Source organism: Gorilla gorilla, chromosome 22 (assembly GCF_029281585.2).
Source record: "Gorilla gorilla gorilla isolate KB3781 chromosome 22, NHGRI_mGorGor1-v2.1_pri, whole genome shotgun sequence".
Classification (NCBI taxonomy): domain Eukaryota; kingdom Metazoa; phylum Chordata; class Mammalia; order Primates; family Hominidae; genus Gorilla; species Gorilla gorilla.
The window spans coordinates 43,594,177-43,864,774 of NC_073246.2; the positions used below are offsets into that span (position 1 = coordinate 43,594,177).

The 270,598-nt window shown below is 49.9% G+C and overlaps 4 protein-coding genes and 3 long non-coding RNA genes across 18 annotated transcripts; 2 read left to right on the forward strand and 5 right to left on the reverse strand.

Moving 5' to 3' along the window:
• Window positions 1-1,635: 1,635 nt before the first annotated feature.
• Window positions 1,636-4,722, reverse strand: LOC101135071 (putative uncharacterized protein encoded by LINC00479). The gene is made up of 5 exons (XM_063702625.1): window positions 4,288-4,722; window positions 4,074-4,186; window positions 3,605-3,726; window positions 2,871-3,055; window positions 1,636-2,489 (listed from the first exon to the last, which is right to left on the reverse strand). The coding sequence occupies exons 1-4, from the start codon at window positions 4,361-4,363 to the stop codon at window positions 2,938-2,940; spliced, it is 429 nt and encodes a 142-aa protein (XP_063558695.1). The 5' UTR covers window positions 4,364-4,722; the 3' UTR covers window positions 1,636-2,489; window positions 2,871-2,937.
• Window positions 4,723-6,498: 1,776 nt separating this feature from the next.
• Window positions 6,499-7,645, forward strand: LOC109024464 (uncharacterized). Its single transcript, XR_002003966.4, has 3 exons — window positions 6,499-6,607; window positions 7,064-7,237; window positions 7,406-7,645. It is a non-coding gene; the product is annotated as an uncharacterized lncRNA (long non-coding RNA).
• Window positions 7,646-30,013: 22,368 nt separating this feature from the next.
• On the reverse strand, window positions 30,014-57,751 carry RIPK4 (receptor interacting serine/threonine kinase 4). The gene is made up of 8 exons (XM_031005087.3): window positions 57,480-57,751; window positions 47,165-47,456; window positions 41,738-41,886; window positions 39,798-39,847; window positions 37,241-37,399; window positions 36,393-36,496; window positions 34,510-34,774; window positions 30,014-32,626 (listed from the first exon to the last, which is right to left on the reverse strand). The coding sequence occupies exons 1-8, from the start codon at window positions 57,659-57,661 to the stop codon at window positions 31,467-31,469; spliced, it is 2,361 nt and encodes a 786-aa protein (XP_030860947.2). The 5' UTR covers window positions 57,662-57,751; the 3' UTR covers window positions 30,014-31,466.
• Window positions 57,752-59,751: 2,000 nt separating this feature from the next.
• Window positions 59,752-67,316, forward strand: LOC109024453 (uncharacterized). 2 transcript variants are annotated; one of them, XR_010132439.1, is made up of 3 exons: window positions 59,752-59,997; window positions 64,741-64,814; window positions 65,188-67,316. It is a non-coding gene; the product is annotated as an uncharacterized lncRNA (long non-coding RNA). The 2 variants fall into 2 exon arrangements; XR_010132438.1 differs by lacking the exon at window positions 59,752-59,997 and adding an exon at window positions 64,397-64,455.
• A 21,495-nt stretch (window positions 67,317-88,811) lies between these two features.
• PRDM15 (PR/SET domain 15) lies at window positions 88,812-167,787 on the reverse strand. Of its 9 annotated transcripts, none has more exons than XM_055373629.1 (25): window positions 167,518-167,787; window positions 148,129-148,174; window positions 147,394-147,487; window positions 144,972-145,125; window positions 142,669-142,921; window positions 135,552-135,653; window positions 130,016-130,246; window positions 128,345-128,474; window positions 126,898-127,079; window positions 126,543-126,637; window positions 125,838-125,925; window positions 124,887-124,946; window positions 118,361-118,528; window positions 116,161-116,255; window positions 113,509-113,640; window positions 112,079-112,213; window positions 111,255-111,418; window positions 110,283-110,362; window positions 109,770-109,889; window positions 105,909-106,040; window positions 100,920-101,003; window positions 100,320-100,495; window positions 95,123-95,203; window positions 93,301-93,510; window positions 88,812-92,309 (listed from the first exon to the last, which is right to left on the reverse strand). In XM_055373629.1, the coding sequence occupies exons 1-25, from the start codon at window positions 167,617-167,619 to the stop codon at window positions 91,830-91,832; spliced, it is 3,594 nt and encodes a 1,197-aa protein (XP_055229604.1). In that variant the 5' UTR covers window positions 167,620-167,787; the 3' UTR covers window positions 88,812-91,829. The 9 variants fall into 9 exon arrangements, with proteins under 9 accessions (XP_055229604.1, XP_055229607.1, XP_063558796.1 ...); XM_055373632.2 differs by having other exon boundaries at window positions 167,522-167,621; XM_063702726.1 differs by lacking the exon at window positions 167,518-167,787 and adding an exon at window positions 166,859-167,111.
• Window positions 160,735-166,865, reverse strand: LOC129529233 (uncharacterized). 3 transcript variants are annotated; one of them, XR_008674697.2, is made up of 3 exons: window positions 165,523-166,865; window positions 162,949-163,608; window positions 160,735-161,056 (listed from the first exon to the last, which is right to left on the reverse strand). It is a non-coding gene; the product is annotated as an uncharacterized lncRNA (long non-coding RNA). The 3 variants fall into 3 exon arrangements; XR_008674696.2 differs by adding an exon at window positions 161,599-162,310 and having other exon boundaries at window positions 162,949-166,865; XR_008674695.2 differs by having other exon boundaries at window positions 162,949-166,865.
• Window positions 167,788-173,367: 5,580 nt separating the features above from the next.
• C2CD2 (C2 calcium dependent domain containing 2) lies at window positions 173,368-241,863 on the reverse strand. The gene is made up of 14 exons (XM_019017894.4): window positions 241,203-241,863; window positions 229,995-230,093; window positions 210,099-210,212; window positions 206,856-206,960; window positions 206,105-206,227; window positions 202,663-202,786; window positions 200,397-200,505; window positions 197,537-197,601; window positions 195,738-195,862; window positions 195,070-195,244; window positions 193,809-193,922; window positions 189,765-189,892; window positions 187,242-187,551; window positions 173,368-177,602 (listed from the first exon to the last, which is right to left on the reverse strand). Exons 1-14 carry the CDS (start codon window positions 241,479-241,481, stop codon window positions 177,382-177,384), a joined length of 2,091 nt encoding a protein of 696 aa, XP_018873439.2. The 5' UTR covers window positions 241,482-241,863; the 3' UTR covers window positions 173,368-177,381.
• Between the last annotated feature and the right edge of the window lie 28,735 nt (window positions 241,864-270,598).

Genomic DNA, 270,598 nt, shown 5'->3' on the forward strand with positions numbered 1-270,598 from the left:
AAATGTTTTTAAACTATTAGCCGGGCGTGGTGGTATGCACCTGTAGACCCAGCTAATGGAGAGGCTAAGGCAAGAGGATCACTTGAGCCCAGGGTTTTGAGGCCACAGTGAGCCATGATCATGCAACTACACTCCAGCCTGGATGACAGAGCAAGACCCCATCTCTAAAAAATAAAGGGAAAATAAAATTGTAAAAGGTTTCAATCAACAAACTTGTAGAATACCGAATACCACACCCCTATTTATTGACACCCTGATCATGTGAGCTTAGTCAAGGCCCTGAAAAGTCCTGCAGTTCATTTAACCAAGAGTATTATCCTTCAAGCCTTTTTCCAAGTGACAACAAAAAGGAACCATCTTGATGTGCTGGCAAGCATCAAGCAAGATGATCTGGAATGTCTCCCTCCGCACAAATAGTCTGTGACTGTAAAGTGGTTTGGGCCAATGGCTTCCCTGAAGGAGGCTCTGGGAAGTGGGAATCAGACCCTGTGTTTAGGTTTCTTTGCGGAGAGCCGCCTCCTCTCTCGTTCACGTGCTGACTCGGGTCTTCTCCAGCCCAGGAAACATGGAAGGAGAGAGCAGACCACATGTATGTCCACACCCTTAGAAGACAGTGGCTCCCACAAAGGGAGAGAGGCTGAGCCCCAGCCCTGTGGATGGTTGCTGCCCAGCCCTGGGAGGCTGGTGGCAGACACGCCCTGGGAGGCTGGTGGCAGCCAAGGGACCAGACCCTCTCAGCCCATGGCCCCGCCATCAAGGCTGTCACTGGTGTGTCACTTCCTCATGGGCTTAGCACTGCTCATCCATTTCTAGTTTGGCCTTCACAAGTGCCCCTTGAGGCAGTGTGGCATCATGTCCATGTGTCATGACATGTGGCAAAGCCGCTCACCACCGACCAACAGGCCTCCCAGGGGTCAGGAGCCCAGTACCAGATGGGGCAGAACCATCCTTCCCAAGGTCTGGGCCATCTCTCCTTCGAGTCCGAGCAGCGCAGGGCCCAAACCCTCGAGTCACTTCCCATTTCCACACCCTTCCAGGTGTTTAGGGAGACAGCTACAACTCAGCCCCCGGGGAAGCACTCACCAGGAACTCCAGCAGGAAAGGAGGGCGGCCAGCCAGCGTGTGGGTGCCTTCTCCTCCAGCTCCACTAGCAGCAAATCATGTTGGCCTTGTCCCTCCCTCTGCCTCACCCCCAGCCTCCTGGTGCCCAGCCCAGATGCTAAAAATAGCCCCAACCTGCATTCAGAATCCAGCACATCATACCTTCCACACGAGGCATCTGCACCATTGATAGTGGAGGCCACTGTGACTCCACCACCTCCCCCAACACAGCCTTCCACCAGCCATGGCAGAGGGAGCTTGCAAAACCAGAGGGTGGGTGCAAGAACTCACGCCCTCTCCAAACGCTTTCCAGAGGTAGGCCAGGCGGCCAATGGTTGCACCTGAGGCCCAGGAGAGGAACTGACCTCACTGGCTTTGTAAACGCCATGATATTCAAGTTCTCACGTTTCCTATTTCTGACCAAGCCAAATCAATGTCAACATACACGAAATACATCTATGAATGTGGTCTACAAAGAGATTCTTTATTTTGCAAGACAAGTCCATAGCAAGCAAATCTTTTGAGTCCTGAAAATATATTGTTTTTCAAAATTCCGAGTGACATGCAACTATTTCATAAACTGGAGCACATGATCGGGTGTACTATTACCCCTTCCTCTAGGTGGTATTTCAAAGGGTACGTATTTCCCCCACCCTTCATGAATTAACTCCTTGTTTTACTTTCCTAGGGCGGCAGTCACAAGATACCACAGACTGGGTGGCTGAAAACACAGAAATGCGTTCTTTGGCAGTTCTGGAAGCTATCATGGAATCCTGAAATCAAGGTGTGTCCCGGATGTCTCCAGGGAGAACCGTTCCAGGCCTCTCCCTGCTCCTGGTGTCAGCTGGCACTGCCAGGCGTCCCTCGGCTTGTAAGGGCGTCACTCCCGTCGCAGGCCGTCTTCTCCCTGCCCCTTTACTTCACCTTCCCTCAGTATGTGTCTATGTCTGTATCCAAATTTCTCCTTTTTGAAAGGACACCGGTCATACTGCACTAGGGTCCCTGCTAATGACCTCATTTTAATCAGTTACTCTGTAACCGTCTTATCTCCAAGCACGGTCACATTCTAGGGGACTGGGAATCAGGACCCCAACATACCTGTTTTGGGGGGACACAATTCAACCCTAACACTCCCATTTTCTAATAGAAGAGGAGAGGGGAGGGAAGGAGGGAAGGGGGAAGGGGGCGGAGACCTCGGCAGGAGGGAGGGAGAAGCCAGCCTGCCACCCTGCGCGCACCTGCTGTGTTTCTGTGCATTGTGCTTTTGTTCTGCATCCTGGGCAGGCGGAACAGGGTGCTGGCACCCAGGCTCACCCAGAGGGGAGGGGGACCTGCAGGTGGAGGGGAGCACTCAGGAGATCAGGGGAGGAGAGTGTGGGCCAGGTGACCTGCCAGGCGAGAGAAAATCGGGGAATCCGCACAGCATTTTCAGACAGCCTGACAGCAGCCGCTCGCTCCCCTCTGAGCCCCAGCCCCCAGCAAGCGGGCCTCTGGCCCCAGGTCTGGGAGCAGCGTGGAAGTAGACCTTGGCTCTCCCTCCCTGGCAGCACCCCACCTCCCTTTGTCTCTCCAGCCAGAGGTGGGCCTGTGGGGATGCTAATCTCAGAGCCACCTCTCCATCTAAGGTTGCTAGAAATTCAGCAAACAAAAGATATAGAAAACAAAAAAATTTAAAAAAAATAATATGGCCAGTTAAATGTGAGTTTCAATTTCCAATAAATAAATGTTGCCTGGGATATACTTATATCAAAAACTTATGTGTCACTTACCTAGCATTCGCATTTCACTGGGCCTCCTAAATTCTGTGTGGTAACCGACTGCCACCGGACATGCTGTTTACTTCTCTATCGTCACGCAGCCAGTTGCCACATTCAACATAACACTGCAAATATTGCCGGTGGATCCTGACTTCCTCGTGGACCCTACTGTGTCGGGAAAAACAAACAAACGAACCCTGGAAGGAAACACCATGAGTTGTTAGTAGTGCCTGTCTCTGAATGATGGGCTTACAGGTGGTTTTCAATTTTTTGTCTTTAATTATTTTTTTTTTTTTTTTTAGACTGAGTCTCACTCTGTTGCCCAGGCTGGAATGCAGTGACATGATCTTAGCTCACTGCAACCTCTGCCACCCGGGTTCAAGCGATTCCCCTGCCTCAGCCTCCCAAGCGACTGGGATTACAGACGTTCGCCATCATGCCCAGCTAATTTTTGTGTTTTTGGTAGAGATGGTGTTTTGCCATGTTGGCCAGGCTGGTCTTGAACTCCTGACCTCAGGAGATCTGCCTGCTTTGGGCACCCAAAGTGCTGGGATTATAGGCGTAAGCCACAGCACCTGGCTTGTCTTTAATTTTTTGTTTATACTTTTCTATACCTTCTAATTGTTTTCAACCAACACGTATATCCCAGAAAATGTTTTAATGATTAAAATAAAACAATTGCCCTCTCCTCCTTGGAGCCCCGTCACGAGAGCAGCTTATGCAGATGTGGGAAGAAGACTTTGTACCTGGGTCCTGGGCCACGTGAATAATTAACCCTGTCTAGGGAGCCTTGGAGGTCTGATGAGGCCAGGGCTGGAAGGAAAGCAGCAGAGCACACCAGGATCCAGGCTTGTGGGTACCAGCGTCCCTGGAAATGGTCCCCAATGGGGGAGGAACCAGTAGCCATCACCTCCAACCCCCAGCCACCGCCCCCCGCCATGTGAGTGAGGTGGCATCTGGTTTTCCACACACACCTCCCCATGTCGCTGGACACAGGCAAGGCCACCCAACCCCCAAGCCAGAGTCACCCGGACAGACGGATACTAGGCACCTTAGCACTTCCATGGCCAGAGGCCTCCTGAGGTGGGAACCGGGTCCTAGCCCATCCCAGGCCATCCCCTCCAGGACTTTCCTGGGGGAGCGGGGAGACCAGACTTAGAGGAAGGCTCCATGCCCCAGGTCCAGACAGGGGTGAGGGGGAAGAGGGGTGAGCACCTGTGTTAGGCACTTTGCACTCTCCAGGTCAGGTGACTGCCTCCAGCTGAGACTCCTGGCCTCCCTCCAGCGTGGAATGAGCAGCCGGTCCTGTCCCGTCCACCCCTCCGGTGCTGCGGAACAGAACGGGAATGGCAAGTCCCCATGTGCTGTCTCCCAGCCCTTCTACAGCACCGGTGGCACAAATGCTGGGGACAGTGCCGGCCCCACTCACAGGAGAGCTGCTGGGCTGGCTCCGAGGCTCCTCCGTCCATGGCTGCTGGGCTGGCTCGGAGGCTGCCTCCGTCCATGGCCCCTGCAGCAGACAGTCTGTGTCACGCCTCCATCTGTGGTCTTTGCAGTGGACAGTCTGTGTGACGCCTCCATGACGACTCCGTCCATGGTTTTTGCAGTGGACAGTCTGTGTCATGCCTCCATCCATGTCTTCCAGCAGCACCACCTCACTCTGCTTTACACAATCACTCCACCTCCCTGTAATGCCCAACCTTGTTTTTCCTTTATTCACCTAGCCTTGTCTCTCCCTTAGCTGAGAGAACCAGACAAACTCCATCTTGGCTCTTTCATTGGCAGCCCCTTCCTCAAGGACTTAACTTGTGCAAGCTGACTCCCAGCAGATCCAAGAATGCAATTAACTGATAAGATACTGTGGTGAGCTGTATCCGCAGTTCCCAGGAATTCGTCTGATTGATAACGCCCAAAGCCCCGCATCTATCACCTTGTAGTAGTCTTAAAGCCCCTGCACCTGGAACTGTTTACTTTCCTGTAACCATTTATCCTTTCAACTTTTTGACTACTTAACTTCTGTAAAATTGTTCTAGCTAGACCCCCCCTCCCCTTCCTAAACCAAGATGTAAAAGTTAATCAAGCCCCTTCCTTGGGGCCGAGAGTATTTTGAGCGTTAGCCGTCTCTCGGTTGCCAGCTAATAAAGGACTCTTAATTCATCTCAAAGTGTGGCGTTTTTCTAACTCGCTCAGGTACAACAACCCCACACGCCCTGCCCCCGCTTTGTATGCACACAGCACACACCTGTGCACATACAAACATTCGCTTTCACACATGTACACACTCACTGAGGTGAACAGGCACACTCAGGCACACACACACTCACATTTGGTACATGCAGCTCCTGAGGGGCAAGGCTGACCTCCTTCTCAGGAACAGACACAAGACTGAGGGCTGGGTCACTTAGACACTTTGCCCCTCGGGCCCCACGGATTGATTTAGGGGTGAACTGTGAATTCCTGGGAGATTCCTTCCAGCCACGCATTCCTGCTGATGGGAAACAAAGCAGTCTTTGAGGGATGCTGGACGAGGCAGGAGTTTGTGATAAAGAGCTGTGAGAGGAGAAGCCCCTTTGCCACCTGCCCTCCTTTCTGCATTGGATGTTGTCCTCAATGGACGTGATGCCTGGAGTCCCTGCAGCCATCTTGCCTCCATGGGGCAAGCCAGGAAGACCTCACCGACTTAAGGGCTTCCCTCCAGCCTTTCCAAAGCCTTGCTCTGGTCTCAGAGAGTTAGGAATTCTGTCACTTAAGGCCCAGAGCATCCTGCTGCTCCCTTCACTCCAGAACCAGAGCCACACGGCTAACAGGCAAAGGGTCAGGAACATAGCCCATGTTTTCTGCTCTCTGCACTTGGTCATTCTGCATAGAATTTGGCTCCAAGGCCTGGCCTGACACCTTCGCACCAAGGTGCCGTAAGTGAAACCTTTACTCCTGAGACTTCCTCACCTCTGCGTTCCCACGGATCCACAATCTTCTATTTGTAAAATGATTCCCGGTTGTCACAGAGACCAGGGCACCGCAGTGGAGCTGGAATGTTAGGTGGGGTTCAAGGTTCAGTCCTGGGGGTAGGGAGTGGGGCAGGCGGCTTCACTGGGCCCTTTATCTGCCTGATTCTCATCTTTCTTACACAAGAGTCTACTCATTATTCCTTCCCTAAGGGCCAGGACACAGGCCTGCCTGGGGTTACAGTCCCTGTCTTTACAAGTCCTCTCCTTCTGGCTCTTGGGTGTGCCTGAGCTCAAAGGAGCCTCCAAGCAAACTTGGCAGGGGGTGTGCCCCAGGGCAGAGGTGGGGCCCTGGCTCAGCACCCCCAGAACTCACAAGGTGGGGGCGGGGGATCCTGCACCTGACCTTCACCTTCGTGTGGATCAGATCAGAGCAGAAGTTCTATTTCTGGAACTGTCAGACCTGCTGACCTCCAGTCAATGGCAGAGGCAGGAAGGCAGGCAGAAATACAAGATGCAGCTCTTGTTACACCTCCTGCACAGACCAACCTAGTCTTGGCTCCACACAGCCACTCACTCTTTCACTCAACACGTGTTTCCGAGCATCTTCTATGTGCCTTTTCTCTATCATCAGGTGGGGGCCCCTGCGGTGGGCGGAATAACGGCCACTGCAAAGATGCCAAATCTTATCCCCAGAGCTTCCGCAGAGGTCCTGCAGATGTGATTCAAGTCTTCCAGCAACACCACCTCACTCTGCTTTGCACAATCACTCCACCTCCCCACATGTTGCGGAGATTCTCCTGGGTCAGTCGGGGGGTCCAGTGTCATCCTAGGGTCCTTATGAGAGGGAGGAAGGGAGGCGGAGGAGGAGATGCAAGGATGAAGCGAAGGTTGGAGTGATGTGGTCTGCTGCGGGGACCCTGAGGCGTGCAGGCGGCCTCTGGAAGCTGAAAAGACAGGAAGGCAGCTTCTCCCCTGAGCCTCCAGAAGAACCCGGCCCTGCTGACACTGGCCCAGGAGCCCCTTCCCCCATCAGGGCCTGGAGAGGGAAGAAATGACTGTTCACAGATTTCACCCCGCAAGACCCATTTCAGCATTCTGATTTTGAGAACCATAAGATGGTGTGTGTTGTTTAAGCCTCCAAGTCTGTGGATATTCATTACAGCAGCCTTGGGAAACTGACACCACCTCCCCCTAATCCTCCCTCCCGCCCCCACCTACACCTGAACCCTCCCCTTGCTCTTCTCTGCCGATTCACAGGGATTCACACTCTTCCTACTTGCAGCTGCGACACGGGAAACATCCTCCACCAGGTCTTCTCTCACAGTGTGGCCTCTGCGCGCAGATTATCCACCTGTAGACCTGGATGGGACCCTCGAGGCTCCCTACTCTGACCATCTGGTTTTATAACTGAGGAACCAGAAGCCGAAGCAGGTAACTTGGTGCAGCCTAAAGGCCTCCATCCCTCCAAGTGCCCACAACTTAGGTGCCCACGACCACAACACTGGCCTACCACAAAGACCCAGCCCAGAGGAACAAGGTGCCACTGTATGTCTGAAAAGGGGGCCCTCGGCCTCACTAGGGAGCACCTTCCTCCATCAGGGTCTCGACGGTGAAGAGCAGGCTGTTTCCATCTTCAGGATAGAAGCCACCTGCTCATAGGAAGAGGGTCCAGAGGCTCATCTGGAATCCCTCCTCACTCACTGGACGGAGGACCTGACCCTGTTCCCATCATTGGTTCTGAATCCATCAGCCCAGCAAGACAGGTCTCTCCAGCAAGTTCTGTAAAATACAACCATAGCCGGGCCTGGAGTCAGCCCCCGACAAACGGTTCATCATGGAGTCAAAGCTTCCTTCACATTGGGAAGAGCCCGATGATGCCGCCTTGGTGCCACCCGTGCAGGCCGTGTCCCGCTTCTGTCATGGGCTGGAGAGAAAAGAGTGACATGGACCTGTTCATGAAAGGCTCTTCCCGCAACACCAAGGCTGGGGCCTGCAGGGCCGCCATGAAGAAAGGTGGCTCCTGCTTGGCAGAGAGAAAAGGGGAGGGAGGGCAGGTGAGTCACCAGCATTGGGCCCCTCAGCCCAGGCTGCCAAGGCAGCCCGGTGGAACCTGTCCCCATACAACATGTTTTTAGTTTGAATGGTTTTACAATGTTGGAGCTGTAACTTTACAAATTTGCTTTGCCTTCATAACTCTGTAAGAGCTATAAGCAAACGTAGCTTTAATCAGCATTTACAGCGTGCAGGAGCATCTTTCCTTTAATTCTGCAGGATTTGTGCCCTGTGGATGCCATAACAAAGTATCACAAACCCACAAGTCAGGAAGGAAGGTGTGGGCAGGGTGGGTTCCTCCTGCAGGCTCTGGGGACACGTCTGTTCTGTGCCCGCCTCCAGCTTCTGACGGTCGCGCCAATGCTTGGCCTCCCGTGACTATGGAAGCCTCTCTGTAGTCTCCACTTCCATCCTCCCAGCGCTCTCCTCCCCTGTGTCTGTCCCTCCTGCCTTCTGTCTGGCTAATCTCATGAGGACACCATTCATTGGGTTTAGGGCTCACTCTGAATCCAAGATGAGCTCATCTCGAGATTCTTCTTCTTTTTTTTTCTTTTTTTTGAGAAGGAGTCTGGCTCTGTCACCCAGGCTGGAGTACAGTAACACAATCTCAGCTCACTGCAACCTCCGCCTCCCGGATTCAAGAGATTCTCCTGCCTCAGCCTCCCGAGAAGCTGGGATTACAGGTGTCCACCACAACGTCCCGCTAATTTTTGTATTTTTAGTAGAGACAAGGTTTCTCCATCTTAGCCAGTCTGGTCTTGAACTCCTGACCTCAAGTGATCTGCCCGCCTCAGCCTCCTAAAGCACTAGGATTACAGGTAAGAGCCACTATGCCTGGCTGGGATTCTTAATTATCTCTGCAAAGACCCTATTTCCAAATAGGTCACCTTCACAGGTACCAGAGGGTAGGGCTTAGACACATCTTTTGAGGGACCACTACTCAATCTACTACACTAAATTTGAGTAATTATGATCAAGACCAACCCCTCATTTTGCAGAAGAGAACAAGGCCTGAGAAGGGAGCCAGCTGGCCCCAGCCTCATGGCACTGCCACCACACGCAGGCCAGCGCTCAGCCACAGTGGCTCCCCCAAACTTGGACCATGAGGCACCTGCTGGCACCCCTCGCCTGGCCTGTTCCAAAGCACTATCTGAGGCTGGCTGTTTGCTTTGCTTTTGTAACTCTAGAAGAGCTACAAGCAAACATAGCTTTAATCAGCATTTACAGTGTGCAGGAGCATCTTTCCTTTAACTCTGCAGAAGGATTCGTGCCCTGTGGATGCCGTAACAAACTATCACAAACCCACAAGTCAGGAATCAAGGTGTGGGCAGGGTGGGTTCCTCCTGGAGGCTCTGAAGGCACGTCTCTTCTGTGCCCCTCTGCAGCTTCTGGTGGTCACTTCCAATCCATCAGGAAGCCATGGGACAGAGGGGCAAGAACCTCAGCATCAGAGACCAGGGTCTCTACCCTGGCTCTGCCCCCTTGGGTGTCATTCAGCCTCTTTGCCGCAGGGTCTCCAAAGTCTCTGCCTGCAAAATGTGCACAGAATATCTCCTGTGTGTGGCCATAACCACAGTTCACAGAGATAATGTCCTTTGCCCTGCATGAGATTAACTCTCAGAAAATAGCAGTTAACATTTCATCCAGAAGGCAAGTGTGGTGGCTCACGCCTGTAATCCCAGCACTTCGGGAGGCCGAGGTGGGCGGATCACTTGAAGTCAGGAGTTTGAGACCAGCCTGGCCAACATGGTGAAACCCCATCTCTATTAAAAATAAAAATAAAAATAAATTAGCCAGGCACGGTGGCATGTGCCTGTAATCCCAGCTACTCAGGAGGCTGAGGCAAGAGAATTGCTTGAACCTGGGAGGCAGAGGTTGCAGCGAGCCGAGATCACACCACTGCACTCCAGCCTGGGCAACAGAGCCAAACTCTGTCTCAAAAAAACAAACAAAACAAACAAAAAAAAAAAACCATTTCATCCAGGCCCATAAGTCCTCAGGGTGACCCTCCCTGTGAGGACAAGGTCAAGAACATCAGAATCTGGAGGCTGCAGGCTGCCCACTTGCAGACCTGGAAGCAGAGCAGGAGCACAGGCTCCCAGGGACACTCGGAGGGGATCCTGGAGGGAGTCTTTCTGCAGGATGGGGGTGAGGGGGCTCCTCAAAGCCTCCCTACTTTGACGGATGGCATCTGTCGAGGGAGCTGCTACATCCACAGCCAAACAGCAGGGAACAGGACAGTGTGGGGGCTACGTTTCAGCAGCAATGATTTTTTTTATTTTTTGGTAACAGCTTTATTGAGATATAATTCATCCACCATAGTCATCACGTGAAGTGTCCAATTCAATGGCTTTTACAATATTCAGTAGTGCAACTATCAACATGGTCAATTTTACTACATTTTTATCACCTCAAAAGAAAGCCCATAGACTTCAGCTAGCACCCCACAGTTCCTCCATGTCCCACCAGCCTCCGGCAACCATCAGTCTTCTTTCAGTCTCTATGGATCTGCCTATCCGGATCATTTTCTATACACGGAATCACATCATCGGTGATCTTTGTGTCTGGCTTCTGTCACTGAGCACAGTGTTTTCAAGGTTCATCTACATTGTAGTGTGTCAGTGCTTTGTTCCTGGCTGAGTAATACTCCACTGTATGGATGGGCCACATTTATGTATCCCTCCCTCAGTTGATGGACACTTAGGTTATTTCCACCTTTTGGCTATTAGGAATAGGAATGCTATGAACATTCACATGCAAGTCTTTGTGTGGACATATGCTTTCATTTCTCTTGGGTATAAACCCAGGAATGGAATGGCTGGGTCGTGTGGCAATTCTATGCTTAACTTAGTTGAGAGACAGGCACTGCAATCATTTTACATTTTCATGGATAGCATCCAAGGGCTCCAATTTCTCCACATCTTCTCCAGCTCTTGCTATTGTCTGACTTTTTGATTATAGACATCGCAGTGGGTGTGAGAGGGCATCTCATTGTGGTTTTGATTTGCATTTCCCTAACAACTAAGAATGGTGAGCATCTTTTAATGAGCTTGTTGGCCGAGAAAGCCGCAATGATTTTGAACACAGTCAGGTAAACTTGGAGGCAACAGGGTGTTGGGGTAATGGCTGAAACCCTGGAGGCAGGAGGCCTGGCTTTCCGTGTTTGTTCCAGCACTTAGCTGGTAGGTGATCTGAGTCAATAATGACTTTCTGAGCTTCCTGGTGAGGAAAGCCAGAAAAATAACACTAAACCCCCGGAGTGTCAAGGTGAACTTTTCCCCTTACTCATAATGTAGGTCTAGTACCTCGTACCAAAAAGTTGCTTCCTAAATAGCTGTTGCTGTTTATTGTGAAGCAAATGAGGTTTAGGAGCGCTGGCAGTGACGAGGCTTATGTCCCAGTTTTCAGCAACTGCTCAGGTTGCTTCAGAAAGATCCCAAATCACAGACACCTGTACTCACTTTCTGTTGCTGCATAACAAGTTACCCCAAATATTGCCGCATAACAAGTTACCCCAAATATTGCCGCCTGCAACGCCCATTGATTGGCTCACAGTTCTGCAGCCCAGCAGGGCTGGATTCTCCACTCAGGGTTCTTTGAGGGTAGAATTTGGATGTCGGCCCAGCTGCATTGTTGTTGAGAGGCTCTGCAGAGAGTCCATGACACAGTTTGGGCCTGTGTCCTCACCCAAATCTCATCTCAAACTGTAATCCCCATAATATCCATGTGTGGAGGGAGGGACCTGGTGAGAGGCGACTGGATCATGGGGTCGGTTCCCCCATGCTATTCTTGTGATAGTGAGTTCTCACAAGATCTGGGGGTTGTATAAGTGTTTGACAGTTTCTCCTTCACACACTCCTCTCTCTCCTGCCGCCTTTTGCTTTCCCTTCACCTTCCTCCATGATTGTAAGTTTCCTAAGGCCTCCCCAGCTATGTGGAACTGAGAGTCAATTAAACCTCTTTTTTTTTTTTCGAGACAGAGTCTCGCTCTGTTGCCCAAGCTGGAGTATAATGGTGCAATCTCAGCTCACTGCAACTTCCGCCTCCTGGTTTCAAGCAATTCTCCTGTCTCAGCCTCCCTAGTAGCTGGGACTACAGGCGGGCGCCATCATGCCCAGCTGATTTTTGTATTTTTAGTAGAGATGGGGTTTCACCATGTTGGCCAGGCTTGTCTCAAACTCATGACCTCAGGATCCACCTGCCTCAGCCTCCCAAAGTGCTGGGATTACAGGCATGAGCCACCACACCCAGCCCCTGTCCTGTCTTATTGAAGTCCCTTGCCAGAGCTACTGGCCCTCACCCTGCCCCAGTGCTGTCCCTTGTCCCTCACCCTTCTTCCCTCCTCCTTTTCCTCCTCAACATTCCCAATTCTCTACCACCATTTGTTACATCTATCTGCCCGGAACCTGCTGTGAAGAAAAAGACCTTTCTCTTGTTGGGAGGTGCCCTCTGTTGGAAATCTCTTGGGCGCTAGGGAAGAGGTGTCTGGGGACACACCCTCCCTGGTTGCCTATGCAGATACACAGGGAAGTACAACCTCAAGGTAAAGTGCCTTCTCCTATGGGGTTTAAGGCAAGGACATCACACCTGGACGGTGAGGCCAGGAGGCTTCCTGGAGAAAGGCAGCAGCCGGGCAGAGGAGGGCAGGGCTTCAGGCCAGGCAGGATGCCCCACGAGGAGGGGTTCAGTGTGCAAGTCGGGCCATGGAAGACGTGGGGGCTGGGACGGGGGTCAAGGAGGGGGATCAGAGATGGGGCTGGAGCCAGGGTTGCTGCAGGGAGAGGAGCTGAGAGAGGCCGGACGGAGGGAGGCCTGGAGACCTCGAGCCTCTTAGAGCCCTCCCCAGGGAGAAGGAAAGCAGGGGTCAGGGCTCAGATTCAAGGGAGACTTGGGGCAGAACCCAGTGCTTGGCTGGATATGGGGAGGGTGTGAAGAGAAGGAAGGCTGCCCCAGACTCAGGGGGACACCAGGGACTCCCAGAGGGACACGGAGAGCAGATCCCATGGCGTGGGTTGAAGGACAGATGGTGTGTCCTACACATGCTGCCTGTTGCTTTGACACCCCCCCCCCCCACTTTCCCCCCACACACACACACACTCCCACTCCCGGCATCCAAGGGGCAGGCCTGGCCTGGAGGAAGGATGGATGGACGCACAGCTCTGGAACGGCACGGTGTGGGGAGCCGGGGGAAAAAGAAGAGGAGCTGAAGTAGCAGGCACGGAACCAGCAGCTCGCTGAGATTTTAGGAAAGAGAAAAACAACCCCACCCCACCCCAGCTGCTCTAATAGGGTGAATTCACATTAAGACCCCAAAGTCCATAAGATAGGATCTGCCCTCAGCTTAACTGCAGGCACGGAGGCTCTGAGCCTGGGCTCTGGGTCTGACCGCCCAGGTAGGAACCTGGCCTCCGCCTTGAAGCCTCTGCTCTGAGGAAGGTGTGCAGCCTCCCCGACCCTCAGCCTCCTCATCGGAGTGCAGGGGTGAGAATTCCCACATCTGGGCCTTGCTTCGTAGGAAAGGGTGAAGAGGCAGGTTCGAAGTCTGAGGACCAGGCTCAGCTGAAAGCCTTGCTCAAGAGGCTCGGTAGGATGAGCGTGAGAAGGCTCACGGCTCCACACCCTGAGCATACTCGCTGCCCCGTGTGGACTTCTCAGTGCTGCAGGCAGGTTGGGGTCTGTATTAGTCCGTTTTCACACTGCTGATAAAGACGTACCCAAGACCGGGTCATTTATAAAGAAAATGAGGTTTGGCTGGACGCAGCGGCTCATGCCTGTAAAACTTTCAGAGGTCAAGGCAGGAAGATCATGTGAGGTCAGGAGTTTGAGACTAGCCTGGCCAACATGGGGAAACCCTGTCTCTACTAAAAATAATAATAATAAAAAATTAGCTAAGCATGGTGGTGGATGCCTGTAATCCCAGCTACTCTGGAGGTTGAGGCAGGAGAATCGCTTGAGCCCAGGAGGTGGAGGTTGCAGTGAGTTGAGATTGTGCCACTGCACTCCAGCCTTGGCAACGGATCAAGAGTCCATCTCAAAAAAAAAAAAAAGAAAAAGAAAAGAAAAAGAAGTTTAATGGACTCACAGTTCTCCACGGCTGGGAAGGCCTCACAATCATGGCAGAACGCGAAAGGCACTTCTTACATGGTGGCCGCAAGAGAGAGAATGAGAGCCAAGCGAAAGGGGTTTCCCCTTATCAAACCATCAGATCTCGTGAGACTTATTCACTACCACGAGAACAGTATGGGGGAAACCGCCCCCGTGATTCAATTATCTCCCACCAGGTCCCTCCCACAACACATGGGAATTATGGGAGCTACAATTCAATATGAGATTTGGGTGGGAACACAGCCAGACCCTATCAGGAGCCTTACGGGAAAGAGATGGCTGATGCCTGCCCTGCTAGGTACCTTCTCCCCCAGTGTTTCCTCCACCTTCATGAGGATCCCCATCCTTCCCTCGCCTTGTGGGACAGTCCTGGCTGACTAATCACATTAATAGGAAAACGCTGAGTTCTCTCAGGGTAGTAAACAGACATCTTTGACCAATGGCTAACAGGACTTGAGCTGGTCCTGCCAGCCAGATGTGTGCCACACTGTCTACCCAAAAACTCGCCAATCCTCCCAGCACTCTTCTGCAGCCAGCACTGTCCTCACTCCATCCTGTGGAAAAGACTGAGGCTGGGAGAGGCTTGGCACTGCCAGGTTCCTGAGCCTGGCCACTGTGGAGTGGTTTTGACCAGGTCCAAATCCGTGCCCTTGTCCCTGGCCCAACTCCGTGCCCTTGTCCCTGGCCCCTCGCTCCTGGCCCAGCACTCACAGTGGAGCCTGCAGCCCCTGCATGCAGGTCTGGGTCTTCTGGGATTCTGTGACCCTCATAGCACTCCCCTAAGTCCCTGGCCAGTGGTGCACCAACACGCAACAGGAGACTTGCCACTGTGAGGAGCATCCCTCCTCGTTCCCCTCCCGCTGTGTGCAGCTTTGCAGGTGACAGAGCACGCTGTCTCTGGCAGGCAGGGAAGGAAACTCTCTGCTAGTGGGGTACAGTTCAACCTGGGGAATATACTTATTGAGGGAAAATCCAAATTCCAGAGAATTTAAAAATAAATTTTATTATTTTCTAATAACCAAGCATTACTAGGGAAATGCGATATAAGTAGAGATGCCAGATAAAATACAAGGCCCCCAGCTATATTTGAATTTCAGCTAATTATATTAAAAAAAAAATTTAAAGGCTGAGCGTGATGGCTCATGTCTATAATCCCAGCACTTTGGGAGGCCAAGGTGGGAGGATCACTTGAGTCCAGGAGTTTGAGACCATCCTGGGCAACATAGTGAGACCTGTCTCTAGAAAAAAAAAAAAAAATATATATATATATATATATATATATGTGTGTGTGTGTGTGTGTGTGTGTGTATATATATATATAATTCCAGCTAAAACAAATAACTTTTAATATAAGCATTCATAAATAATAATGTATAAGTATTCACAGATTATTCATAAACTTTTAATAGTATCAGTATGTCCCATGCAATATTTGAAATATACCTATGCTAAAATATAATGAATATATTTAGTAAAAATTTAAATAAAATGTTAGTAAAATTGAACAGTTAAACATTGAATTAAATATATAATGAACTACTTTTTAGTATAAGTACGTCTCATGCCATAAGTGGGACATACACTAACAATGATTTGTTGTGTATGTGAAATTCACAGGTAACTGGGTGTCCTGGAGTCATTTTCGTCCTGTACTTTTATTTGGTGAATCTGGCAGGCAGCTTTCCCCGCCTGATGAAACTTGGGAGCTGCTGCCGCCCTCTACCACAAGGTTGGCCGTGTCTTCCCCTGCCGCTCGCAGCTACACACAGGGTGCACGCGGCAAAGCAGCGGCCAGACGCCCTCTGAGCGTGATGGCGGGCAGGTGCCCCCACCAGAGAGCCCCAAGCCTGAGCACTATTCCTGTCCCTTCTAACTCTGCTGGGAGCCCCATCTTGCCTCCGGCGTCAGCCCCACCCCCCTCAGCTCAGCCTCAGCACCCCTGCAGCGGGGGAATCACAGCCGACTCCTTGAGGTCCCTCCCGGCAATGGTGCCCACCGCCCACTCTGCAGGGGACAGAGTGGAAGCCCCAAGAGGGACGAGAGGCCACAAGCTCTGGGGTTGGGGGTGAGGTCAGCCTGTGCTGGTCTGAGCCAGTCCGACTCAGGACGGCCGGAGCCTGTGGTCGGGAGGCGTGCGGGGCTGTGCCCAGAGCAGCGGGTCCGTCTCTTTGGAGCACTTCCCTTCTGCGCGCGTCCAGCACCCCGAAATTGATTCACAGCCGGTCTGAGTCTGTTTTCTAACCAAGCGCCTTGCTCATGATGAACGCTGGTGTCCTTTAGAAGGGACCCAAAGTTTAAAGTTGCCTTTGTCAGTTCCCTAAGAACCCACATAAAACTGGCACGTCCAGGGCCTCTCCTGCCTCCCCGGCACGAAGCAGGCAGGCTGCGGAGCAGCAAGGCCAGCCTGGCCTCCCCAGGGAAAGCTCTGCCTCCAGCCTGGTCGAGGCCCGCCCCTCCTTAGCAGAGGCAACCCTAACAGACTCCCTTTCCCAGGAGCTGACGGGCGAGTGCCTTAGAGCCCTGTTCTCAGAGCCAGGCAGGCCGCTGCGGAGGCTGTAGGGACCAAACAAAGTCAGGTCTGTGAAATGCTCGGCGCGGGGCCCGCAGGGAGTCCGGGTTCTCTACGTGTCCTCCCTCTGGCTTTCCTCATCCCTTCCCTTCCTTCCTCCTCCCTCTCTCCTTCTTCCTCCTCCTCCTCTTTCTTCTTCCCCTTCTTCTTCCTCCCTCTCCTCCTCCCCCCCCCCCTTCTTCTTTCTCCTTCCTCGACACCACAACACAAAGCAGAATGAAATTCGTGCCATAGAGAAGTCCCGGCAAAATGCTGCTAGACCTGAAGAAATGGGGACTGCTTCCGCCTGGATGGCAGGGCTGGGGACAATTATTGGAGGAGAGAGCAGGTGGCCTGCAGGGCTGGTGAAGGGTAAGAGGGACTTGTAAGAGCAGAGGTGGACCATGGCAGCCAGGGTGCACCCTCCCCTGCCGGGGCGTCATGGAACCTGAAGGTCAGCTGGAGGATGTGACACTTCAGGACGGTGTTGTGGGTCCCAAGAAATGCTCTGGAGCAGAGGCCGATGGCAGGATGAGGCCGGCAGCAAGGACAAAGTGCAGGAGTAGAAGAGGTTAGAAGGTGGCGAGGCTGGGCTAAGTGGGCCAGGGGAGGAGCCATGGGAGATTCCAGGGTTCCCAGCAAGGGGGCAGGGCAGGCGGGGGCCTGGCACCTCCAGGAGAGGCAGGAGAGGACCGGCAGGTCTGGGGAAATGGGCGCTGACGTGGATTGACGGAGAGTCCTGTGTGCTGAGCACTGCGGAGGCATGACTCGCCCCTGATCCCCAAGGGGCAGACCGGGACTCAGGCCCAGATCTCACTGACACTGAGGCTTGCACCTCTGGCCACCAGCCTGCTGTCCCTGCACTGGGAGAAGTGGAGCCCCAGGCCCCTCACCTGGTACCCACGGGCTGTTCAGACCTGGCTCCCACTGCTACTGTCTCCCCTAGCGGGGATGCACACAAGGCTGGACTCTCGGCCTTTCCTGGGGCCTGAGCTAGTCCATGTCCTAGGAAGAGATGACCGTGGCCTCCATTTTAACAAACACAGACTAGACCAGTTGTCCCCTGGCTGTCATGTCCTAACCCTCCCAGTGGGTGGTGGGACAGCACGACCCCTGGCCCTGAGCTGTAAGGGGAGGGGAGGCCCGCAGGGAGGTCGCCCGTTGGGGAGGCCGCCACCACCCCAGGGAGGCCTGTTCAAGTAGGTCGCAGTGATGATTTCCGGTGGCAGGTCGCAACAGGCTGCGCTGGCTGTGAGAAATGAAGGAAAAATGTGCCCGGATAAGTAGAAGCGGTTCCTGGTGGCTTGGCAACCTCAGAGGCTGCCCGGCTGTCTGGTTAACCCCTTCCCTCCCGAAGTGTGGCCCAGAACACACATGGGACTTCCAGGTCACCCTGCACCCCTGGGAAGCCAGGCACACTTGGTCCCCCTGAGTTCACTCCATGCAGAGTGGAAACGATGTTGCCTGTCCCCCAGTAGTGGAGGCCAATAGGAGCTGGGATGGCGTGCACAGCCCTCAGCTCAGCACAGACAGGAAGAGCACGGGCAGGCTCCGTGGGGGCTCACAGCTCCCCAGGCACAGTGAGGGTGGAGGGGACCTTCAGGAGGGGTCAGACTATGGCCAAAACATCACCCGGCAGACCCCACAGAGCCCACTGTGGCCCCTCCTTCCTGAGCCGGCCCTGCTGCTCCACCCCGGCGGCTGGAGCTGCTCATTACCACCGCCTCCACAGTGCCCTCCAGGAAAACCCACAGGGCCTCGCCCCACAGAGTGCTTCTGTGCCCGGGACCTCCCCGGCCCCTTTAGGAGTCTTTCTGATCTGCCGTTTTAGAAGCGCTCCCAGGAAGGTGTGGTCTTCAGGGCGCCCCCCTGAGCCACCCCTTCCCACAAACACATTTCCTGGGAGATGAGGTTTGGGCCACGCAGGGAATTCTGACCAGGGAGACTTGGCTGAGTGTTCCCACCCAGTGCCTGTCTCCCAGCCAGACCCAGCCAGACGCTCTCATCAGCACCTCCTTCCCGTACTGGGGCCCCAGGGAGAAAGCTCTAAGCTACTGCCCAGCTGGCTCCAAAAGGGGTCCAGAAATCACTTTGAGGGTGACCCTGGGGCTGCTCCCTGCATCCCCACATCCCCCCCCATTTCCGATGAGCAGCACCTGCCCTGGGCACTCCCCAGCGTGCCCTCCTTTTCGGCAGATGGGGCTTCCTGCTGATTCTTCCTGCAGGACAGTCAGGTGTGTGAGGGCGGGCCCTCCAGCCTGGGCACCTCCTCATGCGGCTCCCTTGGTGAGCCGCCATCACACAGAAGGCGGGTAGAGGGAAGAAGGCAGTGGACTTGGTGGTCCTGACCCTTGTAAACCTGAGGACAGGAAGTGAGCAGCGCTGTGCTGAGCTGGTGCCTCTGGGAGATGCTGGGCTCCCTGGGGCCTTGACTGTCCTGTTGGTGGCCAACTCCCTTGGCGTGTGGTCCTGTGCAGTACACGTCTATCAAACAACTGCAGACATGAATGAATGAATGAATGAATGCTTTAGCATGACTTCATACCACATAGGTAAGTTTCAGGATGTTAGCACAGCTAAAAAGTAATAGGGCAAATTACAAAACAAAAAAAGAAAGCTAAAAAAAAACAAAACTCTCATGAGCACGCCTGGCCTCGTAGCAACCCACCAATGGGACTGGAAGAGTCACGTGAACACACACCCATTTGCTGGCTTTAGCTCATGTCCTGGCTGTATAGGACTTGTTCTGTTTCGCAGCCATATTGCTGTTTAATTTATTCAGGGAGAATTCACATAGCATAAAACTGAGCACTCTAAAGTGAGCAATCCCTGGCATTTAGTGCATTCACAATGTCATACAACCAGCCTCACCCTCTAGCTCCAAAACATCCCTTCTCACCCGAGTAAAACCCTGGCCCCATGAAACAGTGTCTCCCCAGCCCTTGCAGCCACCAGTCTGTCTCTGTGGATTCACTTGTTCTGATATAAAATGGGTGGTACCATATGTGGCCTCTCCACCTGCCATCTTTCACTCAGCACCGTGTTTGAAGGGTGTATCCACATGGTAGCCCGTATCAGAACTTCATTCCTTTTTATGGCTGAATAATATCCCATTGTATGGGTAGACCACATTTTGTGAGTCCATTGATCTGTGGATGGGCATGGGGGCTATTTCCTCTTTCGGTCCTGTGAATAGTGCTGCTATGCAAATACACAGGTGTACATGTAGTCATTGGAGTCCCAATTCTTTGTACCATCAACAGTTTTTCATCGTTTATAAAACATTAGATCTGTAGAATGTCTACCTCAACCTCCCTCCGTTTCCAGGCATGACTTGACCAAGGGCACAGAGGGTCAGGAATGGCAGGGGCAGGCCTTGGACCAGGTCTTCTGACCACATCCTCCACTGCCACGAGGATGAAGGTCCCCGTGGAAGGAAACGGAGGGTGTGACCCACTCGCCTTAGCAGGTTGGGCAACACCCACCAGGCCAGGCCGCAGGCAGCGCTGTTGAAGGCGGGGCCCCATCGCCTCCCACCACCCACTAAGGTCACAGGAGGCAGCCAGGCTTGCCCACACATGGGGGCAGCTAGAGGAAACCTGGTTAGGGCTTCAGAGAGGGGTCAAGGTTGAAGCCATCTGAGGGGTCAGAGGCAGGAGGCAAAGGGGCCTCTGCTTCCTTCAGCGGCGAATCCAGAGTCTGGGTGCATGGAGGCGAGCAAGAGGAACAGGCTCGTTAGGGAAGCCCCACCCAGTTACTCAGCACCTGGTAAACATCGATTATTCCCACTCCGGGCTAAAGGAAAGAGAAGGAAAATTCCCTGGTAATGCCACCTCCCTAAGCAGCCACCATGAGCCTTTGAGGGTTTGTGTGCATGGAAAGAGAAATCTGGTGTGGATGATTGTACGTCAGTGGATCAGCTCTAAATCAATGGAGCGGGTTTTATGGTATCCCCTTGGTTTCACATCAACTAGGAGGTCACTTATGCACCTGGGGCATCACCTTTTCTCCTCCATGAAAGCTGTGAAATTCTCAACACCTAGTCCAGCAGCTGGCATGTAGGGGGTATAGAAAAAATGCTTGTTGTAGGAACTAATGCTGAAACCCAAAGCGGCTCTCGTAGAAAGTAAAAGCAGATGCCCTTGATGCCTGTCATTCTAGGATCCCTCGGAGAGAAGGCACGCCCACCACTTCCCCACACCTCCCCCAACCCCTGGCTCACTCATGTTCTGAGCCCTTTTGGACTCTCCTGCCGGCAAAAACAAGTTTAGGCAGCATTTTCGCCTCTGTCCTGTTAATATCTCAGTGGATATCTTAACTACAGAATAGACATAACCTCATTATAACAAATTAACTCAACTCAGCAACTAGAAGGGACAGTTCCCATTTAAAGGTAACTAATGCTGAATATACCACAAAGACATAGAAGATGGATATATGAACAGGAAGTTGAGATTTGACGGACAAAATTAAAAGGAGTTCTAGATTGAAAATCACTTTCCTTAGAATGTTGACAGCATTGTTCTCTTGCCTTCAAGCTTCCGTTTTTATTGTCTGTGTCTTACCAAATCAGTAAATGCACACAGTGCAAAAAGTGAAAAACTCAGGGCAAGAAAACACAACGCATGAAGCCCTGCTCTCCCACCTGCTCATCCCCTAAATCCAGGTCTCACACTGCAGGCAGTCACACTCCAATCTTGCAGCACTTTCTTCCAGTATTCTCCCCATCACATGCTTACACTGATGTTTGTTTGAATTTTTGTTTAAGATTTTATGTATTTATTCCCAACTAGGGAAGATGAAGATTTAGGGCTTTCATAACAGCCCCAGCCACACCCACAGCCACCCTATAGCATTATGTCATCATTTACAATGAAATCAAAATCCACTGTTTGTACATCATTATGATTCAATGTGATTCCACCCAACCCAGGCCTGCTCATTTGGCTGGATGTTGAGTTCTAGCTTGGAGGAGGCATTCTTTGCTGCCAGTTGCATGGACTAAACATGAAAACATTCCTAACGTACAGCTAGAAGTGTTGGATAAAATGTGAGACTCCTTTTAAATAACTAGCTAAGCATACAAGAAGAAAGGAGACAAAATCTCCAGGGGCCAAAAGAAGGCGGAAATAAAGCCTGAATAGTGAACATCGGCTGGGCTTAGATTGACTTGGGGATTGCACTAATATTGGTACCCAGGGACCTTGAGTTGAACACTCCAGAGACAGAAGATAAGCTCAGGGGCCCAAGTGAGGCAGGATGTTATAAGCAAAATCCTTGAAGGGCCACCCTGAGAGGAAATATTCACCCACCAGCAGAGGAAGATGACCTGAAAGCATATCTATCTCAGCCCATGCCAGGAGCAAAAAAAAAAAAAAAAAAAAAAAAAAGGAGAGAAGAGAGGAGAAGGAGAGGAGAGAAGGGAATGCCCCTTACGAGCTTGTAATGATGGGCCTGTCTTATTCAGGTTTTGGATTTGAATTTATATTCCCTGCATAGTCCAGGACCCACAGAGCCGCAGAATTAGCACAAAAATTATCACAGGCTGGCAAGACAACTGAGAGTCTTGCAAACACAAAATCTCTCAGTAAAGACAGCTTCAGCTCAAGCACAAAAGATTCTCACAGATAGAGTCCTACTGAAAATGAACTCACAATCCAAAATTATAAATCCACCAGCAGACCCAACAAGCAGAGGAATTGGATCCCTAAGAACCCTAGGTAATAGGATTATCAGATGATGGCTTTTAACAGGTATGTTTAAAATGATTACAGATATAAAACAAGGAAATGAGCACAAGATGCTACCAAGAAAACAAGGCAGATTCAGAAAGAATGGAGTAGAACATTGGGAAATGGAAAGTATAGTGAGTGAAATAAAAATCTCAGTGGGTATCTTAACTATAGAATAGATATAGCCTCATTATAACAAAGTTAGCTCAACTCAGCAACTAGAAGGGGCAGTTCCCATTTAAAGGTAACTTATGCAGAATATAGCACAACAGATAGAAAAATGGAAATATGAACAGGAAGTTGAGATTTGAAGGACAAAATTGAAAGTTCTAAATTGAAAATCACTTTCCTTAAAATGTTGACAGCATTGTTCTCTTGCCTTCAAGCTTCCCTTTTTGTTGTCTAGAAGTCTGACGCACCTGATATCTGATTTAGCATCTTCTTGCACTCCACCTGAAAGCATTTAGGATCACCTCTCCAGCTCCATCCTAGAGTCACCTCCCCATCCCTGTCCTGGCATCACCACCCCATCCCCAACCTGGCATCCTTCCATGCTGGGCTTGCAATGGCTGTTCTCCTAGCCATCACTCTAAGCACTTGCTGAGCCCTTTTTATGTGAGATTCCTGTACTTTAGTCTGGAAACATTTTCTTCTTTTTCTTTTTTTGAAACTCCTATTATTGGGATGATGGGCCTCCTGGAATAATTCTCTAATTTTCTTTCCTTTCCTCTCCTGTGTTCCACTTCTTTGTCTATTTGTTCTTCTTTGATAAATTATTTTCTTTGATTTCTTAGACTTATTTTCTACTTTTGAGAGTTTTATTTTTCTCATCACATTAAAAAAATTTCATTTCTGTTCTCTAAATATTTACACACACACACACACACACACACACACACACACACACACACACACTCCTGAGCTGGTGTTCATTAAAATGTATGTTCTCTCTGAGACATTATAGATTTTGAAAAAGTCTTCTTCTGATCCATACTTTGTTTTCTCTGCTTTTTTAATCTGCTTGTTGGATCGGTTAGGATGGTCGTGTCTTTGTCTTTCATGTTAGGGCTTTCTTTGTTCTAGTGGGCTCTCTGTTCGTTTTTCAGATGTGAGTTAGCAACAGATATTTGGAAGCTCTGTGTGTGGGGGAGAGCTTATCACTGGGTGACTGTCACTGCAGCATGATGGAGGGAACCTCTAAATGTCAGGTCTGCAGATCTTTTCCTGCTTGGAGGTGCTGAGAGAAGGGAGAGAGCCTGGAGGGGTGGAGGTGGGGTGCAGGTCACGTCTTAAGTACATAGAGTCTACCCAATTTCCTCCTGCTGAGTTGCTTCCCCCAGCCCCACTCTGGATATGCCGGGAGTCGTGGGGTTCAGGCACATCTGGTTCCAACTTGTCCTGTCTGCTGATGGAGTGGAGAGTGGGAGGCCATCTGGGTGTCTACTTGCTCCTGGTGAGGACGCTCAGGTAGTCCTCTTCTGTCCCACTTTTCTCTCTGTCCTTCAGAGTCTGGTGCCTCCACCCCTAAAGATTGACATTATTGTTGGTAGATTGAATGGACATAACATTATTCTGTCTAATGAGTATACATTTTCTAAATGCTTGTTTAGCTCATTGTGGTCTAGGAACAAATGGTTTTCAGAGCCACACGGCCCACAGACAAACTCACCACCTCCCGATGTGGTCTCCACCAGGCCAGTGGCTGGCCTATAAGTGACAACATCCAGCCACAGCCTCATTAGGGCACCAGGTGGGTTTGTCAGGTCGCACACCTTGGCTGATCGGCAAATGAAGGGAAACGCCAGCACATCTCCGTCCACCATTATCGTGAGAGGGCACTTTCCAGCTCTTCTTTGGGGACACATCCCTCCGCACCCTCCCTCCCTTCCTCCTCCTCCATGCACCCCTTCCCGTTCACCCTGAAGAGACCAGCTGGGCTGGCTCCTCAGCAGACCCCTCCTCAGGAGGTCTGGTCTGGCTTCACTGAGCCCACAAAGGTGATGGGTTTGGCTGTGTGCCAGCACGCGGCCATGCCCTCCCCTGGTCTCCAGCATCATCCCACTTATAAAGAGTCATTCCTTGAAGGCAAAGATGGGGTCCCACATCACCTAGTGTCCTTCCCCGCACCAGCCAAGGTCACCCTCGAAGAGCAAGTTCTTCCCCACAGCCACCAGGAAAGATGGAAAGGAAAAGGAGAGGCTCTGCCTGAGTTCCACAGCCCAGGAGGAGGCCACCCTGTCCTTTCTCCTGGAGCAAGGGCAGCCTCCCCACCGGCCCCACCTGCAGAGCTGCCAGGTGACACCTCCCTGAGTCTAGTTTTTCCAGTAGCACCACTGGGACCAGGAAGTGATGTAAGAAGGAAGGAAGACACCTCAGGGAGGCTAGCTTCCTCTGGGTTGCCTCAGAGGGGCTGAGGTTGCTGAAACCTCCAGGCTCCATTCCAAGGGGTGAGGTCCACCCAAACATGACAATGTAAAGGGAGGTCCTCCCCTACCCTCAAGTCCCACTCTCTGGGGCCAGCCCTGCTCATGCTTTGGGGAGCACCTTTCTGAAGAGCTCCACACAGCTGTACATTGATACTGTCGAGTTTACATCATGTTGTGCAGAGAAATGAGAAGTTGAGAATTCATCCTGCCCCACTGGCTTCCTCACCTTCTCTTGCATTTTCTTCTTAATCTAGCATCCAATGCACTTTTTTTTTAATTTAAGCTTCCTTTCTTTGTGTGCTAACATTTTACATGTAGATCCTAGCACATTTCTTTAGGCAAGGAAACAGACCCTTTGTTGAGCACCTTCATCGTGGCCACTGCAGTTGCCTGGGAGGCTCCGGAAGGTTTTTTGACTCCTGAAGCCAGCTGAGGCAGCCACCTGAGCAAGGGGGTTGTTCATCCCAGGGCTCACCCTCATTCAGGGCCATGACCTTTTCTAGTAAGTGTGCACTCTCTTAGGTCCCACCCTGTGTCACCCAGACTCTCTTGGAGTTCGGTATGTGGAGATGACTTTCTTCCTCACTCTGGATGCAATTTGGGAACTACACCAAGGATTGCGGCCAGGGGCTCTTCGCTCACCTCTGATGGATCCAGTAGGTGGTCCCAGATTCTCACTCTGACCCACCCACTATGACTTCAAAGCTGCTGTGCACAGTTACCACTGCTGGGCAGACCTTCCAGAACCTTCCAGAACATCCCATGATTCAGAGGGAAGACACCCTGGATGAGGGAGTCCTCCATTTTTCCAAGCAAATGCACATGTTCTACACACAACTCCAGGTCATTCTCCAGTGGTACCTGAGCCCTCCATAGAGCCCCTGTGAGGGATCCTGGGTGGGGACTTCTGTGACTGTGACAACTGGCCTCTGGGCCACCTTTTCCAGAAAGAGCATTCCTGATTCTCCCTTGGGAAACCATCACCTCCATATTCAGGGTGGCGTCTGCCAGCCTGGCCCAGCCCGGGCTGTGGGAACACTCCCTCCCCGGGCTGACATGCTTGGTTTTGAGGATGGGCGCAACCTGCTGCGGGGCCACCACACTGCATCCACTCTGAGACGCCATGAATTCTAATCCTAAATGTACCATTGTCCTGATCACCTCCAAAATAGGAAAAAATGCTGCCAATGACAATTGTAAGAGGCCATTGACTCCCTCATAGCTGTTAGAATGCAGAAAAAATAGCATCTAAGGAACTATGAATGATTTTTAATCTGGGGCTTGGGAAAGGGGAACTATTGGGAGAAAGAAGTTCTCTTTGCAGTGAGATCCTCAGGCCATTTAACCTTGGAGACAAGAAGACAGGGATATATTTTGCAAAGGACTTGCCCGTTACTAAAGGTGACACAGGGGAAAGGAGACACTAAACATCTGGATCCAGCCATTTCTGACACTGGATTTCATGAAGCAGTTCTTCTTCTTTCTTCTTCTTCTTCTTCTTCTTCTTCTTCTTCTTCTTCTTCTTCTTCTTCTTCTTCTTCTTCTTCTTCTTCTTCTTCTTCTTTTCTTCTTCTTCTTCTTCTTCTTCTTCTTCTTCTTCCTCTTCTTCCTTCTTCTTTCTTCTTCTTCTTCTTCTTCTTCTTTTCTTCTTCTTCTTTCTTCTTTCTTCTTTCTTCTTCTTCTTCTTCTTCCTTCTTTCTTCTTCTTCTTCTTCTTCTTCTTCTTCTTCTTCTTCTTCTTCTTCTTTTCTTCTTTTCTTCTTCTTCTTCTTCTTCTTCTTCTTCTTCTTCTTCTTCTTCTTCTTCTTCCTTCTTCTTTCTTCTTCTTCTTCTTCTTCCTTCTTCTTTTCTTCTTCTTCTTCTTCTTTCTTTTCTTCTTCTTCCTCTTCTTCTTTCTTCTTCTTCTTCTTCTTTCTTCTTTCTTCTTCTTTTCTTCTTCTTCTTTCTTCTTCTTTCTTCTTCTTCTTCCTCTTCCTCTTCTTCTTTCTTCTTCTTCTTCTTTTCTTTTCTCCTTCTTCTTCTTCTTATATTATTATTATTATTATTAGTCTGCAGGGCCTAAAGCAGTGACTAGCACCATTCCTGGAACAGACTGGCCACCTGGTGCCTCCTTACTCTGCAGTAAACATTGGTGCCGCTGCCCTCCTGAACATCAAAGTCCGTGGACAGGTGCAGAGAAGGCCAGAGCCCAGGCACCTGAGAACAGGGCCCCGTTGCCTCGTGCAGTGGAGTTCTGAACTCCTGACCTCATGCAACAATTAGTTATAAAAGAAGGGAGAAGCAGGGATTGGGAGAAGAAGAAAGGGAAGAAAGAAGGACAAAATGAGGGAGGGAGGAAAATTTGTTCAGGGTTGATAGCCTAAGACGTCAACCTGGCATCCAAAATGTCAGCTTTGGGGCAGGGATTCTGTCCTCCAAATGTCACTTTGTGCCAGTGCCTGCCCCTCCCTCTGCAGTGCCAGTAGGAGGCCTTCACACACCACACCCACTCTTTTGAAATGAACAGACCAGCTAACCTTGGCACTGTGGATGATCCTGGTAAACAAAGTCCCCTGAGTACTGGGGTCAGTCAGGTTCAAGGGCCTGGGAGAAGATGGCAACTCCTGGTTCAATAGCCTGGGAGTGGAGCACTCTGGGTAAACCAGTTGTTTGCCAAGGAAGCCCTCAGGTACACAGGTCCCTCTGCTGTCAGCCGTCCTGGTGAAGCACCAAGAGGTTGACTGGCCACTGCCCTCCACTCAAGAGGGACTTCAGAAGAACCCTGAAGTGAGGCCCAAAATGTCCTAAGATTTGTAGGACAGTGTACTGAAACCACGGATCCAGAAGACATGCCAATCATGGGTCAGGTGTTCCCCATCTGCTCTCTGAGAGTGTGGCTTCAGGTGTGGGTCTAGGTTGAGTGCTGACAATGAAATCTTGGTGCATCTGAGCCCAGCAGGCTGTTTCTGACTTGGCTGGAGCTGAGGATGGAGGAGCACAGGAAGAAAGTATCCCAAGGACAGGAGTTTTCGGAGCCAGTGTCATGGAGGTGTGAATGAAGCGGAGCAGAGCGGAAAACCTGGGGGGAGTGCTCCACTACTACTCTTTGGCTGGTGTCTGAACTGGATATCCTGGTCAGTAATGAGGGGATGTTTGGCACCACACCCCCCTGGTCCTGACCTCATCCCCCGGCCACTGGGAGGGCTGCAGTGAGCTAGATGGTCTGGGGGCCTGGATGTCAGGGCATGCGGACCTGTCTTGCACCTTGGTTTGCTCCAGCCAGGGAGAACCACTTTTCTTCTAGAACCTACCATCTCTACATCTCACAGCTGATGAAGGCAGGCTGGAATCATCTGACATTGCTCAGGGCTGGGGTCCTGGAGGGGATAGCCAGGGGTGTACTAAAAGACCCTTGGCCCCAGAACAACTGCAGAGCATGTGAAGCCTAAGACCCACTTTTGTTTCCTCCCAGGAACAAAGGGGCGGACTGTTCCTAAAGTGGAGGATATAAAAATGCATTCAGTCCTCAAACCAGAAGATGCTCCTGAACGAGAAAACACAGAATAGAGATCAGAGGGGAAGGAAAATGCCTGAATTTTCTGAGAAATTAAGAAGAAAAATGGGAGGCTTGTTAAATTATCACTATTTCAAGACAGGCAAGGAAATAATGTAGGTTCCTAAATGAAAAAAAAAAAAAAAAGAAGTTAAGCTAAATGACAGTCTTAGTAAGAAACAGTTCCTAGGCATTGCTACCTAGCATAAAAATCTTTAAGGGTGAGTCACCATTCTGCAGGGCCAGGGAGACCCACTGACAGGGTCACTAGGCACGGCGCAGCCAGGAAGGCCACCAGTGTGTCAGGGAGATCATCACACACCAAGATTGACCTCGTGCGTGTGTGTTGAGGATGATGGGAATGGCTCCCACAGCCAGAGAAAGGAGATACAAATACAGACCAGCAAGAGTGACCCCTGGGATGCTGGGCTGTAACCGAAGGCATGGATGTGAAATCATAGTTTCTAGTAAGACACAGAAATGTGTGTGATATTCACATAGGTTGCATGCAGCTTCCTATGTCTGTCTGCTGAGGGCTTAGAAGCAATGACAGCCCAGTAACAACGAGCACCTCCAGCACCCACATCTTGGCATCTAAGAACCATTCTCCACTCAGAGAAACCGTTTCCTTGGAGAAATGGCTTCTTCCAAGGCTGGGGAAATAAGTACAAGGTGGGCCTGGAACTCTGTCAGAAAGCAAGGAAGCACTCAGAGAAAGATGGGAGGGGGCACAGGAGCCTGCATAGAGGTGCCCAAACCGGCCAAATTAGGGCTAACCTGACCATCAAAATAATCAGAATATCCCATCAATTAAACAGGGATCCAAGACTGCATATTGATGTAAATAAACAAAAGTGGGAGAGGAAAAAGCCCTCCTTGGTACACAGTATCATGTCTGTGGTATTTCTGCCAAAAATGCATAACCTAAATCATATCTTGAGGAAAATTAGATAAAGCTAAACTGAGGACATTCCACCAAATAACTGGCCATACTTCCCAAAAGGTCTGAATGAACCCATGAAGGAGCCCCATGTCATAAGTTAATTCAAAGTCAGAAAAGAGAAGACTGAGGAACTGAGGATTGATAAAAATGGAAGCCACATGGCTACTGAACACCATGGGGTCCCAGGCCAGAGAGTGAAAAAAAAAAGAGGTGCTGCTTGCGTGTTTTTCAACTTTCTTCTTCTATAAAGTACAGTTTTGAGACAATCAGCAAAATTTGAAGAGAATTTGCGGATTTGATGGTAATATCCTACCAATGTTAATTTCCTGAATGTGATGGGTAAATTGTGGGTGATGCAAGAGAAACTCTCGTTTTTAGGAAATGTACAGGTAAGTATTTAGGAGTAACAGGGCACACTGTCTGCAACCTACTCTCGAACAGGTAGGTAGGTGGATGAGAAAGGCAAATGCAATCAGATATAAGCAAACAGGGAATCTGGCTGAAGGGTTACCAGAGTTCTATGTACTATTCCTGTCACTTTTCTGTAATCTGAAATTATTTCAAAATACAGAACCTAAGAACTATAACATTTCAATAAAAACTTCAGTGTTGGGAGCTTCCATCAAGACACACTTCTCTCCCCCACCTGATCACCCGTGTGTGGAGGGACCCAGGCAGAGGACGACGCCCGGCTCCACCCTCTGCTTTCTCGGGGTCCCACGGCCTGGGTTAATTCAGGACACAGGGGCCCTTCCAGAAGGCCATCTGCAAGCTTCCATCACTGCCTCAAGCCTTTGGTTTTCAGAAACCAGATTACTCGAACTCGTTGATAAGAAAAAGCAGTCTCAACCAGCTTCAAAAAAGTAGGCAAGTACTTTGCTTTATTGACATCGAATGGAACTTCTTGTCCCTCACGCAGTCCACACAACAGTAAAGGCACAATGAGGCATATTAAAACATAGCCAGTTTCAACAGCTTGGATATTTCCTGCCATGGAAAAGTATCCTGCCCACAGATTCACATTAACATACATGGTACATTAATATCAATCTCTATCATATACCAGGCCACGGTACATGTTTGCACACAGGGTCACGTTCTGCAACAAACTTATTCTAGTAACAGTATTCAGAAGGCACCCTATGGGACACAGGTGACAGTGAAGTTACGAGGCTAGATGGCCACATCTTTTACATCCAAGAACCGCCCTGGGGCCACACCCCAAACTGCTGAGGTGTGGAGGCACGTCTGCAAAGCAGGTCAGAAACACTCCCCCCACACCCCAAAACACTATCCCTATCCCAAATCACCTAACAAAAATGAGAGCTGGAAAGGGCGCAGATGAGCAGTGCATCTACCTAGGTAATACTGTCTATGTCTAGGTAATACTATGTAATTTTATCTTCATACTGCGTGTGGAGATAAAAAACACAGTTTCTCCTGCACCTCTTCCCCAAGACTGGTGCACTCCAGCGACCTGAGGGGGCTCACCTCAGTCCCCAGGACTGAGGTTACAAAGGGAGAATTTTTTAATGACTCTTAGGCCTGTGGCTGTAGAGTTGCCACAACATCTTAGGCAACGAGAAACGAACGGCAGCTAGTACCATGTGGGCATGTGTGTGTGGTTGTCCACAAGGACTCACCAAAGTAACAGACTGGAATGGTTAAGAGCTGGCCACACATACGCCCCGCAAAGCTGGCTGCTACCATTCGTTCCTTGTTGCATAAAACATTGTTTTCAAAGCCAACCCCACTACTTAGTCATCATTTACAGACTAGACTATCCAATGTTATGAACATTTTTAACAGGTTTCAAGCAACAGCTGATAAGGTATTCATCTCTTAAGATATTTTATAAAACAATTCCATGGAAACTTTAAGACAGGCCTCTCTGCCCACCGTCATGTATGAAGATAAAAAACACAGTTTCCCCTGCACCTCTTCCCTGAAGACTGGTGAGCTCCAGCGACCCAAGGTGGCTCGCCTCAGGAGAGAGTGGATGCTTCCACGCCTGGGGCTTCATCACTGAGAGACCAGCCTCAGCGACCCATTAGGAGCACAACGAAATGATTCTGACCCACAGTCCCTTCAGACAGCAGGTGCCTAGATCGATGATGGAGCGGGCATGTGCACCTGAGCCAGCTTCACCTGGAGGGGACACTCCGGTCAGCGCAGCCGCCTCCTGATGGCACCATGTCACCTCTGCTTGGTTAACGTTTAGGTAAGCCACAACGGGGCCCCACGCAGGATCGTTCCATCCCCACGAGGAACACAGGACAGGACAAGAGCCCCACGTGGACCCCCGGTCTCCGCAGGCAGCCAGCTAGGTCTTGCTTCGCCGCAGGAGCGTGGCGGCGGGGCCATGGCCACCCTGGAACTTGAGGCTCTGCAGGTTGATGTGGGCCCCATGCCTGAGCAGAGTCTCCACCGTCTGTGCATGCCGGCCCTGGGCGGCCAGGTGCAGCGCGCTGAGCCCCTGCTCGTCGAACAGGTCAATGACATCGGCGCTGACCAACTCCTCCACCACCTCCGAGTGCCCGTGGGCGGCAGCCAGGTGCAGCGCCGTCTGGTTCAGGGGTCCCCGGGCCAGCACGTCGGCCTTCTCCTCGACAAGCAGCTTGACAGTGGCCAGGTGTCCGTGACGGGCAGCCAGGTGCAGAGCGGTGTAGCCGTCTGAGGTCACGGCCTCCTTGCCAGCGCCCCGATGCACGAGCAGCCTGGCAGTGCTCGTGTGCCCCGTCTCCGCGGCCACGTGCAGGGGTGTCTGTGCCAGCAGGCTGCAGACGTTGACGTCAGAGCACAGGTCGATGAGGATGCGGGCCACGCGGTAGTGCCCGCGCTGCGCGGCCAGGTGCAATGGCGTCCTCCCATCCAGCGTCTGGGCGTTCACACTCACCCCCGGCTGCTTGGCCAGCAGCTTGACGATGGGCAGGTGGCCCTGCCAGGCAGCGTAGTGCAGTGGCAGCCAGGCATCCTTGCCCTGCAGGCTCACATCCACGCCTCGGCGCAGCAGGATGCGCACGATATTCTCCTGCCCGTGCTGGCAGGCCACGTGCATGGGCGTCCGGCCCTCAAAGTCCACCTCGTTGACCGAGGCATTCTTCTCCAACAGCAGCCGTGTGCTAGACTCGTCCCCGTTCTGGGCTGCAAAGTGGAGGGCCGTCCACTGGTCCTCATCCTTGGCGTTGACACTGATCTTCCGCGCCAGCAGGAGCTCCACGACACCCCGCACCCTCCTCTCCACGGCCATGTGCAACGGGGTGGAGCCCCTACGGTTGGTCAGGTTGGGGTTGGCATTGTTGAGCAGCAGCCACTTGACGCACTCCTCTTGCCCGGCCTCCACCGCCAGGTGCAGCAGGCTGGCACCGCTGTCCAGCGCCAGGTCCACGTCCTGCGGCTGCAGGATCTTCATCAGTTTGCTGGTGTCCCCGGACACGATGGCATCCACAAGCTTCTTCTTCTGGACGTCTGTGGTGCCCAGATCTGCAGGGAGAGGAGAGGCAAAGGTCAGAGCGTGGCTGCACATCCAGGGACATGGCGTCTCTGGGAGCCTGGCTGTGGCGCTCAGGTGGAGGAGGGCCATGGCCTCCAGGCTGCTCGCTGGTCACCCGACTGTGTTTGAGCGTTGTCTGTGCCTCGTGATTAAGGTCAGTCCTAGCGGGAGCCCCGGGGCAGGCTGGCGAATGTCTCCCAGGTGCTCGTTAGTCGGTTTGCAAAATAAAACCCGCTCTCCCTGTCCTGCGGGGTGGTGAGCCCCTTGGTGCTTAGAGATGGCAGTGACTGCAAACAACCCTTCATTAAAGAAAGAAGGAAAAAGGGCACAGACTAAAAAGACCAGGCCAGAGCCCCCATTCGCCTGGAAGCCTTGGCACCTGCCACCCACAGACGCCCCAGGCCTAGCAGCCTGCAGAGATGGTGACTAGAGCTGGAAGGGGCTGCTCCAGCTCTTGCCCCACCTCGAAGTGGCACCTCCTGACCTGGGGAGGTTGAGTCGGAAGTTTTCTATGATAATCCTGAAGGGACCGAGCCTCTCGTTTCAGGAGGACGTTAGTCCAGCACTCAGGATGAAAAGTTGTATTTACCACAAAAATCCTACTGTAGTGCCTGGAATTCTGAAACCCTGCAACGAGACTTTCCTCCGCCCTCATGTGAAACGCACGGGGACTTGGAAGTCGGCGGTGGTAAGGTGTTAAGAAAACGGAACCCTCCCAGTCAGGCTTGGTGTTTGAACACTGGCACTCCAAGTGGAGCCAGTGAAGTAATTCTCTCTCGAGCATGAAGACAAGATGTCATTTCAGAGTATTAGACCCAAAGAGAATGTTCTAGAACGTACTTATCCATGGGAGATGGTGGTATTTCTTTCTGCTCAGTCTTAGACTTTGCCCTGACTCTCCTCCTCAACCCCATCACCCACTGCTTATCTGCCGTCGAACCAAGTCTTCCCCACTGTGTCCATGTAGCATTTCCTTAAAACAAGACACCCTCCTTTGCCCCCAGTATTCTAATCTAAAAATCCCGGGAAGTCTGTAAGATCCAGGAAAAGTCTTTGCCTCCAAGAGGATGTTCCCAGTCCACCAGGAAAAGCCAACTTCCCCTTCCCCCGAGATTGCAGCCTTGGCCCTCAGCCCCCGTGGCTGTAGCCCTGAGTGTAAATCCCTGTATCTTCCATCAGAGCTGCAGCCCCTTCAGGAACAGGGCAGGACCACATCTTACCCCTGCAGCTGGCAGAAAGGAGGCCAGAACAAGCACCAGGTCCAGCACCCTGGGGCAGGGATAGGAAAAAAAGCACCTTCCAAAAACAAAAGCCATCAAAATTAACATAAAAAGATAAGATTAGCTAAATGAGAAGTGCTCCTCCCTAACAGGTGGTTTGCAAAGGTGGCCTGGTGTTAAAACCTCCAAGGATAACCAACACATTACTAGGCCTGGACTACTGTGAACGGGGAGCCCACATATGCGAAGGCGTGGGTGTGTACCCAGCAGCGTCTGAGCAGAGGGTGTGGGACTGCCATGCCCGAGACAGGAGGCCCGCCAGGGAGTGGGGCTCGGCTCCTCGCCAGGCTCACTGCACTGGAGGGGGTTTCCAATCTGTAGACCTGAGGTCAGCCTCTACCCATAGCACTGGCACAGGCAAGACTGTTGCACAGACTGGTGATGTGGCCTGTTCCCCACACATGCTAAGTGACATAAGACGGAGCCAAATGCCCAACACACAAAATTAATTACTTCAGACAGAGAGAACACAAAGAAGAATTCTTGCTGGGTCAAGAAACTGTCCCCTTGATTCCGTTTAGCTTCTCACTGAGTCCAGTCAACTGTCCCGCCAAGCCCAGCATCTCTCGGGACACAGAGGCGTCCCCACTCACCGCTGGTTGAAGGTTCCCGCTCAAAGGACAGCGACAGCGATCCTCTGGAAGAGAAGGCGGAGTCCACCGAGGACACCCCCGAGAGCCTCTTCCCACTGCCGGACGATGGCAGCTTGGACTCAGAGGAGCTGCGGCTGAGCTCCTCGGGGCCCTCGACAGCCTGGGAAACTCCAGAGTCCAGCTGCGAGAGCAGCTCGGAGAGGCTGTAGTCGTTATCGAAGGTGGGGGCAGAGGCTCGCTTGAGCCTCGCAGACACGGGCACCACCTGCGAAGATGCAGAAGAGGGGGTGGGTGAAGACCCTGCCATACCCCGCATGGCCCGCCCATGACACAAACACAGAAGAGCAAGGTGGGCCACGGGAGGGAGGTGGGGGAGGAAAGGACGGACCCTGGAAGCAATGCAGATAACCTATTGGTCACCGAGCTCAGACCCCACATCGGCACAGCACTAGGGAGCTCAGACGCCATGTCCGCACAGCGCCGGGGAGCTCAGACCCCGCGCCCGCACAGCGCCGGGGAGCTCAGACTCTGCACCCGCACAGCTCTTGGGATGCTCAGACTCCGCATCCGCACAGAGCCAGGGAGCTCAAAGACTTGGAGCTACAAAGACTTGCGCCGGCCCCACCCAGCACAGAAACATCTTAAGGAAAGACAGACTTCATAAAAGTGCAAAATCCAGCCTCATGCAGCTCTGGATACCATCTGCTCAGTAACACTGCACAGAGCGTCACCCAGACAAAAGGCAGGCGGTGTCAAGCTGCAGAATGTGAAGCACGTATGGCGGGACACAGCTGCCCAGCACAGGCCAGCGCTCGCAGGAAACGAGAGGACAGACAGGAACTGGGCAGGACCCCCACACGTGGCCACAACTGCGACCTCCCCGTGGAGCCACGTGGGGCTGGCCTGGGGGCTGTGTGGGGACAAGGGAAAGGGGAAGGGCCCGGCTACAGGGATGAGGGGTGATCCAATCCGACATACACCGATGGGGCCTTTTAAAGAGTCTCGCTTCATGGACTGCAGGGGCAGCAGGTTTCTGGTGGGTAAGTGGAATCTGACAGGATTTCATGCTTCTTCCCTTCGGCACACCTATTTGCCCCAACTCCCCACCCTTTGTGGGACGGCTCGAGGTCCCGCACTGTTGCTGGGTGTACCGAGCCACCCCTACATGTTGGTTGACTTCTTTCCCTTATCAAGGCCCAGGTCTGCCTCTTTACCAGCAACTCCCGGGCACCTTTGCTCCCGGACTCACTGGCACACATGCACTTTATGTTGAGACAGTGGGCGCATATTCCTGATATACATGTTTCCTGATACCCTGAGCTCACACCAACAGCCTGGGATTAATTCCCCAACACCAGATAACACGTTATAAAGCTCACTTATCAGCTCTGCCTCACAGGTCTGCTCCAGTCTCATTACCTGAAAAGGTATTTAGCCAGCCCTGGCACTTGGAACTTCTTATCACATCTGAAATCACCTAGGTGGCACTCATCAGAGTACAGACCATTTATGGGCAGCTATAAAGGGACTGGATCCCCGAGACAGGGGTGCAAAGACACTCAGACACCAGCTCTCCCTCCCCGGCTGGGGCTGGGCCTTCTGATCCCCGTGGTCCACACACATCCAATGAGTGGCTATTTAGTGTCAGGGAAGCCCTTCCGCCACTCACACAGAATCAGACAGGAGGTGGGGCGGGGATGCAGTCGGGCAGGTGGACCTGAGCCCCCATGGGACCTACACTTCTAATGGAGCTGGGTGCGGGATGGGCTCAGAAGAGAGGGAGAGTGGTCCGGGCGGTGGGGGACTCTGCAAAGAGGAGTGGTTTGGAAACTCCTGCCTGGAAGCCAAGGAGACAAAAGACCCCTGTGGGAAGGACTCGTTACCTCGCTCCTGGGCTCCGGGGGGCTTTTCACATCCAGATCATGAGCAGTTTCTTTCACTTCATCATCAGGCTTTTCACACAGGTCCTCGGTTTCAGAAGTAATTTCTTGTGGGGAAGAAAGGGGACATGTCACTCGGATGATGACTTCTGCGTACACACGCGTTCCATATAAACGCGGGGCCCCCACGAGCTGGGGGATTTCTCACACGCCTCGGCCCAGCCTGAGCTCACCAGGCAAGCCCAGCGGCCCTACATGGACGATTTGCTGGCCAAACCCAGGCCCCCCATCGGTAATCATTTGAAGGCCTCACCAGACTCAAGGCAGAAGCCTTCCCCGGGGGAGCGCCACCTGCCAGTCACAGGGAGCAGAGCTGCCAGCACCTGGTGGATGAGCTCCCCATTCATCCCATTTCCTGCCGTAAGCTTTAAATGCAGCAGTTTCCATCTCATCAGGGTGACTTTCCTATGCCAGAGACACATCTGTCCCAGGAAGTCAACTCCTCAAGAGAAGGGCAACGCCGCCGGCCACCGGCAAGTCCCCGGGAAGAGCATGGCTGCACCTGAACTTCAGGCTCCCATACAGACTCCTCTGGGCAGCAAGCCCAGCCCTGGTGGGGAGCACGGGGCAGATGGTTGGAGGCGACTCAGTTCTAGCTGCCGTGGCCGAGCCGTGAGTACCAGAGGCCGCAGGCAGGTGCTGGGGCCAACCTATCTGTGCAGGGCTCATTTCGGCCCACCTGTTACACGCCTTGTTTCTCACCCAGGCCTGGTCCCTCACCCTGTCCTGTCTGTCACCTCTGTCTCCTGTGACACCCACAGAATGTGGCGGGGAGACCCCGGGGTGCTCACCTTGGAAGGTGGGCCTAACTCGCGGATCCCCCTGCCAGCACCGCTGCATGAGGCGTATCAGGTGGCTGCAGGCGCGCGGCCGGGCTCTGCACACGGGTGGCAGCTCGGGGCGGTGGCCCTTCACCACCTTCACCATGATGTGCAGGATGTTCTTCTCATCTGCCAAGGGAAGGATGCGAGTCAGGGGCTCTGCAGGGCTGGGTGGCAGCATCTCACCCTTGGGAGGAAATGACACACTCGCTGGGGGCCACAATGGGGCCATCCCCACACCACCCCAGAGAGACGGCTTCCCCCCCCCCGTTTCAAAGGCAGAGCTTCCTGTAACCCTCACCCTCATGGTGCGCCATGCTCTCTAGTTTCCTGGTTTTGAAATCGACCTCTTTCCCTGGGTTCTGATCTACCAGATGGAGTCAGTGTGTTTGGTCACAGAGCAGATCTTTCTAGGCATCCCATCCAAAGGAAGATGAGGTTCAAAGAAGAACAATATCTTATGAAGCTCATTCCATCAACAGCCCAAGCCAGCAAAGGGAATGAGGCTCACGCACCATGGAGGAGCCACAGCGTCCTACATCCACAGAGACCCAACTCTCTCTACAATGGCGAAGAAGTCTTCCTCAGTTCCAACTCCAATCCCAAGCTCAGGTCCCCAGCTGGCCTCCCCTGCAGGTGCACCAGGGCTGGGGTGTGTGGGAGGGCTCTTTCCCCTCAATTCACCATGTGGGGCCACACCTGTCCTTTCCAACTGCCTTCACTAGCATGCATGGGCTCTAGCTTATTATTATTATTATTATTGCCACAACTTCTACCCTGACTGGGAAGGGCCCAGGGTGACATCCAGTGGGCCAAGTTCTTTTTTCTGCTTAGCCTGGAACCCTCAAGGCGGACCCCAAGCTTCTTGTTCCCAACAGCCCTCTCTGCCCTCCAGATCCAAACACACCCACGCATGGAATGGCAGCTCTTTGGAGAGGCCATGTGCCTCAGCAGGTGTGGAAAATCAGCCGAGAATCACCCACGGCTGCCAGGATTCCATACAATGTTTTGCTCCACTTTCCCATTAAATCTTGTGCAATAAATATCGTAAGCGTTTAACAGGCTATTTCCATGATTATTCAGACTTCAAAACCAACAGCTCCTCTAAATAAAATGGAAGCGAACTGAAGTAAACACCCGGAATGTTTCCTGCTGCCAAGCACAGACTGGAAAAGCTGGGGAGAGGCCTTGTTCTCCTGCACCTTGAACCCCCTCCTACCCATTTTTGCCTGAGGTTGCCATTTTTTGAATTTGAAAAATCAGACCTTGGCGATGACCTTGAACAGTAGGATACGAATTATTCCCACATGATTAGCGTTCCAATAAGGGAACACTAGGCATATTCAGCAATAAAGCACAAGGGCTTGAGCCTTGACCTGTCCCCTGTGCCTAGCTTCGGGTATCACATCTATCAGACACTGCCTTATTTCACAAGCCTTCGGGCTGTAGGCCACTGTGCGGGAGAACGTACAGAAGGCAAGAAAGGCAACGGGCGGTCAGACAACACAGATGGCCACCGTCCAGCAGAGGCCTGGCAGGACGCGTTCCGTGCTTTCTACTGGCATTCTTTTAAAGCTGCCAAGATACTTGATCTTGCGATGCTGGAAGATCTCTTCTCACCAGCACTTTCCCATACATTGGCTCCTAGTCTGAGCCCCGACTAACAAGGGGCTAGGCCTTGACTCTCATCTTCATTTTTAGATATTTTCGGTCACACCACAAAATATCATGAGTAGCCCAGAAATGTCTTTAGAGGAAAAGGGAATCTGTCCAACAAAGCTAAAAAGTCCTGGATTTTTATGATAAGTAAGTCAAGGTGTGACAGCTTTGAGGATGGTGTTCGGAATGGTGGCTGCCTGGCTGGGGAAGCAAACACCACAGCTCTCAAGCTGGGCAGGGGTGCCGCTCCTGCAAGCAACTCCATGGCACTGAGCGGCTCTGGAGGTTGGCTGCGCAAGCACGTGGGTAACATGTAATGCTCCTGAACTGTATGCTTCACACGGCTGACATGCTAAGTTTTGTTATGTGTATTTTATTACTATTTTTTAAAAAAGTAAACAAAAAAGAATTAGCTGGAAATACCAGCACAGGCAAACCCCTGGAGACAGAAAGCACGTGAGTGGTTGCTGGGGCTTGAGCAGGAGGAAGGGAGAGGGACTGCAGAATGGCCATGGGCTTTGCCTTCTGGCATGATGAGAATGTTCTGGAATTAGACAGTGGTAACGCTTGTTCAACACTGCCAGTGTAGTTAATGTTACTGAATTATACACTTTAAATGGTTAACATGACCAATTTTATGTTATATATATTTTACTACCAAAAAAAACTAGCTGGCACCTAAAAACATTCCATTGAACAGGCCCCTTCAGATCTGTGTCTTTTCCTGCATGCAAATTACACCACAGAGCAGCACCTATGGGAGCATGGATCACAGGCTCTGTTTTAGGATAGAGAAAGGACAACAAGGTGTCCCCCCATTATTCCAGGAAAGACAAGCACATTACACCTCAAAGACAGGTCCACTCACCTGCAAACGGCTTCTTCTGTGTGAGCACGCCCCAGATGACGATGGCAAAGCTGGAAGAGAAACCAGGCACGTTAGCATCTGACAGCCAGAGACTCAAAGCCGAATGCACTCATGCACAGCAACAGGCGTGAAGAAACCTGTTCTGAAGCCTTCCAAAGACAGAGCCATGACACCGAGATATTTCTCCTGTTTTTAAAGAGAGAAAATTCTCTATAGTGAAGCCCAGCATGTTGATAGCTCAGATGTCAGACAGACTCAAGTAACTTCGCCAACTGGGCTACAATCTTCAGGCAGCTTGAGGGACTTCCAAAGAGGGTGCCACCCTATGCGGGGCGTGAGCTCCTGGGGAACAGCGCCTGTGTGCCTCACTGATATCTTCTCGCAAGCACCAGGCACAGAGCACCTGCGCAGGCATTTACTGAAGAAATGGATGAATGAATGATGGGCAACTCCCATGCCCTCCCCCAACAATGATTTCATTCTCTGAAAACACGCATTCTGGTTCTGATCAGCGTTCCTAACGTAGGCTTGCTGAGATTTCAGCGTTCCTAACAGAGGCTCACTGAGACTTCATCATTAGAGGGTTGTTAAAGAAAGTGTGCAGAAAACGTAGGAGACAACACAGCTGAACGCCCCAAAGCCTTTTTCGGGGGCTGCTTAGAAATATATAGATAATATGAGGGATACGTTCATGTACATTACTCTGGATACACCAAAAAAAGTGCCCAAACTGATTAAAAAAAAAAAAGAAAAGAAAAGAAAAACAGAAGTCCGAAAACTGAGCCTCCAAGGAGCACTGAGTTGGTGAGGGCTGTTTATAGACACCGAATTCACCATCGAAAATTAGTTCAAACGGCAGGTTCAAAAGCTGGAACTCCAAACTCTAAAATAAATGGAGAGGATCTCAATCTCCCCAAACTCTACAAGCTGTGACTAGTCTCCAAAGTGACACTTCCAGGCAACTCTCAGCTTAAAGCCCCAGCTAAGCACATGCACAATGGCCACTGTCAAACCAGTCAGCCTGGGCTGCTGGCGGTGGCAATGACCAAAAGGCAGGGCTCACATGCGGGGCCAGAGTCACAGTGCTGCTGGATAACAGCCACAATGGGAGGCTTAGTGCCTGCTCACACGCTCCCACCCACTTTTCTTCTCCAAGAAGTCTGTGTGATTAAGACCTTTACAATTTGAAAAAGGAAGGGACTAGGTGACTTGGGGATTGATCTCTGACCAACAAAGGTTAAGTGCCATGAAGAAGATGAGCTGCTCACCTCACAAAATCAGAGTGAATTTCGGAAAGCACAAACACACATGCGTACAGACCACTGAAAGCAGCAGGTTCTTCCAACAGACAAGCCATAAAGCCCACGGGTCATGAAATCACCAAGGCTCTGACAGGGCAGGGCTGTCAGCCTGGCCCAAATGTGGACCTGGGAACACCCTTCCTCCTTGGCCAGCAACACTCACAGCAAAGAAATCCCTGAACTCTACAAGCACCCACCCCTTCTATGTGGACTTAGCCCCCTTTCTGTTTGTTTGTTTTTTAGACAGGGTCGCGCTCTGTTGCCCAGGCTGGAATGCAGTGGTGCAATCATGACTTACTGCAATCTCCACCTCCCGGGCTCAAGCAATCCCCCCACCTCAGTCCTGAGTAGCGGGGACTACAGGTGCACGCCACCAAGCTGGGCTAATTTTTGTATTTTTTGTAGAGATGAGGTTTCACCATGTTGCCCAGGCTGGTCTCAAACTCCTGGGCTCAAGTAATCCTCCTGCCTCGGCCTCCCGCAGTGCTGGGATTACAGGCGTGAGTCACCGCGCCTGGCCTGAGCCCCATTTCTGACTGGCAGCAAGAGGCCTTTCTGAAAGCTGCAGCTCAGGGCATGAAGCATTGAGGTTGAGAGCCCCTGGCACCCACAGGGGATGGGGGGCGGCATGTCACACACCTGTATACATCGTGCTTGGTGTCGAAGAGCCGGCTCTTCTCCCTGATGCGCTCTGGAGGGAGGTAGGCGATTGTGCCAAACAGGCCATCCATGCTGAGGTCATGCGAGTGGGACAGCCCGTTGCACTTGGCCAGACCAAAATCAGAAATCTGCAACACAGCCATCAGAGTGGGGCTCATTAGCCTGCAACAGTGATATTTTATGATGCTTTATCAAAAGCTCCCTTCTGCAATCTCAGAGGGTGGGTGAGAGCTTTCCAGGAGCCCTAAGAGCCGTGTCTGTGCCTCTCCAGGTAGCCCTGCCCCAGGCAGGGAGGGAGACAGATTCTGGGGCAGAAGCAAGCCTGGAGGCATTAGCAGCAGCACATTTGACGGGCAGGTGAAAGAATCGTACTGTAAAGAAGGAGTTCTCTGGGACAGAACTCCAGAAGAATTAGAATCCACCTTCTGTAACGCATCATGTTTGCCATGGTGGTTGAGAGCCGGCTGAGCCGGCATAAAGGGAAAAAAACAAGCCTTCGAGGGTTCAGGTAAAGAGAGACACATGTGAAGACCAGGTCTGCTCCTAGGGAAGTCGGGGAGCCGGTTACGCAACCTGCCAGCTGGGGAGGCTGGCGGGCAAGTGGCTGCAAGTCCTTTAAAGGGAAACACAGAAACACACCTTCAGAAGCCCTTTAAACTTTAAAGCAAACAAAACACACGCCTCAGAGCCCCGTCCATCTGGAGTGTTTTGTGATCAGCAGACACTGGCTGGCTGCTTCAAACACATGTGTTCGAGTGAAGGTCTGATAAACACCTCTGCTGGCAGCGCCCGGGCCCCAAGGAGCACCGGCCACTCAGCTCCTCCAGGAATGCCCTCAACGTCCGCATTCAGGGGAGGCAGGTCTCAGGTCTCCTTCGGGCAAAGGTGACCTTGGAGCTCACTGGGGAGACTTCACAGACCCCCGGGTCTGACCTCTCTCGGGGGCATCCCCTTTCCTGCCAGTGTCCTACCCTCTCCAGTGTAACTCAGTCCCCTTTGAAGCTGCTGAAAACCGTATGTGGGATGAAGCCACAAGTCATCAGCATTAATGGGACTCTTGATCCAGGGGGAGTGCTGCTGTCAACTTTCCTTCAAGGCATATGGATTTTTTTAAAAACCCTTTTCATTAACTCTTGAGCTCCTCTCAAACACACCCATGGAGTGACAGAAAATGAGGCTGAGTCAGGCCTTAATTCTGGGCTGGCCATGCCCATGTGGTGAGCCAATAGGGCTGCTGTCATCAGCACCAAACAGCAGGGAGAATTTATGACCTGTGACTCGGGCTTCCAGGGATCCTGAGCACATCTGCAGGGAGGTGGGGGGAAGGCCTGCGAGCAGGGACCGGCCCTCCTTCTCTGCAGCCAGGAGCACCAGGACAAGGCCTCGACTCCAGCGGCTCTCACGTCCTCCCACTTCCATTTCTCCCAGGGCCTTCAGGCCTGCAACGCCCTTGAGAGCCACACTCTGCACTCCAGGGAAAGTGCCAGCTCCCCAGAGGAACGCCATCACCCGACCCTGCAAACCCCGGCGGCTGCTGGACGCTGGGACACAACAACGTGTCCTAACTCTCCAAATAGCTCCAGAGCACAGGAAGTTTCAGTTCAACAGTCATCAGTGGCTTGAAAGCCTTCAAATTCAGAAATGGGCTGAACAATGAGGACACATGGACAGAGGGAGGCGAACATCACACGCCGGGCCCTGTCGGTGCGTAGGGGAAGAGGGAAGGGAGAGCATTAGGACAAACACCTAATGCATGCGGGGCTTAAAACCTAGGTGATAACCTAGATGGTTGATGGGTGCAGCAAACCACCATGGCACATATATGCCTATGTAACAAACTGGCACATTCTGCACATGTATCCCGGAACTAAAAGTAAAATAAAAAATCATAATAAAAATAAAGAAAGCATCACACACTTTCTAGGCAATTCCTCCTCCCCCTGTATGGTTGAATGTAGGAAAAAAATATCTCCCTCCCACGGTTAGTTAAGGATCAGACTCACTGTTCTAATCTTGCCTGTACAAGTTAGCAGCTCCGTGGCCCTGGACTATTAGCCTCTCTGTGCCTGTTTCCTTTTTTCATAAAAGGAGGCAATAACAGTACCCATCCTGTAGCTTTGTTGTGAAAATTAAATGACATCTGAGATCATTAAGAAAGAAAAGAAAAGAAAAGAAAAAGGACGGGGGTGCAGAGATCTCAGCCCGGTGCTTCCCCAGGCCTGCAGCCTTTTCTCCTCCTGTCTTTGTCAGATAGAGCCAGCCACTCCAGACTATACTTGGTGAAAAGAAAACGAGCAGAAATTCTCTGTAAAACCTCTGGCAACAAAATGCAAGCTCGGAATTGAGAATTCTAGGAGGGTCACTGACCCTCTATGTTCTCCTCCCTCCATGTCTCGGACCCCGGGCCGGCTGCATTTCCCCTTCGCCCTTCCTCATCTTCCCACCCAAGCTGCCCCTCGCCCCGTGTCCTCAACAGCGAGCTACTGTGGCATCCACTCTGACCAGCAAATGCTTCAAGAGTTACAAACACTCTCATCAGCACCCGACTCTGCATCTCCAAGAGCTGAGGGCTCACAGCTGTCCCCAAGCACATGGCCCTTCAACTTCAAGGTCCAGCTGTCAAGACTAAGAAAGCAGCCTGCCAGGGCTTTGCTGCCTCTAAAAGAAAGACACAGCAGAACGTGACCCGCGTGTGACCCTTTGAAAAGCGTCTGTTTTGGGCTAACTGGACATATAAATGCAGCCTGAGATTTTAAACCAAGTTATTTCATTTTTAAGTTGAAATTGATTCCAACTAATATCTTAAGATTGGTATTTAGTATATTTAATGTTGAATAATATCAAGTATTAATTTGATACTGTTACTTTATATACTATTTATATTTATCTACTTTATGAAGCAGACAGTTGCTGTGATATTTTCAGTTTGAATCAAGCCCTGAGCACTGAGGTAGCCCATCTCAGAGGCAAATGGCAGCACTGGAATGGCAACTTAGGATCTAATTTCAGGATTCTAGATTACAGTTTTCCTGCATTGAATAACTGTCTACTGAGGACTGCCCAGAAGCCCAGTGGTCAGTCCATTCAAAGCTTCCACACTTTGTCTTCAGGAACAAAGGCGCTGACTCTCAGAACCCCGACACACACTCCCTGCTGCCCTCTATGCACACCAGTAGCTATTTTGCAGAAAAAATAAGTATGTCACGTAAAGGCATTTTTCTGTTTGTTTTTGGGCTTCTTGATGGTGACTAACATGCCTGATTAAGAAGGACGCCACACAAAAGCAATCTTTCCTGCGGCCTGTCAGGGTACACAGGGCCCTAAGATGTCCCGGGGCGCCACACAGAGATGTCCTGTCACTTCCTGGCCAGCACCCAGCGTGCCTTCGACAGCAGCCTCCCTGAGAAAGCAGTTCCAGGCAGCATCCGCCCCCTGCAGCTGTCCTGAAAGACAGGGAAGCCCTGCTGCCTGCTGCCCCTGCAGGAAGGCCCAGAGCTCTCTGCGTCTCTTGGGCTGTTTCCTTCACTTAAAGGCTCTGCTGCTGCCTGCCCCGACTCCTGAGGGCAGAAAAGCCCCACCCTGTGTGAAGGCCCAGCCCCAGGAGCACTCCCACCCCCTCCCACAGGGCTGCCTCTAGGCCCTGCCTGCGGGCCACACACCCTGCCCCCAAGTGACTGCTACGTGCAGTGGTCATTTGGTTTCTTTCATGTCAAGCACAGTGGCAGGCCAGGTGGAAATCAAGGTCTCCGCTCCGTGACTTACAGCCGGACGATCCTGGCTGCTAATTTACTCACTCTGAGCAGAGACTCAGCGAGAACCAGAGGCCACCGTCCACTCTGCACCTCTGCTCTGAGGATGAGGGCAGCTCCCGCAGGTGAAGCCTCTAACATGCCCTTTCCGGTATTTAGTGCATGTTGGACGGCAGAGCTTACTAGTCATTAGGGCCCCAGAGCCTGTGCTACCTAGAAACAAGCCCGTAAATGTTGGCGGGAATGGAGGGTCCACATGTGAGGCCCAGCCCTGCCCGTCACAGGAAACGGGAATCCCAGGGGTCCCAGAACATAAGCAGATGCGGGAAACCACCAGAGAGCCCATTCAAGCCAAATCATTTGATTTTTGTCTCCATTATCTCAATTTCCTACTTCACTTCACAGGACGGTGCTTCATCTTCTAGCTGAAATCTTATTACTGCGCAACACCTACCTAAGAGACAACTTATAATTACTGCCCGAAGTGAAAAATTGACCTCCTCACCACCGCCCTGGCTGAGCAAGGCACGCGAGATGCACTCGTCCGCAGAGTCTGGGCACAGGGAGCGGCCGTGCGCATGCCATACGGGCCACCGCTCCCGTCCCACCCAAGAGCTCAGGGGCAGGGCCGGGCCCTGAATTCAGGTCTCTCCTAATTAATGGTCAGGCCATCAGAGAGGCCTGGAAGTGCTGTGCCACCAGGAACAGTAGCACAGCCAAGCCAGGCAGGGGACTCCTCTGCTTGTCCCCTGCATGAACTACATGGATCCGGGCCATGGCTCTCGGCTCCTTCTCACTCCCAGGGCAGACACCAGTGTCATGTGGACCAGCATATCACGCTGGGCCTCCCAAGAGCTTGTGAACATCACCACGTGGGGAAAAACTACAACGCGCCAGGTGTAACCACCACATGTCAACGACAGTACAACCCTAGCCACGAAGGCCATCAAAGGAGATACAAGGAAATACAGCCCTGATGCAAAGGTGATGATGCTAACACCTGCCAAGGCCCAGAGGCAACACTGGTTTTCAGTTATATTATCTCTCTTACTTTTCTGTGTTTCAAAAACCTATCAGCGAAGCAAAAGCAAGCTCCAGCTCCCAGGCGTTGCACTAACGCAACACGCTGCCACTCCGCACTCTACGCAGGGGCAGACAGAGGCAACGAGCCCCTCCTCACAAGCCTCTTTCCGCAGCACTTTGAGGACCCCACTGCAGAGGACCCCCACATTCCCACCACCCCGAGCTCCTGAAAACACTGAGGGAAATGCGTCCCTTTGTTGCAGAGCCTGAGGTCTCGCAAGGACACACCTGGCCCACGGGCTGAATTCTAACCTGATTTCATAAGACCAAAACCCACAAACCCGTAATCTTTTTCCGGAATGAGTCATATGCCAAGATTTGGGGGAACAGCCCCCATGTTCACCAAGCCTACCCTCCAGCTACATGGCGTGTGGTTTTCATACCAACCAGGACAAGCTTAGGCTCCTGGAGTCCTCATGCTGCAAAAGGCCTCGGTTTCAAGCTCTTTCCTCCAAGAAGAACCACCTCCTCTTCCGCCCTTGTCCTGAACTCAGGGCTTGACCCTTTGATACCCTGCTCCCCAAGACACAGGCCCTCCCTGCCCAGCTCTCTCGGGCACCATGCGGCCCCCCACCTTGACGTGGTAGTGGGCATCCAGCAGGATGTTCGCGGGCTTGAGGTCCAGGTGCAGGAGTGGCGGGGCCATGCAGTGCAGGAAGTTCATGCCCACCGCCGTCTCGTGGATGATGCGGAACCGGAGATCCCATGGCAACGGCTCCGAGGCCAGCAGCTTTTCCAGGGAGCCCGTCTCCATGTACTCCATGACCAGGCCGACAGGTTCGCGGCAGATGCCATACACAGGCAGGATGTAGCGAAACTTGGCCATCTCCATCTTCTTGGCTTCTTCCAAAAGCTCCATGCGCTCCCTGAAAAAGTTCAAAGGCATGAAGAACACGCAATGGTCACTCAGCCACAAACATGGAACAGCACCCTGGCCAGAAGATGAACGGCTCCAGAGGGCTGAGCAAATGCCTCAAGTGCACACACATGGGGCACACTTCAATGTCACATCACGAATGCAGGGCTTTCCAGAGTCTCAGTCCTGAGGCTGCTGAAATGTACCTATGCATCACAGGGTTATCACAAGTGAGGAGGAGGGAAATTCTAATCGTTTTACAGGTAGCACTGATAACACATGTGGGGGGTCCACGTGTGTGAATAATTCTACAGGCAGCCATAAGCCAAGGCTTGGGGGTCTCAGAGACTGCAGGTGCAGGCCGATAATCCCTTCTCCTGGGAGGAGGGAAGAGAAGTTGAGGTTCCACTCAAGGTTGTAACTAGGCAACTAGGCCGGGCACGGTGGCTCATGCCTGTAATCCCAGCACTTTGACAGGCCAAGGCGGATGGATCACCTGAGGTCAGGAGTTCGAGACCAGCCTGGCCAACATAGTGGAACCCCCGTCTCTACTAAAAATACAAAAATTAGCCGGGCATGGTGGCAGATGCTTATAATCCCAGCTACTCAGGAGGCTGAGGCAGGAAAATCACTTGAACCAGGGAGGCAGAGGTTGCAGTGAGCTGAAATCATGCCACTGCACTCCAGCCTGGGCGACAAAGTAAAACTCCATCTCAAAAAAAAAAAAAAAGTTGTAACTAGTTATGTTCAAGGAACCCAACTCACCTTCTCCGTTTAAGCCCAATACCTGAGTTGGCCCAGTTATTCCTGAATCCAACCTCACACTCAAACTAATGAAACAGCATAGGTCCAAAGCATGGGGTTGCCAACGGCCAAATCCAACCAGCCATTTTTTAAAATAAAAAATATAGGCCGGGTGTGGTGGCTCATGCCTGTAATCCCAGCACTTTGGGAGGCCGAAACAGGCAGATCACAAGGTCAGGAGTTCGAGACCAGCCTGATCAACATGGTGAAACCCTGTCTCTACGAAAAATACAAAAATTAGCTGGGCGTGGTGGCGCCTGCCTGTAATCCCAGCTACTCAGGAGGCTGAAACAGGAGAATCACTTGAACCTGGGAGGCGGAGGTTACAGTGAGCCGAGATCGCGCCATTGCACGCCAGCCTGGGCGACACAGAGAGACTCCATAACAAAAAAAATAAATAAATAAAATATATATATATATATATATATAGAGAGAGAGAGAGAGAGAGAGAGAGAGAGAATGTAGTCAAATAGACATAACATAGTATTTATTATTTTAGCCATTCACAGGTGTACAATTCCCTGACATTACCCACATTCACAATGTGGTACAACCATCACCACTATCTACGCCCAAAACTTTTCCATCATCCTCAACAAAAATTCTGCACCCATTAACCAATAACTCCTTCCCTCATCCCCATCCTCAGTAACCTCTTTTCTACATTCTAGGCAAATTCATATAAGCATAAGCATATAAAATTTGCCCTTCTGTGTCTGGCTTACTTCATTAAGCATGTTTTCAGGGTCTATTCACACTGTAACATATATCAAAACTTCCTTTTCATGGCTGAATAATATTCTGCTGCACGAATGTACTGCGTTTTGTTCATCTGTTCGTGGGTGCAGGCCATTTCCACCTTTTGGCTCTCGTGGATAATGCTGCACATCTGCACACATTGGGGGAGAAACGCCTGGAGTCCTGGCTTTCAATTCTTTTCGATATATACCTAGGAGCAGAATTGCTTGGTCACATTCTATGTGTCACATTTTGAGAAACTGCCAAATGGTTGCCCACAGCGTGCCACCACCTTGTTTGTATAAATAAACTTTTACTGGAAGAAAGTCTCACTCATTCATTTAAACACTGGCTGTGGCTGCTTTTGCACTTCAAAGGGGAGAGGAGTCCTTGCAACAGAGGCCCTGCGGCCTGCAAAGCCTAAAATGTTGCCTCTCTAGGCCTTCGTGGAGAAAGTTGACCAACCTCTGGTCTAAGGTCACTTCCCTGGTGCAGCCTGTGTTTTCACAGACTAGAATCCCAGTGCAATGGTCTGTATTAGCATCATGGGTCAAAAGTCTCAGAATGCGTTCAGAGTAAGAGGCTGAATCCCACGGACGCACGTTGGCCATGCAGGATCGAGATCAGCAGACCCAAACACAGACATGGTAGAAAGCACCCAGGAAGCTGACTGGAATGCTGGTTCCCAGGCCTCACTCCTTGAGAATGCGTTCCAGGTTGGGGCTGGAAAATCTGTTTTTTTGTTTGTTTTTCTTTTTTGAAACAGAGTCTCGCTCTGTTGCCCAGGCTGGAGTACAGTGGCATGATCCTAGCTCACTGCAACCTCCACCTCCCAGGTTCAAGTGAGTCTCATGCCTCAGCCTCCAGGGTAGCTGGGATTACAGGTGTGCCACGCTCAGCTAATTTTTTGTATTTTTAGTAAAGATGGGATTTTGCTGTTTGCCAGGCTGGTCTTGAACTCCTAGGCTCAAGTGATTTGCCTGCCTCAGCTCCCAAAGTGCTAGGATTACAGGCATGAGTCACCGTGCCCAGCCAATCTGCTTTCTAATAATATAATAAGCTCCCTAAAGGAAATGTTCAGAACCACACTAGGAGAGATCCGACCTCCTATAGCAGGAAACCCAGCAGCTCCATGTCCACACACAGGCCACGCAAGGCAGCTGGCTGGGGTGGCCTCCAGACAATTCCCCCAGAATCCAGCGTCCAGCCCAAGTCCCTGCCTATAACCCAGTGTCTGCTGCCACAGCAGGGGGCTCTTCTGGAGCTCGGACACAGGCCTGCTCCTCCCAGTGACAAACCCGGGAGCAGGTGCTGGGAGATCACTCAGTGGCTCCCATTTCCTCGCCTGCTGGTGAATCCAAAACAGTGCTAACAGAACGCATCCATTTCTTAATGATCTGACCGCCCCTGCGAGAGTTCAGCCCCTCCTAGGCTTCCCTTACCATAGTGAAAACACTTTCCCTGCAGGAAAGGCCAGCAGGAAGCCCTGGATCCTACTGTTTAGCTCTTGCTGTGGAAATTCCCATACATCGGACAGGTACCAAAGGCTCGGAGATCTCAGCCTGTCTGCCCCCCCACAATGCAAGCCCTGCAGCTAGGGCTCTGCGTCTCAGGACATAGCCCACTGGTTCTCAATTAGAGGCAACTTCACCCCCCAAGAAACACTGGGCAACGTCTGGAGAGATTCTGGTTGTCACAACTAAACGATGCTACTGAACATCCTACAATGCATAAGACAGCCCCAAGGCTAAGAATTACTCAGCCCCAAATGCCAATGGTGCCAAGTTGAATAACCCCGATGTAAATCAAGTGAGTGCATTTTCAGCCAATAAACTACTACTGTCCAGAATCACCACTTCAGTACTCCCAGCACTCACCTGACCTATATTTTAAGCAGTTCTGTGTATTGTCAAGTGCTCACTTGAATCCACCATATGTCAGAACTAAGGACAAGAGGTCCCTTTCCCATCTTCATGGTGTTTACGTGTACCCTCTAAGGAAGAAGATGGAGAACTACCCCCAAAAGAGAAGTGTGGTTGAAAAATCTAAGCCTCTTGAAAGGAAGGTCCAGGGAGCTATGGAGAATCAAGAGAGATCCAAAGTCAGAAGTCAGCATAGGAAAGGGCCCCTGAGAGAATCGGGAAGGCTGAGACCTGCGCAGAGTCCAGGGGCACCCTGGAGGCCAGCAGAGCGGAGCAGTCGCTGTGGACCCCCTTGGGCTTGGCAAAGCAGAGAGGGGAAGCCAGCAGAGCACACACACTCTGTTGGAAGAATCTGCAGGACGGGTCCATTGACTGCATGTGGAGGAGAGAGGCTTGCAGGACCTCTCTGCAGCTGCACCAGGGGTCACTAGGCAGCTCTCTACGGTGGACGCGGGAGCACCCCAGGAGGAGCAGCTGGGGGTGTGGGGGGTGGGCAGGTCGAGTGTGTCTGAATACACTCAAGGAGCAAAGAATCCCACTGGCCTTGGGAACAAGTGAAGCAAGTATCAGGAATGAACGTGAAATTATTATGAGACAAAACTTAGGGGAGCACGGCCTGCTTTCCCAGCGCTCTGGTTAAATGACCAACTAATGGAAAACAAGATGCCCACCAGTGTGCAGTGCTAGCCTGTGGGGGTCCCTGGGCTGAGCTGAAAGCTGCCCCATCACCAGCATACCGTCGGCTGCTTCCTCCCTCCAGGGGAAATCCCTCTCCCTGCAGCCACAGGCTTGGGCCAGGCTCCGGGACCCATCAAGGGATGGGGGGGTGCAGATCAGATCGTGGGACTCTCAACCCTGTTCCCAGTCTCAATGAGCATTGGGAAAAAAGGAAGACGAGGGCCTGATGCCAATGTCAAGCGTCAGCTAAAATGAAACCGGTCACCAAAGAAGGAAAATGACACCTCTCAGCTCCCAGCCTTTCTCCTCCTCTGGGAACACCGGTTGGCTGAGGCCCTCATTTGTTATTTAAAGGAATACCAGCACAACTTCCAACCCGGCAACTGCCACTAACTTCCAAACCGTCGGACTGGGACATGGTACCAGCTGCTGCTTCTCTTTTATGTCTTGTTAAGAATCAGAGTTATGATTTGTCTGTTTCCGATTGCTCAAATGTGGCCAGCTTGCCGCCCCTCCCCTACTAGTGTGGCCTCCCTCATCCGGACACTCTGCCCCAGGGCGCTGGCGAAAGTCCTTCCATAGGACTCAGACCCACATCCACTGTGCAACGTGTGAGGCACACCCTCCTCGCCGGAGGGTTTTGAGGAAATGACAATTCGGGTGTTTAGAGGCCAGCCATTCACAAGGGTCATTTTTCCACATTAAGTAGACATTCTGAGAGTGAACTCTCTAAGCCAAAGCTGACTGATAATAAACACGTATTCTGAGAACAAAGTCAATCAAAGGAAGGCTGAGTAGCTTATTAAGTGGAAGCTCTGAGCCACTCCGCAAATAGTGTTTTCTTTTATTTGCCCAAAGGGCTTAATACATAAAACCCCAGTGACTTCTGATTGCAGAGTGAGCTCATTAGCGACTCTAACAGCTACGGGCTGGCAGCAGTGCACACCCCTCCCCAGCGCACCGAGTTCAGCAAGTACTTTACTCTCCCTGCCCTGGGCTCTTTCTGCAGAACGGAGACCCCATTTACCTTACTTTAAAAGAAACAACAAACAAACAAAAAAGGGCCACTGCTGCTAGTTGGCTCCCTAAAGCGGATCCCGACTAGAATCTCCTAACGGAGTCCACCCCAGCTTTGCACAACTGCCTGAAGGGAGCCCAGCACGACTTCCCCCTTCCATGGGCCACACATTTGAGGGCATTTTCTCGAGGAAAATCAGCTGTCCTGGAAAAAAAAGTCATTGTTTCCGTGGACAAAAGTGTCGTGACAGCATGATCCAAACTGGCTTGGGGTAGACAGGATTCCAGCCGAGGAAGGGGGTCCCGGGACCGCCCTGTGGGAGATCTGAGGCCCAGGAGTGGGGGTGGGGCGGCTCCCTTGCCTACCAGCCTGGATTTCGCTCAGAAGCACCAGCATGTCCTCAGAAACTTTCCACACTGTTTACCATCCAGTAACCACAGGGCCAAAACCCACGCGACCCCTCCTTCCAGCCCCTCTCCAGGTGCTCCCTAGGCGCACATCTGGGAAACTCCAGCGGCTTTAGGAAGCTCCAGCCCTTCTGGGGTCGGGTGTCGCCCGGCGGCATTTGCAATTCAATAAGCCTGAAAGGGCCTCTTTGCAACAAGCTGCAAGAAGAGGCTTTTCTGATCAGGGAGGTTAAGAAGTGCTCAGGTACTCGAAGCACAGAAAGAACCCACCAATTGCTTTTGAGCAATGGCACTATTTTTTTTAAAACATTTTTTTCTCCTAAGCAGTGTTTCTGGCTTATTTTAATGATTCTGGCTTATTCTGATGACCACACAAAAGGAACTGTAGATTTATTACTATTATCATTATTTTAACATGTGGAGAGATGCCGAATCCAGCCTAGGTGCTGGGGTGGCGGCCAGGGAGCACAGAACATCGCACAGTCACATTCGCACCATCTCCAAATCGCATTTCTTACTGTTGACAGTGAAGTCAATGTTTCTGGGTTGACCAGAAGCCCCTCTCGTCGGTGTTAATTAAAACACAACCTAAAAACTGTGCCTTGTTCCAAGTGCAGCTACGCTTAGGCACAGTTCAGTGGGGGTGGCGTCCTATTCCCCTCTCCTTCGCTGCTGGTGAAAGCGTTGCTAATTCTGCTTCCACGCAGGAATGGGAAAAGCCCCCCCTCCCCCGCAAAAGTGTCCTGGGTCCTGTTTTGGGTTCCACATGAAAAATATCTGGGCATTAATTAGGATTAACTTGGGGTTCAACTTTTTAAAGATACGGTGAGTAGCACTTACATGAATTCGGTTTTCTCCTCATTTAGGGCTAGCCAAAGTGTATTTCGCCCTCCCAGGGAGGGCAATGGAGTAGCGAGAAATACAAGAAATATCATCACACCAATCATCTCTAAAAGGAACTTCCTAAAGAAGTCCCAAGGTTCTTCTCCAGGCTCAGAAATTCCGAAGACCTGTGGACCAAGCCAGCTGCGGTTTCCCCTGCAAGCACGCATCCTGGAAAGGGGGAAAGAACGGCCCCGGGACATGGTCTTGTGCAAGCGGAGAAGCAATAAACGGAGGGAAAAGTGAGAAGCAGGGAGGTGGGGGAGACGGTGAGACCGCTCAGGTAACAAAGAGCTCCGAAGGAGAAACCTAGCAACTACCTTCGGGAAAATGCAGCCGGAAAATGTGTTTCATCATCTGTTAGCTGATGCCTCTCAGCGAGGCCTTCTGCACACCAATCCAATTATGTTCCCAGGGAGCCTCGGAGGGGTTCCCACACAGCTATTTTTAAAACTGACAAGAAACGGGCTTGTCCAATTGTCAGCTCTGTTGTTACAAACCTGGGGTTTGCTCAGGCTCGCCCCGACCAGCCGGGGCTGAATGTGGCAGGAGCGTCTCCCAGCCGGCGCCCCGCAGGCACTGGCTTCTTCTGAGCATCCCCTTAGCTGGGGGCTGGTAGGGGAGGAACGGGGCCTTTGGGATCACTTTATTCTCTCCAAACTGGTCACAGCACCCATCCCTACACCCCACCCTAGGCCCTGTGACCCCCACAATGAGGGTCAGCCAGGGAGGCCAGCTGCCTCTCCAAAGCCACCCCACAGGACCCTCCGAGGCACCGAGCCCCATGATGAAGGTAATCTCAGATCAATGGGGTGTCACCTGTGAACTCCCAGGAGGGCCCCTTGGCAGGCACTTCCTGTCCCTGGGAGCCTCGCTAAGTGTCTGGGGGCTGGGCGGCCCCCCAACCTTTCCTGCACAGAAAAGCAAGCTCACATGGCCTGGCGCAGCCTGCTCATCAAAGACGCCCCGAGCAGGTGCTGTGGCCAAGGGCTGGCTAAAGGCCAGGCCCAGGGGAGCTGCAGGGAGCCAGGAGACCCCAGACCACCTTGAGAGGCAAGCAGCGTTGGCCAGTGAAAATCAGCCTCACCTGCACCTGTACCTGTGGTGGCTCCTATGTAACAAGTGGAATAGACCCTCACTGACCCCCAGCAGCCTGGAAGAGGCCCAGACCCATGTGTCAGGGGTGAGAGGGGCTGTCCCTCCGAGAAGAGAAGCAAGACTTAGGCAGAAGGGGTACAGGGCCGGGGGCTGCACACAAAGACCCTAGGAAAATCCTATCCCCCAATTCAGGGAACATCTTGCAAATATGAGGGGCTGGGGTGGGAGGCAGCTCGTCAGAAAAGCACTGAGAAATGTGGCAGGGCAAGTGGCACAGCAACTACTTCAAGGCCTAGGTACAACCTTGTGAGACTGCAATGCAACCAGCTCCTGGAGCACAGTGGGACTGATGTACATTCCTAACAAGAACCTCAAGCTCAATACAGTCAATAATTAACCTAAAGGAATCAGCTTCACAAAGAGCCGGGGTTTGACCAACTTCTCAGAAAGATCAGCCACTGCTGCACATGGCAAAGCCCCAACCTACTCTACCAGGCCCAGCAGAGCACAGGAGGTGAAATGCTTCCTGCTAGGTGATGCTGACCTCGACCTAGCCACCTGACATGCCACCACCTGTCTGCTTTGGGCAGGGTAGGAAAGGCTTCCAGTTAAAGTACAAAACACTTTTCAACCAAGCTATGCAATATCCTAAGTGATCCACCTCAAGTGGAGAAAGCCTCCCTCCAACCAGGCCACCCAAGAAATAAGGGACTGGTCGCTAGAACTAACAGAAGATCCTAAGGATGTGAGCTGGTGAGTCAGTCCAGGTAGGTGCTTGTTTACTTTGCTCTTCCAATACAAGAAAGTGGTGTGAAAATTTTCGCTGATGATTAAAGCTCACACACATCCCCAAGAGATGAAACGAATGCCCCTATGGAGAGGGTTCCCTTTCAGAACCTAACCACTGGCTGGTATTCAAAGTGGTTTGGATTTCATCAAAATAACCACAGCACCCCTCCTGACCTGAGAAGTTCCCAGAATCTGAGGCAGGGGAGAAAAAGTGCACAGCCTGGGCCAGCATCTCACCTTTGAACTAGTGGTGATTTGATGACACTCGTCACCACTCTACTGATGTTTCCAAGAAACACTGGATTTGAGGGTTACGGCAAAAAGCCACCACTATCTCTGCTGTGTAGTCTCCTAGCCAAGGACGAAAATGCAAAGGGAGAGGACAGGCCTCTCATCCACAGAGGCGTCACAGTCACGGCATGGGGCTGCAGCACGCACTGCCACCCCAGACACCGGCATCACAACGATTCTGCAGAAAAGCTGGGGCTTAGCGGCCCCATCACTCAATCAGCCGAGCATTCGAAACCAGGTCTGCCAGGCAGCAAAGGCTAAATGGTATTTTAAAAAGGTGTCGCTTCCGAGTGTATGTGTTCAAGGAATCTCCAGGTAAAATATAAGCATAGCTTCCATGTAGAATGTAAGCTTCATTAAAGGATAAGTAATTAAAATGTGCTAAATTGAGCCTTACATATAAACCATCAGAATCAACTGTAAACAGTGAAATCTACAACAACAAAGAGGTACTGTTCAAGAACATTCTCCCTACCTCTCAAATTATGCACAGACGACAACCGACCCACCGAATTTAACACGGGCGGCTCTGCGTCCTTCCCATTCGTCTTTGTTACCTTGAACACTCCTGCTAGGTAGGTACTGGCAGGTTCCATTCTGACTTTTGGACTGGGAAACTGGGGTGCAGGAGGGCCCCATGGCACGGCCACAGAACTTGAATGCAAGGCCCTTCCCTAGCGGTTCGGTCTCGAAATTAAGTCAGCTAAAACGAGACTGTGCGGCGAGGAAGCGCTGGGCGGACGATCAACACCCCGGACCCCGTGCCGGACCCCACTGCCAGGCCCAAGCCCCGGAGCTCCAACGCGCAAGCGCCGGGCGCCCGGGAAGCCTCGCCCGAGCCAAGCCGAAGCTTCCGACCGAAATAATTACTGTCTTACACCAATTTGTGTTCCAACGTAAATTACTAAGTAAGTCGAACGGAGGCTAACTCCACTCACAAAGCCCAGAGGCCCACATGGCAATTTTTCTAAGCCCTGCGCAGACCGCAGCGCCCCGGTGGGTCCCGGGAGGGCCGGACGCGCCTCCCAAGGGCGCGGGTCCGAGGCGCAAGGCGAGCTGGAGACCCCGAAAAACCAGGGCCACTCGGGGAGTGTCAGGAAGCACGACTGGGTGCCTTAGGACGTCCGGGCAGACGCGGCCCCCGAGGAGCCCCAGAGGAGCCGCCTGACCCGGCCCCGACGTGCGCGATCAAGCCCGGGCTCGCCAAAGCCCCCGCGCCTCTCCGGCCGGGACAGGCCGAGTGGACATTGTCGGAGCCCCGCGGCCTCGCCGGCAATTGGTTTCCCCCCCGAAGCTGCTCCGGGGGTGAGTTCGGGAGAGAGAGGCAGGACTCCGGGACCAGAGCACCCCGACCCCGGCCCCGGCCCGGGCCCCAGCCGCCCCAGCGCCCCGCCCGGGCCGCTCACCTGTCGTCGACGTGCAGGCTGGGCGAGCACTTGATGGCCAGCCAGGTCTTCCAGTGGACATGGCGCACCTTGTACACCTGCCCGAAGCCGCCCGAGCCCACCTTCTCCCAGCCCGTGAACTCGCCCGCGTCGAAGGTGCGCAGCAGCCCCAGGACCCATGGGGTCCCGCTGTCGCCCTCCATCGCGCGCGTCTAGCCAGCGCCGCGGCGGCTGCCCAGGTGCCCAGGTGCGCGCTCCGCCCTGTTACGTCACTTCCGTAGGTCGCCCCGCCCCCCCCCATGCCCCGCCCACTTCCCCACCCCCCGGGCGCCCTCTCTGCCAGCGCCAGGTGACTGCGGACGGATGAATAGACGCTCCGGGTCACTGCGCTCTCCCCTGGGTGCGCAGAGCCTCTCACGCTTCTCACGGGTCTCGACGTGCGCATCAGCTGCCCTGCTTTTCTTTGCTTTTTTTTTTTCCTTAATTGCGGAGTCACATGCAGTTGTAAGAAATCATTCACTTTGCCCAGTTTCCCCCAGTGTTATCACTTTGCAAAACTTTGCCAAAAAAAAAGTCCAATCTCACAACCAGGATATTGACTTTGATACAGTCACCGATCTTATTCAGTTTTGCCGTTTCACTCGTCTTCCTTTGCATGTATTAGTTTTACACAATATAATCATCTGTGTACCTTCCCGTATCCACCCCCACCTGGCCACTCCTGTGGCGATTTTACAGCCGCACCCCGGAGCCCTGGCATCACTAATCTTTCCTCTATTTCTAAAATTGTTTTATTTCAGAAATGTTATGTTTAGATATAGGAATCATACAGCGCCTAATTTTTTGAAATTGGCTTTCTTCACTCGTCAGTCTAATTCCCTGCAGGTTCACGTCTTGCTTTTTTACACGAGTTTCCTCTTAGAAAGTAACTTTTTAAAAAAAATTACCCAGCAGCAAATCTAAAGTCCATTTCAAATGCAAGAGTTCCCTCATCCTTTCCTAAATAACAGCCTCTTTTTACAGGTAGAACAGATGGTTTGAAAAGGAAAGATTTTTTTTTCACATATGGGGAAAAAAAATTCCCAGCCTTGGAAGGATATTTGGGTTAGAGGCCGAAGTGCATCACAGATCACGCACGCGTCCACACCTCAGAAAACACTCACTCATTCCTGAGACGCAACGGTGAGTGAAGGCTTATTTTTGGCCACAGGAGATTAATAATGAAGACAGGAGGGCGGAGCTAAAGGAAAGGGTATTTTAACGACATTAACTGTGTTTTTGTGTTAGTAACTCGGAAAGAGAGAGGCTGCCCCAAGTCAGCGCATTGAAAGCCGCAGACCTAGTGTCTCCAGGCTCCCCCTTCCAAACGGGCGCGCACCTTGTTTCATAGCCTGTAGCGGGGAGCCGCAGTCTCCCCACTGCCTCCCCACTCCCATCCGGCCGCTCTTTGGAGGGAACTCACACATCCCAACATGACGATGCTTGCTCGGGGGGCCTCCTGGGGGGACCAGGGAGCCACTTCCTTTCCCACATACTCCGGAAATTAAAGTTGGTCTCCTTAAGGCTGGAGTGGCAAATAGTTGTTTTAAGCTTGTCACAAATGTAACTTACATTTGGACTAATGTTTTAAAAAATAATTGGAGTTTTGAATCTACGAAGATAACTTGGAAGTAAACATAGTTATTATTTTGGTGGGAAAAAAATGAATGGACTAGAAAGTGAGTCACCTGTCCTGTTTCCGGGGCTCAGCTCTAGCAAAGTACCTTTCTCCATCTACAGTCTCCGGCACACAGCTCCGCAGCTGGGGGTGACTAAGAGCCCACACCACTCAAGTAATAAAACGCTCCAATTTCATTTATTTAATCATCTGTGTGCTTCATTTGACAAATATTTGTGGAGTGTCTGCTGCTAGCTCAGTGCCTGGTGCCTGGGACTGAAGACCAGAGCCCCCTGGAGACCAAAATAGCCAGCTCCCAGCTGTGAGCAGATCGGGTCCAAAGATCACGGGCTCGGCGGCAGGAACCTGGTTTGGCATCCGGCTCCTCTGCGGACTTTGAAGTGCTTTACCGATTCACATGACAACTGGTAAAACGAAAACAAACATCTTTACAGGAATTGTGAATTAGAGTTCCAGACCCTCTGGGATTCCGGGAGCGCAGTTGCTATTTATGTTAACAGTCATTGGTCCCAGGCTGGTAAGGTTAGAATTTCCAAGTATAAAAGTAATTTAGTTTCGTTTTAAATAGACTTTAGGGCCAAAGAAAAGTGGAACAATTTAAAGAAAAAGATGAATAATAGGGCAAGTTGGGAGGTGGCTGTCCTGGGGTTTCATGGGACAACATTAATTAACCTCATGAAGTGCCTGCATGGACAACGTGCCCGGTGTGGTTACAAACAAACCAATCAGCACAGATCCTGGGTGGAAAGCAGGGCGCAGCCACGGAGGCACAGTAGGGGTGCAGACTTGAAGGTTTTTAGGAGGTAAGCCCCGAGGGCATGAAGCTCCACAGAGAGACTGTTGACCCGCCTGGGAGTGCAGGTGAGGAGGGGAGGGACGACGAGGGGAGACAATGGGGGGTGGGAGGTGGGAAGGAGGAGTCGGGGAAGGGGGCTGTCTGCTGACATTTGCAAGCCCCCATTCCCCCACTACCCTGTGTTCCTCCTGGCCCCTTTCCCAGAAGAATTCCAAGCCAGTTTCCTCCTATACTGGATGTACTGACAGCGAATCTAAATAGGTGATCCCTTGAGCTCCAGGTCCCCAAGCTGTGCCCTTCTTCATAGGGGGCCATTTAGCACTGACCCACCCAGCAGGCAGCCCAAGGTCCCTGGTCTGGAAGTGCGGGGAAGCTGCCTTTAACATCCTACCGCAGGGAACAATGAAGGTTGCCTGCCAGGGAGAAGACAGGATAGAGAGGTCTCTGGGTTTGCAGCCAGCCTGCCTCAGATGGGGTCCCAGGCTGTGACCATGGTGCATTTGCCTGTCCCTGATGTGTGGGATAGAGGGACCTGCTTCGAGATGTCGGTGGGGATCCACACAGATGATAATTATATGTGTGTGGCACATGCCAGGCCATGGGTGAATAGTGAGATTTTCAACTGAGTCATTTTCGTCTTTGTCCTTCTCAGGGTCCTGGAGCAACTCAGCCCTTGTAAGTGCATGGCTCAGTGAGATCGTGGAGCTGACATAGGGCTGACCTGGCTCTCAGAGGCCCCAGAATAAAGCTGGAGCCCCTGGGGTCCACCTGCCGGCATGACCATGGGACAGGGGCATGGAGCTGAGCTGGGCCAGCCACCTGGGAACACTGTCCCCTCCCGCCAGGCCTCTGCACCCAGCCTCCTCCCTGCCTGGCAGGCTCCTCCCTTCCCTACAACAGCCGCTCCTGCCACCACTTGCATGGTTGTTTTTGAGAATTCCCTGCGTGTTGTGTTATTTTCTAAAAGAACATAACTTGTTCACTGCAGAGATTCTGCCTTCACTAATTCTGACAAAGTGATTTAGGGGAGACACCGAGGGCCTGACTCGCACTCGCGAGGGCTCCCAGACCACCTCTGGGAGACCCATCTCCACCTGACACCCAACTCCTCGCTCTTACTCAAGCAAATATTTTCTATTTACACAAACACTTATCAGAGACAGCTCCTCCTTTGACCCGGTGGTTCCATGAGTCTTCCTGCGGGATCATCCATTCCGTGTCCTGGGAACACAGCATGAAGGGTGCTGTTCAGCAACCTAGAGGCTTGTGTCTGATGGCAGAAGCCATCAAGCAGATAGGAGATGAATTATAATTGTAATAATGCTACGTTCTAATCTGCTTTGCACCCTCATGCTCCACTCCATAGTCTTTAAATGTAGGGCTTCTTAAAACCCCAATTTGGAGCCTCCCTGATCCTCCCCTCTTTCCCCAGGCAGCTCATCCAGGCTCACCTCGGCTTCCATGTATTCTACGAAGATCCCTAAGCTTCTCTCTGCAGGCCAGACCTTTCCTCTGAGCCTCAAACCCCCAAAACTTAACATGGTGCCCACAGTAGGATGTACCTAAGGCACCTCTACCCATTTGAGATAAGCCTATGCTTTTCACCCCCAAACTGGTTCTTTCCAGCATCTCCTGTTTCTGTGAATGGGCCCTTTCCGTTCTGAAGGCCAGGACAGAGTAGCCCATGGCCCCCACTGCACACTCAATCCAGTCCTGTGTCCCAGCACCACCCTGACCAGGACAAGAGGCAAACCTGCCCCGGCCCCAAATGTTAAAGGGCTCCAGTCTGCTGTTCCTTGGACCTTCCTGTCTATCCAGTGCCTGGAGTCAGTTGGGCCAGGAGACACCCATCCCCATAGATCAAGAAAGCTCTGGGGACCCTGAAATTCCCAGCGCAAATGTCCCTCAGCCATCTCCAGCCCCTGCACATGTTCATTTCCCTGAGAGCAACTGCACGACAGGTGTGAGCACCCGAGCCCCCAAGTGTAGCCAAGAGAAAGCTGCGTGCAAGGGCCATGGGCAGAGCTCAGCCTGAAGCCCGGGATATTCACGCATGTGCCAGTGAGGCTGTTCGTGGGTTAGGACGGAGCTGCAGGCAGAAAGAGCAGGGGACTCTTCCAGGGCCAGAAGCTGAGAATCCTCAGCTGTGCTCTAGGCGTGAGAGTGCATTTGTCAGTCAGAGGACTGAACACACTTTATTTAACCCTTTGTTAGCTTGATGTAGAACTTTCAACAATTCAGACACGTGGCCCCTAGGCCCAGTTATTGTACCTTCTGCTGGGGTCCAGAAGCATCACCACAGGTCTGGTCACCAAGCCGGGCACCTCTTCCATCCTGAGCCTCCCTGCCTATGACTCTGTCCCCTGTGCCAGTGCCTGGACCCCAGTCATGGTCACTCCCATCTGGTCATGACAGCGGTCACCCTATCTCCGGAGGGCTCAGGAGGGTCTCCAGACACCCATGAGACCCTAGCCCCAGCCAGTGTGTCTTGACATGGTCTAGAGAAAGAATTCAGGGGACAAGTGGTCATGGTGCGAAAGGCACCGTTTTGCTTTTATTGCAAAGAGAAAGTGGGCACTTGAAAGAGAGCTCGGACTTGTGTGGGAGAATGAGTCACACACAGTGAAGTTTGGGTTTCTGATTTTGTGGGCTTTTCTTTAATTAGGGGGTGGAATAATCATTAAGTATTTTAGAAAAAAGAGGGGATTTCAGGGACCTCCTGATTACCACCCTTTTTCTCCCTCATTTGGGTTTGCCTGGAAGCGTCCTGGACATGTCACCCTGACAGGGGTTTCGGCCGCTTTCTCTCCCTTATTTGGGTTTTCTATTATCCTGGGGTTTCTTTGCCTGGTACTAGTTTTAGCTATGGTTTGGGTTTTTCCATCCTCCCACGACCACTGAGTGCTATTCCTATCTCAACCCTGGCCCTCTTGGGGCCATTCTTCACCTGCAGCGGGACATCTGGAAAACACACCCCTGCCCTCGCTTTCAGGGTGGAAATGAGCCTGGCCCCTCCAGCTCCGGCCTGCAGCCTTTGCTGCTCCCGGCCCTCCAGCCGCCTCTCCCCTGACTGGGCTCCTCCCAGTTCCTCCAGCTTGGTGCTGCAGGACGGGTGCACACGCTGTCCTGGGGCCGGGAAATCTCTCTCCTGGCACCACTCCCTGATGCCTGCCTGGTCTCCCCCACTCAGCCCATCATGGGTGTCTCCCCCAGCCCCAGGCTTCGTCACATTCCTCTGTTACAAGCTCAGGAGCCTGTGCACAAGTTGCGCTGCCTCCCCCACTCTCGGCTTCATGGGGCGGAGCAATCTCTGCCCCTTCCCCCACCACGCAGAGGCTCTCCACGACCCACCCCTGCCCACCTCTCCTGGCCGGCCTCTTCTACCCCCACTGTCTCTGCTGCAGCCACACTGACCCTCCTTGCTTTCTTCCCCAAACCAGCTCCCTCCTCCTCAGGCCCTCTGCACTGCTGCTGCTTCTTCCTGGGGGGCTGTGTCGTCCCTCTGCCCTCACTGCTTCCAGTTTCATGTGACCTCCTCACAGCTGCCCTCCTGGATGACCCGTCTAAGACAGCGCTGGTCCCCTCCCGCTGGCCACCACCCTTCTGGGAGCCACTCAAGAGTTTAGGGGTTACCTCTCTGCTGACACTCACCCTAAAATGCATGGTACTATTAACTTGAGTACATATTTTGGTTACTCAAGGGTGAGCCCCACTTAGAATCCCTCCAGAGTGCCCCCCACAGTGCCTCCTGAGAAGTACAGCAAATGCCGCTAAAATCAGAGGTTCTCTGCACACGGCACTTTTAGTACGTCAGTAATCTTTTTATGGCATCCCTAGACCAAGGAAACGTCCAGAGGTTTCATTTATTCAGTGGTTGGGATCCAATAATTTAAAAAATATTGATGGAAAAATAGTCTAGCAGTTTCTCCAAAAGTTAAATATAGAATTGCCCTATGGAATTGAAAACAGGCATTCACACATAAACTTGTACATTCATGGCAGCAGTATTCATAATAGCAACAGGCGGAAACAACCCAAATGTCCATCCATGGATGAATGGATAAACAAAATGCAGTCTCTGCATGCTGCGAAAATTCACTGGATCCCTAAAGGAAGTTCTGATACATGCTGTATTGTGGATGAACCTTAAATAGGTTCATATGTATTATACAGTTATATGATACATTTCTATCAAATATTGTATATATACATTCGTATGGTCCATTTATATCAAATATTCAGAACAGGCAAATCCACAGAGGCAGAAAGTAGATGGGTGGTTCCAGGAGCTGAGGGACAGAGGGAATAGGGAGTTAATGGGTAGGAGTGTCCTTTCCGGTAATGACAATGTTTTTGAATTGGATGGTGGTGATGATGGTTGCACATCATTGTGAATGCACTGCACTAAACGAATTGTACATTTTTATTTTTTAATTTTTTTTAGAGGTGGAGATCTTGTTATGTTGGCTAGGCTGGCCTTGAACTCTTGGGCTCGAGCAACCCTCCTTGCCTCAGCTTCTCAGGTAGCTACGGGTGCACATCATCCTATGCAGTTGAACTGTACATTTTTAGATGGTTAGTTTTATGTGATGTGAATTTTGTCTCAACTTTAAAACAAAGTTATATCTTAACAACTTAGTAGCTTTTTAAAAAATGATATGCATAAATTAAAAGAAAAAAATGTGTATCTCATTCTTAACAATGGTTACATACTTATGGGATGGTTTCCCCTGTCCGACACTATACAACTTCTTAAACCTGGAAATGTCCTGTGCTGTGCTAATTTTCACTTACTGCTTTTTTCACAGCAACCTCCAAAAACCCAACTTTGCAAAGATATGGCATCGTCAGAAGAAATGGGGTGCAATCTAATGTTGACAGTGTAAGTAGTCCAGAGTGAGCAGCTCACGTGGTTTCTCAGAGACTTTGCGGGTTCCCCCCAAAGTTTAAAATATCCTGGTGCACCTGCAGGAGTTCCCTGTGCTGCCCCGCAGTGCCACAGCACCCAGTCTGAGAACTGTAATAATACATATATGCTGGATTAAATTAATTATAAAGTTAATTCTTAAATACATCCTTAAGATGTCCATCCATTGCTTCTTTTCCCTCTCTCTTTTTGTTTTGTAATCAACCTTACCTTTCAAATAATTTTGTAAATATGGGCCAATTCCTTCCCTAAAACACCCACTTCTGGAAGAAATATTACACACCCTGGAGAATTTCTTTGCACTTACTGACTCCCTCTCTCAACACAGGTGGATGAGAGTGGGACACCTGCCAGTTGTTTGCATCAGCAGACACTCAGAGTCCATGGAAAAAATGAGCCCAGAGGTTTTTAAACCACAACACAAGCAAAAGGCACCTGGTCCCGTTCCTCTTAAGACAGAAGAAAGAGGCGTAAAACCAGCTCCAGGTGCCACCCTTAAGAAATGTTACAGTGCCGGATGGGAAGAGTAAACCCTGAACATCTCTTCTTAATACTTTACAGACTTCAAGTGTATTTTATGGTGACAAAGCATATTGAAGACAAATGAAACTCTACAACCCTGAAAACCAGCCTGAATTATTTTGAGAGACAGACAGTGGCTGCGAGGAGAAGCGTCGGGATTTTCTGGGCTGGCCATCTCCAGTGTCACTGACCCCGGTCTACCCCTGCATGTTTGTTTACGGGAAAGGAGTTGAGGAGGAGGATGTATGGCTGAGAGCCTGAAAATAATCCAGGGCGGGCGGAGCGAGGAGAGGACTTTACTCCTCACACTCATGTAGGCATCCTGAAAAGCCACTTTTCTTTCCAAGGTTGGCACGGGCCTTGAGCTTGGAGTGCAGCCAGATAAAGTTGTCCGCTCTGGGTCATCAGATGGAGATCTGATCTTGGGTCATGAATTGTGGTTTTAGGAGAAAGGCAGAGGCTAAATCCATCTTCTATCTGGTGGGGAGGCCCAGCAAAGGGCTCAGAAACACAGCCACGGGCCTCTTGCAGCAGCTGGATGCACATTTCAGGAGGTTGCCTGAAAGCAGAATTGACTTCAGAGAGTAGGGCAGCAGAGCCCAGCCACAGAGTGGTCCCAGGAGCCAGGAAGTGCCACACAGCCCCTCGCTTATTTTTACTCAGTATGCCACGGAAGGCCTGACCTGTTAAAAGTGCCCTTTAAGAATGGCTGGCCCGCCCTCTCTCAGAGGGTTCATGCTGGGGAGAAGGTTCCTGCACGCCCGCTAAGCTCCAAATGACAACCCAGGTGTAGAAAGGGCTTAGACTTTGGAGTTCAAACCCATTCTAGCATCCGGTCCAAGGCCAGTTACAGCCAATGGGCAGTGGTAGGTGCAGCCCAGCCCATTAGCTCATTCTTGAGCCTCAGAGGGACAGAGCAGCACTAACGGGTGCACAAATGGCTAGAATGTTCACCAACTCCTCGAGGGTGGCATTGGACATTTGGGCAAGGGTCTTATGGAGGCTGAGAGTTGACTGTGGGCTCATCACAGCTATTTTGAGGGTCTTGACAGCCCAACTAGCAAACAATTCTGCAGGGATGAGAGGTCAGGGCAAAGGGAAATGGCATTGTCAAGTGGACAGCCAAAAAGTCCAGGATGCCCCCAGGTCCCGGGGAACGGCGGGGGAGGAACTCAGGGACTGGATTACCCACAGGACCTGGTGAGACCCACAGCCACGGGCTGACTTATGTCCACTCGGAAGCGTATGTTAAAATCCTAATCCCCAGTACTTTGGAATGTGACCTTATTTGGAAATAGGGACTTTGAAGATGATCAAGTTAAGATGAAGTCATGGGGCCGGGAGCGGTGGCTCACGCCTGTAATCGCAGCACTTCGGGAGGCCGAGGCGGGCAGATCACGAGGTGAGGAGATCGAGACCATACTGGCTAACACGGTGAAACCCCTTCTCTACTAAAAATACAAAAAAAAAAAAATTAGCCGGGCATGGTGGCGGGCACCTGTAGTCCCAGCTACTCAGGAGGCTGAGGCAGGAGAATGGCACGAACCCTGGAGGTGGAGCTCGCAGTGAGCCGAGATCGTGCCACTGCACTCCAGCCTGGGAGACAGAGCGAGACTCCGTCTCAAATAAATAAATAAATAAAGATGAAGTCATTAGGGTAGACCGTAAAGCAACAGAGCTAGTGTCCTTATAAAGAGGGGAAGTCTGGACACAGACACACACCTGCACTGAGGGAAGTGGGTGGGAAACACTGGGAAGACGCCACGTGACTGCAGTGACGCAGCTGCACGCCAAGTGATGCCTGGGGCACTGGAAGCCGGGGAGAGGGTTCCTGCCTGGCCCCTAAGCTCCAAATGACAACCCAGGCATAGGAAGGGCCTACACTTTGGGGTTCAAACCTATCCTGGAGTCCGGTCTGGGGCCAGTTACAGCTAATGGGCAGTGCTGGGTGCAGCCCAGCCCGTAAGCTCATTCTTGAGCCCCAGAGGGACAGAGCAGCTCTAATGGGTGCAAAAATGGCTGGAATATTTCACCAACTCCTTGGGTGGGTGGGTGAGGGGGGCATTGGACATTTTGGGCAAGGGTCTTCTTGAGGCTGAGAGAGGCCAGGAAGGAGCTTCACCTGGAGTTGTCTGGAAGTGGGACCCTGCTGACACCGACCTCAACTTTGGACTTCTGGCCTCTAGAGCTGTGAGAGACTAAACACCTGTGGTTTTAAGCTACCTGGTTTGTGTCACTTTGCTGTGGCAGCCACTAGAATCTAATACACCCAACTAGATAAGTATCTTTGTCACAGTTACAGGAATCTTTATTTTATCCAAAAGCAAAAGACACTGAACTTCTGTGTACATTCCAGGCCTGCTGATTGTAGCTGGTCTATAAGCTCGTGTTGGCGTCTATGGTGGTTGATTTTTGTGTCCCTTTGACTGAGCCACGAGGTATTTGATCAAACATTATTCCAGGTGTTTCTGTGAGGCTGCTTTTGGATGAGATTAACATGTAAATCAATAGAGTCAAGCAAATCGTCCTCCCCAATGCAGGTGGGTTTCGTCCATGCAGCTGGAGGTCTGAAAAGAAGGAAAAGCTGATCATCCTCGTGTAAGAGAGAATCCCTCCTACCCGACGGCCTTCCAGCTGGGATATTGGCTTTTTCTTGCCTTTAGACTTGAACTGAACAATTGGCTCTTCCTGGGCTCAGGCTTTGGGACTCAGAAGCACACATTGACTGTCCTGGGGCTCCAGCTTGTGGACTATCCTGCAGAAAGACTGTGGGACTCGTCAGCCATCATCATCCTGTGAGCCAGTTTTACACACACACACACACACAGTCGCACTCTCATGCTCACACACGCACACACAATCACACTTGCACACACACACTCTTACACACTCATTCACACACTCGCATGTGCACACACACTCACATACACTGTCTCTCACACACATCACACACACACACACACACACACACACACACACTATTGGTTCTCTTTCTCTGGATAACCCTGATGAATTCAGGATCTTAAAGGTTACCTATTTCATTGTAATGCTGTTTTCTAGCACCAGGCTAGTCCTTTTGTCCGCAAAACTGGTAGGCTCACTTTTTTTTTTTTCAGACTGTTTTGTGTTTTATTTTCTTTCATTTATAAAAAGGCATTTCTAAGCCAGGGCAGTGAAGCCTGACGCTACCGTTCACGGTCAGTGAAATGAGCATTCGAGGATGGGACTCAGCCTGTCTGGACAGGTCCCCAGACAAAAAACAACAGAGAATCAAGAACCCAGGCGCTCCCTGTCGGACGCCAGGCCGGGCCCTGTGACAAGGATCTCAGCGCTGGCGGTGGGGCTGCCCTGCGGGTTCGAGGCCTGGCTCTTCCTGCCCCACTGCCTGGTGTGCAGCTCAGGGGCCAGGCCGCCTGCGCCCCCCGCCGGGCGGCACGCCTGGACCAGGGTGGGGGTCCGGCTTGCCCCCAGGGGGCCAGCGGGGCCTCTGTTATCTCGCTCCAGAACCGACATCGCCAGCCAAGACCTTCCTCCTGGAGCCCTCAGTCTGGCCAAGAACGCTCCTTGGAGTCCGCTTGGAAGCACAGCGGGCTCAGCTTTGCCAAATTCTCCGAGGAGACTTTCCATGAGGCGCCTCCTGCCATCTGTGGGCGGCGCTGGGAACTGCGGCCACGGCTGCTTGGGAATCAGGCCGTCCCAGCTCCCAGCCGGCGGTCCTTCATTCCCTCAACACACACTCTGGGCCGCCCGCCTGGCTCCAGGCAGGCCCTCCGGGGACTCGGGAAATAGGAGTTGTGAAACATTTCTGAAACATTCCTCTTCCATTTATTCTGTGATTTTCTTCAGAAACACAAGGCGTGCACGAGTCAGCATATCAGCTTATCCTTCCCCCATACGTAGGCTCTTCTTTCCAATCAATTTTATCTTTGTTTTTTTCTAAGAAAATTTTAGGAATTTTGCTTGTTTTTGTTTTGTTTTTGGGTTTTTTTGTGTGTTTTGTTGTTATTTTGTGTGGGTTTTTTTTGGTGGGGGGGGGTTGGCTTGGTTTGGTTTTTGCTTGATTTTTTAATTTTAGGGATTTTTAAAAAGCCAGCATTCCTTAATCTTCTGATTGTTGTGTGACTGTTGTATAATATTAAGAAATACATTCCTGTCATCCACAACTAACAACCATTAATAATATGTCATATTGTTTACTTTTTTAACTAAATTTTGCTTTGGGGAAGTATCCATGAAGATACAATATAGCTGTGAGATATTTCCTGTACCTGCTATGTAACACCCCTTCATGTAAAACGCAGAGCATTTGGTTTATCCACACCCCCCCACCCGCCGCCCATGCATATTAGTGGTTTCCAGTGCTAAAGGGACAGCGCCCCCCACGTGCATTTCTCCAGGTACTGAGGCAGGAGAATAGGGTCTGGAGGCAGGGGACCAAAGGCTGTTTCACTCAGACTTCCTACAACTAAATTGAAAGGAAAACCCTAACTTTCCACTCCTAAGTAACAAAAGGACCAGAGGCTATTCCCTTTCTAAACCCCCCACCTTTTCCTCGAGGCAAATGGGAAATTGGCTGTCCGCAACCAATCAGACTGATTGTGGGTGGAGTCTTCGTTTGCAACTCTGTACCTTCACTCCAGTCTCTGAACGGTTGCTGTCCGCAACGAATCAGACTGACTGGGGGCTCAGTCTTCGTTTGCATAGAAGTATAACTTTGTAACTTCACCCTAGCCTCTGACTGGTTGCTTTTGGCACCTTCATTTACATGAGGTGAGCATGATGTGGCCAATTGGAAACTCCTAGGGGATATTTGGACCCAAGAAGATCCTGTATCCAGGCCCTTGAGCCGCTGCTCGGGTCCGCTCCCATACTGTGGAGTGTACTTTGGTTTTCAATAAATTCCCGCTTTCGTTCTTTTGCTGCTTCATTCTTTCTTTGCTTTGTTGGGCGTTTTGTCCAATTCTTTGTTCAAAATGCCAAGAACCTGGACAAGTTGCAGTTATGACCCTCGACCGGTGATAGTAGCACTCGCTCCTAACAGCTTGGCTGCAGTAAGCCTAGGCTTCCAGGGAGAGCCTCTGCACCTGGGGCTGTGCTGCTTGAGTTCTCTCAGACAAGGAAGCACAAACAGGGCTGCCTTTTTCAAACAGCAGGGGAAGGAAAACACAGTGATAACAAATCCAAATGTTATTTCAATTGAGATTTTATCATGAACATCATATACACAGCCATTTAAAAAGTGAAAACAAATATAATAAAATCAAATTATATTCAATAAAAAGAGCAAGGTGCAGGCATTTACATAATGAGACCCACTTCTCTTAATGTATTATATAGTCTGTAAAAGCAAAAGATGTGAAGCACCCCAAATCCCCATGGATGGGCGATGGTTGAATTATTATCACTCATCCATAGGAAAGACTGCCGTGCAATTGTGAAAATGGGAGGACTGTGTCTACACGTGCCTCTGGAGTGACTGCACAGGCCACTCTGAACAGAGCAAGTGGAGGAAATCTTCCACTTTTCCAGTACAGGCAGGAAATAGGGACCCATCCCTCTGTCTATTTACTATCTTTATTCCCATCCATCTATTATCTATCTATCTATGTTTCTACCATTCGTCATCTATGTACTACCTACCTACCTGTTACCTATCATCTATCTACCATCAATCAATCTATCTCTCCCTGCTTCCATTTTAAACATAAACAGTGTGAGAACAGTCCACAGAGAGGGGGCTGGAAGTCTCTGGGGGAAGGCACAAGTCCTTGTTGCACATGCCCTGTTTTCTAGATTTGACTATGAAACCATGCAAATATTTTACATCCTTATAAAACACAATGAACTTTAAAAAGCAATGTCTAAATACCAAAAATAAAATAAGACAAATGAACCAAATGTGTATCCATTTGGTAGCCTGACCAACCGGAGGAGAGCTATTCCAATTGACTTTAAAACGTAGGAATTTAAAAGTAACTACTAGTGGAAAATGCACTAAGGGCAAAAAGAACAGAGAAAGAAAGGAAAGAAAGAAAGGAAGAAAGGAAGGAAAGGAAAGGAAGAAAGAAAGGAGGGAGGGAGGGAGAGAGAGAGAAAGAGAAAGAAAGAAAGAGAGGGAGGGAGAAAGAGAGAGAGAGGAGAGGAGAGGAGAGGAGGAAAGAAAGACAGGAAGGAGGGGAGAGAGGAAAGAAAGACAGGAAGGAGGGGAGGGAGGAAAGAAAGACAGGAAGGAGGGGAGGGAGGAAAGGAAGGAAGGAAGGAAGGAAGGGAGGCATCTTAACCCCTTTCCCACAATCACACTATTGGCTGAGTGTTGATGTTATCCTGAGACTGCCCTGTGTGTGTTGAAGCATAAAGGAAATGTGATATAGAAACTCTATCATTAGCTGTATGGTAAAGAACTGAGATTTTTGGCATGAGAAAATAAAAGTTAAGGAGCTGTAATTTAAAAGAAAAATATTGGCCAGACACAGTGCCTCATGCCTGTAATCCCAGCACTCTGGAAAGTGGGAGGATCACTCAAGCCCAGGAGTTCAAGACTAGCCTGGGCAACAGAGTGAGACCCCGTCTCCCCCCAAAATTAACAAAATTAGCGAACATGGTAGCATGCACTTGTGATCCTGGATATTTTGGAGGCTGAGGTGGGAGGATTGTTCAAGCCCAGGAGTTTGAGGCTGCAGTCAGCCATGATCACAACACTGCACTCCAGCCTGGGCAACAAAGTGAAACCTTGTCTCAAAAAAATAAAAAATCATAAAAGACAAGGAAAATATCAGCACAATAATTAAAATCAATAAAAATGGATAATGCAAGCATTCTATTAATTAGGCTCGTTATCATAATGTAAATACATATTTGGGGGACTTGTTCCTCCAAACAGCAATGCTCTCTCTTCCTCCTCTACACTTTATGCCAACTAATTTTACATAAATGGGAAACTGTCATTTCTACCAAAGCGAGCTGCACTGTGTTTCTTGGGGTGAACCTTTAGGGAGACAGCCATTGTGAGAATGAAAGGGGAAATATATTATTCAAAGTTTACTTACAGTTTTTAAAAATGCCTATTTCCTCCCTGTTTTCTCCCACCCTCCAAGTTTATTAGTTACCTCTATCCACTAGCAATGGACAGATTTTCATGATTTAATTATTTTTACTATCAATTTTAAAAGTCAGCAAAACATATTTACTTTTTAACAATATATCATTTTAAAAGGGTACAGAGTTGCAGTTACATAGGACGACTAAGTCTAGAGGTCCAGTGCAGAGCCTGAGGACTGTACTTAACAATTCTGTGCTGTCGCCGGGAAATTTACCAAGAGAGGTTTCAGGTGCTGTCACCACACAAACACACAAAACGCAACCGTGGGGAGGTGGACACGTTCATAAGCTTGACCGTAGTAACTTTGCTGTGAGTATCTCTATCAACACATCATGTTACACAATATAAATATATGCCTTTTTTTTTTTTTTTTTGAGATGGAGTCTTGCTCTTGTCGCCCAGGCTGGAGTGCAATGGCATGATCTCCGCTCACTGCAACCTCCGCCTCCCGGGTTCAAGCAGTTTCCTGCCTCAGCCTCCCACATAGCTGGGATTACAGGCGCCTGCCACCACGACCAGCTAATTTTTGTATTTTTAGTAGAGACGGGGTTTCACCATGTTGGCCAGGCTGGTCTCAAACTCCTGACCTGGTGATCTGCCCACCTCGGCCTCACAAAGTGCTGGGATTACAGGTGTGAGCCACCACGCCCGGCCACCATTTTTATTTTTAAAATGATAAAACAAAACACATTGCTGAACCAAGAAAAGAATTGAGATGATCGTGCAAATAATTATGCATACCATATTTGGGAAAAATAAAAGTTATGAAACAATAGCAGGTCCAAGTTATATATGCAACTGTGTAAAATGTGTCCTTTAAAAATCAGGGTTTCTGTGCTTTCAGCAACCTACACATGTTCTGACTTGTGATCTCAAGGTCTGGAAGTCATGTGTGGTGAAATCACACACACCTGCCCCAGCAGAGGGGTCACTGGACGTCTTCATGCGCTGCAGGGAACTCAGATGAAAGGGACCTTAATTAATGTAACCTTTACGTTAGATTCAAACATGCCTTTATGACTACTCATCTGATTTGTAATTTAAAGCTTAAGCAAAGTATGGCATTATTTAAATGCTCATTTTTAATTTGTTGAAAGAAAAGTCAATATTTATCATTAAGACTGTGGCTCAAGTCTAAGATCTATCTAGTGGGAAGCAGGACTAGATCAAAGGTCTGACTGTAAAGTATGTGAAAATTTTTAACTTTTTTTTGTTTTTTTGAGACAGAGTCTCACTCTGTTGCCCAGGCTGGAGTGCACTGTTGTGGTGCGATCTTGGCTCATTGCAACCTCCACCCCCTGGATTCAAGCAATTCTCCTGCCTCAGCCTCCCTGGTAACTGGGATTACAGGCATGTGCCACCATGCCTGGCTAATTTTTTTTTATTTTTAGTACAGACGGTGTTTCACCATGTTGGCCAGGCTGGTCTCGAACTCCTGACCTCAGGTGATCCGCCCACCTCGGCCTCACAAAGTGCTGGGATTACAGGCGTGAGCCACTGCACCTGGCCAAAATTTTAATTTTTTAAATAAAATGTTATCCTTAGACTGCCTTTCCTCCTCTGTTTACTCTTCTTTACAGTGTGTGTGTACATGCACTGGTTCACATGTGTGCATGTGTGAGCATGCACTGTGCTCATGGGTGTGTGTTGAAGGCCGAAAGAACGAGGGTCGCGACCAGCTCGGCACACCACTGGAGGCTGTATGAGCAAACAGCAAACTGTTCTCATGAATGCAGGTTGTTGGCAAACTGACAAACCGCGTCTGCCACCAGAAGGAATGCTGAGGGCAGTCACGCCCCAGGTGCATTGTTTCTTGTGATTATCTACAGCCACATCTGAAGCCTGTTGTATAAAGAAAGCAATTATGTGAACCTGTGATAAATCAAGCAGCTGACCAATCGTTACCTTTTGCTCCCTGTTGATTCTGCCTAGTAAATACGAAGGGCTTTAGAGGCTCAGGACCCTTGCTCACTAGAAGCAAGAAGCCCCCGACCCCTTCTTTAAAACGGATCTTTTTGTCTTGTCTTCATTTCTGCGTTCATCCCCCTTCGTTCAGTCCTGTAGTAACCGTCATAGGTGTGCATGCACAAGTGTGTGTGTGTGTGTGTGTGTGTGTATGCACATGAGACTGAACCTGAGAAGCTCTACACTCAGCTACATCAGGGGCAGCCCAAGACCTGCGGAACATTCCAGCATGACTCACATCTCCCCGTCCTGCCCCTATCTTCCAGAACACTGCCAGCCAGATGTATCTTATGTAACGCCATCCCCCATGCAGAGGACCTGCAGGTTCTACACACTGGCATTTGGGGGCCCCTTGGGAAAGTGACCAGTGAGGCTGAGAGGTCCACAAGCCCTACCCATACCCCAAGAACCTTCAGGCTTGCAAAGATTTGAGGAAACCTCCAGTACAAGAGGTAGGAAACAAACAGAAAAGAGACAGTTCAGAGATTGGCGGCAGAGGAAGAGCTTCAAATCTTCAGAGAAGATGTGTCACCCATGAAACTAGAACACAGTGAGTAGCGGACAAGGAGGACTAGATAACCAGAAAGAACGCTTAGAAATTAAAACATGAAGGCCAAGACTAAACATTAAAGAGTCAAGAAGATCGTCCAGAAATTACCACAAAAGGGGCCAGGCATGGTGGCTCCTGCCTGTAATCCCAGCACTTTCGGAGGCTGAAGCAGGTGGATCACCTGAGGTCAGGAGTCCGAGACCATCCTGGCCAACACGGTGAAAACCCAACTCTACTAAAAAAAAAAAAAATGCAAAAAAATTAGCCAGACATGGTGGCGGGCACCTGTAATCCCAGCTACTCGGGAAGCTGAGGCGGGAGAATCACTTGAACCTGGGAGGCGGAGGTTGCAGTGAGCCGAGATCGTGCCATTGCACTCCCGCCTGGGCAACAAAAGCGAAACTCTGTCTCAAAAACAAAACAAACAAACAAACAAAAACAAACAAAAAAACAAGAGAAAAAAGAAAAGAAAAACGAAATTACCACAGCACTACATCTGCAGTAGGCACTGAAAGCCTCCTGTCCTGGGAGATTCCCCTCCTGCCTCCTGGACAGTCCCACTCTGCCTTTGTCTCCCTTCTCTCCTCTTAGAATTCCCACTAGCCGGATACCTCTGCCGACTGAAGCTACTATGAACATTGTGTGTAAGTCTTTTGTGGATATATGTTTTCATTTATCTTAGGTATTAGCTTAGTGCAAAAGTAATTGCGTTTTTTGCTGCAAATTTCTGAGTTAAGCCTACTGAGCCGAGATCGCACCACTGCACTCCAGCCTGGGCAACAGAGCGAGACTCTGCCTCAAAAAAAAAATAAAAAGAAAAAGAAGAAAGCACAGAATTCTCACCCACACTCTCTGCTCCTGCATCCCCACCAGATCTGTATTAGTGTGATGCATTCATTACAGCTGATGAACCAAAACGGATACATTATTATTAACTAATTATTTAAAATTAACATTTAGGGCTGGGCGCAGTGGCTCACACCTGTAATCCCAGCACTTTGGGAGGCCAAGGTGGGTGGATCACTTGAGGTCAGGAGTTTGAGATGAGCCTGGCTAACATGGTGAAACCCCGTCTCTACAAAACACACAAAAATTAGCCAGGCGTGGTGGCACATGAGACTACAAGTCCCAGCTACTCGAAAGGCTGAGGCAGGAAAATCGCTTGAACCCAGAAGGTGGAGTTTGCAGTGAGCCGAGATTGCGCCATTGCACTCCAGCCTGGGCGACAGTGTGAGACTCCATCTCAAAATAAAAAAAGAGACTCCATCTCAAAAAAAAAAAAAAAAAAGAAAAAAGAAAAGAAATAAGTCATGGAAAGCAGCTCAGGTGCTTCTTTGCTTTATCACTCCCAGGAAAGTGAGGCTTTTTAGAAGGTCCTCGTCTCAATGATGTTCCGCAAACTTTATCATCAAAGACAGACAACACTCAACACACTCTAGAAAATCTCTATGTGCTTAAAGTCAGGTGTAATTGAAGTTAAATGGGGGCCAGTCGCAGTGGCTCACACCTATAATCCCAGCACTTTGGGAGGCCAATGTGGGAGGATTGCTTGAGCCTAAGAATTCAAGACCAGCCTGGGCAACATAGCGAGACTCCGTCTCTACAAAAAAACAAAAAATTAGCTGGCATGATGGTTCATGCCTGTAGTCTCAGCTACTTGGGAAGCTGAGGTGGGAGGATGGCTCAAACCTGGGAGGTCGAGGCTGCAGTGAGCCGTGATCACACCACTGCACTCCAGTCTGGGCCACAGAGGGAAATCCTATGTCAAAAAAAAAAAAAGAAAAGAAAGAAAGAAAAGAAAAGAAAAAGAAATGGTAAATGATTTGGAGTTTTAAAGTCACCAGGCTTCAGTCACTCATGGAACGATTTCAGAGACTCTTCAAGGAGAATGTGTCAAATAGTACTTAAAGCTGTTAAGGCTTCCAACCAATACTTGAAGTCCTTGAAGGTTCGTAGGAAAGTCAAACAGGGGAGAAATTGCCTGGAGAAAACGGTGACGACGCAGGGCTGGATGAGGGGTTAGTCTGTGGATTGAAGAAGTGAAAGGTTATTAGACATAAGGCTATCATTACCTCTACCTGATCTTTAGAAGAACAGAACGGGAGGAAATATCCTAAAGAATCCAACACAAGGAAGTTTGTGGACAGGAATGCTGTTAGATGACTGCGTGAAGTTGGGAAATCTCTCCAACTTGCTTCACTAATAAGAAAATAAATCATGTCTGGGGTAGTTTAGTTCTTGCTCTTGGCTTGAAACAATGGTTGTCAAGTTGCCGCCGGGGGCTATAAAACTTGATTTGGTCCCCGAGTTGAGGAAAAGGACGCTGGGCTCAGCTGTGAGTCACTGGAGCCTGGAGCCACTTGTCCACCAAACAGAAGTTCTCACAGCAATTTGCACGGAAAACCAAAGCTGAGGTTAAGCCTCGTCGAGTCAGAAGTCTGACTCTGGCTGGTGAATAATCAGTTAGAATATTTCAGCTTTGACGCCACCTGAAGGCAGGTGTGGGTTGGGGGTGGCTAATTACATCCAGAGTGGGGCAAAGTTCCCCGGGCAGCTGTGTTTGCAGCTGTGACAGCAAACATCGCAAACAGCAGTCAGGAGCCAGGAAAGCGATTGAGCGTTTTGCTGTTACCTTTTAAATTAAAAAAAAAAAAATGAGCCAGGCGCAGTGGCTCATGCCTGTAATCTCAGCACTTTGGGAGGCCAAGGCGGCTGGATCACCTGAGGTCGGGAGTTTGAGACCAGTCTGACCAACATGGAGAAACCCTGTCTCTACTAAAAATACAAAATTAGCTGGGCGTGGTGGTGGGCACCTGTAATCGCAGCTACCTGCGAGGCTAAGGCAGGAGAGTCACTTGAACCCGGGAGGTGGAGGTTGCAGTGAGCCAAGATCGCACCACTGCACTCCAGCCTGGGCAAAAAGAGCAAAACTCCATCTCGAAACACACACACACACACACACACACACACACACACACACAAATAGGTCCCTGGTTTTAAAAACAAAAGTCTCTGCACTGTTTGGTGACACATTCGCTTGCTGGTTGTTTTGGGAATGTTCCACTGAATCTCGGAGGGATGCTCTTCATTAGGGCCCACGCATTTCAGCCTAGTGTGCGCCATCCACGTTCTCATTGTTCTTCTCCTTAAAAGAATTATTCGGCCTGAGTAAGGGCCTAGCAGCCTCTCACAATTCCCAATTTCTCCCAAAGTACTGACAGTGATCCAAAAACAAAGAAAAGAACCCTAGTTCCACAAACATCAAATTAAAGATTCATCCAGACAATATTTTGTAATGATATTTTACTGAGGCCAGGTGTGGTGGTGTATGCCTCTCATCTCAGCGTTTTGGGAGGCTGAAGCAAGCAGATCGCTTGAGTCCTGGGGTTAGAGACCAGTCTGGGCAACATGGTGAAACCCTGTCTCAACAAAGATATACCAAAAAAAGAAATTATCTGGGCATGGCGGTGCACACCTATAGTCCCAGCTACTCGGGAAGCTGAGGTAAGAGAATCACCCGAACCCAGGAAGTTGAGGCTGCAGTGAGCCGTGATCGCACCACTGCACTCCAGTCTGAGTGACATAAGTCAGACTCTCCCTCAAAAAACTAATAGTAATGAATGATTCAGTTTTACTGACAATGAATTCTATCTTTTTATTGAGAAACCTAAATCATCTAATAATGAGATAACAATTATTTCAGGGGGTGACTGAGCCGATGTTAGTAGAGTGACTGAGTATAGCACATCGGGCTATTCCTCTTATCCTAAATTGATGAGCTGGATATTTAAATAGAATTCTTTTCAATTTTATATTTTTACTGATGCTTTCAAGACCTATATAATAACTGAAAATCTAGGAACACATTTTAGCTCTGTTTCTAAAGCACTAAACAAATCAGTGTCCAATCTACCAAGTGGAGAACCACCTGCAGTAAAAAGATCTTAGCTTGGGAGACTAAGATACGAAGATACTTAGAGCATGTGACATGGGTATTTTTTTCATTGCGGTATTTATGGGGAGTTTCCACTGTTTTTTAGTTTTATCCATCAAGCCTCTCTAATAGACCGTCCCAAGCTGGGCACCAGAAGGTTATATAGGAATGGTTGGGATGTATGGGGACAGTCCAGGGAATATGATTGTTTAAAACCAAATAAGGCACAGTAATACACCGCTAGCTTCTATATTTAAATGCCAACATATACCCAGGGGGCATCAGAATGTACTACAATTTTAGACATGAGATTTACATAATGATGTCAGATAAATGCCTTTTTCATTTGCTATTTCCATTATGTAATCATCGAGCGTAATAAAGATCACTTGTCATAAAGAACCATTTTCTACTGGACAGTTACATTCCATTAATCATTAAGGTAGCATGGAGAATTAAAAGGCTTGAATAATCATGTTTTACCATTTGCTGAAAAGGGACAACAAATATAACTTAATGAACAAAGTTGAAGAATTCATTAGTGATCTTATTAATAAGAGTGAATCATTGGAGATGAGGGTTTTCGAGTCTCATGAAGACTTGAAAATTTCAAGTGATAATTCCAACTGGATAGAACACTTTCAGCTATTGGTTTGAAGCTTCAAAGCTTTGATGGCTAAGGAAGTATGTCTTCCAACAACACCTAGACCCAGAAAAAACATGGTTAACAGTAAAAGATGTTGGGAGCCTTTTCTCCCCATGGTTCATCCGAACTGGGCAAATTCTTTCTCTTATCTCTCCAAATTATGATCTTAATTGTTAAATTTTTCTCTTAGAATACAGCATGAATAATTTGTACAACCCGTACTTCACAATACTAGTTACATGGAAAATACAAACCACATTTTAAATGATTTAACATTGGTTATAAGGCAGTTCCACAATTATTCCCCAGAAACCTGTACACTGATCTTCAATTCTGTAATCTGACTCCTGGGCATTTATTCCAGAGAAATGAAAACTCATGTACACAAAAATATTCACACAAATATTCATAGCAACTTTGATTCAGAATAGCTGCAAACTGGAAACAACCCAAAATTGTCCTTCAATGGGCTAATGCCTAAATAAACCATAGTGTACCCGCATAATGGTCTCAGCAATGAAAAGGAATGAACTGTTGACACACCCAGCAACTTGGGAGCATCTCCAGGGTAGAGATGCTGAGTGGAAAATCACAAGGTCAGAAGATTGAGACCACCCTGGCCAACATGGTGAAACCCAGTCTCTACTAAAAAAATACAAAATTAGATGGGCATGGTGGCGCACACCTGTAATCCCAGCTACTCAGGAGGCTGAGGCAGGAGAATCGCTTGAACCCGGGAGGTGGAGGTTGCAGTGAGCTAAGATTGAGCCACTGCACTCCAGCCTGGGTGACAGAGGGAGACTCTGTCTCAAAAACAAACACAAAAGAAAAAAAGGAAAAACCAATCTCAAAAAGTGATACATTTGGTATCTTGACGTGGGGCAGATAAACAGACCAACAGAATGATACACCAGCATTGTATAGAATCTAATACACACACAAACACACACACAGGGTATAAATGAAATCTGAATAAGACCAGTGGATTATATCAAAGTCAAATCTAACTGTGATCTAGTACAATAGTTTTTCAAACTGTTACCGCTGGGGGAAACCAGACAAAGTATAAGAGATCTCTCTGAATGATTTTCGATAACTGTATGTGAATCTACTATCTCAGTAAAAGTTGGTTTTATGTGATCTGCTATCTCAATAAAAGTTTCCATTAAAAAATCATGGTTTTGGGAGGCCAAGGTGGACGGATCACCTGAGGTCAGAAGTTCGAGACCAGGCTAGCCAACATGGTGAGACCCAGTCTCTCCTGAAAATACACAAATCAGCCGGTGTGGTGGCACGCACTTGTAACCCCAGCTACTCGGGAGGCTGAGGCAGGAGAATCACTTGAAGCTGGGAGGTGGAGGTTGCAGTGAGCCAGCATTGTGCCACTGCACTCCAGCCTGGGCAATGGAGTGAGACTGTCTCAAAAAAAAAGCATGGTTAACATGTAAAGAATAATACCTTGATAGACAAATATACCATATTTTTTAAAGTTATAGAATGTATGATTCCATTTTATATAACATTCTTGAAATGACAAAATTATAGAGGTAGAGAGCAGATGGTGATTGCCTGAGGCTAGGGAATGGGGGAGGGATTGGGGAGGGTAGGGAATGGGGGAGGGATCGGGGAGGCTAGGGAATGGGGGAGGGTAGGGAATGGGGGAGGGATGGGGAGGGGAGGGAATCGGGGAGGGATGGGGGAGGCTAGGGAATGGGGAGGGATCAGGGAGGCTAGGGAATGGGGGAGGGATGGGGGAGGGGAGGGAATGGGGAGGGATTGGGGAGACTAGAGAATCGAGGAGGGATGGGGAGGCTAGGAAATGGGGGAGGGATCGGGGGCTAGGAAATGGGGGAGGGATCGGGAGCTAGGGAATGGGGTAGGGATGGGAGAGGCTGGAGTGCAGTGGCACAATCATCGCTTACCGCAGCCTTGATCTGCCAGGTTCAAGTGATCCTCCCACCTCAGCCTCCTGAATAGCTGGAACTACAGGCACATACTACACACCAGCTATTTTTTTTGTTTGTTTTATTTTTTTTGTGGAAATAGGGTCTCACTATGTTGCCCAGCCTGGTTTCAAACTCCTGGCCTCAAGTGATCCTCCTGCCTCAGCCTCCCAAAATGCTGGGATTACAAGTGTGAGCCATCACACATGGCCTCTCGTACAGTTTATAGGTCTCTATATTATAAGCCCCATAATACATCATCTTTACTTTTGCTTGACTTTTAAATATATTTAACTGATAAGATAATAAAGTATTTGAATCTACCCACATTGTTACCATTTCCATTGTTCTCTGTGTCCTTGGACAGGTCCAGATTCCCACCTGCCATCACCTTCGCTCTGCGTGGAAGACATCCTTAAAGAGAACTCTCGCACCGCAGGCTACTGACACTGAACTCCTTCAGCCTTGTGTGTCTGGAAAAGTCTTTAATTGGGGAGCTGATTATAATCCCCAAAAACACAATCCCAAACACCATAACCCCAAACGCTGAAATCCCAGAAGATCAAACCTGAAAATCACAACCCCAAAAGATCAAAATCCTGAAAATATAATTCTGGAAAAAATAATTTTTAAAAACATTTAAAAGACATTGCAGTTCAGAAACATATCAAAACAGGACCGCACACTCCATAGACCACTTTATACACCAAAATAGGTGATAATAATAACATATACTTTTTGCAAGCGTAAACACTCAGGTAAACTAATGACAGTCGCACAGGTTATGAGCACATGAACCACATTCTTTTTTTGTTGAGATGGAGTCTCGCTCTTGTTGCCCAGGCTGGAGTGCAATGGTGCGATCTCAGCTCACTGCAATCTCTGCCTTCTGGGTTCAAGCAATTCTCCTGCCTGAGCCTCCTGAGTGGCTGGAATTACATGCACACGCCACCACGCCTGGCTAATTTTTGTACTTTTAGTAGAGACGAGGTTTCGTCATGTTGGCCAGGCTGGTCTTGAACTCCTGGCCTCAGGTGATCTGCCCGCCTCAGCCTCCCAAAGTGCTGGGATTACAGGCGTGAGCCACCGTGCCTGGCCAGATGAACCACATTCATAAAGAAATAGGTCAAAAGGGAAAGGTAGAAACACATGTCACTATCGGTAATTGCGCACACCCAGCTTTCTAACTGTGGTCATCTGAAATACCAAATGAACAAAGTGTCTTTCAACAAGATCAATCAAAACCCCCGATGGGTCACCACTGCATGTAGTTGCCCAAAGAGCCGAAATCTGGATAAATTTTATCTTTCACAAATGCAAATGTACAAAAAGAACATCTCTTCATTTACTGAGGAAGTTTCAACATTTTCTGATGTCCAAGGCAGCAGAAGAAAAGTCTGTCCCAGCTCTCAGAGATAGACCAACTTGCCTTCTGTATTTGTTCTCTCAGGCACCCCAGCTGATTGGATGGTGCCTGCCAGCATTGAGGGCAGATCTTGCTCACCTCGTCCACTCAGACTTGCACAATAATTTCCCCAGGAGACTCACAGACATACCTGAAAGAATACTTTACCAGGTTTCTAGGTATTCTTCAATCCAGGTAAGTTGACATCTAAAATTCAGTCCACACGTGCCAACCTTGGTCAACTTGGCACACATAGGTATCTCATTTAACCATATTTAATTTCCAAATAAAGACAATAAGCTGATAGTTTTACTTAACATGATGCAACTATGCTATGATTGTGATTTTCAGGATTTTACCCTTTAGGGATTTTGATCTTCTGAGATTTCAACATTCAGGAATATTGTGTTCAGGGTTGTGTCTTTCAGGATTATTATCTAAACCCCTTTATTTGGCCTTCTTTTTTGAAAGATATTTTTGCTGGGTATAGAATTTATCCTGACAGTTGCTTTCAATGCTTTCCCTATGTTGCTCCAGTGTCTTCTGGCTTGCATCTCCTTGATGTGAATTTGACGTGTCATCATTATCTTTGTTCCTCTGTATGTGATATGTCTTTCCTCTGGATTCTTCCAGGTTTTTGTCCTTATTACTGGTTTTCAGCAATTTGATTAGTAAATGCCTTAACGTAGTTTTCTTCATGATTCTTGTGCTTGGTGATCACTGAGCTTCTCAGATATGTAGTTTTATGGCTTTCGGCAAATTTGACAACATTTTGCTCATTCTTTTTTTTTTTTTTTTTTGAGACAGAGTCTGGCTCTGTTGCCCAGGCTGGAGTGCAGTGGCACGATCTCGGCTCACTGCAACCTCCACCTCCTGGGTTCAAGCAATTCTCCTGCCTCAGCCTCCCGAGTAGCTGGGACTACAGGCGTGCACCACCACACCAGGATAACTTTTGTATTTTTAGTAGAGACAGGGTTTTACCATGTTGGCCAGGATGGTCTCGATCTCTTGACCTCGTGATCTGCCCGCCTCAGCCTCCCAAAGTGCTGGGATTACAGGCATGAGCCACTGCACCCGGCTTCACTATTTCTTCAGATATTTTTTTCCATCTCTTTCCCTTTTCTTCCAAGGACTCTTCAAAAACTCTAATAACATATATTTGGCTGCTTGAAGTTATCTCAAAGCTCGCTGATGCTCTGTTCATTTTCTCCCTCTTCTTTTTCTGTGCATTTTATTTTGAATAGGTTTTTTTTTTTATTGCCCTAGCTTCACTGATCTTTTCTTCTGCAATATCTGACCTGCTGTGAATACTATCCAGTATGTTTGTCATGTCATCACTGAAATTTTCATCTCTGGAAGTTCAATTCATTTTGTTTTTAAAAAACTACATCTTTCATGCCTTTAACAGGTTTAATTATTTAATTATTCCTCTAGCTTTTAGAACATCTGAAAAACAGTCATAATTTCTCTTATCTTTGTCTACCAATTCTGTCATTTCCAAGAAGATTTGATGGGTTAATTTTGCTCCTTATCATGAGTTGTATTTTCCTGATTCTTTGCATGCGTGGTCATTTTTGATTGGGTGCTGTCCTGATTTTGCATTGCTGGGTGTGAGGTGTTCTTGTATCTCTATAAAATATCCTTGAGCATTGTTCTGGAATTCAGTGAAGCGTCTTGGAAACACTTTGATCCTTTCCACGTTTTGCTATGAAGCTTTGTTCAGTGGGACCAGAGTAAGGTTTAGGGGTCATTTCTCCTCATGTTTAGGCAAAATGCTTCTGAGAACTCTGCCCAGATTTCCCTAAATTAGAGAATTTTTTCCCTCTGCATGCTGGGAACAGGTCACTTCCTCACATGCGTGCTTGTCCGTACTCAGCTGAGAGTCATGGGGTCCTCTGTTGAGCTCTGGCGCTGTCTCTGCACAGCCCTCTCCTCCCCCATACCCTGCCCTGAGAACTCTGGCTACCTTGTCCGTCCTGGACCTTACCTTTGTCTCATCAGTTCAGGGACTGCTGTGCCCTGCCTTGTCTCCCTCTCTGCACTGTGGCCTGGGAAGTCTCTCCAGTCCATATGCTGGGCAGTCATGGGATTCACCTAGCTTGTTTTTCATCTCTCAGGGACCACTGTCTTCACTCCTGATGGCCATATATTGTGTCTGGGCTTTTTTTTTTTTTTTTTTTTTTTTTTTTTTTTTTTTTTTTTTGAGACGAGTCTCACTCTGTCACCCAGGCAGGAGTGCAGTGGTGCGATGTCAGCTCACTGCAACCTCTGCCTGCCGGGTCAGCTCACTGCAACCTCTGCCTGCCGGGTTTAAGCAATTCTCGTGCCTCACCTCCCAAGTAGCTGGGATCACAGACGCCCACCACCATGCCTGGCTAATGTTTGTATTTTCAGTAGAGGCAGTGTTTCACCATGTTGGCCAGGCTGGTCTCAAACTCCTGACCTCAAGTGATCTGCCCACCTCGACCACTCAAAGTGCTGGGATTACAGGCGTGAGCCACCACGCCCGGCCGTGTCTGGGCTTTTTAGCTGGTTCAAGCAGAAGAGTTAAGTCTAGTTCCTACCCCATCAGGGTCAGAAGCAGAAATGTTTAGATCAGACAGTTGAATTGCCTGTGTGAGCCCCTCCATACAGTATGAATGGCAGATGCAAGACCCTGGTGAGGGGTGGTGGGGGGTGAGAAAGAAGACTGGCTGGCAGGAAGCAGGGCCAGGCCCTACAGACCTGGAGGCTGCAGAAAGGATCTGTGGGTATTCAGAGAGCTCTCAGGATCCAAGGGAGGACGCTGGGCTTGGTGTGTGGGCCACACTGTAGAATGTACACCTTCAAGGGTTACTGAGGCGACGGCATGGAGAGTAGACTTCCTGGGACAAGAGTGGAAGCTGACAGGCACTTAGGAGGTGTCAGCTGGAAACCTGGAGTCAGGGAATAGCAGAGGACATGGTGAAATATGGACATTTTCTTTTTCTTCCTTTAAGAGATGGGGTCTCACTATGTTGTTCAGGCTGGTCTTGAACATCTGACCTCAAGTGATCCTCCTGCCTTGGCATCCAAAATGTTAGGATTACAGGCGTGAGGCACCACACCTGGTCTTAAAACCTGGACATTTTTGCAAACACTTGGATGTCAGGGTGGGAAGCAGGGCAAGTCCAGGATGAAGCTGGGCTCTGAGCTTGTGTGTTTAGTGATGACAGGGCTGTTGGCTGAGCATAGGGTCAGTGGGGAAGGGCCAGGTTTGGGGCCGGGCCGGGGAAAGGGCGTGTGAACTCTATGAGCTGGACGTGCTGAGCTTGATGATCCGGTGAGACCCGCAGGTAGAGAGGAATTGTACGCTTTAATTCAAGGAAAAAATGGCAAAATACAAAGGACACATAGGACTCTCCTGAGGCCAGCATGCCTCTTCCAGACGGTTTTAGATAAGCAGCAAGGGCAGCCTCTGGGTTTCTAGAGGCTGTTTCCTACAACATGGAGGCAGGTGCCTCTCTTTCCTTCATTACCTTGCTATAAGATTTTGTGACTAAAACTCAAGAGAGAAGAAAACAGCTAGTGTTCAGGTCAAGCCCCAAATTGTGATGCAAATGTGGTGACATGAAGGAAGTAATGTATGCAGTGGTCCATTTCCAAAACAAACTGCCTAGAATTGGCTTAGGTCAGCAAACTACCTAAGAAACAGGATACACTAGACCTCTGCTTGGATCATCAACGCCTGCTTGTCAGCCTCCCCCTTCCCCCTTTCTCCCCTCCCCCTTCGTTGCCCTCACCCAAACCAAAGAAATTTAGTCTAAGATGAAAGTTTACTAGCCTGCAAAATAGCTCATTTTATCTATTCGTATCAGCGTGCCCAGCTACTTAGGTCATAAGTCAAATGCTTGAAGAGCCCCTGGGCTGACTAGGATTGCAAAGCATTGTGGGCTGCAACAAAATGCAGCAGGAAAACCCTAAAAAGACACCTAAGACCCCTGCCCAACAACCAATAGGTGATGTCTGGGAAGGTTGTGAGCCCATAGTGCTCAGCCTATGAGGAACTCGGGGAGGGACCTGCCCACTAGGGGATACACTGTTTGTAGAAACTGCACTGGGTGTGCCTGCCCATCAGACACCCAATCTTGCAAGACCATCATTAAAAGTCTCACTTCTGCTGTTCTTAAGGTCTCTGAGTCCGTTCTTTGGGTTTGGACGGGTTAGTCTGTTTCTCACAGATGCACCAGTGTTCAGAAGGAACTGAATGTCTCACTCGGGGAACAGGCTATATTGGCAGGAGTGAAGTCTTGGGTCTGGTCCTCCCTCTACCCAGAGGTGTGCTGAGCAGTGGTGTGTCTCTAGACAGGTAGGTCTCCATTCCAATGAAGGGTGCCTTCCCCATGGTCTCCCTCTTTATAAAACACATAGAAGGCAAGCCTGTCAGTGGGGAAAGAACGGGCTACTTGGCTCCAAGGCAGTCTGGATGTGGCTGCCATGCTTCGAGGACATGGAATGCGAGCTGCCTGCACTTGGGAACCCTGGACTCAGGGGAGTCACATTCCCCGGCTAAGGGAGGAGAAGCTCTCAGCTCCACTGGAAGCAAGGCTTGGGTGGAAGGGGAGGCCCCGGCCAGCTTTGTCCGGGCAACCCAGCGCCACTTCCAGATGATTGCACCGCCATACAGGCAAGGTCACTCATCCCTGTCAGGCCAGAACGAGGACCCCTGTGAGAATACACTCACACCAGATGTACAACCTGATGGGGAAGAAGCCAATGGCCCGCTCTGCTCCCCTCTCTACGCAGCTTGTGCCTAATGCTTGTGAAAAGGCCGTATTCAGACGGTGTGCTTGTCAGTTTTCCACCACACCGCATGGCTTTTAGCAGAGCAAATCACTAGGTGGTAATTTGCACCCTGAAAGAAACATGGGGGCGCTGATGAATCGAATGTGCATGCTAACATGCTAACAACATCACCACCGTTTCTCCCTGCAGTGTTCTGAAAGGCTGAAAGTCTGCCTTTGTGTGCAATGAGAACCACACAGGGCTGGCACACACAAGGACTTGCTCACAGCTGGCCAAACGTGAAATGAATGAATCCTACTTCCTGGCAGAATTCATTGCTGCCAGATGCTATCTAAAATACAACAAAAATATCCAAGGCTTGGTTCTCACAGGTTAAATCCTCAGAAGACTGGATATGTAAGGTGTTTCCTAACTTTAAAATGACCTAGCAGGCCGAGTGCAGTGGCTCACGCCTGTAATCCCAGCACTTTGGGAGGCTGACGGGGGTGGATCGTTTGAGGCCAGGAGTTCGAGACCAGCCTGGCCAGCATGGCGAAACCCTGTCTCTATTAAAAATACAAAAATTAGCCAGGCATGGTGGTAGGCACCTGTAATCTCAGCTACTTGGGAGGCTGAGGCAGGAGAATCACGGGAACCTGGGAGGCGGAGGCTGCAGGGAGTCGAGATCTCACCACTGCACTCCAGCCTGGGTGACAGAGCGAGACACTGTCTCAAAAAAAAAAAAAAAAAAAAACCTAGCAAATTAGAATACATCATTCAACATTTGATCAAAAGATCAATAAGATAAGGGGTCATTCCAGACCATCTGCCCAAAGAAACTCCTGCTGAAGTATTCGCCTCTCTAGCGGTCAATCTTTTTGGTGCCTGTTCTCTCTCAATCTAAGCTTTACAAAAAATGCTACATGCACCCTCTTGGTTGCTTTTTTTTTTTTTTTTTTGGCAATCCCTGTGAAAGCTTCTGATACCTCAATATCTCAGGGAACATTTCAAATAATCCAAACATTTTATGAGTTCTGGACCTGAGAGGAATCAAGATGTGGCTGACAGCAGGAATCCTGAGCGTTCTCAAAGTATATGAACTGCACCACCTTCCCTAACAGGCAGCGGGAGCAGAAGGCCAGCAATTGAAAACACGGGTCACAGCGCCTTTTATTCATCATCATACAACCTGATGTGACAGGAAATACAGCCAACATCTCCAAACAGTCTTAATGCCTTTCACAATCCAATGGGAAAGCCCAAGACGCCGCCTCTAGTGGGGAAGCCATGAGCCTTCCGCCTTTGGATGCCACAAATGGGAACGATAGAGGTACAGGAGGTCTGCCTTCCACGCCGGACCCTCCAGCGCAGTCCCATGCCGGACACAGCGAGGCGGCACTTGGCACAGAACGTTTTCCTGAGAACACGTCACACGCTAGAGCATTCCAGAGACCCGAGCCCCTTCTCAACCCAGAGACCAGGATTCACAGGGAGCAGTTGTACCTGTGGCCTCCCTGCAAGACTCACACCAGTGGATGGCACTCGAGTCCACAGCTGCATGGAGCCACGGGTCCAAAACAAATTCTCCACTGAGATGGGTCCACAGAGCCTGGTGGCCACAATGGCTGGATCTAATGTCTTCCTTTATGAATACATCTGTGCACCTGGGATCAGTTAAAAAACGAAATACTTCCTGTCATGATGATCAATATGCAGAACCACGTACAGGTGAGGACTCTTCTGCCTGGGTGGTACATGGTTGCTGTATTTTGCTATCTAGTTTCTTTGATGCAAATTTGTAGCAATTGCTTTAAGACAACCCATTTTGCCTCAGACAGTGACCCTATTAAGACCACGTATGTTTACAGAAAACTTGGGAGTTTGATTTTTCTTTAGAGTTCTCACTTATAACAAGAAGTAAGAGGTGTCTGTGTATTGAGATAAACAGTGGTATATACCACACAATCTAAATTAGGTTCTTTAACAACATTTGATGCGGTCTTACTCTAGGCACTAAAACAACTTCTTTAAAAAAATAAAATTGTGATTTCCAAGGCCTTTATTTTATAGGGAAGAGGAATAAAAGATCAATGCTAGTGGGTGTTTCGTCATGAGCCCAAGGCCCGTTGGGAGTCTCTGCGAGGTCATTTGCCCTTTAGATTCTGCAAAGGCAAAAAGAAATCGATACTGATTTTTAAAAATATGTCTTAGGAGCCCTGGTCTCCTGCTGATTCCATGGATGCCTGGAGCACTTGTATCTGGAGAATGGAGACAATATCACCCCAAGCCCAAGTTCATTTGATGAGATTAATATGTATAAAACAGTTAATTATATACATAAATAACATAAAATAATTCTGATAAATTAAAAGTCAAATGATCTCCCACTATTCATTCAACTGAGAGGTGAGAGCTAGGCGCAAGTGATGGTGGGTAAGGAGAGGAGGTGAGCCCCGCAGACCCTCCTGCATGCTGCCTGGGGATGAACTTTCCTTAGTTCATGAAGGCATATATTGCACAAAACAAATTCCAGCCCTGTCCTCAAAAGTCTGCTGTTTGGAGTGGAGTGAAGTGCTGACAAAGTTGCGTTTTGAAAAACACAATCATCCTTTGTTCTGCTGGCAACATCAGGACTGCTCCTGATCAATTACTCAGCCATGCCAGTGTTTCCTCAAGATGGACTCCCAGTGAGTGCAGGATCTGGGATAACTGGCAAAGCAGGACACCTTAAGGCAGGTTTGTCCTCTCATTGTGGCCACAAACAGAGTACCAGGAAAGTTAAGAGCAAACTTCTCCCCACACCTCTCAGTGTTTCTTGTCGTGGGCAGCAGGAGGGCTGGGTGCCTCCCCCAACCCTGGCCCCTGCCCCCGAAACTGGTACACAGACATGACAGCACGTGTCCCCGCACACACAGACCTGGCTGTTCACCGCACATTCAGTTTTAGGGGCAATTAATGCTTCTATTAGTGAACTAACCTCTCTGCTTTCATTACCACCTGGCAGGAAATAGCATTTTCTCTGTGTTTCAGAAATACCTACACTTTTCCATTGTAAAGAGCCAAACTCATTCAATATTTTTATAGAAAACTGGTCATGAAATACACCAACCTTTGGAATTGAAGTTTAAACAGAAGGAAAATATGAATTTTCCCCCGTTTCTTCCACTCGGGATTCTGGCTGGGCTTCAGCCAGAATGGATACATTTGGATTGCAGAGAATCCTGAGACAACCCGGAGGAGCCCCTGGGGGCAGCAGGGAGGCTCACTCCTCACACACAGCCGCGTGACCCTCTGCATCTGGGCAGCTGTGAAGGGTGGACAGGGACCGATGGTCCTACAGTGCACATGACTTTATCATGTTAACAGAAAACTACAACACAATATTGGCCATAACAGTCTTGAACACACAATGTATGTTTGAAATAAAGTTAAAAAAAAAAAGGAAAAAAACTCTATTGGAAATCGATTCACGGATATTACTAAGATGCCTTCTGAGCTGGAGTCAGTGACCTCACGTGACCCCTCGCATATGATGATCGTGATGACCTCGAAGGTTGCAGGATCACGTGCGGCTCAGCACGCCTCACGTATGGTTTCAGCCCATAGTTGCATAAGAACCGACTCAACTCCTAGTTCAAAGAGAATAAACGTTAACTTCTATCTGCTCGCTTGCAAAAAAATCCAGAAGTGAGGAGAAAATGTTCCCTGCTGCCTGCTGCCACCTGTGAATACCGTCTGTGTTCTCATAGGAACCAAGCTCTAGAAGAAAAAAGAAAATGAACCATTTGTGTTCCTAATAACTTATCTCCTGCCTCTTAAAATCCTGCTTCTCTCTTAGCTTCACTTTCCCGAACCCTGTGTCGGGCGAACACTGGTCCTGTAAGGGGAGGCAGATGCGGCCCCGGCCCAGGACTTACTGCCTTGGTAAGGCATGGTGTGGAGCCCCATCCAGTTTAAAACTCTGGCCTGCCAGAGGTCCCTTCTAGAGTTAAGCTGACAGACCGTAAGGGTTGCTGGCGGGGGATCTGGAGATACTCTGCAAAGCTAAGTCAACCTTACATTGCAATGTATGACTTTTTGTTTGTTTGGTATCCAGCAAACACATCTAAACAAATCCCAAACATCCCTCTGCAGTTCTTGCCCCGAGTCTCCCGGAACGCAGCTCAGTAGCTGTACATCTGCTGCTGCTGCTCCGCCTGCACCTGGGGCTGGGCCGCCTGCTGTGGGGGTGCCTGCGGCTGCGGGGGTGGCAAGACGTCAGTCTGGGGCACTGCCCGCCATGTGAGCGGGTGCTGGTCACTAAGCTGGCTCCCCAGGGGCGTGATGGAGTTGACCAGCGTCGTCAGGTTGATGAAGTGGGCCACAGACTGTGGGTTCGAGGCTTCCGGCTGGGGGTGGATCTGGACGTCATTTTGGCGGTTGTGCAACATGGCAGAGCCGCTGACGGTATCAAAGGTCACGGTCAGGATTGAGTTGTCCAGCTGTAACTGGCGTTCAGGGGTGGTAAGGTGCCCCACGGCCACCGGCTGGAGATTGGTAAACTGAGTCGCGGCCGCAGTGGTGATGGGGGTCACGGTGATGTTGGTCAAGCCGACTGAGCTCGATGGTGTGGTCACATTTGGGTCACCCAGGGTCACCACTACCTGGAAGATTCACACACAACAAAAATCCATTCATTTTTGCAAAATGGGGAACGCAAGGACCTCCCCAGGATGCGCTCTGTGTTACCACACCAAAGAAGCACGACATTCTTTGGTGAAAGAGGAAACCGAGTTAATTTTGTTCTGGAAAAATTCCAGCGAGAAACAAAAACAAGAAACAGACACAATCATGAAGGCAATGAGAAGGAACTAAGAAACAAATTAATTTCACTGGCTAGAAAAAAATGGAAAAAAGTAAGCACGAAAAAGACGGAAAACAGATGCTTCCTTTTCTATCCGTTCCTCTGAAGTGCCCTGCTGTTGGTAAATGAAAATCCCACCACAAAGCTACAAAGAGCAATAAAGGTATTTGCAGTACCAATCGCTAATAAGAGAAAGCATTCTCTTTCATGGAGAGGGATGAAAGGCCAAATAAATGAGGAACTTTTGCAGTCAAGATTACCATCCCCCAAAACAAGAGAGAGAAGTGCAGTATTAGACACAGACTGATCAAACACTCAGAGACTTCAAAAGCAAAAGTGACCAAGGCTGAGCACGACAGAAGGTTCCACTTGAGAAAGTGGGATTGTGGGATTGTCTTCACCTTCCAGACTGAGGGATCCTTGCTCTCCGTCTAGTCAGCAAACGCACAGGGCTGAGCGTTCACCATAAGGGCACTTGGGTAGGCCACCCATGACCTCCCCAAACTGCAAACAGCCTACCTGATTCCCACCCAGGCAGGGGTATCTCTCTTCAACATGCTAGAATGTATGTTGCTACTAACAATGAGAAGCATGATTTGTAGGTCGGAAGTCAGAAACGCTTACATGAAACGTGCTTAAGTGAAAAACAGAATATGTCTGCTGCCTTCAACCACATGAAGTCCACATGTACACTGTGTGTAGTAAAAAGAGATGGAGTCCCACACACGTAAGGCTCTCATGCTTAGGGAAAGTGACCAGCACCTAATCAGAACATAAAGCAGCAAACTGACCTGCTGAATGCTCTGTACTGCGGAATTGGTCTCGTCGCCTACGCTGCCTGTGAACTCCGTCTCTTTCTCTGAGTATTCGCTGAAGGTGGCGTCCTCGGGCACCGGAGCACCTGCCTCCTCTTCTGGCTTCTGCTTTCTCTTGTGACTGCGCTTGGCAGCTTTCCCGTGCTTCCCTTCGGCCAAATCCTCCTGCTCCAGAGTCAGCTCAGGCTGCAGGAAAATCAGTTTCAGCCGAGAACCAGGTTAGTCGGTCACGTTAGGCAGCGGCCAGGGCAGCCCCAGCACTGCCCTGGACACACTCTCCAGTCAGTGGGGACACACTTGTGGGCCACCGAGCTGCCACAAGAAACAGTGACCACAGCTTGGTCTTGTATTTCTAAGGATCGGGGCAAGTTCCTTTAGTTACAGATTTAAAAAAAAATACATACAAGTCATATTTTTAAAAGTTGTATTTTATGCTAAAATGTAAACACTTCTTAGAAACTTAACTTTTTAAGCCACTGGGTATTTCCAAAGGGAAATGTTTCTGCCCGGGTGAGCTCCTACAGCAAAGCTGAAAATGCTTTCAAATCAGGGCTCTCTCTTCCCCAGGGAGGAGACGAATCCACCATAAAAAAACAATTTTGAATTAAAACAGATTTGACCGCAAAACCTGCAGGGACAGGGAACGAGGGCCCAGCTGCAGTGATGAGCCCAGTGGGCCCCTCCCCGCACGCTTCCCTGCAAGTGTCCAGGACACTGCTGGGCTGTGACCACATCCTCTGAACCGGGCCGGCTCCACACCAGGCTCACTCAGGCTCACAGAGGCCGCAGGGCAGTGGTGGCCGGTGAGTGGTCACCTGCCACTCCTCTCGGGCTTCCTGTGCCATTCCACACAACCTGATCCTAACCCAGTGGCAGACAGACCCAGCGTGGGCCTACACCGCTGTCATGGTGGGACGACCCTTCGCCCCATGCCTGTGACTTGCCAAGGGTAGAAATGGCCTGTGGGTTCTGGGGCTGGGGCTGGAGCTGCCGTACGTCACTCAGCCGGACCCAGTGCCCTTCATGAAGACTGCACTCTAAAGCGCTGTTTCAGAACGAGAGGCATACATGTGACCTTAGACCACTGAGAGCATGACACGTTCTCTTTGAAATAAAAAAAAAATTTTGCTAACTAAAAGTTTAGTATTAACTAAAAATTTCTTTAAAAACTAAGTTCATCTAATTGGTATGTTTAAACTTATTTTGCTTAGAACAATTTAATGATTGTTCTGATTTTTTTTTTTTTTCAGACACAGTCTCGCTCTGTCGGCTGGGCTGGAGCGCAGTGGCACAATCTCGGCTCATTGCAACCTCCGCCCCTGGGTTCAAGCAATTCTCCTGCCTCAGCCTCCTGAGTAGCTGGGATTACAGGCGTGCGCTACCACATTCGGCTAATTTTTGTACTTTTAGTAGAGACAGGGTTTTGCCACGTTGGCCAGGCTGGTCTTGAACTCCTGACCTCAAGTGATCTGCCCGCCTTGGCCTCCCAAATTGCTGGGATTACAGGCGTGAGCCACCGCGCCCAGCCAATTGTTCTAATTTCTATTTTTTTCTGGAAAACATGTGTTTTCCAAAGTGAGATACACCAGTATTCAACAAACTGAGGTCACAGAAACCACACGAACGAGGAGATGATCTAAGAGGTTCTGAGGGGAAGAGAAGCCAAGAAAACAGGGTAACCGGGCCACAGGCTTGCCCAGAGCTGCTCCCTCCCGGCCTGTCCAAGCCCCTCTGGTCCCTTCTGCAGGTGTCCACTTACCCCAAAGTTTCTGAGCCCCTGGGGCCCCGTGCTGCTCACCTGGACGATGCCGATGGAGGAGGCGTCGATGGTGGTGGTCTCCGGGAGGTGGTCCAGGTCATCAATCCTCACCGCGAGCACCTATGAGGAGCACAGGGTGCGAGCTGGGGGTCAGGGTGCTGCTGAGGCAGGTGGGAACCCAGAAGCCACACACGCCTCGGGACCACCTCCACCACTCCTGCCCTTCCCTCCCAGGCATCCCCCGCACTTCCCAGTCTCCTCTGTTCAGCTCTGACTTTGAAACTCTGTGTCCAGAAGCCCAGGGCTTATCCTCACCCCTTATTTCATGCTCCCACAATGGTCTTGCCCCTGTATCATCTCACGTCCACTCCCCCAGGGGGGAGACTGTGTCCTCCCTTTTTGGCCCCCCACCAAAGGGGTGAGGTTTCAGTGGCGCTTCTGTTATTTCCAAGGGAGACCACAGCAAGGTAAGATACGGTAGAGTAAACTTGTTCTATGAGCAATCACCAAAAATGAGACATTTGTGCCTTACACATCGTACTTTTCAGTTGAATCCATACACAAGTGCTTTCATTTGTTGGTTTTGTGATGAAGTGACGCCCTGCCCCTACCATCCCTCCAATGGGGAACGGGGTCCTCAGCACGCCCCATGTGTCCACAGGGCCCCTCCCACCAGCTCAGTGCGTCCTGCCCAAAAGTGAGTGACCTTCACCGCCCACACCCTGCTTACAGCAGTTGCATTTGTTCCTGTGATGACCTAATTAGATCATAAGAAAGACAACAGAAAACGAGTACAGAGACAGCTGAACGTGATAAAGGGGAGGGGCTAAAAAACAAAATTAGCAAGAGTCTGCCTGTAAGGGTGCTTCACCCAAACAGCTTTGCAAACATCTTTAAATTTCTGATCAACTAAAGGAAGTTAAAATGAAAAAGCAGACTACGCTTTGTGGATATAACTCATTTAAAAAAGCAGAGAAGTGCATCATTAAATTTACATTCCATGACTAGGTCTGGGCCCCTTCCTGGAAAAGATGGCAAACAAAGGCTGGTAAGTGTTTTAAGTTAACATAAACCCTGCAATGGCTTTAAAGACTCCAGTGTAACTCCCATTGACACTGAGCACAGATCTACACTGTGACACTCTCAAAGGACCCTGAGCAAAAGCAACCAGACTGCTGTGGACGCACTCTCTACCGTCACCACCATCACCACCATCATCATTACCACCTCTATCATCAGTATCATCACCATCAACACCAACACCATCACCACCAACACAACCACCTCCCTCACCATTATCAACACCATCACCAACCCCTCCATCACTCATTACCCTCATCACCACCAACACTGTCACCACCATCACCACTACCACCATCACCATCACCATCACCATCACCACCACCACCACCATCACCACCACCACCACTGTCATCATCACCATCAACATCACCACCACCATCACCATCACCACCACCATCACCATCACCATCACCACTACCACCACCACCATCACCATCACCACCATCACCACCACCAGCACCACCACCATCACCACCACCACCACCACCACCACCATCACCACCACCACCACCACCACCACCATCACCATCACCACCACCATCACCACCACCACCATCACCACCACCACCATCACCACCATCACCACCATCACCATCACCATCACCACCATCACCATCACCATCACCACCACTGTCATCATCACCATCAACATCACCACCACCATCACCATCACCATCACCACCACCATCACCATCACCATCACCACTACCACCACCACCACCATCACCATCACCACCACCAGCACCACCACCATCACCACCACCACCACCACCACCACCACCACCACCATCACCACCACCACCCATCACCACCACCACCACCACGACCACCACCATCACCACCACCACCACCACCACGACCACCATCACCACCATCACCATCACCACCACCATCACCACCATCACCACCACCACCACCTCCCCCATCACCTCTACCACCACCATCACCAACACCACCATCACCAACACCAGGTCCCCCCATCACCACCATCACCTTTACCACCATCTCCACCACTACCTCCACCACCATCACATCAATATCATCAGTATCCTAGTCACACAGTCTGAAAGCTGACGCCACCAAAGAACCACCATAGAAGCATTAGCTTCACTCTTCTTAGGAGATAAGAAAAAAGTGAAAATTGCTTTCTGTGTTTTGTTTTTAATGCAACATTCATTCAAAGTAAAGAGAAAAACCATAGCTTGGAGTCACAAAATAGTATCAATCCTAAAAGATTCTGAATCTCTGTAAGTAGTTTATGCCTGTTTAACTAGTCCAACAGTTAAACTATAACTAGTTTAACTTAACTAGTTAAATTAGTCTGACTCCAGTGAACACCTTCTTCCTCCTGAATCTGTGGCATCACCAACGGGGACAGGCTCAGGGGGACCGTTATCCCACTCTCAGACAGCCAGGCCTCACTGCGGTACACACACAGCTACCCAAAGCTGACCCGAGTCCCCTTCCTTCCCCTCACACTGCTGTCTAGGGTTGTCTCTTCCATATCCTCTATTCTAGTTTGTAATCACTTTGCCTCTCTGTCTACTTCTTATTTTTCTTTCTGTCTCCTACCCAGACCATAAAGTCCAGGAAGGCAGGGATGGACCCTGGCTGGCCGGCCCATCACATCACTGGTAGGCATTTGTTTGAGTTAATGTAGAGGGAAACAACTGTGAGATGATCAAAAGGAATGACACAAAGAGAGCACAGGATAAAAGGCTAGAGAAACAAATTGGTTCGAGAACAAAGACAGACAAAATCCCCCCACACCACCTTCCCTGGGTCTGGAAGGCTTTCCTCTTGAGCCACTTGGTTCTGTCTGGGTTGGGCTTGAGGGGAGTGGGGATGGGCAACACACAGCCCAGTTGAAGGAGCAGAGCACAGAAGGCAAATTTGCAGTCGGGCCACCTTAGGAAGTGGTTTAATCCTGGTGAGAGGACTCTGCCTGACAGTGTTTGTGGGAGATGTCTTTATCAGTAAGGCCTCTCCACCCAGCTATGCACATCAAAACTCTGGTGTACAAAAGTGATGTGCACAGTCTTTATGAATACGCTGAAGTCTAGAAACCCACACGTCATGGAGAGGAACCGCTCAAACGACAGCCTTGCTCACGGGCTGCTGGGTGGGCTGCAGGGCCTGCCCTGCCCCTGGGGTGCCAAGGTGGTCCTGGCGCTTCGGGTTCCTACTCCCCCGACTCTGTTTTCTAGGTAAAAACACCAGCTGGCCACTACATGAAAAGGGAAGCAATGGAGCTCACTTAGGGGGATCCAAGCTCCCCGCAGAGCGGGGCACAGGGCAGAGTATGCAGCCACGGTCCCCTGGCTTCCCGGACTGGAGAGCAGGTTGAGTCCCTGCATCTCCCTGGGAGCCTGATCGGGCTGCAGAGGAACAGCAACACGGCAATGTCCCGGGTCACCCCCAAACTAGGGAGCCACCAGACTGACACCTGAGGCAGACGGTGCTTTCCCAATTCCAAAAGGAAGTCACTTTCATTACAGGACATTGGAAAATGGAGAAAAATGTGAAGACAAGAAATTACCCATCACTTCAAGAACAAGAGAAAAATCACTGTGGGATGTTTTGCTCCCTTCTTTACCTACCTCATTTATATAAGTGAGTATTATATATACACACAATGCGTGTGACGTGTATTGTGTATACACACATTATATATGTGCACAACATATACTGCTCTTTCACGTACGTAATGAGCATTTCACAATTTTATTTCAGATCCGTGTAAGCATGTGTGTCAGGCAAACACACTGCTAAACTATCACTAATTGAATCACATTCTTATTGTAGGGTTGGAATAGGGGTTGGAATAACCATTTATTAAACATAATACAACATCCTATTGTAGGGGTTGGAATAACCATTTATTAAACACTTGAGAAATACCGTGATGCTGCCTTCAAGAAAAACATCCAACGGTGAGAGCGGCAACTCGTGCCAGCCGGCCAGTGTGGTCACTCTGAATCTAAAACCCCCTGCCCCCGCAACAGGCGAAGGATGCCGTCCTCCGCTGCTACCGTTTGCGCTTCTGGGATGCGCAGTGAGCTGAACGCCTTTCCGTGTGTTTTTCACCACGGCTGTTCTTCCCGCATGAGCTCCCTCTCCGTGTACACCCTGAGTGTGCTTCGCGTGTTTCTCAGTGAGTGCTTGTTATCACTAATGTTAACAGGCTCTATCTGTCTAACACAGTCACGGCCTATGCAGATTTTTTCTTTTTCTTTTTCTTTTTTTTTTTGAGATGGAGTCTCGTTCTGTCACCCAGGCTGGACTGCGGTGGCGCAATCTCGGCTCACTGCAACCTCCACCTCCTGGGTTCAAGCGATTCTGCTGCCTCAGCCTCCCGAGTAGCTGGGACTACAGGCGCCCACCACCATGCCCAGCTAATTTTTATATTTTTAGTAGAGACGGGGTTTCACCATGTTGGCCAGGCTGGTCTCAAACTCTTAACCTCGTGATCCACTCGCCTCAGCCTCCCAAAGTGCTGGGATTACAAGCATGAGCCACCGTGCCCGGCCCAGATTTTTCATTTTTCCTTTGGCCTGTATTTGTTCTGAGTGCTTATGGAGGCAAACCTGTGTTCACAACTCCTTTTGCTGCTTTTACGCTCAGAGAGTCTACTCTTTTCTGTGACCTGACAACCAAGTTTTCCTCTGGTTTTGTCTTTCAGGGTGCTCCTTCTTAAAGCACATTTAATTACGGAACATCCTGGCCCTTCCTGTGGAGCAGGCTTTCAGAGCAGTTGGGCTCTGCCTGCGTCTGTACAATTTCCCCCTCCCCATCCTCAGTGTCATACTTTACTCGGCCCCAACACCACATGGAGCCCCCTTTTTGCACATTAGTTCCATGAGTGGGAAGAATGGGGGGAGTGGCAGGGCTGTGCTTCCATCTTGCCATGATTTCAGGGAGGATGTAATTTACAACCTTAGCAAAGGTCCGCCTGAGGCTCTCCTAACCTCTCGCAGCCACTCACTCAGTGACTCCTGTGTGGCAGGCAGTGCCAGTCACAGATGCACCTAAGACTCAGGGCCTGCCTCCAGTACCGGGGGTCTGCAGAGGGAGGTGGGCCATGTGCCAGCATGGGGGTGTCCGGTACGCGGCCCGCTGGTGGGGCACGGAGGGGGCACAGCCACCAGCTCACCTCGGGGTGCTTGCGCCGCATGTGTCGGCTCATGGAGGCCCTGGTGGACACCTTCGTCCCGCACAGCTGGCAGCTCTGCGCCTCCACCTTGTCATGTGTGAGCTGAACGTGCTTCTGCAGCATGTACTCGGTCACGTACTTCTTGTCGCACACGGAGCACGTCCACTGCTTGCCCACTTTTCACACACACGCAGACACACATGCGCGTGGAAAGGAAGAGACACGCAGGTCACTAGTGCAGCCATCCCAATGACCCTGGCCTGCTGGACGAGGCACGAAGCCTGTCACGCCCTGCCCGTCCTGAGAGGGCCGGTGCTGGTCCCCGAGCACACATGAGCACAGAGCCTCTGTCCCTTGGGGAGCACTGCCGGCAGCAGCTGCATCACAGAATCAATATGAGAAAATTCAAGAAGGGATACTTGAAAGCTGTGGCGGGTTGACCTTTAGAGGCCAAGGGGCCACCATGAAGCCAAGACACCACTAAATGTGCTGGAACCGTCTAGATAATAGAATAGTCATTTCCACCCCCGCAGGCGCTCAGACAGCCCCGGCAGCCTGCCACGTGCGGCCCCGAAGGTTCCTTCAGGCTGCGCCGCTCACCTGTGTGGATGAGCTTGTGGGTCTCCATCGTGTTCCTCTCGCTGAATGTCTTCCCACACAATTCACACATGAAATCTTTAATCCCTGCAGAGAAAGGCGCACATAACTTCCTACGTTTAATGAGTGTTGTAAGTCCACATCAGGGCATGTCTTCTCCCTGACACGTTCCAGGCACTGCAGGGCCTTCAGGAGAAGGTGCATTGCAAGAAGACAGCAGACAATGAACGCTCATCCCCAGCCTTGGCCAGCAAAGTGTGGCTTGGAAAGTTTCTGCTTCCATGGTGACATTTCATATCAAAAAAACATGAGATGTGGGAAAGGCTGTCTGAAAACACAGACAGAAAGTGGAACCCACACGTGGACAAGCAGAAAAATGATGGGAATTTCTTTAAAGCATTAATGTACCCACACCTCCCTTAGTCCAGGAAGCTCTTAGGCAGCATATGTGATATTACAATGAGAGAGGAAACGGTAACTGAAATCAGGACCAACGGCAAGGAGGACACAGACGAGCCAAGCATAAGAGACAACAGAACTGCCGTGCTCGGACAAAATGAGTGTGCTTCTTCAAAACTTGACTAATTCAAATAAGAGCTGATGCCAGGCACGGTGGCTCATGCCTGTGATCCCAGCACTTTGGGAAGCCGAAGGAAGATCGCTCGAGTCCAGGAGTTCAAGACCAGCCTGGGCAACATGGCGAGACCCTGTCTCTACAAAAATAAAATAAAATAAAATAAAATAACGAGCCGGGCATGATGGTGTGTGCCTGTAGTCCCAGCTACTCGAGAAGCTGAGGTGGGAGGATCACTTGAGCCCAGGACTTCAAGGCTGCAGTGAGCTGTGATCACATCACTGCACTCCAGCATGAGCAACAGAGAGACCCCATCTCTAACAACAACAGAAAGGTAAATTAGAGCTTATTTGACTTTTTTTTTTTTTTTTTTTTTGAGACAGTGTCTCACTCTGTCGCCCAGGTTGGAGTGCAGCGGTGCGATCTCGGCTCACTGCAAGCTCCGCTTCCCGGGTTCAGGCCATTCTCCTGCCTCAGCCTCTCTGAGTAGCTGGGACTACAGGCGCCCAACACCACGCCCAGCTAATTTTTTGTATTTTTAGTAGAGACGGGGTTTCACCATGGTCTCGATCTCCTGACCTCGTGATCCGCCCGCCTCGGCCTCCCAAAGTGCTGGGATTACAAGCGTGAGCCACCGCGCCCGGCCCTGACTTTTTAAAATATTTGATAAGTACTCAGTCAGTCCTGGCTCATGGATTGGCCTCACGGGAGCCAGAAGCAGATGCTCTAATAGCCCAGCACCAGAGGTGGCAATTGCTCCCGCACGGCCACTCGCGCCCAGGGATTCTAAGACTCCACCTTCCAAGGGAGGGGCCTTAACCCCCCACAGCCTCCCAGAGTAGGGAGGGTCCCTCCCCAGGTCCAGGGACAAGACCAGAAGTGTCACTGTTTTGTTGCTTATTTTAAGGACACTTTTGATTGACATCAAACTCATAGACAGAACAACACAAATTGTAAGTGAGTGTGTGGCTCAACAAATTTCCACAAAGTGAATGAACAAAATAACCAGTTCCCTGATTACTAGGGAAAAAGAACCAGCATAGCCATCATCGTGACATTCCCAGGATCAGGAGGTGCACGGTAGGTGGCCTTCTGGTGGAAACAGGTTTAATTAGAGCCCGGGGGGAGGCGTACAGATAATCCTGTTAAAATCTGTTATTTTATGGATGAGGAGGCTGAATCTCCCAGGACAGTCTGTGGAACTTGAGAGGGTGAAGACGAAAAGGCCGGCCCTTAGCGACTCTGATTGAGAGAGTCTGGGGAAGAAAACCCAAAACTGGTCTTTAGACAAAGCCTCTCAGATGATTCAGGACATCCAAGAGCAAGCATCCCCAACAGACGACCACGTGAGGAAAGTTGAGAGGACATTCCTCAGAAGCTAAAGGACCCCAAAATGCTTAGAGAAATAAGACAAGCTGTGGGCCACTGCCCTGAGGAACAGCCACCGCCTTGGGAACAGCCACTGCCCTAGGGAACGGCCACTGTGGAGGATGATCGCCAGGGGAGAACTGGGGAGTGTGTTTGTTTCACCAGCCCAGACACCTTGCTCCGACGGCTGTCAGCGCCCTACCAGGCGGCACAGGAACCGTGCTCCCCGGAGCGAAGGGAAACGTGTGGCACGTAATTATGTATGTGGTCCACACAGAGGGAGACAGGGAGGAGGCCAAAGGGGGACCAGCTTCCTCCTGGTGCAAGTGCTCACATCAGCTCACATCTGGGGGGCTCTGGGGGGTCAGGGGCACGCAAGAAGGGAGTCCACGGTCTGTTTCACCCCAAAAACTGATGGGGAGGTGGACCCTATGAATGCCCTTTAAACAAAGGTTGCCCCTCAAAATGGGAACAAGACAAGTAATTTTTAAAGGCACTTAACTCAGTCCTGAGGGCTCACTGTGGAGCATGGGACAGAGGCCACCACAGCCCAGCGAGTTGGTGGGTGGCAGGCAGAGTGTGGGGTGTTCTGAGAACCCAGATGAGGGCATGTGGCCCAGTCTTGGGGAGCAAGAGTATCCCAAAAATGGTAAAGCATATACTGGACAGAGATTCCCCAGGAAAGAGATGGACAGTACACTTCTGCAGTCCAGGGGCAGAGGAGGCCGGCACGCCGGGCCAACCCAAAGCAGACCCGTGTGGCAACCTGCGCCGCTCTGGGGAGCAGGGGAGGAAGGTAGGCAAGTGAGGTGGGCTGGATAAAGGCAGGACCCAACGTGCAGTTGAGGGGCCCCCGGGGAGCACTGAACAGGCTCACGCCAGGGAACTTCACGCTGAGACACAACTCCACCTCTCAGGGACAACCTTCTCTCAATTCTGCTGTCTCAATTTTCTATCCACAAGCACAAAAACACTCGCCCATACAGAAGGGTTTTATGAGAATGGCCTTGTATTGGCATTGTGCAGGGTGCTCTAGTGTTTTATGAGAATGTCTTGTGTTAGTGATTGTGCAGGGTGCTCTAGTGTTTTATGAGAATGTCTTGTGTTAGTGATTGCACAGGGTGCTCTAGTGTTTTATGAGAATGTCTTGTGTTAGTGATTGCGCAGGGTGCTCTAGTGTTTTATGAGAATGGCTTGTGTTAGTGATTGTGCAGGGTGCTCTAGTGTTTTATGAGAATGTCTTGTGTTAGTGATTGCGCAGGGTGCTCTAATGTTTTATGAGAATGTCTTGTGTTAGTGATTGTGCAGGGTGCTCTAGTGTTTTATAAGAATGTCTTGTATTAGTGATTGTGCAGGGTGCTCTAGTGTTTTATGAGAATGCCTTGTGTTAGTGATTGTGCAGGGTGCTCTAGTGTTTTATGAGAATGGCTTGTGTTAGTGATTGCACAGGGTGCTCTAGTGTTTTATAAGAATGTCTTGTGTTAGTGATTGTGCAGGGTGCTCTAGTGTTTTATGAGAATGTCTTGTGTTAGTGATTGTGCAGGGTGCTCTAGTGTTTTATGAGAATGTCTTGTGTTAGTGATTGCGCAGGGTGCTCTAGTGTTTTATGAGAATGGCTTGTGTTAGTGATTGCGCAGGGTGCTCTAGTGTTTTATGAGAATGTCTTGTGTTAGTGATTGTGCAGGGTGCTCTAGTGTTTTATGAGAATGTCTTGTGTTAGTGATTGCGCAGGGTGCTCTAATGTTTTATGAGAATGTCTTGTGTTAGTGATTGTGCAGGGTGCTCTAGTGTTTTATAAGAATGTCTTGTGTTAGTGATTGTGCAGGGTGCTCTAGTGTTTTATGAGAATGCCTTGTGTTAGTGATTGTGCAGGGTGCTCTAGTGTTTTATGAGAATGGCTTGTGTTAGTGATTGCACAGGGTGCTCTAGTGTTTTATAAGAATGTCTTGTGTTAGTGATTGTGCAGGGTGCTCTAGTGTTTTATGAGAATGTCTTGTGTTAGTGATTGTGCAGGGTGCTCTAGTGTTTTATGAGAATGTCTTGTGTTAGTGATTGCGCAGGGTGCTGTAGTGTTTTATGAGAATGTCTTGTGTTAGTGATTGCGCAGGGTGCTCTAGTGTTTTATGAGAATGTCTTGTGTTAGTGATTGCGCAGGGTGCTCTAGTGTTTTATGAGAATGTCTTGTGTTAGTGATTGCGCAGGGTGCTCTAGTGTTTTATGAGAATGTCTTGTGTTAGTGATTGCGCAGGGTGCTCTAGTGTTTTATGAGAATGCCTTGTGTTAGTGATTGTGCAGGGTGCTGTAGTGTTTTATGAGAATGTCTTGTGTTAGTGATTGTGCAGGGTGCTCTAGTGTTTTATGAGAATGTCTTGTGTTAGTGATTGCGCAGGGTGCTCTAGTGTTTTATGAGAATGCCTTGTGTTAGTGATTGCGCAGGGTGCTCTAGTGTTTTCTAAGATCTTGACCTTGTGTTAGAGATGGCACAGGCTGCTCTAGTGTTTTATAAGAATGTCTTGTGTTAGAGATAGCGCAGGCTGCTCTTTGACCTGTCGCGTCACCGACTCCTTTCTGTGCACATCAGTGTAGTACACACATCATCCGAGTGGACACCTTGCTGTTTTCTGGATGCACCATGGCTTAGCCAGTGCCCTACTGAGGCCACGTCTGACCTTCCAGCGCCTTCCCTAACTCAAAAGATGACAAGCAACCTTGCATGCACATCCCTGGCCCTTGTCTGGTCGCTATTTCTTGTGCACATTCCTGAGGGGGAAACAGCTGATCGGGAGGAACATTTAAGCACTGACCAGTCTCCCAATGCCGGAAGTGAGCTGTGCCGCATGCTCTGCGGTGACGAGGCCCCTGTGGGAGGGGGACCTTTTGAGATATGCAGCTGCTCACCCCGGCCCCAGGAAGCTCTCTCGGGGAACCCGGCACTCACTGGGAGTCACAAAGAGGAATCGTCTCGAGGCAGCTCTCTCTTCTCCCACGGCCCACCTGGCTTCCCTACGCAGTGAGCGCCGTGGCTGGCGTGGCCCGGGCCTCAGACTCACCCGTGTGCCGCTTGCAGTGCTTGAGCATGTTGACCTTCTGCGCGAACCTGCGGTGGCACTCCTTGCACTCGTACTCCTTGATGCCCTTGTGCAGCTTCATGTGGTGGCGCAGCGCATGCTTGGTCTTCATGCCTTCGAGGACACAGCGAGTCAGAGGCAGCCACACCCCCACGCAGCCCACCTGGGGGCCCGTGCCCGAGACCCTGGGGCAGGCACAGGCAGCAGCCTGTGCGGTACTGGTGAGGGTGTGGGCCGGCCCCTGAGGATCCCGGTCAGTCCACCAGTGGTGAGACCTGGGAAGTGACTGTGCCCAGAGGCCGGGAGGGACTGACTGCAACATCAGGTGCACTCACTCCTGCCAGGGCCTAGCCGAGCCCTGACCACGCGAGCAACGCCGGGCCGGTGGGTAAACTTCCCTGTGTACCCATGGCAAGCCGGCGGGAGAATTCGGTGAGAGATAGATTAATACAAGCATTACTAAGGGTTCCCTTCAACCTTGATAATATGAGTGGTGATTGGGATTTGGACGCAAGATGGTTTCAATCTACCTGTAATTTAAGAAGCTGAAATACTCCAAAGCCTCACTCACACAGCCAGTGAAGAGAGGGTGGCCCTGGCATAGGGGCTGAGTCAGAGGGTGTGGTGCGCTGGCAGGGACAGCACTGTACAAGGCCCTCCGCAGGGGGCACAGGCATGTGCGGCTTGGTACACCTGACTGGGAGGCTGACACGCACCAGGGAACAGGGCGACCCAGCCCAAAGGCAGCCTCCCCACCCCCGAAGAGGAGCCTTCACTGTGCCTGCCCAGGGCGGTGGGCAGCCTGCACTCCCAGGCCACTATGTTCCCTCCATATTTGGGGAAGAACTACTGAGCCTGAACACAGCTCTGTAGTAAGCTGGTCAACGGTTCCCCTCTGATTCCACCCTCACCAGATGCAGGGGTGACCGTCCACCAGCTCCTGCCAGAATTCTAAAGGCCGGGCCAGAAGACCTCCCTGGCTACGAGAAAACTGCGCGGCTGGGCCAGCAGGGGGAGCAAAGGCCCCACGATGAAGCCCGCTGCCAGCACACACAGCTGCACAACTCCTGGCCTCGGGTGGGGATGGCACATGCAGGCCTATTACCAATGACTGAAGAGTGATTTCACCTGAAAAAGTTACTTTCAATCTTTTTGATTAAAAAAAAAAAAGAGTGCCGGTCATTGCTGACACGCCCAGACCCCAGCACTTCCCTCTTCCTGCTTCTAAAATGAACATATTCCAAATTTCAAAACTAACACACAGTCACAGAAAACCCAGAAAATACAGAAGAGATGGCATCTCCACATTCTGACCTCCCCACCACAGCCAGCGTTGGTGACAGTAATGTTTTTTCTTCCATTTAACAAAGAAAATCTGCCAACAGTTTCAAAATAAACACAACTGCCAGACAGAGGAAATTTTAAAGCTTGCTCTACTGGGATTGTGATTTAATCCATTTACAAATTACCATGGGGAAAACTGATGTTTTTTAAATACTTATAATTTCTAATCCCGAACAGGGGATGCCTTTTTTATAGCTTTCAACACCTGGTGTCATATTCTCACTGGCCACACTAAGTTCTTGCAGATCATTCCTGAGTAGTTCAAGGCCCATGATGTGATTCTGAACAAGACGTTTTCCTCCACACACACAGAAAACCTACTGGCTGGGCCCCTGCCCCCACCTGCTGGTGACAGGCTCTCACGACTACTAACGGCCTCCCACTTGGTCCCTGACACTGACTAAGTCCCTGGTCAGGGCTAGAATTTCTGGAAAAAAATGTAAAGTAATAATATGCAACAGTGTTTCTTGCAACACTGTAATAATAAATGACTATAACAAAACAACCAGAAACTTTATAAAATAAAGGGTCTGGTTATATGAATCGTACCAAGGGCTTGAAAAATAAAATCAGGCAATATTTACATGTTCTGATATAAAAAGATCTCCAAGATGTATTTTCAAGTAAAAAAAAAAATAGCAAAGTATCAAAAAAACAAATGAGCACAAGCATGCGCTGGTATGTACTAGCAACTGTTACATGATAGCAAGATGACAATACTGAAATTTGGTATTCTGTAAAATAAATCTGGCAACTAATGTATTAATGCCAGCATTTTATTTCAGCTATTCAGAATTCATTTTAAAAAATGATGCAATTAAATAATTAATACATTTCAAACACTAAAATGTCTACAACATTATAAAATGTGGCTTTATCCCACACCCCTTGCCTCCCAGGGCATCTGGTGGCATTTGGGGACCTGCAGGGGACCCAGGTGTGGCTCCTCTCTGCCTGCCTAAGAGGCCCGGCCCTGAATAAGACCCCACCCCTGCCCCTCCTGTCTCTACACACTACTCAGGACCCCTCCAGCCAGGCCCATCACACTGTCTTAAACATTTTACTTCTTGGGGGCATTGGGGAGGAAAGGGGAGGAGCAGGTGGTGAAAGGGGCTGGGAGCTTAAGGCAGATGCGGATAAAGAGCAAGCCAGCCTGTCCCGCTAAGGCAGGCAGACACTGCTACCGACATTCTGTTCAGAGAAACCACCTGTCCCGCTAAGGCAGGCAGACACTGCTACTGACATTCCGTTCAGAGAAACCACCGCAGTGGCTCTGCGAGGACCGGCTGGGGTTTGAGGGGAGAGTAACTATGCCACCTTCCAGACCTGTTTGTATTGTTTAAAAAATATGTCTTGGCGAGGTGCATGCGCTGCTTTTTTAATAACCACCCATGTGCCGTCCTTGCGCAAAGTTACCCTGGAGGAGGGGCAAGAGCCTGTGCTGGCCTCTGAGGTGAGGAACAGAGGGCCAGGAAGTGGGGAAAGGAAAGACCCCCTTTCTGGCCTTTTCTGCAGGCAGTTCTTTTAGGCTTTGACACGCAGCGTTATTCTATGGGTGCTCATAGGGGTCACCCGGCGAGTGCAGTTCATGCAGCTCCTGTGTTTCCATCACACTGTCACCGGGACAGCATGAGCAGGGTCGCTTGAAACAGCCCAAGACAGACCTGCCGCTCCAAAACTTTTAGGAAGTTGTTTTTAAAAAAAAAAAAAAAAAAAACAGGAATGGGTTAAAATTATGATGTGTACTGGAATTATCTTTTTATTTTGCTTACTAATTTGAGACATTTTATTACTAGGTTTGTTATTAATGAATGTTCTGTCGTTACAATGAAGATTCCTCGGCCGTGGTGAGTTTCTCTCTCACCACGCAGCCGATTCTAGTCTGCGTAGTGAATACGCTGAGGGTTTTCCATCTACTGTCGGACCCCATGGTGGCTTTGGGAATCATTCTATACTTTAAACAATTAGATCCTGCATTATTTTCCTACTTTTAAAACGATTTGTTTGTGCCTTTAAATTTATCACATCTTTCTGCTTTCTGGACTACTTGATTTTTCTTGCAGATTCCTGATTTAAATGCTGTCTCGAGTCCTTCTTTCCTTAAGTAAGCGACTGAAGCCTATGGGCTTCCAGGACCACACTCTGGCAATGCCTCTCGCACTATGGTCGATATCTCAGTCACGTCCCCTTTCAGAGCCCTGCAGCTGAGCGGCCTGGCTGAGCCTGGCCCGTGGCCCCCGGCACCCACACCCACCTTTCCCACACTCCCAGTTCTCGCTCACATCCCCTCCCAGCGCCCTGCAGCAGCTGAGCAGCCTGGCTGAGCCTGGCCCGTGGCCCTGGCGCCTGTACCTACCTTTTCCACACTCAGCCCGTGGCCCCGGCCCCCGCCGCACCCACCTTCCCCACACTCCCAGTTCTCGCTCATGTCCCCTTCCAGCACCCTGCAGCCAGGTGGCCTGGCTGAGCCTGGCCCATGGCCCCAGCACCCGCACCCACCTTTCCCACACTCGGCACACAGGTACTCGCGGACGTTGTCGTGCACACGCATGTGCTCCTTCAGCATGTCCTTCCTGGCAAAGGACTTCCCACACTGCTCGCAGGCGTGGCTCTTCACACCTGAGAACACAGGCATCCGCAACTCAGAGCCGAGCAGCTCCGACCTGCGGTGGCCGCAAAAAGGATGCACCAAGGAGAGGGGCCCAGCCTCCCCAGCAGCCGGAAGCGCAGTAACAGGGGTGGGGTCGCCTCTTCAGCGGCCTCCACAGAGCCCTCCCGGGGATCCTGTGACTCCAATAGATCCCTGAGGACCTGGAGGGGTGAGGGGGCTGGGGGCGCTGGGCTGTGAGTGGCAGGGCTGATAAGGACGGGAAAAGCTGGAGAAACAGAGGAAGGCACGGGGGAGGCAAGGTGCGACGGCTCTGTGTGTAGAATACGCGGAGACCCCCGGCATCCCTCCCTGCCAGCCCCCTCCAGCGAGGGCCAGGACCCCGCATGCTGACAGACACGCACCTGTGTGGATGAGCTTGTGGCGCTCCAGGTTCCCTATGCTGTTGAAGATCCGCCCGCAGATCTCGCAGGGGTGGATGTACCTGAAACCAGAGACAAGCTCAGGATGGCCGCACAGCCTCGGGGCTCCACGGCAGCGAGGGCACTTTCCCCAGCACCTTCATCTGCAAAGGTGAGGCAACAAGGTGCCACGGGGACGATAAAAGAAGCAGATATTTGAGCCTCTGCCACGGGCTCAATCGTAACCCCCCGAATTCCTACGTCGAAGTCTTAACCCCGGCACTTCAGAATGTGACTATGTTTGGAGATGGGGTCTTTGCAGAGGTGATTACATGGAAAAGAGGCCATCAGGGTGGTCCCTGACCAATCTGACCAGTGTCCTTATAAGAAGATGAGATTGGGCACAGACACGCACAGTGGAACGGCCCTATGAGGACACAGGGAGAAGACAGCATTTACGGGCCAAGAAGAGAAGTGTCAGAGGAGGCGGCCCTGCCGCCACCGTGACCCCTGAGCTCCCGCCTCCAGGACTGAAGATGGTAAGTGTCTGTTGCTTAGGCTGTGCCGGCTGTGGTTCTTCGTTAGCGCCCCTGGACAGGACTGTTTAGTCACTCACTCAGCAGACCGTGCAGATTATGGCCTGTATGTCAGATGTGGCCTGGCATTAATGAAATCTAATTGCTGCAGGAAAAAGCATTTTGGGTCATTCTGTAGGCAGGGCAGGAACCCTGCTATTTTCCTGTAACATGGCCAGCTGGTGCCAGGAGACTATGCGGAAGCACAGGATAAACCCCAGCCCTGCTGCCCCTAGCCCAGCTGCCCCCGAGCCCTGCTGCGCCTCCAGCCCTGGCCCTGCGACCCAGAGGACATCACTTGTTGGAAGCTACAAATGGCTCCTTAAAGCATGTGTCTCTTTGCAAGGAAGCATGTCCCCTCTCTCCTGACACAACCCAGGAGCCCCCGACCAGGCCTCACTTCTGCACGTTGGGGTCCGGCAGGTTTTCACGGTGGATGACCATGTGGGCGTGGTAGGTGGCCTTCAGTGCAAAGCGCCGGTTGCAGATGCTGCAGCCGTAGCCCTTCTCCTTGTGCACCTCCATGATGTGCTTCAGGTACTCCTTCCCCCGGCCGAAGGTGAGCTGCGGGCCAGGTGGACAGGGCACTGCTGACACCCGCATGAGGTCCCTGGTCCTCTTGGCTAATGAGGTCGTGTCCACAAACCAGGGCACCCGACATGCCCTGAGAGCCCATGACTCATGCCAGGGCGGAAGGGACTCTCAGAGGCTTGATGTGGAACTTTTCCGAAGCCATAAGGCCTCATGCCCAAAACTCAAGAGCATGGGTCTCCTCGGAAACAAACCACCCTCCCTTTTTGGCGAGCCCCTTCCATGCACAGGGGAGGCCTCGTGAGGGCTTCAGGCCTGAGCAGGGAGGAGGAGGGGGAGGGGAGAGGGGGAGGGGAGAGGCGCCCCAGCCTGCAGCCAGCACAGCCCCCTTCTAGGAGGCCGACCCCCACACTTCATGTGTGTTCCTGAACCGTGTCACAAGGCAAGTTCCTGGAGGGAGCCTGTGAGACCCACATAGACCATCCCTGAGCACCAAGGTGACACGGGCTGGCCTTCCCAGGCACAGGTGATGGACAGGCACCCAGTCTGCAGTAGGACCACCGGCCCGAGCCTTTGGGGAGGGCGGGCTGCTTCCGAGATGCACGAAGGTGCCTGCTGTGTGGGGCCCACAGCCTTGAAACGACCACCTTCCTTTCCAGACCACCCAGGCACCGCGGGGCAGACCCGCCATACCTGGCACCGCTTGCAGCTGTACTTGTGAGGCTCCGAGTCTGCGCTCTCGTCAGAATTGTCGTCGTTTTCTTCCGAGGAGATCCCGATCTTGCCGATAAACTCTTCCCTCTGGTGGTCATCCATCAACGCGATGTCCTGGAAAACAGCCACCACTTCCGGTTTCTAACAGCGCAGCAGACGCTTCACTCAGTTATCTACACCACAGGGACGACCAATCATTTCCCCAGATGCAGAAGAAAACGCCTCTCTGATGCCTGTGACACCCTAACGAGCTACACTTGTGCCCCGGCCCATCCCAGCTTGTCCCCAGGGGTCCCCACCTAAACGCTAAAGCTGCCCTCGCTCTCCACACCGCCCGTGGCTTCCTCTCACACGCGCCCAGCAAGATCCCAATCTGTGCCCAGGGCCAGGCACTGCGGGGAAGTCCCCCAAGTGAGTCTCCCATACCACCTGTTACTTCTTCAGTTCTTGATCAGCGCTTCTCCCACCCTTTATCACACCCCAAGTCCTCCCTGCTCCCGGGGCTTCTGCTCCGTTCCTCTCTTTCCCTAAAGGTGGGGAGGGACACAAATGCCAGCACCGGGCTGAAAAGCAGCCACGGCGGGGGAGCAGTACTTCAAGCCTGGCAATTGGGCCACAGGAGGTGAGGCCAATGCACTCACAGAATTCATTTTGGAGAGATGAAATGTGACCCAGTTGTCAACTATTTGAGGACGCTGCTGTGGTCTGAATACTTGAACCCTCCCAAATTCCCATGTTGGATCCTAACTCACCAGGAAATGGTATTAGGAAGCAGGGCCTCTGGGAGGCCATTAGGTCATGAGGCTGGAGCCCTCAAGATTGGGATTTGGGGTGGGGCATGGTGGCTCACGCCTGTAATCGCAGCAGTTTGGGAGGCTGAGGCAGGCGGATCACTTGAGGTCAGGAGTTCAAGACCAGCCAGGCCAACAAGGTGAAACCCTGTCTCTACCAAAAATACAAAAATTAGCTGGACATGATGGCGGATGCTTGTAGTCCCAGCTACTTGGGAGGCTGAGGCGGGAGAATCACTTGAACCCAGGAGGTAGAGGATGCGGTAAGATCTTGCCATTGTACTCTAGCCTGGGCGACAGAATTAGACTCCGTCTCAAAAACAAAAACAAAAACAAAACAAAACAAAAAGAATGGGATTTGGGCCCTTATAGAAGAGATCCCTACCCTTCTACCATGTGAGGACAGAGTGAGAAGGCGCCATCTACGAACCAGGAAGTGAGCCTCGCCAGACACCAAATCTATGGGGGCTTTGGGGTCTAGCCTCCAGAACCGTGAGCAGCACATGTCTGCCCAGAAGCTGCCCTGCCTGCAGAACTCTGCTATGGCTGACTGTGACAGACGCTGGCCTGGGGGCCTGCCATGAGCATGCCTGGGTGAGGGCAGCACGCGATCGACACCTTGAAGTGGACGTGGATGTGGTCCCTGAGCACATCCACGCGGAAGAACTTGCGCCCGCAGATCTCACAGGTGTACTTCTTGTCGCCGTGGGTGAGCAGGTGCTTGTTCATATTGCTCCGGCAGGAGAACACCTGTGGCAGAAGAGCCGCATGGTGAGGGGCTGCGGCGTCTCGTGACGGGAAGGAGCCTCTCCATCAGGCTCCTCCGGGGAAACCACAACCCGGGACAGAAACACAGCACTGTGCTCCAGGCCTTGCATCTTAACAGTTCCTCAGTGTGTGAGAGACACAAATAATCACTGATGCCAGAATAAGGGTTACTTGCTGAATTGTGTAAACAGGTGCTTACGTTACAATAGAAAATTGACCATTTCCTAGTCTTTATTATAAATGTTAGTTCAGCTCCATTTTTTTTAGCCCATTTAAATATTTCCCTAGGATGGACTACCAAGGAACCAGCAAACCACAGAAGTACCTGCAATTTTCTGAAAGGAGATATCAAAGAAGAAAGCTAGTTACCCCCTTGGCTTTTATACTGTGTTTAATGCACATTCCCAATGTCTCTGATTTCCTGCTCTCTCCAGCCTGGCATGATGGGTGTGGAGATGCACCCATTCATCCAATACGCATCCAAGGGGGTCACCTCTGTGACCAGGGCTGGGGTTGGCGCTGGGTGGTCCACATGACAGATGTGGCCCCACTGGCACAGAGCAGTGGACAAAGCTGGAAGCTGAGACCACTGCTAGGGCCCTAGAAACCCCAGTGCTCCACAGAACTCTGCGGGTCTCTATCTGGATGGCCGTTCCCAGTGGCCAAGTAACCCGGGGTGTGACCTCCTAAAGTTCGCCTGATGCCCACATTGTCAAGAAGAGAACGTAACAGATGAATGAAAAGGAATGAGTGATTCGCTAGGGACAGGATGCCGGCATCTCCAGGCGACATCTCTTTCCAAGATGTGCAGATGACTCGGGCTGACAGCGCTGTGCCCCATCCCAGGGATGCTAGGTGGGGCAATGCGACAGGGTGAAAGGTGAGCAGGAGAGGACAGAGTCTGCAGATGTCATGGTCTTTACAGGGAAGACTGGGCTGAAGACGACAAATAACTGGAAACAACAAAGAATTCAGTCACCCAAACTACAGGCTGTTTCACACCTGCCTCAACCCTCAGTGTTTATTCAATAAACACTGCACAGAATAAAAACCTGTTTGGATGTCAGGCACAGAGCTGGTTTTGCACAAACGATCTCTCAACAGCATGGAAGGCACTTGGAGCCGGTACCCCCCAAGGGGCAGAGGTCAGTGGACAGAAAGACTGGGGACGGGGGATAAGGGGCACAGGCTTTGCCCACCTCTGCCCTGTGCATAGCTGGCCCAGCTCGCAAAGTCACTCCAACTCACCTGCTCTACCCCAGCCCTGCCCCTCCAGCCCACAGTCCGGAGCCTCACCTGGACCCCCAGCCACACCTCCCTGCTCACTCATTTGCTCAGGCTTGCTCTGTGGTTTGAAAAAAATCAGGAAATTTCATATAAACACTGAGATTTCCATTTTCTCTTTAAAAGGTCAAAAGCTCGGTGATGGTGCTGCATGCTGGAAGGCAGGACGGCGGGGACGGTGACAGCTGGCCTCCTGCGGGGGCCTGTGCTCCCAGCTGCTGAAACGCTGGATGAGCGTCGCTCCGGGGCTCACGTGAGCTGTGTGTGGCTGGGGCACCCTCCCCTCGGCGGCTCCTAAAGCCACTTGAGCGACGTGCTGGAGCTGCTGGGCCCAGAGCCCGCTTGGGAGCTGCTCAGAACCCTTACTCTGCAGCATGAGCTTTGCATCCTGTGAGGGACAGTTCCTAGGCCTCCGAGGACAGATGACATCTTACAGTCACCTGAGTGAAAGCTAAGTAACGAAGAAGTGATGCCACCTCCAGTCACAACCAAGGTGCTTCTGCACAGAACTTGGGGCCATGGCGGCCTGACAGCTGTGAGGGCCACGGCATGGGCCCTAGGCTCTCCCGGGACGGGCAGCGTATTTGCTGGATGTTTAGGATCCAGCATCTCTGCCAAGCAGCCAGGTGTCTGAATCCTGAGCTACTGCCAGGATGGCCCCCTCACCGTGCAGCCCTCGGATGGATGTGCTCCCATGGATGACATCACCCTTTCCTCTCTTGGGCAGCGCCGGGCATCCACTGAACGTGCCTGGGAGCACCTGCCATGGGATCGGTCATGCTCTAACTTACAGAACACCAGCCATCCACTGCACAGAGGAGACCGGCACTGACAGGCAAAATAAAGCCACTGGGTCCCCCTGCGTCCTCATTCATTGTGCCCCAGTCCTGACCACAAGGTCAGTGTCTCAACGATGCTATACAGGAGAGTGGGAGCCAGGGAGCAGCTCAGGAGGAAAATCATGGCAAAGAGGAAAAGAGGCTGTCCAGGAAGAATCCTTCTTTCTCAGCCCACTCACTGGAAACCCATCTTAAGTACCAAAGAAATCCAAATGGCAAGTGTTTAAAATGGGTGGACACCAGTTTAAGACAACCTGAGCACCCATCGTTACCCCCCAAATCTTCCCTGCAATATTCTATAAGTACAGCTCATAGAGTCTTAACTGAAGAAAATGATGTGCTTTCCATCTCAGCGTCCGACGTGGACTGCGAGCATTACCTTGCCACACACTGGGCACCCGGAAGGCTCCTTCTTGTAGCGGACCAGGTTCTCCCCGCCGGCCTCCAGGTCCTCCCGCTTCACTCGCCGCACTCCTGAAATTGCCAACCCCACCAGCAAGACAGTGAATACACACAGAACACGCGAAGGTCCATCAGATTCCACTTCAGCCAGCGTCCTTTCCAGCGCATGGGAGGACAGGGCTGCCCACAGTGGGGACAGAAGCGTGGCGGTTTAAGTAACATCACTTGCACACTGTTTGGCATCAGCACTAACCACCACTCCTGAAGCAGCCCCAGGGAAGGAAGGGAGATGGCACAACGTATGTGGGATCTGCAGAGACAGTTCTCGCATCTGAAACATTTGGAAATATAATGGCATCGAGTGCTAAATGTTCCTAGGTGGCAGAGCTATGATGAGCTCCTATGGAAGAAGGCACTTCTACTCCATCTAAAGGCTCAAAGCCAAGTTATGATTCTTATAGATAGTGAAATAGGCAGGCATTTTTTATTTAAAAGATACTAATATTCATCTCTCGCAAATTAACATTAGTCAAATCAACATCAGGCTGGTAAATAAAACCTTTATGGTTTTGAGGCATATTGTTCCAAATTGGGATCAAGACAGACTTTAAAACGTTCGTGCAAAACAGGTAAGTTTTGACCAAAAGAGAGAAACCCACTTCTCAGGATCTCTTTCTACACTGCTGACCCATTCTGGGAGCATTGCTGCCTGGCCAGGTGTAAGTGCAGAGCTGGATTTAAAAATGCTCAGCAAACTGGACGTTGGACAAACGGACCGTTCTCCCAAGGCTCCCAGCATGACAGACACAGGAGTCTGAGGCGCAGCTTAGACTAAGCTCCAATATGAGGGACAAACCCATAAAACAGTCACAAAAACATGAGTTTACTCCCACAGAAGACGACCCGAGTTACATTAAACTGTAAAATGCAACCCAGCTACACTGTGTCCCTGGAAACAGCTGACTTCTGGCAGCATCCACAGTTACCGGCATTTATGGGCGCTTGCCACGTGCGGGGTTCTGTGCGAGAAGTTTCAAGAGCAGGGTCTGGTGCAACCATCACAGCAATGCTAGGGGTTCAGGTCTGAGTACTGTCTCCCCTGCATAGGTGAGAAAACTGAGGCACAGTAGCTTGCTAAGGCTACCCACTCACTAAGTGGAGTCCAGGTTTGATTCGAGAGGCCCTGAGTATACCACCCAAAGAACCACAAAGAAAAACGTTGTGGGTCTTTATGAATCAACATGAAGAAAAGAGTTGAGCAAAAAAGGAAAGTGCTAAAATGTACACAGGATGCAATTCCAGCCTTGTTTTTTTAAAAAAGGGACGAAGGCACATGTGTATGCCTATTTGGATGGACATGGTTATACTTCACTTTTTATTTTTATATATATTTTTTGAGATAGGGTCTTGCTCTGGAAAGCAGTGGTGCAAGCACAGCTCGCTGCAGCCTCGACCTCCCAGCCTCAAGCAATCCTCCTGCCTCAGCCTCCTGAGTAGCTGGCACTACAAGTATGTGCCACCAGGCCCAGCTAATTTTTTGTAGAAGCAGAGCCTCGCTATGTTGCCTGGGCTGGTCTCGAACTGCCGGCCTCAAGCGATCCTCCAGCTGCGGCCTCTCAAAGTGCTGGGATTCCAGGCATGAGCCACCATGCCCAGGAGGGTTCTACTTTACACAGGACTTTGTGGTCTCACATCTTCAACAAGCATATGCTTCATTTGTAATTATAAAATAATTTTTTCCAAATTTTAATGAAAAGGTGTATGAAGGGCTGCTGCTCTTAGTTGCTCTTATACTGGTTTTTCCCACTTTCTGTCATATTGAAAGCATTTTTCACAATATCTAGTATCTTTGAAAAAACACTTCTAATGACAGTAAAACACTGGACCCCACAAATCGTCCAGTTTTCTTAGCTCCTTCCCCAGTGTGGAACATTTAGGGTATTTCCAGCTGTTTCTCCTGGCGCACAGCAGGTCTGACACCTGTGTCTCAGCAACTTACTCTCCTGAGACAGGTTCTCAGAAGAGGATGAGCCCATCGGATGGCGGGCGTTTCCAGGCAAAGGAGCAGGCGGCGCCGAACTACTCCCCAAAGGCCCTGCTGACTGCTCCATGCTGCACTGCCCCACCCCGCAGGAGCTGCCTCTCCCCGCCCGCAGCAGGTGCGCAGGCGGCCTCACCTTCCAGGTGCCGGCGCTGGTGGTCCAGCATGACGTCCTTGCGGTAGAACATCTTGCTGCAGACCTCACAGGCAAACTTCTTGTCGCCGTGCTTCTTCTTGTGCTTGGAGAGGTTGCTGTTGGTGGAGAAGAATCTGAAACACATCTCACATTGGAACGTCTTGTCATCTGTCCAGAGAGCAAACAAACACACAACGATTTTGAGGTAAATAACATCTCACGCAGGCACGCACGTGTGGCCTGAACGTCAATAAAGTGCGGGTGACGGGCATGAGAGTCACGGGGACGCGTGGCCAGGAAGAAAACAGCACCTGTGTGTCATACACTGTCTACCCCAGGAACTCACGATGCAGAGACGGGAACCCCGGTGCTTGAAAAGCAGACACGGAGCTCACCTTTCATCACCAAACAACGCCAGCCGCCTCCCTCCCGGGCCACCCTGTCCCACAGCACCTGGGGACGATGACTCCACTTCCGTCAGGAAAGCTGCCCAGTCCAAAGCTTCCCCTGGGCCTGCACCCTCCACCCAGCATGACTGACTGACAGATAAAATGACCTACCTACCAACCAACCAATCAACCACCCAAGCAACTGACCACCCGACCAATGTGGCCGCCCCTGCCCCCAGGATCCCTGGTGTTGGCCCCTCCCAACTCCTTCCCCGTGGGCGGGCATCAATGTGCCCATATTCCCCCCTTCACCCAAATCCTCCTCAGCACACACACAATCACACACCACACAAATACAAACACACTCAACACACACCCCCCACACAAATACACAATCACACACACCACATACACACACCACACACACACATGCCCCACACAAATACACAACCACACACACCACATACACACTACACACACACGCCCCACCCAAATGCACAATCACACACACCATACACACACCACACACACACACGCCCCACAGAAATACACAATCACACACACCACACTCAACATACCACACACACATGCCCCACACAAATACACAAATACACAATCACACACACCACATACACACACCACACACACATACACATACATGTCACACACACCATCACACACTATGCAAATACATACACACCCAACACACATCTCACACACACACATGCCCCACACAAATACACAATCACATACCACACAAATAATATACTCAACACACCACACAAAAACACATGCCCCACAAATACACAATCACACACACCACAAATACACACATATTCAACACAAACTACACACACAATACACAAATAACACCACACACAGAAGCCACAAATACTCAACACACCACAGATGCAAACCCCACATAAATGCACAATTACACCACATACACATTCAACACATCACACACATATAATCACACACCACACAGATACACTCAACATACACCACATACACACCCCACAAACATTCAACACACACCACATACACTATCACACACCACACAAATACACCTGCACTCAATACACACCACAAATACATTCAACACATACCACACATACACCCCAAATACACACACACCACACAAATGTACTCATACCACACACACGAGCCCCACATAAATGCACTATACCACATACACACACATTCAACACACCACACACATATAATCACACCACACAGATACACTCAACATACACCACACACACTCCACATACACATTCAACACACACCATATACATTATCACATACCACATACACACACACTCAACACACACCACACACAAATATACATTCAACACACACCACTCACCCCAAATACCCAATCACATACTACACAAATACACAGTCAACACACACCACATAAACACTCAACACATACTACACAAACACACATACTCAACACACCACAGAAATATACAATCATACAACGTACACCCACACATTCAACACACACACCACATACATACTCAACACACACCACAAACTCAACACACACCACACACAAAAATACACATTCAACACACACCCCACACAAATACACACACAACACACACATTCAACATACCCCCAACACAAATACACACATTCAACACAAACGACACACAATCACACCACACACTCAACACACACCACACACACCCCCCACACAAATACACACTCAACACACACATCCACATACATGCCCCACACAACACATACTCAACACATACACCACACACAACCCACACACAAATACACACACAACATACAAACATACGCTCAGCACACCAAATACACACACCACACATAAATACACAATCACATATCACACACACCAAATACACACTGAACACATACCACATACATACACCACACACACACTGAACACATACCACACACACATAATACGCCACACCAAATACACACCACACGAATACACACAAATCACACATACCACAAATACACTCAACACACACACCACACACCTCATATTCAACACACACCACATACACACAAACACACCACAGAAATACTCAACACACACACCACACAAATACTAAACACACACCACACAAATACATCCACACACCACAGAAACACACAGCCACACACAGTCCATGAAGCTTCCAGAAACACCCACATCCCTGCATCCCAGACCTCATCTCCAGCCCCTCCTGGAAGGTAGCCAGTCAAACGGTGGTTTCTGCTCCGCCCAGGACACTGACAGCCCGCCAGTGCCATCTGTCCCTCCGACTCTCGCACAGGCACCTGGGGGGTCCTCACTGCACAGGCACCTGGGGGGTCCTCACTGCACAGGCACCTGGGGGGTCCTCACTGCACAGGCACCTGGGGGGTCCTCACTGCACAGGCACCTGGGGGGTCCTCACTGCACAGGCACCTGGGGGGTCCTCACTGCACAGGCACCTGGGGGGTCCTCACTGCACAGGCACCTGGGGGGTCCTCACTACCCAGTCCCCCTCACCCTGCAGCATCAGCCCCAGGTCTCCTCGCCCTGCCCCCATCCATCAGATGCCTCACCAGTTGATGGCGACCCCGGGGCCCAGCAGAGCTGCGTTCTCCTCCCTGTGTCGCCAACGTGGGAGGACATGACAGCTGGGTGACCCAGGAGCAGGGCACCAGAGCAGACTGCACTTCTGGGCCCCTGGGCTCTCACCCACGGACCAGCTCCCAGGCTCAGTGTTTGCCAAATATACAAATCCCCAAAACTGCACTGAAAGCTGCCATTTGTGCAAAGCAGCCGCCCTGCGCCTGTCCCTCTCTGCTGCCCGAGGGAGCCGCCACAGAGTGTGTCAGGGTCCCCCTGTCTAGGGTTTCCCTGCCTCAGCGTTTTGGGCCAGATCCTTTGTTGTGGGCCACCCTGTGCACCGTGGGATGATGAGCAGATACCGGGCTTCCACCCAGTAGGTGCCAGGAGCACCCCTCCCCACCAAGGTGTCTGCAGACATTGCCGACAGCGTCCCTTGGGGCAAACGCCCTCCACTCTCCACCCCCGCCAGGTAGAGATTCACTGGCCAGGGCTCACAAAATGAGACTCTCTGGGGTGGGCCTTGGGCCTCCGCATGTGTCTGGCTTCACTCAGGTGATCCCAATGTGCAGCCCAGGTTGGGGGTGAGGGAAGCAGACAACCTCCCCCGGGAGAGCCAGGCGCTCTCAACTCCTCCCAGCTGGGAATGGACAAGGCATGGCCATCTGCGAAGACAGGAGGCAGCAGTGGGGAAATCTATGCCCCATGGGTGCCACCCTCAGGACAGGGGAAGCGCTGGGAGGGGACAGTCCCCTCCCACAGCTCCAACCATGGCAGGACAGTGGGAGGTGGCCTCTGCCAGGGCTGAACACAGTAGAGGTGGCCCTGTGCGAGGCTCCCCTGCCCACATCCCACCCCACCTGCAGCGTGACCTCAGCCCAGAGCCAGCCTCACCTGGGCCATAAGAGGAGCACCGTGACAGATGCTACGCTGAGTCCCAGCCTAACATACTGCTTGCCTTCCTTCTATAAAGTGAAACATTATCCATACAGCCACTGCCCTCAGTTTCGTTTTGGCTTAAGATTTGATGGGCTCTGTCCGGATCCACACGACCGCATGGTATGTGTCCTTCACACACTGCGTCTGAGGCGTGCGTGTTTACAGTGCTGGACATTTTCATGATCACTTTAATGGCTACGTGATATTCCATCCAGCTCACTTCTCAAAACTCACTTTGCTATTTTTGACACTGTAGATAATTTAGTGATGGAATCTTTAGTAATGCAGATTTTTTTCTTCTGTCAAATCTCTTTATCATGAATTCTTAGGAATGGGACCACTAGAGCCAAGCGCTTTGTGAAAGGCCACACCTTACAGCGCTGTGGCATCGGATCACCACAGGCCACACCTTACAGCACTGTGGCATCGGATCACCACAGGCCACACCTTTACAGCACTGTGGCATCGGATCACCAGAGGCCACACCTTACAGCGCTGTGGCATCGGATCACCAGAGGCCACACCTTACAGCGCTGTGGCATCGGATCACCACAGGCCACACCTTACAGCACTGTGGCATCAGATCGCCACAGGCCACACCTTTACAGTGCTGTGGCAACGGATCACCATAGGCCACACCTTTACAGTGCTGTGGCATTGGATTGCCACACTCCCCTCAACCTGGGCCTCCTGAACAGCATAGGTGAGCCTCCCTCCCAGCCAGGCACTAAAGAGCACAGGTGAGCCTCCCTCCCAGGCAGGTGCTAAAGAGCACAGGTGAGCCTCCTTCCCAGGCAGGCACCAACCAATACAAGTGAGCCCCCCTCCCAGGCAGGTGCAAAACAGCACCCATGAGCACCCCCTCCTGGGCAGGTGGCTCCACTAGTCCTGCCGCCCCGTGGAAGGCAATGGTGCTGCCAAGAGCTTCAGCTTTCTCCCTCACAAGCCCCTTGTGACCATGGAAAGAGAACCTACTTCAGGCCACTCCCCAGCTGTCCCGGACAACTCTGCCAAGCCGAGGGTGGCTTCTCCCGCAGCCACCCACTCACTGCCAGTTCAGGAACCCACAGGGGCACTGGGTCCCAACAATGCTTCTCCCTCCAATAACCCTGCGCCGAGGGGGTCTAGGTTTATGTCTGAATAAATGAGCCACTGAGAACAGCTGCCTACTGGGGTCTGACGAAGGGAGAGGGGCGCAGGGCACCCGGGGATGGAGAGGGGATTACTGGGGGAGGCTGGTGGGCCGCATTTTGCCTGAGGGCCTGGACGTGAGCCTTTGCTATTCAGTAGCACAGTACTTATGGTCAGACACAGCACAAGGAACACGAAGATGAGTTACACCAGCACCTGGTCACACCACAAGGGACAGGCACCACAACAGGTCCCACGGAGGGAGCTTTAGAAAAACCCGCAAGACTGCAACATTTTAAAACCTCCCCCCACACCCCTCTCCAGGGTGTGCTATGAGTCCTCGAGAGAGGGCGACACAAAGGCAACAGTGACTCATCCCTCTGCGCCCCGCTGGGGACCCCCACTGCTTGGGCCTGCAGTGCCACCCACCACTGGGAATGGGGAAGGCGTGACTCCCACGTTCTTGGTTTCATTCTTGGTACAAATTCTTGGTTTAATTGTCTAAGGAAGATACACATTCTCTTAACTTCAATACTATAAATAAGTATAAGAGCATGCAAATCATATATTATGCAAACAAGCTCCATTTCAAGGTTTTTATCCTTTCTGTTCAGTCTAAAACAGGTAACCTTTGAAACTAGAACGTCTCAGGGGAAGAGGTGGTGCGATGCAGGTCCCTGGCGCTCTGCGGGTTCTAGGTGACTAACAAAGGCCAGCACCTGGCCTAACAGCACCTCTGGCTGACAGGAAGCTGCTGCTGCCTTAGCCGCTTCTAGTACTTTGTTTTATTTGGGTCCAGAGAAATAGTTGAAAATATCAGAAGGCAATGCCTCTTCCTCAACCTTGAGTCTGCCTCACCAGAGCGCCTTAGCTGGTAGCATCACTCTTGGGAACCCCGAAACCCTCGCCTGCTACACTCCTGCAGGACCATGGGGACCCCAAGGGGAGGTTCGCGAACAAGATGAAGGTTCATGGCCGGGGCTGCGTTAAGTGGAAGTCTTCAGGAGACTGTGCCCCAGGTTTCTTGGGAATTCTTGTGATAGGAGGGCTTAAAATGTAGGAGGTGCAGCACACTGGAAATTCATCCAGAAGCTTCTGGAGGCCAACTAATGCCAGACATGGATCCTTCAGAGCTGCTAAAGCTTAGGCAAAACATGACTCATTCCTGCCCCTCATAACAGTCCAACCCGAGGAAGAAGGCATCAGGGAGGAAGAACCAAACCCTGATTTCAAATAGGAGCCCTCAGAGTAGAACTAGCCAACCCCACCAAGGGCCTCCCGCGCCCAGCAGCTACGGCAGGGGAGCAGGGCCTCTCACACGGCCCATGTGCGGCAGCCCTGGTCAGAGCCCCTGGGAGTCCGCTGCTGCAGGTGCCCTGTTCTCAACACAGGGGCAGGTGGCACCTTAACAAGAACAACACAGAGATGCAAGTGACAGACACAGAGCAGGCGGACAAGGACGGGGTGGGCGTCGAAGGCTAACCTGGTAGGTCTCTAAGCCGACTGCCGCCGGGCCCCCCCTCTCCAGGGTGTGCTATGAGTCCTAGAGAGAGGGGGACACAAAGGCAACAGTGACTCACCCCTCTGTGCCCCGCTGGGGACCCCCACTGCTTGGGCCTCCAGTGCCACCCACCACTGGGAATGGGGAAGGCGTGACTCCCACATCCCAGAGGGTGCACGTCATCACTGCAGAACACAGGGGCGTCCTCGGGCCACGTGGAGAAGCGCAGCCGGCAGGACGGCCTTGGCCTCCTTGTGGTGTCTGCTTTCCTTTGGTCTGTTTACTTGCCAGCAGCAAATTCGGCCAGAGAGACAGGGGCCTCAGACGCCCCCCAGGCCCGAAGAGGCCACCTCTCCACTACAGGCTGGTCCAGGCACACCCGACTTCAGACCTCACACAAGGAAAATGCTTTATTTTTGGAAGCTGGTGCACACAAGCAGGCTCAGAACAAAAAGAATGCGTGCAGGGGCAACCCCGTTCCACTCTGGATGCCGCAGGAGATGTGGATGGAGGAGGGCTCGCGGTTAGGAGCAACCTTTGCAAGCAAGTGAGGTAGCGCTCACACTCCTCCAGCCATTATCCTGATCTTTTCCTTTCTTCCTCAGACGGCCCTAGAAAACATTGGACACTGCTGCTCCCTGTTTTTAGCCAGAACGGCCCCCGGCTTTACAATGCTCTCCAGTGTGGGGCCATACGCAGCTCGGCTGACAAATGCAGGAAGAAAATCAATCCCTTTTTACTGGAAAGTTTCCATCTGTGTATCTTTAGGGTAACAACTGCTTTGAAGCAAAATGGACAGAGGGAAATGTTAAAAGTGAGGCTGTCTATTCATGAAAACAATCTTTACTTCGGACTAAAGTTTCACGGTCTCCGCGGCGTATCTAGAATCCGTACCGCACAGCGGCCGAGGGGAGACCTGACCGGCGCCCTCACCTGTCCTGCAGTTGTGGAACTCCAGCGCGCTCTCGATGCGGAAGGTCTTCTCACAAGTGCCGCAGCGGTACCTGTACTCGCCGTCCACCTGGTCAGAGGGACACGCCGTGAGTGAGATGGCCCAGCGCAGAGTCCACAGATGCCGAGCCTCCGACGTGCTGCCCGGGCGACTCCACGCCTGTGTCTGTTATGACTCTGACCTCCACCACCCTCCCGCTCTATTTAGGAACACAAAGGATGTTTGCTCTTGCTGTTCACCTGCCCTAGAAAGGAACTCCACACTCAGGGAGCCCCACTCCAAGCACCAAACACCCCCATTCTCCTGACTCTTCCTGCTGCGCTTGTGGGCATCTGACCAGGACGAGGGGCTGACACGTGGCCCAGGGATGCCAGGACACCCACAGCCCTCACCTGCTCTCATCCCTCCTGGGACTCTCTTCTCAGGGACGCTTGGACACCCACAGCCCTCACCCGCTCTCATCCCTCCTGGGACTCTCCCTTCGCAGGGACACCTGGGCACCCACAGCCCTTGCCCACTCTCCTCCCTCCCCCACAGGGCTCGCCCGCTCTCCTCCCTCCCCCACAGCCCCCGCCCACTCTCCTCCCTCCTGGGATTCTTTCTTCTTATTACAACATGGTGATTTGGTCAGTTGTCTGTGTTGTCCACACAACTGGGAAGAGAACCCTGGGCTTGTTTCCACCCACCTCGTTCCTGCTGTGCTTGTAGGAAACGTGCTGCTTTAGGCTCTCTTTGCGGCTGAACAATTTTGCACACTCTTCGCACTTAAACAGCTTGTCACCTGAGGAACCAACCAACACAGAGCTCATTCACTACTTAGAGCATTTACCGAGAGAAGCATGCCCACCGGGGAAATGCCCCACAAGCCGCCTCGCTCCCACCATGCGAAGCGGCTGCAGAGATGATCGCCCACAAATGCAGCCTCTCACTGGCGCAGCTCGTGGGAGACGACCCAAGGAGGGGAGACTCCGTGCTGTCCTCCTACCCCCAGCCCCAGCCCCGGCCCCGGCCCCGGGCGCCAGCCGGGCCTCGCGGACTCACCATGCGAGCGCACGTGCCTGCTCAGGTTGCTGCTGTTCTGGAAGATCTTGCTGCAGATATTGCACTGGTAAACCCGCTTGTGCTCCCCGAGCTGTTTGATGAGCTTGCGCCGGATGCCGTGTCTGCTCGAGAGAATTAAGCTCCTCTTGAGCGTGATGGTGTTATTCTGATGATGGGTGAACCTGCCCAGGGACGTCAATAAGTTGGGAAAAGACAGGTGGGAAAAAAGTTCCAGGTTACAAGCAGCATGAAAACGGCCTCCTTCCAAAACTTCCCAGCTAATCCCGAGCCTGTATGCGAGAAAGGAGGGAATGCGCCCGGGCGTCACTCCCAGCTTCCAGGGCATCTGAAAGGGACACCTTGAATATATAATGACATTAGGCAGCTTTAACTGCAACAGCCACACACCTGACTGCGTTCTAACTCTGGCCACCAGAAAGCCTGGAGGTCAATTTGTGCCTCAATTAGAATAACCACACCTGTTTTCTGCTCCTATCACTCTGTCTTAACTCTTCTCTGTTTTACATATTATCTGAACCTGATTTTTAAAACTTCTTTTCCCTGTTAAATGTATTTTTGATGGTAAGCCACCTGAACTCTTCTGGGCAATAAGATAAAGTAAAAATAAATAAACAGGTAACATCATTTCTGATATTACTTTTGCCAACTATAAGAGGTGATCCAAAAAGGGCCGAAAAAAGTGACCACCAACTTACTCAACTCCATGGTAAAAATGACCCAAGAATCGTAACTAAAACACAGGGCAAGCTGTTAAATTTACTGAAATTCAAATAGCAAAGTGTTTTACCACAGCAGCATCATGAAAGCTAGAAGCAATCCAACTGTCCATCAATGGATGCATGGATACACAAAATATGAGGCATATGCATGATGGTATATTACTCAGTGTTGAAGGAAATTCTGACACAGGCTACACATGGATGAGCCGGGGTGGAATAAGCCAGTCACATAAGGACAAATCCTGTCTGATTCCACTTATAAGACATCTCTAGAGTCATCAAATCCACAGAGACAGAAAGTAGAATGGTGGGTGCCAGGGGCTGGGGGAGGGGGCTGGAGCGGGTGCTTAGTGGGGACAGCGTTTCAGCTTGGGAAGATGGGAAAGTTCCACAGATGGATGGGGGAGATGGTTGCCCAACAGTGTGAACATCCTGAATGCCACTAAATTGTGCACTTAAACATGGTTAAAATGGTTAAATTTATGCATATTTAACCAAAATAAAGCATTTTTCTAAAGCTGTTTTCACAGTGGATGCACCATTAAACTCCTGAGCTCCAGAACATTCCTGCTGCCTCCTCAGCAGGTCTGTTTCCACCTCCTTCCCTGGGGCTTTCCTGCTGGGAAGGTGCCTTCCCTCCAGAATGGCCTGGCTGCTGCCAGCACTGTCTGTCCACAGGACGGCCCCAGGTGCCAGGCAGGACTTACTTTGGAACCGAGCTGGTGTCAGTGGTGGTGGTGGCCAGCTTCCCCAGAACCAGCTCCATGATCCGCTCATCCGGCGTTGCACTCACAGGCTCATCCGGAGGGACCTCGGTAATGATCTCTGCCACTTGCTCTGTACGAAGGGGATGTGACAAGCTAAGTCACCACAAGAGCAAGAGACAAACACAGTCAAACCATGGTGACACACTGCCCCATGGGAACCACAGCCAGGCCAGAGTGGTAGGCACAAATGTTAAGGTTTACAGAGGGGAAAAAAAAACTGTCAATATTTTGGGATCCACACATTTACTAGTACAAACAGAAAAGCAAAATGTTTTTCTTAGCCTAAACTGAAGTTATAATTTGTTATTCTTTTTAAAAACCACAACATCATAACATTACTTCAATCCCTCCCTCTTCATACCAACCAAAAACATTTTGGATATATAGCAGAAACTTCGAACTTACTACATCAATTCTGACAGAGTTTTAGAAATGTTAATGTTTCTAATTAAATGTGCCAACATTAGTAAAACCATTTTAGCTAACCATTCTGTATAAGAGTTAAAGATCACATCATCGCCAATCTGGAGACCCTGGCCAGAAACCCAAGATAAATGAAATAGGGGAAGATTACACAAAAAAATTCAACCACTGGTTTCTACCACTTTGCCTACTAAATGTCTTCCCAACACAAGTAAGAATTAGTGAAATATCTACCTGACTCGCTTTCCCCCGCCCCCATCTTCTCTGCCTATTCACAGAGACCTGGGGAAACTAGCCAGGGGGCTTTCAGGCGCTCCTAAATCAGCGCCCAACAGTGCACAGCCTAGAAGCTGCAGACCCACAGCAGAAAAGGGGAGGCTCAGAATATTCCACAATGGCTGCTCTTCCCAATTGTCTCTAATTCATAGAAGCAATAAGGACTCCTTTTCACTCTCATAAAAGAAATCCTGGTGTATCCCAGACAGTAAAAAGAAAAACTGCCCAGTGTCAGTAACAAATGTGAAGGGGCCAGTGGCTGAGCATCAAATCTCATCCTCACTGTGAGGCCCACCAGGTGTGTGCTGCAGGTGGCTTGGATGGGGGCTGTGTGAGGACCACAGGGACAAGAGGCTTACAGAGACCGCACACCCTGGAAGAGGGTCAAATGCCTCTTCAAACCCAACTGAGGATACTGCACAATCAAAGGATGAGCCCTAGCCAGGCCCTGGGAGCAACTTAGTGCCACCCACAGGTGATGGACCAAGCACTGTTCAGCGATCAAGGAGAAGGAGCCACAGATAAACCACGTGGGCGGGTCTCGAGGTTGTACGCTGCCTGAAAGACGCAGACAGAGTCCATTCGTGAGAAATTCCAGGATGGGTGGAATGAACTCGTACAGAAGACAGTCAGGAAAGTGGCTAACGAGACGGAAATGTCCTCTACCCTGACGGGGGTGCTGGTTTCACAGCTGTATCCATTTGTCAAAATTCACACCCTGTATCCTTTTTAGTGTGACATGTATTACATGGAAATTGTACTTTACTAGAGTTGATTGAGAGAAAAACAGAAGGGCTTAGAGTCTACCTTCCACGAGGCCTTTCTACACTGACTTTTCCTGCCCCGCCAGCCCTCGGGCGCCAGGAGGGCTGCGCCCCACGCAGGCACTCATCCCCGGGACCCGCTCATCACCTGTGGGTTCCTTGTCTTCCACGATGACTAGAGGCTGCTCAGCTTTGGACACTTTGGGTTTTCTCCCCCTTCGAGGCTTTTTCTTCTGTTCTTTGGTGGCAACATTCTCGCTCTCGGGCACTGCAGGGGGTTCCCCCCGGGGTGTGTCCTGCTCCTTCTCGGGAGCTGCTGCCTCGCTTTGGCTGCCTGGAGGAAGGCTTTTGGCTTGTTCTAAGTGGCCCAACAGATGTTCTGCAAAGAGAGATGCGAATGCACCACGCAATTAGGAAGGCTGCCACCATCCACACCCACCCTGGCCTCTGGTTCCTATGTGTATTTGTTTTCAATCTTGTTTGCCAACCTTTGTATAGGCAAGTGAACTTTATTTCTACCGTTTTATTTCCTCTGCATCAAACACAACTGCTATTTTGAAAAGTAAATTAAGTGGTAAAAGCAAGGGTAGGTTCACCATGAGGGCAGTTTAGTGAAAAAAGCAGACACACACACACACATATGTCTGCAAAGCAAAAACCTGAGAAGGAGATATCAAAATATGAATGTGTCCAGGCACAGTGGCTCATGACTGTAATCCCAGCACTTTGCGAGGCTGAGGCAGGTGGATCACATGAGGTCAGGAGCTCAAGACCAGCCTGGCAAACTATAACTATAACTTTAGTTCCCTTTGTTTTATATTTCTGACCCTCAATCTAAAATCACTCTTATTGCCTTTCAGAATTTCCTCTGGGGCAATCTTTTCAGTCTTTGTCTCAAAATATCTTTCTTTAACCATCTGCACTGGAAACGGTTTTCACCGGATATTGAATTTTGGGTTTATTCTTATTCTCTTTCTGCACATTGGGGATGTTGTTAGGCTACTTTATGCCTTCCATTATTATTCTTGGTAAGTCTGCTGTCATTGCAGTTGTTCCTTCATAGGTAATCACTGCCTTGTACTTGGTTGCTTTTGAAACCTCCTCTGTCTTTGGAGTTCTGCAATTTATAACAGAGTCATCATTTATGTCTTTATTTTTATTTGTTTTCCCTGTTACAAGTAACTCCCTGGGAGTTACTTGAACTCCCAGGTTCAAGCGATTCTCCTGCCCCAGCCTCCTGAGTAGCTGGGACTACAAGCGTGCACCACCATGCCCAGCTAATTTTTAGTAGAGACAGGGTTTCACCATGTTGCCCAGGATGGTCTTGATCTCTTGACCTCGCGATCCGCCTGCCTCGGCCTCCCAAAGTGTTGGGATTACAGCCATGAGCCACACGCCTGGCCTTTTTTTTTTTTTTTTTTTGAGACAGAGTCTCACTCTGTCACCCAGGATGGAGTGCAGTGGTACAATCTCGGCTCACTACAACCCTTGCTTCCCAGGTTCAAGCCATTCTCCTGTCTCAGCCTCCCAGGTATCTGGGACTACAGGCATGCACCACCACACCTGGCTAATTTTTGTATTTTTAGTAGAGATGGGGTTTCACTATGATGGCCAGGCTGGTCTCGAACTCCTGACCTCAGGTGATCCACCTGCCTCAGCCTCCCAAAGTGCTGCCATTACAGGTGTGAGCCACCGTGTCTGGCCTGATTTGTTTTTTTGTTTTAAGTATATATACAACCTTTGTTTTCTCTGGAGTTAATTATTGCCTTACTTTTTATTAATAACATTTGCTTATTTTTTTCCTGTGTTTATATTACTAATTGAGACTTAAACTCTGCCAGAAGTATAACTCTTTCCTCTACAAACACATCAGTTAATGCTCTATTTCTTTTCCTTTTTGAGCCATTCTTCCTGGAGCCCTTGCTGCTGCTCCAATCTGGACCAGTTATCTATCCTTGAACTAGAGAACATCTCTTGTCCTACAATCTCCTTCGACAGCAACCTGGGCATTCCCTTTGCTCCTTTCCCTCAAAGGATCCTCTATTGTATCCTACACGCAGTGGACATGTGCCATCTTTTCTGGCCATCCAGCACTGTGAAACATCCTTGTGATGTTTCGCCAACTTCTGAGCCCCACCTTTCCCAAAACACTCCTTTCCCAAACTCTCCTGCCCTGAATGCAGGTTTGTGCCATAGCTCTGTGAGCAATGTGAGGCTGCAGGGGGCCTGAGAACACATTTTCTGGCATGGTGAAGGCATTGGGCTTTCAGAGACAGCACAAGTTTGGCCCTGAGGCCACCGTCAGTATGGGTGGCAATGTCCCTGCCATGTGGGCCTGTCTGGGACAGCCTTGTTATGGAATCCTGAGCAACAGAGCAAGACCCTGTCTGTACGATTAGACCTGTTGACATTCACCTGTAGTTCCAGCTACTTAGGAGGTCAAAATGAGAGGACCCTTTGAGCCCATGAGTTTGAGGCTGCAATGAGCTAAGATGACACCATCGCATTCCTGCCTGAGTGACAGGGCAAGACCTTGCATCATTAAAAAAAAAAAGAAAGAAAGAAAGAAAGAAAGTTTAAATTCAGAGCACTGGTGGTTTGGTTTGGAAGTTACCCAACTTGAAAGAAGCAGCAAAAATCTGTCAAATTTGATTCTAAAACTACAAAACCTCTTCAATAGCCCTTCCAACACTTCCTACACCAACTCACAAAAGGCAGCTTCACATCCCTTGAGATCAGAGAGGAAATGAGACAAATGGACACCGTTTGCCTCATTAGAACAGCAGCACTGAAAGAGCCAAGCGAAGTCCCTTCTCTGAAGGCTTGTGCAGGACCTGTCTGTCATGTGGCTCTGGGACAGCGCTCAGTGCCAGTCCGCTGAGGATACCCAAAGTGGCATGTGGCACCTCCACCCTCAAGAGAACACACAACCCCTCAGCCCAAAAAAGAGAAACACAGTCCCTCCTATCTCAGGGAGGTGACACAGCCCCTCCCCCCTCACAGGGACACACACACACACAGCCCCTCCCCCCTCACAGGGACACACACACACAGTCCCTCCCCCCCTTCACAGGGACACACACAGCCCCTCCCCCCTCATAGGGACACACACACAGCCCCTCCCCCGTCACAGGGACACACGCACAGCCCCTCCCCCTCACAGGGACACACAGCCCCTCCCCCCTCACAGAGACACACACACACAGTCCCTCCCCCCTCACAGGGACATACACAGCCCCTCCCCCATCACAGGGACACACACACACAGTCCCTCCCCCCCTCACAGGGACACACACAGCCCCTCCCCCCTCATAGGGACACACACACAGCCCCTCCCCCCTCACAGGGACACACGCACAGCCCCTCCCCCTCACAGGGACACACAGCCCCTCACCCCTCACGGAGACACACACACACAGTCCCTCCCCCCTCACAGGGACATACACAGCCCCTCCCCCATTACAGGGACACACACACACACACACACACACACACACACACAGAGTCCCTTCCCCCTCACAGGGACACACACAGTCCCTCCCCCCTCACAGGGACACACACAGCCCCTCCCCCCTCACAGGGACACACAGCCCCTCCCCCTCACAAGGACACACACAGCCCCTCCCCCTCACAGGGACACACACAGCCTCTCCCCCCACACAGGGACACGTAGTCCCTCCCCCCTCACAAGGACACACACAGCCTCTCCCCCCTCACAAGGACACACACAGCCTCTCCCCCCTCACAGGGACACACAGCCTCTCCCCCCTCACAGGGACACACACAGCCCCTCCCCCCTCACAGGGACACACACAGCCCCTCCCCCCTCACAGGGACACACACAGCCCCTCCCCCCTCACAGGGACACACAGCCCCTCCCCCCTCACAGGGACACACACACACACAGCCCCTCCCCCCACACAGGGACACACAGCCCCTCCCCGTTCACAGGCCGGCCTTTGGGGCTGCTCCTCAGTCTCCTCCTTCCTGGGCTCTGCTTCCCACTTCTAGGCTCCTGAGCCATGGATGTTCCCAAGAAGCCCCCCAGCGAGAGGCTGCCGCAGAAGGCAGAGCTGTCACCTGGAAGGAATGCTCAGGACCCCTCCGGTAATCTGGGTGGCAGAGGCCAGGCTGCCCAAGTACCTGGCTCCAGCCCTCAAGGCTGCCGTGCTGTGGGCAGGGACTCCTGCCTCTGTTTACTCATCCCTGAAATGGAGTCACGGTTGTACCTCATGGTGTTGATACAAGGAAGTTTCTAGAGGACCTGGCACTGAGGGGTCTTAGTCACCATCAGCCTAATTGTAAGGGGAGCCCGAGTACCATGTCTTATGTAGTTGATGACACACAAGTAGAATTTCACTGAAAATATGAATGAATTTCTTTTCTCTTCACTCAAAACTAGTTATTAGGAAGAAACACAAATGAGCAGCAATGTCTGTCTGGCTTTGTAGAGGGGACCACCTGGCGCAAGCAGCACCCTCCCGCTGTGAAGCACCTACCATGGGTCTCCATGAGGTCCGGGGTGTGCTCTGCACAAACGCGGTGTTTCTAGAAAACCCAACCGCCCTGCTCTGCTATTTATGTCTTGGTGACAAACACAAAATACTTCTCACCAAGCAGAGGGCAAAATGACACATTCGTAAATTCATTAAAGCCAAGATGAGTAGGATGTCTCAGGAACGTGTGACCAGGTAGCTAAAGTCTGCTGGTGTCAGCACAGTGGCTGTCCCAGTCACTCCTCACAACTGCACTGCCTGGAACCCCACCAGGCCTGGGGCCTCTGAGCACGTTCCACATGTGACGAATGCCACAAACTGTTTCTATGTGATTCCCGCATGGTTTATTTGATGCAAGTCTTTCTTCACTACAGATTAGCCTCCTAAGAGACTTGTGGAAAAATCAGCTCCCTAAGAGAAATAAACAGAAAGTTCCCAGAGCACTGCAGAAGCTGGAAATGCGTTCAATTCTTTCCCGGCCACCTTAAATTGGTATCTCAACCTAAGTAGATAAAAATGTTCTGCAGGCTGGGCGCGGTGGCTCACGCCTGTAAAGCCAGTACTTTGGGAGGCCGAGGCAAACGGACTGCTTGAGCCCAGCAGTCTGAGCCAGCCTGGGTGAAACCCTGTCTCTACAAAAAATATACAAAAGTTTGCTGGGCATGGTGGCACATGTCTGTGGTCCCAGCTACTCAGGAAGCTGAGGTGGGAGGATCGCTTGAGCCTGTCAGGTCAAGGCTGCAGTGAGCCACGATCATGCCACTGCACTCCAGCCTGGACAACAGAGCCAGACCTTGTCTCAAAAAAAGAAAATAGTGTCTGTCAGATAAAGAAACAATGGAAGGGGCTGTCAAGTAGAGACAACAAAGGCAAGAGTGCACAACACATGCCATGGCTGGCTCCTGGCCCCTGCCTGTGCTCCAGAGTCAAGGCGCCCAGCTGAAATGCAACTTCCCAACCAGGAGGAGTGAGGAGTGAGGCCTGCAGGGGTCGGGGGTGGGAAGCGGGACTGCCCAGAAGCTTTAAACCCTGAGAAAGCCTTGGTTCTGGCGACTACATTGTGGGGCAATGGGGCAGACAGGACAAAGTCTGGGACATCCCGACAGCCGCAGACAGGTGACAGCGTTAAGTCGGAGAGAGCTCGACACAGGAGTTTTACAACTGGGGCTCCCTACACGTCCTCCTTACCATTGAGGAGCTGCAGCTCCAGGAAGGTGGCAGAACACACTTTACACGCCCACTGGCTGGGCTCCGACTCCATGGGGGTGCTGTTTTCTGGGGTGCCTGCAGCTTCAAAAGACATGAGAGGAGAAAAAGGTGACCCCCAAGCAGCTCATATGTCTCCATGAATCCCGGCCCAGCGGAGAAGGGGTGTGTGCTGAGAGGCGGTGATGACAGTGATGATGGCAGCAGACGGGCCTGTGGTCACTCCACATGACAGACACCATTTTCAGAGCTTTACACACATGGCTGATACGGTCGTGTGACTGTCCCCTTTTCACAGATGAGGCAACTGAGCACAGAGACACGCCTGCTGCAGGGTCACCAGTCACAGAGCTGAGAACTCCTCCAAGAAGCCAGTCCAGAGGGACCAGGCTCATCCCTTATATGACTTCATGAGAAAAGTGCATTCCTCAAGAACCAAGTGTAATTCCTCATCTCTCACTGGCTCATAGAATAAGAGACAGTGGAACCCAAAACGGCCAGCCAGTGGCGCCCCCGTGTGTGGCTGGGCTGCTGCTCCCGCCCAGTGCTATCCAGCAGAGCTTTCTGTGGATGACTGAAGTGCTCCACAGCTGGTATCCAGCAAGGCAGCCACTAACCAGATGTGGCTCATGTTCCAGGAAATAAGTGTTTAATTTTACTAAGTTTGAACTTAATTTTAAATAGGCACCTGAGGTAGGGGGCCACTATCCCAGGAAGCACCTCTATCCCTCAGTCCATGCCACACAGGAATCTGGGGAGGGAGAGCTAAGCTGGGGGTACATGGCATGCGGTGTAAGCCTGGCTATAAAGAGAACTACAGGCACCTTTTAGCAAAAAAGTCACTGATGCTCTTGTGCAACCTATAATTGGGAGGCGTTTTAAGTGAGTGTACCACGATCTGGCCCAGGCCAGTTTCTCTACACCTCGTCTGGCAGCTCTGGGGGCTGGCCCAGGGCAGGACCCCTGCCCATCACTTCGACTCTAATCACGATACAGCCTGCATTGAAGTTTATCACCCACGGCAAACTCCAGGGGCCACTCACAAAGACAAACTCCCGGGTCTTTAAAAAAATAATCCAGAAGTACGACTGCATATGCATTCAGCACTAGAAAAAAACATGTATCTTTTCATATCCAAAACCAGCACTAAGGATGCAATGAATGAAGGAAAAAGATATAGGTTACTGCTATCACCCTTTGCATGCATGTTCTGAGTTTTCATAAGATAACAAGAAGAAAGAGGCATAAATGCAATACGAAAGTTTTTGTCATACTAAAAATAAAGAAAGAGCAGAAAGAGTCGGGGGGGGGGGGCACCCTGCCAGCAGGGCATTTTTCCGGGACACGCCATCCCCACCAGCTTCTGTTCCCTTTTACGCTTGCTCTCTGAGAATCCGCTGCTTGAAGAATCCCAAAAGATCAAGGACAAATGGAAATCAGAGCCAAATTCCCATCTCTCGCTCACCTTCCCAAACATACACGGGTTCCAAAGAGAGAAAAACACTCGCATGTGAGTTTCAGAAAAACAGGACAAGGGCTCAGGTTAGCTGGAAGCCACCACTTCTGAATAAGGGGAATTTCTTTGAATCCACGTGGGCCATCGTCTCCAGCAATAAGCCTCCACACCCCCACGAGTGTGGGTTCTCCTCAACTTGGTGCTCTGCTGCTGAGTAAATAGGACTAGAAAAACTTGTCATGACGACTGCCCGCTCATCAAGAGAAGCACTCAGGATTTTCCGAATAGTAATTGTAAAAGATAAGAATTCTTAAGAAGAAAATATTAGTTAACAGTCAGAAGGCAATTCTTGACTGCCAATCACTTAAATATCCAACAAAAGAGAAGTGTCTCAGCAAAATCTAACATCACACAGCTTTAAAGTGATGCCAGAGATAGTAACAGTAGGAAAAAGGCCTAAGATGTGGTGAGCCAGACTGTGCACGCAAAGAAAAGTAAGCAGTAAGATGGGAGGTGCAGCTAGAGCTCCGCTATGCAAAAATGCAGAGTTTAAAACAATAAAAAAAAAGGAACAGCAAAGCTACAGCACAGCAAACAGCCTGGCATTCCAGTGGGCGGGGCTGACTGCAGGGCCGCACGAGAGAACTTCCTGGGATGAAGTCAGGTCTGTAACTCAACTGTGGTGGTGCTTATACAACTGTAGACACTCAAAAGTCTCTAAACTGGCGGGAACACTGGCTCACGCCTGTAATCCCAGCACTTTGGGAGGCTGAGGCAGGTGAGTCACTTCAAGTCAGCAGTTCAACACCAGCCTGTCCAACATGGCAAAACCCCACCTCTACTAAAAATAAAAAAATTAGCTGGGCGTGATGGTACATGCCTGTAATCCCAGCTACTGGGGAGGCTGAGGCAAGAGAATTGCTTGAACCGGGAGGTGGAGGTTGCAGTGAGCTGAGACTGGGCCACTACATTCCAGCCTGGGTGACACAGCAAGACTCTGTCTCAAAAAAATAAAATGAAATAAAAATAAAAAATACTAGAAAATGCAAATCAAATGGCAACAACAGTTGAGTTAGAACAGTGATGCTATATGCGACTGAACAGTTTCCCCAATGTTATAAAATGTGTTTGTATGTTACTCTTTTTACCAGAAAGGTGATTTTGAAAATTTTCTCTCTTTGGAACCCATGTGTGTTTGAGAAGGTGAGTGAGAAATGGGACTCTGGCTCTGATTTCCATTTGTCCACGATCTTGTGGGATTCTTCAAGCAGCGGATTCTCAGAGCGAGTGTAAAAGGGAACAGAGGCTGGTGGGGACGGATGTCCCATAACAACGCCCTGCTGGCATGGTGCCCCCCCACACTCTCCTCCTGGTGCCCCCACCACACTCTCCTCCTGAGCCTCATGCTCTCTCCCATGAAGATCCAGGATGTTTCTTCGGCTGCCCCCTCCATCTGTCAGCAGGTTAAGGTTCTTGTAAAGAAAGAAAATCAATCTTAATGTGAGCTCAAGAACAAGTTAAGGCCAGGCACAGTGCTTCACGCCTGGAATCCCAGCACTTCGGAAGGTGGGAGGATTGCCCAAATCCATGAGTTCAAGACCAGCCTAGGCAACACAGTGAGACCCACCTCTACTAAAAATAAAAATTAAGAAAATTAGCTGGGTGTGGTGGCACATCCCTGTGGTCCCAGCTACTAGGGAGGCTGAGGTGGGAGGATCACTTGAGCCCACGAGGGCGGCTGCAGTGAGCCAGGATCATGCCACTGCACTCCAGCCTGGGCAACAGTGCCAGACCCTATCTCAAAAAACTACAAAAAAAGAAAAAGATGGAACTAGAAAAGTAAAATCCACTACCAGAAAAAAATAAGAAGTTACTTTTAAAGGGATGTGCTACTGCTCCTTCAGTACAAAACCAAACTTTCCTCTGTATTTAGAAGACTGCGCCACTGATCTGCAAAACTGACTGATTTCTATACAAAGATGCATGTTTGGAGCAAATGAAAGAGACAGAATTAAGTCAATGAGTCTTAGGAGCTCTCATGCTCACCAAGAAAGACTCGGCCACCACAGTAAGTAATTTACAGGAAGACGGTTCCTGGGTTCGTCGGCCGCCAATACGGTTCTAGGAGCACACCAATGGCCCCAGAGGCCACTCACATCACTCTGCCTACTCCCACTGGGCCAGAGGTACAACAATGCCATAAAAGGCCTCCTTTTCTCCCACCATGCAGCAGCGTTCTCTCTGGGAGTGTCCACCCCAGAGGGCACGTCACTGAGCAGGAGTGGGATTACGCAGTTACCCTAGAACTCCAGGCCTTCACGTATCCAGTCTGAACAGTGAGAACTGGGCAAGTGGCCAGCTTTCTGGATGTTTCTAGCCTCTCTTCGAAGGTCTTGTTATCTATCGAGATACGCATTTCTGAGATGCAGGCAGCGCTGGGCTCCAGTGCATAGCTTCAGCTGGGTGAGGTGCTCGACACACACTCAGACTCTGGTGGGCCCTGGGTGCACTGGGCGGGCAGGGCTCTAGAAGCGCCACTGTGCCTAGAGAGGGACCCCTGGCAGGGTCAGGGAGGAGGGGCTCAGGGGAAGGAGCCAGACAGGTGGCAGAGGGTGAGAGGCAGTGTGTGTGTGGCGGGGGCGCTGATGCAGCTGCAGAGGGTGACAGGCAGCGTGTGTGTGAGGAGCGGGTGTTGACGCGGCTGCTGGCTTGCCATTTGAACAATCAGCAGGTGGACCCCAGGGAAAAGTTCCCCAGGGCAGCCGGCAGCACTTCAAGGGCCAAGCCAGAGCTCAACAGAGGGCTCTCTTGGGAAGGAAAGGGAAGGAAGGACCCAACCAGCCAGTGAGTGGAATCGCGATGTTCACTACCTCTCCAGAAATAACTGCTTGCCATTTGTCCCCAAACACAAGTGACCATCCTAAAAAGCATTTCTGAAATCTAAGAGTAACTAAGTTGTTGATTTATTTCCCCAATTAAAAACCTTGTTTAGGTTTAAGCTATGCTCAGGTGACCATACGTTCCCATTTACACAGACTGTCCTGGTAGAATTATTACAAGTGTCCTTTTATTCTGAGAGGTTTTAGGGAGGAATGGGAATTACCCTAGGATCTCCGAAATCAGGAGGCGACTCTGTTCAACACCACAGTCCCAGGCTGACTTCATTTAAATCTATTGTTTCAAACTCAGCTCCAGATTGAAGGGTCTCCAGCAGGTAAAATGAATACGAAACACCTGTAGCTCCAATAAGGCGTGGCAACCTTTGCTCTGACCTTAGCCTTGAGGGTGGTGAGGGCATCCCCCAGGATACAAGCTGACAAGGGGGTAAACGGCCAAGGCCAGCATCTCAGAACCCAAACCTGGGCGTGGCTGCAGTCTGGGCTGGCCGTGGGCACACGTGCTGCCAGCTGCCTAGGCCTTCAGGAATTCCAGACACAAGGAGCCCAGGTCCCGAAGATCACAGTTACTTGGGCTCTGCTCAGAGAGCCCAGCCTCGCAGGACTTGGAAATGGCCCCTGACCCAGCAGGCACCACCACGGGGGCCTCCCTTGTGCTGGGCCAGGCCAGGCACCTGGTTTTGGCAAAGCCACGAGGGTGGGGCTAGGAGCAGCTGGGTGAAGAGCAGTGGGTTTCTCCAAGTTCTTTTTGTCCTTTTCATTCTTAAACAACTCCCCACAAAGCCACAGTCTTTCTCTGTGAAGGGTGCGAAGCCCCCAGTACACTCAGCTCACTTTACCAACCTGGCCGAAGAGGACGCCGCCACCGCTACAGGCCCTAGAGGGAGCCGCCCGGCCTGGCTCCTCACCAACCCTCCCCAGCAGCATCCCCAGCGGCCCCTCTCCACCCAGCCCTCACATGGCCCATAGTGGGTTCAATAGTGGCTCCCCAAAATTCACATCCACCTACCACCTTTGGGAGAGGATGTGTGCAGATGTCATCAAATTAAGGTGAGGTCATGCTGGACTGGGGAGGCCTGAATCCAGTGACGGGTGGTCTTATGAAGAGATGACACAGAGACATGGGAGAGAAGACAGGCAGAGACTGGAGTAACACAGCCATAAGCCAAGGGACGCAAAAGGCTACTGTGCCAGCCACCACCAGAGGTTGGGGAGAGTCCCGGGACAGATTCTCCCTCAGGGTGCCCAGAAGGAACCAGCCCTGCTGACACCCTGACCATGGGCGTGTGGCCTCCAGCACTGCGGGAGGCACATTTCTGACGTGAAGCCACTGGGTTGCTGGTGTTTTATGGGGGCAGCGCAGCGCCGGGACACTCCCACACAGCCCGTCGCGGACCTGGGATTAGGGACAACCAGGGGCATTTTACAAAGCCTCAATTATACTGACAAACAGGACAGAACAGAACCTTCCAATATGTTAAGAATCTTAAGCTACCGAGCTACTAATATTTTGGATTACACTGCATTTATAAAACAAGGAAACAATGCTCGTATGAGAATCAGGTCATTTGGGAGGGGGGTCAGGAGGGTCAATATCTATTTCGCCCCCTTGAGCAAAGAATCTTCATGGCAACATTAAATAACATTTGCTCCCCTGGGTAGTGTCAGCTTCGGTCATATGAAATTGCTGTTTTTCAGGTCAAAAGACATCAAATACCAGGAATTTCATAGAGTTTCTTCAGGTTTTATGAGGAGGATCTATGTCAAAAAGACCCATAACATGGATGAGAAGGATTTAAAGTTCAGCAGCCCCGCTTGATGGGCAAAATGATGCCCCGACCCCGGCTTAGCAGGACAGGCACTGTGACCCGCTTTTCCAGCAGGAAGGCTAGATTTGGGCAGATCACGCACATAACCTTCACTAGGGCTTTCTTTGAACATGCATGCACCCACACACAGGTACGCACACGTGCGCACACACACACTGCCCCCAAATCTGGGAGGAGGCCATTGCACGGTGAGCAGCAACACTGGAGCCGGGTGCCATGGACCAATCCTGATTTTTTCATCTACTCCACTGTGACCTGGGGTCAGTTCCTTAACCTCTCTGTGCTGTTTCCTCCATCCAAAGACAGGGCTAGTACCCCAGCCTCATAGGATTAGGAGGATGGGTCACTCACTGGATGTAGCCCCCAGGGCAGAGCTAAGCAGTCATGTGCCATGTGACAAGGTTTCAGTCAAAGACAGTGGTCCCATGAGATTCTAATACAGTATTTTTCCTCTATTACCTTGTCTATGTTTACATAGACAAATACTGACCATGTGTTACAGTTGCCCACAGCATGCAGTACAGTCACATGCTGGACAGGCTGGTAGCTAGAACAGGCTACATCGTACAGCCTGGGTGTGTAGCAGGCCAGGCCATCAAGGTGCGCGAGAGTGCGCTCTACCATGCGCTCATGACAATGCCATCGCCCCAGGACACATTTCTGAGAATGTATCTCTGTTGTTAAACACTGCCTCACTGTGTTAACTTGTGTTACATCCACGTGCCCAAACTGACCAAGGATGTTTAAAACAAGCAGAAAGACAGGCCCGACTCTCCGTTCCTCCACTCTCCGCATCCCAGCAGCCGGCCCAGCCCAACCCATCTCATCAGTGTGGGGGCAGCACAGAGCCAAGGGACCATAACCCCTTCGGCGAGGCACAAGGGAAGGGGGGCTCCGGATCGGGGGCTGCCACGTACCGTGGACGCCAGAGCCGGCCTGCTTCAGCATGGGCTTGTCCATCTTCTTGGCATAGAAGGCCGCATACCACACGCGCAGCTCGGTACCCGGGGGGATGTCTCTGGAGGTGGTGAAGTACACGTCGCTGCCGTGCTGGTAGGCCGTCAGGTTCTGGTGCTCGGCCTCCGCCGCTGGCCGCACCAGCATCATCCAGTTGCAGTCATCCTCGTTGGACGTGTCGAAGCACACGGGGTGCCCGTCCTTCTGGAACACCTGAAGGTGAGTCGGCCCATGGAGAAGCCGGGGAAATGGCTGATTACCCATCTGCGTGTCAGCGTGTGGGGGGCAGGTGCTGAGGAACCCATCTAGACAGTGCCACGTCAGAGGCCATAAGGGCTCCTGTACGGGATGTTGAGGTGTTTACAATGGTGAGGAGAGTCACAGGTAGACCACGTGGCTTGGACGGGTCAGGTTAGTCACAGGCAAAAGGAAGCAGCAGACACAGCCAGCGGTCTATGTGTCATTGGGATACCTGAGTGTTACTCATGGCCCAGGTGTGGAACTCAAGTTCTAATCAGGTTCTAGTGGGCATGGGGACACCAAAGTTCTAGTCCTGGTCCAGGTGGGCTTTGAGCTACCTGAGCTTCACTCCCAGTCCACGTGTCACAGGGACACCTAAGGCTCTCCAGATGGCCCACTGGGAACTGGGACACAGATCTACTCCCAGCTCCGCCACAGGGTGCTGGGCTCCTCAGGCTTTATGAGCTGCCTCCCCATCTATCAAACAGCACTATTGCTTTATGGATTAAATGCAGGCAGGCAGCAGGGAGAAAAACTTACATATTTTGAAGTTCAAATCAACCACATGACTATAGGAGGGTTTTGTTCCTTATTTTCTGATTTCATGGTCTCTTCCTCCCTGCAGGAAGAGAGCTCTCCCCTCTCCTAAGCTTTTCCTAGAGAGGCCTCTCTAAAGACGGAGCCCTTGGAAGTGAGAGGCAGGGGTGGGGGACCACCAGGCACCTAATGACCACCAGCTGCTGAGGAAGGCGTGCTCCCAGCTGGCGGCACCCTCTCTCTGGTGGGCACAGAGGAGCTGAATGCTGGTGCGTGCACTGAGAACAACCCAGTACCAGGCGATGACCTTCAGAATCGCATAGCTGAAAGACCACCAAAATGGGCACAAAAGACTTCTTTAAAGGGGCCTCGCCCCCAACCGTGCACCCACACCAACTGTGTACATCGACCGGATGGGTGCTGCAAAGGACAGGCAGGTAGCTAATGGCCTTTCTGAGGCTGTTTTAGGCATTGTTACGTATTTCTTCAACTTAAAACAGCCTTTTGTTTCCTTCCTTCCTTCCTTTCCTTCCTTCCCTCCCTCCCCTTCCTTCCTTCCTTTCCTTCCTTCCCTCCCTCCCCTCCCTTCCTTCCTTCCCCTCCCTCCCTTCCTTCCTTCTTTTGTAAACAAATCAAGTGCCTTTCCTTTTTCCCCCCTTTTTGCTGAAATCTGCCTTACAAGCTCAGCTTTCCAAAGCACCTCCAAAAACCCAAGCTTGTTGACTTCATCTGCCTGTCCTAAGACAAGCAGATCCATTTCAAGGGTCTCTAAGAAAAGTTTGCTGACTAACAACCCATTCCTCATTTGTTTATTTCACAGATATTTCTGAAGACTGGCTGGCTTGGGGTACGATACAGAGGGCAGGCATGGCAGCAGTCAAAAACCAGCCTCGCCTGGCCTCATAGCCTTCCAGAGGGCTCATTTTTTACGTATTCTAAAGCCTGCCTTGCAATTTACATACATCTTAGTTTTCTCGAGTTCACGTCAAAGTAGAGAACCACTGTCTTCTCTCAGTCTGATGTGCTTTTTACAACGGCCAAACTTTGTACTATTGCCCAATGTCTCATCACTGCCTAAACAAACACCTTCCCTTTGAAAGAGGTTTGCAAACTACCATACGCTCTGCACAGGTGTGGAAATAACTAGAGCGATGGGCCCCTGCAAGACGCTGCCTCGTAAAGCCTGCGACAGCAACGGAGGTCGTAAGACAGCTGGAGTCAGCATTTGGGTTTCTCCTGCATATGTCTTAAACACACTCTTTAGTGTTCTGCAAAATTGAAAATTACAAAATACTAACTTAATATCGATGCTCTTGCAATGTAAAAAGAAACATTTTCTTGGAAATTAAGCAGGCCTACAATATTTAGAGCTGTTTTCGAGGCATTTATAAATCATGGAAACTCAGTGGTCCTTGCTCCCCATTCCCACATGGGAACGCCAGAAAAACACCCAGTTCCTGAGCTCCTGTTTGGCAACAGCCTTTACCTTCAGGGGAAATGCAGACTCCTTTTCCCATTTGGCGACCCTCCTGGACTCAAAGGGACCGAACTGTGTCCGCTTGACGAGCTGAGTGATGGCGAACACCCCCTCAGCTCCGTCTTCCAGTCGTCTGATCTCCAAGTTGGGAGGAAGGGATGACCTGGAAATGGAATAAAACAAGACTCAAAAGAGAGCACTCACACCCAGGGACCGACTCGTTAAGATAACCTAAAAGCTCGCCCTCACTGACCGCCAGGAGTCTTCGGAAATAAAATTCTCCAGGTGATAAAATAGGAGCCTTCCAGGCCAGGCTTGGTGGCTCACACCTGGAATCCCAGCATGCACTTTGGAAGGCCAAGGTGGGAAGACTGTATAAGCTCAGGAGTTTGAGACCAGCCTGGGCAATATGGTGAAACCCTGTCTCTACAAAAAATACAAAATATTAGCTGGACATGGTGGCATGTGCCTGTAGTTCCAGCTACTCGGGAGGCTAAAGCAGTAGGATGGCTGAACCCGTGAGTTTGAGGCTGCAGTGAGCCAAGACTGCCACTGCACTGTAGCCTGGGTGACAGCACAGGACCCTGTCTCAAAGAAAAGAAAAACAACAACAGAAGCCTTCCTAATAGGCGCTCAATGATGACTGAGACTGAGGTGGTGATGATGCCCTCGGGCTGTGGCAAACTACCCATAATCCTGTGGCCTTAGCTACACAAGGCCGACCACAGGGCCCTGGTGAGATTCACCCAGAGCACGCCATGGCGGGGCTGCGCACTGAAGGACGGGTTTAATTCCCCGTGGGAAAGACAGTGCCAACAGGTGCATCCCTGGTGGGGCTGCTATGGGACAGAACAGGGTCAGACTGGTATGGGGTCCAGCGATGGAGGGGGGACCGCAGGGAACTCGCTGCTGAGGAGCCACATGAAGAGCACCCCGAGAAAGATGCAAGGGCCATGGAAGTCCCAAACAGAAAGGGTTTCCAGCCAAGTGGAGCGGGCCAGTTTCACTGAGGATGTGACCTCTTTAACTGAAGTAGAAGAATGTCAAGGACGGGGGTCTGGGGAGGAAGGCATAGGAGCCGGGACGAGCCCAGGACACGTCCAGGACAGAGGTGGACACGGGGTGTCCAGTGCACAGGCCCCTCGGACAGAGGCAGACATGGAGTCCCCAGAGCACAGGCCCCTCCGACAGAGGCGGACATTGGGTGCCCAGAGCACAGGCCTCTCCGACAGAGGCCGACATGGGGTGCCCAAAGCACAGGCCCCTCGGACAGAGGCGGACATGGGGTCCCCAGAGCACAGGCCTCTCCGACAGAGGCAGACATGGAGTCCCCAGAGCACAGGCCCCTCCGACAGAGGCGGACATGGGGTCCCCAGAGCACAGGCCCCTCCGACAGAGGCGGACATTGGGTGCCCAGAGCACAGGCCCCTCCGACAGAGGCAGACATGGGGTGCCCAGAGCACAGGCCCCTCAGGGCAGGCAGGAGGCCGCTGAAACAAGGAGCCAGCACGGAGGGTCTGACTGCAGGACCAAGGGTTTCAGCTGAATTTTCATGGGCAACAGGCAGTCCCTGAGGGTTCTGGGGAAGAGGGGGGTTGATGGGAAGACGGGGGTTGATCCACTGTCTACTTTAGGCCAAAACATTAATCTCTTTGAGTCACACTAAGAAAAAAAATAAATGAACGGTGTTGTGGGGCAGTGGGGAGGCTCCTGGAAATAGTTCTGGAAAGACGGCGACCACCTGTGCAGCAGCAGCATGTGCCAGGTACCATCACCCACAACACCACAGCCACCCCACGGGAACTGCCATCCTCTACAGAGGCCACCGAGGTCCGGAGAGGAGTGCCTTGTCCAAGCTCACCTGCCCTGGGCCACCAGGTGGTACAGCCTCCCCCAGGTGAGGGTGGAACGGCAGGGCAGCTGCTGCCCACTGAGCCGCCTCATCAGGCCTACAGGGACTGCTTCTGGAAGCTGCTGTGGGTCAGCCCTGTCCCTGTCCTCATAACCCCGCATCCCCTGCCCCGCCTGGGTATGCACGTGTCCACTGGCAGGCCAAGACCTGGAATGCAGAGAGAAGCCAATGAGCAGACCTCCAGCTTGGCTGCTGGTGCTCAGCACGTCAACCACCTTGGCGAGTCCACTCTCCTGCAGCCTTCACACACTGTGTCGGGAACAGCTGGGCTCCAGCTAAGAACCCTGGAGTGGATCAAAGAAACTCACTCTGGAGCTTTGAAGCACATGTTTTGGTGTGTCCCGGCAGCAACGCTGCTCAGTTCACAGTGGGAGCGGAATCACTGGCTCTCTCAGAGTGCCTCTGTTCTCCCTCAGGCTCCTTCCTCCCCGTCTGCAGACCCAAAGGCCACTAGGCTCCTGCCGCAGCTGGCATATGGAAGGCCCGGGACCATGAAAGCAGCTCACGGCGGTCACTCACCTTGCCCTGCTTAACACAAAGGAGTCTTTGACCATGACCACTGGGCCCAGCTCAGGACATTCGGAGTCGTGGTACTGGCTGCAGTCTTCACACCCTGCAAGCAGACATCCGGGCATTAGAGCACCCAGGGAGGGAGATACCTAAAGAACACAAACCTGGGAAATGGGGACCCTGGCCCCATGAGGGTGACCCAGAGTCATGAGACACATGCATGCCGACACTGCAAAGACAAGCAAGGGAGGGTGCATTGGATGGCACAAGGCCTGTGTCCCGAAGGCCTCTGTCAGCACTCGTGCACACATGAGGAGTACAAAGGCAGGACAAACCCCCAGGGAAAGCTCTAGCTCCGCCGCACACCTCAAATCAAGCACGGTCACCTCCATGGTGACGAAGACCAAGACCCTCCCCAAAGAATGAGTATAAATGAAAACGGCCAACGTTAGCAGGTTCATCCCTCCCGCCTAGCCCTGGATTACTTTTCTGAATCAAGTGCTACCCCCTGCAAAGTGCCCTCGGCCAGGAGTTCTGAGAAAGGTGATGCTATTAAAACCATACCCCTGTAGTGTACTGCTTATGAAATAAATGTTTCATAGGGAAATTTTAAATATATAGCTTTTCTATATTATAAAAACCAAATGTAGACGTGGCTTTGCCCAGACAGCAAGCGCCACGCCCATCTGTGTTCTATGACATAGGGCTGGTCTCGGACCTCGGACAGGTCCCTGGGTCACTTACAGATAAACATGATCTCTTCGCTCCCATCTTCAGCCATCTCTGACACCTGTCAGGACACAAGAGAGCCTCATTAACGACAAGCTCTTAACAAAATACTTTTGTTTTGTTTTTGAAATTGAGCTCCCTCTGTTGCCCAGGATAGATAGAGTACAGTGGCAGGATCTTGGCTCACTGCAACCTCTGCCTCCCAGGTTCAAGTGATTCTCCTGCCTCAGCCTCCTGAGTAGCTGGGACTACAGGTGTGAGCCACCACACCCAGCTAATTTTTGTATTTTTAGCAGAGACGGGGTTTCACCATGTTGGCCAGGCTGGTCTCAATCTCTTGACCTTGTGATCCGCCTGCCTTGGCCTCTGAAAGTGCTGGGATTACAGGTGTGAGCCACCGTGCCTGGCCTCTTACCAAAATAATGTTTAAAGACAATTCCTACTAAAAGCCTCCTCCAGCCAGTACAGGGACATTACGTGGTGTTCTAAAGAGAGCACACAGTGGGGTCTCCTCTTATTGTGGGATGGGGCTGGGGCCCCTGAAACATCTTCTCACCTCAAATAATGTTATTTTTAATAAAAGCAATGGATTTGGATGGCCTCATGAACTCAGACTTTCATCTTTTCATATTAGCCATCAATTTCCATTTTTAAAACAAATATATCACCTTTTTTTGGTGACAGGGTCTTGCTCTGTCACCCAGGCTGGAGTGCAGTGGTGTGATCAAGGCTCACTGCAGCCTCTACCTGCTGGGCTCAAGCAATCCTCCTACCTCAGCCTCCCAAAGTGCTGGGATTATGCCACAAGCCATCGTGCCCACCTATATCACCATTTTTAAAAAGCCCGTTGTCACTTTTTTTCCCCTCATTCACTGCGTCGTGAATTCCTCAATGGCAGGTATGTCTAATGCAATATTTTTTCTTCAGCTCCTAACCTATGCCTGGTGCCCCATAAACACTTGTTTCTCTGGGGACTAAATCAATGCGTGACGTTGTGGAGGACTCTCGTGCTCCCACATAAGCTGTTATCAGATCCAATAATTCTATTCCCTATCCATCCTTGAGGTTCACCTCCGGAAACAATTGCATAGTGGGTAGATGAGCATAAACTGACACCCCCACACACATATATTCACAGGGTGGATCTAGACATTGTTCATTCTGGGGCCTCACATTCCTGGGCTGTAAAATGGAAATAAAAACACACACCTCATGCAGTTTGGGAGGAGCATAAAGTGAGATACACACAGTATGTGCCACCAAATGATTATTCCTCCTCTGCCCACCCCCATCCCCAACTGTGCCCACCGGCATGTCCTTCCTGCAACCTGCTTCTCTGATGCCTGTTGCTGGGTGGTTTAGGAAAGTGTGCATGCTGGCACTTCTTGAATGCTGATTCCACACGCCCTCCACCCCGCTCATCCCCAGCAGCTTGAAGGGTGAAAAGCAGACCATGCAAAACTCATATGGAAACTCACAGTCGCTGAACATGTGTGTCTGAGAGCAGCGCAGGGTTGAAAACTTCAAGTTAGGAGAGTGAGTTAGCTACAAGGAAGTGAGGCAGAGGAAAGAGAGTTCCAATTTACCCTTAAAATGCCAAAAATAACAAGGGTGGGGGGTGAAATTTTCTCCCAAAACAGCACTGTATCTTCTTTTCCTGGGAACACACATTCACGTTCAAAGGTATCTCGTGCGGCTCTAGCAAGTCTGACTCAGTTTCATAGCCACATTCGGCCTCGCCTGCCCCAGTTCCTGTGGATGGGCACCTCGGCGCAAATAGGGACCAGTCTGGGATGGGGGCTCAGCTGGGCAGTGAGCAGGAGATGAATAGGACAAACGGCAGAAAAAACCCAGAGTGGGGTGGGGAGGGCGCACGCTTTCATGAGTTGCTGCTGTGCTGCTGGAGGTGTAGGACCTGCGTGCCCCCTGCAGGAACCCACGTGACTCACGGTCAGGAGCTTGGGCAATGGGAACGATAGACCTTAACAGGCGCCCCACACTGCGGTCAGATCACCGCAGAACACAGAGTCCCAACAAAGGTATTGGAATCGGAGTGGGAGGATGGAAGGAAGTCATCCTGGCCTTGCTTACTTGGGAGCCTGCACGAATCCCCTGAGGCCTCGTGTGGCCGCCTCTCCCCGGGGCAGACCTTGCCTCTGGCCTACACCTCTCACAGACTGCCCACCCCTTCTAGGTGCCCCCAAAAAAGGTCCCCTCTGAGCGGAGCTGCTGGGAGAGGAAACCCAGAAGAGAGGGGTGAGAGAAGCTGGAGAGCAGGGTTTTAGCCCCCTGTGCTGCACTCTGATTCTATGTAAATGTCCGAGTCCTGGCAATAAGGGTCCTGATTAGCAGCATCTGGTCCCCAAAACGAGGCCTCTCTAAAACGGCTCCTCTGGGCCCAAGATCAGAGACCACAGCCACCCTGGGCTGCAGATCAGGCCTGATAAATGGAGCATCTTCAAAGTCTTTGCTGTCTTGGCAAAACTCCCTTTAACACTCAGAAAGTGCCTTTATAGAAGGGGAAGTGTGGTCTCCAGACCTCTAAGGCACACAAGACATCCCAGAACAAGGCACACAGGAAGTACTGTTTCAGGGAAAAGGAGAGGAAAAAAGAACTAGAAGTTCAAGATCCTGGGCAGGCGCGTGGCTCACGTCTGTAATCCCAGCACTTTCAGAGATGAGGACGGGCAGATCACTTCAGGTCAGGAGTTCGAGACCAGCCTGGCCGACATGGTGAAACCCCATCTCTACTAAAAATACAAAAACTAGCCAGGCGCGGTGGCACGTGCCTGTAATCCCAGCTACTCGAGAGGCTGAGGCAGGAGAATCGCTTGAACCCGGGAGGTGGAGGTTGCAGTGAGCTGAGATCGCACCCCTGCACTCCAGCCTGGGCGACCGAGTGAGACTCCATCTCAAAAAGAAAAAAAAAAAAAGTGTGAGGTCCCCCTATCTCAACCACCAATCCTGGGAAGACTTACCTTACATTAGTGATTTCAAAATGTGGTCCCTGGACCAGGAACCAGCAGTGCCAGCACTGCTTGGGAACATTTCAGAAATGCACATCCTTGCCTCCCACCCCCAGACCTGATGAATCAGGCTTGGCAGAGGGCCCTGCACTCTGCTTGCAAAGCCCTCCACGTGGTTCGGATGCAGCTCAAGTCTGAGAACCACTGCTTTGCCTGAAAATCTCTTTAAAATTTATATGACTACTACTACAAAAAACTAACTAAACGCACCTGCCATCACAGTAAGACCACAGTAATAATATCAGGAAACCAGACTTATCAGAAATGTCAATTAAGCTCAGACCAGGACCATCTGCATCTAACCTGGTGGTAAACGGGAAATGGGGCGTGACTTCAGGCAAATGGGGGGTGACTTCAGGTTCCTTACACGGAACGCTCAGTGAAGACAACTGTTAAAAACAACTTTGAAAAAGAAGGCTGAAGTGACAGACTCAGTCTACCTGACTTCAAACTTAATTATCAAGCTACCATCATAAAAACTTTGATACCGGTGAGAAGGTGGACAGAGATCAATGGAACAAAACAGACAACCCAGAAATAGACCTAAACAAACATGCCCAAAGCATTTTTTTTTTTTGAGATGGAGTCTTGCTCTGTCACCCAGGCTGGAGTGCAGTGGCGCGATCTCAGCTCACAGCAACCTCCGCCTCCCAAGTTCAAGCGATTCTCCTGCCTCAGCCTCCCGAGTAGCTGGGATTACAGGCACGTGCCACCACACCCAGCTAATTTTTGTATTTTTAGCAGCGACGGGGTTTCACCATGTTGGCCAGGAGGGCCTCGATCTCTTGACCTGGTGATCTGCCCACCTCGGCCTCCCAAAGTGCTGGGATTACAGGTGTCAGCCACCGCGCCTGGCCTGCATTTTTTTACAAAGACAAAAGCGGATTGGATTTTAAAATCCAAGCGAGGAAGGGCAACCATTTCAGCAGTTGGTGCAGGAACAACTGGGCATCCACAGTTCATTCAAAAAAATGAACTATAACTTCATGTCTTATTAGAAAATTAACTCAAAATGGATCACAGTCTTAAAACATAAAATATTAAATAATAATAGAACTTAGAAAAACAGAGAAAATCTTTGGGCTCTAGGGCAAGCCACAGTTTTTAGACTTGTCACCAAAAACACAATCTATAAAAGGAAAATCATTTGCATCTTCATTCAGAAGGCAACAGGCAACCCAAAAACCAACATGTCAAAAGTAAAAACATCTGGACGCTCCTGACAAAGTCTCTCTGCCCCCACCTCCTACATCTTAGGACGCAGTTGTCAGAGAGACCTGGAACCACTGTGACCTCTCTCGCCTCCCTCTCACACCTGCCCATCACCCACTACCTGCAGCCCCCCTTACTACCTCCCTTGGCCACATCCCACTTTCTCCCACCTGTAAGGCTGCAAAGGGTCTCCAGATAACTCTTCCTCCTCTGCCTGGGCCGCCAACCCATTTTCCACACTGCAGAGCGGTTCTTCTAGAACATAAACCCAATCACATCGCTTGCCAGCCTGAAGCTTCATTGGCTTCCCACTGTCCCAGGAACAAAACCCAAACTCCTGCACATGACCAGGCACTGCCTTTCTCGGCAGCCTTCTCACCTCACCTCCCCACCCCCACCCTCTCCAGCCAGGCTTCCCGGAACGCCAAGCTGGGTCCTGCCTCTGAGCCTTTGCACATGCTCGCCCCCCAAGGCTGGCCCTCTCCCCAGCCCTCTCTGCAATGCCCGCTCACTCCTCAGTTCCCACTCCCCACTCCCCTGCTCAGTCCTCGCTCCCCAGCCCTCTCTGCCATGCCTGCTCACTCCTCAGTCCCCACTCCCCACTCCCCTGCTCAGTCCTCGCTCCCCAGCCCTCTCTGCAAGTCCCCACTCCCCACTCCCCTGCTCACTCCTCACTCCCGCCGTCTCTGCAAGTCCCCACTCCCCACTCCCCTGCTCACTCCTCACTCCCCAGCCCTCTCTGCCATGCCTGCTCACTCCTCAGTCCCCACTCCCCACTCACCTGCTCAGTCCTCGCTCCCCAGCCCTCTCTGCAAGTCCCCACTCCCCACTCCCCAGCTCACTCCTCACTCCCCAGCCCTCTCTGCCATGCCTGCTCACTCCTCAGTCCCCACTCCCCACTCACCTGCTCAGTCCTCGCTCCCCAGCCCTCTCTGCAAGTCCCCACTCCCCACTCCCCTGCTCACTCCTCACTCCCGCCCTCTCTGCAAGTCCCCACTCCCCACTCCCCTGCTCACTCCTCACTCCCCAGCCCTCTCTGCCATGCCTGCTCACTCCTCAGTCCCCACTCCCCACTCCCCTGCTCAGTCCTCGCTCCCCAGCCCTCTCTGCCATGCCTGCTCACTCCTCAGTCTTAGCTTAACGTCACTTCTTCAGGGAGGGTCTCCCTGATCCACCTGTCCAAAGCGTGGCATGCTTTCTAAAAGCGCTCTGCGATTTCCTTCACAGCACCGTCACCCATGTAGCCATGCCCGTGTGTGACTGATCTCATGTCTCTCCCACCACACTTCAACGGCCAAGAGGGCAAGGCTTATGGCAGCCTTGCACAGTGGAATATACTTGGACCCTCCTCGGCACCAGCACACGGGACAGGCCGACGTCTCATAAGAGAATCGGCCACTTCCTGGTACACCCCCAACACACCCCAGGCTGTGGACGCAAGGTCCACCCCAGGCACAGCCACTTCCCCTCAGTCCACCACGGGGGTTCCACCGTCTTTCAAGACAGAGCCCTAACCTCACCCTCCCTGACACCTTTCTCCCTTCAATTACTCTCACATCCTCTGTGATCCCCCCAAAAAGTTGACTCTTCCTAAACCACTATCTCAGTTTCACATAATGTCATGCACATGGTCTGTTTTTTCTACTAGATTTATTTTCTTTCATTTTATTTTGAGACGGTCTTGCTCTGTCACCCAAGCTGGAGTATAATGGTCCCATCACAGCTCACTATAGCCTCAAACTCGTGACCTCCTGGGATCCTCCAGCTTCAGCCTCTCAAGTAGCTGGGACTACAGGCACGCACCACCATGGCCAGCTAATTTTTTAATTTTTTGTAGAGATTTGGTCTCACTATGTTGGCCAGACTGGTCTCAAACTCCTGGCCTCAAGCAATCCTCCCGCTTCAGCGTCCCATTCTGCATTACAGGTATGAGACCCCACGCCCAGCCTCTACTAGATCTTTAACCATGAAAGACAGAAGCTTAAAAGTGACTTTTCCACTCACTCCCTTTGTTCAATTCTTATGTATTTTGTATGTAGCACCCTATGTATAAGAGAGCCCTGATAAATCTTTTGACCTGACACCTTCTTCACCTCCAGATAATTAAGAGTGGTTGGAAAGTTCCAAATGTTTCATTTGCACAAGTTACGCCAAGAAAGTTCAGAAGTTTAGTTAGATTAGCACTAAGATCTGGAGGAGAAATTTTACATGTTCCATATAAAAAGGGATTTTAAACTTTTATATTATTGTTTTCGATATTTACAAAGCACCTAGCAAGGTTCCAATGCTACCACAATGACCTGCGCTTGGCCTCTGCCATCCCCGGCCCATGACAGCAGGTGGCCCCGGCCTGGGGTCTTTCTCCTTAGAGGCCTCCAGGGACCACCCTGGTCTGGCTTTGGCCAGGCCGCTGCCTTCCCTCCACTTGACACTAAGCCTGTCTATGGGGTTCCTGGTTCACGTACTTGAAAGAAAGTTCAAACCAAGCCTGTGCTACTGAAGAAATCTTGCAAGCCAACAATGCTGTTCTTGGAATCTGCAGCCTGGCACCCACAAGACCATCTTATCAGCTCAAACAAAACGAAGTCCATTTCTTGTCCAGATATTCGTGGGACACCTAACATGGCCAGCTGGTGTTGAAGGGCTGTTCATTTGGGGCAGCAGAACGAGCACAACGCTTCTCCCCTTCCACACACACTACACAACAGAGGGTGCGACCGGGGCCTGCACAGGGGAAGCCAGAGAGGGCTGGTAGAGCCCAGATCTGGCTGGACCACCTGACCCGCATCTTGATTCCTGGGGAGAAGCCAAAACACCTCCACTCCCTGGGGAGACCCTACTCACTCCCTTCTCAGTACAAACGGGGAAAGGTCTAGAACAAGGAATCCGAACTTTCTGTTGTTACCAGATGGGTGGATGGGTTCAACCACAACCTGCTCGCCTGGGAGGGTAACCTCCCCAGGCAGGGCTAAGGGAGCAGGGACTCCTTTCTGTGCTGAGCTCTGAGATGTGGGGAGATGCCCGACACCCTCAGCTCAGAAAGCCCAGAAACCTCACTGACTATCTGAGTTTTGCACAGATTTTCTACTCACATACAGAGTGACCCTGCAGAAGGCAGCCACTCTGGGGCCTCTGCTGCGCCGGTAGTCAAACTCCCTAACACTGAAAGGAGTTAAGATGCAACTCCTTTCTACTCTAGCCCTGACCTCCTCGGTTCGCAATCTTCCCCAGGGCTGGGGGCAGATTTTCCTGGTTCCCCCAGGAAAAGTTTTGTGCAAAGGGTCCTGAAAGCAGTGAAAGGAAAGCAAGCTGAGGCTCTACACACTTCAGCAGAACAGGTGAAACATACATGTTGAAGAGACAGAGTCTCACTATGTTGCCCAGGCTGGAGCGCAGTGGTTTTTCACAGGCGTGAACATAGCGCACTACAGCCTCAAACTCCTGGGCACAAGCGACCCTCCTGCTGCAGCCTCCGCATAGCTGGGAGTACAGCCGTTGTGCCCAGCTTGAAAAACAGTTTTGAGGATTATTTATTAATATGATCTGCAAAGGCTGAGGAGGTTTAGAAAAAGCTACTGGTTTTGAAATATTAGGAAATGAAAGCTTCATGATTTTAAAAGACACATGTCTGGAGAAAATGTTCTCCATCTATACAATTTTGTCATTTCAAGAAGGTCACATAGGCTGGCACAGTGGCTCATGCTTGTAATCCCAGCAGTTTGGGAGGCCAAGGCAGGTGAATCACCTGAGGTCAGGAGTTCAAGACCAGCCTGGCCAACATGGCAAAACCCCATCTCCACTAAAAATACAAAAATTAGCCAGGTGTGGTGGTGGGCGCCTGTAATCCCAGCTACTTGGGAGGCTGAGGCAGGAGAATCACTTGAACCTGGGAGGTGGATGCTGCAGTGAGACGAGATCCACTGCAGCCTGGGCAACACCGTCTCAAAAAAAAAAAAAAAAAGAATGTCATATAAATGAAATCAGACAGCCTGTGACCTTTGAGATTGGCTTTTTCTAACTGAAATAATGCCCTTGAGATCCCTCCAGGATGTTGCCTCTATCAAAAGCTCATTCCTTTATATTGCTGAATAATATTCCATGATTCGAGTGCATTACCGTTTGTTTAGCAATTCACTCACTCACGGAAGGACACCTGCAATTTTTCCCACATGGGGCTGTTACAAACAAAGCTGTTAGGAGCAATCGTGTACAGGTTTTTTGTACACACGTTGTCATTTCTCTGAGGTAAATGCCCACGAGTGCAATGACTGGGTCATCGGTTAGGAGGATGTTTCGTTTTTGAATAAACTGACAGGCTGTTTTCCAGAGAGGCTGCAGCACTTTGCACCTCCCGCCAGCGACACAGGAGAGATCCAGCTTCTCGGCGGCCTCACCAGCATCTGGTGGGTCACTATTTTTTTATTTTAGTCATTCTGGCAGATGTGAAGTGGTGTCTCCTTGTGGTTTTAATTTGCATTTCCCTAGTGGCTAAAGACGCTGAACATCTTTTCACGTGCTTGTAGGCCACATGTATTAATATTAATAAATCCTCTTCAGTAAAAGGTCTCTTTGCATCTTTTGCCCATTTTCCTTTTTCTTTTTTTTTTTTTTTTTTTTTTGAGATGGAGTCTCACTGTCGCCCAGGCTGGAGTACAGTGGCATGGTCTCAGCTCACTGCAACTTCCACCTCCCAGGTTCAAGCAATTCTCCTGCCTCAGCCTCTAAGTAACTGGGAGTACAGGTGCCCACCACCATGCCTGGCTAATTTTTGTATTTTTAGTAGTGATGGGGTTTCACCATGTTGGCCAGGCTGGTCTCGAACTCCTCACCTCATGATCCACCCGCCTCGGCCTCCCAAAGTGCTGGGATTCCAGGCATGAGCCACTGCGCCTGGCCCTCTTGCCCATTTTCTAGTTGGACTGACGGGGTTATTTTACGGTTGTGCTTGAGAGTTCCTTATCTGTATATATAGATGCTTTGTCGCGTGTAGTTTGCAAGTATTTTCTCCCTGTCTGGGGCTTGTCTTTCCATTCCTCCCACTCCCAGTTTAAGAGACTTCTGCAGAGCAATGGTTTTTAATGTTGTTGAAGTCAAATGGATGGACCTTCCCTTTCACAGACTATGCTTGTGATTATCACATCTAAGACCTCTCTTCGCCAAGCCCAAGGTTCCAAAGACTTTCTCCTACGTTTCTTAGAAAAGTCTTTAAGAGGGAGTCTCACTCTGTTGCCCAGGCTAGAGTGCAGTGGCGCGATCTCGGCTCACTGCAACCTCCACCTCCAGGGCTCAAGCGATCTTCCTGCCTCAGCCTTCTGAGTTGTTAGACTACAGGCACACATCACCGGCTATTTTTTTTTTTTTGAGACGTGATGGAGTTTCACTGTTGTTGCCCAGGCTGGGGTCCAATGGTGCGATCTCGGCTCACCACAACCTCCGCCTCCCAGGTTCAAGTGATTCTCCTGCCTCAGCCTCTGGAGTAGCTGGGATTACAGGCATGCACCACCACGCCTGGCTAATTTTGCATTTTTAGTAGAGACGGGGTTTCTCCATGTTGCCAAAGCTGGTCTTGAACTCCTAGGCTCAAGCCATTTATCCACCTCGGCCTCCCAAGTGCTGGGATTACAGGCGTGAGCCACCAGGCCCAGCTAGAAAAGTCTTATAAGTATACATCTTACATTTAAATCTGTTATCCAATCTGAATGAATTTTTGTATAAGCTGAGAAGCTGAGGCTGAGGTCCACCTTTTTGTCTACAACGCCCCATGGCCTCGGCACTGCTGACTGGCTTCTGCACCTCTGTCAAAGCCGGATGCCCACACTTACGTGCATCCATGCCTGGGTCTCCCTTCTAGTCTGCTGATCTCTCCAGGAGCACCACGCTCAGCGGAGCCCAGTCAATGCAGTCTTGATGACTGCAGCTTTAATCAAGTCTCAAAGCTGGGCAGAATGGTTCCTCCCACTTTATTCTTCTTTTGCAACGTTGTTCCAGCCATTCTATTCTAGTTCCTTTGCCTTTCCATATAAACTTGAGAACAATCTTGGTTTAAGCCATAAAAATTCTTGCTCAGATTCACATATGTAATTTTAGTAACATTTTATTAATCCAGTACACCCAAAATATTATGTCAACATCTATTAATATAAACACAGAAAAAATACAATATAAAAAAAGTATTAAGGAAGTTTTTCATACTAAGCCTTAGCAATCCAGTGTGTATTTTACCCTTTCAGCTTCTTAATTTGGACCAGGCACATCTCAAGTGCTCAGAAGCCAGCCCTGGTCTGGAGGCTCAGGGAGTTTTTGTTGAAGCAGGAGGAGCATCTTTCCCGCTGGGCACATGGCCTCGTGACAATATTAAAAGCACTCAGGGAAAACCCACTAACGGAAAAAGCAAATGTATTTTCAAAAATATACGCTGCAGAACCATCCTGAAAAATGCCGTGGGTGGGCTTCAGGGGGCTAGCGGGTGGGTGGAGACGGACTCTGACTAAGTCAGTTTGTGACACCCCGCAGATTCCCACTCTGGAGTCACGACACACACTGGCACGGCAGAGGCCCCGAAAAGTCCTTCAGCAAAAATCTCTGCTGAGATGTGTTCTGTCCAGCAGGTGCCCGAATTTATTTGGGCAAAGAGCACCTTTTGCACACACTGATGAATGTGCTCAAGAAGGATGGTCCACACTGCAGACTCCCGGGGTCAGCAAAGGGGCAGGGCCTGGCTTTGCTACAAGATAGAGGACTAGACACCAGGCCCAGGGTGTGAGTCTGCCTCTGCTGTTTACCAGATGAGAGAGACCTCAAGTGAGTTATGGCCCCTCCAAGGGCCTCAGTTTCCTTCCCTTACAATAAGAGGGGTGGCCTGGTACTCACCAAGTCCCTTTCAGTTGGCACAACTTCCAAATTTCAGTTCATTGTTACTGTCTCATAAAGTACTGTTAAAACACAGATACAGACATACAGATAAAACACAGATACAGACATGTAGATAAAACACAGATACGGATGGGTAGACAGAGGTTTTTCACCCAGCTTCCAAGGCTGTGGTGAAATGGCACAATACAGCAACCACTCCTTACTGCCTGCTGCCCAGCAGTTAAAAGGCATGCGTTCTACAGGCCGGCAGTAACTCCCTTTCTTTCTCATCTTATTTCCCATTAAATACAATGCTTTCTTCCAGCCTCATCCAGGGGTTCTGCATGCCCCAGGAGTGTTTGGAGGACTCTCTTTGGCCCTCCATTCCCCCCACCCCCACCCCCCAACCTCCTGCACCACCACCTCTGCCTCTGCCTGGGGTCACCCTCTCTGTCACTGTCCCTCTTGAGCAGCAGCTGCCACTGTTAAAGCCACAGGCTGTCCCTGTCTGGGCCCATATCCTTCCTCCCCTACTGGAGTGAGCCCACCAGGAGGTAGGGCAGAATTGCATCTCAGGCCTGCACTCGCAGGGCTCAGTGGCTCAGTGTCGGACACCTCATTCCCTAGAGATGTTTCCAAGAGCAGCTCACTGACCCTCTGGTTCCCAATCTGGGACCTGTAGGCCAACAGTGGGTCATGAAAGTAGACATGAGAAGCCCACTGTCCCTCTCCACGTGTCTTGAAACATGACAGAAACTAACAGTGGTCCTCTGTTGTTACCACTGACAGCCAATCAGCAGCCTCCTTCCTGGATGGTTGCTGCTCCTCCAGACCTGCTGCGTTTCATCACCTCTCCAGCACCCAGGCTCAGGACGTGCAGACACAGGGGTGCTCTGACCGGTCCTGCTGAGTACAGTCTCTCCTGTAGCATGCCGGCCTCCACCGCGCACACCTACGTGACATGACCAGAACCCTCCTTGGCCCAGCCCCGCCCATCTGCAAGGAAGGCCCCAGGATACAATGGAACATCGGGCCCTTTTATTTCCAAGTCTTTCTTTTTGTCTTCTCTAAAATAAAGCAAATAGCTGTTATATAGCTAGAAATAGCACAAGGTTTTCTTAAGAGTATTTCTTTTATGATTTCTTCTGTCACTTTCTGAACCTCTTGGTTTCATCCAAATGGTATCTATACAAACAGCTTTAAAAAACAAAAAGTGCCCCTTTCCCCTTCCCCATTTGCTATCCCATTCCCCAGGGCGGCCATTCAAGCCTCTTTCTGCTGTATCTGATTCTACACCTCAAAATAACATGCTTCTCTGAGATCCCTCATTTCTCAAACTTGGATCTTGCATTTTTACTTCTTATGGCAGATGAAGGGCTAGCTTTCTTACATTCTCTTCCCCTCCCCTCATTTCCCAGTATGATTATAGTTAAATCGATGTATATATTATGACTCTGAAAATATTGGCTGCCCTAACAAGTTCATTATTAATACATTTTTTTCTTCAAAAGAAATAATGAACTTAAACAACTTCATTATCAATAACTTTAATTGATTTGTTATATTTGCTTAGGCCTTATTTTTTATACTTTTGACACATAATCAATTGTACCTATTTATGGGGTACAAACTGATGCTTCTAATGGATAGTGATCAGATCAGGGGAATAAGCGTATCCATCATCTCAAACATGTATCATCTCTTTGTGTCGGAAACATTCAACATGCTGTGCACACATTTTGTTTGCTACCATTGTGCGGGGCAGAGGCGGTGGTGCAGGAGGTCGGGGGACGGTGAGGGCCAAAGACAGCACAAGACGCACACTCCTGGGCACGCGGAACCACTGGATCCAGCTGGAAGAAAGCACTGTATTTAGCGAGAAATAAGATGAGAGAGAAAGGGGTTTATAGCCAGTTTATAGAACTGTGCTAGGTGGCTTCACGTGCATGTGGCTTGTTTTTGCTGCCTGTGTGCAGGTTTTGTGTGCTGCACGTGCATGGGTTCTGTTGCTGGTGGTGGTAGGAGGGAAAGACACCCATGGCTATAACTTCCCGCACCCTGCGATTGCGTCTCCTTACAGTTTTTCACCGGGTCAGACCAACAAGATGGACCAGGGGTTCCACTGTGTTTCCTAGCACCTCCCCTCCTTGTCCCATGCCCTCAAGGTCTGACACCAGCTGCATCCTGGGCCTCCCCTTCCACATCAGCCTGGGGGCGCCTGGTTCCTTCTCCTGCATGTGAAGCTGTTTCCTGAGCCTTGTTGCTCCCCTTTCCTTGGTCTACTCCCCGGATCTGGAAAGCACATTTTCCTGTAGTTTCCGTAGGAGGGCGCATGGGGGTATATCTTGTGGGAGGATTTGTCATGTCTGTGAATGTCCTTATTCTACTCTCACACCTGTTAGGCTGCCTGGGTACACGGCCACTGGTCACTTTCACTCCGAACGCCCAATGTCCAAGGAAGGACTCCATGGTCCGTCAGCTTCCAGCGTCGTGGCTGATGCATCTGGTATCTTTCCTGCCAGCAAATCTCCTCTGTGCAGCTCTCTACCTCCAGAATCTTTCGCAATTTTTGTTCTAGCTCCCGTGACCTGAAATTCTGTGACCTGCTTTAATGCTGTGCACTGACTGGGCCTTCAACCATGCCCTTCAGCCCTACCGTTTTCTTGTACTGTTTATGATTTCTTCTCCGTTCTCACTTTCTGAACCTCTTAGTTTCATCAAAGATGACATCTATATTTCTCATTTTCACATCTGGTTCTTTAAGAGGGAGAGAAAGGTGTGCCCTCTACCATCTTAAAAATGGAAACTCTGCTGGGCGCGGTGGCTTATACCTGTCATCCCAGCACTTTGGGGGGCCAAGGTGGGAGGACTGCTGAAGCCCAGGAATTTTGAGACCACCTTGACTAACACGGAGAAACCCCATCTCTACGGAAAACACAAAAATTAGCCAGGCATGGTGGCACGTGCCTGCAGTCATAGCTACGCGGGAGGCTGAGGTGGGAAGACTGCTTGAACCCAGGAGGTAGAGGTTGCAGTGAGCCGAGGTTGCAGTGAGCCAAGATGGAGATCGCACCACTGCCCTCCAGCCTAGGTGACGAAGCAAGACTCTGTCTCGGGGAAAAAAAAAAAAAAAGCAAACTGAGGTAGTGTAGACTCTACCACACTGATGGCTGCTCTAACTGGCTGTCCTGTGTTTGCTTAATTTAAAAAAAAAAAAGTGTGGGAGGACTGATTCCTACTTAATGATGAGGCTTGTGCGACCCTAGAGGGCTTGGATGGTGGAGAGGCTGTGAGTGCTGGTTTAGCATATTTTAAAAAGCAGACAGAATGAGAACAGGCAGAGAGCAAAGCCTGGAGAAGTCAGATGTGTTGGGGGATAGGGACCCAGGGAGACAAGAGGACTCCAGATGACAGGACCAGCTAACAGTCAGAGTTGAGGCGGCCTGCTCAGAACAAGGACCCTGTTAACCTCTTGCCTAACGTGGTGCTAAAATAACATTTATGTTTTTGGTCACAATAAAAGACAAACCTACTATAACTAAGTAGCATGCATATATATATATATATATATTTTTTTTTTTTTTTTTTGAAACTTACAAAAGGCCAGAGGCCAGAGGGTTACGAGACACCTGAAACACCCCTTCTCAAAAGCAGACTCTGGTCCAGTGAGTGGACAGTTAAAGTCCAACCGCATTTGCATCCTGCAGGCCCCACCCACATCAAGAATTAAGGACCCTGAACTCACAATGAGTTTGCCGTGAGCCGCATCACTTAGTCAAGGTTTACTGATGACGCTTGCGGTAGGTCAGCACTCAGAGGGGTCAGGTGGAGACCTGGACCACGATGAACAAGGAGATCGGTCAAACGGAGCCAGTAACAGATGGTGCATCTCAGGCAAATAAAAGCATCCTCTCTGAGAACGCCGAGCTCCAGTTTTATGTAAGGGTATGGAAGCAAGGAAGAGCTGAGCCGTCTGTGCTCATCGGACCCCACGGGCTTGGAGGACTCCAGGACAGGCTGACACCTGTAATCCCAGCACTTTGGGGGGCCAAGACGGGAGGATCGCTGATCTTGGCTTCTCCTGCTCTGAGTAGGATTCATGTAGGACGAGTGGCTTCAGCAGGGTCCCCGGCCCAATCCCAGGTCCTCTCCACCCGAAGCCATCCTTACTGCCTCCTCTGGAAATCCCTTCTGCCCTGGAGGGTCCCTCTCACTGCGTGCTCCCTCCTAAGTCCCTTTGCTGTCTGCACCTCCCCTCCAGAGCCTCCACAGGGGGTACCCCAAGCTGGCTACCTAGACCTCCGTCCCTCTACATGCAGCACTTACCTGCCACCCCCAACTCCCAAGCCGGCATCCTGGCGGCCCCTCGCCCTGCCAGGCCCCGGACGGCAGCTCCACCTGACGCCTGGAACCAGGAGCAGCCAAGCTCTTTGAGTTTTGCCAGTATCCCCATGAAAATATTTCCTAAAACCCTACTCCCTGCATCTCAGCTGACAGTATAAACTGTTCATCCCTGTTTTAAACAGCTGCAAGGGACATCATTTCCAGCATACCGTAAATACTGAGTTAAAATAAAACTGCCATGTCACTCTTGTAAATACATCTATTAGAATCTAGGCACGATGACGTGACAGCCATGGCCATCTATTTACAACGCACATGAACAAGCTCTTCTTAAGGCCAGAAAGTATACACTTCTTCCTCTAGGAACTCCTATTTCTGTTACTACAAAATGTAAACCCAACGTTATATATTCATGCTTGAAATTACTCTATTGATTCACCCTACTGTAACTTTTTGCAACACAAACATGCATATAAATTGAATTCGTCTTGATTTCCTACAACCATAAGGCTGTGCTAACGTCTCCCGAATCATCACCGCAGTACACTCGTGTGTTGCTTCATGACAGGATTCTGAGAAATGCATTGCTATGGGATTTTGTAGTTGTGCAAACATGATAGAGTGTACATACACAACCCTAGATGGTATAGCCTACTACACACCTAGGCTATACGGCCCAGCCTACGACTCCTAGGCTACAAACGTGTACAGCACTTAACTAACAGAATACTGTAGGTACCTGTAACACAATAGTAAGTATTTGCTTATCTAAACATAGAAAAGGTAACGTAAAAACTGCGGTACTATCATCTTACAGGACCAGCATCGTATATGCGGTCCACCATTGAACCATATCTCCTTTTCATGGTGTGACTACAATTGGAACACCACTGATCAAAACAGAAATAGTCTCTGCTTTGAGAAATCATCATCTAATATAAAAGCTGCGTTTAATAGAAGAGAAAGAGCTTTTTTCCCCTAATCAGTTCACATAGCATGGACAAATGCTCGCCTCTGTCCCTATTCCTCTTTCTAGAAATGTGAGCACAGAGAAGCTGGTTCCAGAAACAAGGAGACGGGAGCAGAAGGGGCTTGGTCACAGCAGAGTCCCCCAGTGCCACATCCTCTTGAGTTCTGAGCCGGAATTCATCAAAGATCAACTTGTCATCAACGATCACCATGAACCCCACTGGTGTAGAGGCTCCCGCAGCTGCTGCAGACCTGTGGCCCACGGGGGAGCCACTCCCCAACACCCTTACATCTGCTGGGACCCCACAGTTCCCACACCCCAGGGCCATGACTGCAAGAGGAGGGACCTTTCCTTAGGAGGAGCCTTTTGAGGAGCGGATGTGGCCCCGGGGCAGGGTCTTCTCCCACTCTGAGGGAGAGTTTGAAGATGTCTGCTCTACAGGGCCCCTGAATGCCTCAGGTCACCTGCACCTCAGTAAATAGTAGCTCCAGTCACCCACCATGCATTTCCAACCAAACCAGCAGCAGGCCTGCCTGGCTCTGGAACTAGGCTCTGTCCTGCCCCATCTCCCCTTCTGCCTCCGAGTTCTGTGGAGTGGAATCATGCAGGGCCTGGATTCCAGTGATGCCAGCTCCATTCCCCACACACAGCCAAAAGATGCAGACTCTGCCCCGCCACTGCTCAAAGCCCCTCAATGGCATCCACGAGGCAGTGAGAATAAAATCTCTGCCTGGTGCATGGCCCCTGCTGCCCCACCTCCACAGCCACACTGGCCTGTCCCATCCTGGGCTCATCCCACCCCAGAGCCTTTGCATTTGCCACCATCTGCCTGGTGGGGGCAGGCACCACCTCACCCACCTCCACCAGAGGCTCCCTCACAGCACTGTTCTCCACTGTGGCCCCTCCTCAGACAGCCCCTTCTAGTCCCAGCCCCCAAGTGCCCCATCCCCTGCCCGCCACCTGCCTGCCCTCCTTCCTTTCTCCATGCTCTTCCCATCGTCTTACCTGAGAGTTTTATGATTTTCTGTCTACACCACCTCCACTCCCCTGCCCAGAACATTAGGTCCACCAGGTGCAGCCCTCTCTCCATTCACTACAGCGTGGGGCACATAACAGGTGTTCAGTAAACATTGGTGGAAAGAATGCATGAATGGCCAAATGAATGATTATCTGCCCACACCAGCACTGTGAGGGGAGCTGAGCAGGGTCATCCACACTTTGCAAATGAGGAACGGAGTCTGAAAAATCATTTAAGTCTCCGCTCACCATCCCAACCTCTGAGCGCACGGGTGGAAGACACAGTTGCCTTAAATCTCTCTTCAATCTGCAAAATGGCAGGACTGTTCTTTCCTGGCCTTCTGTACAGATAATGACATCGAAAATGATATGAGAGCCACATCCTAAGTGAAAAGAGTTCTTTGTCAAATATAATTATTCTAAGACAAGCTAGCAGCCTTCCAACTACAGTTGATTTTTAAATTTATTTATTTGTCTTCTGGAGAAATAACCGTCCCTCCTGCTTCCAAAATGGGACATTTAGTTTGTTCTTTGCTGGCTATTTTGTGGCAAAAATTATGAATCACAGATATAAGAAGAAAAACAAACTCTAAAAAAATGGTGTTTTTGCTCTTGAAAATCTAAATTATAGAGCTACTATTTCTTAATCGTTCACCGTGAGGCAGCGATGTCAGGAAATCTGGGGAAGGAGTGAAGCAGTGAAAACGTGGAACACGTGAAAATGTCCGAGCTTGAAACAAAATACGGTAGTGGTGTGTGCACCGGGGTGGGATCACCGCCCTTATCGAGTGTTGACATCACTGCATTCTCCAAGGAGAACTGTCACTGCTACCTTTTAAGGTTCATCACAAAACCAGTGGCTCCTTCACATCTCACCCTTCAGGAACCAAGCTAGGTTCTCCAAATTCACTTGAGTCTGGCTTAAGCCAATGTGGTTTTTTTAAAACGAGTGTTGGTAGCTTTAAATACACACACAGGTCCACGTGTCTCTGATCACACACTTGTTTCTACCGTTTTAAACTCCCTTTGGGGACTTGGGGGTGAGGGGCAATTTCTAAGCATTTGTGGGGGAAAAACCATCCACTACATTAGGCGGTTAAGAAAGGTAAATGGGTGATAACTCTAACCACCAGATAGGAGTGTTTATTTCCATGAATTTTCATTTCTATTTTCTCAAGGCTAACCCCTGCGTGAACACCTCCCCTCTAGCAGGACGCCGCGCGTGGCCCCCGTCCCCACCTGTCCGCGCGAGGCGGGCCTCACCTGAGCGGCCGGGCACGCCCCGTCCCCGAACGGCCACCCACCCCGGGTAGGCACGCGTCACCTGTCCATCCACCTCGCTACCTTCTCTCTGCCACCAAAAGGCTTACGAAAATAAAGCGCAGGGGGTCTGGGAGACCCCATCACCAGGACTCAGCTTATCTAAACGCGGGGTTGGGGGTCCAGGGACCCTCCCGTGCGACCCGCATGGGCTGTACCCGAGGGCGGGGGATAACGACATCCCCTGGGGCCTCGGCGACGACGCCGCCCGGCGGCGGGGGCCGCGGGGCCGCGGGCCGGGGGCGGCGAAGACCCTGCGCCGCGCCCACGGGCGAGCGCGGCCCGGCAGCCCCGCGGCCCCGCGCTGGGCCTGGCCGCGGGCGGGCGCGGGGCGCGAGGCCGGGGACGGGGGCGCGGAGCCCGGCCAGGAGCGCCCGCGGCGGCGGGACCCGGCGGGCGGGCGGCGCGCAGGGCGATCCCGGAGCGGCTCCGGGAAATCCAGCCGGGTTTTGACTCCGATCGCCAACGGTGCCCGCAGCCGGCGAATGTAACAAAGAACAGTCGGCATGGCGGCTGGACCGGGGCGGCGCGCGGCTGCCGGGCGTCGGGGGCGGGGGGCAGCGGGCCCAGGGCGCGCCGGGGCTCGCGGGGGCAGCGGGTGCGGCCCGGGGCCGGCGGGGCGCACGCCGGGGCGGGCGGCGGGCGCTGGGCCCGAAGCTTTACCTGCCTTTGGAATGTGCAGAGCGGGATCGGATCCGGACTCCGGGTTGCGATCCGCTCCGGAAACTGCGCAGCACCGGAAGCCGGGGGGCGGCGGCGGGGCATGGCGGGACTTGTAGTCCGCGGGCGGGCGCTGGGGGCGCAGGCGAGACCCTGGCGCGGCCGGGGTTCCTGCGGGTGGGACTGCGGGGCGCGGGCGGCGTGGACGGGGCAGCGGGCGCGCGCGGGGCGGGTCTGGCCGGAGGGAATTCTGCGCGCGGCCCCCCTCCCACGTGGCACGGCCCTGCCGCCCACGCGCGCGGGCAGCTCCCTCTCCACCTCTCCTCGGACGCGTTTCTTGCGGAGTTGGGGAGTGGTGGCGGTGGGTGGGTCGAGTTTTTCTCTAGAACAGGCCTGGGACTTGCCCCCACTCACGGTGACCTCTGGATTTGGCCGGCGGGGCCCTGGGACACGAGCTCTGTGCCCGCGAGGGGCCGGGAGGGGAGTCTGGCCTGGCGGGCTCCGCCACGCTACCGGTGAGCACCCGACCAGCCGCGGACCTGGCTCTCCATTCTTCCCCGGGGGCCTGTGTGGCCTCTCTTGACCCCCTCCACCAAGTGCGTGTGCCATCACAAAACGTGAGACGGAGAAGGGACAGACTTTTCACCTTAGTCCTGGCCGCCCATATTCAGAGAGGCCGACTGTCTTGTTCATTGCTGCCTGGCAAAAACCTACATTCGTAAAGAGAAGTGATGAACCGGGGAAAATGATTTTAAATTGATGCCACAAAAGGGCTCGTTTCCCTCATGTATGTGAAACTCTTGTGAACCAATAAAAATATATATGTATACAGAAAAATGAGCAAAGTGTATGGATGGACAGTTCGTAGGAAATTCAATGGTTCTTAAGCATATGAGTAGCTATTCAACTACGCTGTAATAAGAGAAAAAACAAAGTCGCAGTGAGATCATTTTTATTAGATTAGCAAAGATTTTTTAAAACGTTTAATACAGCCTGGACGACATAGCCAGACCTTGTCTCTAAAAAACTTAGCTGGGCTCGGTGGCACGTGCCCGTAGTCTCAGCTACTCAGGAGGCTGAGGCAGGAGGGTCACTTGAGTCCCACAGTTTGAGGCTGCAGTGAGCTGTGATCGTGTCACTGCACTCCAGCCTGGGCAACAGAGTGAGACCCTGTCTCAAACAAAAACAAACAAAAAAAAGTTTAATAGCATAATTTTGAAGAAACTAGAGAAACAAGCTCCTTTACGGGTAGGAGAATAAATTAGCGTAGCTTCCATTCAGATATTTGTGGATATCCATAAAAATTCTAAATGCACATAGCCTTTGACCCACATGCAGGAATGATGCCAGAGACGGACTCGCTTGTATGAATGGCATATGTGATCATCACATTTGCTTACATACTACGTGCCATCCCATGGGAAGTGTTAGAGGCACCTGGGCACATCCATAGGCTGCAACGCTGGGCAGCCGGAGACAGATTAGGCAAGTGTTGCTCTGTGAAGGCTGGTTTCTCTGCCTGGCCCAGCATTCTACAGTGGCTTCCATGTTGCACTATAGTAGGCCATCCCATGGCCCCCCAGACCTTTCTGGAGCATCCCCGGCGTCCACTGTCTCCCTGCTTGTCCCCACCTGGGACTTCACGCCTCCCTCCAGCCTCCTGTCCCTGAAGCCTGTTCCCAAGGCCTTCCGTACTCTATCTTCAAACACTTCCCAGGTTTTCCACAACCTTCTCTGTATTCAGGTCTCCGCCCAACCCCACTCCCACCACCACCACTGCAGCTAATGGACATTCCCTCTATACACGCACCTCCAGTGACATCACTCACAGTTCCAAAATGGCCAGATGACTGGTTCTGTGGGCCTCAGGACATGAAACAGTCCTCAGCATATGTGAATAAAAGGTTGTTTACACTAAAAAAGTGACAGGTCCACAGCAAGTGCGAATAACTGAAAGTAAACCAAAGAATTCAACCTCCCCCGAGCCATTTCTCCTATTACTACATACAGCCCACGGCTGGAATTCACTTACACAATAATCGTCATATCTCGTCTTCAAGAGGATTGTCAATGTGTCCACTATAATCGTTCAGAACAATCTAGAAATAATACCTCTTAAGGCAGATTCATCTCCAAAATGTTAAAAGAAAAAAAAAAGTTTTAAAGTGTCAAATTTTCATTATTAACAACTAATGCAATATACAACTTTGAATAATGGGCAGAAAGAAAGAAAAACAACTATAAAGGTTGTTATTGAGGAAAATGGAAAATCTGAACATGAACGGTGATACCGGATAATAGTATTGGATCAATGTTAAATTTCCCAAGGGTGATCATTGTATTGAAAGTATGATAGCCCGTGCCATTCATTGTTCTCACCAAATTGTTCTGAAGGATTTAGGGTGAAATATCATGATATCTGCAAACGTGACAGAGACCGAGAGAGAGCAGATGTGGCAAAACTGGTGAATCTAGGTGAAGGCTATATGGGTTATTCCGTAGGTTTGAAATTAAAAATAAATGAGTTGAAAATTTAAAAAACAACAGACAAGAGCTTCCATGGCTATCAGTGAATTTCCTTGTGAACACTTAATTCTTCCTGAAAGATACTAAATGGGATTAAGATGTAATTAATCACTGAGGGCTATGCCCGCAGCCCTGTGGACCACCTGCCTGCCTTAGATCAGTACTTTTCCAATTAGCATGTCTCCTTGGCTCTGGTTTTGTTATAATTTAAATACAAACCTACTGCTGTGCAAAGCATGATAGACATCCTGAATCACCTCTCCAGCCACCTCCAGCTTTTAAGAAAAAAAATTGGCTAATTTTTCTCATAAAGAGGGAAGTCTGATCATCAGCAAATAAGTTAATTCCTACTAAATATGAAACATTGACTCTCACTTCATGTTATTCTCACCCAAAACAGGCAGCATTAAAGTTCAAAAAAGACCATATATCCTTGAAGAGTAACTGCTGACCTTATTCACTGGCAGTGGGCCTTATAGCACAGTCAATGACCAGATTAGAGACATGCTTCACATTTGCTTACATACCCACAAATTAGGGGATGATATATCTGGACTATCTAGTAGACCTTTATCATAGGAGTATGTAGATTTTCCATGGAGTGCTGTTGTGTGACTTGAATTTTAGTCTTGGCCCTGCCTCTGACTTCCTCAGTGATTTATCCTGGTTCCAGGGAAGGAGACCAGCCTTTTCCTCATGCTAGTCTTTGGTGGTTTTTAAACATTTGTTTAACTCAACAAATGAAATGTATCATATGCCTGACACCACTACGCCAGTTTTTTTACATATAAAATTGTTAAAAATTTTTGGCCAGGTGCGGTGGCTCACTCCTGTAATCCCAGCACTTTGAGAGGCCAAGGCTGGTGGATCACTTGAGGTCAGGAGTTTGAGACCAGCCTGGCCAATGTGGTGAAACCCCATCTCTACTAAAAATACAAAAATTAGCCGGGCGTGGTGGCGGGTGCCTGTAATCCCAGCTACTTGGGAGGCTGAGGCAGAAGAATCGCTTGAACCTGGGAGGCAGAGGTTGCAGTAAGTCGAGATCACGCCATTACACTCCAGCCTGGATGACGAGAGCGAGACTCCTTCTCAAAACAAAACAAAACAAAACAAAACAAAAAAACATATAGGACCGTAGTCCTTAATCTCTCCAAATGACACAGGCAGAGCCAGAGACTCACGGCTGTGAGCAGAGGTTCTCCAGGCAAACAGCCAGCGCTCAAATTCTGGTCTAGCCAGCTGGCAGCTTGGGCAAGTTACTTAACCTGTGCCTCAGTTTCTTAACCTGTAAAGCTGAAATAGATCATGCCCCATGGAGTTGTTTCAGGGAGTATATGAGTCACTACATATAAAACTATTTGAAAAATTCTTGGCACATAGTGAGTGTGCAATTATTATTAGCTATTGTTGTGATCTCAAGTCTTTCTCTAACTTTATTTATTTTATTGAGATGGAGTCTCACTCTGTTGTCCAGGCTGGAGTGCGTGATCTCAGCTCACTGCAACCTCCGCCTCCCAGGTTCAAGTGATTCTCCTGCCTCCGCCTCCCAAGTAGCTGGGATTACAGGCATGCACCACCATGTCCGGCTAATTTTTGTATTTTTGGTAGAGACAGGGTTTCACCGTGTTGGCCAGACTGGTCTTGAACTCCTGACCTCAGGTGATCCGCCCGCCTTGGCCTCCCAAAGTGCTGGAATTACAGGCGTGAGCCACCGCGCCCGGCCTATTATGTAAAAGCTATGCTTGCTACCAAGCTAGACTATAAATTAATACATCCCCTGGGCTTAGTCCAGTGCTTCACCTGGTACAGCAATGGTGATCACCAGCTGATAACCCTTCTATTAAGGTGCCCAAGGTACCTGCACGTCCAACTTTATAAATATCAATGACATTAATATAGACCTATAAATACATAGGCAACTAGTTTTGAATGCCTGTTACGCAGGGTGTGACTCGCAGTTTCCACTGTGGACAGTCGCACTGTGGAGCTGGGGAAGGCCAGTGGAGGAAAGCTGATGTTTCTAGGTCATCATTGGGAAGGAGGGCCTGGCCTTGGCAGCTTTCTCTCTAGGGGGATCACTGTGCTATGTCAACCATCCTGGTGTCTAGCCCCCTTTGGTGAGTGATCTGCATTTTAAAAATAAACTTTATTGACATATACACACATCACCCTGTCTTTGTAGGGGAGCTAAGGTCAAAACAGCATATGGTCATCCCCTCCAGTGTCCTGCTCAGTCCCTAGCACCAGGTCCTGGGTGATGGGGGGTGAGGTGGGTGGAAGCAAAGCTGCTGTCTGTGCTCACGTAAGGGTCATCAGCTGACCTTTGTCCTTGCTCTGCTAGGTGGGCAGTGACTGTACGAAGCCCCGGGGGATACAGGAAATGAGAGCAATGCAGGACAGTGAAGCCCGAGAGCCAGAGGCCTGAACCATGCCGCTGGAAGCACGCCGATTCCGCAGCCTGCAGAGAAGCTCCTTCGTGGGGAAGGCAGGGCTTGAGTTGGGTTAGACCATTCGAAGAGTGAGTGTGAACTGCTGGGCACGAGGATGCACACTCCAGAATGACCGAGGGTGGTTGAGTTGGATTAATTTGGGCAGTGGAGACGCATTGGCAAACAGTGCTTATCTGGAGGTGATCAGCTTAGGAAAGTTGGTAAATTAGGACAAGCTTGGCCTCCAGCAACTCAATCCAGCCTCCTCCTGGAGCATCAGCACAAAGTGGGTCCCTCTGGCCACACAGGGGAAGCAACAGTTCAATCACTGGGTCCTGAACCACTTCTAACTCCAAACAAGAGGCACTGCCATCACCACCTTGCGGTGCCCGGGAAATGGAGCAGAAAACCTGGAACCCAGCTGGGAAGCATCGGGCTGCCTCTAAGGCTCTACACGGTGTCTAGCGAGTGGGCGGGACAGCTGAGAGGAGGGGTGGGCAGTGTGGGGGCAGGAGGCTGGGCCTGTCCAGTAGCTTTCTCCAGGACACCAGCTCTCCACGTGCTCTGCTGTCTGGGCACCGCAGGGGGAATGAAGACTGAGGGAGACCACGGGAACTGATGACTAGAAAGAAGGCACGATGCCTGCATGGGGCCCGCAGGACACGTCTGTGACCCGACTCGACCGCCTCCCTCCCAGAACCACCGTGAGCCCCAGGCAAGTGCCGACGCTGTTCCACCTGTGGCTGAGCCAGGTACCTGTCCCCTCTGCATGCAGCCGGGTCACCCACCGGGGTGGGGAATGGACAGTGAAGTCCAAGGATGACCTGATGAAAGGGGCGCTCAGAGAAGACCCTGGGGCTGCCAGGACAGAACAGGACTCAGGAGAAACAACTCAGTGTAGTGTTCTGTGTGCACATTTATTTCTTTCAAAGATTGTTTGTGTTCCAGCCACATCTTCTCCAAAGGAACCCACCCAAGCCCGTGTGCAGGCTTGCTGCAGGGCTGTCTTCGGCGTTTAAAGTGCTACTGAGGAATTCAATCATTGTCACGTAAGTTCATCACCGCACTCCAGCGTCAGGCCAAACCTTTCCGTGGACCTGGAAAACCTGCCATTTTCTTCTCTTTTTACAATGCAGTTTCGACATAACATTGGTAGAGTAAACAACAAACCACAAGCCTAAATGATGAATGGTGCGCTACTGCCCAGCTGCTAACTGAGAGAACGAGGCAGTGTATTGTGTTTCGAACGCAAACGGTCATGGACCCAAGGTAACCTGAGTTTGCTCTGCAGGATTCCGCGGGGGCCTTGCCCTGTGCAGGCTGCTTTGGTCTTTGTGTCTAGGCCGGTTTGGGGCAGTGGGGAGAGGGCCTGGCAGCAGGGTTTACGCCAGCCCCGAGGTCTGTTTTCCGTCGGACAGAGATACGTGTCCTGCCTTCCACCATCCACCAATTTGTACTCTGAAGTTTCCAGATCAAGAGCCGTGAGATTACTACCCAGGAAACACCTGCCTTCGGTGGCCAGCAGTGTAAATTAATCTTTCCCTCTCTGCTCAAAGCAACTTTGCAACTCTCGTCTATAGAGGTGGCCAGTAAAACCCAAGCAAAAATCTAAACGGGCACCAGGTGGCCACTGAGTGGCGACTGGTCGAGTAGCAGTTGGTCATAAGGGATCAGGGCTGGTTTTGAACTCAGACTTGAAACTTGACTAAAATAAAGTGCTCTGTCAAAACTCTCACAGCAGGTTTTCAGCTGGAACAAGGAGATGGCTACTTTTTGTTATTGCTACAATAACGCATGCGTGTGTGCAAACACACATAACACACACACACACACTTAAAGCTCCATTTCACTCCTCCACAAAGAACAGAGGCACCTCCTTAAACAAAGCAAACGGGGAAGGGTTGCAAGCTCATTAAAACCAACATGAGCACCCAGTTCCAGAGATACAGACACAATTAATCTTAGTGTTCATGAGGAATCGTTTTTAAAACACCACTGGGCAAAACTTTCATCCAGACAAAAGCCAAAAACAAAAGCCCTCAAGCCACAAAAGCTTGTAGAAGAGGTGAGGCGATAAAGGTGATTTACACATCAGTATTTTTAGCATTTGGTGGATAATCTTAATTTATCTTTAACCTTCACAACATTTACTTTGTCATAAATACCCTACACCATGAAAAAACAAACCTGTATAAAACAGCTTGGAAAACAAACATTCACAGTATCAATACAGCCCATTTCTCACGGTGCTACCCTGAAGCTAGCCGACGTGTTTCCTTTGCCTTTGCTTCATAAACTCCCTCCCATGTTGGTGTTTTCTGTAACTTCAGAAAAGGCCATTGGATGGAGACAACGTGAGCGTGTCTACAGGAAGCAGAGCCCTAGACCTTGGTATTCAACAGTAAGCAGCGCTCATGGGATTCATCTGGAAATGGAATAGTTAAAAACTTTTTTTTTTTTTTTGAGAGCGAGAAGGCTTAATATAAAATTCTGGGGCCGGCCTGGTGGCTCATGCCTATAATCCCAGCACACTGGGAGGCCAAGGTGGGTGGATCACCTGAGGTCAGGAGTTCGAGAACAGCCTGACCAACATGGTGAAACTCCATTTCTATTAAATACAAATAAATTAGCCAGGTGTGGTGGCGTGCGCCTGTAATCCCAGCTACTTGGGAGGCTGAGGCAGGACAATCGCTTGAACCAGGAGGTGGAGGTTGCAGTAAGCTGCCATTGCACTCCAGCCTGGGCAACAGAATGAAACTCCATCTCGAAAAAAATTTTTTTTAAATAAAAAAAAACTTCTGATATCCTTGCACTTGAATAGAGTGCACCTGAATTCCAAAATCAAATAAAAAAGAACAATTAAAAACTTCTCATCAGTGTCTGAAATTCTGACATATAATATCCTCTTGGAATTCTTAAATATGTCTCAGGCTCTTTTTACCACATGGCCAAGAGCAGTAAAACTTCAAGTAAAACATTAAAGTGAACATCTGTCCCATCTGTCCCAAAAGACTAGCAGTGATGCCTGACTTTGGGGACAGAAACTTGGTAGTATTCACATATTTTGAAACTCCAGGTGCTTTTTTTACAATGATTAAAACTGGAATATAATTTTTAAAAACAAAGCAGGTTGAAAAAGTCATTTTAAAGTCACTTGATAACTCCTGGAACACCTAAGAAGTTTGTAATGCGCATTTTAAAGTGAAATTCCTAATGTCGTTTTCTAATCTCTCTAAAAAAGAAAAAAAAATCCTATAATTTTGGTTTTTATACAGGTTTTTACTAAAAAAGAAAAAAATCCTATGATTTTGTTTTTATATAGGTTTTTACTAAAAAAGAAAAAATCCTATAATTTTGGTTTTTATATAGGTTTGTACTAAAAAAGAAAAAAATCCTATAATTTTGGTTTTTATACAGGTTTTTACTAAAAAAGAAAAAATCCTATAATTTTGGTTTTTATATAGGTTTTTACTCACCAGTGGCTCTATTACCCCTGAAATATTTAATGTTTAAGGATTAACAAGAGGCTACGGAAGGAAGCTTGCCCATTTCCATCTCCATGACAGAAGCCAAGCTTTCATAACAGCCTTTTACATGTCTTTGGAGAAAAGTGAATCATATTAAACTGTCAAAAACACTTCACCCCAATGATGACTGCTCTTTGACCAGCATGTCTACTGGAAGTGGCACATTCAGAAGTGAGATCTGTGAATGAACTGAAATAGAAAGGCAACTGATGAGGAAAGCGACTGGAATGATACTTAGGGATATTCAAATGGTGTGCCAGGTTTGTCATGTTTTCCACCAAAACAAACCCAAACAAGGGCACCCCAACCTGTGTCCAAGAGGACTGTTCACAGCAAAATTCTGAAGCGCTCATAGAAGGAATGTCCTGCAAGTTTGGCCCATTTGTTATTAAACTTGCATTCCTAAGACTGACACCTGAGACACAAAATAATTTCCTCTACTGCCCTAGAAAGACTTTGTTTTGGCTACTGGCAGCATTTGGCAAAATCCGTGTATGTGTTTGGTTACTGTGTTTTACGAGCGGTCACGTATGGCTCCTGACTTCATCTGACAGGCCTGCTGTGCTCTTGTTTAGCAAGTATGACAGGCAGGAAAAAAAAACCTGGATGTCAACTGCTCCACTAGCATTGTTAGACCTTTTAACACGATAGAGGAAAATGTAAAAACCATGTGAGAATATATATATCTTCCACTTGCAAGTAGGCTCAAAGTAAACTTAGAAAAGTGTTCTGCATACTATGCATAGGATATAGTTAGTGTTCAAGTTCTATGGCTAATATCAAAGGTAGATGACTTCCTACATCTGTCGTAGCATCTCCATTCTTATCAAAATTTCTCTATTTATCCAAAATCCTGCCTATGTTCCACTTCCCTGTACTCAGGGCCAGCTGCATTTTTTATTCCAAGCAACAGATGAAGAGAGGTGACCCATCCTTTCCATTCACAGTGACAGCACAGGGGGGCACGTCCTTTTTGTGACATGGTCCAAGCATGGACCCAAAACAACACTTGTTAGTGTAGAATAGGTAAACTGAGTCCCTCAAACCTGCCTTCCACAATCTATTAGAGCATATTATTTCACTTATAATGTTAATCTCCTTCTAATATTGAACCCTAACCCTTAGCTATGAGCACAGCCCAAGCTCTGCAGCTGTCAAGTCTCATTTAGCATCTGGTGGCAAGTTGGGCTTTTTCGTCCTCTCTGGGAGAAGCCTCCTGGCTGGAGACTCAGATTTTGTTTTCCCTTTAAATGACGAGATGGTTGGAAGAAACCCAGCAAGACAAGCGGAGCATCTGGACATCCGGCGGACACACTGGCTGCATCCTGGTGAGGGTAGTTAACGCGGGTGCACGTCTTCTGGCTTGGAGGTGATGACCTCAGGCCCTACGTGCAGGGCTCCACGGGGGCACCGTTCATGGTGTTCTTGTTTCTGTGCCTGGAGAGCAGCTTCTTGTTCAGGATCCTGGTGAGGGTGATGCCTTTCCTCCGGGAACCCTCTGGCTGCTCCAGGAACACAAGGTCATTGTGTGACTGACTCATGCCTGGGTCTTTCTGTTGATGCCGCCGGCGGAAGAACAGCTTTGCACCTTTCCTTAGAATTCCTCCTGGAAGAGGGAAGCACAAGGGCTGGTCAAGTGGGCAGGGAATGAGGGGCTGAATGACTGGTCCAATGGTACAAAGGGAAAAGGAGGCTCGAATGCCTCTAACGAAGGGCCAGTTTACTACTTCAATATGCTGTCACTACCTGCATGAGAAAAACAACTGGAATTTGGCTTGTACAAAACGAGAGTTTTCAAGATGAAAAGGAAACGAGATTATAACAGTAGAAGCAGTAAGCCTGAACTATCGCTTGATATCCCTTTCTAAGGCCGATATTTATATTCCTGAATTTTTTTCTTTTTTTTTTGAGACAGAGTCTTGCTGTCTGTCGCCCAGGCTGGACTGCAGTGGTGCGATCTTGGCTCACTGCAACCTCCACCTCCAGGTTCAAGCGATTCTCCTGCCTCAGCCTCCCAAATAGCTGGGATTACAGGTGTGTGCCACCATGCCTAGCTAATTTTTTTGTATTTCTAGTAGAGACAGGGTTTCACCATGTTGGTCAGGCTGGTCTCGAACTCCTGACCTCAGGTGATCCACCCCCTCCCTCAGCCTCCCAAAGTGCTGGGAGCTGGGATTACAGGCATGAGCCACCACACCTGGCTTATATCCCTGATTTTCTATCAGGCCAAATGGAGGCAGACAGCTATTGCCTCGGTTGGGATACCTGGGTCCCCTCTGTGCCACCCACTTCCCCTCATTAGGAAGGGTGTAGGTGGCAAAGCAGTACTGTGTCCCAGAAAGGATGGTCACACTCATAAAACCCAATTAAGACCCTGAGAACAATGGTATTCACTTTCTTAGGAATGTTAAATAATATTTGCTCTTTTGGGAATAAGATTTTATTAAAAAATAATTCCAGATCCTATCATATTAGGCTATGCCATCTGAAGTTTGTTACTTGGGCATATTTGGCCTACAAAACGTCAATTTTGTGTGGTTTGATGTATCTGCATACAGATAGATACAGATCTCTATATACAGATATTTACCTGGCTATAGATATCCATCAGGTAGTAGAATATGGAATAGAAAAAAATTAGCAGCAGCAGCAACAATAATTTCAACAGCAATGATTCCTTAAAGATCAAGTACAAGCTAATGTAGTGGGTGCAAGAGCCCACTAATTTGCTTTTTCACAGATTAGTTTAACATCCTATTAACCAAGGCTGGCAAGGTCGAGGGAGTAAGCATTTCAGGCCAGCCTGTGAAATTCATTACCGCTGGCATGTAGGTGGTAATGACTTTGAAAGAAGACAGGTCTGATCATCATGAAGAGGAGCTTTATGCCTAATGTGATAATTTATTCCCTTTGTGATAGGCATATCCAATAAACATTTCAATAGCCATGACATATGCAAATCGCCACCCATGTTGAGGAGGTTGAAGGAGGGCATGAAGAATATCAATTCCCTCTTCTAAATGAAATGCACACCAACAATTGTGGCATCTGAGGGCAGTCGGAGAAACCTGACCTAGACCTGCCTATGAATCTTTGTATAATCAAAGCCTACTATGGGGAAAGAAGCATGTGCCCCTGAGCCTGACTTCAAGCAGGAACTACTGTGTCCCATCTGCTCTGCCCAGGTTACAGGACACACACTGAGAAGATGAAGGGCCGCAATGGACTGAATTTAATTTGATCAAAGCGGCCATAATTTTTTAAAAACTTGACTCTCTCAACACAACCAAATCACTTTTTATGACGTATCATTTAGACATTTTTTACAGTGATCTGAAGTTAGGGGCCTGTGTGCAGGGGCTTCAGTGACTGCTGGAAAAGGAATGAAAAAGGCGGGTAAGTAGTATCAACGTGTAAATGATGTCCCTGTTGTCCGCAGGCCTAATGGTACACCTGTGGGACATCAGTGTCAGTTCCTGGAGTGATTCACGTCCCTGAAAAATGCAGCACATCGTGAAAAACCAGCCATCAGCAGGGTGTGTTCTGACGGGTGGATAATGACCCCCAACTGGACATGACTTTGGAGTTTGGCCAGTGGGGAAGATACAGTGGTGCTGATGCGGCTAACTGCCTGGTGTATCAGAGGGCACCTGCTGGGGAAATGCCCTGGGCATGGTGATAGGCGCTCCCAGGCAGAGGAACCCCCAGCTGTCAGGGGGCTCTGAGCCGACCAGGTGACCTGAGGCTGGGGGATGAGGGGGCCCTCAGTGGTGTTTCTGATCTATAGGCACCTGCGCCTGCCTTGAAGCTCTGCTTTAGGCTGATCTTGGAGGCCCTGAAGGGCCTATGGACAAGGGCTCCCAGGTGGAACAGGGGAGAGGAAGGGGTGGATCCATCAGCCTCACCTGGACTGCTCCAATGTCACCCCCTTCACTTCTAGGGGAAATGGAGGCCTAGGGGGAGGGAACGCCAACCCACCCCCCAGGGTCAACCACAGACCCAAGGACTCAGAACCCCCAGCAGTGAGAGGTTCCCTCCTGCTCCATCTCCAAAGTCCATTTCATAGGCGTCCATGCACTGAAGCTGGCCTGGGGTCTGGAGCCAGGCCTGAGGTATGAGCAGGGACAATGTTATGGGCTGAACTTGGCTCCCCCACCCCCACCCAAATTCGTATGTTACAGTCCTAATCCCCAGTACTTCACAGAATGTGACCTTATTTGGAGATGGGGTCCTTGCAGAAGTCATCAACTTAAAATTAGATCATTGGGGTGGCCTGTGATCCAATATGCCTGCTGTCCTTATCAAAAGGGGAAATTTAGACACAGAGACAGACACACAGGGGAAGACATTGTGAAGGGTCACAGGAAGGATGCCACATGAAGATGAAGGCAGAGCACACGGTGATGCTTCTACAAGCCAAGGAACACCAAAGGTTGTCAGCAGCTGTCAGGAGCTGGAGAGGCGGGAACAGGCTCTCCCACAGGGCCTCAGAAAGGGTGGCCCTGCTAGCACCAGCAGCTCAGACTTCCAGCCTCCAGAACAGGGAAAGAATTGGCTCCTGGTGTTGCAAACACCCAGTTTGTGGTACTTTGATACGGCCCTGGGAGGGGAGGGGGCGCATTTGGCTTAAGGATCCAGGAACGTCCACCATGTCTTCCTGTTCAGTCCTTAGAACCCAGGCAGCAACATGGAGGAGTGGAGGCGGAGAGGACAGTGGAGCAGCATCCTCAGCCCCGAGCCCTCCAAACAACAGGCCTCTAAGGACAACAGGCGTGCAGGCCCTTCCTGGAGAATCTGGCATGATGGGGGTCCGGGGACACCGGGCATGAGCATTTTTCAAAAGTTCCCAGGTCTTTTGAACATGCAGCTGGGGTTGTCCACTGCTAGCCCGGGTCTGGCCAAAATGCCACTAGTGCTTAGAGCACCCGGAGGCCACAGCCGACAACACAGGAGCAGGCCAGGGCCAAGGACACAGGCACCATACCTGCTCTCCTGCATGCCGCTGCTCATGCTCCTTCGCACTTCACTCTGGGGGCCTGCAGACCACAGGGCTGTGTGGGTAGAAGCTGACGCAGCCCACCCGCAGGGCCCGGCGCCATGCCAGAGATGCGCGGTGTGCCCAGGTTAAGAGGGAAGTGGGTGTGGAGACAGGCAAGGCACGGCTGTGTTCAAAAGACCTTGGAACAGGAATAGGAGCCAGGCACGGTGGCTCAGGCCTGTAATCCCAGCACTTTGGGAGGCTGAGGTTTGGAGAATCCCTTGAGCCCAGGAATTGGAGACTAGCCTAGGCAACATAGCAAGACCTCATCTCTATTTTTAAAAAATAAAAACATTAAATTTTTTTAAAAAGAAATAAAATGGGATATGCACATTTTCAAGCAGTTATGATAATTTATGCAAGTGAAATTGTACTACAAGTGCCTAAACCTGGGAGGCTGAGGTAAGTGTTTTGCTTGAGCACAAGAATTCGAGACTACAATGAGCTATGATCTTGCCACTGCACTCCAGCCTGGGTGACAGAACAAGACCCTGTCTCTCAAAATAAAATAAAATAATAAAAATAAAAACTGCCTAAAATTCTAATTCTTGGCATATTAAGATGAAATAGCAAGGATTGCAGCCTGCATGTAAAAAGATGGTAGACAAGAAAGATTTGCACGGCATGTTTGTTTTAACCCCACTCCTGGCTCCAGTCTGTTGTCTGTCCATACCCTGAGGGACTAACTTGTTTCAGTGGCAGACCCCTGCCTCAGGGAGCTCTGTGCCTCTTCTTACACCCTACCGAGAGGGGCTGGTAACAAGGTTATTTTCTGTTCTTCCATCTTCACTCACGCTCTCCAGAGCATGTCTGCTGTTTTGTTAAATTTCTTTTTTTTTTTTTTTGAGACGGAGTCTCGCTCTGTCGCCCAGGCTGGAGTGCAGTGGTGCTATCTCAGCTCACTGCAACCTCCGCCTCCCAGGCTCAAGCGATTCTTCTGCCTCAGCCTCCCAAGCAGCTGGGATTACAGGTGCACATCACCATGCCTCGATAATTTTGTATTTTTAGTAGAGACAGGGTTTCACCATATTGGTCAGGCTGGTCTCGAACTCCTGACCTCGTGATCCGCCCACCTCGGCCTCCCAAAGTGCTGGGATTACAGGTGTGAGCCACAGCTCCTGGCCTGTTTTGTTGAATTTCATAGTTCAACATCAATGCCAGAAACCAGATTATGGTCATATGTGCCCGTGTGCAAATCTTCCTGAAATCATTTGTGTGACTTGCACACTTTCCCCTAACCTGATAATTTGTCACAGCTTCTAGGGGGATGGCATCAACTTCTCGAACAGGGCACGGTCATGTGCGGGTGGGGACTGAGGTTTGCAGTTCTGTAGACTGGACCCTCAATTATATTCCCCAGCCGCCTCTGAGGAAGGAGGCCTGATCCCTACCATTTTTAGGGTTGCTTTTGGTCACTGTTTTCCTACCTATAGGATTTTAAGACAGATTCCTCAATTAGCTATTTATGTTTGCTAGACTCTGTAGGGACAAATGAGGAAGCTAAGGTTTGGAGAGGTGGCTGTCTGGGGTCGCACACTAATGGGACGGGTGTGTGACACTGCGCTTTCTGGCTCTGAAGTCCATGTTCCCAGGCCCTGCTCTTCCATGCTGCTAAGGACGGCGTCTGAGAAGTGGCCAGCCAGGTGTCTAGAAAAATGGGCAAGTCTGTGGCCCCTGGGGAGGAGACTCCGGAGAGTGTGGATACATCAAAGCCCGTGGGGTCTCATGGAGCAAAGCCCCCTAATCCTGCAAGGACTCGGGCGGGATTCCCAGAATGAGTTGCGTCTCCAGAGAGGCATGCAGGGGGCAGGGGAGGAGGATTCCAGCCATGCAGACTCATCTCAGGCAGTGTGTGACTTGTCAGGCTTCAATGCGGACAGAGTCTACATGCGGACAGAGGCCATTCCATTCCCTTTCTCAATAGCAATGGGAAAGCCTGTCTCGACTTGGAAGCAGATTGTTCACTATCACCTTTGGGGTAAATGATGCAGGGAGAACAGGGCCCCCAGATTTGCCAGTGCACACTAAATAGCCGCCCCATGGTGGTTGTGAGGGTCGAGGCTGAGACAGGAGCACACTCTTGTCTGCTGGGCAGTAACCCCATATGGAATGTACCGGTCTGCCCACCTCCACGAGCAACACCTGTGAGGTGTCGCTGTGTCAACCTGGCCGCAGCACCCGGAGATTCAACAGAACACGCACTGAGGTGCGGCTGGGAAGGCATTGTGTAGATGTGGATAACAACTCCAGCCAGTGGACTTTAAGGAAAGGGGATCATCCTGGAGAATGTGGGTAGGCCTCATCCAATCAGCTGAAGGCCCTAAGAGCAAACACTGGTTTTCCAGGGAGGAGGAAATTCTGCCTCAAGAATGAAGCATCAGCTCTTGCCGGGGTCTCTGGCCTGCTGCCTGCCCTGCAGATTTCAGACCTGTCAATCTCATGAGTCAGTTCCTTAAATATGTAACCTATGGGTTCTGCTTCTCTGGAGGACTGTGACTGATCCAGTAACTGATGGTCTGGATCAAACAGATCATCTGCTTGACTATTGAGCCCGCAGAATGTGTTGCCCTTTGCTGATAGTGAAGTTCACGCTACGGTCAACAATAGCCGGGGCCATGTTGATTTCATGAAGCCTGACTACTTGACTCCAGGCTACCTTCTCTACGCCAACAGCAAGAAGCGAGATTCAGACCTCACCCACAACCTTCAAGATTCCTGAAGATAATCTGGGGAGTGGTTATGTGAAATTTGAGGCAAGTAACCAAGATTTTAAATGGGAGACAGGGAGAAGAAGAAAAGTCTTTCCCTGGTTCTAACAAGGTTTAAAAAACAAATCACAAGAAGGCTGAAGTATAAACAAATACGTGAAAGAATTTAAACATAATTAATCTAAATTATAGCTCTAATGTCATAAATATTTCCAAATGTATTCCTATTTGTCTCTACAGAGTCTAACAGACATAAATAGCGAATTGAAGGTTCTGTCTTAAAACCCAGCAGAAAGAAAAACAATGACCAGAAAAAAAAAACAATTGTCTTTGGCTTCCCAAGAACAGCATCAGATTTCAACTGGAACCACAGATGGTCCGTTGATAGAAGCGACTACTTTTTAGCTCTGGAGGACGACAAAGGGAACCAGCTTCTTCCCATGGGTGTCACAGCGAGGTCACCTGGCCACATCAGGTACCAGAGCGAGCGCCCTCACCTGATAGGCGCCGTACAACCTCAGCCACAGCACTGTCAGGAGGAACACGTGGAACTAGCAACCTAGGAGGGTAAAGGCGGAGCGGGGAGGGAACACGAGGCAGGCAGGTCGGCTGGCTGCTGAGCTACAGGCTGCACTCCTAGGACGTCTACGTGTAATTGAAAAAAATAAGACAAAAATAACTTACTGTGCAGGCAATTAATTCTGGTTGGCATAGCGATCCTCTTAAGTTAAAGGGAATGAGCATGAGATGAAGAGAAGTAAGAGGCAGAAAGAATTATGCAAGAGCAACATCAGAGTGGACGTGGGTAAGGGTTCTGAGCCATCTACAGACACCACACGCACACAGGACGCCACTGTGCAGGATATTTGGCAAGGTTTCTTACTGTTCCAAGTTTTTTTTCCCAAAACCTCCCTTGAAACTTTTGTGCTTACTTGTGGTAACACACCCATAATATACCCTCTTAACCATTTCTACCTGCACAGCTCAATGGTGCTGAGTATATCCACAACCAACTTCACTGACCTTTTTTTAAACTAAAAGTAAATAAAAATTTGGGGAATACATTTCCTGTGAGGGCTGGTTTCCAACCAGCAGAACCTCAGGAGGATTCTAAATACACAGGCACTCTCAGAAACCGAATACAAACTCCTTAGCAGGACAGAAGATACAGGTGGTTCTTAAACCAAAAAAAAAAAAAAACAAGCTTTAGTTTTTAAAAAAGACACCCTCTATCACCAGTTTTGAAAAACGTTTGGTTGAAAAATGAAAATGACTTGGCACCCATAACACAGAATCGTCTCAGGTTGTGACAGCATCTCACAGAGATGCTAATTACAAGTCTCTTTAAAAGCACTGGAAGGAAACATTTAAAACTGCTGCCAAGTATGTCCTGTTCAAAAACCTGGGGTCAATGAGGTAGGGGCGCAGGAGTGAAACGCACGGCACGGCTGAGCCTCTCTGCTGCATTCCCAAATGCCGAGCCTCCGGCAAGTTCTGAGCCTGCGTTGCAGGTGGCCAGCCCCAGCCCCCAGCACACCTGCCCGACACCCAGTCCCCAAAGGGTGGACCCCTCATCCACCTGGCCCGTGAAGGGAGAGGAGCAGGGTGGGTGACACAGCAAGGATGGAAACCCAGGGAAAGACCTCCCGGAAGGGAAACCAGACAGGGGGAGGGAGGAGGGGCTGTGTGAAGGAACACAGATCTTTGCATGAACAGAGTGAGCGAGGCTTGGCATTTCAGAAGGAATGAGGAGGGCGGACAGGGAGTTGGGTTCTGCCAGGACAAGAGGAAACGGGCCATCGAGTCAGGTAAGGGAGAGGAAGAGCTACCCCACCCTGCACCCATGTTTGTCCCGCTTCGCCCAGCACTCACTGTCTACAAGACAAAGAATAGGCCACAGGTGTGTGTGTCAAGTGACCAGGTCACCTTTGACATAACCCAAGCCAAGGCCTCTTAACAGGAGCACAGGAGCCTGCCACAGAGGTCAGCGTGCAGCTTGCAGCCCTCAAGTGCTCTGTAGAGGGGGGTCCATGCATCAAGCACCCCAAGGCCAGGCAGTGGGCAAACAGAGTCCAACGGTCTGAAATCTTACCCAGGAAATTTCCTCCTTCTCCCTTTCCTCTTCTAACTTTCCATTTCCCCAACACCTATCACGACTCTGCACTGGCAAGGAGGGGGGCATGGGAGAGGGAGGCCACCGTGCCATGGCTGAGGGACACAAAGCAAAGACAGGGAGAGAGGGGAAGAGGACAGACTCAGACAGTCCAGCCCACGGGCACCAGGGACATTTGGGACCAGAGCATGCTGCACTGTGAGGCTGCCTTGTGGGGGCGTGTCCTGTGCACGGCAGGGCGCTGAGTGGCATCCCTGGCCTCTATTCACTAGATGCTGACTGCACCCCAGACTCCCAGCTGTGACAACTAAAGTGTCTCCAGACACTGCCATATTCCCTGGGGGAAAAAGTGCTGGGCTTGAGAATCACTGGTCTATGGCATTAAGAACAGAGGACAAAAGGCAGCGACAGCAGCGCTTAACAAAGCTCTCCCAAGGAGCCCCTTCGATTTCCCGACACAGATGGTCTCAGGACATCCTGAGATTTCCGCTGAAAGCCTCGGAGCCCCGCACAAGAGCCAGAGCCAGGAGTTAATGCTGAGCTTCACCTGAGCTCACGGCTTGGCCTGCCTTGCCCCAGTCCTGTCTTCTGCACCGAGATGTCCTTTTGTCCCCCGAATGGTGGAGTCAGGTGGGCGCAGGCAGTGGCCGTGCTCCTCATCTTATGGAGGAGGATGCTGAGGCTCGATGAGTCTCACATCTGGAACGGACCCCAAGCCCCTAGACTATATGTCCTTAGCAAATACATTCAGGTTACTCATGCCAAGGCACTGTCTCGGCAAATCTGCACACGCTTAAGGAATTTATAGTTTTAAAGCACGGACTTAGGGCTAATGGAAGCAATCAGTACTAATGAAATGATCACCTTCTCACCACCCACATATTAAGTTAATCGATTCATTATTCCCAGGAGCTTTTCTCCCTGCAGAGCCTCCTAGGGTCAGGTGGTGAGGTCTGGTTTTGTTTCAGGTGCAGGGAGACTCTGAGAGGCACAAAGGAGCAAAGATGTCCATATCGGCAGTGGAAGGAGCCCCAGGCTCTGCCTGGCTTTGCTCTGAGTCTCTGCGGCCCATCATTGTGTACGGCTCTTGGTAACCCCTCGGGAAGCCAGGTGGAGCGAGCCCGGACTGAGGAAGGGGCCTCTATGCATGGACACACACTGACCCCAAATGCAGAGATGACGCCAACCCTCACACAGAAGGACCTGCAGATGCCCCCCATGGGTTCAAACATTCAGCACGGGCATTTCTGGAGGGGCAGGGGTGAGGTTGGGAGGGAGTTTGTAGGGGACAAAGGGAAGGAAAGCAGATGACTTCAGCTTGGAAGCCAGCATGAGCACAAAGCCACCAAGTGGGGGGCCCGGGGTGGGGGGCTCGGGAGCAGGTACCTTTATGCTTTTTGGCAGCGCCCGGCTCCGAGACACTCACGGAGCTCTCTGACAGCTCATCACCGTCGGGGTCCAGCAGGACCTGGCTGCTCCATGCCGCGGCCTGTGGCTCCTTCTCCAAATCCCAGGAGTCTAGCTCGTCCTCCTGGGGCTTGGGGGCAAGGGATGCCTGGGCTGACTCGGCTTCCTCTGGCGGGGCAGAGGCTGCCGCCCTCTCCGGATGGGATGGGGCGTCCTCCTGGTGGGTGCTGTCCACAGAGGCTGTGTAGCCCTGCATCAGGGCAGCGTCGTGGTCCTGAGATAGTGAGGTCTGTCAGGGGCAGTGGGGAAGATGACAACGGATACATGAAAGGAAGGGAGGGTTTGAAAAGACCTGAAAAGCACTCTCCAAAACATTCTGACAGCTGATTTCAAAGTCTCAGAAGATGCAGCCATGGGCCTCAGAGAAGGCGCTCATACATCATGGCCGTTGCTCATGCTTGGGCTAAAAAAGGTCTCCCTTACAGCCAGGGCTCAGGATCCCTAGGCAGCTGGGGGTTGGCCCCGGGGCTCAGAGGTTAACCCTCTTCCTCCCGCAGATGGGCCTAGCGGTGGGAGCGTTTGTGGCAAGCTGCAGAAATGAGATGCGAGAGAGAGAGCCCGTCCTTCAGAGTCCACGACAGCACAAAGGAAGTGGCCGTGGGTGTTTCGGGTTTAGCTGTCTTTGTTCCTACACATGTTTATGTTACCTGCAAGTGGAAATTCACCGGCACATCCTCTCAAAAATTATATTTTGTGTAAAAATATTTAAGCACTAAATGAACCTCTGAGTCGGGATAGCGCTTCCTTGGAGGGGGGAAGGTTTGGGGAGGAGGGCACGGGGGCTCCCTGAGGGCCAGTCATGCTGTTCTTGGTGTGGGTGGCAGTGACACAGGCGTTTGCTTAGGGACAACTGTGCTGTTCTGACTTAAGTGCCAGCCTGTGGAAGCGCCCACTGACTCAAGATTAGATAATCTCCCCGTCTCTACTAAAAAAAGTACAAAAAATTAGCTGGTCGTAGTGGCGGGCGCCTGCACTCCCAGCTACTCAGGAGGCCGAGGCAGGAGAATGGCGTGAACCTGGGAGGCAGAGCTTGCAGTGAGCCGAGATTGCGCCACTGCACTCCAGCCTGGGCGACAGAGCGAGACTCCGTCTCAAAAAAAAATAATAGAATAAAATAAAGATTAGATAATCTGAGCACCAATAAAAATAATCACTGCGGTGAATTCAGAACATTAAATACTAAGATCCAGGAGTTCCTTGTGATTTTTAAATATGATCCTAGAGAAAGTATAGGGGAGATGACCACGAGTCTTGTCCTTATTTTGCTCATTCATTCACCCAAGAGCGAAGAAAACCCAACTACTGGGCCCCGGACTTCCAGAGAGGTCATGGATCCCTGCTGAGGGCCCCTGGAGGGGCTCAGGAAGCCCCCAAAACACCACCCGCCTGCCTCTGGGACGTGGGGCAAGGCCACCCTCTGGGTACAATGTTAAGGTTGATGACTCATCTCTGGCACCTCCGAGGTCCTGTTCTGGCCCGTCTCCCAGCCACTGAGGAAGCCATCTTCTGCGTGCCCTCTGGCCCACCCACCCACTCTTTTGTCCAGAATTCTTCCTCATCCCCCTCCTACTCCAAATCAAAATCTTCCCAACTCTCCCTCCACTTGTTCATTTGGAAATGTCAAAAAAGAGTAAGGGCCGGGAGCAGTGGCTGACGCCCGTAATCCCAACATTTTGGAAGGCCAAGGTGGATGGATCACTTGAGCGCAGGAGTTCAAGACCAGCCTGAGCAATGTGGTGAAACGCCATCTCTACCAAAAATACAAAAATTAGCCAATCTCATAACAAATTAGCTGGTCTCAAAATAAATAAATAGATAGATAAAAATTTAAAAATCAATTTTAAAAAATGTAATAAAAAGAGTAAGGATCTGTAACATGGCCCTTCACCTGAGGGGCTGGCCTCTCCGCAGCTGAAACCACACACTCGCCACCACCTGCTCTGAGCAGACGTCCCAGAGCGGGAGAAGGGGAAGAAAGGGAGTGCGGTGTCCACGGGGGACACTACAATGTTCATTTCTCTCTGATTACAAAAGGGATAAACATTCACTGCAAAAAAGTAAAAGGCTTTGGAAACATGTCACATGGAAAGTGAAAGTTCCCCGTGATTGGGTGGTGACGAGAGCAGAGGTTCTGTACCAAAGGGGAGTCTTACATCATGTTCCTCTCTTTCAATAATTTTTCTTGAAATGATTTGTCAACCTCTCAACATGTAAAGCGTCACTGATTAGAAAGTCTCCCGTGTCCTTGGTGAATAGGATAAACTGTGTAAACACACCACCACACATGACTCCTTTGTGGTGTGAGGAACATAATTTGACATTTGTAAATGGAACTCTCTGGACGTTAACCAAGTGCTTGGGCTAACTTCTTCAAAGGGCAGAGGAGCAGCAGGTCACTGACAGATGACCAGATGAACACCTCCCCAGCCACCACGATGGTACCTTGGAGATCCCTGATATGATAATAGTGCTTTTCTTCCGTGGCGACTTGAGTTTCAGCTTTGAAGATTCACTGAGCTGTCGAATGGCCACTTCAGCCACTGGATCCGAACCATTCAACACCAACAATTCTACCAGAAGGAAGGCAGTGTTAAGTTCATCAGCAAAAATGAAAGACTTCATGGGAACTTCCAGGGATAATGGAAATGGTTGATAAGCAATGGTTAGCAGATATTTTCTAAAAGGGGCCAAAGAGTCAATTGTTTAGGCTTTGTAGGTGGTCTCTGCAACAACTTCTCAATGCAGCTTTTTAGAGTGAAACCAGCTAGAGACCACAGGTAAATAAATGAGCATGGCTGGGTTTCAGTAAAACTTTATTTACAAAAACAAGTGACGGGCCAGATTTTTCCTATGGGCCATAGTTTGCTGTTTGCTGACCCCTGGTCTACAGCTTGATTCCCTGGGTGGTTACAAGATACTCACTGAAGTGTCTGCTTAAGATTCACCGATTTTATTTATTTAAGTTATACCTGAATAGAGTTGATGGAAAATGGCAAAAGCAAGCAAACAACAACAAAAAAATATCTAACCCTTTGGAAGATTTTGAACTTTGAAAGGCAAGGTAGTGATTCCTTTTCCCTCCCAAGAGTGCCTAAATACATAGAATAGTAACTAGAGCTATGAAGGGCCAGTTAATAAAAGCACCTCCTTCCCCAGGTTAATAACAACACACACCAGCCAACATCAATAGAATGCTTACAGCAAACCAGGTGCTGTTCAGAGACAGAGCTCTGTGCACATTCTCTCATTTACTCCTATTCCACACCCCATGAGCAGGTCCTTCCTTTTATCCCATTTGACCACTGAGGAGTATGTCCAGCAGCCAGGAGGCCCCAGAGCTGAGATGACCAGCAGGTCTCTCTGACTCAGAGCTGATGCTTGTAATTTACACTTTCCTGCTCAGGTAAAGTCAAAATGACAAAGCTATTAAAGTAGCAGGATGGTAAAAGGAACTTCTGTCTCAGTTTTGAGACAGGCCTGAGGCTTACAGATGCTGCATTTCCAAAGGGAGTCAAGATAAGACCACAGAGGCCAAGAACCGGTGACAACAGTGACACTGGGGAATAATAAATAGATACTTGGTCTTCCTCCCTGGTTCCTGGCACAGAGAACAAAAAAAACCCCTTTGAATTCCAGAGCCACGGAGCTGGGGCATCCTTCTCATTCCTAATAAGCCCCTGCACCCCACCCGAGTGAACGCTAATGAGGACGGGCACTGGATGTTGGAGGCACCAACCCTGTGGTTAAAAGGCTGGAATTTTCTGCCCTCCTCTCGCCTGTGGGGAAGGGAAAGGGGCTAGAGATTGAGCTCAAATCACCAAAGGCCAATAAGTGAATCAATCAGTACATACCTACTTATAGAAGCACCATAAACTCCTAAATGACAAGGCTCAGGGAGTGTCCAGGTTGTGAACCAACGCATGCACGTGCTGGGAAAGGGGCGACTCCACGGAGATCAAAGCTCCCACACTCAGGACCCTTCCAGACTGTGCCCTGCGCCCCTTCATCTGGCTGTGCATTTGTGTGATAATAAACTGGTAAACCCAAGTAAAGTGTTTCTCTGAGTTCTGTGAGCCATTATAGCAAATTACGGAACCCGAGGAGTGTGTCATGGAAACCCCAATTTGTAGCCAAGTGGGACAAAAGTGTGGTAACCTGGGGACCCACTATTTGCACCTGGCATCTAAAGTGGGAGGGTGGTTTTGTGGGGCTGAGCCTTTCACCTGTGGGATCTGAGCTAACTCCAGGTAATGCCAGAATTGAATTAAATTGTAGGACACCCAGTTGGTGTCTGCAGAGAAACAGAAAATTGCTTGCCATAGGAAAGCTACACATTTGGCGTCAGGAGTGTTGTGAGTAGAGGAACAGATTTTTGTTCAGCCACTGATCCACACTGAGAAGAGAGAAGTGCTGGAGAAAGGAGTTGGGGAGGACTCCTTAGGAGAAAGCTGTGCTGTAATTCCCAAAGCCACCAAGGGAGACGTGTCGGGAGCACGTCCTCCTCACGCCAGGCCCAGTGCTTCTGTTCAGTCCCCCGAGAGCCCGGGCCAGGTGCCAGCTCCATGGACCATGCATCAGAACCCACAGTGGGAACATCATCCTGGGTCTTTTAAGAGGGATCCTGCCCACGTGACAGGACCCCGCAGCATGGGCAGTGGGGGCACTGCCAGGGGAAGAAACTGAGGAAGGGGCATCAGGAGCAGCGGCATTAGTACCAGAGCGGCTCCAGCTCAAATAAGGGCTGGGCAAAATGAGGCTGGGACCCCTGGGCTGTACTCCCAGGAGGTGAGGTGCCCTTACCCACAGGGTGAGCTAGGAGGTCGGCACAAGACACAGGTCACAAGGACCCTGCTGATAAAACAGGATGCGGTAAAGAAGCCGGCCACAACCTGCCAAAACCAAGATGGCAATGAGAGTGACCTCTGGCTGTCCTCACTGCTGATGATACACTAAGGATAACGCATTAGCATGCTAAAAGACACTCCCACCAGCACCATGACAGTTTGCGACTGCCATGGCAAAGGCAAGAAGTTACCCTACGTGGTCTGAAAAGGGGAGGAACGCTCAGTTCTGAGAAATCGCCGCCCCTTGGTAGAAAACTCGTGAATAATCCACCACTTGTTTAACGTATCATCAAGAAAGAACCAGAAAAAGAGCCAACCAGCAGCCCGTACGGGTTCTCTGCCTACAGAGTAGCCATTCTTTTATTCCTTTACTTTCTTAATCACTTGTTTTCACTTTACTCTGTGGACTCGCCCCGAATTCTTTCTTGCACCAGATCCAAGAACCCTCTCTTGGGGTCTAGATCAAGATCCTTTTCTGGTAACGAAAGGAGGGGCGGGGCCTGCGTCCCAGAACTGCAGGTGGGGGACCCAGCGGGGTAGTATCCAAAAAACCATAAAACCTCCCACGAGAGAAGGAGGCAGTTATAAACTTTCACCAGGCTGAGAATCCAACACCACGTTAAGACAGTGCCCCTCCAGTGAGAAGTTTCCACTCCCCTGACTGCCCCACCTTGCCCAGTTGCTGACCTGGGCAAGGTCAGACACAGGACTCAGCGAATGTGGGAGAGCTAAGCAAGAAGGAAGCATCCATTGCCCCTGAGAGCAGGTCACGAGGAGGCGAAGGGAGAAAGTTAATCCCCAAATTTAGATTGCGCAATGATTTAATGAGTCAGTAAGACATCTCTTCAAAAATGTCTATTACCTGAAACTGACCATAAAATAGGGAATTTGCATTTCCTATTCGTAGTGACCATTTCCTAGTGGAGGGGAAAACTACTTCTACTAAGCTGGTCTAAGCAGAAAGTGGTGAACAAAATTAAAGTGACCGTGATGATGATGTCCCGAGTCCTACTTATTTGCTATTAATGTAGCTAGCGTGTTGTGCAAGAGAAAAATGAACAGAAAATTTAAAATGTAAAGTCTCAGTTGGCTTTTTATTTTGTTAAAGCATTCCCTAAAATGTAGCAGGAATATGAATGCCGCTCCTGGTGTCTGATCAATTTGGAGTTCCCTTTTCTCCCTCTCCTTCACTCATCATCACTCATTAACAAAACAAAAGCAAATCAAAACTTTTTTTGTTTGTTTGTTTTTTAAGAGACAGGGTCTCGCTCTGTCACCCAGGTTGGAGTGCAGTGGCGCGATCTCGGCTCACTGCAACCTCTGCCTCCCAGGTTCAAGCGATTCTCCTGCCTAAGCCTCTTGAGTAGCTGGGATTACTGGCATGCGCCACCACGCCCAGCTAATTTTTGTATTTTTAGTAGAGATGGGGTTTTGCCATGTTGGCCAGGCTGGTCTCAAATTCCTGACCTCAAGTGATCCACCCGCCTCAGCCTCCCAAAGTGCTGAGATTACAGCTGTGAGCCACCACACCAGGCCCAAAACAACTTTTTCCAAATTATGAAAGGAAAATACTTCATATCAGAACAGCCCAAAAGGCCCAAAGGTGCTAAGAGGGAGAGCGATGTGGGCGTGTCTCAGTTACCTGTGTCTGAAGAAGAGAGTGTTTTGCTGACGGGGGCGCTGCGGCAGGCGATGGCCTGGACAGAGATGTCCTTCTCGATCACCTTCACCTTGATGGGAGTCTTCACCGGAGAATCTGCCAGAGGAAGATCCTGATTACAAAAGCGGCCCCGTGGCTGACTGGATCAACAGTTACCGAAAAGTGAAAGGACAGCCCTCACTGCAACTCTGGTGTGTGCAGTTGGTAAAGGCAAAGCTTAACGAAAGCCGTTTTGAGGGGAGGAGGGGCAAGAGTGGTGTTTGCAGTCCAGGTTGAAATAAAATCTCAGAAACATTTTAACTAAGCCAGAATTTCCCATTCTATTTTGCATCCCTGAACTGTGCCAACTCATGCACTCTGGGAGGATAATGCTTTTGCCCAAGCAGAGATGCAGTATGAATTTTGAGAAATAAAGCATACGCTTATACAGAAACTTCTGTCTCCAAGGCAGTGGCTGTGGAGACAGGTACAGAATTTAGCTGGATCTCAAATGACAGCCCGTCAAGCCTTCTAGCAAACGATTTTTCACAGAAGAAAGTCTACAAGGACCACTCACTTTGAATTTTTCAAGAAAAAAGCGTGTGCTGTCCCCACATACAGGTAATAGAGTTCGTGTTTTGTTTTGTTTTTGTTTTTTTCTTTGAAATTTGCTCTTGTTGTCCAGGCTGGAGTGCAATGGTGTGATCTCAGCTCACTGCAACGTCTGCCTCCTGGGTTCAAGCAATTCTCCTGCCTCGGCCTCCAGAGTGGCTAGGACTACACGCATGTGCCACCACGCCCAGCTAATTTTGCATTTTTAGTAGAGATGGGGTTTCACCATGTTGGTCAGGCTGGTCTCAGACTCCTGACCTCAGGTGATCTGCCCGCCTCGGCCTCCCAAAGTGCTGGGATTACAGGCGTGAGACACTGCACCCGGCCCTATAATTGAGTTCTTAATTTAACTTAGTTGGAGTTACACCTAAGTGCAACTATTTACACTATCTAGATTTTAGCTTCAGAATATACCATGGGAATTGAACCTTGTTTCAGTTTATTGCATATGTGTTTGGCAGAAGAGAAAGATAACTGTCATCCAATAACAACAAACTAAGCACAAGTGTGGCCAATTAGCACCCTTCCTGTGCTGTGAGAATTCTCTAACACTCGGCGCCGCAGGCTCCAGAACTCTGCAGACTGTGGGGGCAAGGTGGTTACAGGCAGGCGTCATGCAGAAAGTTCCTCGACTGCGTTCCTGTTGTCTCACCAGAGCTCAGCGGGGACGCCCTCCCCACGTCGACGCGAGGCTTGGTCTTCACAGCAGTGACAGTAGTGACCACAGTCCCACAGGGCATCACCGTGCGGTCCTTTTCTATTTTTGCAGCAGGAACAGGGGGAGGGATGGGCCAGGATTTCAATTCACCAGGTTCTATGTAAGAGAACTGCAGAGAAGACGCGTTACTTGTTTCTGGTTTTGTGGAAGTTGCCCAGGCTGATCAGCCAGGTAACACTGCCTTCTTGTGAAATAACCATAATTCATAATTCCTTCCCTTAAGGTCACTTAGCATCTCCAATTAACCTGGATATTCCCAGAACGGACACAGACCCAACCTTACGCACAGCCAGCTCAACACATAATGATGACAACAGAATAGAAGCTGGGGAACCAAGCAAAACTTTCAAAGGCCTTTTTGGGGTAGGCCCATAAAATGGCATCCTGAAAACTCATCTCCTCCAGCAGACAACTCAATTGTACAGTGGACAGAACGTGTTCTATTCGAGTCTGCTCCTGCGTACGATGAAACAGCATCTCCTCTTGGAGGAGGTCTTATTTCACACAGAAGCAGGAGTGAGACTCTGCAGACATAAGTGAAGACGCTCCTTGGGTAAGTGCCCCAAGCCGGAACCCGGCCGCGGCGGACAGCCTCGCCCTACCTCTGCCGTGACCGAGCCCAGCACCGAGCTGCCGCAGGCAGACCCGCTGGTCAGCGTGAAGCTCCGTGGCCCAGAAGGCTGCTTCTTAAATAAATCCAGAGGAACTGTCGCCGTCGCCAGTGGACCTGAAAAGACAGGAGACAGGCAAGGGGTGCCGCTGATGTTTCCCGGGCTTCCGTGAGAACGGAAAGGCCCACACGCCCAGCAGCTGGAACACGCTCCTCCCGTGCATCCAGCCCACTGGAAAGTGCTCACGTTTCAGAATGTTTTAAAAATGTCGATGCCATAAAAGACAAAGAAAGGCTGTGGAAACGCTGCAGGACAGAGGATGCTAAAGCAATAAGACAGTCAGGCAATGTCCGGCCCTGTGCCGGAGTGGAAAGGTCACTGCTCTGAAGGACATCATGGGGTCGTCCAGTGACAAAAACTGGAAGATGCGTGTAAGCTAAGGAATTGCAGCAATGTAAATTCAGGGAGGTGACAACTGTACCGTGGACAAAGCAGAGAGTATCTCCATTCCTAGGAAAATACACACTAAAGAATTGAGGATAAAGGGCCAAGATGCATACAATTTACCCTCAAGTTGTGTGTGTGTGTGTGTGTGTGTGTGTAAAAGAAAATGAGTATGGGGAGAGAGACCAAGCATGAGCACAAATAGTAAAGGAAACTGGGCAAATGTTAAGGATACGTGAGTTTGAGTAAAGGTTATGTGGCTGTTCTTTGCATTGTTTTTGTAGAGTTCGAAATTTCATGGATTCCATCAGGCTGGGCTGGAACAAAATTTGAGTGAGGCCAGAAGGAGTGGGGACCCAGGAATGGGATCAGAAGTTGACTTCTCTCCAGGTAAACAGCACCCCCATGCTGTGCAGGTCCCCGACCTGCGTTACGCTTCTCTCTCAGGACTCTTATCTCACGGGCATCCCAGTTTTCTCGGGACTCCAAAATCAAGGAAGTCGCCTCAGGATTCTTGCTAACAACTAGGATATAAAACTAGTTAACTGGGAGAAATAACAACCTTCTCACTTTAGGAGGTAACCAAATGGCTTGATTTTATTGCTGGATAGGCTGGGCAAGGGCTTCCCAATTTTGGTATGTTTGTGGGGAGAGTTTTACAATCTAAGAAAATATTTGTATCTTTAAAAACCTAACAAATATTGAAACTACTGATGTGTACACACACACACATACAGACCCACGTTCATTTTAGTGTTTTAGTGACTTTACCTCTAATTGTTGCTTTCTTGTGTATAAATCCTGAGTTCAATTTAAACCTCTGTAGTTTATTTTACAAGGAAAAACCCAGTGAAATTCATACAGGCAGTAGAGTAGGGATGAAAAAGCTCTGGAGATAGATGGGGGTGATGGTTGCACAACCGTGTGAATGTACTTACTGCCCCTGAACTATGTACTTAGAAATGGTTAAGATGATACATTTTATGTTGTTTATCTTACTATAGTTAAAAGGTTTTGTTTTTGTTTTTGTTTTCCAAAAAAAGGAGGTCTCTTGGAGCTAAGAAGGTTCAGAACTACTTCTCTATGCCAAGAATTGTTGCATAAAAGATTTTGGATTTTTTTAAAAAAACAAACAAAAAATCCAGTTGAACATTTCCCCAAAATGTATGACCTTGTTAATAACTCAAATTGCCTTTCGACCAAACATTCCCATGGGAAAACCAAAGTCATTTAGAGGAGGGGTTAGCTTCCTCTGCTGGATCTCCCACCGCCCTTTCCTGAGGCCGAGGTCATGCAGCGGAGGACCTTTCCAGAGGGCGGGGCCTCTGTCCTCCTGCTCAACCCACCTTCTGAGGATCGCCCAGCCTCTGAAATCTGCAGGTGTAACTCCTTCGACTTGGCATTCAACTCGCTTTGGAAGAGAAACAAGTTATGAGTCCTAAAAAATGCAATGCTTGATTCTTTTTATGAAATAGAGTATTTTTTCTGATTATAGAAAGGAAGACAAAGATGTCAATATTTAACAAACTACCAAGACATATAAGCAAAAAAAGGGAAAGAGTTATCTGCAACCTCCCCATTCGGAAACAGTTACTGTTAATATTCGGTGACTAGCCTTCCAGAGCAGTCAACAGGACGTTCTGTGATGGCAGTGACAGAGAAGCTGTCAAATGCGGTAGGCACGGAGCACTGGAGAGGTGGCCAGTGCAAGCTGAGGAACTGAACGTCATTTTTAAAAATTTCCATTAATTTAATTTAAAGAAACACATGTGGCCAGTCGCTGCCATATTGAAGGCACAGCTATATAATGACCTAAAGACAAAATACAGAACATGATATACCTCCCTCCTCCTTCGTAACCTATTTATTTTCATTAAAAAGGCATTAAAAAAAAAAGTAGAGAGGAAGTCTTGCTACGTTGCCCAGGCTGGTGTCGAACTCCGGAGCTCAAGCCATCCTCCCACCTCGGCCTCCCAACGTGCTGGGATTACAGGTGCGAGCCGCTGCGCCCAGCCTGTAACCTATTCTTTTAACTGAAAATTTTGTGGATGTCTTTCTGTATAACTACAGAGCAACATCATGTTGGATGGGCCTCTAGTATTCTGCTCTTTGGCATTAGGAGATTTTATTTAGCCAACTCTTTACTAAACAACCCTTCTTAATGTGTTGGTGGTCCCCACTATTTCATAACTATACACAAGCTGAGAGGCACATTCTTACGCATATATCTTTGCATGCCGTGTGATTATTTCCTTAGGAAAACTCTAATTGCCTGTCAAATGGCATGTGCATTTGAGAGGTTTTTCATTTAGGCCGATTGATGGCATCCAGAATGCTTATTCCCAGTGACACCTCCAATGCCATTATCACTCTCTTATTCTTTACCAAGCTGTGAGGTGGAAAAATGACCTCTCCCTTTTGCTGAAGTTTACATGACTTTACTTATTTCTGAACATCTTTTCAGAAGTTTATGGCCGTTGGTAGCTCTGGCTTTTGTATTTCCAGTTCAGGAATTTTGTTCAGTTTTCTAAGGCAGCTGTCATCTTTTCATTCATGATTTATAAAAGCTATACACACACACACACGGGAAATTTTCTTCCATTATTTTTCTAATTGTTCATTTTTTAAGGATTAGGTTATGATTAATTTTAATACTTTGGTACTCAGCTAATTCATTAAATGATTATGTCTATTAGTTTTTAAAATATTCATTTCTACCTTATGTCCATTATTCTTTCTAATAGCTTGGGTTGATTTTCTTGCATAGTCCTGATATGCAGTCATATCATCTCCAAGCAATGATTGGTCTTGCCTCTTCCTTTCCGGTATTTGTGTATAGTTTTTTCCCTTATCTAATTGCATTAACCAATACTTCTAGAACAAAACAATAGGCATCCTTCTCTTGATTTTAGTGAGTCTGCTTCTGGTATTTACCATTTATAGTGATTTTTAAAATCTTATTAAAGAAGTATCCATAAATTTTGCTCTAATTAAGTTTTTAAAAATTAAGAATGGGTATTAAATGTCACTGAATGTCTTTTGGACATATGTAGAGAAAATACATTTATTTTCTCTTTTGATCTAGTAATACAATGAACACCATTAACAGATTTCCTTATGTGAAAGCACACGTACATCCTTACATTCCTGGTATGAACACAGCTGGTTTTATTTTTCATGTGCTGCTAGATTCTGTTTGATAATATTTTATTTATGATTCTTACCCCATTATTTATGCATGGCCTACATTTTTCCCTATCTCTATTCTTTTTTTTTTTTTTGGAGATGGAGTCTCACTCTGTTGCCCAGACTGGAGTGCAGTGGTACAATCTCAGCTCACTGCAACCTCTGAATCCCAGGATCAGGTGATTCTCCTGCCTCAGCCTCCTGAGTAGCTGTGATTATAGGCACCTGCCACCATGTCTGGCTAATTTTTGTACTTTTAGTAGAGACAGGGTTTCATTCACCATGTTGGCCAGGTTGGTCTCGAACTCCTGACCTCCACCCACCTCACCCTCCCAAAGTACTGGGATTACATGTGTGAGCTACTGTTCTCAGACTTTCTTTTTTTTTTTTTTTTTTTGATACAGGGTATCTGTCTGTCACCCAGGCTGGAATACAGTGGCACAATCACAGCTCACTGCAGCCTCACTCTCCCAGGCTCAAGCAATCCTCCTGCGTCAGCCTCCCAAATAGCTAGGAGTACTACAGGCAAGGCAAGGGCCACCATGCCCAGTTAATTTTTTTAAAACTTTTAGTAGAGAAGAGGTCTCACTATGTTGCTCAGGCTGGTCTTAAACTCCTGGGCTCAAGCGATTCTCTCGTCTCTGCCACCCAAACAGCTGGGATTACAGGCATGAGCCTCTGCGCCCAGCCCCTTTTTCTATTTTCTTCGTTAGGTTCTGGATGCAGTCAGAGGCTCCCTCCCTTTTCACCCTGGATGATGTGTGTGTCTGTAAGAGACCCCACGATGGCTCCCTCTCATCATATCAGGGCAGGGGGAGAAAACTGACTCTAAGAGCTGCCTTTACAACGAAACCCATGTTTGACCTAAAGCTACCTTTAAGATGCTTAAGACATCATTTGTTGTTAACTGTTTTGGTTTAGTGTTTTAGCCTAAACGGTGCTGCAGAATGATTTCAGGATTTGGCGCTCCTGAACAGACACGGCCGTGGACACACAGGCCCATAACCCGGCCGGACTCACAAGGTGAATTCCTCTTCCCACGTGAGGTCCGGAGTGTTTTTCGTCAGGGTGCTGGAGAACCTCTGAACAGGATCGTTCAGCTGCACGACGCACACTGCATTAATGTGGCCTGTAATTAAATAGAAGGGCATCGTGTTGGCGTTTATTTTTATTATTTATTTATTTATTTATTTTTTGAGACGGAGTCTCGCTCTGTTGCCCAGGCTGGAGTGCAGTGGCACAATCTCGCCTCACTGCAACCTCTGCCTCCCAGGTTCAAGCGATTCTCCTGCCTCAGCTTCCCGAGTATCTGGGATTACAGGCGCACGCCTCCACGCTCAGCTAATTTTTGTATTTTTAGTAGAGACGGGGTTTCACCATGTTGGCCAGGCTGGTCTCGAACTCCTGACCTCGTAATCCACCCGCCTCGGCCTCCCAAAGTGCTGGGATTATAGGCATGAGCTACCGTGCCCAGCATTATTTTTATTTTTTAAATTGCATGAAGACATTGTATGCATAGAAAAAAAAGGCTAAATTAAATGACTAAGGTTGAGGTTTACCCACTTCAGAGAGTGGGAATTCTTTCATCTGACATTTTCAAATGCTCATAGCACCAGCCTTTATTGGAGTTAAGTAATTTTTTCCCACATTTGATATCAACAGCCCTGGGCTGTTGACCCCAAGTACCTCACCCCCTCCGTCAGTGCTGGCCACAAGCATGGGCTCCCAGGGGGACCCTCCTCGAGAGGCAGCACCATTATATACAGAGGCATGGTCCCCACTTTTAGACAAGACTAACAGTTTGCCAAAGCCTAAACATCAGTTCATGTTGACTCCTAAATTTGGAAATATACCTCACAGAGTTCCCATTTCCCGACTTACACCAGACGGGTGCTGTACCTGATACTAGCCAGGTTATTTGATCCAGGTAGTAGGACATGTCACTAGTGAACAGCTGTTTCTGCTTTGAGACAATGCTTCTCCCTGCAGCACAAAGTCCCCAATACACTGTGGAATCAGTAATTGCTGGAATGTATGGACGCTGGACCACGCAGCAGCAGGGAAGCAGCCTCCACGCATTCGCTACTGAGCTTTCACAGTCACTCTTCAAGAGAAGACTCAGACCGAGACGTGGGGACATCCAGCAGAGGCAGGAACGGGGCCTGGCCTCAGGACAGGTACGTGTGAGAGCTGGGACCCCAACCCTGACCGACCGAGTCCAGGGAGCTCACGTTTAGCCACTAAGCAGTACAGGCTGAAAGGGCAACATGTGGGCACTTTTACCAAAAAACATCCTCAACAGCTAGCTCTGCACAGTCTCAATTGCTAGATGTGGCCCATTTGTGCTTTTGGAACTGGAGGACGCCCCTTGCAAATAAAGATAAGTCACCTTTAACATACTCGGGCAATACAATTCGCTCCTGTTCTTGGCAAAACGGAGTCGCGCTGTAAAGAGGTGCCCTGTCCCGAGTGACTCTGTGTCTGGGGCCTCAACAGTGATTCAGAACCACCCAGAAGGGGTTATCCATTCTCTGTTGCTTGTCTTGGCTCCAACAGCAGCCATGGTCTCCCAGCATCGGAGTCCCGAGTGTGGCCAAAGCCATCTGATGCCCATCAACTCCTTACATCCCCCTTTGCCCACTGTCTAAGAAAGCAGAATCTCCAGCACTTTGGGAGGCTGAGGCGGGCGGATCACCTGAGGTAGGGAGTTCAAGACCAGCCTGACCAACATGGAGAAACCCCGTCTCTACTAAAAATACAAAATAGCCGGGTGTGGTGGTGCACGCCTGTAATCCCAGCTACTAGGGAGGCTGAGGCAGGAGAATCGCTTGAACCCGGGAGGTGGAGGTTGTAGTGAGCCGAGATCGTGCCATTGCACTCCAGCCTGGGCAACAAGAGTGAAACTCCATCTCAAAAAAAAGAAAGCAGAAGCTGCACCTTGGTCAAGGATGCTTAACACATACATACAGGTTCAACAGTTAAAAAAAAAAAAAAAAAAAGGAAAGAAAAGATAAAAAAGACAGGACAATTCCAGACAAATGAAAAAGGCCAGACCAATTATACTCCTTTCCCCCCTTGGCCTTCCCACGTGCAGAAACAGGATTGGATTTTTTTACCATCTCTTGTTCCCGTTACATTTTCAGGTGCTTTCTGCAACCACGGCAGGGCTCCCGCTGCACCCCCACAGGAGGATGCCACCAGAGAATCCAAGGCCCCCCGGAGCCCCCGACTCTGCTCAGGGGCTGGAACAGCCCCTCCAGGCAGGCAGGCTCCCATCGTCACCCACCTGAGGCACCGGGCTCACTGAGCAGCAAGGCGCGGATGTTCCTCACCAGTAGCTTTAGCTCGTGAGCCCTTGGAGGTTTAGGAGGACAGGATTCCTGAGCAGTAGATGCAGCACACTGTAAGTTCTGAAAAAATAAAGAGCACTTTATTTTTGGTCTTCATGGGGAGACTGAGGGCCAAGGAAGTAGCCGCTGGACTCCTGTTATGGGGGGTGGTGGCAGTGGGGTGTCTACAGGAAAACCTGCACAGGCAGCCCGAGCTCTGGGGTCTGCTTTGAAACAATTTCCCTTCTCACATGAAGGGAGGGAGCCAATGAGCCATCGCCATCCTCCTGCCTGGGAGCATTTTCTATCCCAAATACAGCAAGTACAAGTAGCAGTGCATTCACCCACAGACAGGGTTCCCAAAACTTACCACAGGGGAAGATGGAGCTCGCTTTGCCATGGGTCTAAACTATCTGACCCGGGCAGGTGCTTAAGAGCATGAGGACCTCTTCTGCTGGCTGCGGGCACTCAGGGCCTGCTAGCACAGAGCAGGACACCAGACAGATGGGAACGGCCAGGGCTGTCAGCCCACACCCATTTCCCACCTCCACACAGAGTCCAACGTCCACATGAGGAAAGTCTATGCATATCCTAGCACTGCACAGGTGAGGGGACAGGTGAGGGGACAGAGGCAGGGGCAGCTGGGACCAGCTTCTACCACATCACATCCTCCAACAGACACCAGGGTGTTTCCAACAGAAAGCACCCCCAAATCTGGAAGAGCCCAGCTTCAAACCAGCATTTCCCAAACCCGGTTCCACCTGTCACCCACTGCCAAGAGTGTTCTTTTTATTTTTTTTTTTTTTGAGACAGAGTCTCGCTCTGTTGTCCAGGCTAGAGTGCAGTGGTGCGATCTCAGTTCACTGCAACCTCTGCCTCCTGGGTGGAAGCGATTCTCCTGCCTGAGCCTCCTGAGTAGCTGGGATTACAGGTGCCCGCCACCACACCCGGCTAATTCTTTTTGTATTTTTAGTAGAGACGGGGGGGTTTCACCATGTTGGCCAGGCTGGTCTCGAAATCTCCACCTCAGGTGATCCACACGCCTCAGCCTCCCAAAGTGCTGGGATTACAGGCATGAGCCACCACGCCTGGCCAAGAGTGTTCTTTTATTTTATTTATTTTGTTCGTTTGTTTAAGTTCTTTTTCTTTCCTTTTCTAATTACGCTTTAAGTTTTAGGGTACATGTGCACAACATGCAGCTTTGTTAAAGAGGCTCTGTTTGTTGCAAGCATTCAGGGACCCAGACGGGCTTCTCGGAGGTGGCGCCAGCCCCCATGCTGTGAGTTTTCAGGCAGAGACCCTGGGTGCTGATTTGACTGAGCACTTCTTCGGGGGAATGCTCACTAATGTCTCCAGAGACACAGGTGTTCTTTCCCGCCTAGAAAACACTGTTCTGAGCCAGGCACTTCCCAGACGTGAGCTGAGGGTGCTGGAGCCCAAGAAGGAATTGCCGAAGTCCCTGAAATCCAAGGACATGAGCACTGGGGACAGAGCAATCTACTTGTCTGGGACAGAGATGAAATCTTTTTTTTCAATTGCTGAGGGTGATGGTTAACTGTATGTGTCGACTTGACTGGGCTATGGGGTGCCCAGATATCTGGTCCAACATGACTCTGGGTGTGACTGTGAGTGTGTTTCTGGATGAGATTAACATTTAACTTGGCACACCCAATGATGCAGATTTTCCTCCCTCTCGTGGGTGGGCCTCATCCAGTCAGTTGGAGGCGCAATGGAACAAAAAGGCTGAGTAAAAGGAAACTCCTCTTCTTCACTGCTTGAGCCGGGAAAGGGGCCTTTTCCTGCCTTCAGACTTGGACTGAAACAGTGACTCTTCATGGGTCTTCAGCCCAGTGGCCTTTGGACTGGAATGTACATCACGGGCTCTTTTAGGTCTCAGGGCTTCAGACTCGAACTAGAATTACCCCACAGACTCTCCTGGGGCTGCAGCTTGCCAAATGCAGATCTCAGGACGTACCAGCCTTCATAACTGTGTGAGCTGATTACACACACACACACACACACACACACACACACACACTCCCATTGGTTCTGTTTCTCTGGAAAATCCTGACCAATATAATATATATATATGCTATTTTGATTAAATAAACTGTACAAATTTATGGAAAAGCATGATTGAAGTTATGATCGTCTGGGTCCTATTAAATTCATGGATTCCAAAAATATATGACTGTTTTATGAAGCTGCATACATTTTGACATTAAAAGTTGACTGTCACATTCAGAACAGTCACCTCTAATGTGAAATAGCTACTGTGACAGAAATACTGAAAGGGACAGCTCTGGGACTCTCCTCTCACCTCCCAAGAGGCATGGCCTGGTCCCCTCCATTTGGAGAGGCTGAGTGCCCCCAGGCCTCAGGCCCCTGGGAAGCCCCCCAGACATCCACACCCCTCCTGCTCTGCTCTGCTGGCCCGGTGCCCCTTCTGCATATTGCAGGCTTCGGGAGGGTGATGGTGCTTCCTTATACTCGTGTGACCCCCACAGCCAGGGCTTAGCAGCAAACACTGCCATCAACTGATATCTGTCCAGTGAAACAAAGTCTTCAGACTCTACCTACTGACAGCTGGTGACATCTGCAGACCAAGGACAGACATCACACAGGAATTTGTGTTTTCAAACTGACTTCACCAATAGCTAGATAATAAAGATGGACATTATAATAAAGATGTATTTTATCATGCTACATAAAACCACTGCCAAAAAAATGTATTTTTTAAACTTCAGGGACTATAAGTGCCTGTTTTACATAATCATGATAAAAAGATCAGTGTATGACTGAGAGAACTCACCTTAAACTAAGGATTACTGATGTGTTATTTAGGCCCATGAGGTTGACCAGGGCAAATGCTCTGGATAAGAATTTAACCAGAAAAGTGAGTAGCGCCCTAATCAGATGGAATAGGGGGGCTCCAGCATGAGGACGGAGGCAGGTGATATGGAAAAGGGGGTCGCACAGATGAGACTAGCCTCCTTTATCGTGTGCCCCCAAAGGACATAGACCTCCAAGAGGCAGGAGCTGTTGCAGGCAGGACCAGGGCAGCAGGCCGGCTCTAGCCCAGGCTAAACCATCTCTGTCTATCCCACCCACCTGGCTCTGCTTGCTTCTGGGGCAATGTTCTCAACACTGGCTGCCTTCCCAGGTACCTTGGTCCTGGAAGGATGAGGTCTAGGGCTCTGAATGGACAGGGAAATGTCAGGTTTTCCTTCCACTTCATGAAGCTTTGCAGCCCCATGCTCCAAACCCAAGCACCAGAGCCATCTTGGCTCTACCATGGGAGGTGGAGGAACGCTGGAAACGCACACAGATTCTCCAAGAGAGGTGGGCCATGGTGCCTAACGGGGTTCAGATGCACCCACAGCACCCAGATGAGTTTACCTGAGCTTCCTTTACAGTCGTGGGCTTGGTGATCAGAACCACTGATGGAGAGGCAGAACCAACCAAATGCTTCAAGATGTCCTTGAGAGCGTCAGACATCGCACTTGTCTCAGCCACCTGGTCCTGGTGAAAGAGGAGAAAGTTGACAAATCGACTTTGCAAGCCCACTCCCTGCTCCCAATCTCATGTCTTCAGGTGACTAAAACCATGCAAAGTACGAAGGAAGGAAATGACCTTCAGATTTTAGCTCTGTCTTTGCAAAAACTGTGGAAAGAAAGGACGCCCTGCCCTTGGAAGCAGCCTTCGGACTCAGCCCAAGTTACGAGTGCAGCACCCTCACCGTGGGAGAGAGGGCCTGATCGTCAGACATAGCGGAGCGTCAAGCAGGTACCTACGGTGTCATTAGCCTTGGCTGCATATGAGTGCTAAAATCATCCCCAGCCAATTAAACCTGCATCTTGGGTGGGGCAGGGAAGGCTTCAGGGTTTTTTTTTTAAATGGCCAGGTGACTGCAGATGCAGCTCAGGTGGGAGCCCTGCATCCAATCCATCAAAACCATCCCCCAGCAGGCCCTGCCAAGCCAAAGGGCCCATCCACATCCTGAGAGGCCCAAGCCAGCCCCAGAAGGAGTGGCTGGGATAGGGAAGGAGGCCAGCAACACCAGCCATGCACTCAGTTCCCCACCGCAGACTGTCCTAACACACATGCGTTCTCACGCCAATGGAAGAATCATAAAAACTTACGGACTGACCTCCCCCAGTGCTTTGGGCTGGATATTAACGGCCATTTCCGGCACACTGATGAAAGACCAGCTAATGTGGAGGTCCTCTCTCTTCTCCTTCATGTGGAACTCCAGCTATTAAAACACAAGTTATTAGAGGGCCACTCTTTCCACCAAAGCCTTAATGTGCATGTGCGTGTGCATGTGACTGTGTATGTGAGCACGTGTGTGTGCATGTATGCATGTGAGCATGTGTCTATGTGAGCATGTATGAGTGCATGTATGCATGTGAGCATGTGTCTATGTGAGCATGTATGAGTGCATGTATGCATGTGAGCATGTGTGTCTATGTGAGCACGTGTGTGCATGTATGCATGTGAGCATGTGTCTATGTTAGCATGTATGTGAGTGCATGTGAGTGTGCGTGTATGCGCATGTGTGCGTATGAGCATGTATGCTCATGTGTGCATGTATGAGCATGTGTGTGCATGAGTGTGGATGTGTGTGCGTGTGCATGTGTATTTGAGTGTGTGCGTAAGTGTGCATGTGAGCATGTGTGCCTGTATGTGTGCGCATGTCTGCATCAGTGTGCGTGTGTGTATGTATGTGTGTACCTGCTCATTTATTCACATATTTTCACAGAAAACTGCTTAGCTTTCCACTTGGCATACAATGTGCTTTCAAAATGGAGAGCAGGACCCCAAACTCTCTTTACCCCCTGCCCTTCCTGCCCCTTCTCTGGCCTCAACCTACCCCTCAAAGAGGAACCTCAGCTTTGGTGGTCGACAACCAGATGTCATCAGACCTTGCAGTCTATTTAACATAAATAGTTTGCTGTGCTTTGCATTTCTCCTTCTGGGAGTATCCGCGAGGCATAAAGGAAAGAGGAGTGAGAGAAGGGCCCAGGGCGCCTCATTCTACTCCTGGGCATGGGCTCCCCTGCGCCACACTCACACAGCCCTGAAGATTGTGTGCGACACAAAGGCATCTTTACTGTCTCTTGCTGGGGCCGCCACAGCAGCCTCTAACTGGACTCCATCTCTAAGGATGCCTCATCCCACCCTGTCCATTTGGGAGACAGAACAGCGGCCCCCAAAGATGTTCACCCCCTAATCCCTGGAACTTGTGACTGTGAGACCCTACAGGGCACAGGAGACTTGGCAGGTGTGACAGGGGGAGGACCTCAAGATCGGGAGATGACCCCGGGTCCTTCCGAAGAGCCCAGTGGAAACACGTGAGTCCTGAAGAGTGCGGGAGTACGGGAGAAGAGGGGCCAGGGCATGTGACGTGAGGACTGCAGGCATCCCTGCGGGTGTGGACGTGGAGGAAGGCACCCTGAGCCGAAAAATGGGGTGCCTCAAGGAGCCGGAAATGGCCCTCCACTGACAGCCACAAGAAAATGGAACTCAGTCCCGTAATCCCATGGAATGAAATTCTACCAACAACCCCAAAAGCAACGAACAGACTCTCCTGTGACTGCCGCTAAGGCAGGCAGCCCTGACAGCTCCTGGATTTGGGCCTGGCCAGACACCTGGCCTCCTTCACGATGGCATCACCAATCTGTGCTGTTTTAAACTGTTCAGGGTCATTTGTTTCCACAGCCACAGAAAGCTAATATTGCATCCTTTATTCTTCAGCTAGATGCTCCGTCCAAAGCAAAAATCTTAACTTTGCAGATCTCCATTCCTTCCCCACTCCTAAACAAAAGGGAAGAACGACTTCAGACTATCTGAGTACGTGGACTCTCTCCTCATACTAGAAGCAGGGTAAGAGAAAAACGATGACTTCTACTTCATAACCGTCTCCAACCTGCCTTTCTTGTCTGGTAATTCTAGGAAAAAAATTAGGTAATTCTAGTGGAAAAGTGCACTTTAATTGTTTTGACACAGACGGCTCAGTCGATGGAGACCACTCTTGCATCTCTGGTTGGAGGAACATCAGAGAAGCGGGAACGCCTCCTGCCGCTAGCATCAATTATTTACCCATCTCTAGCAGCTGCGTCTGTGCTGAGAGGTAATCCACATATTGGTTTCTAACTGTGTTAACAGATCAAAGATATAATTGTGTTCCTTCTGCGTGAGCTGCTTAAAATGGCATGAATGCTTTGATATAATAAACACAATGTCAGAAATGACATTTTTTCATTTGTGTTTGTGATCCTCTCTGGTCTCATTCAGTTCCAAAACATGCATCAAATGTTGGGTAAATATGACCCAGACTTTGCAGGTTATTTTCTAATCACATTGTCCAAAACATCTGGGGGATGCAGGAGAGCATGAACGCCTCACAAATCCACGATGCCAACTCTTCACCTCTTCAATTCCCTCAAAGGGGGTGCTGCTGGAGTAGGGCTGAGGAACTAGGGGGGTGGATTTCAGAAAAAAGCCACTTAGGTAGCCAGGAAATCTTGTTAGTGCTGGCTATTTGAAACCATGCCTTTGTAGGAAAAGCATACAGGATGTCACCTTCCCTTGTGATTGGGAATTCTGCATGACTTGAGCTCATCCCCCAAATTAGGAGACAAGTCCAAGGACACGGGAGATGAAACAGGGCATTGAACTGGCAGTGACCCTCGAAACAAGCCCAGACATCTGCAATTTTTAAATACCAGCTAAAGAGGAACTCCAGTGAATACCTGGCCGGATGTGAGAGACGCACAGCTCTCTGATGATCTGGGCAACCAAAGTCTCACTGGGCTTATTGTAATTATTAGAGATCCGTAAGTCTCTCTCTATAAAATTATAGAGATGTGTATAATTATATATATGTCTTTATTATTATGTCTATTATGAAAACATGGAATAATGGTAATACTAATTTTTTAACTTATAAAAATAACAAGGGGGTTCTTTTTAAATCAACTTTGTCAAAAACTGAAAAGAGGAATGCCCCACCGCAGCCACTCAGCTGTGTTTCCAAGCTGCAACCAGCGCTGGATTCGGAACCAGAACTACTTTTCTCCTCTCAGATGCCACCTGCCTTACCATATCCGTCAACAACACCCTGCCTCATTCAAATGCCCGAAAGAGGCAACCCCTGAGTTTATTATAAATGTATGTGTGTGTGTGTAGTGTGTGTGTGTAATGTGTAGTGTGTGTGATCATTTCCTACATAGAAAATCCTATATGAAAGGTTACAGTTTGAAAATTATGACATGAATGATAATTAATAAAAACATGAACGTTACAGCCCTGTGACTCACACCATGCTCACTCTTCACATTTCTGAGAACTGTGACAGGTCTCATAACTTGCAAAGTCTACACATCTTTACCTGTAAATGGAAAGGGGAGAGCCGCACGTCATACAGCCGGCATCCAGCACCCAAGGCAGGCGTCTCGCTGACCAAGAACTGAATAGCCTGACCCACCACGTGACAGACCACCACCTGGAAGAGGCACAGGTAAGGGAGAAAACTGTATCCAAAACAAAGGACAGCGCGTGCATACGCATCTTCTTTTTTTTTTTTTTTTTTTTTTGAGACAAGGTCTCACTCTGTCGCCCAGGCTGGAGTGCAGTGGCGCGATCTCAGCTCACTGCAACCTCCACCTTCCCAGCTCAGGCGATCTTCCCACCTCAGCCTCCTGAGTACATGAAACTACAGGGATGTGCCCCCACACCCACCTAATTTTTGTTTTTGTTTTTGTCTTTTTTGTAAAGATGGGCTCTACCTGTATTACTGAGGCTGGTTTTGAACTCCTGAGCTCAAACAATCTTCCCACCTTGGCCTCCCAAAGTGCTGGGATTGCACGCATGAGCCACTGTGCTTAGCTGCCATAGGCATCTTTTTTTTTTTTGAGACGGAGTCTCACTCTGTCACCCAGGCTGGAGTGCAGTGGAGCAATCTCGGCTCACTGCAACCTCCGCCTCCCTGGTTCAAGCGATTCTCCCACCTCAGCCTCCCAAGTAGCTGGGATTACAGGTGTGTGCCACCATGGCCAGCTAATTTTTGTATTTTTAGTAGAGACAAAGTTTCACCATGTTGGCCAGGCCAGTCTCGAACTCCTGGCCTCAGCTGATCTACCCACCTCAGCCTCCCAAAGTGCTGGGATTACAGGCGTGAGCCACCACGCCTGGCCTAGGCGTCTTTATATCAAAATAATCTGGACTTTATACGTTAGCAAGGATACAAATTTAGAGTTTCAAAGTTGGATAAATATTCAGATTAAAACCTTTTCTATAATATAGTTTGAAAACCAGAAACAATGTTTCAAATCTTTGCTTCCTGATGACTTTCTTAGCAGCTAAAGTCTTGACCAAATCTAGTTATCATGCGCTTTCCACATGTAATACAGTCTTTTTCCTTTTTTTTTTTTTTTTGGAGATGGAGTTTCACTCTGTCGCCCAGGTTGGAGTGCAGTGGCACAATCTTAGCTCACTGCAACCTCCGCCTCCCGGGTTCACACGATTCTCCTGCCTCAAACTCCCGAGTGGCTGGGATTACAGGTGTGTGCTACCATTCCCGGCTAATTTTTTGTGTTTTTAGTAGAGACGGGGTTTCACCATTAGCCAGGATGGTCTCGATCTCCTCACCTCGTGATCCGCCTGCCTCGGCCTTCCAAAATGCTAGGATTACAGGCATGAGCCACTGTGCCCGGCCAACAAAGTCTTTTTCTTTAAATATCATCTTGTTCTATTTCTCCACAATAGCTGATTTTTAATTCCCCAAATGTTTCCACATTCATACACAGTCAAAGCCATTAGCCAACTTCTTTTGCTAAAAATGAGTCTTAAAGAGAAAGTAAGTTATAGATGTTAGAAGTAAAAAAAGTTTTCTTAAATTACCCAGAACACAAGGGGTTGCTTCCACCTAAATAATTTCGAGGCTATCATGGTTTTCAGGAATAAACCAAACTGTGGTTTCCTGACATAAATCATAATCATACAGTATTAAGAGGGGTGCTTTTCACAGCTACCATGGCACAGAGAGAGAGATCTAGTTTCTGCCACAGATTCCTCTACAGAAGCTGATGTAGAATGAGAGGTCAGACCCCTCCCCGCTCCCCTCCCGGGGGCAGAGGGCCAAGCAGACACGTGTGGGATAATTACCAGGCCAGGTGCCAGGTGTGCACTGGCCAGGAGGAGGAGAGGGGAGGCCAGGGGCACACTGGGCTGGACCACAGGGCAGGCACAAAGGGGTTCCGTAGGTGGCCAGTGTTTGGCCAAAAAGCAAAGCTACCAGGAGCTGAGGGTAAGTCAGACTGACCTCCTCATTCCCAAAACAACCACTGACTCCACTGCAGGGAGTCACTGGACAGGAAGAGAAAATTCTTTAATTCTCTGGTGGATTTATCAGAATCTAAAATACCAAATGGAAAGATTATCAAAATAATTACTCAGTCGGGGCCTGCTATTCCCCCAAGTTCAGGGCTAGGACATTCCCCTGTACTTTCTCATCTGCTGGCTCCTGGCCGCAGCCAAGCCCTGGGTCCAGCTCTTCCCACCACTGGCCCATCCCACTCTGGAACAAAAACGGAACCTGGGCACTAAGGCCCGGGCAGGGGTCAACATCCAATATCCACAACCAAATACCTCAATGCCACAGAGCTAGAAAAAGAAAATCCTGCCTTCTCTCAATACTGGCAGAAAGTCGTGCAACTCTTTCTACCGGTTCTTACAACGCCACGTTCAGAAGACTGATTCACATGAGTTAATTACATATTTCCATCATCTCCAGAGTTCACAAAGGGCCAGAACAAAAAAATGTTTGTATAAGAAATGTTGTCTATTCATGTTAAAAATAAATGATCTATAAACAGTCCTTTTCGGAGGAACACGCTTTGTGGCCAGATGAGTTACACGCACCAATGGCATGACACTGAGAAAATTCCCTGTCCTTGGTCTCAACAGCCCACTCCTTTTACTGCTTAAAGTAAAAAATAAAAAATAAAAATAAATTTAAAAACCCAACCCTGACTCTGAGCACTGCATAATTCCTCTGGAGCCTTCTCTACTAAGCTAATCAGCATTGTACCAAGAAAACAGACTCAGAGCCTCAACCCGAGCAAGAAAGAATTTCATTTTCTTTCGTATCCAGTTCTGCAGAAAGCTTCCCACCACGCACTCCCTGATACACAGAGAACCAAGCACTTGATCAAAAGCAAGCAAATAAGTAAGTAAATAGATAAAAAGACTTTAAAACTTCTAGAATGCGGGACTCTAAAGCTCATAAGTAAACACTCAAGCCCCATCACTAAGGTAATGTAATCTCTACATTTTACTCTAGGACAGAATGTGTGATGTCTTTTCATAGTAACACCCTGGCGTGTCTTCCCCAGCCCTAGGGCTTCGCTACCCTCTAAATAAAACCTACAGTGCAGACCAAGCCTTTCTTAGCCTCCCCTCAGAATTCGGCTAGAAAAGTTAATTAAAGAAACAATTTAGGCCGAGTGTGGTGGCTCACGCCTGTAATCCCAGTGCTTTGGGAGGCTGAGGAAGGAGGACTGCTTGAGTCCAGGAGTTCAAGACTAGCCTGGGCAACATAGCAAGACTGCATCTTTAAAAAAAAAAAAAATTAGCCAAGCATGGTGGTGTGCACCTGTAGTCCCAGCTACTCAGAAGGGTAAAGTGAGAGGATCACTTGAGCCCAAGGGTTTGAGGCTGCAGTGAGCCGTGATTGTGCCACTGCATTCCAGCAGAAAGAAACATTCTGAACCTGCCTCAAATTTTTACATGGCCAAACAAAATACTGCTCCTGCTCCACTTGGAGGGATAACCATTAGGGCCAAGTCCTCTTCCAGCGCCAGCCCCTGCCTCTGCCACCCTAACAAATAATGCCCCATTTGCCAAATGGACGGGGACAAAATGGAGAGGAGATTTTAAAAACAAGTAATCTTCTTTTAGTGTATTAAGGTGTTATCCACAATGGGGATTAAATTCTCCCAACCCGTGCCAACAGTGGCAAGGCCCCCACGGGCTAAAAGGGGTTCCTCACATCACAGCAGAAGTCAGGATCGCCTGACACAGGTAAGCAGCTCCTCCTCTCTAGTTAGCCTTCCTAAGTGGCCAGATGTCAAGGGTTAACATCTACCTAAATACCCATGAGTGGGTAGAGACCCTGATTTTGACCCTAGATCCTCCCTCCCCCAATCAGCCATGGTCATGACAGCCTCTTCTTAGCTTTCCAAGTGAGCTCTTCGGGGAATTCCAGTTCTATTCAACTGACAGACTGGGCCCTGAGTGTTTCCCTCTGAAACAGTCTGCTATTAATACAGGATTTTACAAAGTTAAATAGAAGCAATTATTTGGCATGGGCGGTAATGACAGTGAACTCCTCAGAGGACAGGAGTGAACCCCCAGCCCCAGGGCAGAACTCCACAGAGCCCAGGTCTGCATCCGCAGGAGCGAGCTCCCTCGACAACAACCAACCATCCCCCAACCTGCATTTTTTTGACATTTTTTTTCCCCAAAACAAGCAAAGATTATTTACATAAAGCATTTGAAAATCAAGCAACAGAAGGGTGAACTTTGTATTCCAAATAAACAGCTTCCTCTCTGTATAAGTGACAGAGTGTTTTTCGGAGTGGGGGGCTATTCACGGTAAGTCAGGGTCTCCACGTGGAAAGCCCAAGGTGGGACTCATGGTTGGCAGGTGAGGGTTTGGGTCGGGGAGCCCTGGGCAGCAGATGGAAGCGCCACGGGGAGGGGAAAACCAGACTGAAGGCTGAAGAGCAGGCTGAGCAGGGAGGCCTTCATTCACCTTCTCGGTGCTCTCTCCAGCCTCAACACCTTGACCTCATGTAGTCACATACCTATGCAAACAGCGCTTATCTGGAAACTATTCCTTTGTTTAGACTTGGGGCCAAAAAATTCCAGGCACAGTTACTCCAGATTTCGCTATTGTTCACCAACAAGAGAGCCCCTGAGTCTTCAGATCTCACTGTGCCCTTTCACTTTCCTTTTCAATGAAGCTTCCTGTACAGCTGCCTCAGCTCCTTCTCTTAGAACACTCTAAAGAACTGGAAATCATGTAATTACTTTTGTCTCCAAAGAAACTAGCAATGCAGCTGAGGAAATGTATACAAAAGGTTTAGATACTTGAATAATTTTCACTTTCATCACATTCTGTAACACCCAAGGAAAGAACTCCCAAGTAAAAGGAAGGCAAAGACCCTTCAGTAATCATCTGGATTTCCTAGTCAGATGTCTTTCCCCACTCTGCAAGCGAGTCTCACCTCTGTAAATATTCTTTAAGACAGTATGAACTGGATATAAAATACTATTTCTACTCTGGAACTGGGACTCAATTTAAAAAGTGAACTCCATTAGAGCTAAAGATTATCCCAACATCTACAACATTTAATCCTGTTTGCCCACTAATTCAAAATAAACGGCTAAAGATGTATTTTTATTTATTTATTTTTGAGATGGAGTCTCACTCTGTCCCCTAAGCTGAAGTGCAGTGGCACAGTCTTGGCTCACTGCAGCCTCCGCCTCCTGGGTTTAAGCAATTCTCCTGCCTTAGCCTCCTAAGTAGCTGGGAATACGAGTGTGCCACACCATGCCCAGCTAATTTCTGTATTTTTAGTAGAGACAGGGTTTCACCATGTTGGCCAGGCTGGTCTCAAACTCCTGACCTCATGATCCACCCACCTTGGCCTCCCAATTTGCTGGGATTATAGGTGTGAGCCACTGTGCCCGGCCAAAGATGTATTTTTATAAGAAATTCTCGCAGAGGACTGAGATGAAAAGGGTTGGAAACAAGATGGCGGCCAACCCCAAGAGCTGCTGTTTATCCTCTTTTGGGGGAAGCCTCGACCACGTGGGGCTCCTGCGCCAACCTGACTCCAACCCCGCCCCCAGCAACACTCTCCCTCCCTTTTCTTGTTACATATTTTAAACAAGGAAGCCTTTCAGTAATGCTGCACTGCAAGGAGGTGTTGTTAATGCATCACACGGTTTAATGTGGGCATTCTACAGCAGAAAGATCTGTTTGTGAATGTGTTGTCTTTCATCAAGTTTACACTAAAAGACAAAATCAAGACAGTTCCTTTAACATGAAGAGCAGAAGGGAAGTAGGTCTTCTCCAGGCTGGCAGCTAGTGCTTCCTGACAGGGCCAGGCCACTTGGCCACACCAACCTCCTATGCCCCATGCTCTGTATTCCGACCAACCGACGAAACCTCGGGGCCACCACAGGTCTTTCACTCTGTTTCCTCCAGGCCAAAGTCGGGCTGCACCTGCAGGCTGGCTCGGCCCAGAATTCCATACACCATCATCCAGACGAACAGGTGGCCTCGTGGGAGTCGCATTCAGGGGCAGCATCTGCCCTGGATCTCAGAGGACGGGGTCTCCAATGAGGAACCTCCACCACCCGCCCTAGGAAAGACCCTCATTCAAAACAATTTCATAACCTGTTAGCATTTTAGCATAAATTCCAGGTTAATGTAATACCTGGAATTTCAAATCATGTAAAGCAAAGCAAAAAAAAAAAAAAAAAGACAACTGAGCCGAGCTTCCTGTTTACAGTTAGCTAGAGTGACAAATGTGGACAATTTTAAATCATGGTGCCCATACCAAACAGGCAGCCCCCTGAGTTATGGACAGAGCAGGGGACCACCCCCCACCCCCCAACCCCGCAGCTCTCAGGGCGTATTTCAGCATCAGGTGGAACGCACATGCACACAACACACCACACACACCCAGGGCGAGCTATGGGTTTCCCCTAGAGAGGATATGGAATAAGATTCTGGGGGAAATTCCACACGATCGTCCAGTTCCGTCTGTAGCTGTGGTTTTACAGATGCAAAGGGTGATAGTGTTGACCAGTTCTCCTTTCCCTATCTCTGTTGTCTTTTTTATGGTGAGGATGTGGTGGGGGCACGAGCTTAAGTGAAATAATAAAAGTGATAATATCACACCTGTAATCTCAGCACTTTGGGAGGCCAAGGCAAGAGGATCACTTGAGTCCATGAGTTTAAAACGAGCCTGGGCAATATAGTGAGATCCCACCTCTACAAAATATTTAAAAAGTAAAAAAAAAAGTAATAAAAATGCAAAAAGATCAAACTAATGGCATGGTTTATTTTGTGCTGTGGTTGGAGCTAGATTCTGGAGGCCAAATGAGGTTCACTCCAGCCTCTGCTGCGTCAGAGCTCCATACCTTGGCCAAGTGACTGCACCTCTCTGCCTCAGTTTCTCCTTCTGTACAGTGGGATGATGCTTCTGACACAGGAGCGTTGTGAGCTCTCATGAGAAGGGATACAAGCTCTATACCCAGGGCCTGGGCACACCTGATGCCATCACATGCCACAACATGTGCCATGCGGGGTACTGCACCGGCACAGGCCTGCCCTGCTTCCCACAGCCCTGCACGGGAGGGGCCCCTACACAACAGACACAGACCCTGTGGCTCAGAGAAAGAAGGAAGTGCCCCAAACAAGCCCAGATCCAATCAGGGTCTCCCTGGCTTCTGAGATGGGCCTTTCCCCAGACTAGGTGGGTTATAACTTTTATTTAAAACTTTCAGTTCCAGCTGATGGTTATACCATTGGGAGCCTCCATTTACTTAGAAATGAAACTGAAAACAGACAACTAAAGCATGTCCAGGACTCCTGGCTCCACACCATGCCAGGCGACATCACTGAAGTCTCCAAAGATCACCAAGTGTCCAGCTCAGCTCCTACCCTCATCAGCAAGTTTTCCAAATGAAAGTTAAGTTGAAAGCCACAGTTACCGTACTGTAACCAGAATTCAGGCAGTGGCTGCTAGCAGAGTATGATGAACAAGAGCAGGTCTGGTATAACGACAGTGACTTTGCATTCCAAAGCTTAGCTTAGGGGAAGAACAGGCTTCTGCCTTAAGGGTACCCCTTTGCTTTTGGGGCAGAAAGCAGGCACTTTCAAAAGGGGGCTTGGCATGAATGTCATGAAAGGGAGGAAGCGAGCAGGTGAGGGTTCACATAACTTGCTTTGGCGCCTTATCTATTGAGTGTCCAAGCTGGTGACCAGTGGTGCCTTAGTGGACAGGACTAGATTGTAACAGCCGAAACTCTTCCGGTGGGAGAGAGTTTCATCATGGGCACACTCTGGGTTATAAATCGACTGTTCTCTCTCCAGGCAACCTCCTGGTGGGTGAGGGTTTCATTCTGGAGCGCCTGAGCACATGGTTAGGTGAGCTTTCCCGGTAGGCAGTGTCTGGTGAAAGGGAGGTAAGAGGCTATAATTGCATTTCTGAAGGGCTAAGTAAAAAGTGGGGAGCAGGGGGAAGTGGAGAAAGAAAAGAGAAAAAAATAATAATAAACCAACAATAACTCATACTCTTTTTCTTAGAAAATGGGGGTATTCAGGGCCAGGCACAGTAGCTCACACCTGTTATCCTAGCACTTTGGGAAGCCGAGGTGGGCGGATCAAGAGGTCAGGAGATCGAGACCATCCTGGCTAACATGGTGAAACTCCATCTCTACTAAAAATACAACAAATTAGCCGGGCGTGGTGACACGTGTCTGTAGTCCCAGCTACTCGGGAGGCTGAGGCAGGAGAGTCACTTGAACCCGGCAGGCGGAGGTTGCAGTAAGCCAAGATTGCGCCACTGCACTCCAGCCTGGGCAAGAGAGTGAGATTCTGTCTCAAAACAAAACAAAACAAAAAAAAAAAAAGAAAGAAAGAAAATGAGGGTATTCGGTTACAATATTTCCTAAAAGAAATGCAACTCTTTTTCAGTGAGTGACCTGTCACAGCACAATTCCTAAGCCCTGATTCGCATTCATCTTTTTACCGATGTGTGGACCTCAGACCCCCAGGGAAGGGATCATGAAAAGCTTCTGAACCCCCACGTGCCAGAGAAGGGCTGTGGCTGAACCTGCGGGGGAAGGGCTGGCTCTCAGGTGGCTTGAGATATGGAAATAGGAATTTCCTCCTTCTAGGTCAAACATTCTGCAGCAAACCTCTCCCAAGACATGAGGAAAGACAACATAGGTAGAAACTTGTTACTCTTGTGTAAGAAGGTAATTAAAGTCTAGGAGAAATAAATGCACTCGGTGCATGTTGGGACTAGAAGAGAATGCAGAGAGAGCCCCGGAGAAAAGTTTAAAGGCCATGCTCTGCTGCCTCCAAGCCAGCCCTCACTGGAGCCTGCTCACAGCGGCCGTGGGCAGGAGCGTGCTTCCACACCCGGTCTGAGCAGATACCCTGCAAGGCAGGCACCCAGGAGAATTCCCTTAGGAAAATGCCACAGCCCTGCAGGGCCTGCTGCCTGTGATAAATATGTGTTTGCTCTTTGTTCCTGATGCCTGGCACAAAGCTCTGAAAACCCTTGGAATCTCCCGAGAGATAAGAGCGTCTTTTGAGAAGAGTGTCTTTTTTTTTTTTTTTGAGACGGAGTCTTGCTCTGTCGCCAGGCTGGAGTGCAGTGGCGCAATCTCGGCTCACTGCAACCTCTGCTTCCCAGATTCAAGCAATTCCCCTGCCTCAGCCTCCCAAGCAGCTGGGACTACAGGCGTGTGCCACCACGCCCAGCTAATTTTTTGTATTTTAGTAGAGACGGGGTTTCACCATGTTGGCCAGGATGGTCTTGATCCCCTGACCTCGTGATCCACCTGCCTCAGCCTCCCAAAGTGCTGGGATTACAAGCGTGAGCCACCATGCCTGGCCAAGTGTCTTTTATATGCTGACAAGAGGGCTGTTGGGGGGGACCCCAGATAGCACCAGGATGGGGGCTGGTCACTTGAGAAACTTTGAGCCCCACCTCCAGCATCCCACCTCCCCACCTCCAGCATCCCACCTCCCCACCTCCAGCATCCCACCACCCCACCTCCAGCATCCCACCACCCCACCTCCAGCATCCCACCACCCCACCTCCAGCATCCCACCTCCCCACCTCCAGCATCCCACCACCCCACCTCCAGCATCCCACCACCCCACCTCCAGCATCCCACCACCCCACCTCCAGCATCCCACCACCCCACCTCCAGCATCCCACCACCCCACCTCCAGCATCCCACCACCCCACCTCCAGCATCCCACCACCCCACCTCCAGCATCCCACCTCCCCACCTCCAGCATCCCACCACCCCACCTCCAGCATCCCACCACCCCACCTCCAGCATCCCACCACCCCACCTCCAGCATCCCACCACCCCACCTCCAGCATCCCACCACCCCACCTCCAGCATCCCACCACTCCACCTCCAGGGAGGGCAGAGGGGCTAGAGGTCGCATTGAATCACCTATGGTCAATGATGTAATCCATCATGCCTAGCGAATGAATCCTCCATAAAAACCCTGAAAGGATGGGTCTGGGGAGCTTCCAAGGTGGTGAATACGTCAAGGTGCCGGGCGGGTGGCTCGCCCAGGCAGGGCATGAAGCTGCTGGAGTCCCTGCCCTCCCCCTCCACCCGCCTAAGCATCCCTTCGACGTGGCTGATCCTGAGTCATATCCTTCACAATAAACTAGTAATAGTTAGTAAACTGTTTTCCTGAGTTCTGTGCTATGAGCCGCTCTAGTAAAATATGTGAACCTCAGTGGGGTGGGTTGGGGAAATCTCCCATCTACAGACAGTCAGAAGAACGGGGGCAACCCGGAGCTTACGCCTGGTGTCTGAAGTGGGGGCCGTCTTGCGGGACCCAGCCCTGGGCCTTTGGGATCTGTGTTAAGTCTGAGTAATGTCAGAATGGAGTTGAACTGTAGGACACCCAGTTGGCACCAGAGTTGAAGAACTGATAATCGGTGTGAGAAAAACCCCCACACATTTGGTGTCCAAAGTGTCGTGAGTAAACATAGTTGAGACTGCTCCTGGCCGCAGCCGCGGCTGGGCCGGGTGTGGACTCTGCACTTATCTATCGCTGGCCCTGCGGGATGACTCAAGCTGCTCCAAGCTCTGGAAGACCGCACTCTGTGTAGACTATGCAGAGAGGGTTTTGCAGATGAACCAGATATTTGCAAAGGTGATGACTTGGACACACAGAGGCCTTCGGGGTGGCAGGAGAAAGTCCAAGAAGAAGGCATCCAGTGGGCAGGGCAGCCAGTTTCATTGGGAGAGGGACCCACAGGGAGACTCCAGATGGAACACCAGTCAGGGGTTTGTCGGCGGAGAGGAGGTGGGGAGCTCAGGCCAGCCAGTCCTCGGCCTTATCCTTCCGATCAGAGATGGCATTACATAACAGACAGGCTGGGTTCCGGCGGCCTTGTCCCTGTCTTGGCTCAAATGCCAACCACATGTCCCTTGTCAAGGCTGAGTTAGAAAGATAGGAAGAGGCAACCTGACACCAAAGTGTGAGCTTTGAAAGGGAGGGGCGATGCCCTGGAATGAGAAGTTCCTGTTTCTTTTCTACCTCTTATTTGTCACAGGTCCTCAAGTTCTGTTACAGTTTTTTTTTTCCTTCTCAAGAATTATGCCCAGCTGAGGGAACACGAGGCGGTGCAGACATGGAATTCGGTGTAAATTTGGAGACCATGGGGGGGTGTGGCTTAGATACCAGAGAAGAGGAACACCACTGTGAACCCGCTGCCCTACACGGCAGTTCTAGGGCTGAACTCACAGAACAGTGTTAACAAAAAGAGGCCTTGGCGTCTTATCATTTTTATTTAACACACGAACATCAAGCAGTGTCTCGCCCTGGACATTTTACAAGAGATTAAGCTGGCTGGATGCCTTTGCAAAAACAGTGCCCTAAAAATGTGTCATGTTTGGCCAAGATGCTCATCCAAGAATGGAAAAGGCCATGTACACAATCCAAGCACCCGAGGGTGTTCTACTCCCGACTGACCCTTCCCAGGAGCCCGGGCAGATCCCAACAGGACTTCCTCTTTGTGGGTATGCATAGGATCCAGGCTGGCAAGAGCGACCAGGCTCCTCCTCCCGCACTCACAGCCCCGTGAAAGGGGAGCGGAGGGGAGGGAACCCGTCTACCCAACTGGTGGGCTCACCCCACCTCAAAGGACAGTGTGAGCCACAGCCACGACAAGGCAGTGGCAAGGGCTCCTTTCCTCATTTGGCCACAAAAACATAAAAGTCAAGAGCTACGTGGAAAATTGTTGCAAAACAAAACAAGAGTCCGTGTGTGTGCTTTTCCTCCGGCAGGAAAAAGCTTCCGAGAACACTGTTAACAGCAGCCCCATCCCAGCAGGCGGCAGCAGGAGATAGATGGTTTAAAAAAAAAAAAGTTTGGACATTTTTATTTTTAACTTTTTAATGAGCATGAACTATTTCTGTAACTATATCAAAACAAATACAATTTAATCATCCACTTTCACTGGGTGAGGTGGCTTACACCTATAATCTCAGCACTTTGGGAGGCAGAAGACGATGGATTACTTGAGCCCAGGAGTTCAAGACCAACCTGGGCTACAAAGTGAGACCCCATTTCTACAGAAAAAATAAAAAAACTAGCCGGGCATGATGCTGCATGTCGGTAGTCCCAGCTACCGGGGAGGCTGAGGCAGGAGGACTGTTGAGCCCAGGAGGTGGAGGCTGCAGTGAGCAGTGTCTGTGCCAGTACACTCCAGCCTAGGCGACAGAGTGAAACCCTGTCTCAAAAAATAAAAAACAGTCCACTTCCTAAGGCTGCTTTTCTGACAATATGTATCAAGATCCTTAAACATGTGCTAGCCCACTTCCTAAGCTTGCTTTTCTGACAATATGTATCAACATCCTTAAAAATGCATGTACTCTTTCTCAAGTACCTCTACTCTTCTACTTCTAGGAACAGTGAGGAAATAAACACATGAGCAAAAATAACAACAGAGGTAGGAGAAAATATTGAGCCCCGCACAGGCTTGGCATTGCTCCATGTGCTGTACCTGCGGTAACTCACTCCATCCTCACAGCCTGTCTAGGGGGTGGACAGTATCCTCTACCTTTACAGGTGAGAAGCCGAGCCACACAGAGGAAGAGAAAGAACGGAGCAAGGAACCCTGCTCCTAACCAGGACAACACGGCTGCTGCTTCACAGCCTTGACTCATTTTTTTTTGTTTGTTTGTCTGTTTGTTTGTTTTTTCTGTTTTTCCCAAGTAGAGTCTGGCTTTGTCGCTCAGGCTGAAGTGCAGTGGCACCATCTTGGCTCACTGCAACCTCTACCTCCCAGGTTCAAGCAATTCTCCTGCCTCAGCCTCCCAAGTAGCTGGGATTACAGGCGTGCACCACCATGCTCGGCTAATTTTTGTATTTTTAATAGAGACGGGGTTTCACCATGTTGGCCAGGCTGGTCTCGAACTCCTGACCTCGTGATCCACCTGCCCTGGCCTTCCAAAGTGCTGGGATTACAGGTATGAGCCACCGCGCCGGCCAGCCTTGACTCTTATGTGTTCATTCATTAGAATTTTGGGGGAATTTTAGTAACATGGGGGAAAGAATATAAATGGAATATAGTGTAAATTGTAGCAAAAAATAAATGCAGAAGCAAAAGACTGGCAATGCACACCAACACATGAACAGAGCTAATCACCAGTTCATGCAACTACCGTGTGTTTTTATTAAATATTCTTCTGTGTCTTTCAAGTTTTCATCAATGAACTCGTATTGATTTTATGATAATAGCAGAATTCCTATGTTTGAGACAGAATGGAACCATGGCAGCCTGAGGTGTGAACTTGCCAGAGTGTGGGAGTATCTGCAAACTGCAGCATGCCCGTCTGTGCTTGCTGAAGCCTGATCCCCACAGCCAGAAAAGTCCTGACACTGAGGGCCGGGCGCGGTAGATCATGTCTGTAATCCCAGCACTTTGGGAGGCCGAGGTGGGTGGATCATGTGGATCAGCCTGGCCAACATGGTGAAACCCCGTCTCTACTAAAAATACAAAACTTCACAGGGTGTGGTGGTGCACACCTGTAATCCCAGCTACTCGGGAGGCTGAGGCAGGAGAATCACTTGAACCTGGGAGGCAGAGGTTGCAGTGAGCCAAGGTCGCGCTCCAGCCTGGGTAACAGAGCAAGACTCTGTCTCAAAAAAGAAGTCCTGACACCTTGATTGGTGCTGGGAAAACTGGCTATCCACGTGCAGAAGAATGAAATTAGATCCTTATCTCACACATATATAAAAATCAACTCAACATGCATGAAAAACTTAAATGTGAGACCAGAAACTATAAAACTACTAGAAAAAAAACACAGAAGGAAAGCTTTAAGACACTGGATTGGGCAATGATTTTTTTTTTGGTATGATCCCCAAAACACAGGCAACAAAAACAAAAACAGACAAATGGGATTGCATCAAAACTAAAAACTCTGCACATCCAAGGAACCATCAACGGAGTGAAGCGACAACCTACGGAATGGAATCACATATTTACAAGCCATTTATCTGATAAGCGGTTAATATCCAAAATAAATAAACAACTCAAGTAACTCAACAGCAGGAAAACAAATAACCCAATTAAAAAATGGGCAAAGGATCTGAATAGATGTTTCTCCTTTACATGGCCAACAGGTCTATGAGAAAGGGCTCAACATCACTAATCATTAGGGAAATGCAAATCAAAGCCACAAGGAGATATCACGTCAAACCTGTGAGAATGGCTATTAGCAAAAATATGAGCAATAACAAGTGCTGGTAAGGATGTGGAGAAAAGGGAACCCTTGTATGCTGTTGGTGACAATGTAAATTATTCCGGCCATTACAGAAAACAATATGGAAGCTCCTTTAAAAATTAAACAGAGAACTACCATATGATCCAGCAGTCCCACTACTGGGTATACTGTTAACCCTTGAACAACGTGGGTTTCAACTGCACAGGTCCACTAACACATAGATTTTTTCCCACCTCTGCCACCCCTGCTACAGCATGACCAACCCTTCCTCTCCCTCCTCCTCAGCCTACTCAACGTGAAGACAATGAGGATGAAGACCTTCGTGATGATCCACTTCCACTTAATGAATGGTAAATCGATTTGTTTCTTCCATATGATGTTTTTTTCTTTTTTCTTTCTTTTTTTTTTTTTTTTTGAGACGCAGTCTCGCTCTGTTGCCAGGCTGGAGTGCAATGGTGCAGTCTCAGCTCACTGCAACATCCACCTCCTGGGTTCAAGCCATTCTCCTGCCTCAGCCTCCCAAGTAGCTGGGATTACAGGCACGCACCACCATGCCTGGCTAATTTTTGTATTTTTAGTAGAGATGGGGTTTCACCATGTTAGCTGGGCTGGTCTTGAACTCTTGACCTCGTGATCCACCCGCCTCAACCTCCCAAAGTGCTGGGATTACAGGCGTGAGCCACCGCACCCAGCATTTCTTTTTCTTTTTTTGGGATGGCATCTCGCTCTGTTACCCAGGCTAGAGTGCAATGGCGTGATCTTGGCTCACTGCAACCTCCGCCTCCCAGGTTCAAGCAATTCTCTGCCTCAGCCTCCTGAGTAGCTGGGATTACAGGCACCCGTCACCACGCTCGGCTAATTTTTCTGTATTTTTAGTAGAGACAGGGTTTCACCAAGTTGGCCAGGCTGGTCTCGAACTCCTGACCTCGTGATCCACCCACCTCAGCCTCCCAAAGTGCTGGGATTACAGGCATGAGCCACCTTCACAACATTTTTCTCTGGCTTACTTCATTCTAAGAATAGAGTATATAATACAGATAACATACAAAATATATGTCAATTGACTACATTATCAGTAAGACTTCTGATCAACAGTAGGCTATTAATAGTTAAGTTTCTGTGGAGTCAAAAGTTATATATGGATTTTTGATGGCACAAGGGGTCAGTGCCCCTAACCCTCATGCTGTTCAAGGGTCCATTATAGATCCAAAGGAAATAAAATCAGTATGTTGAAAAGATACCTGGAGCATTATTCAAAACAGCCAAGAGATGGAATCAACCTAAGTGTCCATCAACAGAAGAATGGATAAAGAAAATGTGGCAGATATACACAATGGAATATTAGCCTTAAAAATGAAGAAAATCCTGTCATTTGCAGTATAAACCTGGAGGACATTATGTTAAGGGAAATAAATCAAGTACAGAAAGACAAATTCCACGTGATTTCACTTACAAGTAGAATCTTAAAAAGTTAAACTCAAAGAAACCAAGAGCAGAATGGTGGTTACCAGGGGCTGGGGAGTTGGGGACATCGGGGAGGTATTGGTTAAAGGATACCAAATTTCATTTAGAAGGAATACGTTCAAGAGACCTATTGCATACCATGGTGACTAAAGTTAATAAAAATACATTATATACCTGAAAATTGCTAAAAGAGTAGATTTTAAATTTCTAACCACACAAAATGGTAAGTATGTGACATCATCTATGTTAGATTTAGCCATTCCACGCGTGTATATCTATATATATATAAACATCAGGATGCATACCATAAATATGTACAATTTTCGTCAATTAAAAAAATAAATTTTAAAAACAAAATAAAGTCATTGACACCTGACAAGGATTGACAAATCATAGCTCAGGTAAAGGAAGGGTAAACAAATTAAACAAAGCTTGTATGTGAAATAGTGAAACCTTAAGAAATCTCTATACCCTTCCATATTTTTAATTATTGTGGTAAAATACACATAAAACTGACCATTTAAGCCATTTTTGAGTGCACAGTTCAGTGGCATTAAGTCCATTCACTTTGTTGTATCAACCATCATCACCATCCATCTCCAGAACTTGCATCTTCCCAAACTGAAACCCTGTCCTCACTAAGCACTAACTCCCCGCTTTCCTCCCCCAAGCACCTGGTACGCACCATTCCACTTTCTGTCTCTCTGAATCAGGCTACTCTAGGGACCGCTAAGAAGTGGACTCATACAGCATTTGTCCCTTCACATCTGGCTTACTTCACTGAACATAATGTCCTCAAGGTTCATCCATGTTATAGCCTATGTCAGAATGTCCTTCCTTTCTCCTTTTTTTTTTTTTTTTTGAGATGGAGTCTCACTTTGTCACCCAAGCTGGAGTGCACTGGCGTGATCTCGGCTCACTGCAACCTCCGCCTCCCGGGTTCAAGCAATTCTCCTGCCTCAGCCTCCTAAGTAGCTGGGATTACAGGTGCACGCCAACACACCTGGCCAATTTTTTTTGTATATTTAGTAGAGATGGGGTTTCACCATGTTGGCAAGGCTGGTCTCGAACTCCTGACCTCATGATCCGCCCACCTTGGCCTCCCAAAGTGCTGGGATTATAAGCGCCAGCCACGGCACCCGGCCTAGAATGTCCTCACTTTCTATGGCTGAATTCTATTCCACCGCGTGGACGAGCCACAGTTTCTTGATCTATTCGCCCATCAGTGGGCCCTTGGGTTCCTTCCACATTTCAGCAGTTATGAAAAATGTTGCTATGGTCATGGCCGTACAAATACGATGCTGCTTTTCACTTTTAATTTACATGTACTATTTCTGTCATGTCTATTTCTGAAATTGTATTTATTAAAAGGATTACAATTGAATTACCTACCGTGTAAGGCCACTTTTCTGGCAATATGAAGTTTTTTTAAAGATGGAGTCTTGCTATTTCCACAGCCCCGCTTCCTCCACTCCCTGTCCAGACCAGCCCTGAACATTCCACTCCTCTCTGAACTGGGAAAGTATCAAAAACATCATACAGAAACCACCCAGCCACAAAGGGATTCAGTCTCTATTTGCCACAAATAGAGAGGGTGCTCACCGCCTGGGAAGGCACTTCCAAAGCAGCGGGCTCCAGGAGGGCAGGCCCACGGCTCTCTGCACCTCAGCTCCCCAGAGTATAAAATGGGCACTGGAGCACCTGCCGCAGGGCCTCCCAGCTCTCCAGGCGGTGCCAGTCTCAGCATCCCGCACCGCTGCCATGGGCTTCCTCCTGCAACCCCAGTACTTTCCAGTGACTTCCTCACATTAATTACAAGGATTATCTAACAGCGTGGCTCCAGGACTGACGAGGGTATGCAGGAAGGAGAGCTCTCCTATGCTGCTGGGGCCGAGAAAACCGGGAACAGCACTTTGGTGACTGACTCAGGAATACTTGGTCAAGCTGAAGTATGCACATGAGCGACCTGCCAGGCTCATGCCTGCCCTTGGGGTCCTCTGGTGCTTGTCTGAGGAGTCGGGAGGCGGTGAACAGACACAATCGCTGCAGCACTGTCTGTGCGGACTGAGCATCCCGAATCCAAACATCCCAAATCTGAAACGCTCCAAAATCTGAAACTTTTTGAGGGCCAAGTGATGCTCAAAGGAAATGCTCACTGGAGTATTTTGGATTCGAGATGCTTGACTAGTAAAAAAATAATACAAATATTCAAAAATCCAAAAAAAGATCTGATACCCGAAACACTCCTGGCCCCAAGAATTTCAGGTAAGGGATACTCAACCTGTACTTTCAAAAAAGAGAAAATAATTTCATTATCCAGCAACCGTAGATGGGTAAGTGACCTCGGGTTCATCTGGAATCCTGAATTATAGTTGAAGCAAAATGAACTACAAAGAAAAGAACTACAAAAACCAACCTGGAGAAGTCTCAAAATTATGGTGATCTACATAGAGAAAGCTTGTTGCAAAAGTGTACATAAAAAATGGTAAAAATGTTAAACACACAAATACCCCAGCTGTCACAGGGATACGTAAGAGGTGGGGTGAAGGGGCTGGCAACACTCTCCTCCGTCTGGGGCCACACAGGCGTCCCCTCCTTGCTGCCTGCTAAATGGTACCCACATACCTAACTTGATAATAAAATGCAGACAGAGCCATAAACATCATACAGCAACACAGGTAACATATAAACACAGGTTGAAAATGAAGGAAGAGCAGCCCAACTTTACAAGAACAGTCATCACTGTAGGTAGGAAGAGGAAGAATGGAGGATGGAACTTCATTATAGATGATGCTTTCAAAAATAGATTCTTTATATACACATATGGGAAATGTACATGTGAGTTATGGGGAAGGCGGGAAGCACTGATTCCTTCTTTTCCCTCCTAAAGTGAGACCATATCATCATGTCTAACTGCAACTCTAGACTGTAAGTTACAAATCAGTGCATTCAGCAGCCAACAAGAATATTGTATTTCTCCATGTGGAGCTGGTCTTTGGATTTGCTAGTTATGCTGAACATAACTGGCAAATAAACCATTTTTATTAATGGGGAAAATTCAGAGCCCAAGAGTAAGAAATATATAATGATAATAATAATAATAATAATAACAACAGCAACAATAATATAATAAGTACAAGGGTAAGATTTGTATTGAAGAGAAAATTTCAGCTGGTCATGGAGAGTCACATCTATAATCCCAGCACTTTGGGAGGCTGAGGTGGGAGGATCACTTGAAACTAAGAGGTCAAAACCAGCCTAGGCAACATAGCAAGGCCCCATCTCTGCAAAAAAAGAAATTAAAAAATTAGCCAGGCACGGTGACACGTGCCTGTAGTCCCAGCTACTCAGGAGGCTAAGGCAGGAGGATCATTTGGGCCCAGAAGTTTGAGGGTACAGTAAGCTGATGCCCCTGCACTCCAGCCTGGGCAACAGAGCGAGATCCCATCCCTAAAACAATACAAAACAAAGCCAAAAAAGAGAGAGAGAAAATGTCTTAGGACTTATTACGGAAGCTTTTACGCTTTATGCTATCTGATCAGTCTAGTAAGTCGAGCACATAAACTGTTAGCAACAGGAAAATGAATTCTACATAACATCTACACAGTTCATATACACATAAATATATGTACATAAATCTAGATATATCATAAATATATAAAGTCTACAACATGATGTGCATATTTGAGCAACAGATATCAGATGTCCTGAGATACGATTCACCTGTTGAAGCTGTACAAATCAATGGTTTTTAATATATTCGCAGAGTTCTACAACTATCACCACCATCAGTTCTAGAACATTTTATCACCCCAACATGAAACTTTCAACCCATCAGCAGTTACTCTCCATTTTCCCCCCAAGAGTCCCTCACCCAGGCCTTGGCAACACGAACCTCCTTTGTGTCTCTGCAGGTTTATCTATTCTGGATGGTTCATATAAATGGAACCACACGATATGAGGTTTTTGTGTCCAGCTTTTTCTACTTGACACGGTATTTTCAGGGTTCATCCGCACCGGAGCGAGTGTCAGAATCTCGCTCCTTTTGAAGGCGGAATAACGTCCCATTATGTGGACGGATCACACTTTCTTCATCTACCCATCAGCTGATGGGCCAGATGGTTGTTTTGATTTTTTTCCTAGTGTAAGGATTCCGCATTTTCAATGATTCTAAACAAAGCAAACTCCCCGCCCCCGGCATCAAGTTCACCTCTTCCTGCAGGGAAAGGGCTCCTGGGCTCACCTTCTCCTCCGCCGACCTGAGCACACTGGAGACCTCCTGCACCACCAGCTCCAGTGCCTGCTGCCGCGGGTCCTCCTCAAAGGACAGGAAAGGTGGGCCCTGGAACAGAAGGGCAGCATAAGGAGGGCATGCACAGGAGGGGCTGCATCTTTTAAATTACATATCTGTTTAAAGTTCTGAAAAATTAAGAAAATGTACTAACACATCTTTCTGTTAACTCTATGCTTCTAATAGCAGCAATGGCTAAATATCAGGAGGTCTGCAAATCCAAGGAGCAGCTGGTGATGGATTGTGCTCAGTGGGCAGGATTCAGTTACGGGAGAAGGCTGGGAAAGGACAGGAACCCAGGAGTAAACCTGAAGATGCTGCAGGAAGGCAGCGAAGGGTGTTTTGAATCTTCCTGCTGACAGCATAAGGAAAGAAACAGACTCTTGGGGCAGGGCTGCTTCGTGCAAATCAGAGGATCTGTGTGTCTAGCGGCGCACCTCGCCCAGCACAGAGGGCTCCAGGCTGTGTCCTCCCTGATTGCTAGGGACAGTCCTCTATTCTGGTCTAGGAGAGGCACCTCTCCTGTTGCGTGTGGTTGCTGTGGCATGATTACTTAGGATGCCCCCCATTCTCCTCTCCTACCCCCCAGGGGCTGGCCTCTCCCTGGGATCTGAGAGGGTGGCCAAGATTCCTTGGCTGGAAATGAACCCGCCTGGTGGCTGCCCACAGAGTAGACTCCTCAACCCCTACTTCACAGCCCTCTGGAGCCACCTGGCCCCAAGGTTCACCTGTGCCCGTGGCTCTGCATGTTCCCCCAGCATCCTTCCAGGAAACTCGGTCAGCTCATGTCTGTTCTGGTTCTTCCAATTAAAAATCTCCAAGCAAGGCCAGGCATGGTGGCTCACACCGGTAATCCCAGTACTTTGGGAGGCCAAGGTGGAAGGATTGCTCGAGGCCAGCAGTTCAAGACCAGCCTGGCCAACACGGTGAAACCCTGCCTCTACCAAAAATACAAAAATTAGCTGGGTGTGGTGGCACACGTGTAATCCCAGCTACTCAGGAAGCTGAGGCATGACAATCACTTGCACCCAGGAGGTGGAGGTTGTATTCAGCTGAGATCACACTCCAGCCTGGGCGACAGAGTAAGGCCCTGTCTCAAAAAGAAAAAAAAATTCTCCAAACGAGAGACGCGCAATTAAATGAACAGGACCACGAGGCAACAAGGCCAAAGTTTTATGACAAAGAAACCAGGGCTTATGTGACCAACCAAGTCTTGTCCTTTCAAAACTAAGCTCTCGAGAGGTCAAACGTGTATGTCGACAACATAACCCCGGATCGAAACTCTCCTTGAACTCTGTTCCTGACATGCTGTAGAAAGCACACCATGTTTCAATGAGCTCCGACTGGGTGGTTAAAAAACACACAGCCCCACAAGCTCCCATTGTATCTCATCTCCACCGTGGTGAGCTAGGTCCAGCTACAAGGCGTGACCGAGGGTGGGAGAGGGGAAGCGGTGTAAAACCTTGCCATGGCGATTCCAGCAAGCATGGTGCAAGTGAGCAAGCGATGAGGTTATGCTGTGGCTATTTCTCAAGAATTCCCAATGACCCGCGTAAACCTAAAAGGGACAGAACATTTTGATTTATAGGCTTCTAACCTCACCCTTTTCTTGCACTGTCTATCTCATCCTGCAAAAATCAGCAGAGAATTAAATGTACTGCTCGAGAGGGCTGAAATCACAGTTTCAGGGCTGCTCTGCTGGCATTCTCTGTGGTGGGAGCTTGTTTGAGTGGGACCTGCTGGCCAGGGCCATGCTCTGAGCTTGGTGATGAGACGGTTCTGTGCACCAGGCTCTCTGGCTTGAGAGAACAGAACCCAGCACGGAGGCCAGTGCCAGGCAGAGAACCATGAGCAGGCAACATGCCAGCAGCTCGGAGGATGCAGTGGAGAAACAATGTACCTTCTGTAGGAGCCTAAAGATACGCTATTGCCTTATACCAGCCTGGGTGCAGACTCATGCTCCCCTGGGGTGGCAGATGCAGTGTTTACCCTCTTCCCTTGCTACCTTCTGACTTCAAACCTTGAAAAGAGTTTGCAGCCAGGTGCCACGGCTCACACCTGTAACCCCAGCACTTTGGGAGGCCGAGGCGGATGGATCATGAGGTCAGGCGATCGAGACCATCCTGGCTAACATGGTGAAACCCCGTCCCTACTAAAAATACAAAAAAAAAAAAAAAAATTAGCCAGGCGTGGTGGCAGGTGCCTGTAATCCCAGCTACTCGGGAGGCTGAGGCAGGAGAATGGCATGAACCCGGGAGGCAGACCTTGCAGTGAGCCGAGATCATGCCACTGCACTTGAGCCTGGGCGACAGAGCGAGACTCTGCCTCAAAAAAAAAAAGAAAAGAAAAGAAAAGAAAAGAGTTTGCTGGAAAACTTAAGGTCAAGGGGTGGTCTCACAAAGAAAATAAGTTATTAAGAGAGATTGCTTTTCCTTTTCTGATCTGCCCAGTCCTTGAGTTTCAGGAGCAGGGTGTGCCTGCCTGCCACACACAACCACAAATTCAGATATCTCTGCATCTCTGCTGCTGTGTCAATGCTGAGAGAACCCTCATTCCAGACCCCATTCCACCTAGACTAAAGGAAGACTTTGTGTCCACATAGAAAAAGAAACACACAAGAATTGCCAGGAAAACACTGAAAAAGGAAGACAAGGGTGACTAGCTCCACCAGATATTAAAACAGACTATAGAAACCCCATAATTAAAACTGTGTGGCTCTGGTGCACCAACAAACACATGCACTACGAATGAACAATATAACCACCCTGAAGGGGATGGGAAAAATATGGATATAACCTAAGAAGCTTGGAAAACTGTATCTTGACTGCATATAAATGCTATAATCCAGTAAATGTGTTTCATAGGTTGGGAACTCAGAAACTACTTCATGCATATACTAGAACTGAACACATAAGTAGTAAGTAAATAAGACAGCAGGTGTGCAATGTCTTACTCTTGGAGAAGGGAGTTAAGAATAAGAAAGTGAAAAAACGAAAATGAACTCTGTACTGTTGGACTAGAACCCAAGGTACAGGATACAATCACGGTTTTTAAGATAAACACAGAGAGAAATACACAGAAATATAGACATGCGCACACATGTTGGTATACACACGTATGTTTGCTATTGCTGAACACTGAAGGGGAGCAATGAGAACCAAGAGGTAATGAACACACTCAATGCCTAGGGTCTTGGTTTCTAAACACTTCTCCAATAAAAGGAATCAGGGCTGCTTGAAGAAGTGGCTGAATCCAGGGCCTGTGGGGAGCCAAAAACAAATATTTTGTGGAAACATGAAGTAAGGAAATGAAAAAAAAAAAAGTGGGCTTGATGGAAGAACACAAGAGGCTACTCTCAAAGGAGCACCCTGATGGCCCAAAGGAGAACAACTTAAGCAACTGATTCGGTTTGGCTCTGTTTGTAACCACCACGTGTCAAGAGAGGGACCTGTAATCCTCACCTGCAGAGGGAGGGAGATAACTGGATCATGGGGCAGTCTCTCCCATGCTGTTCTCATATAGTGAGTTCTCACAAGATCTGATGCTTTTATAAGTGTTTGGAAGTTCCTCCTTCCTTCTTCCCTCTCCTGCCGCCTTGTGAAGAAGGTGACGGCTTTCCCTACCATCATGATTGTAAGTTTCCTGAGGCTTCCCCAGCCATGTGGAACTGTGAGTCATTAAATGTCTTTCCTTTATCAATTACCCACTCTCAGGGAAGTCCTTTAGAGCAGTGTGAAAACAAACTGATACAACAATATAATAAATAGTGATAGTATGGGATTATAACCCACAGAATAAAATACATATCCATGAGTCCATATTGAGCTAAACAATCAGATAAATATCTCATTGGAGGAGAAATGACAGTTCTGTCTTGCAGGAGAGTTCCAAATAATAAAGACAGTAAGGAAGAGGAAACAGAAAGTCACCATCAAGCGAACTGCACCTGCGTCATCACTGCACACAAGATACACCAACGGTTGCGAACTCAGTGAGGAAGAGTTTAAGGAGCAACGGGCTCTGTACAGGCTCAAAGTATCTCCCCACACTACCTGTTAACTACAGCAGGAAAGATAAAGGAAGTGACATGATGTGGATCTGTGTCCCTGCCCAAATCTCATGTCGAATTTTAATCTCCAGTGTTACCAGAGGGGCCTGGTGGGAGGTGACTGGATCATGGTGCGGGGAGTTCTCATGAATGGTTTAGCACCATCCCCCCTTGGTACTGTACAGTGAGTGAGTTCTCATGAGATCTGGTTGTTTAAAAGTGTGTAGCACCTCCCGCCTCTTTCTCTCCCTCCTGCTCTGGGTCATAGAAGATGACCTTCACCTTCCACCATGATTGTAAGTTTCCTGAGGCCTCCCCAGAAGCAGAACCTGCTATACTTCCTGGACAGCAGAACCATCAGCCAATTAAACCTCTTTTCTTATAAACCACCAGTCTCAGGCATTTCTTTCTGGCAATGCAAGAAGGGACTAATACAGGAGGAGACATAAAATACAAGAGGATGACCCCAGCAGAACTCACCTTAACCAAGGCACCAAGCTCAGCATCCTCTGCCAACAAGACACGCTGACATCACAAGCCCCAGACACAGTGCACACCACTTCTGTGGTTTGTATAATCTCACGCCAACCATATGAAAATGCCAGGCAAATGGAAAGACAGTCAGCAAAATAATGATCAACAGTCTTTAGTTATCAAGGTCATAAAAAACAAAGAAAGACTGAGAAACCCTGACAGACTGCAGGTGATGAAGAAGGAACAACTCAACGCCACAGGTACCCTTAATGGGACCCTAGAACAATACAAGGAGACAGGTGGAAAACTGGTGAAATTCAAAGAAGGCCTTCGCTTTAGTTGTTAGGCATTGTGACAATGTTAATTTCTTTTTCTTTCTTTCTTTCCTTTCTCTTTTCTCTCTCTCTCTCTCCCTCCCTCCCTCCCTCTTTCTTTTTTGAGACAGAGTTTCACTCTTGTTGCCCAGGCTGGAGTGCAATGGCACCATCTCGGCTCACTGCAACCTCTGCCTCCTGGGTTCAAGCAATTCTCCTGCCTCAGCATGCCGAGTAGCTGGGATTACAGGCATGCACCACCATGCCCAGCTAATTTTGTATTTTTAGTAGAGATGGGGTTTCTCCATGTTGGTCAGGCTGGTCTTGAACTCTTGACCTCAGGTGACCTGCCCGCCTCAGTCTCCCAAAGTGCTGGGATTACAGGCGTGAGCCACTGCGCCTGGCCTAATTTCTTGAACTATTACATTACATTAATCTCCTTGTGTTATGAATCATAGTAACATGCCACCAATGTTAATTTCTTGGTTCTGATCATTGAGCTGCGGTTATGCAAGGCTAAGTGAGGAATATATGAAAGTTGAATTATTTTTTCAACTTTTCTGTGAAAGCAGTTCAAAATAAAAAGTTTAAAAAATAAGACTTTAAAGAGAGCAGCCCACCTTTATTGTCTCACTATGTCCCAGGCATTTTGCTAAATGCCTCACACAGATCTGATCTCACCTCTAGGAGAGTGGATTTTGTTTTCTGGATGGAATCCAGTTTTCCCTTCTGCAGATGATGCCCAGAGACTCTCCCAGGATCACACAGCTAGTAGGGTAGAGCTGGAGCACAAAGCAAACCCGCAACCAGCTCCAGAGCTTCCCCACGGGCCCTTCCACGGGCTGAAGAAGTGCCTTCCCTCCTCAGCAATCTACCAGGGGCCCGCGGGAGTGGAAGTCAGCGTTGGGGGAATTTTAGTTGATGTGAACACTACACCCACACTTTCCTGAATTCCTGTCTTGTTGGGAGAATGGGTTAGTGCAGAGAACAAACTGAACTGGCGCCTATTCCTGGGTTTTGCATTGATGACTTGCAAAGTCATCAGAGCCTCCTTTAATGTTGATGCTTTAGAAGTGAAAAACAAAGCACATTAAACAGCTTGTTTTGCCCAGGCCTGGCTGGCTCCCAAGACAGAAGGCCTGAGTCCAGATGGGGGAATGGGCATCACCACTGTTTCTCCTCCTCCAGAGGCCCATGATTCACCCCACTGAGACCAGGGCCTGCCCCGAGCCGGCTTTGTGCTGGGCACTGGGTCTGGCTCTGCCCAGACAGCCCCTGGCTCTGCCCCAGCTCACAATGCCGGGAGCTGACCAGGGCATAAGTGACTCCGGGGGGGTCGGGAGGAGGGCAGGGCGGGGAGCATCTTGGCTGAAGGGGAGGATCAGGGACCTCTGAGCTGAGACCCAAAAGATTTAGAGAAGTTAAATAAGCAGGAAAAAAAGATAAGAATTCCAAACAAAAGGAATGACCTGCGGGAAGGCCCACACAGGAAAGGTCCCTGGACACTGGAGCAACAGAAGGGGTTACGGTAGAGGGTGCAGGGTTCACAGCCCCAAAGAGGCCCAAGTTCCTTCTACTGGAGGAGGGAAGGGCAGCTCCATGGTCCTTCCCCACAGTGCCCACCACAGTTCTACCAACCGGCTTCCTACACCACAGCCACTGTCATTGGTCAAGGAGTTTGGACTTCGTGAGCACAACTGGAAGGTCATTATATAATGCAAAGACTCTGAAGTCTGGTGGCCACTTTGTTTACTTTTTAAATGCAGAAACTCCTATTCAAGTCAGTGCTATTAACAATATGTTCCAAGTCCACACAGCATCTTTCTTTTTTTTTTTTTTTTTTTACAAAGACCACAATGATCATAGTCTTGATCATTTGCATTTAGAACATTCCTCTAAAGAAACCCTGGACTAAAGAAACAAACAGCGTTGGGGACCCTCCTAGTCCGGGGCCTCATCCCACTCAGGTGGGCCGCTACTAGACAAGCCCAGAGCACAGGCCACGGAACACAGGCCTCGCTTCGGGACAGGTGCTGCCCACACATGGTCCAGACAGCATCAGCCTTGGGAGGAGTTCTGAGCAGCCCACGGGCAGGGGCCATCAGATGCAAGCATGCTGGATCCCAGAGTCAAGGAGACTGTAGGACAGCAGTCCCGGAGACTCCCAAGGGGATGTCGGGGGTGTAACTGATTATCATGGACCACTTTGTAAATATTGATGTAATCGCAGGGGAGCAAAAGGAAAATCTCAACTGCTGCTTTTGGATACCATAATATTAGTTCTCAGTCTAAGGAACCTGACCTGAGACTGAGCCAGTTCTGGGATCTTCTGAGCCAGTTCTGGGATCTTCTGTTCCGTGTGACCAAAGAGTGATCACATCAATGGGAATTAGGGGTCTGCAACACCACACCAAGTGGAGAGGCAAGAGTCAAAGCTCAAACAACTGCTTTTGCGTGGTGCTGGGTGAAAGAGGAACTCTATTTACACTGTTGGTGGGAGTGTAAATTAGTTCAACCATTGTGGAAGACAGTGTGACGATTCCTCAAGGATCTAGAACTACAAATACCATTTGACCCAGCGATCCCATTACTGGGTATATATCCGAAGGATTATAAATCATGCTACTATAAAGACACATGCACACATGTTTATTGCAGCATTATTCACAATAGCAAAGACTTGGAACCAACCCAAATGCCCATCAATGATAGACTGGATTAAGAAAATGTGGCACATATACACCATGGAATACTATGCAGCCATAAAAAAGGATGAGTTCATGTCCTTTGCAGGGACATGGATGAAGCTGAAAACTATCACTCTAAGCAAAGTATCACAAGGACAGAAAACCAAACACCACATGTTCTCACTCATAGGTGGGAGTTGAACAATGAGAACGCATGGACACAGGGCGGGGAACATCACACACCAGGGCCTGTCAGGGACTGGGCGGCTGGGGAAGGGATAGCATTAGGACAAATACCTAATGTAAATGACAAGTTGATGGGTGCAGCAAACCAACATGGCACATGAATACCTATGTAACAACCCGCACGTTGTGCACATGTACCCTAGAACTTAAAGTATCATAATAAAAAAAAAAAAAAGGAAAAAAAAGAAAGAGGAACTCTGATGGATGGGAAGTGTGTACTAGCAGCTTCTCACCAGTGATTCTCAACCACGGGACACCCTCACAGTGTGCTCCCCAAGCCTACTGAGGCGGATGTGGGGGGCAGGCACGTGTGTCACTAAGCTCTCTGGGCGAGACTCCTGTGATCCCTGCACACCTGGCGTCCACCTGGCCAGCAGGCAGATCAGCAATGGCTTCCTCCAAAGTCAGTGCAAATCACTATGACATATAATTTAGACCTCTTTCTGGAGTGAGGGTGGGAATCCAAGGTCCCCTGCAATACGGGGAGTCAGTGCTGCTGCAGTGGTCATCAGAGAGCAGGAGGACTCCTCCGGTGCTGACCGGTCCTTGGATCCTGGAAGGTGCGAGCCCCACTGTTTGGGATAACACATCAACAACTCTACTCTCTGAGCTCTTCTCGCTGGCTCTCATTTAAAGGAAACATTTAGGTCTCCAAGTTGAAACTGCATCCCACAAGGGAACAGGCTGCAGCCACCGATGGGCAGACCTTGGCAAATTCCTCCAGTTCACGGGCCTCAGTCTCCCCTTCTGGAGAAGGGGCTTGGCTAGAAGAGTTTAGGGTTTCTTTCCATCTTAAAATACAAAGGTGGGGTAAAACTTGGAATGGGAGGAGTTATTGTCTCCATTGGACAGAAAATTCCACTTTTCAGACAGAATGCTGGACGTGATTAAGTTATTACCAGTGTCTTCTCAATCCCTAAGCGACAGGCCAAGAACTGATCTCCTCCCTGGGTAGGACAGAGTGATATCAGGACAAGGCAGAGGCAGGAGGGGGAGCACTAAGCTGTAGCTGTCCAGGCGAGAGCGGGCTTGGAGTGTCAGCCCTAATCCGGGATTAGTGGGAATGGAGGTGGGGGAGGGCAGCCACGAATGAACACAGCAGCCCCTGCTCTCCCACACCGCCATCACTGTCACAACAGCGATGGCCCAGGATGCTGGGATGTGTGTGACAATCGCTGGACTCAGGGCGGCCAGGAATGCAAACACCACTACCTGCTCACCCACAATGCCATCACTGACACGGCAGCGACGGCTCAGGATGCCGGGAGGGTGTGTGACCGTCACTCACAGGGAGCCCAGTCACCCAGATCCTATCTGCCTGCAAAACCTTCCATTTGAATGCAAATCAAATGACATTCCCAGGCATCAGGTCTGTGTTCCCCCGCCCCCGTCCCCAGGAAAGTAAGCAATACCAAAAACTGACATCACAGAACTAATGGACTATGTCCATGCAAAAATGCCAGAGATGGCCCTGGGTTGCTTTGAGCATGAATCCGGGACACTGTTGCCTCTTCCAGGCAGGAGGTCAGGAGAGACAGGTGTCTGAGACTGCAGTGTGTGGCCAACAGCAGAGAGAGAACAGAGAAGGCGCAAACAAGGTGAGACCCTCTCTCCTCTCCCTGAACGCAACCCCTCCCTGCTCCCACACAGACTCAAGTAACAAGTTTTCATCCAAAACTTTCAAATATTCCCTTCAGTGTTCTCAGATTGACTTGACCAGCCTAAGACAGATGCCAGGGACATCCTCTTCTCTGCCTCTCAACACTTCAGGCAGATGGGAATATGGAAGGATCATATCCAAGGGGATCATATTTTCTGAAGCCAATCCATAGATGTCAGGAAACGAACCATCCCAAATATACAGGAGGTAGGGTCACTGCCTCTGAGCCTGAAACTCCAGAGTTAGAAGCTGAACTTAAAGGTCATTCACCCAACACTTGCCTGCCTCCTACAAAGGACACAGATGAGACTGGTGCCCAATCACGCCACCAGCCTGGAGGGGACTCAGCCTCAGAAGCCTTGATTCCAGGTCAATCAGGGGTCAGTGATGGCAGCTTCCTGGGGAAATACCTGCATTTGCTCCTGGATGTGAGGCCAACAGGGGTGGAGGGCTCCCACAAGAGACAGCTGGTTTCCCTGAGACGCTCTCCAGCTCTGGACAGCTGAGGCACAGATTCTGGGCACCAGGACAAAAGTCAGTCAACTGACCCTGAAGCCTTTTTCCTCCAAAAAGTACAGTCATTTATGTTCTTTTTCAAGAGTTCAAAACAAGGTCTCTTGATTTGTTGGATGGCTGCTAACTGATAGTCAAAGCTTTTTTGTTTTTCAATTCCATGGCCATGTCTTCCAAGGCCATGCACAAGGACCAGGCACAGGGCCCGCCATGGAATATTTTGAAGGTTGATGGGGCCGGACATTGAAAATGAGCAATTCTGCTATTTCCACAGCGAATGACCACTGAGCTGCACAGGCAGGTGCAGGAAACTGGCCTGGAAGGGCGGAGCAGCGGCCAAGACTAGGGGTGCCTCCCCAAACCCACCCAGGCTCCAACTTCTCCTGTGAAATGCCTAAGAATAGTACATGCCGGGAGCTTGTCATTAAACTAAGATGTCTTAAAAGCAAAAATAAGTCAACGAGTAATCAGCGACTACAGAAACACCCACAGGACTGTGAGGCAGCAGAGGTAAGACACGAGGCCCTTAGCTTGCAGGCCAGGGCAGCTGGATTCACATGCCAGCTCTGCCGCCCACGAGCTGTGTGGCACTGGGCAGGCTGCTTGCCCTCTCCGGGCCTTGGTTTCCTCATCTGTAAAACAGTGATAACACCCCTGTCCCGGGAGTTGTGAGGATTCAGAGATGGCAGACGCACCGAAAGCCTCGGTAGGATGTCTGCCCAGCGGCTGGCCCTCAGCAAACGGTCACTATTTTTATATGCCAAGAAATGCAAGTCTTTGGAGATAAATTCTTGGTGAAATTCAGCTCTATGAGAGGCGGAAGCACGTTGGGATCACAGCTATTCATGTATCATGTGCAAGCTCAGTAAGTGTCCGATCGGGCACGGGAATTCGCCCCGGGACTACCAGGCAAGGCAGGTACTGGCTGGCGCGGATGAGCACTTCTGACGGTCCCTCCAACTGCCAGCCTGTCCCTCGCGGAGCCCAGGGCCTGGAGCACCTGCCGTTTGGAGAATAAAATCAATCACTTTGTCTTGTCTCTCCGTCAAGGGGTCTCGCTCCCCCGTCTCTCTCCTAACTCTCGAGGACGGTCTGCGCTGGAGGGAGGACTCCCTTCGCCTGGGTCAGGGGCTGCAGCGACGCCTCCAGGAAAGACCTCGGCCCGGACGGCCCGCCCCGGCATCTGCCGCCCCCCGGCCCGCAGTCCCGGAAACTCACCCCTTTCCTCTCGGCCTCCTCGTTCAGGGCGGTCACCCAGGCCGCCTGCCACTGGCTCCTCCAGCTGCCCAGCGTCAGGATCCAGGAGAGCAGCGCGTCGGACCCCGGGCGCGGCCCCTCTCCAGGCTCCACCGCCCGCCGCTGGGGCTGGGGTCGCGCCCTGGCCAGCGCCCACTGCGCCAGGTACAGGCCTACCGTGGCCAGGGCCGCGACGAAGAGCGACACCAGCGCGAGCCACTGCGCCTCCCCGAGCCACGAGCCCAGCCGGGCCATGGCCATGGCGCATCCCCGGCCCGCCTCGCCCCAACTTCCCCGGCAGCCCCGGGCCGGAACGGCGGACTCAGGACACGGGCTGGCTGCGGCCACAGCGCGCTGGGGGCGTGGAGGGGGCGCGGCGGGGTCGGAGCCCGGCGAGGAGCGTGGCCGGGGGCCTCTGGGCGGGCAAGCGGGGAGGAAACTCGCGGCGGCCGCGGCCCGGGCTGGGCGCAAGCCCCGCACACCTGCAGAACAGGGGCGCCAGCGGACCCCGCGGCCCGCGCTCCCGACTCGGCGTCTGGGAAGTTCCTGGGCCGCTGCGGGTCGCGCTTCCTCCTGCGCGCGCCGCCCCGGGCGTCCCGCCCGCGGCCCAGCGGTGGCCGGAGGAGGCTCTGGCCGCGGGGCGGGGCGGGGCGGGGGCGGGGGCGGTGCCCGAGGGAGGGGGCGCGGCCGGGCCTGCGGGGGCCGCAATCCTCCCGCCTGCTCCCAACGCGGCGTGCCCCCGCCCCCTTAAAGGCCCGGCCTTCCCGGCCCCGCCACGTGCGCTCGTCGCCCGCCCCTCCGGCGCCTGCCGGCGGGCCGCGAGGTGACCCGGGCCTCCGGATTCATCAGCCCGACCCCGGCGGCTGCTGTGCGGCTGTTTGGCTTGGCTCGGCTCGTGTGCGCGCTTGCACAAGTGCGTGTGTGTGCACATGTGTGAGTGTGCGTGTGCACAGCGCGCAGTCAGGGTGATTTCGAGGACTGCCATTTGCTCGCCAGCAAGACAGGATCCAGGCTCAGTCCTCGGAAAGTCCCTGGAAATCCGTGGCTGCCCCTGGAGCCAGGGGCTGGGCCTGCCTTAGGGGGTGTGCTTCTCAGAGGCAAGGAGGGGCTCAGCACCGGGCCCAGGCCCTGCCTTCTGTGTGGCTGTGTTATTCATTCAGTGTGTGGGTGGGGCGGGGGTGCGTGTGGTGTGATGTGTGTGGCGCCTGTGGTGTGATGTGTTGTGGGTGTGGTGTGTGGTGCACAGGGTGGTGTGAGTGTGTGTGTGTGGTGCATGGGTGTGGTGTGTGTGTAAGCGTGGTGCATGTGGTGTGTGTGATGTGTAAGCATGGTGCATGTGGTGTGGTGCGTGTGTGGTGTGTCGGTGTGGTGCATGGGTGTGTGTACGTGTGATGTGTAAGTGCACAGCATGTGGTGTGTGTGGTGCATGTGGTGTGTGTGTGGTGCACAGAGTGGTGCGAGTGTGTATGGGTGGTTCATGGGTGTGTATGTGTGATGTGTAAGTGCAGTGCGTGTGGTGTGTGTGTGTGGTGTGTGTGGTGCATGTGGTGCGTGTGTGGTGTGTGTGGTGCATGTGGTGTGTGTGTGGTGCACAGGATGGTGCGAGTGTGTATTGTGGTGCATGGGTGTGGTGTGTGTATGTGTGATGTGGTGTGGTATATGTATGTGGTGTGTCAGTGTGGTGTGTGTGTGCTGCACAGGGTGATGTGAGTGTGTGTGTGTGGCACATGGGTGTGGTGTGGTGCTGTGTGTATATGTATTGTGTAAGTGCGGTGCATGTGGTGTGGTGTGTGTGTGTGGTGAACACGGTGGTGTGTGTATGTGTGGTGCATGGATGTGGAGTGTGTGTATGTGTAATGTGTGAGTGCGGTGCATGTGGCGTGGTGTGCGGGTGGTGTGTCAGTGTGGTGCATGTGGTATGGTGTGTGTGTGTGTGGTATGGTGTGTGGGACATGCCCCTGTGCCCTCCTCTTGCAGAGTGGACGCGGTCCTTAGGGAGTGCCATAGAAACATACTAGCCTGAGATTCCCCGGGGCCTAACACAGGCCTAAACCATAAAAAAGTGATTCACCTGTTATTTTCTGCAGCTGTATTAAGGGGACTTGACCTTGAAAGGAATTAGATAGACTGAGCATTTGGCCTCCTCTTCCCTAGCCAGGAGTCTGCTGCGGGGCCAGTGGATGGTCCATCAGAGGGGATTCTGGCCCTGAATCCGTGGGCCCGGATTTTCTTCAGGAAAGAGGAAGGAATGGCACAGCAGCTGGACGGAGAGCCTTTGTGGGGAACAGGATAGGACGCTGTCAGGGAGGTGAAATTAGACGGGGATTGCCCAGGTGAGCTGGGGATGGACCCTTGCGAGCCAGGTCTGTTATCAGAAAATGGAAATAAGAATGAGACTATCCATCCTGGCTAACATGGTGAAACCCCGTCTCTACTAAAAACACACACAAAAAAAACTTAGCCGGGCGTGATGGCGGTCGCCTATAGTCCCAGCTACTCGGGAGGCTGAGGCAGGAAAATGGAGTGAACCCGGGAGGCGGAGCTTGCAGGGAGCCGAGATCGCGCCACTGCACTCCAGCCTGGGCAACAGAGCGAGACTCCGTCTCAAAAAAAAAAAAAAAAAAAACAAGAATGAGACCATCAGCGTCCTGCAAGTGACCCATGTGTTACACACGAATGCTCCAGTCTGCCGCAGCCTCTTAAGGGTGGGGGGAACTGCTCTTCTTTTCTTCTATTCTGTGTTATTTTAGGCAGAAACAAAAGAAATCCCTTCTTATTTGGCAGAAAAGTCTAATTATGTCCTGACCTGTAGCTAGACCTATGCAGTCAGATAATTCGAGTCCTGCTGGTCCCCTTGCCAGAATAAGCCGGGTGAGGAATCCGAGGGCCCAGTGTTCCCCGTGCCATGTGTGCACACAGGCCGCCTGCGGCTGTGTGGGCAGTGACGAGAGCCTGTCCTGTGTGACCGGTGGAACCCGTCTCATTCCTTCAGGTCTCAGGTATGCTGGCCCATCCCACTTACTTATTTACAGGCTTGTAACAAACTGTAAACTAACCAGCACCCCTAGTTTGGAATTTGTCACACTTCCATGTGACAAATTTTCTTTTCTTTCTTTAATTTCTTTCTGTATTTTGAGGCAGAGTCTCACTTTGTCACCTAGACTGGAGTGCAGTGGCACAATCTCGGCTCACTGCAACCTCCGCCTTCCAGGTTCAAGCAATTCTCCTGCCTCAGCCTCCCGAGTAACTGGGACTACAGGCGCCTGCCACCACGCCAGCTAATTTTTGTATTTTTAGTGGAGACGGGGTTTCACCATGTTGGCTAGGCTGGTCTTGAACTCCTGACCTCAGGTGATCTGCCCACCTCAGCCTCCCAAAGTGCTGGGATTACAGGTGTGAGCCACTGTGCCCAGCCCTGTTAAGTGTTTTCAAAGATAATGTCAACATATAGATATTGGATTCCTTATGTGTAGAAGCAAATCGAGGGAAAATAAGGAATGATGCAGGCTTGCAGGACAATGCAGTTGGCCAAAACACAAAATCGGAACAGAAACATCTTGTAAATCTACGAAAAAGAGCAGGCTCCCTTTACACAAGCTCCCAGCCCTACACATCCACCAACTCCCAGTCCCCTTCTCCCACTGCAGAAGACACTGGAGAGCTGGGTTCTCCCAGAGCACAGGATTCTGCCTCACCCCCAGTGACATTTCCTGCTCCCGGCACCTCTCTCTCCACCCCATCTCCCTTCAACCCAAGGAGTGAGCCTGCAGCTCTGCCCGGGGAGGGCTTCTGTCTCCACCAAAACCTTCAAATGGGTCTCTGTCACTCTGCAGTGGTTGTTTGCTATTTTTAGTTGCTCATAAAGGGAAAGCACTGTGGCTGTGGCCCCTCCTGCATGCTCACCTTGAGCTCCCAGCTCCCAGCTGTTCAGGTCAAGCTAAGCCCGCTTCCCATCCATCTGCTGGGTCCACCAGAAACGTTGAACCAGGGCTGCCTTCGCTAGCATGGCAGGCCTCCAGGTGGGAAGGAGGAAGCCAAGTTTCTAAATTCTTCATAATGCTTTACAGTAGCTGGGTTTGAGGCCACAGTCAAGAGCCACTGCTCTATTTTTCACTTTAAAACATTTCTAAATGCTCGTGGTGGAGATGAGAATTGTCTGTTGGATGATCTCTGCTGAGTCACCCAGTCTTGGGTGCAGTGCCTCATCCCTGCCTCAAAGCTGGAAGTCTGTGAACGTCTTCCTCTCCCAAGCCCAGGAGGTTCTGGGATGATGTGACATTTTTAGAAATTAATAGATACGTCTAGTGTCATGTATGTCATGTATCGCACGTCTATAAACAGTTATACTTCGTTATACTTTTGGGTTTTAAAAAATTCTTTTAGAAAAATGTGGGACTTTTGTTAACTTTTCAATGTAATTCTTAAATTTCTAGAAGCAGGGAAAAGAAGAGCGTCCAAAATGTTTATAGTTTGTCTCTGAGTGAAAAGTTTCCCCTTCACCCTGAAGCAGTTCACATTATTAGTATTGCTTGAATTATCAAGTTGTGCCCCAATATTCTGAGACCAGCACCTTGGGGGCCCCGGGGGGGCTGTGATAGTCACTTCACAGGCCCTACCAGGGACCTCTAGCAAGTGGAAATACACAGCTTCCCCCCAGCAGCACTTGGGGGCAGACGTTTCGAGAATTCCCTCTTAGCAAAATGCTTTTAGCACTTGGCTCAGTGCCCTCGGCAGCTGCTGTGGGAAGCGAGATTTCTGGAGACCAGAGAGGCTGTGGAGACATTTGACCCAATCTCCTTGGCTCCATCTCACTGGCTTAGTCATTTCCACCACCTGGAGGCTGGAATGTGCTTCCAGTCTATTTCCTCTACTGCTCACAGGGTCAATACCAGAGCCGGTGGACCCAACCAAAGGTCACCCGTGGCCAGAGCCTGGCCCGGCGCCAGACAGGGCTTTCCCCCTGAAGAGGGGCCGTGAGTTCTTCTAGTAATCATTTGCACGACTTACGGAGATGCTGTTCATGATGCCTTCCCCAGGAGGAAAGCAGCAATGCTGAGTAACTGCACTAACTCCCCAGGTGAGCCTCAGATGCCGCGTGAACAGTCTCTGAGAGTGAAGACCAGACTGCACGTCTGCCGTCCCTCCCAGGACCGACTGATGGAAATGGTAGTGCCATCGGCTGAGCCCCTGCCACCCTCTGGCTCCCTCCCGGGTCCCCACAGATGCACCAGGCACCCTTAGGCACCTGACGGGCGTTCAGAAAGTCACGGCTGTGTGTACCGAGCATTTCCCACCATCAGATACCACCTGGGTACTCAACTTCATGGACTCGCTTCATTTTCACAGCAACACGCAAACGAGAGCATCGCCCCATTTTAAAAATAAGGAAACTGAGTTCAGAGAAGCTAAGTAACTATCCAAGGCCACCCAGCAAGTAAGTGGCTGAGCCAGGGTTTGACCCCAGGGGCCGTGTTCTCTCCATCTCCTTTCATAAAGGTCAAGGCAAACAAATTCTCCAAAAAGAGAAAAATGTTAAAAGCTGGAAATAGAGGCCCCATTGCTAACATTCATGTGCAAAGATCTGCCTGAAGAATTGTCTTTTGTGTTCTGAAGTCCAGGAGACATGGCCTCTGAAACCCAGAGGGGAAGTTCATTCCCGGAGCTTCTGTGAAGTCCCAAGTCCTTTCTGGGAAAGACGTGAGATGAATCCAGCCCTAGCATTTGCCGTGATCAGTGTCTCTGCACAGGTGCCCACCTAGGAGAGCCTCCCAGGATGTCCACCACCCACCCTAAGAGTGAACAGCAGATACGCTGCTCCTTCAAATCCCACCCTGGTGACGGCTCCTCAGGGACCCTGAGTCATGCCATGATGCTGGGAGGCGGCCGGGCAGCATCAGAGGCAGGGCCTGCCAGCCTGCTGCAGGCCAGCCAGGCCTGCCAAGGGTCTGCCCCGGGCAACCCCGATGATGCATCCTGCGAGTCTGTGCCCATGCCGGGCAGACGAAGGAATGTGGCCCAGATGGCTGCCCTGCCTCTGCCAGGTGGCTTGGTTAAGCCTCCCTTGGGAATGCCCAGGAGCAAGGTGACTTGACATTTTTGCCTGTACCCAAGGCTGGGACCAATTTTATGAATGAAAATATTTAACTTCGATTCTTTTTTTGTAGAGGCAGGGTCTCACTGTGTTGCCCAGGCTGGTCTTGAACTCTTGGGCTCAAGTGATTGATCCTCCATCCCCCATTTTTTTTTTTTTTTTTTCCTGAGACGGAGTCTCACTCTGTCGCCAGGCCGGAATGCAGTGGTGCAATCTCGGGTCACTGCAATCTCCACCTCCCAAGTTCAAGCGATTCCCCTGCCTCAGCCTCCTGAGTAGCTGCGACTACAGGCGCCCCCCACCACGCCCAGCTAATTTTTTGTATTTTAGTAGAGATGGGGTTTCACCATGTTGGCCAGGATGTTCTCGATCTCCTGACCTTGTGGTCCGCTCACCTTGGCCTCCCAAGGTGCTGGCATTACAGGTGTGAGCCACCATGCCCGGCCTCCACCCCCAATTTTAAAATATATTTCCAAGGAGGCCGTTGCATAAATTGTGTATTTTCTCCAACTCCAAAGAATGCTGGTCCCACACCTATGCACTGATAACCAAAACCACACTGTTGCAGGAATTGACCTAGAGGAATTGACCTCATGATGTGTTCCTGGGCCGGGCTCCTGTAATCCCAGCACTTTGGAAGGAGGCCGAGGCAGGATGATAGCTTGAGCTCAGGCGTTCAAGACCAGCCTGGGTAACAAAGTGAGACTCCTTCTCTATTAAAAAACTAAAAATAAAAATTAGCCAGGCGTGGTGGCTTATGCCTGCGGTCCCAGCTACACAGGAGGCTGAGGCAGGAGGATCATTTGAGCCCAAGAGGTTGAGGCTGCAGTAAACCATGTTTGCACCATTGCACTCCAGCCTGGGCAACAGAGCAAAGACCTTGTCTTGAAAAAAATAAAAAAAGAGGCCGGGCGCGGTGGCTCACGCCTGTAATCCCAGCACTTTGGGAGGCCGAGGCGGGCGGATCACGAGGTCAGGAGATCGAGACCATCCTGGCTAACACGGTGAAACCCCGTCTCTACTAAAAATACAAAAAATTAGCCGGGCGTGGTAGTGGGCGCCTGTAGTCCCAGCTACTCGGGAGGCTGAGGCAGGAGAATGGCGTGAACCCGGGAGGTGGAGCTTGCAGTGAGCCGAGATCGCGCCACTGCATTCCAGCCTGGGCAACAAAGCAAGACTCCGTCTCAAAAAAAATAAAAAATAAAATAAAAAAATAAAAAAAGATGTGTTCATCATGTAGAAGTTGAGTTTGTAAGGATGTGTCAGGTGGCAGTGGGAGTCTGGAGAGAGGGTGCACGGAGGAAGAGAGAGATGACTTCGCTGGAGTGAGATGACCCCTCCCCATGCTGAGACTCTCAATGAATGCCATGCACAGCCTCCAGCTAGGGGTGGCCACAGCGGGGCCTTGCTCGCCTTGCTCGCTGGGGACAGCCCCTAGGCTGCAGGACGAGAGCTGCTCCTAGCTTCTCAGAACCTGCGGGATCTGCTTCTGCAGCTCCAGTGATATGGCCATTCCCAGCACTGACTCTGGAATAACACTTGATCTATAGGCGGCTCCACTAGAAAAGAGCCAAGCCCCGCAAGCCAGAGGGGTCTCCCCTTACCCAACACAGGACACAGGAAAGCTGCCCTTATTCCCTGCAGGACAAGGCACATTTCTTGTAATTAGTGCTTTGCCTGTCTTCTGGGCTACAGTTTTCCTTTCTACTATTGTTTTTATTGAGCACAGTGAGTAGAACCTACTAAATATCTGGAGGGATATTTAGTCTCTTTAAGAGTTAAAGGAAATCCCATTAAAGGGCTTTTAAAAACAATCCAGGAGCATGCATTTATCTACACATAACTAAGTACTAATTACAAATAATTATTATATATTCCAGTGGTTACCCCAAATAGTGCAATAAAGACGAAGGGAATAATTTTCCTGCTCCAGGAAATACTCATGCTTCTGTTTGCCTAGTACTTTGTAAGAAATCCTATAACAAGTAAGAGGCAGGAATTATCACCCCCATCGTGGGAATGAGGGGTGGAAGCTTAGAGACGCTGAGCAACTCGCCAGGGACAACAACAACGTGGTTAGGGTTAGGGTTAGAGGTGGAGCTAGACCTGGACTCCAGGTGTTTGCTGCGTGATCTCCCATGTTGCACCAAGAAGCGAGTCTATACGACACCCCCGTGGAATTAGAGAGGAGCAGCTCATTGACACAGATTTATTGCAATGCGTCATTTCCCCGATTTCGATGGATCATCATCTCCTCTAGCTACTCAGAGCAGGGAGCTGGGACTGAACTATAGTACGTGAAGTCATCGTGTATATTCTCTTAGTGTGTCATTTCCCCGCGGAGTCACCTTCCAGAAGCTCTGCCAGCTCCCGCTCATGGGGCCCGAGGGAGGGATGGACCCTGCAGGGTGGGCGGTCACAACAATCGGGGCATCCGTGCTGCCTGCCAGTCCGGCCCCTTCCCCAGCTCGTTCTCCTGTCCAGTCGGCTAAAGGGGCAACGATGAGGAAGCCAGAGACTCTCAGGAAGGAAGCAGCCCCAGCTCCTCCTCCGGGCTCTCCTTTTGTTAGTATTATGGCAAAAACTGCAATTACATTTGCACCGACCTAGTAGAAGCCCCAGGGGACAGGGAGACGGGCACTGGTGGGTCCCAGTGGGAGAGAAAACAGCCTCACAAGCCCTTCTCTTTCAGTCTGTGAAGCGCATCACGGCCTCCCTCGCAGGTGGGTGGGGCGCGGCTGTCCTCATGATCCTCACAACTGTTGTTTGAACCAGGTACCTCTGTGTCCAGCAAAGGGGTGGGGACTGTCCTTCCCCCAAAAACCAGCCTTCGAAAGGCATGGCTGGGCTTGATTTTAAAAGGAGTCTCAAGTCTCTCCCCCCCCAAAAAAAAAAACAGGAAAGGGTGGCCAGGTTAAGCCCGCTGGGTCCCTGGTGTTCTGAAGCAGGGCAGGCTTGGTGGCCTTCTGTTACTGAGGAGCAGGGGGTCTGTAGAAAGGAAAATCGCAGAAAAAGAAAACTGTAGGCCAGAACACAGGCTGTTGCTGAGCCGCTGGACGCTAGCCCTACACATTGAACAGTGCCCTTCAAAAGGGAACTGGAGAAAGAATGTTCCAGGATTAAAAGGTGAAGTCAGGGAAGCTGCACAACCTCATAAATCCATGCAAACATTCCTAAAAAAAGAAGGTGTCTTAGTTCAGGCCACTAGAACAAAATAACATCCCGGGTGGCTTGTAAACAACATTTATTTTTCACCAGGCTGGAAGTCTGAGATCAGGGTGCCAGAAGGGTCAGGTTCTGGTGACAGGTTGCTGACTGCCGCCTTCTGGTTGTTTCTTCACATGGTGCGAAGAGAGGGAGGGAGCTCTCTGGGGTCTCTTTTGCAAGGGCACTAATCCTATTCACGGGGGCTCAACCCTGTGACCTCAGTGTCACTTCCCAGAGGCTCCGTCTCCTAACACCATCACATTGGAGGTAAGGACTTCAACATGTGGATTTTGGGGGAACACGAAGGGTCAACATGTGAATTTTGGGGGAACAGGAAGGGTCCTTCCTCTGCAGGGGATGTCAGGGTGGGAACGCTCAGGGAACCTGGCAGAGGACCCTCTGTGGGGCAAGATCCTTAGTCAGTGCCCAGAGACTCCTCGGCTAGGCTGCTCCAAGGAACGCAGGTTCCAGGGCAAGTCCGCAGAAATAGCGAGGAACCGGGTTAAAGCACCCAGAATCTCAGCCGGTGCGATGGACGCTGGGCTGTCCAATAAATGATTGACCAAAGATCCTTTAAAGGGAATTGAAAAGATGAAAAAGAAATTAGATACTGCCACATTTTTATTTTAGCCCTCATCAAAATGCCGAGGCGGGCAGATCACGAGGTCATGAGTTCGAGACCAGCCTGGCCAACATGGTGAAACCCCATCTCTACTAAAAATACAAGAATTGGCCAGGCGTGGTGGCACATGCCTGTAATCTCAACTACTCGGGAGGCTGAGGCAGGAGAATCGCTTGAACCTGGGAGGCAGAGGTTGCAGTAAGCCGAGTTTACCCCACTGCACTCCAGCCTGGGCAACAGAGTGAGACTCCGTCTCAAAACCAAAAAAAAAAAAATGCTATGAGGTGGATGAAACAGATGTTATTATCACTGTTTTGCAGGTGAGGAATCCGAAGTCCTCATCAAGGACCCTCCACTTATTACAAATTCAGCTGGGACTGAAGCGGTGTGTCCGCAGCTTGGACACTCAACAGGCGACCGCTTTACTAGCTGAGAATACGCCTCTGTGAAGACAAGTGACTGCAAAGCAGCGAAGCCTCAGTCCTGAGAGCATTTTTCTAAGACATCAGTTCCATCAGATATGTCTTTGGGAATCATTTCATACTCAGCCAAGTGTTAGAAAGGGCTGGTTGGCATTATTTGCTCCAATAATAAATCCATGTGCGCTAATGTTCATTAACGCTGCTCTGCAGGGAGACGTCAAAGCACGCAAGCCAGGCCTCCGTGGGGAGGCCCGAGATGACTGAAGGGTTTGTGCCTAAGCATTTATTCAGATGCAATAATCCGCTACTCTTGGGGAGAAAATGATCCTTTTTTAAAAAATTATTTTGTCTTTTTAAAAAACTGATCTAACAAATTTTGCAGAATTGAAGGAGCAACTGAAGCAAAGTTTTCTTGTTGATAGAGGTGTGTCCGGTGTGCAGATGTGTCCTTTGGAGACTGGGTCGACATGTCGCCATGGCACTGTGCCTGCTCCAGTCCCTGGCCAGCCCTCCATCTGTCAGTGACAGCACACGAGGTCCTCCTGGACAGAGAGTATCCAGTACTATGGCACTGTGGACACAGAAAATGCTTCCTTCCTCTCTAAATCTCCCCAGGAGGGCTCCCTGGTGAGGCCCAAGGGAGGTGATCCAGACAGCCATCTCCTCACCAGAGCTTCTCCTCCCGCCTCAAACGATGGAGAGAAAACATGGAGATGCTTCTTGCCGGCAGGTTTATAAGATTCAAAGCTTCTGGTGAGAAGCAGAGACAAGGTAGTATCCTTCTGTGTTGGGGAGAGCCAGCCACTGCTGATGCCATAGCTGAGAGTCCCCTGCAGGAGCTGTCCCACGAGGCCACAGGAGGGGTTGTCCTGGTGCATGCCGACGGTAGCAGAGCTGCTACTCCTGCTGGTCCGTCCCTGGTGTTTAATGAGCCCGTCCTGAGATGAAGGAGGGAAAGTGGGGGCAGGCAAAAGAGAGAATGTCCATTGTGCCAGGAGGCATCCCCGCCTTCCTCCTGTAGCTCTGGGACCAGCTGCAAGAAGGCAAAGTGTCATACCAGCCTTTTGAGAGGGGAGGCTCAGAAGCCCATCAGCAGACGAATGAGCAGACAGAATGCGGTCTATCTGTGTGATGGAACATTATTCAGCCGTAAAAACGAATGAAGCACTGACCCAGGCTACAACACGGTGAACCCTGAAAACGTGATGCTGCGTGAAAGAAGCCACTCACAAACGCCACACAGTGCATGATTCAAACGCCACACAGTGCATGATTCAAACGCCACACACTGCATGATTCCATTTACATGAAATGCCCAGAATAGGTGAGTGACAGGGGCAGAAAGCAGGTGAGTGGTTACCTGGGGCTAGGGGTGGGCCGACAGGGAGTGACTGCTGATGTGCACAGGGTTTCTGCTGGGGGAGACGAAAACATTCTGGGGGACTAGATGGGGTGACGGATGCACAGCCTTTGAGTGTGCTGAATACCATCAAATGATACACTTTAAAATGGTGGTAATGGTACATGTAATGTTATGTGTATCTTACCACCGTTTAAAACAGAGCTTGACCGGTTAGTTTAACAAATATTATGAGTGGCTTTTGTTATGGGCCGGGTGTGGTGGTTCGGTCACTGATTTGGCAAATATTTGTTGAGCAGCTGCCGTGTGTCAGGTGCTGGGCTAGGTGCTGGGGGTTAGTGATGAGCTAAAGCAATTCTCATGGGACCTGAACTCAGCAGAGGAGACAGAGGGACTATTCCACAAGTAACTGTGTAAACTGCATGGGTGGCAGGGCAGCCGTGCAGCTAGGAGTAGTGACCAAGAAGAGTCCAAGGAAAGCCCTGTGATGCCACTGGATGGTGGGCAGGGGGCTCAGGCAGGACTGCAATGAGCCTGTGGGTTTTGTTCCTACAGCAAAAGAAAGGAGTGGCTGACTTGGCAGAGAAGAGATGAAATCATATTTGCATTTGACCAAGATGGAGACAGTAGGGGGAGGAGGTGGGTGACCTGGAGGCTCACCTGGGATGGTGAGCCAGGCCCCTCAGGGGGTGGCGGATGGGAGTGGGCTGTAGAGGTTGCCATGCAGGGGTCTCCCTTAGGCAGCATGGTGGGTGTGTGGGGCAAGGCTTGTGAGGAGGGGCCACCCCAGCAAGGATAAAGCGATGCCTGCCCACGGGAGTATCACGTTGGTCTGAGATGCAAGAAGAAAGAAACGAAGGAGAGGACCATGGAGGGGGCTAAGAAATTCTAAAGGCAAGAAACAGTCAGGGAAAAGAAAAGATTCCGTGGTGGGGGTGGCAGAGACCGAGTGCTGAGCCAGCACCAGGTGCCCACCCTGTGGGCACATGTTATAAAGCAGCACCATGAAATGGAATGGCGAGGCTCCCCAACACAACAGACTCTAGAAACTGATGCCTGGGTGTGAACATCACAAAACACTGGGAAAGGACATAATTAGTAAATCTTGGGATGAATTATCAAATGGGAAGAGACCAGTGAGGTCAACCAGGGGGGCCCACCGTGCGATTGTCCCGGTGAGGAGGAGAGGTTGGGCGCCTTCCCTGGCATGCAGGTTGCCCCCATCCTGCCTCCAGGGCTCAGGGCTCTGAGAGGACATGGTTGCAGCGTGAAGGGCATGGGCTTTGCCTCCTCCACTGTAGGGTGGGAGCCAGTCCTGCTGCAAAGAGCTGCTGTGGGGTTGGAGGTCACACATGTGCACAGACATGGCGCCTGGCCCACGGCAGGTGCTCCATACAGCACAGGAATAATGGCTTTGTTACACAGAGCCAAGAATAGGGAAGAATTTGTTTTGCTCTAAGTGCACCCTTCATGCCAAGCGTATTTAACTTCGATGAATAAGCAGCAAAAACAAACTTTGGGTTTTGTTCCTACAGCAAAAGAAAGGAGTGGCTGACTTGGCAGAGAAGAGATGAGATCATATTTGCACTTGACCAAGATGGCCCCAGGAGATAATGGGAGGAAGGGGGTGACCCTGGAGGCTGATCTGGGATGGTGAGCTGGCCCCCTCCGCTGTCGAATGTTTAAAAAACGTTAAAAATGAGTCAAAAGGAGAACAGAGGAATCCGCCCCTGGCTGGTGATGCTTCTTTTTGTTAAATACAAGTGAAGAGAGTATAGAGAGTCATTCATTCATTCATGCAGCTCATCTGGACTGAGCATCCACTGTGTTAGAGAGACCACGTATAAATACCCTTTTAAATGTTTATTCAGGAACGAAGATATTCCTGCTTCTGACTTCTCCTTCCAGGCCTTGGAATCACCATCTCTCTCACACACACCCAGGAATCATCTCTGTACCAGCCTCCTTTTCTCTAACCTCGATCCCATCCCATCTGACCAATCAGAAACCAAATCCCACCAGCCCTCTCTCTGTGATCGAACTGCATCTTCTTTCTTCTTCCCCACTGGGTCCATCTGCTGGCTCTCTAGCTGGAAGCTTCTCCACACCACCCCGCACCCACCTGCCAGCCCAGCTGCCGGGACTTTGGAACAGACCTGGCTGTGGATCCCCCTAGGGGGCTTCCAAGCTGTGTGACCTTGGACATGTTATCTTGCCCTCCTAGTGTTCATCTTCCCCATCAATAAGACAGCTATGAAGCTGCCTAGCTCACCAGGCCGTGGAAAGGATGGAAGACCACAGCAGGAGGCGTGAAGCTCCTGCATGGTGCCCAACACAGGCGAGAGGGCAGGTAAGGTTTCCGGGGCCTACCTCATGCAAGTGTCGCCCATGGCTACTTAGGAATAATTTCTGGCACTGGGGCTCCCCTATGTTCCCTCCACATACACATTTAATCACCTTCCATTCCCCATCCCCCAGACCTGTCCCCTAGATCCTTGGCCAGTGCTCTTTGCCACAGTTTCCCTTCCCTTGGGCTTCATCCTGCTGAAGACACTGCTGACCCGGCTGCCTGCAGTGACCTGCAAGCCTGCACCTGCTGCTTCCTGAACTCTCCTTAGGTGCTGCCCAGAGACACCTCCTCTATCCTGTGGAATGTCATGGGGACCTGGATTGCTATTTCACATTTCATGTGTGTGCCTATCGCCCCGGCTGGACTCAGTTCCTTCAGGACTAGGACCAGGCCTTATGGTCCTTTGAATTCCTCCTCAAAAATCTGCAGGTTTTCCAGAAACATCTCTTGATTTCAATTAGAGGTTTGTAGCTCTAGCACCAAAGTTAAGTTGAATCTAGGGCTGCTGTTTGCAAGACGTACTTACTAATCCAGGTGTGCACAGGCCATGCAGCAGCCAGGCCCTCCAGTGCTGGGCTGGGGCTGCCCTGCCCCCTCCCCTCTCAGGATCAGTCCTCCCGTGGAGACCGGGTGTCTTTCTGGGGTGCAGAAGCAACCACTCACTCCTTGGCTTTGAGGCTTCATGAGACCACAGGGAAGTGCTCAAGCCCCTCAGCCTGGAAAACAATGCCAGCCTTCCTTTGTCAGATAATCCCTCTGATCCCTGCCCCCCTGACCCTCCACAGGCACATCCAGCCTCCTGCAGGGCTCCTCAGACCCCAACCTGCCCAACTGTTGGCATCACCCCTACCATTTTCTGCCTGCAGATCCCTCTCCCTCCTCACCTGAAAATCACTCTCCTCCCTCCAAGAATCAGATCACGGTTACCCCTTAGCAGTGTGAGAAATAAACTCACCTGTCCAAGCCCAAAGAACAGACTCAGAGACCTGGAGAACAGCGAGAGTGAGACTTTTTTTTTTCTTAATTGAGACGGAATCTTGCTCTGTCGCCCAGGCTGGAGTGCAATGGCACGATCTCAGCTCACTGCAACCTCTGCCACCCCAGTTCAAGTGATTCTCGTGCCTCAGCCTCCCAAGAAGCTGGGATTACGGGCCCGTGCCACCACACCCTGCTAATTTTTTTGTATTTTTAGTACAAACGGGTTTCAACATGTTGGCCAGGCTGGTCTCAAACTCCTGACCTCAGGTGATCTGCCCGCCTCAGCCTCCCAAAGTTCTGGGATTACAGGCGTGAGCCACTGAGCCTGTGCCATTGGGCCTGAGAGTCAGACTCTTAATGATGGTCTTGCAAAATCAAGTGTCCGATGGGCAGAAACACCCAGCACGGTTTTAACACGTAACTTATCCCCTGGTGTGCGGGTCCCTCCCCTGCTTCCTCATTGCTGCTAGTCATTAGCACACCGGGGTCACAGTCTTCCCAGATGTCGCCTATTGGTTGTTGGGCAGGGACTTCAGGTGTTTTTTTTTTTTTTTTGTAGGATTGTCCTGCTGCATTTTGTTGCAGCCCACAATGCATTGCAATCGTAGTCAGCCCAGGGGCTCTTCAAGTATTTAATTTATGACCGAAGTAGCTGGGCAGGCTGGTAAGAACAGACAAAGTGAGCTATTTTGAAGGCTAGTAAACTTTCATCTTAGACTAAACTTTTTTGCTTCGGGTGACAGCAACTGAGGGCAGAGGCAGCAGACAAGCAGGCGTTGACGATCCAAGCAGGGGCCTAGTGTATCCTGTTTCTTCTGTAGTTTGCTGACCTAAGCTGATTCAAGGCACTTTGTCTTGGAAATGGACCACCGTAGACATGATCTCCTTCAGCAGGAAGTGTCACACATGGATTAACACCCCTGACTCCAGGTCTGACTGTTTGGCGTCAAATTCTGGCTGCTGTGATTTTAGGTAAATCATTTCACCTTGCTGCCCCTCAGTTTCCTCATCTGTAACATGGGAGGAATGAGACTGCCCACTTCTTATAGTCTCTGTGAGGACCAGATAACTAATAAGCACATGTGCAAGCACAGGGCCTGGCACAAGGTCACTTCCATCTGCTCTCGGTGTACAGTAGACGGTCACCCCAAGATCAGGTCTGTCTCCTTCCCTCACTGTCTTGTTCCACTTCATATCCCAGCATGGGATGGGGAACTGGTCAGATGGGGTGGCCTCAACAGATGGTTGTTAGATAATTGAATGAACGAATGAGTGAGTGAATGAATGCAAATGACAAAATCCAAGTAGCAGGTTTTCTTTTCTTTTTTTTTTTTGAGATGGAGTCTCGCTGTGTCGCCCAGGCTGGAGTGCAGTGGCATGATCTCGGCTCACTGCAAGCTCTACCTCCTGGGTTCACGCCATTCTCCTGCCTCAGCCTCCTGAGTAGCTGGGACCACAGGCATGTGCCACCACACCTGGCTAATTTTTTTGTATTTTTAGTAGAGACGGGGTTTCACCATGTTAGCCAGGATGGTCTCGATCTCCTGACCTCGTGATCCTCCCGCATCGGCCTCCCAAAGTGTTGGGATTACAGACGTGAGCCCCCGCGCCCGGCCGGGTTTTCAAGTGCAATTTTGTTTGGAGTCCCAGAATTTAAAGTCACCCTGTTGGTGAAAAATATGAACTTCCTCTTGCATCTTACTCAGGGCAGGGGGTTAGTGGGACAAAAGCTGCTTTCAGTCTCCTGGCCAGTGCCTCTGAGTAACAGCCCTTTTGTGAAGGGCAGAAAGGAGAGTGTGTAGTTGTCAGGAATATTCAAGCAGAACCAAAGCTGACATCACGCCTGTAAATATGCATGCATGCCCACAGCTACCCTGGTATTGGCTGGCTCAGCCTGTGCAGTGATACCACACACACACACAAACACACACACACATAGCTGGTTGTCCCTCACTGCTGCTAGTCACTAGCACACCGAGGGGGCCAGGGTCAACATCCTCATGACCGTTCCTAGTGGCTTCCACAGCAAATCAGCGCTGGCGAGAGGTTTGCAGTGCAGAATTCCTCCACCCCCTGGAGCTGGGATGTTAGAATGTGTTCCCCAATTCAATATGCTTCTATTTAAAATAAATACAATCTTGGCTTCAAAATCATGGGTCATGGCACTGCTGTGTCTGGAGGTAGGAAGCCTCTTCATCAGGGCAGTTTCAGGCCGTTCATCTTGCTAGAGTGTGGATAACACACATCAAAAGCAAAGTTCCACGTATTACATTTATTTTAAATCTATAAAGATGGAAAATGATTAGAATAAAGGTGCCAGCCTATAGTTAGCTGTTTCTAGATATTCTTTTGTCCTTGGCTTAGATGTACCACAGTAGGAATTGTTCTTTCTTCTTGCTCCCATTTCTTTTCTTGGAGTTAGGGGGGTAGGTCTCCCACTCGTGACACCTGCTTCATGCCTTTTTGCACCACACAGAGATGGTGGTAGTGGCCTTGGAGGCTGCAGTCTCTTAGCTCTCATGACTGCTACCACATTTGTGTTCAGTTGCTCAGGCCGTTCACTGCACAAGGACACCTGGCAGAAGGAGCAGTGGGGCCAGTGTACCTCCTGGTGGAAGGCTGCATCTGCCTGGAGGAAGGGGTGTCTTTTTAATGCAGGCAGAGGCCTGTCCAGCCAGCGGCAGCCCTGGCTCCCTCGTCCTCCTGCGAGTACCATGGCACTGCACTCAGGGGCTTCTGAGGCTGCTGTGCTGACTAGGAAGTCTGAGACCCCCAGTGATGCACAAGAAACTGGGGCTGGGTGGTCTGTCAGCCGACTTCGGGGGAGCTGTGTTCAGGAAAGAAGGGCTTGGGAAAGCTGTGCTCTATTCCATGCTGGATAAAAGGAGCAGAGATAACCTGGTCAGGGTCATGGGTAGAGGCCATGGAGACAAGCAAGACAGAGGAGATGAGCTGGAGCTGCCTCCAGCTGGAAACGCAGTGCAGAGGCGCCCAGGCCAAAGCAGCCTCTGTTCACAAAAAGTCTCCCTGAGGCCCTGCAAGGAGGAGCAGGAGCCAGTGCTCCCCTCTCCCCGCTGGGAGGAAGTGCCCTCCTGCTACCCAGGCAGGGGAGGGGCTTGCTGGCATTTTCCCAGGAGCAAATGCAGCACAGAACGGGGGTTCCTTAGGCCCCAGTCAATGAATTCCACCAGGAATGCGGTGAGACCTCAGGGGCAGAGGCCCACAGAGGACATCTGGCATCCGAGAGACGGACACACGGGGGACATGGGCATTTCCAGGCCCTCTGAGCAGTCTCTGCGCTTGCATGACGTTAGATGATGAGGAATAAAAACCCAAACCTTATTTCAGTGCTGCATGGAAAGAATTTCCCTGAGCTGATATGAATGACATACCTTCTGCTTTTAATGAGGTCCAGTATAAAGACGATTTGTGTGAAGAATATTTTGGTCTTAAAAGACTTTGTTATTTTGGCCAGGTGTGGTGGCTCACGCCTGTAATCCCAGCACTTTGGGAGGCCGAGGCGGGTGGATCACGAGGTCAGGAGATCAAGACCATCCTGGCTAACACGATGAAACCCCGTCTCTACTAAAAATACAAAAAATTAGCCGGGGGTGGTGGCGGGCGCCTGTAGTCCCAGCTACTTGGGAGGCTGAGGCAGGAGAATGGCGTGAACCCAGGAGGCGGGGCTTGCAGTGAGCCAAGATTGTGCCATGGCACTCCAGCCTGGGCAACAGAGTGAGACCCCGTCTCAAAAAAAAAAAAAAAGACTGTTGTTTTACCAAGGCCCCTTTAGTTTAAAGTGTATAATAAACTCTTCCTTTAATATTAGTTGGAGTTTGTCTCTCCAGTTTAACCTGAAAGGTTACTGTGATTGGGCAACCATGAGGCAGTTTCCCCAGATGCTTCTTGATCAACAGCTGTTCTGTTTCAAGGGCCTGCTCCTGACTGGTTTTGATCAGCTCTTGGATTTTTATTTTTATTCATTTTTTTTGAAACAGGGTCTTGATCTGTTGCCTAGGCCGGAGTGCAATGTTGCCATCTTGGCCCACTGCAACCTCTGCCTCCAGAATTCAAGTGATTCTCCTGCCTCAGTCTCCTGAGTAGCTGGCATCACAGGCGTGTGCCACCATGTCCAGCTAATTTTTGTATTTTTAGTAGAGACGGAGTTTCACCATGACGGACAGGATGGTCTCAAACTCCTGGTCTCAGGTGATCCCCCGCCTCAGCCTCCCAAAGTGTTGGGATTACAGATGTGAGTCCCTGTGCCCAGCCGTTTCTTGGATTTTTAGTTGTTCTGGTTTATATTTGGTTGACTTTGATAAGGCTCCTTATAAAAGGGCATGACCTATAAACCAAAGTGTCTGGATTATTACAGAAAATAAAATTCAGGTAAGAGCCAGATGTTGGCTGATAAAGGGAGTGCCAGGAACCCTCTGGCTCTATAGATTGTGCCAGAGCCTCAGGGATCACTGGCCAAGCTGGGGCTGCACCCTGCTGCTCAGTCTTCTCTTGTCGCCCTGGGAGAGGGAGATGGTGGGATTGGGCCGGGGGTTAGGAGACAGTGCCACAACAATGCTCTTCGAAATCAAACATGCGAGGAAGCAACGTTCAGTTTTGTTTTTCATTTGGCGTATTCACATTTCCATCTTTTGCTTTTGGTCCATGTTTGCTCTCCTTTCGGTGCTTGTCACGGGCATCTGGTCACTCCCGGCCTACTGCATTCCTACTCTTTCTCATCCCAGTTCAAGCGTGTTCCCCAGGCCAGCCTGCCCCTTGCATCTCTGCCAAGACGTTGTTTCTCACGCACCTGGGAAGGTGTTTCACATGCCCGAACACGCTGAGGGTCAGAAGGACCCCAGGGTCTCAGCCGGCCGACCCTAACTTCCCAGGCTGCGTGTAAAGCCGTTGTGCAGAGTCTTTTCTGGAAGTAGAGCCTCTTCTCCACTAAGTTATTTTTTCTTTTTAACTTAGGCCTTGCCCACGAGATACTTGATAGTCTTCCAGCTTTTATTTTATCTGGCCACTTTGATCAACTTTGATCAGCATCAGCATGATTTCAAAGTCTTTGTCAAGAAACAGATGCTGGCGTTGGATGAGGCATGGGAAAGATGAAGAGAGTTGGCTGAGAAGGACGTGGTCCCCAGCCCTGTTCTTGAGGCTGGTTCTTTAGGGGGCCAGGAGGTGCGGAGCTGAACGCTTCCCGCCTGAGGCTTCATCCGCCTGCAAGTGCATCAGGACTCTGCTTGCAAAGCAACGATCATTTCCTGGGTTATCAGTCTGGAAGCTGCATCCACAAAGAACAGGAGGCTCTTGGTTTTTGCTCATGCATTCATTCCTTCGTTCATTCGGCATTCCTTGGAGTGCAGCCAGCAGCCACGGGGCGCAGGTGCAGCCCGTTCTGGGCCACACCTGAGAAGAGCTGCAATCCTTGCCTCTTGTTGGAGGCTTTAGGCCCCACCTTGTGTCCTCCTGACCTACCTTTCTGCCTCAGCCCTGCTCTGGCACCCGGCAGTGCACAGGTGGGGCCTCGCAGCCCTGTGCCTACGCAGCCCCACGTATGTCTTGCTTCTTGCCTCGGGTTTCCCTACTGCCCCTGCGTGGGACTGGCGTCACTATTCTGGGGGACAGGTAGATCTTGAAATCATGAAACATTAATTCCCTGGGGCCAACCTTGACCAGTGAGTGACAAGAGATGGAGGACAAAGGACAAACACTTGCCACTTGTATCTTCCTTCTCAGAGGCTTCTCTGTGGGTCTCCAGGGTCCCCAGCAGGAGGCAGCGAATCCCAGCTGCCCACAGCCTAGTAATCCAGTGTGGGTTCCCTTCTTCCCTGTTTTCCTCCTCCCAGCCCGGACCTGTTCCTGGAATCGCTTCCCAGAACTCACCACTAGGCCACAAGCTCTTGTTATTTGAGGAAGGTAGCTAAGGCAGCCATAGGGAGCCCACAGTGTAGGAAGATGGAGCCAGGCCCCCAGGAACCATCTCAACCCACGTGGTGAGGGCCACGAGGCATTTCCCAGAGCCTGTGGCACGGAAGAAAGCCAGCCCGGTCCCCTGGGGCAGGTCAGGGGAAGGCTGAACTGGATCTTGAAGAGGAAGTGGGGGAGGGAGGGACACTCTAGACCACAGGAGCAGTGAGTTCAAAGGCCAGGAAATGCGAGGAGGCCGGGCTCCGTGGAGACTGGGCCCTATTCTTCTAGTAGATCTGCCCGGATATCCAGCGTGTTTGATTGGACCTGGTTGAGATGAGTTTGGAACTGAAGGCATTTCCTGGTCAAAGTGCAAAGTGACCTTGGAGAGAATTCAGTTTTACTCAGAGGGGATGAGGAACTCCCACCCTGGGATCAAGCGAGGAAGAACTGCCATCAAGTTTGTGTCCTCTACAGCCTCGCTATTCCAGGGTGTGGGCCAGGACAGCAGCTTCCACACCACCTGGGAGCGTGTTGGAAATGCAGAGTGTCAGGCCCCGCCCTGGACCTGTGGAACCAAACCCTGCAGTTTCGTAAGAGCCCAGGGTTTTGAATGCACGTTAAAATTTGGGAAGTCCTGTCCTAGGGCACTTTGCAGAGGATGCTTTTGACCGGGCTTGGGGCAGGGCAGCAGAGTTCTGTAAGGGAAAGGGTCTTCCATGAGAGAGGAGAGGAAGGACTCAAAGCACCTGCTGGGAACTGGGGAGGGTAAGGCAGGGGGAGGAGCCAGAAGACGCTGCCAGGTCTCATCCATGGGTGAGGGGTGACTTGCTTCATGGAAATGCAGGGTGGGGGGAAAAGGGGAGGGGGCGATGGGCTCTGCCTGGGGCTGCCCCATCTAAGGTGTCCATGGAGATAGGAAACCAGAGACGTTCACCAGGAGTGATTTTAGTGAATCCTTGCTTCCCTTGAGTCTTCACTGTTTTCCAGATCTTTACAAACCATCTGCTTAATGATTAGGTCTAGAATGTTCTTAGAGATCACTGTCAACACTACCAGACTGAAATTTCTGGAGTCATCTTGTAGACAATTGGGATATTTATGTTTTCCCCTTTCATTTGCAACTTATATTAAGGTCCCTGCATGGGGCCCCAGTAAATAGCACCCCTCTCCCTCACTTGGGTGCTGGAGATGTTAGATATTGGATAAGTTGAATAAGCTGAGTGAAGTAATGAGTACCCAGGGAGCAAACTGTCACCATTTGTCCTGTGAAGGTAAGTTGAGGATGCAGCCTGAGATCTCCTGGTCAAGTTGGGTTGTGAAGCGGGTAGATCTAGGCACCCAAGCACTGGCAGGGCTGATGGGGCCGACGGGCTTTCTGCGGGCAGCAGATTCCTAACCATGCCCATCAAATATTCTTCCAGAACTCCTCCCAGGAGCAGGGTAGCCTGGGGTCACTGGAGGCCAGGAGATGGGTGATTAGAGCCCCAGTCCCAAGGAGACGTGGGGTTGGGGGATGCTTTTCCACTACTCACCTGACCTCTAGGTGAAGGTTGGGTGTGTGGTGGGAAAGTCTGCCACACCTGCAAGCTCTGGCAGCATTTCCTGCAGGTCCACCTGGGCCCAAAGGCCTGGCCCTAGCAGCATCTGAAGGCATCCCGGTTCTCCAGTCTCTGCCTCACTCTGGTCCCTGCAGACCGATTTTACCTTGTGCACTGCTGTCTTTAGTGAGGAGATTATGAGCAAAGTCAGAATAGAGGATGGAAGCCCCGTGCTCCCAGGACAGCTGTCCCCAAGCTCCTGACCCTAAGGAGACACATGTGCTGTGTGCTGGGCACTGGATAGTCCTGGTCGTCTCCGACTGGTCCTAGGATCTTGGACAAGTCTCCGTCATCCTGGAGCCCTGCAGGGCCCTCCTGAGGCAATGGGGGCCCAGCTGCCCTTGGGACTCCTCCAGCCGCCGCTCTCCAGGGTCCTGTCCTCTGCTTCTCTCAGGCCAGCGTGGGCAGCGCCTGCCAAGCCCTGCTGCTCTCGGCCACCTCCCGGCTAGGAACATGTGCTTGGGCCTCCACCTGTTGATTTTTGAAAAATTATTATTTTTATTATTTTCTATTTTCTTTTTTTTTTCTGAGACGGAGTCTCACTCTGTCGCCCAGGTTGGAGTGCAGTACCACGATCTCAGCTCACTGCAACCTCTGCCTCCCGGGTTCACGCCATTCTCCTGCCTCAGCCTCGGAGTAGCTGGGACTACAGGCGCCTGCCACCATGCCTGGCTAATTCTTTGTATTTTTAGTAGAGATGGGGTTTCACCGTGTTAGCCAGGATGGTCTCCATCTCCTGACCTCGTGATCCACCCACCTCGGCCTCCCAAAGTGCTGGGATTACAGGCGTGAGCCACCGCGCCCAGCCGTAAAATTATTATTTTTTTAAAGCAGTTTGTGAAATCCCTGAAAAGTCAACTTTCTCATCTGAAGAAACACAGTGAATGTTATGGAACTCCTCACCATCTGATGAGGCCATTTGGAACTTGATCAGTGTTTTTCAAATTTGCCTAACCAAGAATAACCAAGGTGTTGGTTAAAAATGCAGTTCCCAGGCTCTCCTGGGGGAGGACAATGAATCGTTTCACACGGCTGCTCAGTGTGGGCCTGCTTCCAGCAGCCTGGGCTTGGCCTGGGCACTTGTTAGAAATGCAGACTCCTGGGCCCCGGCCAGGCCTGGGAAAGCAGAACTGCCCCGTAGCAAGCTCCCCGGGGGGTTCCGGCCACTTGGAAGTTTAAGAACAGGCCTTGATTGATCAGCGGTTCTCAATCTTGGCTGTATATTAAAATTTATTGGAAACATCCAAAGAGTTAACAGAATTTTCTCATGTCTGGGGCCTACCCTGAGAAATTCTGGTTGGTCCGCAATGAGGCTGGGCACACAAATACCCTATATTTACTTTTAAGGTATTTTATTTTAGTATAATATATGTAAAGAAACGGGCGTATATCATGTGTTCAGCTCGGTGAGTTCTCCCCAGTGGGTCAAACCTGTGTAACCAGAACAGGAATGGGAAGGTGACCAGCACCCAGGACCCCTATACTGCCTCCAGTCGAGACCCCTGGCCCCCACCAAAGATAACCAGGTATTGACTCCTTACGGCATACGTGTTTCTGCCTGTTTTTGTTCCTTACACAACAGAATCATGCAGCAAACACTCTTCTGTGTCTGTCTTTTGCTCACTAGGTGTGGGACACAGCATGTGGCTTATCCACACTCTCTGCCCAGCAGAAGTCATTGTGTGAACACACCGGTCTATCCCTCTGTACTGCTGTTGATGGGCACTGGATGGTTAGCACTGTGAGGCTATTATGAATACAGCAACTTGTGTCTCAACAGCTCCCCTAGGGACTTTATGTAGAGCCAGGTTTGCCATGGGATGCCACCACACCTGCTGGACACCGCCTGTACCTTTGTGGTAACCTGGGGCCCTTTCCCGTCAGCTCCACCTTCAGAGGCCACCGAGTTACTGTGGCAGCTACTGCTTCATCTTTGTGTCCTGCCACCCAAGGATGACAAATGGCCACATCCAGAAGCCCCCGCATTCTTCCAGGATAGCGGGAGCCGTGGGGTATTTAAAGTTCTGCCTCACTTTCTTTCAGTCACGCTCAAGGGATTTGAAGAACACTGCCTTACGCACTGGCCCAAGAGTCGCCACGCATCTGGCCAGGGAACGGGCTGCAGTGGGATACCCTGCCCAGGCTCCCTGCTGCCAGGAGGCTGACGCTTCCAAACAGAGATGGGTGAGGGGAGTGAGGTACCTGTCTGGGTGTAAAATGGAAGAGGATGCCAGAAACTCAGTAATCAAGATAAATATTTTAATGTAATATTAGAAAAAATCAAAATTAATGCAAAACATCCATTATGAACAAAAAACCCCATCATTTTAACTAAAGACCAGTGTGGAGCTGAGCCACACTGGATCATAGGCAAAAGGAAAGATGTGCACCCCTATACGTATGTTTTATATTTTGAATGGTTTTGTTTTATTCTAGAACATTAAAGAAGATGATAAATCTTGAAAAACGGAAAAGTAGGTAACATCATCATAACATTGTTTCAGGTTTAAATATTTTACTAACACTGTAAACAAATTTATTATAATTTTGTTCTTCTGGCTTTAATGGAAACAAACTCATCAATAGCATTTTCCACATCTACTTCTTTGTGTATCTCATTTTCTTTTCTTTTTCTTTTTTCTTTTTTTTTTTTTTTGAGATGAGGCCTCATTCTGTTGCCCAGGATGGAGTGCAATGGCTTGATCTCGACTCACTGCAACCTCTGCCTCCTGGGTTCAAGCGGTTCTCCTGTCTCAGCCTCCTGAGTAGCTGGGATTAAAGACGTGTGCCACCACACCAGACTAATTTTTGTATTTTCAGTGGAGACAGGGTTTCGCCATATTGGCCAGGCTGGTCTTGAACTCCTGACTTCGGGTGATCTACCCGCCTCGGCCTCCCAAAGTGCTGGGATTACAGGCATGAGATAAACCAGGCCACGCTTACCTCATTTTCAATTCAGATAGCTGCTATATTTGATAATTTCTCTTGACCAACTGATGATCTCAAATCATTTTAAGTTCATATATTACTTTCAATATTAATAACATTAAGTATGAAGTATTTTAATAGCATTAAAAATTAAAGTGTCACTTGATTAAGAGATATTACAAGTGACAATCTCTCATTAACATTAAATATTATCAAATATTAATATTAAATAATACTAAATATTTACAGTTTTACTAACATTAAAATGATTTAACACTGGGAGGCTGAAGCAAGAGGGTCACTTGAGCCCAAGAGTTCAAGGCTGAAATGTAGTAAGACTGCACCAGTGACTAGCCATTGCACTCCAGCTCAGGTGACATGGCAAGACCCTGTCTCTAAAAACAAATAAATAAATAAAATAATTTAAAATGTATCACTTCATTGCCTGGGGTCCTATTGCCTGGAGAACTATTGGTTTACATATTTTATCTGCTGTTTTAATTGTTTTAGGTGGGAAGGCATATGCTGTCTTTGTTACTCTATCTTGGTCAGAGCAGAAATCCCCCATAACTCTGAACTTTTCCTTCATATTTTCAATCCTGTCTCGGCTCATTCTGTGTAATTTTTTCCTGACATATCTGCTTCTTCATTAGTTCTCTGCAGTCATATGCAATCTATTCTTTAACTCATTCATTGAGATTTTTTACTTAAAACCTCTTTTCTTTTTTAGAAATTCCATTTGTTCCTTTCTCAAATCTGCCTGTTCAGTACTGATAATGTCCAATTACTTGTCATCTTATTGTTTCATGTTTCATTTATTTAAACGTTTCATAAGTATCTGCTGTGTACCTGGCACATGACAGTGGTGATGTCAGCCGTCTCTGATGGTCTAGTTCTGTTGCTGGTTGTTTCTGCTGACTCTCATTCAAGGGGTTGCTTGCCTGCTCATGTGTTGAGTGTGAGCCCTTGGCTTGATCTGCTGGAATCATGAAAGTCTAAATTTGTGGTGCTTTCACAGATACAATTGTTGTTGGATTCACTGCAAACCACAGGTGTCACAGACTTGAAACCATGAGTTGGGGAACCCCAAGACCAACCCTGGGTTCACTGATTGGCTAGGAGGACTCACAGGACTTGGTAGAGAGTTGCACTGATGGGTGTGACTGATTACAGTAAAAGGACACAAGGCAAAATCAGCAAAGGAAAAAAAGGGCATGAAATCTGAAAGAAACCAGGAGCAAGCTTCCAAGAGCCCTCTCATAGTGAAGTCACACAGGATGCATTTAATTCCTTCAGGAACTACTTGTGGCAACATGAATGAGACATTGCCCCCAGGGAAGCTCGTTAGAGACTTGGTGCCAGGGTCGTTACTGGGGGCTAGTCATGTAGGTGTCTTCTGCCCAGGACGCATCAACATTCCAGACTCTTGGAAGGAAAGTGGCTGTTCAGCATGAAGTGTATGGTTTGTACACGTTTAGGCCCAGTAAGCCACTGGGTTTATCAGGGACAGTGAGAACCTCCCCAAATCCAAATTCCTAGATGCCAGGCAAGACCTAACCTTGCCTCCTCTCCCAGGAGAGCTGTGGTTACTCTTCTCTGTACACCTTGTCAGTCCCCACCCACCTTGCAGGGTCCCGATTCAATGTGGGTGTCACAGGCTCAACTCCCCTACTTTGTCAGTATGCCCAGACAGTGACACTAGGAGTGTCCACCATCAGGTCACTGAGCTCTGCCTAGCTCAAGAGTTTTGTTGGCTTCTTGGAGGTAAGTTGAGGAAGGGCTTGGAAAACTCCCTACTCTTATAAGTCTGGCATTCATCAAAAAGTGTGTTTTGTCAAGAATCTGAGTGCTTCTCAGAGAACCTAATTCATCCTGTGTCAGCTATAAAAGCCCCTTATTTTTTAGAGGATAAAAAAATGTCAATAAGAATCCATAGTCACAGTTAACCAGGCTAAAAAATACACATGAATGTTGGGAGGTTGTCATCCACTGGACAACTTTTCCAACAGAAGCTTTAGAACCCCAAGTTTCCATTTATCTCTATTGGAATCTGTTTCTCCCTGCTGGCTGCATGCCTGCTTCATTTCTTCCTTTAATCAGGGCCAACTGATTCATTAGGCACAGTAGACAAAGTGCTTAGAGCCCCTGGCACTTTTAAGGAAACATAAATTTTTTTTAATGGACCACAACAATGTTTTAGTTTATTTTAAAATCAGAAGGAAAAAAATGAGTTGTTAGGGGTTGAAGAAAAGTTTATTTTTAATACAGCTTGGATTATATTTGCCCTTATATCAATGTAGTTGCAAGATATAACTTTGTATATATTTTGTGGAGGAAATGTGTCCCCAAAGTGTCTAGGGCCCACAAAAGTTATGATGCGACCCTGCCTTCAAGGTATTAAAAAAAAAAAAAAACTAAAACCACTTACTGGGGACATAATATGCTCCTAGACCTGTGTCCTAGCATTGGCAATGGAAATATGGTTATTCCAAATAACAGAAATAACAGAATTTCCAAATTGTATAAATTTTAATATTTTTCCTGAGCTCTGGTAACTCTTCAACTATAACTCTTTGGATCATCAAGTAAGTTTCCAGCGAAAGAGCTTTAGCTCCTCAATTATTGGTAGCCTTTTCTTAGTGACAGGCTAGAGATTTTTCCAAACTATTCACTCTGACAAATCAGGAAAAGCTCCCACTCAATGTTTCTAAAATAATATGGCTGTGTAGGGGCTAGACATGAAGCCCAACACTTCTTACAGGACCAACAGCAGTTGATGTCAATCATTTTATTTAAAGGGCTAGTAGGTTATTTTGTACTTAATGCTTTCACCGAACAAAAAGTCAGACAGACACGTTATTTTTATAACATCAAACTTATACATTATTCAGTAATCTATCTTTGGTCTTTGGTTTTGTGAACAGAAACTGGCTCTTTTGTTCCATGAACTCCACTTGGAAACCCAACTTTCATGCCCGTGAAAACCTACTTTTAAATAATAATGGGGACCCTCAGAACGAAATCTCTGCTTCCTTACACACCAATTTCTGTTTCAAGTGGTAGAAATTAAGTTTGCTTCCTAACTTCCTGATGTCTTTATCACATGAGAGAAAAGATCTAGTGTTTCTGCCATTTTAACTACATATCATCTGTCACCAAAAACACTGAGAACCCAAAGCAATGGCTCTTCCTCCAGCCAGCAAGCTGGACACCACCCCAGCCTGGTTTTGTAGAGTCCATCCTTGCCACCCAGGTCATCTGAAGACCTGGCCAAGGGAAAGGGCTAATGGCAGATTATGACCCATTATCAGCTTATAAAATCCACATACTGGATTGTGACCAAGGTTTTTCACTGTGCATGAATAAAATAGGCAGATTTATTGTGAAGCTGAAGTTCCAGGTGCCTCAGTTGTCAGGAAATTTCCAGGTCATAAATATTTCACTATTTTATAATTTGTAATATTTTATGGCTTTGTAAAACTGTGACCGTGCATATACCAAACAGGAGAGAGATGCCTGTCTCTTTCCATCCTGACCTTCTCTCCCATAATTTCTTTCATGATGGTTGCTGCTAAAGTGACCATAGGCTTTTTCAGACCTGACTAAAGGTGAGTTGAGGAGGAGATAAAGTTCACCTGAATTTAGTGAGATGTGTGTAATTTTTTTTTAAGTTTGAGAAAATCTCTACTGAGTTCTTTCATAAATAAGCTGCTTAGAATGTGGGAGAATTTTCCACTGGCAAACTTCTGGCATAGCATCCCCAGACATACAGGGCTAGGTGCTTTAGAACATATTAGCTAACTTATCCATGACAAAATAACAAGTTCATTTCCACTTCTGGGCAAGATGAAATCATAGAGCCTTGATTTTCCATCTTGCATGAAATGACTAAATTCCAGACAAAGCATA

Excerpts from the sequence above, each read along its gene's own strand:
- LOC101135071 (XM_063702625.1), bottom strand. The coding sequence starts at position 4,363 with ATGGACGGAGGCAGCCTCCGAGCCAGCCCAGCAGCCATGGACGGAGGA. Across the intron at positions 4,187-4,287 it reads GCCAGCCCAGCAGCTCTCCT|CACCGGAGGGGTGGACGGGA; the intron begins GTGAGTGGGGCC and ends TCTGTTCCGCAG. Across the intron at positions 3,727-4,073 it reads GTGCAAAGTGCCTAACACAG|GGACGCTGGTACCCACAAGC; the intron begins GTGCTCACCCCT and ends GACCATTTCCAG.
- RIPK4 (XM_031005087.3), bottom strand. The coding sequence starts at position 57,661 with ATGGAGGGCGACAGCGGGACCCCATGGGTCCTGGGGCTGCTGCGCACC. Across the intron at positions 47,457-57,479 it reads AGCCTGCACGTCGACGACAG|GGAGCGCATGGAGCTTTTGG; the intron begins GTGAGCGGCCCG and ends GAACTTTTTCAG. Across the intron at positions 39,848-41,737 it reads ACCAAGCACGATGTATACAG|CTTTGCCATCGTCATCTGGG; the intron begins GTGTGTGACATG and ends TTTCTCTTCCAG.
- PRDM15 (XM_055373629.1), bottom strand. The coding sequence starts at position 167,619 with ATGCCCCGCCGCCGCCCCCCGGCTTCCGGTGCTGCGCAGTTTCCGGAG. Across the intron at positions 124,947-125,837 it reads GTTCCACAACTGCAGGACAG|GACTCATAGCACACCCTGGA; the intron begins GTGAGGGCGCCG and ends CCCTCTCTCTAG. Across the intron at positions 118,529-124,886 it reads TCGGCTTAGAGACCTACCAG|ATGACAAGACGTTCCAATGT; the intron begins GTTAGCCTTCGA and ends CTCTCTGGACAG.
- C2CD2 (XM_019017894.4), bottom strand. The coding sequence starts at position 241,481 with ATGGCCATGGCCCGGCTGGGCTCGTGGCTCGGGGAGGCGCAGTGGCTC. Across the intron at positions 230,094-241,202 it reads AGGAGGCCGAGAGGAAAGGG|GGCCCACCTTTCCTGTCCTT; the intron begins GTGAGTTTCCGG and ends CTTCTGTTCCAG. Across the intron at positions 195,863-197,536 it reads GGCTGGGCGATCCTCAGAAG|GTCCACTGGCGACGGCGACA; the intron begins GTGGGTTGAGCA and ends CTGTCTTTTCAG.